The 234,440-nt window shown below is 43.6% G+C and overlaps 4 protein-coding genes across 10 annotated transcripts in view; 2 read left to right on the top strand and 2 right to left on the bottom strand.

Annotated features, from left to right (window-relative positions):
* Positions 1 to 53,832, bottom strand: part of rimbp2b (RIMS binding protein 2b) — a gene marked incomplete at its 3' end in the record, with an annotated part of 270,407 nt that extends 216,575 nt beyond the window's left edge. Inside the window, 1 exon segment of the mRNA XM_084307792.1 lies at positions 53,761 to 53,832.
* A 37,872-nt stretch (positions 53,833 to 91,704) lies between these two features.
* Positions 91,705 to 113,601, bottom strand: stx2b (syntaxin 2b). Of its 3 annotated transcripts, XM_084312184.1 has the most exons (11): positions 113,238 to 113,601; positions 113,048 to 113,122; positions 112,843 to 112,942; positions 111,800 to 111,874; positions 111,583 to 111,656; positions 111,273 to 111,381; positions 108,899 to 108,972; positions 106,095 to 106,232; positions 93,794 to 93,904; positions 93,361 to 93,480; positions 91,705 to 93,155 (listed from the first exon to the last, which is right to left on the bottom strand). In XM_084312184.1, exons 1-10 carry the CDS (start codon positions 113,265 to 113,267, stop codon positions 93,385 to 93,387), a joined length of 882 nt encoding a protein of 293 aa, XP_084168310.1. In that variant the 5' UTR covers positions 113,268 to 113,601; the 3' UTR covers positions 91,705 to 93,155; positions 93,361 to 93,384. The 3 variants fall into 3 exon arrangements, with proteins under 3 accessions (XP_084168310.1, XP_084168311.1, XP_084168312.1); XM_084312185.1 differs by lacking the exon at positions 93,361 to 93,480; XM_084312186.1 differs by lacking the exon at positions 112,843 to 112,942 and having other exon boundaries at positions 113,238 to 113,271.
* An 8,368-nt stretch (positions 113,602 to 121,969) lies between these two features.
* adgrd1 (adhesion G protein-coupled receptor D1) lies at positions 121,970 to 187,487 on the top strand. Of its 5 annotated transcripts, none has more exons than XM_084334335.1 (26): positions 121,970 to 122,375; positions 122,479 to 122,515; positions 122,785 to 122,901; positions 123,557 to 123,655; positions 124,565 to 124,687; positions 124,808 to 124,984; positions 127,206 to 127,463; positions 131,213 to 131,280; positions 131,793 to 131,954; positions 132,226 to 132,276; positions 132,804 to 132,927; positions 133,352 to 133,459; positions 136,619 to 136,694; positions 138,589 to 138,730; positions 170,550 to 170,623; positions 171,197 to 171,320; positions 173,458 to 173,561; positions 174,433 to 174,544; positions 174,699 to 174,852; positions 182,690 to 182,756; positions 183,035 to 183,101; positions 183,315 to 183,406; positions 184,005 to 184,131; positions 184,237 to 184,278; positions 184,935 to 185,027; positions 185,229 to 187,487. In XM_084334335.1, exons 1-26 carry the CDS (start codon positions 122,322 to 122,324, stop codon positions 185,316 to 185,318), a joined length of 2,742 nt encoding a protein of 913 aa, XP_084190461.1. In that variant the 5' UTR covers positions 121,970 to 122,321; the 3' UTR covers positions 185,319 to 187,487. The 5 variants fall into 5 exon arrangements, with proteins under 5 accessions (XP_084190461.1, XP_084190460.1, XP_084190463.1 ...); XM_084334334.1 differs by having other exon boundaries at positions 132,801 to 132,927; XM_084334337.1 differs by lacking the exon at positions 123,557 to 123,655 and having other exon boundaries at positions 132,801 to 132,927.
* A 10,096-nt stretch (positions 187,488 to 197,583) lies between these two features.
* ulk1a (unc-51 like autophagy activating kinase 1a) lies at positions 197,584 to 232,028 on the top strand (the record flags this gene model as incomplete). Its single annotated transcript, XM_084307780.1, has 26 exons — positions 197,584 to 197,673; positions 197,923 to 198,015; positions 198,117 to 198,158; positions 201,657 to 201,689; positions 201,800 to 201,836; positions 206,651 to 206,824; positions 208,314 to 208,387; positions 208,497 to 208,598; positions 211,652 to 211,710; positions 213,365 to 213,447; positions 213,569 to 213,619; positions 213,713 to 213,801; positions 214,684 to 214,831; positions 214,929 to 214,995; positions 216,291 to 216,414; positions 216,517 to 216,550; positions 218,531 to 218,661; positions 219,478 to 219,581; positions 220,010 to 220,125; positions 221,112 to 221,228; positions 222,703 to 222,860; positions 223,637 to 223,812; positions 226,694 to 226,812; positions 229,217 to 229,374; positions 231,592 to 231,727; positions 231,912 to 232,028. The coding sequence occupies 26 exons, from the start codon at positions 197,584 to 197,586 to the stop codon at positions 231,965 to 231,967; spliced, it is 2,571 nt and encodes an 856-aa protein (XP_084163906.1). The 3' UTR covers positions 231,968 to 232,028.
* Positions 232,029 to 234,440: the final 2,412 nt, after the last annotated feature.

Here is a 234,440-nt window from a genome sequence, read left to right as displayed (position 1 = left end):
AAATGGCGTTCAGGCAGGCCTGTTGTGTTCCCTTGCTGCACATACATGGCCATTAATCATGCTCGGCCTCTTTGCTCTTTTTCTATTTCCAGAAAGGCAGAGAGGCCTCGGGGGCGGCGGACCTACAGCACTACGGCACGCGTGGATTGGACTCCGGCATTGCTGCAAATGTCACACAGCGTTAGCTAGCTCACTGGAGGGCAGCCTAAGGTGACAACTATGGCATGGGGGATCTTACGGCAATCAAGAGGACGATCTAAAAACGGCAACTTTAAAATCGTGCTCTGTAACAAGTACGCCCCCCCCCGCTCAGTAAGTCTTCCTTCCAATTGACGCATCACTCTCTATGCTGAAATAGGCCTGAATTAGGCCTAATCAAATTTACGCTTAAGATCCAAATGACGGAATTCAAGGCTTAACCCCTCCCACTTACAAGCATGTTTGTGATAAACGTAAATACAGTTTGAAGTCCCTCTATTACAGATACGAGCATCTGTTGCCTGAATAGATTAATACAGTGTGGAGTATGGAGAGTGGAGTGGAAGAGTGGAGGAGTGGAGTTGAGGAGTTTGGAGTGGGACTGGAGGAGGAATGGAGGAGTGGAGGAAAAACTGAGGAGTGGATGAGGAATGGAGGAGTGGAGGAGGAATGGAGGAGTGAAGGAGTGGAGGAGTGAAGGAGTTGAGGAGGAGTGGGACTGGAGGAGGAATGGAGGAGTGGAGGAAAAACTGAGGAGTGGATGAGGAATGGAGGAGTGAAGGAGAAGTGGAGGAGTGGAAGAGTGGATGAGTGGAGGAGTGAAGGAGTGGAGGAGGAGTAGAGGAGTGAAGGAGTGGAGGAGGAGTGGAGGAGTGAAGGATGTGGAGGAGGAGTGGAGGAGTGGAGGAGGAGTGGAGGAGTGAAGGATGTGGAGGAGGAGTGGAGGAGTGGAGGAGGAGTAGAGGAGTGAAGGAGGAGTGGAGGAGTGGAGGAGTGAAGGAGTGGAGGAGGAGTGGAGGAGTGAAGGAGGAGTGAAGGATGTGGAGGAGAAGTGAAGGAGTGGAGGTACTCCTGAAGACACAGAAGCTCAGACGCAGCAGATACAATACAATACAATGTACACACGCCCTGTATGTTGAAGCCACATCAGAGAACACATCTCTTTCTCTCTCGGTCTGTCCCCCCACCCTTTCTCTCTCTTCATATCTATCTCCCCCCGTTCTTTATTAGTCACTCTCTCTGTCTCTCCCTTGTACTCTCTTTCTTGCTATGCCCTCTTCTCTCTTACTATATCTGTGTGTGTGTGTGTGTGTGTGTGTGTGTGTGTGTGTGTGTGTGTGTGTGTGTGTGTGTGTGTGTGTGTGTGTGTGTGTGTGTGTGTGTGTGTGTGTGTGTGTGTGTGTGTGTGTGTCTCTCCCTCTCTCTCGGGTGCTGAGGAAGAGATTTTCTGCAGGGTGTGTTGGAGTGTGAGTCATCACCAGACGGAGAGAGAGGGAGCAGGGCATTCTTTAAGTCAGAGACAGAGCTTACAGCAGCAATGCAGCAAGAAAACACCTTAAACCCCTACTTAAACCCATTAAAAATAAAACATCTTAAACCCTTACTCAAACCCATTAAAAATAAAAACCCCTTAAACCCCTACTCAAACCCATTAGAAAACACCTTAAACCTTTACTTAAACCCCTTAAAAAAAATTAAACCCTTACTTAAACCCATCAAAAAGGAGTAAAATCTGGTTACAAACATTAAACGATAACAGGTAATGGATTCCTGCCAGGTGGGATATTTGCAGGCTTAGTGTTATGTAAGGGCAGGGCAGCAGAGCCTCATGTATCCTGCTGGCTCCGGGTATCAAGTAGGGCTGCTCCCCTCAGTCCACGATGCAATACATCAGCCAGAGACCCCTCAGTGAGATTATTTGAGTCAAGCCGTCGTATTCTCTCTCTTTTGAATTTTTTTATATAAAACCCATTTAGTTAATTTTCCCAAATCACTGCCCACATTCATCAAATAAAAAAACTTGAATTTGTAAAATATGGTATCATACACATATTATCAGACAACATTATAAACTTAAAGTGTGAAAGAAAGAAGGCTCTAGAGGCGACATGACAATGTTATACAACGGTGGCGGAGGATTTGGCAATCTTTCAGATTTAAACACAGCAGCACTGTGCTCTCACAGTGAGCTGTGGTGTTCCACAAGGAAGCATACTAGGACCGCTACTGTTCCTAATTTATGCAAATGACATGTCGTCAGCTTGTGACTGCAACTTGTTCCTGTTTGCGGACGACTCAGCCCTGCTGGTCTCTGACAAGAACAAGTTACAGGTTGAAAAAACCCTCAGCTCGGAACTAGGCAGAATCTGCATATGGCTCGCTGATAACAAACTATCATTACACATGGGCAAAACAGAGTCCATTCTCTTCGGTTCAAATAACAAACTCAGCAAGACCGACGGCTTCTCAGTTACAGTGGGTGACAATATTGTCACAAGGAAAGATGAAATTACCTACCTGGGTTCCATCCTAGAGGCTAATCTCTCCTGTGACAAAATGGCATCCAATGTAATAAAAAAAGTCAACCAACGAACTCGTTTCTTGTACCGGATCTCCTCTCTGGTAAACAAGAATACCCTGAAGACTCTGGCAGGAGCACTCATTCAGGGGTACTACGACTATGCTTGCACCTCATGGTACCAAAGCACCTCAAAGGCGCTAAAAACAAAATTACAAACATCTCAAAACAAACTGGTCAGACTACTGCTTGACCTTACTCCTAGAACCCACCTCACCCCTGCCCACTTTGACAACCTAGGATGGCTTAGAGTAGATGACAGAGTACAGCAACTTGCAATGGGCCTGGTCTACAAGATACACTACACGACCAAGGTACCCATGTACATGGCAAAATACTTCCCAAAGGTCAGTGAATACCACGATCACAACACCAGAGGGAGCTCCACAAATCATGTTAAACCCAGATTCGGCTCAAATAAGGGACTAAACACGTTTCGCAATTATGCCACATCAATGTGGAACGCCCTACCCAAAGCTGTAAAGGAATGTGGATCACTACCCACTTTCAAAACCTCTCTCAAGAGACACCTACGGGAGACTGCAATTCAACACTGGCCCCTGTAAATATCCTAACCCAACCCCCTCCAATGTACAGTCATTTACCTAGTATGGTTTTGTCAATAGTCCAATGTACAATTTTGTTTGTTTGTACAGAGTCTCCCCCCCCTCAATGTACAGTTTTGCTTGTTTATACAGTGTGCCCCCCCCCCCCCCCCCCCCAACCACCTCCAATGTAAATTACCCAGTATGGTTGTCAATATCCCAGTGTACCCAACCCCCCCCCACCCAACCTCCTCCAATGTACAGTTTCTACGTCAAATGTATATACTCCCTTTTCTTGACTCCTTCTGTATCACAAACAGTACTGTATTTGCAAATCTGGTATGTCATAAATGTATAGATGTAGCAGTACTGACTATCTGTATGTCATGTATGTCATATATGTCCTGATGAATTGAAAATGGGGGACCCTGGTGGAAACAAGACGAAAGTCTTTCTCTGGTCTGCATCCCCTTAACAATTGTGTGTATTGAGCTGTACTGTATTGTACCCATTCTGCAATCTGTTAATAAAGTTTTCAATCAATCAATCAATCAGCAGCAAAAGCTCAATTGGAGAAGAGCTCAGAGGATCAGTCCAGACCAGCAAACAGTATGTTTGCACGATGCGCTAAATAACAGCTACATTGATCCATCAGATAGAAAACTGATGGAAGGTATTACTGTCCGTTGGTTTAATTAGAACCTAACGTCAACTCTGTCTGTCCACCAAATGGATACTATCATTGAAAATTTATTAAAAACAGACTAGACACAGCGGATCAATGTAACCACATAACGTTAAAGATCAAAGTAAGCGCTCTACAAATTGTCATTATGTAAAATATCCGGTGTCACCGGTAATACCGGTGTTATGAGTTTATTAGTCATGGGAAATTTCACATTACCGTGGCAACCATGTCTCATTATTCCAACACATGAATCGTGTCTGAATTGGGTACAGCCCTAGTTTCAAGACACTGCTGGTCTGGACCAAGGCTAAGGCTTGGAGAACGAGAGAGGTGACTTTCCATTGACACCTGTGTGGTCATGTTACTGTAATGAAAGCAGCTCCACCACTGTAACACCACCTGCTATAAACCAGTAGGAGGTGTAGTCGTTTCCTTTTTTGTTAACAATAATGTACTGTACAAACAGTCAAGTCATTATTTAACAGCAGAGGCGGATCAGAGTTAAGGTGACAATTACATATAAAAAACATACTCTGTAAGCAATACTGTATATAATTGAGTCACTGCATTATTCAAGCAGCACTTGAAATATAAAATGCATGACAACGTACAAATGTCCCGTCATCTGTGACGTGTTCCATTATTTCCAGCCATTAGCAGTAACAGTTCATTTGTATGCAGTGTGTTTTGCCCAAATGTAGATTTTTCTTTAGTTTGGGGTTGTTGACATAGTTTAAAAAACAACGTCTGAGCTTTCATTATCTGTATGTATTATTGATTGAAATTCAGAATATAAACACATAGAGCAGTAGTTAGTAACACATTACCTTATTCCATTGTATTAACCTTAACTTTGTAGGCGATTTTCTCAGAAACACGATTCTCCTGATGTTCCTTATCATTCTCGTCTTTCCAACAGTAAATCTTCATGGATTCGTGGTTCTTCTAAAATTCTTACAGTACAAAGGATGCCTTTTCAACTAAGACAAGGTAGCATGCCAACAGTCCCTTTTGTGCAGAATGAACACTCTCAATGAGACAGAGATCTAGTGTCTGTGACCATGAAAGGAGTTAGTTGGCCAACGTTTAGCTGCATAAAGACATCAAATCCACACGATTCGATTCAGATGTCTTTTCCTCGCCTATCATGCCAACCTCTTCTGGAACGTTCTCCCTGAACGCTGTACAAAAGCTACTGTTTTGCCAAGCACTCGTACTACAGCCTTACCTTCTCCCACACACAGACAGTGCAGGTCTGAAAAACACGTTCCCTCATCTCCAGAAAAACGGCAGGCAGCTATAAAGCAGGATCCAGTCTCCAGAAGGCTGTCCGGACCAGAGGAGAGATGGAGAGATAGACGGTCCTCTTTTAACAGAAGCCTGAAACCACCACACAGGTTTGTAACCTGAGCCGGGAGCTCAGTTGAAGTCCGTCATGGTGCTACTGTATCCAAGCCTGGCGATTAAATTACTGCATGCTGCCTAATCTCCAAACGTCCAATGATATATCATCAGGCAGCAACTGTATGGACAGACTCTCAACTGATGAACAACAGTGTGTTTTATACAGGAAATGAATATGCCATTGCCCACATAAAGAGTGGTGAATGATGTTCATCTCTTACTGAGCTGTCCAACTGTATATGAGAGCTTCAGTGGGGGTCAACGTATATTGGCGACACAGATGGCTACAGTACCAAGGCTAGTGTTACAAACTTCATATCTAGCATCAAATAGAAAGGGTTACTGCAGGATAAGTCTAGTCTCTTTGTCAATTTAGCTAAATGTTCTTTGACTCCAGACCTTGCTGTGTTCATCACCAATACGTTGAGGTATTGCACGTTCACAATTCAATCTGCGAGTGACTCATTGCTCCATATTTCTCTTTAACAGAAGGCTGACTGGTGGTACAACAAACACAATCTCAGTCCTTGGTTGTCATCTTATCACCAAGCTTTGTGTTTGCTGAGTCAATTGAGACACAGCTCAGAGAGATTTGAGATTGAGTCTTCGACATCTCCATTTGAATGTAGACACAACATAACATAATATAGCCTAGCCTGTGGTTATTCACTTTACTAGGGGTTTGCTCTACATTGAGCACATGCTATACCTCAACAATTACAGAAGAAGAAACCCATGTTATTCAGTGTCCATGTACAATGAACGAAGGCCGTGCCTAAAGCTACAGCTATATCGTGTTTGTGATGATCATGGTTAATGTATTTTGATTGTTTTATGCACATAATAATGATTTGTAAGTGGGATTATGTCAATTTTAGGTAGTATTCATTTCACAATAATTAACACACAATAAGTGTGTTAGCAGCACTAGCATAGTTATGTGGTGAACTGTAGAAGTGCCCACCTGCATATACTGTACATATGCGAGGCGCAGTCACGGTGGACTCCAAGTGTTGTGAAGTGACTGTGGCGAGTAGCGGTACTGCAAGTTAAACTCACTCTCCCTTAAAAAAAAAGACACATAGACACGTTGCCAAGAAGTGAATTCACCTCTTGGTATAGCGGTCTGTGCTGTCGCCCGTGGTGCGGCAGACCCGGGTTTGAATCTCCCCCGGGACATCGAAGTTAAACACAACCATTACACATACGCACACATGAATGAACCCACATAGCTCAGTGGTGAATGGCCATATTCTGTAGGTGCTCATTCCAAACAACTAACACAACACAAGATATTTTGACAGGAAGCGTTGAGTCTAAACACCTTGTACAGTGGGAGCTGTTTAGCTATTCAGAATGGCCGCTGCCTTCGCTGTCAGACACAGGCATTGTCGCTACCAGGTCAGCCAAGTAAGATAACAGGCAGTCCATCCTACAGTACAATCCTCACAAATCCTAGATAGTGTTTCGAATATTTCTTATTTCTCTAGTGGATTAGACTCGAGTGGGGCTATTCCAGTGTGAACTGCATTGCATGTTTGTACCGCAACTAGATTATTTAGAAATATCACTAATAAGACAGAAACTCTGAGCTTTTACATTGAGCAACTGAAAAGCTAAATTGCGCAAATTGCCTGAACAACGTCATCCATGTTTTTCCCTCTAACCAGAAAACTCATTGGACTCTGCTGAGGAGAGAGAGAGAGAGAGAGAGAGAGAGAGAGAGAGAGAGAGAGAGGGAGGGAGAGAGAGAGAGAGAGAGAGAGAGAGAGAGAGAGAGAGAGATGTAATCTATTCAAATGACCCAGAAAACCACCTTTTCCTGGTGAATTCCTGGGACAAAAAGGCACATCAGCAGTGTGAGTCATCCGAGTCTGCCAGTCAGGCTCACTTGCTCCTCACACTCGTTATTAACACATTGGACGCCAACAACGTGATAATTCATTATTGCCCGCCATGCGTTGAACGCCAACAACGAATAAACACGTTTTTGGGATCAATATTTCCATGACATTCATAATTCATCCAGCCTCCCTCCGGGACTGCAGCTGCACCCTGTCTGATATTGCAACGCCTCAATACCGCCGCCTGGTGGATGATCGGGCGAGTTACACTCCAGGCCAAACCGGAAGTGGCGCTGGTGCATCGAGGAAATCCCTCCGGCAGTAATATCTTGTTACGTGGATCCAGACAAACACTCGAGTGCATCGGATCACTTTCGAAACGCAATAATCAATATGATTTCGGCATTTATTGCGTCATACAAATGGGAAATGGATCTAGCAGATCGACGTCAAATAATTGGAATATTTTTCCTCCAGTCTCATCGGCGAACGGTAAGAGGAATTTAACGTTATTTTCAGCCCGATTGTTTATTCATTTCACGGCAATCGATCTGCTCAACATATCAACCCATACTAAATAAAGCCGTTACTGACGATCAAGGAATTATAAACGACCCCCCCCCCCCCTTTCCTTCATGCATGATGAAGCATAATGTATACCGATCATATACATTTGAATTTTTTAATATAGCGTGTATAGGAAAGAAACGCCAATCGATAATCTATCATATGCTTCAGGGCCTATAACTCGCATTTTTGGAATTACAGCCGAAAACCTTAAAAACATACTTATTCTCGACGGTATTAACACAACAATGTATGAATGAAAAAATATAACGTTCCCACATCCGGAACGATAGATACCCGATGTTTGAATGGGCCATAGTAATGTCGATATAGCTATAATATTTAAAAAGTTATAGCCCTGCAAAGAAGGTAAACATCTCCATAGGGTTAAAGCGCTGGCAGACTGGGCATAAGGATGGGCATACTGCGTGGCAATCAAAGTGTTAACGTCTCCTAAGAGCAAAACCATCACAAAGGACAACGTCCCAAACTCACTGCTGTCTAGAGAGACGCTGCAGTCGACCTCTCCCTCAAGCTATCTGGATTTGGGAAAAACTCTGGACAGAAAGCCCATTAGTCTGATGGCCCGTTATCCTAAAAAACAAAAGCGCAATGCTCAAAGGCCCGTTGTTCCGAAAATACACACTCTCGTGCAAAATGTTTACAAAATGCTTGCTTCTTAGTGTGCCCACTGGCTATAATGTCATGGCTTTAAAAATAAACAGCCTAAATTAAAATAATTAAATCAAAATGAACAAAATACAATATATGACATGCCATTTAGCATAGCTCAGGGTGAGGCAGATATCTCTGAGTAATCTCCACCGTCAAGCTTTGGCAGCATGATTATTACATAGTAGTAGTGTAATGTTAAAAGCACTTGTGAGAATTGTGATACAGCCTGGCCTATGTGGGTGCATCTCTCTCTCTTTCTCATTGCCTGTTTTGGGAGTGGCTTTCTTGCTCTCTGTTTCTCCTAGTCAAACTCTCCTCTCTTCTCATTAGCAGATTGGCTTCACCTGGAGAGAGGAGGCCATAAAGCATGGCTTCACAGCTGGCTCAGGTGCTGTCCCAATATGTGTGCTTGACACTTACACGCTTGGGCACTTGGCGTGCGCGTGCATGTGCTTAGTGTAAGTGCGCAAGTGTATCCCATTTCTCCAATAATTGAAAGTGCAGAGCACTTGATTTGTACTTCATCCACACTTATGCTAAGGTGTATTTGGACCCACAATGCATCAAGTTAGTGATGTTTATTGTTGACGCCAGCCACGAGATTGCCGGGCACCCAGAAATGTCATTGAAGAAAAGCTGTACATCGATGGGGGCTGTGTGGAGAGAGTCTCAGTCTTCCAATTCCTGGGCATTCGCCTGGAGGAGGATCTTTTCCTGAAGGACCAACACCACCAAAATCTTCTTAAGCAGATCTGTACCCTGGGGGAGGGTGTTACAATCCACCTGGACGTGCCCACTCCTATTCAGAGACTTATCCCTGCTCCTCACCTCCCCTCACACTCTCTGGAAGAGCACTCCTCTCCTCCTCCACCATTCGTGGTCATGTACCCCCACCTGCTGGACAAGTGCCTGCACTACTCCTCATGCACTTGTGTCTAGTTAGGTTATCTTTTTTTTTATCCACTTTTTCTCCTTATTTTTCTATTTTTCTCCCATCCCAATTTCGCCTCACCAATTCTCCCTTCAATTCTCCCTTCAATTCTCCCCTCCCCTGTCTCGAACGTTGCTAGACCTCCCACTGGTCGGCTGCAGTGAGGACCAAGCCTTGCATCACGTGTCCCCTCCGGTACACGAGGAGGCAGCTGTCACATCTTTTCACCTGTACAGCGCGATCTCTCAGTGGCGAGGAGTAACGCGTGGGAGGCTCACGCTGCCCCCGATGCTTCCTGATTCTGCTGTACAGGCACACCAACCGACCTGTAGGAGTTGCTGTCCACAACGTCCAATCCCCACCCACCAGCTTTCCCACCCCTAATACTGCCAATTGTGTTAGTATGAACGACCAGCCAACTGGTAGCAACGCCGAGAGCTGGGCTCGAACCCAGCATCTCCTGCGTTAGTGGCGAGCGCCTTGCCCACTGCGCCACTTAGCCGCCTCTAGTTAGGTTATCTGTGTTCTCTGTTCTTCCTCTAGTACTATGTCTCCCAGTGTGCCTCCTGCCATTTGTGTTCCCTGGTCTGTTTTAGGTGTCTTAGTCCCTGGTATTGTGTTAGTCTTCTTGTATTGTGGTTACTGTCTAGTCTTGTCTTATTGTGTTTATCTGTTTAGTCTCTAGCCTTGTCAGTGTTTCCATCCCATGTGTCTCTCGTTCCAATCAACCCTCATGTGTCAATTAGTGTATATATGTTGCGCCTGCCCTGCCCTCCACTGTCGGTTCATTATTCTGTTTTCTGTATTCTGTATTCTGTCGTTCGTGGAGTTGGATGTCCTGTTATCCTGTTGCTATTGTTGCTGTTTGTTCCTGGTCCCCTCGCGTTGAGTATCGTGTTTTCCTATTTGTACCTTTTGCTTCTTCTAGCATGTTGCTGAGGTTTTAGTTCTGTTCTGAAGTACCTCTGTTGTTCCTTTGCATGGCCAGGCACCAGAATATTTAACCGACCTGCTGGAACCATATGTGCCCAGCAGGACCCTGAGGACAGCTGACCAGGATCTGTTTGTCATTCCGCGCACCAGGTTGATCATCACCAAAGATGACAGAGCCTTTCAATCTGTAGCGCCTAGACTCTGGAATGCCCTTCCTCGTGGCCTAAGAGCTGCAGCGTCTGTTGATTTTTTTTTAAATCAGCTAAAAACATCACTGTTTAAACAGGCCTTTGGGTAATGTTTTAATTAAATTTTTATTTTCCTCTGTGATGCATTGTGTTTTTGTTCTGTCTCTTATCTCTTGAATGGTTCTTGCTTTTTATTTTTATATTTTATATTTTATTTAATTTCTGCTGTATGTAAAGCACTTTGTGAGTTGTCTCTGTGAAAAGTGCTATATAAATAAACTTTACTTACTTTACTTACTTAATTTAGTTCTTTGTTAAAGGGGAACTATCTTATAAATGGCCTTTTTCAGTGTTTAGCATTGTTTCCTAGCTATGTGAACTTATATTAATATGATCTATGTCTCAAAATTCTCATATTGGCGCATTCTTCCAATTCTCCTCTCACAATATTCACCCTCACTGAACTGAGTCATCTGAAAATGTGCGCGATATGTGATGTCAGAAAGACACCGCTGCATGTTAATGGAGAGGTGCAGGATGAGCTGCACACAGTTCTGCTGACCACTCCACACAGTCAGCTCAAAACAGCTCGAGATCTTGAGGTAGAAAAATGCTGTTTTTGAGGACTTGATTAGAAATACAAAACAATGAATAAAAAAAATATATATATTACAGAGGTGTTCCATAGACTCACAGGAATTGTGTAAAAGTGCCCAAATAGTGAAAGAAATAGTAAAATAGTTCCCCTTTAAGTAAAGCTCTATTTTTGATCGTCACTCCGTCTCGTCCTGCCTGCTTACTCCTCCACACATTCTGTCCTGCACCTGGGTCCTACACACCTACCTACCCTAACAGAGGGTCTGTAGAGAGCCAAATGTGCTTATGAGAAGATGCCTCAATTGTAAATATCTCAAATTGATTGTTGGCCAGATGATATTGTTGAACCAGTTTTTCAAATGATTGTAATGCATCGTCTTCATAGAGGTCCCCCAGGGTGAGCATGCCTTTGTCTACCCATTCCTTCCATATAAAAAGGGGATCAGCCTATACACAGTTTGGGGTTAGCCCATATACCTGCTGATGGGCTTAAATTCGGATCAATATGGAAGATGCGGGAAGTGAGAGATAATGGGGTGAGTTCAAGCAGTTGGTGGTAATTTAGCTGAGATATACGACAATGGGGGAAGCAGTGTATAAACCGACTACTCCATTATATACCATGGAGGCGCTCTCTCAGGGGTCAATGCCCACTGTGCCATTTGCCTGAAACTGTAAGTGTAATGATGATAAAGTAATAACCTGGGAAGACCCAGACCACCTCTATCAACAGTTTACCAAGACGCAGCCTGGGTCTTTTACTGTTCCACAGGAATGTATTGCATATTCTGTCAAACTGTTTGAAATACTTGCTAGGGATTGCTATCGGAAGTGACTGAAGGAGGTAGTTTACTTTTGTAATGCAGTTCATCTTAAGAACATTGACCTTGCCCCATAGCAATGAATGGTATTGTTAACGTAAATATAATGTTGGCAAGCTCTGTTCATTTGTCTGCAGTTACAGTAGCAAGCTCACATCAAACTTTGCACAGCTATCAATACATTTATTTGAAATAGCGCCCACGGAATAAATTCCAATTCATCAAATTGAGAGCGGAGAATGATGACCTGTTTACTGCAACTGATGCATACCAGTGATAGTTCCATCCTCTCTGTGTAATTTATTTTATTTAGTTGTTGGTTACATATTATAATAAACAAATAGCCTAAATGGGAAACAGTTTCAGTTATTTTCCGAATAGTTATGTACCGAATAGTTTGAAGCGTCGAAGCTGCGTTCATAATGTTGACATTCTAATTCTAAATCAACATTTTAATTTGTAATTTTTAACACTTTCGGGGCCATTCACGTATATATACGTTATTGGGCGCCAACGGTTAACGGCCAAAAACGTATACGTTATACGTTTTTGGATCGTTTTCCCATTTTTCCGATTATAATATTCTATTCAATGTCAGGGACCTGTATGTTGCCGTTAAAAGGCATACTGGGACTCCGAAGGTGCAGTACCGGCCAGATCCTGCTAGTAGGCAGTATCTTGAGTGCAGTAAACCCTGTTCCAGACTGGGTGTAACACTCAAATGTCTCCGGACGGACTTTTCTAGTAATGGGACACCTAGGGCTTCACTCGATCGCATTGAATCGTTTTCGGAACCCCCGATCCATATGTTGTGGTGGGTTATGTCGTGGACCAAATGGGCATAGGATGGACCAGATGGCAATCAAATAATTGGAATATTATTTTTGGAATACCACCGACCACAGGTAAGGACAATCTGACGGCAATTTCAGCTTGATCGTGCATGGTTTTCATACCCATCCCCCTGATCGGCGTGTGTTGTGGTAATAATGAATGCCGTTATTGGCAATCAATTAATCAGAAACGACCCCCCCCCCCCCCCTTTCATGCATTCATGATGAAACATAATACCTAACATATGCATTTGATTTGAAAATAATAGCGTGTCCAGGGACGAAACGCCAATGGATTTAGTGGAATTCATGTTGCGCCCTATAGCCAGCCTCCCAGGAATTAGCCCGGATCATTCCGAAATTATACTCATATTCACCACGGAATAACGTGTGAATGTATTCATGAAAGAATTTATTCTTTTTTGCATCTTGAACGGAAGATAGTTACTGTCAAATGACCATGGTATTGTATCCATAGCTATAATATAAAATATAGATTTAGCTCTACAAACAACGTGACGCACAGTGAAACTATGTAATGAAAACGTGGCCGTGCTATAGCTAGATGGGGAAATCGAATGGCCCCGAATGTGTTAATACAAATATTATTATTATAATAATTTTTTGTATATATTTTTTTTTCTATGTGTCTATTCATTCTGTTAACCAATGGGTTTTTTCTTCACAGTTGCAGATTAGGCTACACTAATATTATAGTATTATTATATATTATTATGAATTAAATAAAACATTTATCATAAATGATGTAGCCTATCTGCATCCGCTTGGCACTCAGTGCTCCATCAAGACGTCACCATCACTTTCATCATCGAAGGGAAAAAAAGGGAGGAAAAAAATGGAAAATGTATAACATGTACAACTGAGATGTTCAATGTTTTTCTATAATAAAAAAAGTTTAAAAAAAAAATTTAATAAAATCAGATTAATCACTTTATTCAAATTGAGGATTTAGTGGCGGCTGGGTGGCGTAGCGGAGATTGCGCTCGTCACCAATGCAAGAGACTCCGGTATCGAATCCCAGTCTCAGCATTGCCTTCGGCTTGGGCCGGCCGTCGTACTGGCTCATTTGGCAGAGTCAGCGGGTGGAAGTCGCTGGGTGGAGAGAGATTGCTCTAGAATGGGAGAAGTTGGAGAGAGAGATTGCTCTAGAAAGGGAGAAGTCAGAGAGAGAAAATGCTCTAGAAAGGGAGGAGTGGTGGTGCGATGGATGATGCTGAGAATGTTTGCGCTTTCTCCCAAAATGTAACAAAATAGATCCTGACACATTATTTGATCGTGTTGCAAAGTCTAGGGGGCTGATGAAACACTGATGTTACAACGTGTCTTCACAGGGAAAGCTCAGGAAGCTTATTCTGCCCTCAGTCCTGCTGACGGCACAGATTATGTTCAGGTCAAGGCAGCTGTGTTAAGAGTTTATGAATTAGTTCCTGAGGCGTAGATGCAAAGGTTCCGTAACTGGAAAAAAGGGACAAACAAACTCACGTGGAATTTGCCCGGTTCATTATAGCTAATTCTGGATGTTGGTGGTTCTGCCTCTGAGGTGGGCACTTATGAGAACTTGTGTGAACACATCCAGGTTGTTCATCAACTCACCATTACCATGGCGATCAGGGCAGAAGAGAGCATTTTAATTTGTCTCATTGGGGTGCTAGTGAAGTTAAAAAAAAAACATAACCTGGATGGGGTTGTTTTGGACTTTGTTTGTTTAGAAAATGAGTGTTTGTTTTGTCACCGGACCAACCAATTTATAAACTACTGTTATTTCTCTTTCCTTTGTGAAAACCAGACCATTTATTCTGTTTCCTTGTCTTCTTTGCAACTCACTATTGCAACCGAAGTAACTCAACCGAAGTAATGCAACCGAAGTAACGCAACCGAAGTAACGTAACCGAAGTAACGTAACCAAAGTAATGTAACCGAAGTAATGTAACCGAAGTAACATAACGAGTAAAGTAACAAATTACTGCTCCCAGAGAGTAACAAGTAAAGTAATAATATAACTTTTTAAATAAGTAACAAGGAATATATAACTTTTTTTGAGTAACGCACCCAACACTGCTAGTGATACATGAGAGGTTTCGGTAACACTTTATAATAACACTCAGTTATAAGACCTTTATAAGGTATTTGTAGATAATGAACTAATCATGAACAAATCATTTATATACATTCGTAAATTATTATTAAATCATTTATAACTATATTTGTATAACATTTACAAATTAGTTCTACATTATTTGTAACTCATTATCAACATTGTTTGTACTTGATTTGTTCATCATTAAATAATGTTGTTTAATGTGTAGTAACACATTTGTAGATGCTTTGAAAAATTGAAATGAAAAAACGACTATACTGTACCTCCATTTATTTGTTCATGTTCAACAAATGATTTGTTAAGACATTCATAAAACATCTATAAATCATTTGCAGATGCTATTGTGTGCCCTAATCTGAAGTGAAGCCTATTCATCATTAACAAATGTCTAATAGTTAATTATTTGTTTACTTTTTCATCACCCGTTACAAATGTTGTAGACAGCTTTCGGATACACCCTTCTTTGTGACATCAAACAGTGACAGATTTAGGACTATAGATAAATGCAATTTTATTAACATATAAAATACAAGGAGAATGCGTTTGTCACCAGCCCCGGAGCTGTGAGCTGGATTCGCCTGTTCGAATCCGGCTCACAGCTCCGGGGTTGTCACCAGCTTGGCTGTCCGTTCACACTAATACAATTGGCTGTATTAGAGGGTGGGAGAAGCTGGCGGGGTGGGTCCGGGTCGTTGTAAACAGCGACTCCTACAGTTCGGTCGGGGCGCCTGCTAAGCACGGATAGGACCTGAGAGGGATAGTGTGATCCTCCCACACGCTACGCCCTCTCAATGAGAATCCGCGCTGCCAGGTGAAAAGAAGCGGTGATTGGCTGGACGTGTGTCGGAGGAAGCACGTGGTAGCCTCCACTCTCCCAGATGATCTGACTGTGGGGGGTAAGTGCGCAGCGACCAGGAAGGGATTGGGAATTGGCATACGACTAACATTGGGATGGGAGAAAATCGGAGGAAAATGGAGGGAAAAAAAAGATAAATAAAAAAAAAAACATATAAAATACATGCATGACATATAGTGTAACGTGGGTGGGCACTAGGACCCAGGAGTACCCTGGCCAGGGTGTAGACGGAAGTCTCACGTGAGTGAGACTTGACTTCATGTTTGTTGCCATCTGTTTGAATGGAAGCACGATATATTAGCAGAGCCAAGTTATTCATGCTGCCCCACGCTTTTATTAAGGTATGAGCAGGCTAAACACCTTTTTTGTTGGTAAATCTATTCCATCATTTCCGACCTACAACTCTTATATTTTGTGTAGACGTACTTGATGTGGTGGGCGCCGCTAACTTTACATTTGAAAATGTGTTTGTTCCTAATGTGTGCTCAGTATATTGCGGTATGTGATGATGACACGACACACGAGGCGGGTAATAATTATTTGTATTTTCAGGCTGTATAGGCGCCTATACAGCCTGAAAATACAAATAATTATTACCCTTGTGTCATCATCACATACCGCAATATACTGAGCACACATTAGGAACAAACACATACTTCAAATGTAAAGTTAGCGGCGCCCACATCAAGTACATCTACACAACAAGACTGAGTTGTAGGTCGGAAATGATGGAATAGATTTACCAACAAAAAAGGTGATTAGCCTGCTCATACCTTAATAAAAGCGTGGGGCAGCACGAATAACTTGGCTCTGCTAATATATCGTGCTGCCAGGGTACTCCTGGGTCCTAGTGCCCACCCACGTTACACTATATCATACACATTTTATATGTTAATAAAATTGCATTTATCTATAGTCCTCCTAATTCTGTCACTGTTTGATGTCACAAAGAAGGGTGTATCCGAAAGCTGTCTACAACATTTGTAACAGGTGATGAAAAAGTAAACAAATAATTAAATATTATTAGACATTTGTTAATGATGAATAGGCTTCCCTTCAGATTAGGGCACACAATAGCATCTGCAAATGATTTATAGATGTTTTAGGAATGTCTTAACAAATAATTTGTTGAACATGAACAAATAAATGGAGGTACAGTACAGTATAGTAATTATTTCATATCCATTTTTCAAAGCATCTACAAATGTGTTACTACACATTAAAGAACATTATTTAATGATGAACAAATCAAGTATAAACAATGTTGATAATGTAGAACTAATTTGTAAATGTTATACAAATATAGTTATAAATGATTTAATAATAATTTATGAATGTATATAAATGATTTGTTCATGATTAGTTCATTATCTACAAATACCTTATAAAGGTCTTATAACTGAGTGTTATTATAAAGTGTTACCGAGGTTTCTCAGGAGAGCACACTACTTTCAGTCCAAATGACAGTCCAAGGTCCATTGGCAGTAGTCAGTGATGACTGGAAGACAGTAGAACCATGTTTTGAACCATGTAAATGACTTCCGCCGACGTTTGCATCATGCTTGTGCTGCTGCTCATAGGAAACTCACAGTGCACAGGCAAATATAAAAGGTTTGTTTGATCATGAAGCTAAAAGTCATCAGTCTGAACTGGGTGATCATGTGCTGGTTATGTTGCCTATTGTGAGTTTCCCTTTACAGGCAAAGTGTGGGCCTTATGTCAAAAGCAGCATTTCCCAACTTGTCTATTTGACAGAATTGATGAATCTATGATGAATTGAAAATGGGGGACCCTGATGTAAACAAGACGAAAGTCTTTCTCTGGTCTGCATCCCCTTAACAATTGTGTGTATTGAGCTGTACTGTACCCATTCTGCAATCTGTTAATAAAATGTTCAATCAAACAGTGATGTACCTGAACGTGTTCATGAACTTGTTCATATTTTGGGCGAACGTGAACTGAACGTACTGTATTTACGCTAGATGAACGTCATTGTGACACAATGCGGCACGGTGGTGTAGTGGTTAACACTGTCGCCTCACAGCAAGAAGGTCCAGGGTTCGATTCCCGCTTGGGGACCAGGTTTCCATGATGCCAGTTACCCAGGTGGGGTATCTCCCAGGCCTTTCTGTGTGGAGTTTGCATGTTCTCCCCGTGCTCGCAAGGGTTTCCCCCCCGATAAGATAAACCCAATGGAAAAACATGCACAACAACAAGATCGCTAACGCTGTGGCGTCCTTGACGAAGACGGACAGGAGCACTTGGATTGGTCCCCTGGCGCGGCTCACGTTGACGCCTGTCTGCTCCCGGCTGCCCTTGGGGGGGAAGGGCGACGGGATGGGTTAATCGCAGATACAAATTGCATGCATGCATTGCATGTGTGCCAATTGATGACCTCGGAGCAGGTCCTAAATTATTATTATTATTATTATTCATTCTCTGCGCTCTATCACACAGTATAACTTTGTTCAAAAGTGTGCCAGATTTGGGATGGGCGCACGGGCGTACACACACACACACACACACACACACACACACACACACACGCACACACACACGCACACACACACACGCACGCACACCGAAACTGCGTGCGGAGAGAGAGACTCGTTACGCGTGACGCGGGCCGCCCCTTCAAGGCAATGGTAGGGGAAACACTGATAAATAATCACAGTGTGATGGAAATGCCAGTATTCTGATTGCCGTCTGTGGTTCTATATGGGTTGTGGCAATCATTTTGACAAATAATATCTTGCAGCAACGTATTGAAAAAAATAACTATAAACTATAAACTAGTTCATTTTTGAAACCATGAACTTTAGTTATTATTATGAACTATGAACTGAACTCTGTCTCGTGTTGCCAGTAGTAGTAGATGTTAGAGCCAAATGTATGATTTTGTTTACCTTGTAAATAATTGTATAGGTCTATAGTCTATATTTCATACATAGCCTATAGAAGCACTTAAAATGCCACAATCTATATAATCACTGTTAGTGCCAAATGTATGGTTTTGAAATTATTATTATTATTATTGTTATCGGTATGAATGAAGTCATGACTTATATAAATAATGTGTTTTGTGATCATGTATTGTTGTAATTATTATATTTTTGATAAGCTAATCAATTGTGATGCATGTGGCTAATTTGGGGAAACAGGCATCAGGTGTTTAAAATGGGCTGGCCGTCACACAGCCAGTGTTCTAAGAATGTTTGGTATGTGGCGACACGGTTTTTTGACCGCTGCAGAGCAGCCTATGTTTTGATTGTTTGATTCTACAATATGATTTCGCCGTCAAACGGTAAGATAAACATTTCCTAAAGTTCATTGTGGGGATTATTGGAATCCGAAGATCTGCATGGAAAATCTGAAAGGAAAATAAATGTCATATAAAATCCGATCTCCCGAGTGCTGCTATCTGAGCGCGTCAACCAAGCGCATACCAGTAGAACCAGAAGGTGCATTTACGTTGAATAAGGATTGCATCTTTAGTAGATTACTAGTCAACTGCCACCTACATGGTAACAGCTTGTACACAACCTTAAGCCTGTCTGGTCTCATGTGGTGTGAGTCTGTAACCCATTACCTGGAAGGCCTAAAACGACAGGCCTAAAATGACATGGCGTAGGACCAGGGCTTGACGTTGACACCTGCCCACCTGCCCAGGGCTAGTGAAAATGCTGAGTGGCTAGTGACTTTGGAAAACGACTAGCCACAGTGGCTAGTGAGCCAAAAAGTTAACGTCAAGCCCTGCATAGGTGTGTCAATGATAATGTTCACGGCGTTTGGAGCAATAATATAATTGCTAGGTTCAACACAACTCTTCCACATCTACACCCTCCATCTTGTCCCAGTCAGCCGTTGCCCCAACTGGAGCTCCTTTTGCAGCTGAGTCACTGGTCGCAGGCAGTAGTAAACAATGGAGTCAACAGTCAGAAGCACAGTTGTACAGTTGGCGTGTAGCAGTATGATTACAATGATACTGTCCCCAGCAGGGGTTAGTGAAGAAGAAATGACCTATATTTATTACTTATTGGGTGGGGGCGCGAGTGCAGGGAATTTTGGCTAGTGAAAATGCTGAGTGGCTAGTGACTTTGGAAAACCACTAGCCACAGTGGCTAGTGAGCCAAAAAGTTAACGTCAAGCCCTGCGTAGGACTATAGAGAAGGAGCTCCAGCAAAACCACCAGAGCTCGGGGGCCATAGAGAAGATGGCCAAAGACAGATGGAAGTGGAGAAACTTTGTTTCTGCCCTATGCGCCAGCCGGCATAATGGGGATAAGTAAATGAACTGAACTAGTTAATTAAAAACATTTTGAACTGTGAACTGAACTAGTTCATATAGAAAGTGAACTTTCCCAACACTGCTATTTGATTCATAGGCCTGATAGGAGGTGTCATGTTAATCTTCTGAAACCTTACCATGGAGGTTGGGGGGACATGAACCTACTGTAAGTCTGTGATGTTGGCTGTGACTGCTGAAGCTGCCAGTATTATCTTCTGAATACTTTGAAATAGCATTGGAGCCTATTCTTACTGAGAGATTGAATAATTCAGCTAATTTGAATAGTCTAGAAAGACAACTAGCTCATTCGTCTGATGCTCAGCGGGCTGATGTGGTTACGTTGATTAATTCTCACCCATCGATGTTCTCATCTGTTCTCTGATATCACTACAGGCACCTCACACCCTGGACCTAATCTGTTCCAATTTCTCCCCTCTGGTAGGCGGCGGCGCTACTGAACACTGTACAAGTAGCCCACCCCCTGACTTTTTTCAAATTTGTATCTACCCTTTCTTTTATATAGCTTCTCTCTCCTTGTACAGTGTCCTTGAGTCTGAGAAAGGCGCTTCTCTCTTCAAATCCAATTTATTATTATTATTGTACACTAACACCGTCACACTTATGAACAATAACCCTGGAACACTATAATACTCACTGTACCTATACATTATATATACTTATTTTAGTTTAAAATACAACATATATGCAATACATTTCACTCACTATTGTATACAGTATCTGAACATGCTGTACATACTGTACATAACCATCAACTATATGTATATACTGTATAGTATAGTAAAAGCCACTCTTCTTTTTTGATCTCTTCACCTCTGTGCTCTTTGTATCCTGTTTACAGCTCACAGGAATGGTTTCACCTGTATATAGTCATTCCTTGTGTATTGCTGTGTTGTTATTCTTGTCTGAGGTTCGCCTGTTCCCTGGACCTTTAATTCCCTGTCTCCTCACCTCACCAGCCCCCACCCTCGCGATGTTTTACTCTCCTCTGCTCTTCACCAGCCCCCACCCTTGGACTACCTTTCACAGCTGTGATAAGTTATGATTAGCGCCCCAGAGGGCTTTAAATACCTGGACCTCCCCTCCAGTCCTCGTCGGGTCGTTCTGTATGCTGGTTCTTTGTTCTGGACTCTTTATCCTTTTCTGTGTTCAGTGTTCATGGAGTCCTGGACGTTACCATCACCTGCCGCGTCTCCGGCGTGAGACGAGGTGCCAGCCATCACCACCTGTCGCCGTTTGCCTGGAGTGGGACACCGTCTACGCTCTCTAATCCTCTACGGGAGGTTTTCCAGTGTCCCACTCCAGACGTCAAGCCGGCGCGCTCCAACTCCAGACGCTCAAGCCGGCGCGCATTGCTTCCTATCCCACGGGAGGATGCGTCTCTTCAAGCCGGCACGCTCCTACTCCAGACGCTCAAGCCGGCGCGCATCGCTTCCTATCCCACGGGAGGATGCGTCTCTTCAAGCCGGCGCGCTCCTACTCCAGACGCTCAAGCCGGCACGCATCGCTTCCTATCCCACGGGAGGATGCGTCTCTTCAAGCCGGCGCGCTCCTACTCCAGACGCTCAAGCCGGCGCGCATCGCTTCCTATCCCACGGGAGGATGCGTCTCTTCAAGCCAGCGCGCTCGTACTCCAGACGCTCAAGCCGGCACGCATCGCTTCCTATCCCACGGGAGGATGCGTCTCTTCAAGCCGGCGCGCTCCTACTCCAGACGCTCAAGCCGGCACGCATCGCTTCCTATCCCACGGGAGGATACGTCTCTTCAAGCCGGCGCGCTCCTACTCCAGACGCTCAAGCCGGCGCGCATCGCTTCCTATCCCACGGGAGGATGCGTCTCTTCACTTCCGAGGAGGATCTCTTTGCCAGGCCTCCGCCGTCTGAACCCTGCCATCCCTGTAAGCAGCTCTGGCCCTCGCCCTGTCCAAGGCCTTAACCCTGTTTCTCTGTCCCTGTCTCCAGCCCGCCTCCCCGGGCCTCTGTCCCTGTTTCCCCCTCTCCAGTGCCCCTGTTCCTGCCCTGACCTTTTTGCCCTGGCCCTGTCCTTTAGCCTTAGCCCCTTAGCCTGCTCGCCTCTTAAAGGCACAGTGCCACATTTTTCCCTATTTCTTTGTTTCCAGTATTTTTGTGTTCTCCCTTAAAGGGACAGTGCCGCTTTTTGTTTGTATTGAATAAATGCCCTGTTTTGGCTTACTCTCATACCTGTCTTGTGTTGTGCGATTGGGGTCGGTTACAAACCATAACATCTTGTTTTTTTTGTGTAAGTACACTGAGAGCCACTAAGTCAAATTCCTTGCATGTGTAAACATACATGGCAAATAATGATGATTCTGATAAGACCATCACGCACCCACCATCAGGTTGTACAGCGATGTGGTGGTCCAGTACAGTGACACCTGGGTAGACCGTATCCACCATCCACCAACTTGGCAAAGTGTGAGTTTGCTAAGGCGACCATCGGCCTCTGTAGCCTGACCTATGTGGGTCTTGCCGGTTTGAGAGTGGCTGCCTTGCTCTCTGTCTCTCCTAGTCATGCCCCTCCTGTTCAGAATTGTGCTTGCCCTTGCCTAACGCTCCTCTCATTAGCAGATTGGCATCAACTGGAGAGATGAGGCCATAAAAGCATGGCTTCACGACTGGCTCAGTCTCCACTCCTGCCTGGATGGCAGCTGCCGGGCCTGTATTGTTTCTTTATTGCACTTTACAACACTGGCACACTTCATTCCACTGTCCACACATCCAATACCCTCCACTCATTGATTTATTGAATGACACACCTCACCTTCTTGTGTTCTTTGATGATTTAAATGTAAATGATTGCTTTATTATTGTCAAAATTTCATCTCTAGGCTACTTCACCAGAAATATAAACATTCTTGTATTTATCTCTGGCCAGTTCAAATAAATTATCTCACAACGAGATAGGATGCAAAATAATTCCACGAACAAAGATGACAACGCACTGGCCTATCCTCCTTCCACGTTGATACAGTGTAGCACATGTACTGTAGCATTTTGTATAATTGTTTGTCAATGTGAAGGGTGAAAAACAACAGAGAAGTGAATGACGATGTTGACAGCGACTTGCAAGTCATACCAGTGGTCTAGTCCAGTCTGAAGTAGTGGGCATATTGTGACTTTATACAATCAGAATGAAAGGTGGGCAAACGAAGTCCAGTCACCGTCACCAATCACTGTGGTGTCAATTAGGGCTGTACCGAATAGTTTGAAGCTTTGAAGCTTCATTCATAACGTTGACATTCGAATTCAAAATCAACATTATTTTTTTTGTGTCTATTCATTCTGTTTAAACCAATGGGGTTTTTCTTCACATCACCCCCACCCTCATCCACCTCCACTGGCTCCCAGTCAAGTTCTGCATCACTTTCAAACTCCTGCTCCTCACCTACAAGTCCCTCCATGCCCTCGCCCCCCGATACCTGTCTGATCTCCTCCACCAGCACACTCCATCCCGGAACTTACGATCCTCTGATCTGGGTCTCCTCTCCATCCCTCGCACCAGGTTACAGACTTTCGGTGACAGAGCCTTCAGCGTGGCGTCCCCTACCCTCTGGAACTTTCTCCCCCCCGAAATCCGCAACACCCCCAACCCTGGACACCTTCAAAACTGCTCTCAAAACCCACCTCTTCACCAAGGCTTTCCCCATTAGTTAGTTTAGATTAGATTAGGTCCATTATCCCTTACCTGCCCTCATCCCCTTTTTTCCCTACTTCCCTAGCCCTATTTTTTTATGATTGTGAAGCGACCTTGGGTTTCATGAAAGGCGCTATAGAAATTGTATCTATTATTATTATTATTACAGTTGCAGATAAAGAAATTTTTTTTAACTCTGTCCACACGACTGGTTTAAACCCTGCACAGAGTGACGTCATATACATGTAGTACAATGCCAAAGCAGTAGGTGGCGATGTAGTTCAAACATGAAGGCCATTTCAACCAACCAGAAGGGTTTAGGTTTAATACCGGAAACTGACCTGAAGCTTGGAACACAAACATCCCTCCTTGCTCACAGCCAAACAATTCTACAGTTTGCAGCTAGAACAACGTGCAATAAACAAAAAAGGATACATTCACTGTGTGTTCTGCCTCATTTGTTGATGAAACAACCAACATCGACACAATTTACCACCAAGAGTGGAGTTTAGTCTCACAAAAAGATCGCAGATTTTGTTAGCTTACATGCTTACGTAATAATGTAGTAACGTTAATGCTAGTAGTAGAATGAATGGATGAAAACGTTATTTAACACATTGCAGATGGGTACAATACAATACGGCTCAATACAAACAATTGTTAAGGGGATGCAGACTGTTATAGTTTGGACTGGGTTCCTTATAACAATAACTTGACAACACGTGAGCTTAGTTTAGCCGCAGCTATAGGTTTACTCTGGTCAGGTCAGGAATGCGACAACAGACATCATACACTCTTCAACACAGATGATACGTTTCGAACAAAAGTTTGTTACAATAATTTTCATATAACGCTACTTGGGACAGCTCTGCTGTAAACACTGGTGTAGCTGGCTCTGCTCTAATCTCTCTACCCCGCGTTCGGTTGCTAACTTGTTTGGCTATTGTTTGCAACAGTCTGCCGTAAACATGGGAAATAATTGCGACAGCTCTGCCGTAAACACTGGAAATAACCTCGGTTACTATGCCCACACGCACCCACTGTAACCGGGATGCGCGCAAAACTTCACCCTGGACTCCGGTTTTCAAAGACCGCGGTTGCAGTGTAGCAAAACCCTGGTTGTGTGTGGGCGAACAGTGCAACTGCGCACATACAATCACGGTTACATAAAACCCAGCGTTCGTGTGGACAGGGCCTTAAACTGTCTTAACACTTTCAATGCCAAAAACGACATATTACGTTTTTGGATCGTTTGATCTTTTTACTTTGATCCCCGCTCTACAGACTTGCCGGGAGCGATCTGCATCATTTTGGCACGTCCCCACACATTAGAACTGCAATGCTGCACGGCTATCACCAGGTGGCAGTATCGTCCATGTCTGAACTGCAATGGCTTGGGGTTGATAGTCAGTCTCACTTTCATTTCTCCTTGGTTAGTGGCCCCTCCTCCTGCTGGAACAGAAATTCACATTGCTCGCCTCGGAATTCCGTTGCATAAACGTGTATAGACATATACACTGGTAATCGCGATGGCGATGCGATCACTTGGAATTATTCTTCTTGGAATACCTTCTGGCTAAGGTAAGGTACATTCTCTGTCTATTTTACCAAATCTGAAACGTGTTTTTCTAACTATCACAGTTCTGTGTTTCACCGGACGAAAAACATGGTCGGCAAACGCGATCACAGTTTTGAGTTAAAAGGACCCTCCCGCCCCTTGATGATTTTGTGAAGGTACATATATACATGTCATATACCTTTGATTTGGGAGTATTTGGGGTTTCCGGGGATCAGCCAGAACAGTTTGGGCTTATTGCACATAACGCGTTTTATCTCGCAATCAATGAAAAAAGACTGGATTATCTTGGATATGCGTGATGTTTAGCGTGTAATAAACTACAAACTACAGCGTGTGGAACCTATTATTCCCATGTTGCACTACAAGTAATGTTTGTCAGACTTCCGGTTTGAGAACGAGATGTAAGCGGTCACGTTGGTCACAGCTCCGCTCCCGTTAACGTTAATTTAGCTTCAAAACCCTCTTTGTACAACACTAATGTGTTTAAACCTCGACGTATATATTAACTAAGACCTTCTACTAACTATATCAACAGAAAGAATCAACATGGGATCAAAGAAAGAACCTGGAAAGAGACGCGGAGTAGACAATCTAACGGGAGACCAGGCGGTGACGCGCTCCGTGAAGGATAGGGCAGTCGAGATTGAGAATAAAACAACCGACAATACCACCGTTCCCAACGCTCCTGCAACCTCATCCGAAACAGACATGGAGAATACACCACCCGATTTCGAGTCTCTGACTAATCTGATAAAGGACTTGATAAAGGACTTGACCGACATGGTGGATAAAGCTGACGTCAAGGCTGGTAGTATTGCTGATAGGGCTGAAGCTAATGCTAACGCTTTTAAGTTATATATCGAGGCTAAATTCGAAGAGTTTAAAACAGCGGCTGCAAAACAAACCGAGCGTATTACTGCAGTTGAAAACACCGTGGGCGAATATACACTGAACGTCGATGAGAGCAAAAAGGCTCTTCATGAAGAAATCATGGAGCTAGCGGGGGAGATGCAACAGGGTGACAAAGAGCTTTGGCAGAAGATACATGACAACAACGAGAAAACAATGGATAGGTTGCTCGAATTCGAACGTCACTCTCGTAGATTTAATATCCGTATAGTGGGATTGGATGAATCAGTCAAATGCACAGATGACTCATTTCCATCAGTGTTAGTTGAAATTCTAGGTACAGATATCCTCCCTACAATACCGATAGTGGACCATTGTAACAGAATCGGCACCCGAGACGTCAGCGGCAACAAAGTGAGAGTGACTGTACAACTGTACAAGCAACACTGTACATTGGAATATTGACAAGACCATACTTGGTAATTTTTACTGTACATTGGAGGGGGTTGTGTTAGGACATTTACAGGGGCCAGTTTCGAATTGCAGTCTCCCGTAGGTGTTTTTTGAGAGTGTTTTTGAAAGTGGCTAGTGATTCACATTCCTTTACAGCTTTGGGTAGTGCGTTCCACATTGATGTGGCATAATTGCGAAACGTGTTTAGTCCCTTGTTTGAGCCGAATCTGGGTTTAACATGATTTGTGGAGCTCCCTCTGGTGTTGTGATCGTGGTATTCACTGACCTTTGGGAAGTATTTTGACATGTACATGGGTACCTTGGTCGTGTAGTGTATCTTGTAGACCAGGCCCATTGCAAGTTGCTGTACTCTGTCGTCTACTCTAAGCCATCCTAGGTTGTCAAAGTGGGCAGGGGTGAGGTGGGTTCTAGGAGTAAGGTCAAGCAGTAGTCTGACCAGTTTGTTTTGAGATGTTTGTAATTTTGTTTTTAGCGCCTTTGAGGTGCTTTGGTACCATGAGGTGCAAGCATAGTCGTAGTACCCTTGAATGAGTGCTCCTGCCAGAGTCTTCAGGGTATTCTTGTTTACCAGTGAGGAGATCCGGTACAAGAATCGAGTTCGTTGGTTGACTTTTTTTATTACATTGGATGCCATTTTGTCACAGGAAAGATTTGCCTCTAGGATTGAACCCCGGTAGGTAATATCTTCTTTCCTTGTGACAATATTGTCACCCACTGTAACTGAGAAGCCGTCGGTCTTGCTGAGTTTGTTATTTTAACCGAAGAGAATGGATTCTGTTTTGCCCATGTGTAATGATAGTTTGTTATCAGCGAGCCATATGCAGATTTTGCCTAGTTCCGAGCTGAGGGTTTTTTCAACCTGTAACTTGTTCTTGTCAGAGACCAGCAGGGCTGAGTCATCCGCAAACAGGAACAAGTTGCAGTCACAAGCTGACGACATGTCATTTGCATAAATTAGGAACAGTAGCGGACCTAGTATGCTTCCTTGTGGAACACCACAGCTTACTGTGAGGCGGGGGGATAGGGTACCGTTTACCTCCACCATCTGCTCTCTCCCCTCCAGGTAGGATTGCATCCAGCTCACTGATAGACTATCAAAACCAATTGCTTTTAGCTTGTCAATCAGAATGGTGTGATTGACAGTGTCGAAGGCCTTTTGTAGGTCCAGCATGACCATGCCGCAGTATTTGCCCGCGTCCACCTCGTTTGATGTGGTCGTTTAAATAGAGAAGGCATGTGTCAGTGGAGTGGGATGTTCTGAAGCCAGATTGGAATTCGTAGATTAGATTTTTTTCGCGAGATATTTTTCGACCTGTTCGTATACAATTTTTTCCATGACTTTCGAGATGGAGGTAAGGATAGAAACAGGGCGGTAGTTGCCTGGGTCTAATTTACTGCCTTTCTTGTGCAGGGGTGTTACTCTCGCAATTTTGAAGTCCTTGGGGACGTGTCCCTGTTTTATGGAGAGGTTTATTATGTGTGTGATGACTGGGGTGATGGCGGCTGCTGAGTCTCTGAGGAATTTGGAGGGGATGTTGTCATGGCCAGTGGCCTTGTTAGGTTGGAGGGCGCTCATCTGTTGTTACCATTTCCAGTTTAAAGTCGTCTTTGTGGACCCCTAGGTTCTTGTAGTATGCTACTATGTGTTCTACCCCATAATGCCCTGAGTGGGAGGGAAGTTTGTTTACCAGGGTTGTGGCTATGTTTGTGAAGAAACTATTTAAGTAATTGGCTACATCCAGCTTATCTGTGATGAGCGTGTTGTCCGTCTTTATGTTTATGTTTGAGAATCTGGTTTTAAGTTTTTTACTGCAGCCTAGTTGGTTATTGAGTAATTTCCAAAGTTCACGTGGTTTGTTTTTGTTTTCCTCGGTTTTGTAATTGATGAATTTTTTTTTGCTGTTTTGATCATGGAGTTTACGTCATTTCTTAGTCTGTTTCTTTCCAGTTTGAGTTCAGTCACGTGGGCTTGGAGTTCACTGCTCGTGCTTATGGTAAGCTTTGACTGACTTTTACAAAACTCAGAGCATTTTTTGTCTCTGGTTTTCATAGCGGTCAGTATTTCAGCGTGCATCCACGGCTCCTCGCGATTTTTTACCCTGGTGGTTCTTAGGGGGGCCATGTTGTTTAGTATCGTTGAAAATTTGGTTTTGAAGCCAAGCCATGTTTCTTCAACCAGTGTACCATTGAGCTCATCTGACCAGTCCAGGCTCTCCAGTTCAAGGTTAACTCTTTCCGTGCCACTCACGAGATTTCTCGCGTTTTTTTATAGGTGGTTGAAAGCCACTCACGAGATTTCTCAGATTTTTTTTTTCTTTTTTTTTTAGCGATCTGAAAAATGTTTGCATCACCCGAGCCTACCCGAGTATAGCCGAGCGGCGCCGGCGATCACTGTGGAAAAAAGCGCCCCCTGTCGTCTCCCAGATGACATAAGTGATTTTGGAATGGACTCAATGAAAATGAAAAAATTAAAATTAAAAAAATCCGGTACTCCACATTTTCCAGTCCACTGATCCAGCCGGGGTTACCACAGTTCATTCTGGAACCTCAGATCCCCGTTGATCATGGAGTTCTACAGTATCGCGTTGGATCCATACACGTATCGATTTTTTTGAATGGTGATCAGGAATTGGAATATACCAGTTGGATACCATCTGATGTCAGGTAAGGACTCTATGTTATCAGTGTATGTGCTTGCGTGCACGTATAATATTGATCATCTAGCGTTTATTTGAAAACGATTCATAAAAAGGCCGACGAATATCAACGTTGTGGAATATTCCACTAAAAGACGATTTTCATAGAATGCCCCAGAATGGGCTGTTTTTTATATCAAAACGGGGGCTTTTCTAACTGCTCTGAAACTGAAACAACGCGATAAAAAAACAATCTGCCTTGACAGCACTGACTGGAAAATAGTCTTTGATAATGCGATGGGCAGATTAGACACATAGCCATAATTTAAAACATAGATTAGGCGATATTAACGTTAACATTGGCGCCGATGGTGGCATTCAGCCGGTAAAAAGGAAAACCAGGCGTGGCGCTCAAAGTGTTAAGGTTAAAGGCCTCGCTAGAGTAGGTTTTGAGGTCTCTAGATCTGACTGTTTTGTGACAGCCAGCCTTTTGTTTTAGCTTTTTGCGGGTGCAGAATATCATATAATGATCACTTAACCCGCATGCTATAACCCCTTTATTGGAGATCTTGGACTTGTCAGAGGTCAGGATGAGGTCAATGGTAGTCTGAGTTGACTCACATACACGTGTGGGTTGTGTGATTAGCTGGCTGAGGCCGTGCAGATCACAAAACCTATTGTAGGATTTGAAGACGGGTGCATCTTTTTGTTGCATATCCGTGTTCCAATCCCCAATAAGAATAATTTCTGCATCCTCAGCTCCAGCTAAGCATGCATCCAACACATCATAAAAGCCATTTTGGTCTGGCGGTCTGTAAATTGTGCCGACTAGAACAGATTTAGCCCTTTCAAATAGAATTTCTACAAAAACAGTTTCAATAGCCTCATGATCTAGGTCTGTACGGTTAATACATTTTGTGTCTTTATGAATGTACATGCAGACACCTCCTCCATGCCTGTTCCTGTCATTGCGGACTAAAGAATAGTTCTCCAATTCAATTTCCGGGTCTGTTACTGATGAGTCCAGTTTAGTTTCAGAGAAACATAGAATGTTTACCTTACCGCTAATGAAATGTTGCCTTATTTCTGCCAGTTTGTGCCTAAGGCTATTTACATTAAGATGGAAAATATGAAGACCATTTTTATTTGCTGTGTTGTCTATATCCTTGAGATAAAGGTAGGGTTCTTCTTCGGTGGGAAGGGGGGGGGCTCTGTGATGTCCGGAGGGGGGGTGGGGGATCCTTTGATCAAGGTGGGTGTCCCGCGACGGGAGGGGGGTGGGGCTGTGTTGTTATTATTTGGTCCGTGTGTGGGAGGGGGGGGTGGGTGTGATTCTTTGTCATGTCCTGGTTCATCTGCTAGCGTCTGTGTTGATTCCGTCTGGTGGTGGAATTCCGTGGGGAGGGGGCATGGGGCTGTGTTGATTCCATCCCGCCGGCTCCCTGCTGTGGTGATGTCTCGCTGACCGGGTGGCTTTCGGTGGGGGAAGGGTAGGGTCCTCTGGCTCCGGTAGTTTGCTGTGTTAGCTTGCCGGCTACCTGCGCCACCGTCGAGTTGATTATCCCCGGTACCTTCACTCCCGTCTCGTCCTCCCGTGTGTTCCTCTGCGGCGGCGTCGGCTGTGTTGATTGCTCCGGCGTCGGGTGGAAAGTAGGCACCCGAAGCCATCGTTGCATCCTGTAGTGCCAGTCCCAGTCGTCGCGTCTGGGTTCGCGTCCTGACGGGGTCCTGACGTGGCTGGGTCCGGGGTTTAGCTGCACGTCTCCGGAGAGTAGCAGGATAAGGGACAAAAAAGTATTTCGGTCCATTCTGCCATTCGGGGGTCTGTTTTTTCTTTCAGGATTAGCCGTTAATGTTGCATGAACGGTCGCTGTCCCCAAGGCCAGGTGCTTATGCTCCGTGCGGTTTTGGAAATAGAAGTCGCTGTGGACCTCCTTTTCAATTTTTTCTATTTTTGCTGATCATCTGGGATGCACGTAAGCAATGGGGAAAACTGAAATACAAAGATAAACCAGTGTCGTTCTACGAAGATTTGTGCAGGGAGGCTATAAACCTACGAGCCCGTTACAAGGATGTGATGCAGCAGCTCTATAAGAAAAATCTAGAACTGGACTTATACAATGAAGGCCTGGGAACAATAACATTCGGTATGTACCTGCACATGAACCAGATATGGAAGATCAATAAACCCTCATAACGGTTTAATGCCCACACTTGTCGGGGGACGAACTGCATACAAGGATTTAAAAACCTAATTTTCATCTAAAGGTGTAAGCTTGGAAAAGTTATTTTAAAAATTTTAGCAATTGCTCCCTAACTTTAGGGATTTATATAATTTGGTTCTAAAAATCTTTTTTTCTTTTTCTCTGTTTTCTGTAAGGTTCCAACATATACATGTTAGTAGAAGGTTCAAATGAGTATACTAATTGAGGCATATTTTTCATTTTATTTTTTATTACATTAAAGGGAGAGTGGCTAGGCCACGAGTGACATTCTATTAAATTAGAATAAAAGTTTTAGATCCTATGGCAATTAGCATAGGAAAGTTAAGGATAAATGGCTCACTCTGGGCTAACCGGTGGTGTAAGGGAGGGAGTTGTACGCGAAGGTTGTGTCAAAGGAACACAGCCTTGTACGGCTCTCTGAGGGAGGGGGGTTTAGGGGATTATTTGTATATATGTATGTTTTTAAGCTCGGCTCTCAACGGGACCTCAATAATTGGATGTATATCCATTGTGAATTCGTACTCCAGACGCATTACCAACAAGCACACAACAACATGTATAGATTATGGCTAGTTTAAATATAATGATCTGGAATACTGGGGGAATAAATAAACAACATAAACACAAAAGCGTGCTCACACTGATGAAAAACAAACAGTTTGATGTGGCTCTTCTAAGCGAAACGCACCTTTTAGTGGAAGACAAAGCAACGCTAGCGGACAACATATATCATAACATTAGTCACTCTTCCTTTGGAACGAGATCCTGTGGAGTTGCTATAGTCGTGAAACGGAAGTTGAATATTGAATTGCAGGAAGTATGGTCTGATACAGATGGTCGGATAACCATAGCTAAAATTGTATACAGGAACAGGAAAATAGCGTTGGTAGCGGCATATGCCCCAAATCTTTACGAGGCCAATTTCTACGCTACACTTACCAGAACAATGTTAAACTATCCTGAATACTCATTTATAATTGCAGTGGATTTTAATGCCATTTGGGATCCCGGAATGGATAAATCTTATCCCACCTTCTCCAATTACCAGAAAAATTCATCTAATGCATTAAAGGATTGGGCTAAGAATATAGGTGTAAATGACCTATGGCGATCACTCAACCCTACAACCCGAAAGTACTCTTGTCGATCTGCAAGACACAACACATTTTCCAGAATAGATTATGTTTTTGCATCCCCTAGACTATTTGATAACTATGACGTGGAAATGGTACCCAATGCATTATCAGATCACTGTTATTTACTCTTAAAAGGATAATTTGGTATACTGTCATCCCGAGCCCCAAGATGGCGATTTAACTCGATATTGCTGAAAAACAAGGAATTCATTACACAATTCAAAGAAGCTCTTGCTGTATTCCTGCTGGAGAATGCGCAATCGGTACAGGACCCCAGAATATTATGGATGTCGGTAAAGGGATTTATCAAGGATTTTACCGGGGTCTTTTCCTCCAAAATACGCAAAAATCGTTGTTCAAAACTGGCAGAGATGGAAACGCTTTACTCTACGTTATTTTCCTCTTTACAATACAACTACTCGGCTCGATTGGAATCTCAAATTACTGTGTTAAAAAAAGAGATTAATGCCACTTTAAAACAACAATCTGAAGTTCAAATACGTAGCACAAGACAACAGTATTACTTTCATGGATCTAAACCAAGTCGCCTACTAGCTATGCAGATACGAGCCAACGCAAAATTTGCAGATATCCCTACTATTAAGGCACAGCAAGGACTTGTTACAGACCCTAAAAAAATCAACGAGACATTCAAAAAGTTTTACTCCAACTTGTACAAATCAGAAATGGCCTTCGATCTAAACAAAATGGACATATATCTTAATCAAATTAACCTTCCTAAACTATCAGAGGATGACGCTAAACAGCTAGAAACACCCATCACACTAGATGAACTTAGGGAGGCCATATCTGAAATGCAAAGTGGTACGGCTCCTGGAAGGGACGGTATCCCACCAGAAATGTACCTATCATGCTGGGATGTAATAGGACCCCTATTACTTAATATGATTTTATACTCAATTAAGGAGGGGAATTTCCATAAGATTGACAATATTGCACTCATAACAGTCCTCCTTAAAAAAGACAAAGACCCCACCGATTGCGGTAGTTATAGACCCTTGAGCCTCCTCGGAACCGATATCAAGCTGTATTCCAAGGTATTAGCCATCAGACTTCAAAAGCATATGACGTCTTTGGTTCATCCTGATCAGACTGGCTTCATAAGAGGCCGCTTGATCACAGATAATATAAGACGGATATTACACGTGTTAGATGCCAGCAAGGATGACACCCCACCTATAGCGATGTTGTCCCTGGATGCGATGAAAGCCTTTGATAGGTTGGAATGGTCTTATTTATGGGCAGTACTAGAAAGGATGGGATTAGGAAAAGGATTCATTGATATGATTAAAGTATTATACAAAAACCCATCGGCCATGATTACAACAGGTATAATCACCTCCGAAATCTTTCCGGTATCGCGCTCTTCCAGACAGGGTTGCCCTCTTAGTCCCGGACTATTTGCTTTATCACTAGAGCCTTTAGCACAATATATAAGACAATCCCAATCCATAGAACCAATCGAAATCAAGGGCACACAACATCATATTAGTTTATATGCGGACGACGTAATATTGTTCATGCAAAACCCGAACACTTCAATGCCTCAGCTTCTCAAGTTGATTGATGACTTTGGTAATCTATCGGGATTTAGGATAAATTGGCCAAAGTCGGCCTTCCTTCCACTTAATGCCCCTGCAAAGAATATACTCCTTCCAGAAAAAATACCAATGGTTAAACACTTCAGATGTTTAGGAGTTGAAGTATTCCCTACTATAAGCTAAACGGTGAAGTACAATTACATAAAATTCCAAGATAAGATCAAATACGACTTTGACAGGTGGTCCAAACTTAAAGATTCAGTACAGGCACGGGTATCAATAGTTAAGATGGATGTTTTACCTAGAATCAACTTCATTAGCTCAATGTTACCGTTACCCCCTCCTGATGGTTACTGGAAAAAATTACACTCCACCGCATACACATTTATTTGGAATAACAAACCTCCACCGCACAGAGAAACAAAGCCGACGGAGGTATGGCATTTCCAGACTTTTACCACTATTTTAAAGCGTACTCTTTAAGACCACTGACAACCTGGTTTGATTCCCAAGCATCTGTATCCTGGAGAAACTTAGAAGAAGATATAGTAGCACCACATAGACTGCAGGACATAGTATACACCATATTATCAATTAAGCAATGCGAATTGAAATTTGGCCCCCTTATTACTCATGTGATCCGGATATGGCGTGAAACACAAAAAAAATATTCTAACCAACATAAATGGCATAGTCATACTCCCCTATTCAATAACAATGCACTCCTGATTGGAAAACGACCTATAAGATACCCTAAATGGGAAAAGCAGGGCATACACACATTAGGAGATGTTTTCAACAAACAGGGTTTTTGTAGCTATCAAGACATACATAAAAAAATGTATCTCACCAGTTCCACATATAATTTTTACGCACAGTTATTGGTTTGTTTGAAGGCTCATGGAGTCCCATTAAGGATACCAATTGAGCACCACAGATATCACAAATTCTTCTATGAAAGAGAGACATCGAGAGGCTTCGTATCTGGTTTTTATCATCACTTACTAACGTCCTCGTATGGAATCCTCCCCCTAGACTTAGTCTGGAGGAGGGATATACCAGACTTGGAAATAAATTTTGATTGGCAAGAAGTCTGGGCAAACATTCGAATTGCGTCACGTAACCCGGACCATCAACAAATTAATGTTAATTATATTCATAGGACATACCTGACTCCTATAAGATTGAACAGAATGGGACTTAAACAAGACTCCAGATGTTCCTTATGTACAAATGGGGATGAGGGTACATTTATGCACATGTATTGGGATTGCCCACCAGTTAAGATATTCTGGAAAGAAGTGTCCCAGCAATTATCAAATTTCTTAATTCTGAACATACCTGTACACCCCTCTGTATTGCTGTTGAATGATGTTTTTCAGTTTGCAGCCCCTATACAGCTAAAGAGACTAGTTTTATCTGGTCTCACAGCGGCTAAAAAGCTGATAGTATCACGATGGTTTCAACCGGAAAAAATTTGCCGGAAGGTATGGGTTCTTACCTATCTCGATGTGATTTATCTAGAAATATCTACAGCAAGAATTTTAGGTGTCAGTGAAATCAAAATTGCAATCTGGTTAGAAGTGGTGGAGAGAATAAAAGCTAGCATATGAATTGTAGTGCCTGGTTAGGAACGAATGATAATGGATGGATTATCCAAGTGGGGGTCCGGGGGGGTGAGCGAGCGAGAGCATATGTATGTAGGGTATTAGATAGCAAGTGTAACTGAGGGGTACAATTCCCTGACTGTATTGATAAGTATGGTATCATTAAACCACTACCGCTTTATGTACTTTAATTACTGGCCATACAGTACATGATATATGAATATGATGAACACTTCCCACAATGAATCGGTTCTACACAAAGTTGTCTTTAAGTATTTATTGCAGCAAAAGGTACATAATACTTCTCTATTATACTTTGAATGCACTTGTAAGGCAAAGGAATGTGCGTAGGCAAATCAACAATGAATGTCCATTCTCTGGTTACGCAGGAGGTAATTATACAACCTGAATCTTAGGGAATTATATCTATGGTACACTAGTAATATATAGCGGGAGATACTGGAAGGGTCCCCCCGGTTGTAAGCCAGCAGGGGTTGAGGATCTGTCGGTAGTAGAGAGTCTGGTCAACGATGACTAAGGAGACTCCAAGTACAGGAGATGGTGCAATAGCCTCTTGATCCACAGACGAATACAGCTGTTCTCCGTAGACTGTAGCTCCACAGTGAAGAAAGCTAGCCGGCCTCAGGCTCTCTGAGGCGCGGACTCGACTTGGCTCCTCAGGGTAAATCCAACACGTGTAGGCGTCGGCGATTCTCCGCTCCATAAATCACAGGACCAAAACAAATATAATCCAGCCGCAAAGGGCTATGCAGTCGTCGGGTAGATTAATCCAGTGTACATGTCCACACGGTTCTCGTCTAGGTCTCCTCGGGTGAAAGCGCCATGAAAGCAGCCCAGCCTGGATAAGCACTCTAGCTGATACGAGGAAGCGTTGGTGATGCTGGTCACTGTAGAACTTTAGCCGCACGATACACTATACACAAAATAGACTATTACTGACTTAATAGAAATATGTCGCACTCGACGGTATAGCGCCAAACTCTGACAATTCAGTTATTCATTCGCACGCAGTCTCAATGCTCTATTTGGGGCCAAACAGGCCACGGAGTATCGTGGGTGAGGCTTCAACTTATTGGGTAACTCTTGACTTCTGACTAAGTGCTTCTGTATTCACCTGCGCCATATTTATATGCACGGCGAACAAACTAGTGCCAACCTCATTTCTGTCGCGTATCCCTGGGCAAGGCCGGGCATGCACAGACATGTCTTGACGGTGACTTTGAACCTGACTCCGGAGGCATGGCTCTGGCGCCTGTGGACCGCTGTCCAATAGGAGAATGAAATATTATGGTCTGGGCTAAAGGGATATTCCGTGTATATGTACAAGGAATATACAAGGGATATCAAATGATATACAAATACTATGCAATATATATCAATCAATAAATATATATATTCGGTTTAATCTGATCCTTTGTAACAGCAAGTATTAGGTATATATCTCGTATACTACATTTATTTAAATGGTGATTTCATTGGATGTTTACTGTTAATGCTTGTGTGTTTAATTTGATGTTATGTTTAAAAAAAAAAATACACAAAATAAATACACAAAATAAAAAATAAAAAAAGTAATGTTTGTCAAAATGAGCCACACCATGTCTCCACAGCTATAATACAGAACACACACACACAGCTTCGCAAACATAGTGAAACGACCGCGGAAACGACTATAAAGCTAGGGGTAAAGATAAGCGATACGCGTGGCACCCAAAGTGTTAAGATGTCATGCTAAGGGGGAGCTCTAGTAGCTCACCGCATATCTCTGCGCTATTTCTGCGTCGGGGAAAACCGTGCTGCGTCACGGATCTGGGGGACTCGAGTTCGATTCCCGGACCCGCCGTCATTTCTATCTATATCCCGTTTCACCCTATATCTGTCGTCATGCTTGACCAGAAAAGCGATAAACGCTAAAAAATAAAGTTAAAAATAAAAAAATAAATAAAAATGTCATGCTAAGATGTGTACTGTACATACTGTACATACTACTATAGGGCAGCGCATACAGTATCTACTGTACTATCTCCTAATGAAACAATTAATTAGAATAATATAAGCCTACTGTTCATTCATTACACACATAGGCTATACAGTGTGTGTGTGTGGTGTGTGTGTGTTTCACAATTGGCAATAAACCCATTACAGTCTATTCACGTCATCAGACATACACATATCTGGGTCACAAGTTTAATGTGGCAGGTGAGTGGAAAGAACAGGTAGATGAAATCATCTCTGAATACACCAGCAGACTTGATTTAATTCATGCATCACCACTTCCACTCATCATGAAACTTGAGGCAATCAGAGTAATGGCATTGGCCAAAGTACAACACCTGTTCTCCAATGTACATATTCCACGAAAATCACTACATGATTTGACTAATAAAACGTACACCTAGTGAGACAATGGACTGGCCTCAACACACATACAACATGCAACATTATATTTCACAGTAAACGTGAGGGTGGTCTGGGTGTTCCCAATTTTGAATGGGCATATATTGCTACACGGCTCTCCCATCTGTTGAATATGCTGAACAGTGATGACCAGTATGTGAGAACGCTCACCCGTTCTTCTCTTTTCTTGGACCTAAAAAGACGTAAGGTCCCCCTGGCGCGTGGTTCGGACCCTAACTTCCTAGGCTTCAAGAGAAAGCCAAATGGAAAGCTGGACAGTCGCTCTCCTGCCTTCGGTGTGTGGTCAGACTGGCCAGACCTTAATGACATGTGTTGCTGGGCTGATGTTACCCTGGAGTGGGTGGGGTCTAACTCTGAGGCAGTGGCTGTCTCAGAGAATATTATATCTGACCCCAGTATCTCAGTCAGAGCATCTATGTTTGTGTGTGGAATGGATCACCAACTTCCACTGACTAATGCCAGAGGTCGCCTCCTGTGGGCACAACAACAAAGACAGCGGGAACAATGGACTGAGTTGAGACTGCAGGGGAAGATTGCGTGTCTCCCTGCTGCGGACCATTCTGTCTCTCACTCTGTGTTAAAAAATGTTGCCATAGATGAGTGCATTGTTATCTTTACTCTGAAAGCGAGATTACAGGTCTTACCATCTAAACTGAATCTCTCCATCTGGTTTCCAGGCAGTCATGCTCCTCACTGTATTCATCATGACAATAACCAAATAGCTGAAACCATGTCCCACATCTTAAATGGTTGCCATGTATACAGGGGCCTCTACATAAGTAGGCATGACAGAATAGTAGATTTGATAGCAAAAGATATCTCTCTTATTTTTAGGTCCTCCATCACACTGTATAAGCATTCTACTGTGAAGCCAAGCATGTTCAACCTGTGCAATAATGATTCCATGTTCTCTAGTATTACAGCTAACACCCCTGATGTATTTGTGGTAAATGAACACCTTAGGGAGGTGTCCATTCTTGAGGTTGGCTGTACTTTTGATTACAGCTTAGAAGAAGCCTTCCTAACCAAATGCTGAAATAGCAACAGCTACAGCAGACCATCTCACAGCTAGGCTACAGATGTAAACTCCTAGTTTTTATCTTTGGCAGCCTAGGGCATGTGCACAAGTTGGTTGTGAACTTGTGAGGGGCCTACCAATAGCCGGTCTCCCCAAAAGGAAAGCCAATCAGTTAGCCAGGTACTGCTCAGTATCAGCAATTATAGGAAGCCGCTCAATTTGGAGGAGGCGTTGTTACCTTTACCCATGATTCTGCCGCCCATGCACCTTGTACCTGACTGTTCTTCATAATTTTCTGATTGCACTCGCATTGTTTATGTCCTTTGTATGAGGCTTCCTTGTACTTCTGTTTATGTGGACATAAATAAACATTTCAAATGTATGTGTGTGTGTGTGTGTGTGTGTGTGTGTGTGTGTGTGTGTGTGTGTGTGTGTGTGTGTGTGTGTGTGTGTGTGTGTGTGTGTGTGTGTGTGTGTGTGTGTGTGTGTGTGTGTGTGTGTGAACGCTGAACAGGTGGCCACTGGCCAGGAGCGCGCAACAAGACGGTATAAATATGGAATAGCTTTAGTTCTTATTTATTTATTTATTTTATTTATTATTAGTCATTTGCAGTGTTGGTGTAGTGTTTTTATTTATTTTCAGACATCACGATGCCTCTTCAGGCATGACTGTAAATGTAAAACTTTATTTTTTATCATACAAAGTCATATTTAGTATTATTATGATTATTTTATTCCAAGGATGTCTGTAGAGTTGACATGAACGCAATCACCATGATTCCGCCCAAATAAAGCCCTTAAGAACACGGCGCAAGGGGCGCTCTAGTAGCACACCATGTAACGCGCTGCATCGCGAAACGGCCGACCCGGCATCCTTTGCCGAATGTCTTCCCCTGCTCTGTCTCCCATTTCCTCCTCTCCCTCTATCTCTACCGGACTGCCCGGTAGTACAAACCAATAAAAATCTACAAAAACATATTTAAAAAAAATTAGCGCCACTAGGTGGCGCAGTGGGCAAGGCGCTCGCCACCAACGCAGGATATGCTGGGTTCGAGCCCAGCTCTCGCGTTGCTACCAGCTTGGCTGGTCGTTCATACTAATACAATTGGCAGTATTAGGGGGTGGGAAGCTGGTGGGTGGGGATCGGACGTTGTGGACAGCAACTCCTACAGGTCGGTTGGTGCGCCTGCGCAGTAGAATCAGGAAGCGACGAGGGCGGCGTGTCCCTCCCACGCAGACCCCCGCCGCTGAGAGATCGCGCTGTGCAGGTGAAAAGATGCGACGGCTGCCTCCTCGAGTACCGGAGGGGACACGTGATGCAAGGCTTCGTCCACATTGCAGCCGGCTTGTGGGAGGCATGGCCTAACAACGTTCGAGACAGGGGAGGGTAGAATTGGACAATGTGAAATTGGGGACGGGAGAAAAATTTAACCTCAGTGAACACATGGTAATGCAGCTTGGAGACCTCAGTGAACACATGGTAATGCAGCTTGGAGACCTCAGTGAACACATGGTAATGCAGCTTGGAGACCTCAGTGAACACATGGTAATGCAGCTTGGAGACCTCAGTGAACACATGGTAATGCAGCTTGGAGACCTCAGTGAACACATGGTAATGCAGCTTGGAGACCTCAGTGAACACATGGTAATGCAGCTTGGAGACCTCAGTGAACACATGGTAATGCAGCTTGGAGACCTCAGTGAACACATGGTAATGCAGCTTGGAGACCTCAGTGAACACATCGTAATTAGCCATCACTTGATGGGAATGACCTCCTTATAGCTGCTGCTGCTGCCGGAAGAGAAGCCTATTAGGTTACCAACATTCATGTGCTAGCATTGGCTCTTTTATATCAAGTGCTATCCTGTTTCTTTTTATATAGATATATATTTCAAGTACACTAGAGTATGTGTTGCGCATGCATGCACACACACGCGTGCGCGCGCACACACACACACACACTCACTCACTCACTCCTACACAGTCGGATCTTCTTTGGGGAAGAAAGTATCAATATTTATGCACTGGCTGAGTCCATAAATCTCAGTGACTGGTCCAAAAATCAATGCACGCCTGCTACATATTTTAATCTCCCTATGAAGGTCACATTACTCCTGCAGAGGCTGGGAGGGTGAGGATAAGGCGTACACTCGGCTAAATCAGACAGACACTTCTGTGTCCACACACTGCCCCGACCCTGCCCCTAGTTCCACTAATGTTATTGGAGTGAGAAAGGAAAAAAACCAAACATCTCATCATGCATAAAGCGGTATGTGGATTATTGGTGGACTGATTGAGTCCAGCCGATTAATCGGGCCATTATCTGGACTTTTTAAATCCCTTGTGTCAATTCCACAAGCGGATGGAATCATACAACTGGCCACACAATACATCCAATTCCCATATACTGACAAACAACAGATCCCAGTCAACAGAGCATTCCATGCCATTGCTGGTCTGCCCAACACCATTGGCGCATTTGATTGCACGCACATGCAAATCAACAATGTGTTTCCATATCTCAACCAGTGGCGGCTGCAATTTTTTTTGGTAAAGCACAAATTATTATATTATATGTTAAATTATATTTTTAAAACATCCCCCAATGTGTGTGGCAGTGGTGGCTGCGAGTTAAAAATATTGGGGAGGACGGGAGAGATCTTTTTTTTTAAAAGAAGTATAGACACACAGTGTGGTTATGAAGACAGCAGACAGACACTACAGTTAAAGACAACAGGCTCTAGTAATAAATACCTTGGAGTAACTCTTGACACACACGCCTCACTTACAAACATCACATCAATAGCTATAGGTGAGAGGAGGAGGAGGAGGAGGGGAAAGGAGGAGGAGAGGGAGAGGAGGAGAGGGGAGGAGGAGGAGGAGGAGAGAGGAGAGGGAGAGGAGGAGGAGGAGAGGAGGGGAGAGGAGGAGGAGGGGAGGAGAGAGAGGAAGAGGAGGAGGAGGGAGAGGAAGAAGAGGAGGAGAGGAGATGTTGGGTCTAGAACTGGTTGGAAAGGAAATTATAGAAGAACCCATAGCAAAGTTGTACAATAGAGCTTGTAAAATTCACGGTAAATTTCCACCCTGGACTACTGCACTCTCAGTCACACACACACGCACACACAGAGGCCAGGCCACAGCGGACCAAAATAAATCGCTTGTTACCCACAGAAAGGCAGAAAGCATACCAACGCACGCAGTAAAATACAGCCAATTAATTCATAATCAACACAGACCCGCCCCACACAGCTACTAAATATTTAAAAAAATAATTTCACTCACCATTGACGACGTTACTTCTTAGGAGGAAATATAGTGTCCCTGTATATATATATATATCATCAAACGATGCACAATAAGTTCATGAACAATAATAAAACACTCCACCCTGGGCCTGGTAGCTGCGGTGGTAGCCCTTTAGCTACGTTAGCTCCAACAAGTTAGCTTCTTCAACTGAGATAAAATGATTTTGTAAACAAAGCCTCCTCCTCCTCCCCTCCGTCTTCGCAAACATAGGCTACGGAAAAAAATCACGCCGCTGTGTGTCTCTGATTGGATCTTAAATTTGTGTGGCACGGCGTGAACGCCAATCAATCGCGTGCGCATAGTGTCACTAACCTGCCTACCCTACCCTATTTTGATTGTATAATTATATTCCTAAGATCAACCCGTGCAGTTATTTTGCACTGAGTGATTGACAGCTCGCCATTACTGCAGTTATGGGATCAGGCCTGATCAGAGAGCTCAGAGCTGTCACTTGGCCATTTTTGAAGAAAAAAGAAAATTCACTGGCATTTTTTATACAGAGGAAAACATTTCTAATAAAAAAAAGAAATAATAATCATAATAAATATATATATTTATTATGATTATTATTTCTTTTTTTTATTAGAAATGTTTTCCTCTGTATAAAAAATGCCAGTGAATTTTCTTTTTTCTTCAAAAATGGCCAAGTGACAGCTTACATATACCTTACATATACCTATATGTAAATTAATAATAATTATGAGTGAAGTACTGCCTCACGTGTTGTCATGGAATAACCTCCACTGATCTCAACAGAAAGCAATACCACTCCATCAACGTTCAAATCATCTGCGATGCCCAGAACCACCTGCTCAACATTGTCTCCCGCTTCCCAGGAGGTGCCCATGACGCCTACATCTTACAAAACAGCTCTGTGGGTGTGTGCACCGCAAGCAAGGAGACGCTAGAGACGCATGGCTAATTAGCAAGTATCTGTGCGTAATTAATCGTTCGAGCAACCGTAGGCTTCTATTCTTCTAATGACTTGTTTTATTAGGAGATTGCGGATATGCGCCGGCCCCCTGGTTGATGACCCCACTCACTCACCAGGACAAGACAAGTTACCAGGGGTCATGTTTCAATTCCTCTACCGAGATCAAATGCAATGAAAATAACTGTTATGTATAGGGCCAGCTCACAGTGGAATAGGTTGCCATGTGAAATTACTCAAGCAACAAGCAAAGAAAGCTTTAAAAAGCAAGTAAAGAGGTTACTTTTGGGTACAGGCACAATGCTTGATATATAACATTTTATTATTTTACTAGTCATTTTGTAATATGTTGGTATAATGCTAATGTAATGAGGTGGGTTGGGTTGGATGGGTGTGGGGGGGGGGGGGGATTATGTTTGATTATGTTATGTATATTGTTTCGTATGTTTGTTATTGTTGGTTTTATTTTTTATTATGTAGTTTGTTTGTATTTATTGTTTCGTGTGGACCCCAGGAAGAGTAGCTGTTGCCATTTGTAACAGCTAATGGGGATCCAAATAAACGTAAACTTAAACCAACCCTCAGACGGAGCAGGAGGTGGCCTATAAAGAGAGCCATTTGTGCACTCGTCCCACCATTGAGCGCAGCATCGGACTGCCGAAATACTGGATGTGTTTGGACACAGCAGCTGACACACCGGCGACTGCTGCCCATGATGGCCTTGGATGTGCTGGTCCACCTCAGACAACCCTGAGCCTTCTGTTCCTCCTCCAGTGGCCAGCTTCTCTCTCCTCTGTTTTGCAATAATGTTTTTTGGTCTGATTTCACATCAGCCCATTTCTTTTTCACTTCACCCGCTGTGCGCCCCTCTCCTGACACCACATTAACCTCACCTGTTATCTTGTCCCATCCCTTGTACCCCATATTGACACTACTAAATAAGATGTGATGCTTATGTTCTACTCGTTGCAACAGTACCTCTGCACTGTTGAAGTTAGAACAGCATTTACTGGCCGGTACACCACTGGTGTTTGCTTACCGCTCTGACACGATTTCTGTATGATAGCATACAATAATGTTATATTATTATTATATATACACACTCCTTTTTACATTTCTGTATATACTATACATCTATATCTGTACATATCCCTTACCTACTGTTAATAGTTTTGCTGCAGGCCAGTATGACTTACTATCATAGTGTCTTTATACTGTACGTGTATCACTGTACATATTAATATTACAACTCTGTACATACATCTGATTAGCACTATTACTCAGTAGTACTACTTTATTTATTTTATACCCAGTTTAATCACCTGTACATTGTATATTATTATTGCACTTTACTGTTACATTTGCTGGTTGGATGTCAAACGTATTTACATTGTACTGTACTTGTGCTGTATAATGACAATAAATTAGAATCTAATCCAATCAAATTTTTATCAGTTGCAAATTGGTTTTGCGTTGCCTGTGGATTCCATGTACACAGGGTCCTATGGTTGCATGCACCAAGGAGCAGGGGGGGACGTTTATGTATGCACATTCAGGTGTACAAGAATGTGCATTACATTTAAGAATCAGTGGCATTCCTCATTCAGGGGAGTGCAGCTGAGAAAACGTTGGCTGTTCCACATGTACGGTACAGCGGCACGGTGGTATAGTGGTTAACACTGTCGCCTCACAGCAAGAAGGTCCAGGGTTCGATTCCCGCTTGGGGACCAGGTTTCCATGATGCCAGGTACTCAGGTGGGGTATCTCTCAGGCCGTTTTTTTTTTTTTTAACTTCATTTTTTTTAGCGTTTATCGCTTTTCTGGTCAAGCATTACCGACAGATGCAGGGTGAAACGGGAGGGAGAACAGGGGAAGACATTCGGCAAATGACGGCGGGTCCGGGAATCGAACTCGGGGTCAACCAGATCCGTGACGCAGCACGGTATTCCCCGACGCTTTCGCGTCGAGGTACATGGTGAGCTACTGGAGCTCCCTCTCCCAGGCCTTTCTGTGTGGAGTTTGCATGTTCTCCCCGTGCTCGCAAGGGTTTGAAATTTATTTGAAGGATAAACCCCTTGAGATATGCTATCTCGTTTTCGAGGGGGTCCTTAGACCTTATCCCCCCCGATAAGATAAACCCAATGGAAAAACATGCACAACAGATCGCTAACGATGTGGCATCCTTGACGAAGACAGACAGGAGCACTTGGATTGGTCCCCGGGGCGCGGCTCACGTTGATGCCCTATCTGCTCCCGGCTGCCCATGGGGGGAAGGACAACGGGATGGGGAAAGTGCTGAGAGACATTTCATCGGCGACTCAGTGCATGTGTGTGTGTGTGTTCCTGTGGGTCGCCCATCTCGCGTGTGTGTGTTAAACTGCATGACAAAATAAAGACTTCTAGTCTAACAATTATTATATTATGTAAGTGAATCTATTTTAAATTATTAGGGTTGATCTTACAAAGTAAGAGCACCATGAAATGATGTAGATGAAAAATAGCAATACCTTGTCTTATAGAGACTTATATAGACTACCACATAATTTCATTGAGCTGTAATTAACACAAGGATTCAATGTCCCTGATGACATCACTGGTGGCCATATTCAAATGTATTTACTCAATAAATGTCAAACTAAATGAATGTGTGCAAAACACTTTGGAGTTTGTGGATGTGTGTACGATTATGTACAAAATAAATCAGCACTGTTTTTAAGTGCCCCTTTAACTTGTTGAAATGTACTGAATAATACACATTTAAAATAATACATAGATATTAAGAGACATGTTTCATGTCTCATTTGTTATTCATTGTAATTATTATAATTATTAGTTTATCAAATGCAAAGAAAGAAAAAGATCAGTCATGGGCCGCCCTGCACTCTATCAGCATTGGTAGTTGAAAAACCCATATCAGTCGACCACTAATACGAATGCCTTCACATGGCAGACACTAAGCGTGCCTGAAAAAGCTGACTGTTCAGGGTTTAGCACGATGTAACACGTGTGCATTATGAATGAGACAGAGGAGAAGGAGGTCAGTGAATACTATCAGTTACCACTAGGTCAGTCTGACTGTACGTTCAAATACAACGCAAAACCAAATTTAGCGGCAGTGCGAATGCATACAAAGTCAATTGAAAGACGAGAATGCATACAAAATCAATTGAAAGACGTGAATGCATACAAAGTCAATTGAAAGACGAGAATGCATACAAAGTCAATTGAAAGACGTGAATGCATACAAACTCAATTGAAAGACGTGAATGCATACAAACTCAATTGAAAGACGAGAATGCATACAAAGTCAATTGAAAGACGTGAATGCATACAAACTCAATTGAAAGACGTGAATGCATACTCAATTGAAAGACGTGAATGCATACAAAGTCAATTGAAAAACCGTGAACGTCGGTGAACAGATGCAGCTTCACTGTTCCCTCGAGTTGAATACCCAGATAAAATATAAAAGTCCTCCATTCACTGGTATGTGGTCCAGTTATGCTGCTCTGATTACGTCCTCTTGAAGGTGACAGGCTTCAAATGCATACATTTTTGCCACGTTTTCTATGCAAAATATTTGTCTTCAAAGTAACTAGTAACTGATGGCTTCAGATAAATGTAGTGGAGTAAAAAGTACAATATTCCCTTTGAAATGTAGTGGAGTAAAAGTATAAAGTTCCCTAAAATGAAAATACTCATGTAAAGTACAATGGTAAGTACAGTAGTTGAATAAAAATACTTAGTTACTTCCAACCACTGATTTCAGAGACACACAGGCAACACAGCAGCCCTCGCTGGAGAATAAACGTAGGTACAACTCTTCGCTCCTCCCTGGAGCTTCTCTCTCTCTCTCTCTCTCTCTCTCTCTCTCTCTCTCTCTCTCTCTCTCTCTCTCTCTCTCTCTCTCTCTCTCACAACACTCACACACAAGCTCATATCTACAGTGTAGGAGGTGCCAAAGCAAAGCAAAAAGAGGCTTATAAAAGTTAGATGAACATTTTACCATCTTGTTGAAATCAGTTACATTATTAAAAGGGCACATTCATCCTGAGAGGTGGGAAAGAGAACCTATAACAGATTGAAATGTTAATAAGCTCAATGCAATGGCTGGAGATTTGAGAAACTTGGCGGAGGTTTAACGTTGCAATCCTAAGGATGGGCACAGAGTTGATTTAGCTCTATCTCTACCAGGCACACGCTGAACAGGGTCAAATAGATAAATCCATTAACCGGCTTAATTTTGCCTGCCATTTAATCTGTGATATGTATAATGATGAAGCCTTACAGTCCTCATGACAAGAGTCTAGACTCAGTAGGCTGGTGTCAGCAGGGCTGGAAATACCTGACCCTGGAGGAGACTGAGAAGGACTCTGTTCCTCTCTATCCCTCTGTCTCCCCCTCTCTCCCCCTCTCCCCCCCCCCTTTCTCTCTCTCTCTCTCTCTCTCTCTCTCTCTCTCTCTCTCTCTCTCTCTCTCTCTCTCTCTCTCTCTCTCTCTCTCTCTCTCTCTCTCTCTCTCTCTCTCTCTCTCTATCGCTCTCTCTCTCTCTCTCTCTCTATCGCTCTCTCTCTATCGCTCTCTCTCTATCGCTCTCTCTATCTTTGATGAAGCTGTGATAAGTGTTATCGCAGCATCCTAAGTGTAATCTGGTAAAGGCTCTCCCACGGGCTATATACTGTACAGTGCTGTGTATGTGTGTGTGTGTGTGTGTGTGTGTGTGTGTGTGTGTGTGTGTGTGTGTGTGTGTGTGTGTGTGTGTGTGTGTGTGTGTGTGTGTGTGTGTGTGTGTGTGTGTGTGTGTGCATGTATCCTGGTGCCATGCTGACATTGCATCACTTGTTTGACACACATAATATCATCTGCTCCATAAACCTTACCAAGTATAGGACTCAGAATCTGTATCAGCTTATATTTAAAAGTATAGGACTCAGAATCTGTATCAGCAATTATTTAGTATAATAGATTATCATTGTTTTAGGTTTAGGTATTTTATATTACAATCTGTGTGTTTGTGTCAGTTCATTAAACCCACTTTCTTCCCTTGCTCCAGTGTGATCATTGCAAAGTACTGTAGCACAGTGAGAAACATGGATCTCATTGGAAAGCGACATATGACATCATTGATCTGGTTATTTAAGAATTTAAGATATAATAATGAGATAATTAAATCAGTAACTGCAATTATTTCATTGTGACATAATGTCATGATCACAGCAGCCCTAGTTCATACTTGTATATACCCATATTCTCAATAGGAAAATTACACAGGATTCAAATAATTTGAAATATCTGGATTTGTTCTGGATTCCGTGTTATTAGACAATCAGCCCATACTAGTCCAGCCCACTGGAGATCCAGAACTCTGAGAGGGCTGCAGAGTGAACGGTGTGCGGCTAAGAACAGTGTGGTCCTGGGTCGGCTGGCAGCATCAGAGCATTAATAAGGGGGGGTAATTGAATTATGGGATCAGTGGAGGCCCGTAATGTGGGTGCCACGCGGCTCTAATTTCATTACAAGTGATGTAAACACGGCCATTCGGAGGTTGGCCCCCCAGCGCGGTAACCTCCCACATCAATACTCGCACACAAAACACCCTGTGTACACACACACACACAAAACACACTGTACACACACACACATACACACACATGCGCAATCACGCACACAACCTTCAAACCGCAAAACCGCACTCAGTCCTGGTCTCAGCACAGTAACATCCTGTTCCTGTATGAAAGGCTGTCTGCCTGAGCTTATTCGTGAAACATCTGTGTGCTGCGCACTAACACTGTTAATAAAAATAGATCAGAGGGAAATGCAGAACGGTGTGGCAACAGCAGAAAACACAGCGGCGGAGCGGCCGCAGCGTCAGCCCTTTCACCGCGTCCTCCTCCTGCGCTGCTTATTATGGAAAAGAATTCATGGTGTCATGATGAACTCTGAGCAGCCACGGCGCTCTGCCCCCACTCCGCTCAGATGCTCCTACACCCAGAGACAAGAGGGGGGATAACGGTTCAGAGAGCCTCACCTGCAGCTCGGTCTGCTGGGGAACACAGGGGCCAATCGGAAAACACGGGACGGCAGCCAGAGGGGACGTGGAAACAGGAATGGACTGTAGCGAGGCAGACCCGAGGTTAACACCAAAAGACGAGCCCTCGTTCACACACAAGGACACGTACACCAGTGTCTTCCGCGTGTAGATTTATATGCAGCGGCCCACCTCGATATCAGACGGAGCCGACACAAATATATTTCCCAAGATGATACAATAACATATGAACAGTGCTCTGTGTGTGTGGTATTTACACAGCTCTTTCTAATGTTCATTCATGTGTACATTATCTCAAACTCCACACTATTCTCGATCCTCCAATCACAACTGTTGCTTTCCTCTGACGAGCGTTATGATTGGAGGATCGAGAAAAGAGAGCTTGTGACAGGTCCATTACCACCACCAATAAAAACCTGTGGGTAACACTGCTTCACCTTACACTACTCAAGGGACACACAAGGGGAAATAAATTATTGCGAAATCTCGGAGAGACGAGGCACAAAGGACCCCCTTATCCAGATGTCTCTGCGTGTGGTGGAAATGTGATGGCCAGACGGCTGTGTAAGTGAGGAGTGATACCTTTGCCAGCATGTGCCTGTGGTTAGTTGATTGTATCTCCATCGGAAGATAACAGAGCTGGAGGCTAATGGAGCTTGGCTGCGGAGGTACTGTCAGCTTTTCATTACCACTTCGCTCAGCCTTACATGGGAGCATCCAGTATCAGTAATTACTGATGCCATGCCAATCTTTCACAATCCATAATCGGCTGTTTTTCCACTCTAGGGGACAAACACCACCACCTACCAATTCACATGCACCCACCTCTCCCCCTTCGCCCGCTCCTCCTGTCCCATTTCTCTGTTGACTGAGCAATGCAAAACACAGGCTTAATGACATGATAGGACGCACGTTGACTCCAAAAAAGCGCTTGTTTCCTAGCAACCACCAGGTACAGGGGCAGAGCTTTTGTGTGACCAGGCGCTCATGCAAGGATGTTACCATTGCCAGGAGATACAGTGCATTCGGACTAGATGAAGGCCACACCTGCCAGCTAATTGCACAGGCGCCCCCTCCATCAACCAGCCAGTTAACCCTTTCACTGCCACACGACAAAGGGTTAACCCTTTCACTGCCATACTACAGACGGTTAACCATCTGTAGTGTGGTAGTGAAAGGTTAACCTTCTGTAGCGTGGTAGTGAAAGGTTAACCGTCTGTAGTGTGGTAGTGAAAGGTTAACCGTCTGTAGTGTGATAGTGAAAGGGTTAACCTTCTGTAGCGTGGTAGTGAAAGGTTAACCGTCTGTAGTGTGGTAGTGAAAGGTTAACCGTCTGTAGTGTGGTAGTGAAAGGTTAACCGTCTGTAGTGTGGTAGTGAAAGGTTAACCGTCTGTAGTGTGGTAGTGAAAGGTTAACCGTCTGTAGTGTGGTAGTGAAAGGTTAACCTTCTGTAGTGTGGTAGTGAAAGGTTAACCTTCTGTAGTGTGGTAGTGAAAGTGAAAGGTTAACCGTCTGTAGTGTGGTAGTGAAAGGTTAACCTTCTGTAGTGTGGTAGTGAAAGTGAAAGGTTAACCGTCTGTAGTGTGGTAGTGAAAGGTTAACCATCTGTAGTGTGGTAGTGAAAGGTTAACCGTCTGTAGTGTGGTAGTGAAAGGTTAACCTTCTGTAGTGTGGTAGTGAAAGGGTTAAAGGATGACACAGGATGCAGGTGTTCCACCGACTCATTTCCACAGTTTGGGTGATTTATATCACATTCAACTCCTTAAACTAATTTCACGTTGTTCAATGTTGGTCTCTTTGAAAAAACTGTTGCACTGACATGATGGGGGATTTGGGGAATAAAAAGGGGAGGCCAGTCCTCAACGGTTGTTGACGAGCTAATTATCAGGTGCCAGCTGACAGTTTAAAAATACAATTCACACCATCCTGACTGTGCTAACAAACACAGTCAGCAGCTCCAACCTCACACCCTTGTAGAGTGTAACTGAAGGACTTTCGATTTTTTTTGGACATTAGCTTATATGAAATACTTGCCAGTAGTGTAGTCAAAGCAAAGCCATTAGCTTAGGTGAGCTTAGATGGTTGGAGTTCTGGCCAGGTTCTGAGCGAGCCGGGAAGCTTTAGACAGGCAGCAAACAGTATAAACGGGCTCATGAAACCAAAACACCTGAACACTGATCTCTCCACACACACACACACACACACACACACACACACACACACACACACACACACACACACACACACACACACACACACACACACACACACACACACACACACACACACACACACACACACACACACACACACACACACACACACACACACACACACACACACACACACACACACACACACACACACACACACACTACAGGTAACTTCAAACACAAAAGAAAAGGTCACTTTAAAGAAAAAAAACATAACTGTATGTTTTTGTATAGTATAGTTAGTATAGCTAGTATAGTTATAGTGTAACTGTATATTGTATAGTAGTGTATATAGGACTCATTACCTTTTAATTTGTAAGCTTAGCATTGTATTGTATTTTATCTTAGTACTTTTTATCATGTCTATTTTATTATCTATTTTATTCTATTATTATTTGTATTTTTTGCACAATCAAGGCGGTCATGGCCACCTTCATTTCACTATATGTCTCGTGTATGTATATGACAAATAAATCTCTTGAATCTTGAACATGCAGGCAAAAGGATTCCCTATTTCCTCCAGAATTGTGAAACAGCTGATCCATTACCTGGCAGCGTAGTAATACACTGGCTTTTTTCAAGGAAAGAAATAGTGCCAAAAATAGTGATAGCAGAATCCAAAGTGCTGGAGGACAATGGTTTTGTATTAGAAATGGGTAACCCTTTTGCCTGCATGTTGTGCCTGCAAGCTTTTTGGTTTCAAGACCCCATTTTGCTTTCCGGTTCGCCCGGAAACCGTCAAGAACTCCGACCACGGGACTCTGAAAGTAAGCTAATAGCTTTGCATCCACTACACAACTGGCAAGTATTTCATACAACGTAATGTCCAAAAATCCTAACTAGAAGAATGTGACGCATTTTATTTATTTACTTTCATCCAATTTAGCCAACTCAAACTGGGATTCATTGGTGAAGCTTAAACTGATAAAAAAAAATGGGGCACAGATAACTTTCCCTGTAGTGTTGTTCACCTACTGTAGTGTTGTAACTAGTTATTCACCACCTCACCACTGCTACCAACGTGTTGTTAACTATTTATTCACCACCTCACCACTGCTACCAACGTGTTGTTAACTAGTTATTCACCACCTCACCACTGCTACCAACGTGTTGTTAACTAGTTATTCACCTCACCACTGCTACCAACGTGTTGTTAACTAGTTATTCACCTCACCACTGCTACCAACGTGTTGTTAACTAGTTATTCACCACCTCACCACTGCTACCAACGTGTTGTTAACTAGTTATTCACCTCACCACTGCTACCAACGTGTTGTTAACTAGTTATTCACCACCTCACCACTGCTACCAACGTGTTGTTAACTAGTTATTCACCTCACCACTGCTACCAACGTGTTGTTAACAACGTATTCACCTCTAAGAAGTGGGGGAGCACCACCTGATTATAACCACTAAGCCACAACTGCAAGCAAACCAGATATATAAAGACTTAATCCACAGTCCAGCCAGACGGTGTTCTCAAGCATATCCTCCTGTGAAAACAACATCCTGGTGAGACAGGAGAAACCCCCCCATCACATCAACTCAAACACACAGCCTCACGGTGCATACTCTCCACGCAAGCACCACACCGAGGGCTAATCGATGCAGCTCATTCATATTGAGGTACCGACATCAGGGGAAGCCGGGGGAATTACAAGCAGACTCCGCTGTGATGCCTGAGCCTAGAGAGCAAAGCCTGAGGAGGAGGGGAGGAGGAGGAGGAGGAGGAGGAGGGGAGGAGGTAAGCTTGTCTCGAGAAAACCTGCTGTTTACCGTCCATGGAATATCTGCGGCACGACTACGGTCTCCCCTCACGATGCAAGAGTGACTACCGCTGGCTTAGACGAGGAAAACGGGTACCAAAACCAACCAAATCTATGGATGGGTTCATCTTGACAACACAACAGCAAAACACTGCAACAGGAAATCAACTGTAGACCAAGCTGTCTCTTAGCAATGCAATTTCACTGAATACGTCTATAAAGTTGGCCTCCTAAAGACAAGAAACAGATAGGAATGATGAAATCTATGGGGCTAGGTTTAGAGAGCGTTTGTCTTCTGACTGTATCCCGACGTGCTCCATCAGAGACCATTCAATATTGTGAAGACTGACTTCACACTCTGAGTGTCTTCCAGCGCTCTATAATGACCCATGCTCTTGCTCACTATCAGCGTCAACAAGACTTTTAACTCCTTCTCACACAAACAACTCACCAGTAACTTCTGATGTAGCCTGTCGTGGCTGAGAGTCCCAGGCTCGAGTCTCAGAACCCTGTTGTTGTCCTCTAGAAGGTGGGAGCTCTCCACAACACGCTGTACGCCGGGGAAGTTGAGAGACAAGACTTCATTTCTCAGCTGTGGGGGAGAGAAGTGAAGAAAACAAAAGCTGTGGTCACTGTATTTAGTTGAATCCATAACAACACAGAGGGAACGATGACGTGTGTAAACAGCCTGTTTGTTAGATCAGTGACTGTAATGTGATCGCTGATATTGGAACAGTAATGCCTTCATTTGTTAAAAGAAAAACATGTGATTACAGTTACTGGTGCCCAGTCTTTATTAGGGGTGGGAATCAGGATACGATACAATATTATCACGATACTATAGTCATGCTATTGTCATATTGCGATATTAAGATATATTGCGATTTAATACCTTTTTTTAATACCTTTGTCAACATCTGCAATAAAAATATATATAATATTTATTTATCTAATACGATTGCAGTCTGTTCACCTCTAACTCCAATAATTTCTATTCCAGCAACATTTTTATTGTAACAAAAATCTTTTTTCTTTTATAATTTTTTTAAAATATTGATACTTGGCATCAGTGTATCAATATAATATCAGTACGCCAAATATTGCGATATAGCGTTGTATTGATATTTTCGCCTTTAGTGTTTATGACGTATGGTAGCGTTATGGAGTGGTTTTAAACTAGTAGGCTCAGGGAACTCTAAATGACCCCTCACTGCTGCTGCTGACTGAGCTGCGGTTACACCTTTCGTTTCATTTTCGTTTCATTGTCATATGCGTTTCGCCGCGACGTCGCAGCCTCGAGTCACACTTTCGTTTTTGTCACCTGAGCACACTGATGTAGTACACTGCCAAAGCAGTAGGTGGCAGTAGGTGGCAAACATGAAGGCAATTTCAACCAATCAGAACTTGAATGTGCCTGCAAAGCAAATGTCAACAAGGCGGCCACCATCTTTTGCCATCTTTACCCAATGCAGCAATTCTTTTTCAGCAAAGCCTAATAAAAGTGCAATAAACAAAACGGATACATTCACTGTGTGTTCTGCCTCTCATTTGTTGATGAAACAAAACTAACATCAACACAAGTGACCACCAAGAGCGGATAGTTTAGTCTAAAAAAAGATCGGTAGCATTGTTAGCTGCATGCTAACGTCAATGGAGTATGCCATTATAACAGTATAGCATTGTGGCTAGAACCTAACGTTAGCTCACGCTACTTAGCCAGCACCAAACTGATGATATCGGGAGCTATGCTATCAGTAGTTAGATAACATTAGAGACAACGCTGTGTGTATTAAACAAAGGTGAATAGATGACTGGGCCATTTTGTTTAATGCTTAAAGGGGAACTATTTTACTATTTCTTTCACTATTTGGGCACTTTTACACAATTCCTGTGAGTCTATGGAACACCTCTGTAATATATATATTTTTTTTATTCATTGTTTTGTATTTCTAATCAAGTCCTCAAAAACAGCATTTTTCTACCTCAAGATCTCGAGCTGTTTTGAGCCTGGGCTCCTAAACCACTGCGCAGCGTCGTCTTCGCCTGAACATTAACATGCAGCGGTGTCTTTATGACATCACATATAGGCACATTTTCAAATGACTCAGTTCAGTGAGGGTGAATATTGTGAGAGGAGAATTGGAAGAATGCGCCAATATGAGAATTTTGAGACATAGATCATATTAATATAAGTTCACATAGCTAGGAAACAATGCTAAACACTCAAAAAGGCCATTTATAAGATAGTTCCCCTTTAAGTTGAAAGAGGAGCTCTGAGCTAACAGGGTCTGAATCCTGATAGCTCACGTTAGCCAGCTGCTCATGCAATCGGTAATGCTAGCAGAATGAATGGATGTAAACTTTATTTAACATATTGCATATGGGTACAATACAATACGGCTCAATACAAACAATTGTTAAGGGAATGCAGACTGTTGTAGCTTGGACTGGGGTCCTTATAACAATAACTTGACAACACATGGTAGCTGAAGCTATTTGGGACACGGAGCTATGTCCCAAACACACACACACCCACAACACACACACACTGTTGTCACCGGAAGGGCACGCAGATGGTATCTACTGCGCATGGGCGTTTTCGCAACAACGGCTCCGTGCAGACTACACATTGCATTTCTGTGTAATAGGGACATGAAACGTATTCAAAAACGTATAAAAACGAGCCACAAAAACACTAGTCTAACCCCTGCCCCTGGCTGGCATGGAAACTGGTATCGTGTCTAGGCAAGTTGTAAGCTTTTGGGCCCAGCAGGTGGTCTGAGTGGAAAAACAACCAACAGCCATGGTCCTGCAGTGCACAATGAGTGTTTCACAATACAAAGGATTAAGTGGCTCTTGCTGGACCACCTGCCCACCTGCTGCCTTCAGGAAACACAGTGTAAACACAGTGCTCCAGAGAGCTTTGACTACGTGGAAAAAACACAAACATGGAAACGCACCGATACAATTAAATGACATGCACGAGTCACAGAGAAAAGAAAGGCTTTCATTATGGATTAATCTAAATATGTAGCCTAGGCTGTCCAGTCCAGGTGATTGAAAACGCGTACCGCCATGCAACAGTGTGGTCACACTACATAAACTGCTACATACAGGTAGGTCTAATGGTAGAAAATAAGAGCAAATCAGGAATATAAACGGTATTGTACAGTCCACCAAAGGGTTACGCTTCACCTAACTCTTGTTTGCACACTACTCTGAAAACAGCCCAAAACAATGTTGGCATTTCTGGGGAAAGTAGGCTAACACTCGACACTTAAGCACTCGTTCAACCAAATACTTACAAACCCACACAAGTATAAGGTGCCAACGTGGTAAAATAACATCCTCTCTCCATGTTCAACCACTTAGCAGGCAATGCTGATAGTGCTACCTAAACTGCTTGTTATTGCCAAGCCGGTAGAGCTAGCTGGAAATCATAATGCCGGCGTTTCAATTATTCATGGCCCCGGCCAGGTGGAACCAGATGCTGCTTTTGTGTCATAGAGGAAGAGCTGTAACTCGACTCAAGCAGGGAAGGCCATCTCTGTGAGGAAGGGGGGGGGACTTCATGGGAATTAACATTGGCCTGGATTTAGCCTGGGCCAGAAACGAAAACACTTCATGTCCTGACACTAGCTCGTTTCCATGTGACATTTCCTGCCAGGAGGAGGCCGGTGCAGTGGGAAGGGTCCATGCAGGGATCACCCCAAGGAGGAGGCCGGTGCAGTGGGAAGGGTCCATGCAGGGATCACCCCAAGGAGGAGGCCGGTGCAGTGGGAAGGGTCCATGCAGGGATCACCCCAAGGAGGAGGCCGGTGCAGTGGGAAGGGTCCATGCAGGGATCACCCCAAGGAGGAGGCCGGTGCAGTGGGAAGGGTCCATGCAGGGATCACCCCAAGGAGGAGGCCGGTGCAGTGGGAAGGGTCCATGCAGGGATCACCCCAAGGAGGAGGCCGGTGCAGTGGGAAGGGTCCATGCAGGGACCACCCCAAGGAGGAGGCCGGTGCAGTGGGAAGGGTCCATGCAGGGATCACCCCAAGGAGGAGGCCGGTGCAGTGGGAAGGGTCCATGCAGGGACCACCCCAAGGAGGAGGCCGGTGCAGTGGGAAGGGTCCATGCAGGGACCACCCCTGCGATGCTGTTCACCCACCCTGTGTTGCCGTGTGGTTCTGTGCCCTGCCCTGACATTTGTGATTATGGCCGGAAGATGACCTTTTTGAGTCCATGCCATGCTCTGGTGGTGAATACTAATGCTGTGGCGCTGCGTGCTGCCCGCTGCTCATGGGAACAGACAGTGCTATTTTTAGACACTTGTCCCCAGCTGCACATCTCCCACCCGAGGCCAATGGGCAATTAGTGTTTGTTTCCCCTGGCAGCGGGCTGCTCCGTAACCTCCCTAACGCAAACGGACATCTGGGCCCAGGCTGTCTTTGTCCCGCCCAGTGCCCCTGCCACAGGGCACCGCTCCCCCCTGTCCGACATTCCTTCCACACACCTAAACCTTCCATAGGTATTCAGCGGCTCTACTCATCTGGATACAAGTTGACAATTTCTCTTCATGCAGTATACACACTTCATGGTCTTGGCTGTAGATTAAATCTCACCGCACCAATGTTGACTCCATAAATATGAGCAATAGTGGCTCCTCAGTCAGATTTTCATAATCAAATAGCCTACTTGTTTGTCAAAGGGGGTATTCGTGGTAAACATATATTCATGGTTCAGAACACTACATAGTTATAAATGATTCATAACCGCTATTCTGTTGTGAGGTGGCATTTACAACAATTATTCACCACGCACTATGAAACTGACAGGAACGCGTAGGCATGTACATTGGACTGGAGAGTGAATACAAATTCTGAACCAGGAAAGTGCATTATTCTTTCAACATGATTACGTGGAATGAACTGTGGGTCTCCGTTTTCACCCATATCAAGATCAATATTCATAGGAATGTCTGGCCCTTTTGTTTTCAAGTACCAGGCCCAGGGTTGTGGCCCTGTGGTTTGTCAGCATTTCCTAACTGAAATATAATATCATATCTAGCTGAGCAGGTATAATGAGTCAATTTAGAAGTCTGCATGTCATGTCTGTCTTTTTAATTCATTTTAGCCAGGGCAAGGCTAATTCAATCTAGTGTATTACAGTGTCTTCATGCAATTACCCTGTGCCCCTGTTCATTGATGGAACTGCATGGAGACTGGATATCGGAGAAGAAGCTTACCTATAATAATAATAATAATACATTTCATTTGTAACGCACCCTACATTCCTGAGAATCTCAGGTCGCTTTCACACAGGGGCTGTTTGGTCCGGACTATCGGACCAGAATTCGATAGTCCGGTTTTTCGGGTTTGTGTGAATGCGCGTCGAACTCGGTCCGCGGACCAAACACACAAACTCTGGTCCGACCAAAAACATAGGTCTCGGTTCGCTTCATCGGACCAAACGCGAACCAAATATAGGAAGTGCTTATTATTACCACTGCTCGCAGCATTCACTGCAAAACAAGCACACTGCATCTATCTCTCTATCTATCTATATATATATATCTATATATATATATATCTAACTGTGCATCTTGGGAAGAAGGAAGAAAAAACGCGGCTTATTATATTATTACCGAGGCGCACGGCATTGGATCAATGGATCAATTGCCACGTCAAAACTCGCCTCCGCTGATCTGGAGGGCTCGCAGTCCACACACAGACACACACACGGGCTCGCAGCTACACACACATTTCCACTGTCCAATAGACGAGCGCCCTTTTCGACCGCGTGACATTGTTCAGAAAGTTCGGTGCGCCTGACAGATTTGCTATGTGAACGCAGGCGAACCAAATGAAGAATGCAACAATGTTGCAACTTCACCACCAGAACCGCACCGAGTCCACCAAAACTATATGTGAAAGCGACCTCAGAGTGCTAAAATAGTGTGCCTAGCCCATAGAGACCCACTACACTAGGGGTGTAACGATTCAACCTCACAACGATTCGATTCGATTACGATTCTTCAGGCAACGATTCAATGCATCATGAAATCTCTTCATTTGACCACGATTCGATTCGATTAATTTTCTATAAATATTCGATACATTTTCTATAATTTAATTCCCCCAAAAAAAATGGAATACACAAATGTGGCTGGGGGAACTGATTCACTCAGCATGAATGGACTATAGGTCAATAAAAACAATACACAAAACAAAAAAACATTAAAAAGAAATATATATATTTTTATTTTTATTTCGATTATAATCGATTCTAACATATTCAAATCGATGCATTGAATCGAACACATTAGAATTTATGCATTTCGATTAATCGATGCATCGTTACACCCCTACACTACACTGTAGCCTGCCCTAACAAATGGTTAACAAGAGATGAGTCACTGCAGAATGGGAGTCGTAGGAGTACAACACGACAATGCTTTTTTTCTGGTAATAATCTAGTATGAAATTCCACTTGATCGCGATGTGAGAATCAATTACATCCCTGCATAAACACAAAGCATTAACACCAGAGTATATTAGCATTCCATTAATCATCTTGAGAATTAAAAGTGGTGTAAACACAGCTAGCGTGGCTTGAACAGACTGGCAGAGGGTTTCTGTTCACACTGATTGGCAACAACATGCTGCAATCAAATGCCAGTCGGTCCCATTAACCCCAGACAGGGTGGTCAATACAGAGTGATCCCGCTGCTCGTCAATATGAAGGAGGAACTAAAGGACAAACTAGATAATAATAATAAATGGGATTTATATAGGGCTTTTCTAGAACTCAAAGTTGCTTTGCACTAAGGGGCGGGGGTAGTGAGACAAACAACAGACAAACATGACACAAACACACAAGGACACATGGGGGGGGCTAGGAGACAGCGATGGAGAAGAGATGGATCTTAAGGCGGGATTGTAAAACTGAGAGGGGTTCTGAGTCTCTAGTCTCTTGGGGGAGGGAGTTCCAGAGTCTGGGAGCTTCCCTGGAGAAGAACATGTCCCCAAAACTGTGAAGGTTAGAGACTTCAATACCATAGTCCCCTCCAAACTCATAGCCAAGCTCAGGGACCTGGGCTTGAACTATGACCTCTGCCAGTGGGTCTTGGACTTCCTGACGGGCAGACCCCAGGTGGTGAGAGCAGGCAACTGCACCTCCTCATCCATCACCCTCAACATAGGGGCCCCACAGGGCTGTGTTCTGAGTCCCCTCCTCAGCGGAGCAACAACACAATCATCAAATTTGCTGACGACACAGTAGTGGTGGGCCTGATCTCTGCAAACGACGAGAGGGCCTACCTGGAAGAGGTCAAGGTCCTGGCGGGATGGTGCCAAGAGAACAGACTCTCCCTGAACGTCAGCAAAACAAAGGAGATGATTGTGGACTTTAGGAGGTCGGGGGTCAAGGACTACAGCCCCCTCAGCATCGACGGGGCACCGGTTGAGAGAGTGAACAGTTTTAAGTACCTCGGAGCCCACATATCCGAGGACTTGACATGGACCACACACATTGACAGTGTTGTGAAGAAGGCACGACAACGCCTCTACTTCCAAGTCAGTCAGAAGATCCTTAAGAACTTCTACTCATGTACAATAGAGAGCATCCTGACTGGCAACATCACCTCCTGGTTTGGGAATAGCACTGCACAAGACCGAAGCAGACTACAAAGAGTGACACGTTCAGCGGAACGCACAATTGGAGGGGGGCTTCCCACCCTCCAGAACATTTACAACAAGCGGTGCAGGGGTAAGGCTAAGAGAATCATCAAGGACTCCAGCCACCCGAACAACTGCCTCTTTGAACTGCTGCGGTCAGGCAAGCGATACCGGAGTCTCAAGGCGAGCACAGAAAGACTCAGAAGAAGCTTCTATCCCCAGGCCATCAGGCTGCTCAACGAACAATAAACACTATGCAACAACCATCAAATGCACACAGCACACACATCCACACGCACACACTCACTTTAAACAAACAACACACTGCAGCACCCACTCTCCACACTTTAGATCACCTAAACACACTTTATATTGATTGGTAAAGGATTTGCACTACAACTCGTACACCTTACTGTAAATTGTACCTAAATTGTACCTCATCCCATTTCTGCTTTGCACTATATAGTATTGTATATTAGTATATTGCATAGTAGGGCTGGGCGATATAACGATAACGATAAATATCGCGATATATTTTAATAATCGATATCGAAAATCTAAATAAAAAAAATCGAAAAATCTTTTTTTATTTATTTTTTTGTGAACTGCAACAGGGCAGTTTTAAAACCAGAGACAGTGGACAGACTTGTCTTTCTTGCCTGCAACTTAAAGTAATGGCTTTGCTTGTCCAAATGACAATACTGACCAAATTGAGATTTATTTTTCTCTTGTCCATTTATTTTGTTTGCTTTCTAAGTTAAAATACAGTTTGAAACCGTCTGTACACAGTAGGCTATGTGTGCTAGCAGAACTAGACTCCAGTCACGGTGCACATGTGCGGTGGTTTGTTCACCAAAAAAGCGCCAAAAGATCGAAAATAAACTAGCAGAGCCAGAACTGTTCAACTCCCCTGGAGCCACAGCCAGCAGAGAAGCCAGTTTACTTTAGCTTTTAAACCAGCTGCAGCCTGAGAACTGGAGTGTGAGGGGATGTAACATTAAAGATGGCGGCAATGACAAAGAATTGCTGCAAAATAAACATACATCTGTTGTTAAAAAAAAAAATAATCATTTCATTTTTTTATTTTTTTTGAATACTTATAACAATTTCGATAATTATCGATATAGAGAATTATGGTAACATTATCATATCGTTATCGCGATATGATTTTTTTCCATATCGCCCAGCCCTATTGCATAGTATATTGTATATTGTATGGTAACTCAGTTACTTCTAGTCTGCATCGAACATTGTACATATGTCTATACTGAACACTGGGACCTCTATTTTTACTTCTTTTTACATGCTACTTTATTTTATTTCATACTTATCTTGTCTAGCACAGTCTCTGGAGCGTAACAGTAAGAAGCATTTTGTATAAAAGTATTCTGTACTTCTGTATGACAACTATTAAAGAAACTTGAAACTTGAAACTTGACTTGGGGGTGGAGAGAAGGCAGGCTGGGGTGGATCTGAGGGACCAAGAGGGTTGGTAGTGGGAGAGGAGGTCAGTGAGATGTGGGGGAGGGGAGTTAGTGAAGGGCTTTGTAGGTGAAAACCAGGATTTTGTAGTCGATCCAGTGGGAGACCGGAAGCCAATGGAGGTTTTTAGGACTGGGGTGATGTGGTGCCAGGATTTGGTGTGAGTTAAGTTCAAGTTTGCTTTTATTTGTCACGTATAAAGTACATTATTTATTACAATATTACAATATTACAAATTATTATTATTTATTATTATGGCATCCAATGTAATAAAAAAAAGTCAACCAACGAACTCGATTCTTGTACCGGATCTCCTCACTGGTAAACAAGAATACCCTGAAGACTCTGGCAGGAGCACTCATTCAAGGGTACTACGACTATGCTTGTACCTCATGGTACCAAAGCACCTCAAAGGCGCTAAAAACAAAATTACAAACATCTCAAAACAAACTGGTCAGACTACTGCTTGACCTTACTCCTAGAACCCACCTCACCCCTGCCCACTTTGACAACCTAGGATGGCTTAGAGTAGACGACAGAGTACAGCAACTTGCAATGGGCCTGGTCTACAAGATACACTACACGACCAAGGTACCCATGTACATGTCAAAATACTTCCCAAAGGTCAGTGAATACCACGATCACAACACCAGAGGGAGCTCCACAAATCATGTTAAACCCAGATTCGGCTCAAACAAGGGACTAAACATGTTTCGCAATTATGCCACATCAATGTGGAACGCCCTACCCAAAGCTGTAAAGGAATGTGAATCACTACCCACTTTCAAAAACACTCTCAAAAAACACCTAAGGGAGACTGCAATTCGAAACTGGCCACTGTAAATGTCCGAACACAACCCCCTCCAATGTACAGTAAATTACCAAGTATGGTCTTGTCAATATTCCAATGTACAGTGTTGTTTGTACAGTTGTACAGTGTACCCCACCCACCCCTCCTACCCAACCTCCCCCCTCCCCACCCACCCAACCACCTCCAATGTACAGTCCCCCCCCACCCCCCCCCCCCCCCCCCCCCCACCTACCCAATCCAATGTACAGTTTCTACGTCAAATTAATTTTTTTTTCTGGACTCTTTTTGTATCACAAACAGTACTGTATTTGCAAATCTGGTATGTCATAAATGTGTAGCAGTACTGTCTATCTGTATGTCATGTATGTCATATATGTTACAATGAATTGAAAATGGGGGACCCTGATGTAAACAAGACAAAAGTCTTTCTCTGGTCTGCATCCCCTTAACAATTGTATGTATTGAGCTGTACTGTACTGTACCCATTCTGCAATCTGTTAATAAAGTTTTCAATCAATCAATCAATCAATTACAGTGAAATGCTTGGTTCTGTATGAGCCCCTGAGAATGTGCTTCATACAGTAAAAGTAAGTAAAAGAGGAATAAAGTCCCAACACTATACAAATATACAATATACAAACTAAAGTACAACCTAAGTACAATGAAAGTACAATGAAGTAAAATGCAGGCAATGAGGTACAAAAATGCAGACAATGAGGTACAAAAATGCTAAAATTAAATAGATAAAATATGGTGTAGTGTTAAAGTGTTTAAAGTGTCTAAAGTGAGTGTTTGTTAACATTTACATTTAGTCATTTAGCTGACGCTTTTATCCAAAGTGACTTACAAGTTCTGTACGACAAGTCATCAGGAAGGGCACAACTCTGAGTAACAATGTTCATCAAAGTGTTGAGTGCTACAGTGTAGGTTAGTATATTAGGACAAGTGCATGACAGTAAGGTTAGTTAGGGTTAGATTATTATTTGAATTTTTTTCATTTCAGATAACGGTTGAAGAAGTGCATCTTTAGTCGACGGCGAAAGATTGGACAGGGTTCGGCTGTCCTAACTGTGGTGGGCAGTTCGTTCCACCATTGTGGGGCAGGGACTGAGAAAAGGCGGCTTCTCCTTGATGACCCTCCCGGAGCTCGGATAGGAGTGGGTCTGAGACGGCCAGAAGATGCAGAGCGTAGGGGTCTTGAGGGTGTGTAGTTAGAGACCATTTACCGGAGGTAGGCGGGAGCGGTTCCCTTTGCCGCACGGTATGCCAGGTCGAGGGCCTTGAAGCGGATTTGTGCAGCAATGGGGAGCCAGTGCAGGTCCCTAAGAAGTGGGGTGACTTCGGTAGATTTGAGATCAGGCAAGCCGCTGCGTTCTGAATGAGTTGAAGTGTTTTGCTTAGGTTCAGTTTGAGGTGGTTGGTCATCATCCAGGCGGAGATGTCGGACAGACAGGCCGAGATTCGCTCGGAGACGTGGATATCTGAGGGAGGGAAGGAGAGGAAGAGTTGAGTATCATCGGCATAGCAATGATACGAGAAGGCATGAGAGGTGATAATGTTACCCAGAGATTTAGTGTAGAGGGAGAAGAGAAGCGGTCCTAGGACCGAGCCCTGGGGGACACCCGTCCACAGGGGGTGGGTGGCCAACAGGGTCCCTCTCCATGACACTTGGTAGGAGCGGTCATTGAGGTATGATGTCAGCCATGTCAGCGCAGAGCTTCCTGTGAGGGACGTGAGGAGGATCTGATGGTTGACTGTTGGCAGATGGTTGGCTGCAGATAGGTCTAGAAGAATCAGGACAGAGGAGAGGCCTTTCGCTTTTGCTAAGTGAAGTGCCTCTGTGACCGCAATGAGGGCCGTTTCTGTGGAGTGGCCAGTCCTGAAGCCTGACTGATTAGGGTCTAGGAGGTAATTCTGTAAGCGATAAGCAGTAAGTTGGTTGTATACAGCACGTTCAAGTGTTTTAGAAAGGAAGGAGAGAAGAGAGACAGGACGATAGTTGTCTATGATGGTGGGGTTCATGGTTGGTTTTTTTATGAGCGGTGTGACTCTGGCTTGTTTTAGGGAGGTGGGGACCACCCCCGAGTTGAGGGAGGAGTTGATGGTTGCAGTTAGGAATGGGAGGATGTCTGGTGCTATGGTCTGGAGGAGTGGGGAGGGAAACTGATCCAGCTGGCATGTAGTCGGACGGTTCGACGTTACCAGTGTCAGGGTCTCAGCTTCTGTAATGGGAGAGAAAGATGACAGAGTGAAGGATGAGGTTCTTGATTCAGTATTTGGAATGGGTGGGGGTTGGGAGAAGGAGCTGCGGATGTTCTCCACTTTTTCCTCAAAGAAGATCGCAATGTCTTCGGCAGAGAGAGATGAGGGGGAGGGGTGGGGGTGGAGTGAGGAGGGAGGACATGGTAGCATGCAGTTTGCGAAGGTTCTTGGCAGAGGCCTCGATCATATGGTGAAAGAAAGAAGCGTTGGCAGTAGTAATGGTTTTGGAGAATGTTAACAAGAGGTTGTGATATGGCGATGTCAGCAGTGAGGCGTGACTTTCTATACTTCCTCTCAGCCGCTCTCAGGACCTGTCTTTGTTCTCTCACTGCATCCGTCAGCCATGGACTGGGTGGGGAACGGTGGCCAGGTTTCTCAACGAGGGGACAGAGCTTGTCGAAGGAGGTTGAGAGGGCTGAGATGAGGGTGGATGTTGCCGTATCTGGGGGGGGGGCAGAGAAGGTGTCACTCAAAGGTAGAGCGGATAGTATGTCAGAGGAGAGGGTGGATGGGGATAGGGAGGGCAGGTTGCGTCCAGGGGTGCGTTGCTCATGGGACGGGGTTGCACGCCGTGCAACCGGCTCTGTGAGCAGAAGCACGCGCACACACATGCACGGATGTGCACACACGTTCACACAGGAATGCGCTGCACTCGATTGATGCGCCAACTCGCTAAGTATCCACCTGGCTACTTTGCATAACAATAGCGCAGGTCGTCAGGTGTGTTCAAATACGTTCTCAGATACATTCACACAAAACTTGTGAATGAAATGTGTTACATTCCATTCGTAGAGGCAATTAGGCATTGTCTTAGTCTGTGCGTACGCGAGGGAACATTTATGCGCATGTGCGGGAGCGTGTGCGTGGCGTCATTAAAACACCATGCCACCAGCTTTGAAATCACCAACGCACCCCTGATTGCATCTGACTGAGACGGTTTGAGTTGGAGTAAAGGGCTTTCGGTTAAGCATGAGAGTTAGTGAGAAGGATATGAAGGAATGGTCAGATGCATGCAGGGGAGTTACCGTGGTGTTAATGATGCTGGAGTTACAGGAAAATATGAGATCCAAGGAGTTGCCTGCTTTGTGGGTGGGAGGCATGACAGTGGGAGTCAGGTCAAAGGATTGTAGGAGGGAGACCACTGTTTCCGACTGAGATGAGTCAGGCAGGTTGAAGTCGCCCATTAGAAGGAGGGGGGTACCATCTTCTGGTAAGGAGCTTAGAAGCATGTCCAGCTCATCTGGGAAGTGATCGAGCGGACCTGTAGGGCGATAGAGTGTAACAATGGTGAGATTGAAAGGATTAGAGACAGATACTGCATGATATTCGAGAGAGGAGTGACAGCGGCGGCGCTGGGAGTGGTGTTAAGTTTGTAGCCCATGAAGGAGATGTCATGAGGCCAGTGCCTCCACCCCGTCTGGAAGGTTGAGGTGTGTGAGTGAAGTTATAGTTTGTAGATAAGGCTGCAGGTGTTGATGAGTTATTGGGGGTTATCCAGGTCTCAGTTAGAGCCAGGAGCTGTAGGTTTTGACTATGGGCGTAGGCAGTAATGAAGTCAGCTTTCTTGGCGGCTGATTGACAATTCCATAAGCCTCCCTGTACTGTGACAGGTATATTAGTGGCTGTGGGGGGTAGGAGAGATTAGTCGGGTTGCTACCAAACTGTCGTGGGTGGGTTGAATCTCGTCCTGGAGGAGCAGATTGTGCATATAGGTATGAGGCACATTTTGGTGTCAGAGTAGCAGGGAGAAAGGTGAAGTAGGGGAGGGAGAGAGGTAGAGAAATAGTAGAGTGGGAGGGAAAGAACAATTTTTCAGAGTGGAGTGATAGATAGGATAATGGTATACTTAGCACTAGATGGGTCGGTTCCCTCGGCGGAGAACTCTAGGAAAACTTCACGTCTTTGTCCGTCTTTGTTCACGCCGCTTCGTTGACGCTTACCCAGCAAACCTTAAATCTCTATCACTAATTACTGATGTCTAACACTTGGCGCTTAATGGGTCACATGTTTAAAGTGAGTGTGTGCATGTGGATGTGTGTGCAATGAGTGTAGATGGATAGGTTAATGCTACATAGAGTCATTGAGCATCCTGATGGCCAGGGCCCAGTAGTTAAAAACATTTAATCCCTATCTGATCGGATCAGATTTGGATTTTGGGTAGTTCAAAACCAAAAAACAGGATTAGGATCACTTTGATATCCGATCAGATCAGGATATCAAATCCAAGCTTTAATCTGGATCAAATCTTCAAAACGGGTAGTTCAAACCGACAACACAGGATTGGGATCAGTTTGATCCCAAAAAACTGGATTATCTTGATCCTACTGTACCAGAGGGGTGGATTTCCAGTGGATTACGAAAGTAAAGTGTACTATACAATTTATATTGTTGTGTTCGTTTCAATATAAATAAGATGGCAGAGTTTGTTAACTGAAATAATACAAAAATCTTTAATCATAATTTGTTGGTTTTCAACCAAATGTTGATGACATAAATGTATATGCTCATAAAAGTATCACAACAAAGATTGTCAATCACAAATGTAATTTAGATACAAAAAAATTTAATTAGACATTATAGATGCAATGTGGTATCTTGTTTTCCTTGTATTATTTTTAATATCCACTATAGATGGAGATCGGTAGGATTAAACTTAAAGCACTGATATTCAGGATCTAGTCATCTTGAAAAGTCTGAATCTGGATCAGGGTGATCCTATCCTGAATTGCTTTGAAATACCGGGAAAAAATCTGGCCGAGTTGTCTGATCCTGGATCACAAAAAATGGGATTTCAAAATCTGATCGGATCTGATTGAGATAAAAAAAAAAATTTAACTACTGGGCCCTGGAGAGGGGGAAGCCCACCTCCAATTGTGTGTTCGACTGATCGGGCCACTCTCTGCAGTCTGCAGCGGTCGTGTGCGGTGCTATTCCCAAACCAGGAGGTGATGTTACCAGTCAGTATGCTCTCTATTGTGCATGAGTAGAAGTTCTTAAGGATCTTCTGACTCACTTTGAACTTCCTTAGGCGCCTAAGGAAGTAGAGGCGCTGCCGTGCCTTCTTCACTACACGGTCATAGTGTGTGGTCCATGTCAAGTACTCGGATATGTGGACTCCGAGGTACTTGAAACTGTTCACTCTCTCTCCAGGACATTTATAACAAGGGCCATGGCTAAAAGAATAATCAACGACTCTAGTCACCCAAACAACTGCCTCTTTGAACTGCTGCGGTCAGGCAAGCGCTACCGGAGTTTCATGGCCAGTACAGAGAGACTCAGGAGCTTCTATCCCCAGGCCATCAGGATGCTCAACGACAATAACACTATGTAACACCCATCATCTACACTCACTGCACACACATCCATATGTACTGTACACACTCACTTTAAACAAACACTCACCTTACCACTCACTTTATTCACTTTAGACACTTTAACACACTTTATATGTATCTATTATTAAAGAGATTTGCACTACATTCATACCTCATTTGTACCCTACCCTAAGTTTTGTACCTCATCTCATTTCAGCATTGTACCTCACTGTTACTCATTTTACTCTGTATTGTATATTGTATATATGTATATTGACTGAACATTCCTGTACTTACTTTTTACTTACTTCTTAATAACTTTTTTTACTTACTTTATTTTTACTGTATGTACTGTAGCACACTCTCGGGGGCTCATACAGAAACAAGTATTTCCATCATAAAGTATTCTGTATTTTGTTGTGACAAATAATAAACAAACTTGAACTTGAAACTTGTCCTCTGCATTGTTAGATTGCAATGTTTTCAGCCTGTCATCGATCGTTATCATCCTCCATCTCCTCTCCTGGCCATCTCCACATTGTGTATTTGTTTTATATTATGGAGGCCATCGTTCAATGGAATTCTGTCCTCCCACATGCTTACTGGTTGAAAACACTATCTGTTCTCCCCCGTTGCATTGGAAACAAGCGTTGAAAGTCCATTGTATCTGTAACCTCTTAAGCCAGAGCGGTCCAATGGTGGCCCGCAAATGACATAATGCCATAAATCCATCTCTACAGACTGTATGAATTAATGTTGTTGTTTTTTTCCAAATGTAGCCATGAGTAAATACGCTAACCCTGTCAAAACATCACTCAAAGTGTATATTTTCTGCAATACGTATGTTTGCCAATAGGTTCAAGTGTTATTAGTGAAATCTGAGTTTAGGAAATCTAGTCGGAAACAGGCGAATATAGACGCTAGGAAATGCGCGCTGCCATTTTGTTTGTAGTCATATGAGGAGAGGAGACCCGGGGCTTTCGATGGGCTTTGGAATTTAGAAAATGAGCTCAGTGGGGGCGACTAGGTGGTGTAGTGGGCAAGGCGCTCGCCACCAATGCAGGAGACGCTGGGTTCGAGCCCAGCTCTCCGCATTGCTATCAGCTTGGCTGGTCGTTCATACTAATACAATTGGCAGTATTAGGGGGTGGGAAGCTGATGGGTGGGGATCGGACGTTGTGGACAGCGACTCCTACAGGTCAGTTGGTGCGCCTGCGCAGCAGAATCAGGAAGCGACGGGGGCGGCGTGTCCCTCCCACACAGACCCCCGACGCTGAGAGATCGCGCTGTGCAGGTGAAAAGATGTGACGGCTTGTGGGAGGCATGGCCTAACAGCGTTCGAGACAGGGGAGGGTAGAATTGGACGATACGAAATTGGGATGGGAGAAAAATAGAAAAATTGGAGAAAAAGTAGATTAAAAAAAAAAGAAAATGAGCTCAGTGGCAAGATTCATGTCTGGCCAATTTTAGCATGGTGTTATTCACCGTCAAAAATGGAAAAAGATAATTTATATTCTCCTTTGGTTCATTACAATTTACTCAAGCCTAGTAACAGACACAATATTTCTGACACTGGGAATACATTCCCTGAGATCCATAGATGTCCCTAGATACCAAGAACATGCAAATGGACCTTGTAGAACCTATTGCGTGTGTGAGGGTTGGGTAGGAACTGCATGCTTCCCAACGAGGGGGCGTGCCGAACATTCAGCTCACGCACCTGAGAGTGGCTGGCATTCAGCTCGTCGGGAGACTACAAGTACTGCTGACTGCCTTCCACTCATTGCCAGGTCGTTCTGTACACTACCATCTACTGCCGCGTCTCTGGGGTGAGACGTCGTGCCATCTACTGCCCAACTCTCTCTCGTTCCTGGTGTGAGACATCGTCATTGCTCTCTATGCTTCCACGGGAGGATTCCTATGTTCTCACTCCTTTTTCGTGGGTCCCTGTTTGCTGAGTTGCCCCTTCGGCAGCGTTCCTGGTGTGAGACATCGCCATTACTCTGTATGCTTCCACGGGAGGATGCCTATGTTCTCACTCCTTTTTTCATGGACCCCCCGTTTGCTGAGTTGCCCGTCTGCAGTGTTCTGGTGAGTCTGTCCAAGACCAGACTCAGAACTTTCACTTCATTCATGGACTCTAGAATATTCACCAGTGTATTTTTGTTCTCCCTTAACACATTGTGTGCCATAAACGGCGTAAGTCGTTATTGCCCGCCATGCGTTGAACGCCAACAACGGCGTAAATCGTTTTTGGAATCAATATTTCATTTTTTCGCCATGGCATTCATAATTCATCCAGCCTCCCTCCGGACTGCAGCGGCACCCTGTCTGAGATTGCACCGCCTCAATACCGCCGCCTAGTGGATGGTCGGGCGAGTTACACTCACGCTAAACCGGAAGTGGCGATCGGTGCATGGAGGAAATTCCTCCGGCAGTAATATCTTGTTACATGGGTCCAGACAAACACTCGAGTGCATTTGGATCACTTTCGAAACGCAATAATCGATATAATTTCGGCGTTTATTGCGCCATACAAACCGGAAATGGATCTAGGAGATCGACGTCAAATAATTGGGATATTTTTCCTCCAGTCTCATCGGCGAGCGGTAAGAGGACACAAATGTTATTTTCAGCCCGATTGTCCATTCCTTTGTTTGCAATCAGTCTGATCAATATATCAACCCATACTAAATAAAGCCGTTACTGACGATCAAGGAATTATAAATGACCCCCCCCCTCTTTCCTTCATGCATGATGAAGCATAATGTATACCGATCATATATATTTGAATTTTTTAATATAGCGTGTATAGGAAACAAACGCCAATCGATAATCTATCATATGCGTCAGGGCGCCCCAACCGACCTGTAGGAGTCGCTGTTCACAACGACCAGACTACCACCCATCGACTTCCCTCCCGCTAACTCTGCCAATTGAGTTAGTATGACGGCCGGCCCAAGCCGGAGGCAACGCCGACAGCCGGATTCGAACCCGGTGTCTCTTGCGTTGGTGACGAACGCAATGTCCGCTGCGCCACCCAGCCGCACAATAATATAATCTAAACTTTCAACAGTGAATGCAAACAGCAATCAAAGTGACATGATAATAAGGAATAGTAGCGATCATACTTATCCTCCTATGGCAAGGAGCGATAAGACTTACTCACAACGGTGTACTCATGGGTAGGTTCAGTGATTAACTGACAGTCTGAATAGTAACCAGGAGGAGAGCAAAACCCCAAACTTTACAGATTTCGGTATGCTGTACATGCATTTTGTTTTTGAAGCGATAGTGTACGTCATCATTTTCACAATCTCCATCTCCGCCTGTAGTCTGTACTGTGGACATGGACATGAGTTTCAGTCAGTTTTACAAGTGTTGCTATTAATACAGTTATCATGCAGATGCACTGTATTATTGTAGTTAGCTAACATTATGCTTTAGTAAGCATTTTTGTGTGATGATGAGCAGCAGCGTTAACTCATGGATGATCGCTGTGTGGAGCCTATGTTGTAGGATGTCGTCGTTAGATAGATTTGTATTGTCGTGTTTAGAGAGAAAGAGATCATTAGAATGTGAAATGGGCAGATTGTGCTCCTAAAGCCTTTTCTATTATTATTATAAGAAAACCAAATATATCGAGATATATATACCGTTACAGTAAAAAATTCTAAATATACCGTGATATAGGTTTTAGGCCCTACCTACTAGGTACCTAGCATGCATGTCTTTTGGTGTGGAAGGAAACCGGAGTGCCCGGAGGAAAGCCATGCAAACACGAGAAGAACACGCAGAGTCCACACAGGAAGCCCCCCAGCGAGAAAAACCTGAGTGTAGACAGTCAGGGACATACAGATTGAACCGCTAGAGATAAGCTTTTTCATTACAATGCAAAATCCTGCCTATAATCGCTACTGCCTCTGTATTTTGGCAAGACCGCAGAGACCAGTGTGATCACGCACCTCCCCTTAGCGTGATCTGCTGCCACCTTTCAGGAGAAGCCCAAATACATACCCTTCCACCTCTCTGACCTGAATGGAGCCACAGGCTTACTGCAAGCCAGAGGAGGAACATCTAAAAAATTAAAATAGACCATGACTCTAAATGCTTCAAATCATTAATTTGCCACTATAAACAATTTCACTGAGAGGTTAACTGAGAGTAAAACTAAATTGGTCCCAAACAGCAAAAAAATCTATTTAAAACTTTGCCTCGAATGTCCACTCTCTTCCCCTGTATTGCATCCTCATTAAGTCAATCAATTACCTGTCTATAACACAATAACATTGGTAGAGCTGGAGAATGAGTCTATAGTCCATGACCATGAATGCAATGGTATAACAAAACATTCTGACCACAGTTTTGGATTAGCATGTATTTCTTTCTTTTTTTGTGATTTTACATTTTCTTGTGTTGTTGTCTTTAATTTTCTGTTTATACTATGTTTTTAACTGTGTTCTATTTTTATTTTATTTTTATTCTGTATTTTATTTGTATTATTATTAATAACTATTTAATTTTTTTAACTATGTTTTAACCCTGTAGCACTTTTGGATCCTAGTGAACAAAAAGTGCAATACAAATACAATTTATTATTATTATTATTATTATTATTATTATTATTATTATTATTATTATTATTATTATTATTATTATTATTATTATTATTATTATTATTATTATTATTATTATGAAGACAACTATCATTTTATATCCCCAGGCCTGCTGCTTTGAATCCAAACATCCCTACGAAACAGCCAAACTATTTTGACTTATCCTGGACATACATAGGTAAATAGGGGTTAGATATTAGTGGCAACAGTGAAGACGTAAAAACGAAATATGAATTAAATTACATTTATACATTTAATTTTCAAAAGACAAACTTTTGGGGCTCATCTAATCTTGTGATCTCTAGGCCAGACCAGTGAAGGTCCATGGGACTGAGTGGACAGCCCTGATCAACTCCACAAACCACCAATTATAAATGCAGTCCGATCCCTGAGGTGATTACTGGGCTCTCTCCCCTGACCTCCAGCCCACTCAGCATGCAGCCCCTCCCTGAGGTCTAAGCCTGACTCCACCGGCGGCCGTGGGCAGCAGCGAAACTGCCGACATGACGACAGCTGGCACAACATATTCACTTACATTACATTTGTGCTCAGGGAGCGGCAGTAGAACGCAAACATGTGCACCATATGTAAACATACACGCATATACACACAAACACACCGACACACACACATACACATACATACATACTGTACATACATATATGTAGCTATACAAACATATGCACATACAGATACACACATACGGACAAACTGAACATATGTGCTTAGTGAGGATATAGTGTAGAGAGGAATTACAAGGCGTGGATGAACAGGGTTTATAAATCCAACATCTACGTAAATCTGCTCTCATACGAAAATACCCAAAGACAAACAGAAAAAAGAAAACAGAGCAGGGGGGGGGGGGGGGGGGGGACAAAACACAAGCTTGCTTTGTCATGCATAGTACAGGACAATATCAGCCTAACAATGACAGTGACGTGATGATAGTGACGATGATAATGCACTGTCATGACAGCACTCTGTCTCTCAGAGTAATTTTTGCAGAGATTTTTCCCAGAGAAGATGTTGTTACATAATAGTGGACCCTGCTGTTCATATCACTAATACCTCCCCACCGTGGCGGGGCCGTCACGTGCCTCGGCCAGGCCAGATCCAGGCGGCAGCAGCAGCAACGCTCCAGCTGTTACTCCAGACCTAGCCTCAGTCACTGGGGACCACTGAGCTGTGCTCCATCTCTCACCCAGCCCCCATCCTCCTCCACTGAACAGCCAGCTCTGCTGACTCCACTGTGCCGACCCAGCAGCACCGGAGGGGACAGTGGCTCAGACTGCTACCATTCAGCCCATCCACTGTTAGCAGGCAAACAGCACCAAGACTCCACAATACTGAACTGTAGTGATGCAAGCTGACGCCTTCCCTGCATGAATATAACTCTAATACGTTCATGTTGTTTCGAATAGACCTGAAGCACTGTGTATAATACTGTCCCACCCTCCCTACATCTCTCTCTCTCTCTCTCTCCCTGTCTCTCCCTCTCTCATCCCTCTCTCTCATGTTCATCGTTTGATTGCAGAGTGAACCTTTTTAAATGGGAGAATATGGATACCCGTGCACTGTGCATAGTTAAGATAAAGCCCCCTTGCTGGCAGCTCAGGGGTAGGCAGAGGAATGATGAATGGCCATTCCCTCCACGTCACTGTGGGGCAGGTGGCGTTATGAATGGCACTGTAGTTTTAGGAGCAGGAGGATTCTCACACAGAACCAGGTGCCGGTCAAGAGTGACAGCCCTAATTATGGAACCACTTCAAAAGAGTGACCTTGAGAGGCAGACGGAACAGACACGCACATGCACGCACACATGCACACACACTCACTACACGTTCTCTCATGCACACAATTGAAATTACAGTGAGTTCCCTTCACTATCTCTCATCACTGCCATCTAAAGAACCTTGTCTCTTTGCTAACTGCTGTTCAGCTCTGACATCCAGAATAGCCTAACTACTATACCATTTCCCAATCCAGTAATGACCCCTACAACATATCAAATAATCACACACACACACATGCACGCTCACACAAACATGCACGCAAACGCAGACACAAAATACTATTGTTATTTGAAATAAAACCATATCAAGTGTTGTCAGCTCCACTATCCATTGGTATTAATACTATGGGCTTCTTATAGACCAACACCAATATCACATATGCCTGATAAAACACAAACAAGCAAATTAATCCATATCACCCACCCACTGTCAAATCCCAGATTACATTCATCACTAATTAGCCTAAAATTCACATCTCCCTTTCATTAATTCCCCCCTAATGATTTGTCTCTATCGAGAACTAACACAAAGCTATCAAGTTGCCCAGCACGTAGACACAACAGGGATAACCATTATTAAACACCACAGACCATGTTGAATCACACCATACAGCAAACACACTGACTGCTCATCCTAAACCCCCCTAGAGGCTTCTTCTCCATATATCACTACAGCATAATCCTCAATTAGGCTACAAAACTCATAACACAGAAATCTTGACAGTGAATAATCCTCACAACATGAGAACGATACGCAATGTCCTCCGGGTTCTCATGGTGTTGCCAAGCCGGGACATTGTGCATTCCTCCGTAGAAAACAACTCTAAAGCGGACAGACAGATCCGCAGGGTTTTTAGGTGCCGCACAGAGCTGGAGACACAAGGAGGCATGTTATGATCATCCGTATTCCCTCCAGCAGCATCACAAGGCTCCTGCAGCATCGGAAAGCGGTACAACAAACCCTGCCGGAGAACAACAGAAGGGTTGACAGCAGACGTTACAGTACCTCAGTGCCTCAGTAGGAGGACGGGGCAGAGGCAGTGGTACTGGTATCCTCCTGGGTCAGACACACAGGGTAGCCGGCAGCAGAGCCAAGTCAACGGCTGTATGGCAGCTCCGTAGCTTAAAATGGTTCATCTGCGCGAGAGGCAGAGAGCAGCACAGACCAGGCAGTGCAGAGAGAGAGACAGACAGCCAGCCAGCGAGCATCATTCAGCTCACACTACCGTGGCTGTGCAGCAGAGCACACACATCTACACGCCCCCTCCCTCCCTTTCTCTCTCTCTCTCTCTCCCTCTCTCTCTCTCTCTCTCTCTCCCTCTCTCTCTCTCCCTCTCTCCCTCTCTCACAGACACAGGCACGCAGGGGCGCAGAGGCAGTGCAGTGCGCAGCAGCACTCACTCAGCAGCGCTCTCTCTCCTGGATGGAGGATTTCTTGTTTCTCTCTGTCCGTCCTCCTCTCAGCAGTCACAGAGGATGCTGTCAATATGTCCCTCCAGCATCGTCTTCCCCCACACCACCACCAGCCCACCTCCCCACAGCTGATGAGCAGCCATGATTGAAGCTGGCAAGGTCATATGAGGTTCTGTTTGCCTCTGGCGTGCCCCTGCTCCTTCCTCCCTGCTCTGTTGCAGTATTTCTCAGCTGATAGTAGGACTGTGCCTATCGCCTCCTCATGGGTCATTATGCTAAAGAGACTCCCCTGAGGCTCAGCCACAGTGTGGGTCTGACCAATCAGCTGTCCCAAAACAGCAGGGGTCTGACCAATCAGCTATCCCGAACAGCAGCAACAGCATAAGCATCCAATAGCAGATGAGGGAACCAGGCGCAGAAGGGTATTAAAAGGGGATTATTTGGGCCATCCTAGGTTTTTCCCATGCAGGGAGATATGGGGTAGATGATCACAGAGAATGCAGTGTGGCTGCCCCCCCTGGCTGCCAGTGGCGCTGCACTCTGAAGAGAGAGAAGGAGAGAGGAGGAACAGAGTCCAAAACGCTTTCCTCTGCGTGGCTGCCTAGCAACCGCAGCAGCCCCTCTCGTCCGTTTGGAGTCATCCCTCCCCCTCCAGGGGGACCCTCTCTGCAATCCCAATTGAGAGCCCGTATTGCACAACCACTGCTTAACAGCGACATCACACACGATTGATGTCCAATGCTCCCTCCCATGTCCCTTACTTTGGGTACAAACACGCCAAAGAGGAGCTGAGCTGTGACAATGAGCTACAGCCAGCAGCACACTCAATGTGACTGTAACTGAGGGGTACAATTCCCTGACTGTATTGTTAGATATGATACTTACTACCACTACCTCTTGTACTTTAGACTCTGGCCACCCAGTACTAGGCATAAATAATTATGGTAAACACTCCCACGTAGATGAAACGATCCAACACAAATGTACCAAGTCGAAAGTCTGCGTTTAATAATAATTAATACATAGCAAAAGGTATGTAGAGCAATCACTTAATTACATTTATGATTTGAAATAGGATGCACTTTTATGGCAAATGAGTATTCGTTGGTATATCAATAGAGAACGTCCAATCTCTGGTGGCGCAGGCGGTAAATATACAACCTGGAATATTTAAGGAATAATAGCAATGATACTTTAATGATTATAGAACTGGATACACTAGGGGGGAATTCCGGTCGCTTGTAAGACAACTGGAGAAGGGGGGGGGGGTAGAGTCTGGCTGTATCCGTCTGGCCGAGGGTATCCTGGGAGAACCCACGGTTGTGCGGCTCGGTGCCTCAGCGATCCTCGATCCACAGATGAAAGCAGTTGGACTCTCTGTGGGCCGGCTTCCTCCGGTCCACGATGGAGAGACGTGAAGCGACCTCGTCGTGTAGAGCGTCTCCTCACCTGTCGTCCTCTCCGGGGGGGGGGGTTTCCAACACACGGCAGTGTTGGTCTTTATCCATAGAATAATCACTGTATACAAAGCATAATCCGTGCCTGGGAAGGCGGGCTGTCGTCGGTAGAATAATCCGGTATGCAGGTCCACTCGCTCGTCGGCTCTGGGGCTCCTCGGGTGCAGCCTCACATGGGGTCGGCCACCCTGGATAAGCAGCCAGTTCTCTGCCCGAAACGATGGGGTACTGACTACGATAGTATTCTCACCGCACGAAGCACTACATATGAATAGACTATTATTAGCTTAATAGACTACGTCCAACTCGACGATATAGTGCCAAATATGACTATTCAAATATTAATATACACGATGTCTCAATACCGATGGTAGGCCGAACTTGGCCTTACTCCCACACGTGGCGTCGCGGGGAGGCTTTACGTCTGTGACTCTATTGGAGGGTAAGAAACTGGACTAAAAAGGAAGTCCTACTTTAGTAGCGCAGTATATATACGCACTATGAACAAATAGTACCGTTAGTGGTGCGGTAGCCAGATTCCTACGCAGAACTAGGACTTGTTCGTACATGTTGAGCGGTACGTTTGAACTGGGTCTGGGGGGTATGGCAGCCTGGCACCAAGGTCTCGACCAATAGTAGAATGGAGACTATTATGGGATGTTCAGTAGGCTAGAATGGATATTCAATGCATATTGTACAAGGAATATACAAGGGATATCAGGGAATATTAGAGAATATACAAATACAATTAAATATATATATATAATAAATATATATATTCGGTTTAATCTGGCCCTTCACAACAGTGACCATCGACTGTTATAGGCTGCTGTGTGCCATCTCTGTCCTATAAGTCTAAAAGCAAACCCACTCAACCCATACCACAGTAATTTCAAACAGCCTTGCAAAGGATTTACACATTCTGATATGTATTCTGATAGGGAAGACAAGGGAACTGTGTTCAATAATTGGCTTTAATTCTTAATGCAGCTAGATATAATGAATAGCCTTCAACATTTATATAGAGATCTGGTTTGACATATTGTATTCATGAGGAAGAATATATTCTTTTGATGCATGAAGCCTTACTGGCTGTCTCTTGGTCTTGCCTCGGTGCAACACATCAAAGCCGTGCAGCGAATTACTCCTTTGGAAGGCTGTGAGGCTAAAAGACAACTTTACGTCACAAGTGGTCAACGAGGAAACAGCGCTAATTGTTAAAGGTGCACTGGCAGTATGTGAAGAGAAATCTGTTTACATCTGCAGAGCCTGCAATTCCTTTACAAAACATATTTACTATACATATTTATAACACATTTATAACAACAACAACAACAACAACAACAACAACAACAACAACAACAACAACAACAACAACAACAACAACAACAACAACAACAGTGAAACAGTTAATGTTCAGGTAACTTTCTAGTTCCAAACAGTGCAGGCACTGACCCAATTTCCCTCTGAGGACAGTTTTGCAACTGGGATGCAAACTGGGATGCAAACTGGTCAGGGGTGAAAAGGGTGACAAATGTTTAGGTTATGGTGAAGCGCAAAGTTTTTGGTTGCTTATTTCCATGTAAGATTTTATTTCATACCACAGGGACATTAACGTGTGTTGTCGGGCCTTACAAATAAATTTGATTTGATTTGATTTAATGTAAAATTAGGAGATTTCGGCACCACTTCAAATGGCTCAAGTGTCCCTGTATTATCCTAGGCTACAGACACAGATAGCAAGAGAGAGGTGGTAGAGATAGAGAGAGAACGTCAGATGTTTCTCGCAGCGACAACCAGAACCTGCCGATTCCTCCTGAGCAACGTCAGAAGGATCCGCCCCTTCCTGACAAAAGAAGCCACCCAACTCCTCGTCCAATCAACAGTCATCTCCCGCCTCGACTACTGCAACGCACTGCTCGCTGGCCTCCCGGCCACTGCCACTAAGCCTCTTCAACTCATTCAGAACGCAGCGGCCCGCCTGATCTCAAACCTACCGAAGTCGGCCCATGTCACCCCACTTCTTAGGGACCTGCACTGGTTCCCCATTGCTGCACGAATCCGCTTCAAGGCCCTCGACCTAGCATACCGTGCGGCAAAGGGAACCGCTCCCGCCTACCTCCGGTCAATGGTCTCTAACTACACACCCTCAAGACCCCTACGCTCTGCATCTTCTGGCCGCCTCAGACCTACTCCTATCCAAGCTCCGGGAGGGTCATCAAAGAGAAGTCGCCTATTCTCAGTCCTTGCCCCACAATGGTGGAATGAACTACCCACCCCAGTTAGGACAGCCGAAACACGTCCAATCTTTCGCCGTCGACTAAAGACGCACTTCTTCAACCATTATCTGAATAATAAAAAAAAAAAAAAAACGAACCTTACTGTCATGCACTTGTCCTAATAAACTAACCTACACTGTAGCACTCAACACTTTGATGACCATTGTTGCTCAGCTGATAGAGTTGTGCCCTTCCTGATGGCTTGTCGTACAGAACATGTAAGTCGCTTTGGATAAAAGCGTCAGCTAAATGACTAAATGTAAATGTAAATGTAAAGTAGACTCACCTCATCAACTCATCTTTGAATGTCATGTATAGCCATACTTTTCTTCATACTTGCATTTCCATGTTAGCTTCACGTTAGCTTTCTGACATGATGAGTGGACACAGATGCAGAGCGCATGACCCAACATCAATTTCAGTCGTTTATTCAGAAGGGAGAGGAGAGGGAGGGTGCATCAGATTTTCATAGGTTGGTTGTAACTAATTACCCTGCATGATTATTTGCATTTGGTTCTGTATTTACTTTCAATTGATAGGCTAAATGTGAACTTGCCAAGCACAAGGCTAACATTATTTGCCAGCTATTACAAACCGTCGTTTAACTTGTTTCACAATACGGTTGTTCGGTTGTTATTCCGTCATGTCGAATTCTGATGTTTGATCTATCCCTCAGAACTATTTGCTATGTTAAAGCGTGCACACGCTGTAAACAATCCCATTGGCTAGTGAGTGTGACAATGTGCACAAAACAACATCTGGTTGGATGCAGCTCCACGTGCAGCCCCCCCCCCCCCCAAGTTTGCATCCCTGTATAGAGTTATGAAAATAAACCGTAGAATTTCTTTCATTCCTCCGAGCTTCACATTTCTCCAACGAAACTATATAGTGCACATGTAACAAGCTGGCTCTCCTCTCTCAGCCCTATGTCCTTAGACAATGCATCTTGAGTCGGTATAGTGAGGCAATAGACTGGTGGCAGCTTGCCAACGCCATTCGAATGAAATTAATATAAAACATTCTGACATAGGGCACACATTATGCGGCAGGCTACATGTTACATAATGTCATGTTAGGTAATAATGCCTTTGTAGAGAAACAGGACTGACTGTCAGAAAAGCACAACAATATCTCATAAAAGCACCACCATATAGCAATCAAAATAACAATCTTTGATTAACAGAGCCATCAAATGTATGAGGAATCAGAATGGGCGTACAATCGCTGAAATCCACACATGCCCCCCCATATCCCTATCCCCTCCCTACCCCTCTTCCATCGTTAGTAATGAGCCTGGACAAATGTAAAGAGCTTTAGCTGCAGGGTGCAGGGTGAGGTCAGATTGTTTCGGGGCAGAGACCAACAAGTGTCGATCCTGCTCAGATCCCGACGTGGCTAAATCAAAGCATATTCACAGAAAGCTCTGCGCTGTGACCCATGAAAGAACAAAACTAGAATCTGCTCACCTTCTCCCTCTCCCTCATCTGGATGTTTCTCTCAGCTATGGCTGACCTTTGCCGCCGGCTGCAAACCAGATCCCTCTGGCACTGTTTCAGAAGTTTCTCCACCTCATACACCTTCTGACATCCCATGGTCCCCTGAGCACATAAGAGCACGCAATATGCAAAATGAAGCCATGCATTAATAGCATTAAATCCTGATGATGTTATCAGCATGCTCTACGCAACGACCTACCATGAGAGTACCGACTGGCTCGTTACTGTCGGAGCAACTGATGTCGTCATAATAACTCCAGCTTGTTGGGATTATTAATCTGTTTCCAGCAGTTACATAATAATATATGTTGGATTATTGTTAGAGCCCAGAGGCAGAAAAGATGGCACAGCTGTCACATTAAATATACTGTATTTAAAATATATATTATAATAATAATAAAGCCATTTGTAAGGACTATAGGGCTGAATATAATTCTAATATGAATAGGCTGAAATGAGGCAAATTCAAATGAAATTATTAACAATACAATTTACATCATTTTTATTAGGCTACCACATCAAAGCAGATGTAAAATGCGTACAATTAACAAGTTAATTGTGTGCTGTATTTGCAATTATGGATAATATCAATAGGAAACTATCATTAACACTTTGATTGCCTAAGGCTAAATTCATGATATACCATCCCTTGCCAGCTCTATTTGTCTATGGAGAAGTTCCCCTTCTTTGCAGGGCTATAACTTTTTAAATTCTATTGCTAAATTGCCATTATTAGGGCCCATTCAATGTCCTATATGTATTGTTCAGGGTGTATGAACGTTAAACTTTTTCATTCACATATTCATACTAAAATATGATCTAAAGTATAAGTATGTTTTCATCTCTTTCTGCAGCTTTCTCCAGAATGTGATTTATAGCCCCAAATGCATTATATTGATGATCAAATACAGTTTGATAGCAATCGGCGCGATATAAAAAAAATCCAACTGGACGGACTTCTGGAAGTTACTACACGTCATCTGATGTTGACCGGATGGGCGAGGGGGCATTTATAATTCCGTGGGCAGCGTTATACCATTCATCTAATGTGGGTCAAATGTTCATCATAGCAGTTAGTGTCGAACACGGTAATATTACACGCTAAAACTCACCCAAGTCTCCGCGGGCCGTTGGGCGATCAGCGTGGGGTAGACAGTTTTCCATTATGGGATGTCGAAATACCCGGTCCATTTCCAGGTTGTATAATACTATATACGTCCAAATCATGTTGTTTATCGAGTTATTTGCAACCGATCGATGTCCAGTGTATCAAGATGGAGTCCCGGGACCTATAGCGAGTGCCCGGAAGTAATATGGGTGATCAGCACTTCATCCACATAACTTCCTGTTTGGCGCTTCTGCCGATCGGCCACCAGATGGCGCTCTTGAACCGCTAGAGGATTGAGAGGAGCTCAGAACTGTGTGTGAAGGCTGCGGATGGAAAATATGATTCCGATCACAGATTTTTGAAATATTGATATTAAAGACGAGTTACGGCGTCCTCTGCAACTTGAGCATGGCGGGGAAGGACGCCTAAACACGTTTTCGGCACTTAAAGTGTTAAGCATCGGGCTGTGTATTTGTAACAACCGATTGTTACAAATCATGAAAAAGGGACAAGAACCAGCCATGTGTTTTCAATTCACCTCATATCAATGTTTTCTAATTAATGTATTTACATTCTACTGGGAGTTTGTCATTAAAATGTATATATATATTTTTTTATTCTAATGAAATTTGAATATTGAAATTCATTTTGACAGCCCTATGAAGGAAAATTATTTTAAAATACATATTAATAAATAAACAAACAACAACAGGGCTTTTGAGGTGATGAAATCACTGCGCCCAGGCAGCAGTGGTTCGGCAAAAAAGAATTCAGAGTTTATATCTGCTTAGAAAACGAAAATGTCAAAAAGAAATTAAAGAAATCTCCATGTGGTAAATACACAGGTCACAACATGCTTACAGGAAAGGGGACAGTGGCTCGGAAGGTAGAGCAGTCGTCTGGCAATCCGGAGGTTTCCGGTTCGATTCCCACTCCTCCCGGGCAGCATGTCAATGTGTCCTTGAGCAAGACACTTAACCCCTAATTTCTCCCGATGAGCAGGTTGGCACCTTGCATGGTTGCCTCCGCCGTCGGTGTGTGAGTGAATGGGTAAAAGGTGAGTAACAAATTGTAAAGCGCTTTGGATAAAAGCTCTATATAAAAAAGCAGCCATTTACCATTTACCATTTACTTCCAGTGAATGACGCTAAGCTAGGCTAACAGTGCGGCTGTTCCCACAGCCTAATGCATGCATAGGGTATGTATCGGCTTGTCTAACTGTAGATTCCAAATAAGCTAATTTCCCCAAAAGTTGGCATGTTCCTTTAACATTTAAATTCTCCATTGTGCGCATGGGCAGGTTTAGAACTTATACCAAAAAAGTCACTTGTTACCTGGCTAATGTAGGCTAATGTAGGCTCCTTGAATACTGTAATAGTTTATAGCATTTTAGACTAGATTCAACTTTTGCAACCATTATGCTCCTTGCAGCTTGGCCAAAAAGTCAGAATGTCTATCAGGGTGATGGGCTCTAGCATGGGATCTTCCTCATATCTGGCTTTCCCTATAGGGGCACAGTATCGCACTATAACAATGCGTTTTTACCTTGGGGCTTAGAAACAGATGCATCATTGTCAACCTTATACATTGTACTTAAATAAATACATAACTTATTTGGAACTTACCCTTGCTATTTTATTGAAATTAGGTTTTTAAGTTGCAGGAAATTACAGCAAATGGCTTTTTTATTGCAATCTTTTTTGCCCCCCAGATGGCACCCCTCCGGACCACCCCCTATTTGAGACTCAGCACCATCTTCAGCAGGTGTATTGTTGTACGTGAGTGGGTTTGTATGGTAACGTAAATCTCCCCTAAATATACTGTATATTTTTCTTAATTTCAGTATATCTCGTTGGTATGTAGGAGAGAACAGGGTTGGTTGTCCCATTTTTTACTCTAGTGTGAATTGCCCATCACCAAAACATCTTTCAATAGTCTAAAATTGAAGCTTAATATGTTGGCTTGAAATGTGTATCCCTCTCCAACGTATTGTAACAAAGAGGAAATTACCTATCAAAGACACTCTGACACATTGCAACTGTGTTGCAACTGTGTCATCACAGGGATGGTTGTCACACACTGGGGGTTGTTTGTCACAATGTGTTTTAATGGGGAAAATCTTAAAAAGAAGGCGAGAAGGCAGAACTAAATTTGAAAGTTGAATTGCATTGACAAGTTGACAAATACATAACTTAATGCATCTTAACATGAACATAAACAGGATACACATCTTTAGGCCAGCCTATATAACAAAATAAGAACTAAATAAATAGGCCTAACAATAATAGCCTACACAACTCCAACTAAGCAGAGCTTGTGTGCCCACTGGTTGCCCATCCAACACTTCTCCCATACCTCCCCTGGACGGCTGTGGGAGAACGTTTCCATACAAACCAGACAAAAACAATCATCTTCATCTGATTAAGACTCCTCCTGTCTCTTTCTTTTCTGTTTCTTCTTCTTGCTGACTGCCTTTTCCAGCTAGGGTGGAGTGCACTGGGATGTACTTAGGTGGTCTAGGGATGTACTAGGCTTGGCAGGTGGTCTAGGCCAGTGGTTCCCAAAGTGGGGGTTGCGAGCCGCCGCGGGGGCCGGGGGGGGGGGGGGGGGGGGGGCGGGGTCGCCAGATGATTTCAATCTTTTTTTTTTTTTTTTTTTTATGCAGTCAGGCCACTGAACTTAGAAGCAGGCCAGGCCAGTGTTTCTAGTTGCAGCGGCGCAATAGTTAGATAACCTAGGTGGGGAACAACCAGGATATCACTGCAACTCACACAAGTTGGAGAACTGTCTCTCTCTCTCTCTCTCTTGCTCACACACACACACAAAGGAAGCCGCATGTGATTGGTGGACGGCCGCGGGACCCTTACAAAAAACTAAAAATCCATCAAAATCAGTGTTGTTGCTAATCATGTGCTAGCCTGTAATAATCCCCCCCAGAAAAATCTACTTTGCATTTGATATATTGTAAATATATGCCATCACACACTGGCATTTAAAGGGTTAGAATTATAAAATGAATATGTGGTCGTGTTATGATCAGGGCTGAAGTTGAATAAAATATTGTATTTTTTTCAATCTGACATTACAAAAAACAGAAAATCCATCAAAATGTGTGTTGTTGCTAATCATACATAATTATGCTAGCCTGTTTTTTAACAATAATTTGTGATGCCATCACAAACAGTGGCATTTAAAGGGTACAAATAAAGAAATTCCTGCACCAGAATGCAGGAAATGAAGTCTTTGTAACAAAAAATTTCCTGGTGGGGGACCCCCAGACCCCCCGCTTAAAAAGTGGCCTGACTGGGGCTATATTTCGCACTATATTTCCTGGCCTGAATGATTTCCCCAGTCCGGCCCTGGTTAAAAGCCTCCAATGCTTATTAGTGTGTGTGCCTTTGAACGTTTGCATGTTTCAACCATACATTTCCATTTATACAAAAAAGAAATAATAATTCAAACAATAAATTTTTTCTCCTATAATAGTGGGGGTCGCAGCTCTCTGACACCGTTATTTCGGGGGTCGTGGCCTGAAAACTTTGGGAACCCCTGGTCTAGGCTGGGATGTACTAGGCTTGGTAGGTGGGCATGGGCTGGGGTGCATTGGACTCTGCTCGGTCTGTCCTCAGCTCATCCATCACCTCCTCCAAGTTGGTGAAGAAACGACCCACGTTGTGCTCATTAAAAGCACTGGCATGTGCTTGTCACGTGTGACAACCAACCCCAATTGGAATGTCTTAGTATCAAGGCTAACAACCATCTAAAAACTAGTTAGCTAGCCAACAACAATCCAAACCATAGTCTTCCCTTCACACTTTTTAAGGGTAATAATTGTTTCATTAATATAAACCCATTGTGTAAAAGCCTAGAAGAAAAATACTGAGGAGCTGAATATTTAAAATTTCACATGAAAAACACAAAAAGTCCTCTCACCTCAAGTTCAGCTGTCTTAGTCCAAAGAAGACTAGTAGGTGAGCTCTGATCACAATTCTGGAATTGTCCATACCAAAATATGGGAGACAGCGCCTTTTGGTGGCGAAATATAATGATTGCGACAACCAACCTGTGTGACAACCAACCCCGTTCTCCATACTAGCATAGTTGGCATGTGGTAAATGTTTTTGCTGGATTGCTGAATTATAATTATATTGTTAGTTGTTTACATGCGATTTTAAGCTGACACAGTACGTTAATGGGTCTGTATGCTAATGTTTCGTTACCCTGAATCTAAGCTATTGTTTTTCTAAATTTGATCATATGACATATGAGCTGGGGAAATGCTTTGAATGTTCCTAACGGCTGCACTCATTCCCAGGTGGCCAGACAGAATTAGAGGAAAGATTTGACAAAGGTCTTGAAACACTAAAATCAACAGGGTTCTTCCTAGCAGGCTCATGAATGTGCACACCAAATTCCAAGGAATTGAGATGAACCATGAACACACATGGGCGAAAACATAACCTGCTCCAGGTTATATGAAATCTGGATGACCAGAATTAATGGGTGGCTGGGCCTTTTATAGGCTACTTACTATGTGCATAGCTACCTACTCATCCACAGAATTTCTCAATCTGGCAAAAGTTTACATTTTTAAAATGGGGTATAGGGACTATCGTTTTTTTTTTTCATTTTTTTTTCAGATTATATTTTAATTAAAGTGTGATTATGTGAGCCATTTTTGTAAGATTACATTATTACATTACAGATTATCATTGTATTGCATGGAATTTCATTCGTTAATTATATAAAAAAAAAAAAAAAACATTTATGATGAAAAAGTATAGCCATTGTTGTTGTATGTAGGCTACTTTATAGTCTCGAAATGTAAGCCTACACCGAATCCTGGACTCCCCCACCTATCAAAGATAAATAATTCATTCAACCAATCCAATAAAAAAAATGGCAGTTGTACATAATCATCTGTTCTGTGCGCAACCGAGGGAACATGTATGCGCGTGCGCGTGTGCGCGTGGCGTTTGGGCAGTTCCCATATTACGACTGCACCACTGGTTGTACATATATGATCAAACCAACGTTTCCTCTCACCTATACCTTTTGATATACCTGAAATCATCTGTGCGCCCCGCCATTATTCATTGCAGAACACTCCTCTCGTAGAATTAATTGGGGCACGTGCAGGTGCGACACAAAAGTTGCACGAGACAGTCAACAAATAGGACGCCTTCCTTGCACAAAGATGAAGACGTGGTGCTTTTCGTTTACATCCATTGATTGATTGATTGAAAATGTTATTAACAGATTGCAGAATGGGTACAATACAGTACGGCTCAATACACACAATTGTTAAGGGGATGCTGCATCCCGGATGCAGACCAGATAAAGACTTTCGTCTTGTTTACATCAGGGTCCCCCATTTTCAATTCAATAATGTCATTCCGTTTAGACATCAAACTGTTTTAGATTCTCTGGCCGTTTGTAAACTATTTTAATCGAGATAAGTAATACATCTCTCACCTTCATCTGTAGTGTAACCTGTACAACCGCAGGAGATTATTCCTGTGGTCGACTCTTGGATTTTCAGTTTCAGTTTGTTCTTTTTTTAAAAGGACAGTACACATTAATCAACAACATTTCTGTAAATGTGTCAGTTTTAGCCAGCTGGCTAATTTGCAACTGTAGTCCTTTTAGGCAAGATGTTATAAGACCGACCATACACCTTTTTTAGGACTCTTCTACGTGTGGTAAGATTACTAGTATAAGGCTGCCGCCTATTTACCCTGAAACCCGGAATGAAAATATTTTAGCCCTGGTAGCCTGTCAATCATCCTCCTTTGTTCCTTTTCATTGGTCAGATGAGATTTGGGCTTCCTCTCATCTCCCATCCCACAGACTATATTACTAATAATATAATAATAGTGTAGTGCTGAGAGGTCAGCTTTATCCAAAGCCTCTTTTTTTTTTTTTTTTATCTCAGGAGGCTAAGAAATCCGAGCTATAGCGATGCTACAGCAATTTAATATTGCTAGACTGCTAGCAACTATATTCTCAGCATAATACTTTTTAGACTTCTTAGCATAGCTATTATGTTATTTTGTTAGATGATGGTGTACTTTCTCACAAATCAAATATTAGCCTAGCCTATTCAAAATCATTCATGTCCATGGGGGGCTTCTTATCCTTACACTTTCATGCATCTTACCCCAGTTTACCCTACATTGAGGCGACAGTGGCTCTGGAGGTATAGCAGACATCTGGTAATCCGGAGGTTCCTGGTTAGATTCCCACTCCTCCCGGGTAGCATGTCGAAGTGTCCTTGAGACTTAACCCCTAACTGCTCCCAATGAGCAGGTTGGCACCTTGCATGGTTGCCTCCGCCTTCGGTGTGAATGTGAGTGAATGGGTAAAATGTGAGGAACAAATTGTAAAGCACTTTGGATAAAAACGCTATATAAATGCACCATTTACATTCTATTACATTGCATCATGTTGCATGTCACGTGCCTGGACATTGTTTCCCTATTTTTATGTATGATATCAGAGGTTACAGCACCCAGTGTCAAGTCTAGTGAGGTGAGCGCGTTCTACTACTTTTATCATGTTGCCCTTTCACATTATCAGGGCCTAGAAGATGGGTTATTTCTGCACGTGGAACAAATAACCCACTGAAGACACAATAAATAACTGTTGTCGACGACTCAGCTGTGGTTTGCACACATACTTCGTCCTCCAACGGCGGCAGATGAAATCCCTTGATGCTAGGTTAGTTCTGCACCTGCCCCAACTGATGCTTGGTCAGTTCTGCACCTGCCGCAAACTTTTGTCTCAGTCGTCAATAGGCTACTGCAGGCAATTTGTTTCTCTGTTTCTTTATAGCAAACAGTATATAAGTAAAACGTGAACACAGACTTACAGAATATCATCTTGTAAGGCCTTTGTATATAGTTTGTAAGGATGTTCACTGGCATTTTTGCTTTAAATGCACTTAAACATATTTCAAAGAGAGAAAAGTACATGCCCTCTGGGGAGCTGCCTCCACTTTATTCACTAATCTTGTTTGGTTGATTACACAGAAGTGAAGTGCTTTGTACAAAGTTACCATTAATCCAGAAGTAAACAGCACCCTCTGGTTCCCTGTTTTCCCCTAAACAATTCACACTTCCAAATTGTTTGTCTTGGAAGAAACGGAAGGATTCAGACCAGGGCGGGAAAAACATAATTACAGATATTGTTATTGAGAACATTATGTATTGATACAGAACACATCCATAGCGTGATTAAGTTCAAGGACAGCACCATAGGAATTTTGCATAGTACAGCTGGACCAAGTACAACATCTTAAAATTTTATTTTAAAAAGAAGCCAGAAACCAGAGAAGTAAGAATCAACCTGTGATGCCATCAGATGTTGAGCTGCTACATTGACAATGAACAAGATATAGGTCTACTCAGAATATTCCTCTAGGTGCTCTCTCTGTCATCATCACCCATTCCCAACGCACGGTCTATAGAGCAGCTTCAGACTATAGGCTACCTAGCTGTTTGAATTTTCACAGAACAGCTTTTGGATTCGGGGGGGTTTCATGTCCACTAATATTTTTGGACTGTCTTAGAGCATATGAATAACATGTATTATACCTTGGCCTGGGTGAATACTCGATTCTGATTGGCTGAAGGGGTGTTGATTTCACATACTGCATGGCTCTGCCATAGTGACAGTACCCCTGTCACAACTTTACAATGTATCCACCTAACTATAGACCACTGCAATACTTCCGGTATTCTGAAATCGTGGGAGAGAGCGGGGGGAGAAAATGAATGAATGTGGATGAGAGCCTTGACATAAAAGTGGTTGTAGCTACGGCTGTGGGGGTGCTGGAGACATGATCCAATAGACTTTTATACGCCTGAGTCTTCTGAACACGGAGCGACCAATCGCAGTTCAAACGGCACTTTCTCGGCCGAGATATAGTCACTTTTCCACACCTACTCCCGAACTCTCTATGCACAGATTGCCCCCAGAGTCTAGGTTCATCAATCTGCGCATGCGTAGTTCGGGAGTAGGTGCGAAAGTTACTATAGCTCGGCCGAAAAAGTGCAGATCGACTTGGGATTGGTCTCTCCGTGTTCAGGAGACTCATGCGTATAAAAGTATATTGGATCATGTCTCTAGCATCTCCACGTTATTGACAAAAAGGCTTGCTAGCATAAAGTTAGCTTTTTTTACAATTGTACCTAAATTGTACCTCATCCCATTTCTGCTTTGCACTGTATAGTATATTGTATGGTAACTCAGTTACTTCTACTCTACATTGAGCATTGTATATATGTATATACTGAACACTTTTGTCTACGTACTTGACTTCTATTTTATACTGGCTATACTTATTTTATACTTATCTATTTTTGCCTAGCAGTCTCTGGAGCGTAACAGAAAGAAGCATTTTGTATAAAAGTATTCTGTATGACAACTAATAAAGAAACTTGAACTTGAACTTGCTTGTAGCAGGCTCATTCTCCCTGGCACCAGTCAGGTGACAGATGGCTGGTGTGTGTGTTGGTTCTAGTCTGCATATAAAGTGATACCTCAGGGACATAAGTCAGTCAGGCACCGTCCCTGTAAGCTGGCCCTGGCAGGTCCAGCAAAAAGCTCAACGCATTCTAAAAGGTTTTTTATGTTTATTTTTTACTTACTTATTTTACTTCATCAGTTATTTTCCTTCAATATGAAATACAGTAACATATAATTTAAAACAAAAGTAAAAAGATGAATTGTATAAAAATAACAAAATAAGTGCACTTAGCTGTTTTTACTAGAACCCCAAGTAAAAACAGCTCACATTTTACATCACCAATATTCAAGTCAGCGCAAATGATTGTAAAAATAATAATAATAAAAAATAAAACTGTGACATAGGTTAAGGTTACAGTGTCAAATGCTGAAAAGGCACCTTTGGGGCTATGAGAGAACATGTCAAAGTAATACATGGTAAGAAGACATTTTAATTGTGCCATAATAGGTTGTTTATTGGTATTAAATTAAGTGATGAATTCTATTTGATTGATCTATAATGTTGCAAGCAGATTTGGACACAATTTAATCTAATCTATAATGCTAATGCTGGACATACATTTATGGAATTAGGATTTCAAACCATTACTAAACGGCCCTGAGCTGTAATGGCTTTACATTCTATTAAAACTAATAGTAAAAAGGAACAAAAAGGATAGACACTTGCACAGGTCAATACAAATAAAACAATGGGTCAGGTAACCCTATGATATAATTTCTGGTTTAAATAAATAAAAAAGATTAAAATGATTAGGCCAGGTTAAGCCTAAAAGTAACATCACGGCGGCCGGGTAGCGCAGCGGACTAAGCGTCTGTCTACCACCACAGAGCCAGTGGGATCGAATCCGGCTGTGGTGCCTCCGGCTTAGCCGACCGTCCATACTAACACAATTGGCAGTGTTAGCGGGTGGGAAGCCGGCGTGGGTGGGTCCTGGTCATTGTAAACAGCGACTCCTACAGTTCGTCGGGGCGCCTGCACAGCAAGGGAAGGATCTGGGAGAGGTAGTGTGACCTTCCACACGTTACACTCTCCCAGTGAGTCCGCGCTGCCAGGTGAAAAGAAGCAGTGGGCTGGCTACACATGTGTCGGAGGAAGCATGTGATAGTCTCCGCCCTCCCAGACCGACGGTAGGGGGTAGAGTGCGGAAAACGGAAAAAGAAGGGGGGGAAATTTTATTTGTATAAAAAAAAAAAAAAAAAAAAATCACATCACATAGCTTAACACGAAGACATGGCAGCAATAAGGAATGTACATTGGTGTTAATTGTGATATGCGGTCATTGACCTATTTTCCAAGAGGGTGATTAACTGTAAGAACAGAATGGCTCTGGAGGAGCTTTGTGAGGTCCGGCAGTATTTACAGATACGTAGATCATAATGATTGTTCTCATCATACTTACAGTAAACTTATTTTTGTAGTAGTGAGCTGCTCTTTGTATCACTGCTGGGTATTGAATGGTACTCTGGGCTTCCGGTGAGATGGTTCCAGGTCTCAGTGCAGAGGGAGTCTACAGCTGATTGCTCAGTGGATTTGGACAACAGAATCCATCACTCAAAGATTCCTACTAATATAATGAGTAAAAGAATGATGCTTGATGCGCCACAAATGGCAAGGTAGAAAATGTTCTGTGAAAGAATGAAAGAGAAAGGTAGTCAGCAACTTGCCTTTCCCCATAATTACAAGATTTTGCAAGGAAGGTCTTGCTTGCCAGGCGAGTAACAATGTCAGCTAATTAAAAATCCATTAAATGATCAGGGAATTAGTGTAGTTAAGATGAATGAATGCTGGTGTCGGAGAACTACAGTAATGTGTATAAAGTACTGTCATTACCTCAGGCAATAATCAGAGTAGGTCTCATACAGGAGGTTTGGTTAGTCCAACAGACAGGCCAACAATTAGTGCAATGACAGCAAGCAGGATCAACAGGGCAAAGGCAAGGAGAATGTACCTCTGCCGAGGAAAGACAATGTAGTTATTGGAGTTAAATGGGACCGTCTTCATGAACAATGTGAAAATGGCAAAAGACACATCTTGTCTAACAAAGGATAGCTTGTCACAGAATGAAGCTTCTCAAACCTCGACAATCTGACACTGAAATCTGCTAATACGTTGTAATCAGTGATCAGCAAATATAATGCAATTTATTTTAGCTTTTATGAGAAAACTATTTTCTTTGGTAAAATATGTCACCTATATCATTCAATGCAGGATGGTGTTAAAAAAAGAATCTGCATGTGACCTTTGGTCAGGAAAGAACACATACCCTCCGGGATTTTTTCTGGTATCTCACTGCTTTTTTGGTCTCTTCTTTTGCATGGCCAATGTACTCCGCTGCGTTGGAAACATTATTTTCAATGTTGTTGACCATATTCCCCTGTAAAGGAAATCAAATGAGACATGCAGGAATATACAGTATACAGTATACACTACAGTAGATCATATAATTACAAGCATCCTCATAAAGATAAACGGGAAACTCTAGGGGCGCTCCAGTAGCACACCATGTACCGCGCTGCGTCGCGGATCGGCCGACCCAAAGTTCGATTCCCGGACCCGCTGTTATTTGCCAAATGTCTTCCCCTGCTCTCTCTCCCGCTTCACCCTCACTGTATCTGTCGGTCATGTCTGACCAGGAAAAGCAATAAACGCTAAAAAATAAATCTTTAAAAAAAATAAAGGAAACTCTAGTGTGAATCTCTACGTAGTTCCTAATTTTGGCAACTTGCTCTGTGGTGGAAAAAAGAATGTTTCACAATATTTTTATTGAACTTAAAAAAAAATTATACAAACATTTATTAAAATAGAAAATATAACTCTCCCGACCCAGTTACTCAAACAGTATGACAAAGTCATTAATGTATATCTGTGGGGGGGGCAAAAGGCCGCTATTTGGACGGGCCAAAATGTATGCAGCAAAGGAAAATGGCGGTTTATCCCTGCCTAAACTAGACTGGTATCACTATGCATTCTCGCTCTCCCAGCTCTCCAAACTGAATCACTCGCCTGAGGAGGCACCTGCTTGGGTCAGGATGGAGGAGGAAATGATATATCCCTCATCTCTGGAATCCTTCCTGACACAATCAGACAGACCTATACCTCTTAAAAACCCTTTGATGGCATTTATCAGGGAAACTTGGAATCAATCGCACAAAATGACTGGTGATAGCCCATACTTAACTACGAGAGCCTCTATATGGTATAATAAGAAACTAAAGATTGGGAAGAAATCAGTCATATGGGACGATTGGGTTAAAAGGGGGATACATGTACTAGGTGATATAGCCGGGGAGGATGGGGTTTTGCCTTTTGAGGATATTAAGGAGGATTTTGATATAGATAATAAAAGCTTTTATAAATTCCTACAGATTAGACATTGTATATCGTCATCAATAGGAGGACCAAAGTGCGGCCCAATTACTGCAATTCAAGAAATATTCTATAAAGGATGGCGCAGGAAAGGCGGTGCGTCAAGATTTTATGATGTTATAAGAGAATACAATGCACCCAAATTGGCGGGTTTGAGATTGAGCTGGGAGAACGATGTACATGAGGATATTACTGAGGAAATGTGGGAGAAACTGGTATCCAAATGGAGTAAATTCTCTAGGGAGGCACAATCACAACTTATTTTTTACAAAGTACTGAACAGAAGCTATTGGACGCCTAGTAAACTGGCCAGACTGAAATTAAGGGACAGTGACATCTGCTGGAGATGTGAGAAGGAGACAGGCACTTTACTGCACATGTTGTACGAATGTGAGAAGGTCCGGAAAATGTGGGATCAAATTGTGATATTCCTAAGTAAGGTCCTGAATGTGAAGATAAATAACGCCCCAATGGCATGTGTTTTGGGTATAGTACCGAAAGGGATTAAGCTGCCTAAATACCGGGGAATGTGGTATAGAATGGCCATGATATCAGGATGTAGAATTGCATTACGACATTGGAAATCACCTGTTGATATTACTTTTAAAGAATGGATGGAACTAATGTTTCGGACAGCATCATATGAAAGGGTGACGTATAGAGTCGCAGGGAGAGAGGATATTTTCGCTGAGATATGGGACAGTTTTCTACACCTGACTGAACGATCTGAGGACAAATGAGTAAGATGGGATTACAATATTGTCAAGGATGAATATGAAAAAGGGGATTTGATCTGATGGTACTTGTGCTCTATAATATATTATGTGTATATGTACATATATTTTATGTCCAGATGGTGTGTCTATGGAACGGTCACTGTCTCTATCACACTCACATGTGCGCAGATATAGCCACATACAAGTATCTAGGATACACATATTCATATGTGTACATAATAGGTTTACACGCACTCATATACACAAGGATAAGGTATACACGTCAGGGGCACACATACATGCACATACTCATGTATAGGAAATAGACATACATACACCTACATATACACATAGTTGAGATATAGGCTTTCACTGACACATAGGGGGATACACAAGTATATAGGAGACACACACATACGTAGCTGAAACGTAAAAAAAAAAAAAGATGCAGCACATACCTGCTCGCAGGTAGATCGGTCTACATGTAACGTATGACGTATATATATATATATATATCAGGGATGTATATGCACAATGTATAGTATGTTTTTTTTTTTTTGTAAGTGCTTCTTTAATTTCCATGTCAGTTATTAGTGTATTTGTATGAGTCTCTTGCATGTTTTGTATGTTGTCACAAAAATGAAAAAGGCGAATCTTGGATGTTGCATATTATGCTGTGAAAAGGTATACTGTAAATAATGGAAAGATTTGTGCAAAAATATCAATAAAAAAAAAAAAAAAAATAGAAAATATAAAAAAGGTTTAACCAACAACACAGAATAAAATAAAGGACAAAAAAAGAATGACCAAAAGAAAAAGCAGACATAAACTGACAGTTGTTTCATGGATGTGGAACATCTAATTTATCTTTTACATATTCCACAAATGGATTCCAGATTTGATCAAACTTATCCAAGGATCCCATACTGTAAGTCTCAACTTCTCAAGTTTAAGATTCTGCATCACCTCTCTGAGTCCAGCTTGGTGGATGAGGAGACTTCCAGTGAACAAAGGATCAGTCTCCATGCTAGCAATTTAACAAATTCAGTTATTTGGAGTGTCCCCTCCTATGCCAAAAGTAGCTATCATAGGATCTGCTTGCATTTCCATTTCAAAGACATCTGACAGTGTTGAAGACTGAACACAAGTGGACAGGTTAGGACTAAATGAGTGTGCTAGAGATGCTGGAGAAAGACGGCATCTGTTACATGTGAGGTCTACATTTAAGAACATTTTAGAGAGGTTGGTTTTTGAAAGATGCAGGCAAAACCTTAAATTGAATAGAATCAAGAATCAAGAGGTTTATTTGTCACATACATACCAGGGCATACAGTGAAATGCGGGTGGTCTTGCCCGCATTGATTGTGCAAAATACAATAATAAAATAGAATAAAATAGGCATAGAAAAAATTAAACAGATAAGACACAAGATATGCATGGTAAAAAAAAGACATGCTAGGTTCCTGAGAAACTGGTTCTTATATACACTACTATGCAATATACAATTTACAATGTTAACTCTTAATGTATCTAAACTATACAGTACCTCCTTCTTTTAAAGTGTTTCTAAATATTCTATTTTTTAAAGTGACATTTTGTTTAAAGTGATTTCTTTTTAGCGGTTGGCACATGAGTGGTGTGTGTGTGTGTGTGTGTGTGTGTGTGTGTGTGTGTGTGTGTGTGTGTGTGTGTGTGTGCGTGCGTGCGTGCATGCGTGCGTGTGTGTGTGTGTGTGTGTGTGTGTGCTCATGTGTATTTGTGAGTGGAGAGTTCAGTGTTCAGTGTTCTGATGGCCTGGGGGAAGAAGCTGAGTCGGAGTCTTTCTGTTCTTGCAGCGTGTGACCGTAGGCGCTTGCCTGACCGCAGCAGCTTAAACAGGCTGTTGTTGGGGTGGTGAGGGTCTTTCATAATTCAATAGTGCAATACCCGAAGTACACTCAGCTGAGCGCACCACTCTCTGGAGTGCCTTCCTGTCCTGTGCCGTGCTGTTTCCAAACCAGGCAGTGATATTTCCAGTCAGAATGCTCTCTACAGCCCCGGAGTAGAAGGAGTGGAGTATCTTCCCCGATACTCTGAACTTCCTTAGCTGTCTCAGGTGATAGAGGCGCTGTTTCGCCTTTTTCACCACAGAATCTATGTGTGTAGACCATGTCAGGTCCTCTGTGATGTGGACTCCCAGGTACTTGAAACTGCTCACCCTGTCCACGATAGCCCCGTTTATCCACAACGGCGTGTGTGTCCCCTGCTGTATTCTCCTAAAATCCACGATCAGCTCTTTGGTTTTACCAATGTTCAGGAGTAGGCTGTTATCCCAGCACCAGCGTGCCAGTTCATCAACCTCCTCCCGGTAGGCCTTCTCGTCATTGTTAGAGATCAGCCCCACCACCACGTGTCGTCCGCAAACTTCACTATGGAGTTGGAGCTAAACCTGGCCACACAGTCATGTGTGTACAGTGAGTACAGCAGGGGGCTCAGAACGCAACCCTGGGGGGACCCGATACTCAGGGTGATTTTGCTGGAGGTATGACCCCCCACCCTGACCGCCTGGGGCCTGTCACATAGCCCCCCTTCTTACTGTCAAGGTGAAATAGTGTGTTGTGCAGTACTTGGGAGACCGCATCGTCGGTGGACCTGTTTGCCCTGTATGCAAACTGCAGTGGGTCCATGTTACTGGGGAGGGAGGCACAGATGTAATCCTTGACCAGCCTCTCAAAGCATTTCATGACCACAGAGGTTTGATTGATTGATTGAAAAGTTTATTAACAGATTGCAGAATGGGTACAGTACAGTACAGCTCAATACATACAATTGTTAAGGGGATGCAGACCAGAGAAAGACTTTCGTCTTGTTTACATCAGGGACCCCCATTTTTTTTTTGATCTTTTTCCCCCTCCATTTTCCTCCGATTTTCTCCCATCCCAATGTTAGTCGTATGCCAATTCCCAGTCCCTTCCTGGTCGCTGCGCACTTACCCCCCACAGTCAGATCATCTGGGAGAGTGGAGGCTACCACGTGCTTCCTCCGACACACGTCCAGCCAATCACCGCTTCTTTTCACCTGGCAGCGCGGATTCTCATCGAGAGGGCGTAGCGTGTGGGAGGATCACACTATCCCCCTCAAGTCCTATCCGCGCTTAGCAGGCGCCCCGACCGAACTGTAGGAGTCGCTGTTTACAACGACCCGGACCCACCCCGCCAGCTTCTCCCACCCTCTAATACAGCCAATTGTATTAGTGCAGACGGCCAGCCAAGTTGGTGACAACCCCGGAGCTGTGAGCTGGATTCGAACAGGCGAATCCAGCTCACAGCTCCGGGGTTGGTGACGAACGCAATCTCCGCTCGGCCACCTAACCGCCAGGGACCCCCATTTTCAATTCATCACAACATATATGACATACACAACATACAGATAGACAGTACTGCTACATCTATACATTTATGACATCCCAGATTTGCAAATACAGTACTGTTTGTGATACAAAAAAAGAGTCCAGAAAAAGAGTGTATATACATTTGACATAGAAACTGTACATTGGATGAGGTTGGGTAGGTGGGGTGGGGTTGGGTGGGGGGCTGTACATTGGAGGTGGGGGGGGGGGGGGGGGACACTGTACACTGTACATTGGAATACTGACAAAGCCATACTTGGTCATTTACTGTACAACTGGGTTAGGACATTTGTAGGGGCCAGTTTCCAATTGCAGTCTCCCGTAGGTGTTTTTTGAGAGTGTTTTTGAAGGTGGGTAGTGATTCACATTCCTTTACAGCTTTGGGTAGGGTGTTCCACATTGATGTGGCATAATTGCGAAACGTGTTTAGTCCCTTGTTTGAGCCGAATCTGGGTTTAACATGATTTGTGGAGCTCCCTCTGGTGTTGTGATCGTGGTATTCACTGACCTTTGGGAAGTATTTTGACATGTACATGGGTACCTTGGTTGTGTAGTGTATCTTGTAGACCAGGCCCATTGCAAGTTGCTGTACTCTGTCGTCTACTCTAAGCCATCCTAGGTTGTCAAAGTGGGCAGGGGTGAGGTGGGTTCTAGGAGTCAGGTCAAGCAGTAGTCTGACTAGTTTGTTTTGAGATGTTTGTAATTTGTTTTTTAGTGCCTTTGAGGTGCTTTGGTACCATGAGGTGCAAGCATAGTCGTAGTACCCTTGAATGAGTGCTCCTGCCAGAGTCTTCAGGGTATTCTTGTTTACCAGAGAGGAGATCCGGTACAAGAATCGAGTTCGTTGGTTGACTTTTTTTATTACATTGGATGCCATTTTGTCACAGGAAAGATTAGCCTCTAGGATGGAACCCAGGTAGGTAATTTCATCTTTCCTTGTGACAATATTGTCACCCACTGTAACTGAGAAGCCGTCGGTCTTGCTGAGTTTGTTATTTGAACCGAAGAGAATGGACTCTGTTTTGACCATGTGTAATGATAGTTTGTTGTCGGCGAGCTATATGCAGATTTTGCCTAGTTCCGAGCTGAGGGCTTTTTCAACCTGTAACTTGTTCTTGTCAGAGACCAGCAGGGCTGAGTCGTCCGCAAACAGGAACAAGTTGCAGTCACAAGCTGACGACATGTCATTTGCATAAATTAGGAATAGTAGCGGTCCTAGTATGCTTCCTTGTGGAACACCACAGCTCACTGTGAGGGGGTGGGATAGGGTACCGTTTACCTCCACCATCTGTTCCCTCCCCTCCAGGTAGGATTGTATCCAGCTCACTGATAGACTATCAAAACCAATTGCTTTTAGCTTGTCAGAATGGTGTGATTGACAGTGTCGAAGGCCTTTTGTAGGTCCAGCATGACCATGCCGCAGTATTTGCCACCGGTCTGTAGTCATTAAGGCTTGTTGGAGAGGAGTGTTTTGGCACAGGGATTATGGTTGACATTTTGAAGCAGGCAGGGACCACGGACTCAGCCAGGGATATATTGAATATGGATGTAAATACTGGGGCCAGCTGGTTTGCACAGGACTTAAGCATTCCTGAATAAGGCTGCATGTGCCCCTTCCAGGGCCTCTTCCCATTGCTCTGCTGTCAAAGCCACCCCCAAATCCCTGTCTCATGCCGATCGCATAATCTCCAGTGATGGGTTGTGTAAATTAGATGATGTTCAAACTGGAGCTCATTCTTCAGTTGCATTTGTTGTACATCACTGAGTCTGGATGAATGCATGCTTGTTACATCCCAATGTATTTGCTTCCCCAGTGTTTGTTTTCTCTCCATTTTGTTTCCTCCCTTCAGTCACAACCCGTCCTCCACCATTGGTCCCTACCATTCCTGCCCTTCCATTGGTGGACTACTATGCAGCACACCACTGATTGCTGGATGGGTTTCAGGATTCCTCCACCCAATCCTGAACCATCACCCACCACCCAATCCTGGATCACCACACCCTGTTTTAAACATGGCTGCTCAGATCATTCATTCTCTCTCTGGCATGAGGCTAGGCCTGGTTGTATTTTTGGTGCCTTTGTGAAATTGCCTTTGTGTGTGTGGCCATAGAGAGCTATATATTGTTTTGTTATATGTTTACCTGTCCTGTATGTATCTCTAATGTCTAATCTACTTTTTCTCCCCATTTTCTATTTCTCTCCCATCCCAATTTCGTATTATCCAATTCTACCCTCCCCTGTCTCGAACGTTGTTAGACCATGCCTCCCACTGGTCGGCTGCAATGTGGACGAAGCCTTGCATCACGTGTCCCCTCCGGTACACGAGGAGGCAGCCGTCGCATCTTTTCACCTGCACAGCCCGATCTCTCAGTGGCGAGGAGTAACGCGTGGGAGGCTCACGCTGCCCCTGATACTTCCTGATTCTGCTGTACAGGCGCACCAACCGACCTGTAGGAGTCGCTGTCCACAACGTCCGATCCCCACCCACCGGCTTTACTTACTTTACTTACTTATCCTCTTCGTCCCGGTTGGGGCATAAGGCCGCAATCATACACTGCCACTGAATCCTGTCTCGTGCTTTGGACTGCGCTTCGTCCCAGGAAAGACCCATCTCCTTCAGCTCCATCATCACTGTCCTTCGCCAGGTGTTCTTTGGTCTACCCCTCTTTCTCTTCCCAACTGGGGTCCATCTCAAGGCAACTTTGGGTAACCTTTCATTGGGCATCCTCAATACATGGCTGAGCCATCTTAACCTCAGTCTCCTTATGTCAAGGGACATATGCAAGCTGCCTGTCTTCTTATAAAGTTCCTCATTCGAGATTCTATTTGGCCAAAAGATGTTGCAGATCCTACGTAAGCAGCTATTGTGGAAGACGTCAACCTTTCTCATATCCTGTTTTGTTACTCTCCACCGGCTTTCCCACCCCCTAATACTGCCAATTGTATTAGTATGAACGACCAGCCAAGCCGGAAGCAACGCCGAGAGCTGGGCTCGAACCCAGCATATCCTGCGTTAGTGGCGAGCGCCTTGCCCACTGCGCCACTTAGCCGCCCTATGTATCTCTAATGTGTGTTATTTTCTCCCTTTCAGGAAGCATGGATGGAGTGAGCTGCCATTTCATTTTGGTATTGTTTTCTCCTGTTTTTGTTAGGTAAGGGTAGGTTATGGAATGTAATTTCTTTTTACCTTAGGTTGGTTTGTGTTGGAGAATAGTGGTGTTTGTTTTGTTTTGGCCTTGGCTCACCCTTGAGTTACCTGTGCTTCCTTTTTATATTGATTGATTGATTGAAAAGTTTATTAACAGATTGCAGAATGGGTACAGTACAGTACAGCTCAATACATACAATTGTTAAGGGGATGCAGACCAGAGAAAGACTTTCGTCTTGTTTACATCAGGGTCCCCCATTTTCAATTCATCATAACATATATGACATACATGACATACAGATAGACAGTACTGCTACATCTATACATTTATGACATATCAGATTTGCAAATACAGTACTGTTTGTGATACAAAAGTGTCCAGAAAAGGAGTGTATATACATTTGGCATAGAAACTGTACATTGGAGGAGGTTGGTTGGGTGGGGTGGGGTTGGGTGGGTTGGGTGAGGGCTGTACATTGGAGGTGGGGGGGGGGGAGGGGGTTGGGAAGGGGACACACACACATTTTACACTGTACATTGGAATATTGACAAAGCCTTACTTGGTCATTTACTGTACAACTAGGTTAGGACATTTGTAGGGGCCAGTTTCGAATTGCAGTCTCACGTAGGTGTTTTTTGAGAGTGTTTTTGAAGGTGGGTAGTGATTCACATTCCTTTACAGATTTGGGTAGGGCGTTCCACATTGATGTGGCATAATTGCGAAACGTGTTTAGTCCCTTGTTTGAGCCGAATCTGGGTTTTACATGATTTGTGGAGCTCCCTCTGGTGTTGTGATCGTGGTATTCACTGACCTTTGGGAAGTATTTTGACATGTACATGGGTACCTTGGTCGCGTAGTGTATCTTGTAGACCAGGGCCCTCATGCATCAACGTGTTCTACGCACAGATCTGTGCGTAACCCGTGCGTACGATCATTTCTAAGCAAAGAGTGGGATTCATCAACTTCAACTTGAACTTGACTTCGTGCTTACATCTACGCACATTTCGGACCTGGCGTACCTCGCGCCCAGTGGTAGAATATATTATTACAACAAGGAAATGAGCTTCTGTGCATAATAACACTGGATGTTCTATGAACCGTAGTTCATTATAGTTCATTGTAAAATAGCAACAGTAGTGTAATTATGGTCAAAACCCTATAAATAGCATTTGGAATAATAGATCTTTCTCTCAGAATGAATGCAGCATGTCATATATGTTACGATGAATTGAAAATGGGGGACCCTGATGTAAACAAGACGAAAGTCTTTCTCTGGTCTGCATCCCCTTAACAATTGTATGTATTGAGCTGTACTGTACTGTACCCATTCTGCAATCTGTTAATAAAGTTCTCATTCATTCATTCATTCATGGTTTATATAGCGTTATCGGAATATACGGGGTGTAGGCTACTGACTGACTGCGCTCCGCGTAGCTTGATTGATTGATTGATTGAAAAGTTTATTAACAGATTGCAGAATGGGTACAGTACAGTACAGCTCAGTACATACAATTGTTAATTGGGGATGCAGACCAACTTTCGTCCTGTTTACATCAGGGTCCCCCATTTTCAATTCATCATAAATCATAAAGCTCAACTCGTTATTATTTTGCGCACAGACCGCCGAAACACGGGAACGTTTTGATTATATTTAAAAGGCTTTACGTTAAACGAAACAAGTGGAATTTCGAAGCTGTAAGCAGAATAAGTCATATGAATATAGTGTTCTTCCCCCTTTTTACTGTACAAGAAAGAATAGAAAACGCATTGCAATGACACCATGCAGATAGTGGACAGACTATATGATGGAATTCAAGTTCATGTATTGAAAGGCAGGATACATCATACATGCAGTGAGATTCATTGTTCTTGTATATGCTCTCGTATTATATTGTTTATATAGGCTACCCAATACTGACATCAAAATAGATTGTAGTAGTATGCCTCTAGAAATCATGCAGCAGGTAGAAAATTGACGGGAGATCCATCGCGATTTGGAATAGAATTGAGGAGAACTTTAATCCGTGGGTATTAATCAAACAACACGGGAAAAGGCAGTCATATTCCAGCGCGGTCTTTATTAGCCGACAACAAAATAGATGCCTCTAAAAATCATATAGCCAATCGAACACAACTAATAAAGGCATTCATATTGTACAGCACGGTTATAATGACACACAACACAACCAACGCCAAACAGTGGTCAACGAACGGTCTTTATTAGTATTTTGAGCTGTCCAGGCAGAATTGCAGCAATGGTCTTAGGGAGCCGTTGATATCTGACATCACCGTTTACAAATCCGCCTTTTATTTATCCACCTCCGTTACGAGGACCTCCACCTCGGTGTCTGTGTAGTTTCTCTTTTTCGTTCGCTTTGCCATCCTCCAACATTCCACACACAGGGATTCCCTCATGGTATTTGAAGGGGAGGGCCTGACCATATTTGGTTGGTCGGGGCGGTTTTGGTATGCAAATACGTGAAAGCGTGCACGAGCTGCGGCGCAGGGCCAAGGTGGGATTCATCATGACAGGTGTGCGTAGAGCCTGCTTACGCACGTGTGATGAATGCCGACTTCCCTGTGCGTGCGCTAGTTCTAAATTCCGTGCTTACGTGTGGAAGTAGGTCAAGGTCAAAGTCCACGTTGATGAATGAGGGCCCAGGCCCATTGCAAGTTGCTGTACTCTGTCGTCTACTCTAAGCCATCCTAGGTTGTCAAAGTGGGCAGGGGTGAGGTGGGTTCTAGGAGTCAGGTCAAGTAGTAGTCTGACTAGCTTGTTTTGAGATGTTTGTAATTTGTTTTTTAGTGCGTTTGAGGTGCTTTGGTACCATGAGGTGCAAGCATAGTCGTAGTACCCTTGAATGAGTGCTCCTGCTAGAGTCTTCAGGGTATTCTTGTTTACCAGAGAGGAGATCCGGTACAAGAATCGCGTTCGTTGGTTGACTTTTTTTATTACATTGGATGCCATTTTGTCACAGGAAAGATTAGCCTCTAGGATGGAACCCAGGTAGGTAATTTCATCTTTCCTTGTGATAATATTGTCACCCACTGTAACCGAGAAGCCGTCGGTCTTGCTGAGTTTGTTATTTGAACCGAAGAGAATGGACTCTGTTTTGCCCATGTGTAATGATAGTTTGTTGTCGGCGAGCCATATGCAGATTTTGCCTAGTTCCGAGCTGAGGGCTTTTTCAACCTGTAACTTGTTCTTGTCAGAGACCAGCAGGGCTGAGTCGTCCGCAAACAGGAACAAGTTGCAGTCACAAGCTGACGACATGTCATTTGCATAAATTAGGAATAGTATCGGTCCTAGTATGCTTCCTTGTGGAACACCACAGCTCACTGTGAGGGGGGGGGATAGGGTACCGTTTACCTCCACCATCTGTTCCCTCCCCTCCAGGTAGGATTGTATCCAGCTCACTGATAAACTATCAAAACCAATTGCTTTTAGCTTGTCAATCAGAATGGTGTGATTGACAGTGTCGAAGGCCTTTTGTAGGTCCAGCATGACCATGCCGCAGTATTTGCCCGCGTCCACCTCTTGTTTGATGTGGTCGTTCAAGTAGAGAAGGCATGTGTCAGTGGAGTGGGATGTTCTGAAGCCAGATTGGAATTCGTAGATTAGATTTTTTTCCGCGAGGTACTTTTCGATCTGTTCGTATACTATTTTTTCCATGACTTTCGAGATGGATGTAAGGATAGAAACAGGGCGGTAGTTACCCGGGTCTAATTTGCTGCCCTTTTTGTGCATATCAATGAATATTATTTATTGGTTACAGCTCTTTACCCTTAGACCTCAGGGGTCGTAACATAAATGGGGCAGGAATGGCAGGGACCAATGGTGGAGGACGGGTTGTGACTGAAGGGAGGAAACTAAATAGAGACAAGACAAACACTGGGGAAGCAAATACATTGGGATGTAACAATGCTAAATGCATGTATGTTACCTGAGTCTCTACCAGCATTGCCATGTCCATGAACATAGCATGCAGCTCTCTGATGCTGGTCTCCAGGCGAATAATGTCCTGGTGCCGGGATTCAATCTCATTCAAGGCCTGCCATGTGATCTGAGAATCAGAGATTATCTGACAAGAGAGGACAAGGAGTGTGATTTAGAACAGTGGTTCTCAAACTTTTTTGAGAAAAGAAATGTCCTACCCTCTAGTGGCCAGTTTTCATCCTAGGAGGTTGACATTTTGCATGGAGGTCAAGTGTGTGTGTTCATGCCAATTGGCTAAAAGTGAGCGTGGCAACGGGAGTGGCCTATCGCAAAAAGGCCATTTCTAAACAGCTTCACGTAACATGGCCAAACATGGTGGAAAGCTTGATCAAGGCAAGGACACACAAACACATGCCCCTTGTGTATGTATGAATGCATGTACACATGGATGCATGCATATAGGCATGCTCCACTTCTACTGATTGATTGATTGATTGAACATTTTAACAGATTGCAGAATGGGTACAATACAGTACAGACAACTGCTAAGAGGATGCAGACCAGAAAGTCTTTCGTCTTGTTTACATCAGGGTTCTCCATTTTCAATTCATCAAGACATTTATGACATACAAATATACAGTACAAGGTCCATTAGCATGTTCTTGGTATCTAGGGACATCTATGGACCTCAGGGAATGTATTCCCAGTGTCAGAAATATTGTGTCTGTTACTATGCTTGAGTAAATTGTAATGAACCAAAGGAGAATATAAATTATATTATTTTTGACTGTGAATACCATGCTAACATTGACCAGACGTGAAAAATATAATTTAAACAGAATTGCCACTGAGCTCATTCAGCGCCTTCTTGAGATCCAAGTGTACAAAAAATTTAAGCAAATGAATAAAGGGCAGATGATTTACATGGGGTTTTGATACAGTACTGAATTTTGCTATCCGGACACATGCAATTTGAAATATGAATATACAGTAGAATATCAGGCCTATAAATAATGGCCTAGTCATACATCTACGGATCGAGCCAAATCTCCTCTTTCCAATGGCAGAGTTAAATCTGGATTTAGTACCACCAGGCGCCCGTTACAGGGCAGCAAAGACTGTGAATGAAATCTACTGTAAGTACAGTTAATGTCCATAGCTCCTCCATTTTTTACCAGATTGCGACACGGTTTTCTTCTAGACTTTCACAGAAAGGTAAAGAAACAATATACGTTGTATTTTATGGCAATAACGTTCAGGTTTGTTCGACCCGTGAGATATAATAACGAAAATCACGGCAATATCTTTTTTTTGACAGTGGCTGGTGTGAGCTGTGTAGTGTAGTTTTATGAAATTTCGACGTCCATTGATAGCCCTGTTTCTTTGTTCTGTCAACAAAGAAACAGAATTATGAACGAACACCTTCACCAGTGCCTCCGCCTCGCCACAACATCATATCAGCCGAACTTTCGAAAGCTTGCATTTGAGCGGAGATGCCACTTTTCGCATTGATGCCATTCCATCCCATGGTTTCATCTTGATCCGAATATTATTATTTTCTTTTTAAAAGAGCATTTTGGTTGTTAGACTTGTTTTGCCGTTTTCACAGGTGTTTGAAATGTATGCTAATTGTTACGTTCGAAGCAGTCCTGCGTATCTAGTTTCCATTCAGTTAATTCCTGTTTTTATTTGTGTTAAACAAACAAGTGTTGCGCTTCTCTGCCATGGACAATTACATTTTTTATTTCATGAAAGTCTACGCCTGCATTAAAGTGTTTCCAGCAGTAGGCTATAATTGCGCAAATTTGATGCTCCTTCATATAACAAAAAAACTAAAATGGTTATTGAATGTTACATTTGGACTTGCATTGCATGCAGGGATGCGTTCTTCATGGGACGAGGCTGCAGCCAAAGATTTGAGCAGAAGCGCGTGCACGCACATGCACGGCACGCGCGTGCACACAGGAATGCGCTGCACTCGCCAACTCGCTATAAGTACCCACCTGGGCTACTTTGCATATCAATAGCGCCGGTCGTCAGGTGTGTTAAATTAGTTCTCAGATACATTCACACCTAACTTGTGAATGATATGTGTTTATTCCATTCGTAGAGGCAATTAGGCACTGTCTTTAGTCTGTGCTCAAGCGAGGGGACATTTATGCACACGCACCGGGAGCGCGCGTGCACGTGGCGTCATTAGCATGCGTGCAATCAGAGTTGATATCAGGAACGCACCGCTGATTGCATGCAACTGAAAGGAATTTCATGCAATTATTTTTCAAGCTGTTCAAAATAAACTCTGTTCTTCTCACGTAGCCTACTGTATATCTGTATTTTGAATGAGGGAGGGGGTCGGGGTTGGCCCGCCAAGTAATTTGAATCCTAGCCTGATGTAGGCGGTCGCAGCTATTGCAAATTCATGCTTGTTTTAGTATTTTTTTTTTTTACAACTGTATTGGCCTCTGAATGAATTGCATCGATCGACCAAGGCCCTCTGCATAGAAAAGGTGATTCAGCCATATTTAATCAGTGCATGGATTTTTATATAAATCATTGTGTTGGTGTGTTGTGAATCTGTGATACAACTTAGAACTTAAATCTTAGAAATCTGCGTACTCCTTGCAGTAATCTGGTAATACCCCTGAATATAATAGTTGATATTTTTCAATCCCCTAACAATATTTCCCAGCTCTCGCTGAGTCAAGTAGTGGTTCCTTGCATTCACTAGGGTGTTGTTTAACACCTCCCCAGCAGATGGCGTATCAACATCTTAGAATCCTGACATGAGAAAGCAGAGGATGGGGAACTTACATCGGATGTGAAGATTGATGGGTTTCCGCTCTCTAACATGTCCTCAAGCTCTTCATTAGTGGTCATTCTTCCAGCTGGAATTTAAAAAGTAATACATATACAGTAGATGTGAAAGAATTACTTTGAATAAATGTTTTTATAGTATAGTACCAAAAGAACATAGTAAAAGAACCATGAATGTATTTTAAAATATTTTGTGTAACACCTGCTGTGTGTGGGAGTCAAGAGAGGATACATTATGGGGCCTAATAATTTTGAGCATTGATTCAGCTGACAGAATGATCCTGACCAATCCACAGAAGAGGCAACAGCGCGGATCACAAATACTGGTAACTTCACAAAACAAAACTACTTTAACCTCAGAAATCAATAAATGAAGAAATCAAGCATTAAATGCTATAGTTTGGACTTCTTGCTTGTGAAAATGATTAAGCTGCTATACCATATCTATTAGCAACTGACTGGGGGATAATGCAACTAGTAGGCACCCTACTGGGTAACAGCTGGTGAAACTCTATAAACAGAAAATCCTCTTCTCCTATTGTCATCCTTCTTGTCATACAGTCTACTCCCTGAAGAGACTGCTCTATGTGCAGGTGGTTGTGTCACAGACACTATGGCTATTCCTCAGAGACATGCCACCTACGCTGCCAAAACACGCCCCAAGCAAACCCCTATTATGGCTCATCAATAATAGCCCGACTGTGATCAAGCATGAAAGCGTACCACTAGTAACTGTAGATTAACGATGTAGTCCCAAGCCCACAACAAGCATAGACATCGGTACACCAGGTCATGTGACCAGCTCATTGACAGGTGAGCTGGTGTTACGCCAGGCCTCTGAGCCCTCTGACCGTTTCCCCCGGCAACACAAACATGGCTAGGTGTCTCCTGTGTCTGCCTCTTCCGTCTGGAGTGCGGAGCAGTACAGACACTCTCATTAATGCTGACCGTAGGGGGACTGTGTGGGCTAGTTCTATTCTTTCCATCCACTATTCTCATTACTCACAAGTGCATACAACATGGGTGCATGTGTGTGCTGTATAATTTTCCTGCATTTGACATTGTCAAATTATTTAGTTGTCCATTTGTACAAATGCATTAAAGATGCACTAAGTAAGTAATTTTCAATCATTGTGAATGAGGACCATGTGGACTCAACCACGTACAAGTAATTTAGCGGGGGAGCCTTCACATTTCTCGTACTGGAGGTCTTAGGGGTTTTTGCCCAAAAACCCAAAAGCATGTGGTTTGCCGGTCCAAATCAGATTTGGTACTGTTTGCCGCAGGTCTCAGATCTCTGACATGAAATGTTGGATCCATTAGGATCCACTAATAGCAGTGATTTATTTTTCCCAGATGTCCATGCCACAAGATGGTACTAAATGATCATAAAAAAACGTCTGAGAGTGCAACCCTGGTCAGGATGTGAAGGGGCAGAGAGCAGAGGTCAGTCTGTACTGTAGCAGCACAGATGAAGATAACAGCCGTGACAACGATCAATCGTTATTATTATACATTGAACGTTATAGTGTATAGTGTAGTATAGTAAAATGGCAAAAACGTATCTTTGCGTCAGTTATTATGATACATGCAACAAAACGCGAAACTGCTAAACTGCACTGAACTGAGTTGTGCAAGCAAATGTATCATTTTGGAAACATTAGCATTATGTCATCTGTGACAGCAAGTGGACTTAAGCCAAAATAACGAGGGGAATAGCCATGCTTTTTCAATCAGCAAGAAAAATATGGATTTATTTTTATTACCAACTCTCTTGGCAAGGATTGGTCGAAATACGCGTCACGGTCAGGCAGCACCAGGGGGGAAGGCTACTACAATAAGACTAGGTTTTGTTTTGACAACTTGTAATAAGAAACTTTGAAAACAGCGCCATTCAGGTCAGTGTCTCCTGGGGCGGACCAGGTTCGGTTCCAGCATGTCTCGGGTTCTGCGTGGGATCGGGGCTCAGCTTTATAATAGATGGGTCCAGCTTGGGTCCGGTTTAGTACATTTCCGAGTCTTTTGGGGTTTGGACATGACTTTTTGGACCTGTGATTGAATAAGACATCTACCTTGGACTGACAGTGAGTGAGGACTGTGTAAATTCATTTTCATGTAACTTCAGGTGGTTGTGTCTATGCAGTCTATTCCAATGATAGGCCAGGGTAAAAAAAGAAAATGTACTTAAAAAACCATATTGATCTGGTTGAATACATCAAGGATGACACCACCAACTCTAGTATGAGGGAAAAGCCGGTGAATATTTATGAAAAGGTTTAGTGTTGAGAGGGACAGAGTGGAAGCCTCTAGGTGTGGTCTCTTTCCTGGTTCCTGTCCTGAAGGGGCTTCAGGACGGTTATTTGTCACTCACTTATTTCCAGCTGCCTCTGGATCCTTCCCTTGCTCCTCTCTCGAAAGGACACTTGAGTCTCATTGTACTGAGTCATGACCTCCACAAACTTCCTGGAGAGCACTGTGTGCTGGGGACAAAGCACAATGAACAGACCAGAGGAGGACAGAACATGCTTAAAAAAATGTATATAACAACTGAATTTACAGTCGGTAGGTGAGATCAAAAGTGTATGTGCACGCGTGTGTGTGTGTGCGTGTGTGTGGTGTGTGTGTGTGTGTGTGTGTGTGTGTGTGTGTGTGTGTGTGTGTGCGCATGCGTGCATCCTGACCTGTGTTTTCTGGATGCGGAAGTCAACGGATGACCTATTAGAGATATCATCCTTGGGCAAGCTTTGCTCCATAGCTTCAGAGGAAGAGAGTACCAATTATCATACTGAAAGTAAGCCCAAAACAATTAACTATCTATTTTGAAGTGTTATTATAACTTAATAACGAATAGATACATCTGAATAACTAATCTGGTCATGAGCTTATGATTCTACTTACATTTCAGTTTTGTTCGTACAATATTGGCAGTCCCTTTGATGTCATTTGTCAAAGTGTAGAGTTCATTCTTTGTTCCTTGGTGAAAACAGAGACAAAGCATCATGGGGGTCATTGACCAAACCTGGCTGATGAGGAATCATCATGTCATCCAACTAATAATGGTGGCTTTCCCCTCAATCAAATATTGGCACAAGAACTCATCATGTCACTTGGCAACTGTCCTGTGGCAATACTGCCCATGCTCACATCACACCAAGCGCTGGCCTATTGTTTCGTTACTTGGTGATGAATTCTATATTGTACATTTTTATCATCAAACAAATGAATCACATCCAACATCTGTGGCACATTAAACTGAAGGTTCCTTGTCTTTGCACAGTTCTGGTTAGCCGGACACGTCCAGATCCCAGATTCCCACTGGGAGTCGTAGCTTGCCTTGGCTTCCACGAGTCTGACGTGACGGGCTACGTTCTCTAGACACAGGCTCAGTTCTATGTCTGAACAAGCCTAGCAATTGATTCTCACAGCTGCAACAACAAAATGCTTGAACAGTCTGTGAGTGAGAACCATAACCATGCAGCTCCTTAAAGTTGCTTTAAATTATAGCCTATCTTTAATGCAGTTTTAAAATAAGCAGTGTTGATAGCGTATGTTGAGTCAGTCATACTACAGCAAACGCCTGCCAACATCTGTGTGAACGACAGCATGTCAAAGTTAATGTGCTCCTAACAGGGTTAGTCAGAGCCAAGCCCACCCCCTTAATAGCCCGAGGATCTGGGCAATGGGACCATTTCCTATGCAGATTTCCGGGCAGCCATTCTCTGGTTTACAATGAAGAGGACAATGCAACAAGGAAAGTTATGTTTGATTATGTTCATTGTGCAACACCAAAGCCAGTCTCCAGAACTCACACGTACACTTCATAATAATAATGACACTTAAAACGATAATGACAAAAAGACGTGTTGTCAAGAAAATATGAAACATGAACATTAAGGAATTTTTTTAACTCGCTCTTCTGTATGTGAACAGAGTAGACCTACTGTCATCTGGATTGGGTGCAGAAAGGACCACACTGTGTATTTTCCTTGCCTCTTCCACTTGGTAGGAGATGTTATCAATGAGCCCCCTAACTTCTTCCACCTAAATCAATCAATCAATCAATCAATCAATCAATCAATCAATCAATCAATCAATAAATAGCATTATTTCAATAGCCATACCTTTTTAACTATGGAAATAACTCACCCTTCTGAAAAAAACCTCCATGAAGCCGTCTCTGTCAACTGTGACTGCAACATCTTCCTGTGCGTGTGGCCTATTCTGTACAGAGGGACATGCAAGCTAATTTATTGTAATTTGTGTGTGCCAGACTTAGAAAATGCCAAAACAAAATAAGATGGGTAAATTAATAGTAATAAGCGGCCTCTTTACTTACAGCAGTTATTTCACCCAGACGATCCTTCATCACACCGACCACTGCGTTTTGACCAGATTATTTTAACAAAGCACCCGCTGAGCCATAATGAAATCCACCGTTTGCGACAATGTGATAACTGCACTACTGCACCGCCCGTTTAACTCCTGAGTCCTGATAGCGGAATAACATCAATTTAGATGGGAATATAATTTAATGTTAGATTGATGACATTCCTTCAAATAAACAAACAAAATAAATAAGTTTGCCGTATATCTGGCATAGTATTGGACGAATGTTTGAAGTAAAACAAATTGTGCCTAAATGTACACGAGTTCTTGAAATGTATATGCTCGCGGTTTAGTTCTAATTTCTTGCTGTTAAAAAAAATTACGTTCCACACTACAGACTACACAAAACTAAAGAGCGATAATGCATCTTCTTCAGTAGCAAACGAGCGGTAGATTAGTTTGGACTTCCGCTCAATATTTTTCGAAATAAAAGTTATAAGATCAGTCAATTACATGCATCTTGAGGAACAAAATATAATACAGGTAAATGAATATATAGTAGCCTATAGAGCAGGGGTGGCCAACCCACGGCTCGCGAGCCGCATGCGGCTCTTTGCCCGTCAATGTGCGGCTCTTCCATCCATAAAAAAAAATAAAAAAAAATAAAAAAAAAGTTTTTTTTATTTTTTTTTTACTTTTTTTTTTTTTTTTACGTTTTTTTTTTTTTTATGTCACTCATTCCATAAGGACGTAGAATAAACATTTACAATTTTTTTTAAATGGTCCATTTGCATGTTCTTGGTATCTGAATCTAGGGACATATATGGATCAGTGTCAGAAATAGTGTGTCTGTTACTAGGCTTGAGTAAATTGTAATGAACCAAAGGAGAATATCAATTCTATTTAAAAAAAATTTTTATCTTTGACTGTAAATAACACCATGCTAAAATTGACCAGACCTGAAAAATCTAAGCAAATGAATAAAGGGAAGATGATTAAACAGAAGGTTTTGTAGATACAGTACTGAATTCTGCCATCTTTTTTATAATGTAAATTTCTCCACCATTTTTCATCATATTGCAACACCGTTTTTTGCAAGACGTTCACAGAAAGGTAGAGAAACTAACTGCGTTCTGTTTTATGGCAATAACGTTCAGGTTTGTGGGAGATAATCCCAAAAAATAAGAGAAATTAAAAAGGAAATCCAGAAGTCAGATGATTGACAGGGGCTGGTGTGAGCTGGGTAGGGTCGTTTTTCGAAATTTGAAAGCCCTGAGTCTCTTCCTTCAAAAGACTACACTCACTTTTGGCTGTGCCACTTCCTCCTGTCAATATGCGCCGGTTTCCGACTCAATGCCCTGAGATTTCTATAATCTTATATTTCACTAATAACAGTTAAAATAATTGGTAAACAAACATAATGCTGAAAATATACACTTTTACTGTATATCTCGGGCTTAAGAGGTTAACCCTGTGAGGCCCAAATTAAAAAGAAATTAGCAACTTCAGAGGCCAGAGGGTGGGACATATAAACACATTTACTATCAAATAGCATTGTGAGGCTGAACAACAGGACCAATTGACTATACATGTGCTTAAAGGGGAACTATCTTATAAACGGCTTTTTTCAGTGTTTACCATTGTTTCTTAGCTATGTGGACTTATATTAATAGGATATATGTCTCTAATTCTCATATTGGCGAATTCTTCCAATTCTCCTCTCACAATATTCACCCTCACTGAACTGAGTCATCTGAAAATGTGCATATCTGTGATGTCAGAGATTTCTCAGCTGCATAATAATGTGGCAGTTGATGTGGCAGTTGGCACCAGGCCACACAGTGGTTGGAGCCCAGCCTCAAAACGGCTTAAGATCTTGAGGTAGAAAAATGCGGTTTTTAGTACTTGATTAGAAATACAAAACAATGCATTTTTTTTGAAAAAAACCTAGGTGTTCCATAGACTCACAGGAATTGTGTAAAAGTGCCCAAATAGTGAAAGAAATAGTAAAATAGTTCCCCTTTAACATTTTTTAAATAAACATTATTTTTTTAAATGGCTACAAGTGATTTTGTAATTTTGCAACCGTGGGTCTCACAGGGTACTTTTAACCCTGTGAGGCCCAAATAAAAAAGACATTAGCAACTTCAGAGGCCAGAGGGTGAGACCTATAAACACATGAAGGGTGCCGTGACTGAAAAAAAAGGTTGAGAAACGCTGGTATATGGTGTGGCTCTTTGTGGTACCACAGTCATTTTTTTGTGGCTCTTAGTCTCTGACTGGTTGGCCACCCCTGCTATAGAGGGTTTCTTTTGTAAACTAAGTTTCACGTGCAATTGCATTTCAGTGCATATTCGTGTAAAATTAAGTGCTGTTGGCTTTCAAAGGAATAGTACCCAAGGCTGTATTAGGCTTTGTCAAAGTCGAAATTAAATGAAAACTGTATTTTTCACCCTGTTAAGACAATTTACCTGGTCACAGAGACCAGAGAAAGACTTTCGTCTTATAAGCTATACGGCATATTGGGATTCCCTTCTGATTCTCTTTTCTCAGCCTTTCCCTCAGTCCGTTTTGGGTGTATGGCTGCTACGGCCACGTGGGGTTCCCTGTCACCCGGCCACCAGCAAGCAGTCCAAAGTTAAGAGATTTCCTACCCAGGTATCCTATTGTGTCCGCACTTTGTAATGACATTTCCGAATAAGGATTTACCTTAGCCCCTTCCGTGACTGTGATGCACGCCAACAGGGTTGGACGATCACAGTCACGAAAGGGGCTATCATAGGCGGCGGGTATATAAGGCCAGGGTAGGCTATAGGCCAACCCAGGGCTAGGCCTACCCAAATCGTTATGCTGGGAATCTTGAAATGTATATAATATAAGTGTGCAGGCTGCTGGCTATTGTGTGTCTTGTGCTGCAGCCCGCTGGCCACGGTGTCAACGACGAAGAGTCGGCTAGGTGGCGGTGTTTAACATTCCAGGTACAGGCAGTAACCAATCACGCATAGGGTTAGGTTAAATAATGTAGCCAATCACATCATTCACATGATCATCCTGATCCCGCAGGCCGAGTAAAGCAAACATCTGCGTTCCGAATCTCCGCCCGCCGATCCTTTGTAGCGAACACCAGCGTGCTATTTTGAGTCAAATTTCAAAAAGCAAAATGGATATACGGTATTTTTCCAAGGCATATAAACAAAGTAATTTAGAAGCTGCACCGGGCTGCCCCTGGGCATAACTACGGATCACCGGAGGCTATATGTTGCTTTATATTGGCATACAAGGGCTTGCTCTAAGTGTAAGAGGACATGATGAGAGTCAGAGTTCATCACATTTAGCTGCATTAAGGTAAGACAATGGTTAATCTATTATTGGATGCCTTCATTTGAACACTTAATTTGCACTATATATTAAATGAGTGGGGCTCGCCTCGCATAGCCTAGTGGGTGTGTGTATTTACAAAAAAGGAAACATTTTATCTTAATCTCACCCGCCGCCTATGGGGCTAATCATGTGTTACTGTATTATTTGGGAACCTGTGGAAACGAGTCCAGGTCGATTTACTCCACCTGTGACGCTCATTCCATTTCTCAAAGCCTTCCATCTTCCCCTCATCCTGATGCATGCATACCAACCCTCCCGTTTTTCCCGGGATTCTTTCAACGTTCTCTCCGCCGTCCTCCCGTTAAAATATTTCCCATATTTTTCCCGTTATTAGAAAGTTAGCACAGGAAGTCAGACCGGAAGACGAGAAGTGATACCGACAAACTGTCGGGCAAAGTGGGGTTGTTCCCGGAGAGCTCACTCTCAGCCGTGGTTTCTCAGTGTATAATGTATGGTGCTTATCTCAACATGTGAGTAGGGTGAGACAACACTATTCTTTAGTCCAAATAATACCCTACTTTATACTATATTATTGTCATTTGTTTAAGGCGAGACACCCCAGGTGAATAGGCAAATATACTTATTTTAGTTGATTTTGAGATTTTGTTATATTTTGCTTCCTAAACATGTCTTCTATGAAACTAGTGACAATAAAACATCAATAACACACATTTAGTTGTTTATTTTACTTCATTTTGCCTTATTGCATCCATAAATGTGCACATATTTAATGGGGAAGTGCCGATCATTTGCATATATAAACATACAATTCAGAAAACTTGCAATATATATATATATATATATATATATATATATATATATATATATATATATATATATATATATATAAACTGGGAAAGTTTCATAGTGATATCTATTCAAATGTGTTTTGCCTATTAGGGGGTACTACACTGTTACTACACTGTTTGTAGCCTGTGTGTAGTTCTGTTCAGTTCAATAACATCATTATTATTATTATTATTATTATTCAGTTATCAGGCATGTGTTTAGGTTGTCAATTACTAATGGTTTGATTAGGTATTGTGTTTGTAAATAGCTGTTTGAAAAAAAAATTTATGGCATTTTACAATACAGAACTTTGAAGGCGTTTTCCCATAAATGAGTTTTTATGCGTTTTTTTTACACACTTGGGTATAAATCTACCATTCCATAGCACCTACACACACCATACTTTCCACATTTCTTCCTATATATACCCTGCATCTTTTTACAGAGGGGTTTGTTGATATATCATTCATAGCCTGATTTATAGTACATTTAGACCAAAAAACATGGCGAAAATTGATTTTTTATGACTGTAGTCAGCATTTCCTGATTCATGGGATGATAAAAAGACATATCCACAATCCCTTCTGTAAAAAGTTCACTGTGTTATGTGTCAACATAATGAAACCATTTAAAAAAATCTGGCATCATCCAATGTTGGTATTTATACCCAAACGTCATATGCAAATTAGTGTGAGGATTCGCCTGTCCCTGGACCTTTTTCCTGTGTTTTCCCTGTCTACTCTCCTCTACTCTTCACCAGCCCCCACCCTTGCGATGATTTACTCTCCTCTACTCTTCACCAGCCCCCACCCTTGGACATCCTTGATCCTCTACCTTCACGCACCTGTTGGGAGTTTGCAATCACCTCGGGAGAGTACATAGGTTGCAGACTCCCCTCCAGTCCTTGTCGGATCGTTCTGTGTTCTGGACTCTGTGTTCGTTCTGTATCTGTATCTGTGTACACTCTGTGTTCATGGAGTTCTGTACGTTACCATCCTGTACGTTACCATCACCTGCCGCGTCTCCGGCGTGAGACGACGTGCCAGCCATCACCACCTGTCGCCGTTTGCCTGGAGTGGGACACCGTCTTCGCTCTCTAATTCTCTACGGGAGGTTTTCCAGTGTTCCCACTCCAGACGTCAAGCCGGCTCGTCATCGCTCCCGATTCCACGGGAGGAAGGCGTCTCTTCGTGATCCTCGTTCCTGGGGGTGAGGCTCGTCGTCGCTCCCTAGTATTCCACGGGAGGACGGCGTGTGCCCATCCCGTTCCCCTTGGACCCAGGCTCGTCGTCGCTCCCTAGTATTCCACGGGAGGACGGCGTGTTCCCATCCCGGTCCCCTGGGACCCCCTTTGTTCTGCGCTGCCCGTCTGCAGCATCCGAAGAGGAGGAGGAGGATCTCCATGCCAGGCCCCGCTGTCGGGCCCCTGTTCCCGTGCCACTCGTGCCAGGCCCCCGCCATCGGGCCCCTGTCCCCGTGCCAGGCCTCCGCCGTCGGGCCCCTGTCCCCGTGCCAGGCCTCCGCCGTCGGAACCCTGTCCTCATCCCTGTAAGCAGCTCTGGCCCTCGCCCTGTCCAAGGCCTTAACCCTGTTCTCTGTCCCTGTCTCCAGCCCGCCTCTCCGGGCCTCTGTCCCTGTCCCCCTCTCCAGTGCCCCTGTTCCTGGCCCTGACACTTAGCCCTGGTCCTTAGCCCTGGCCCTTAGCCTTAGTCCCTTAGCCTGTTCGCCTCTTAAAGGCACAGTGCCGCATTTTCCAGATTTCCTTGACTCTAGTGTTTTTGTGTTTTCCCTTAAAGGGACTGTGCCGCTTTTTGTTCTATAATAAATATTTGCCCTGTTTTGGCTTACTCTCATACCTGTCTTGTGTTGTGCGATTGGGGTCGGTTACAAACCATAACAATTAGTGCATATTTAATGAGGTAATGCCTATTTTGCATATATAAACATAAGATCTCAGAAAACTTGCAATACATTTTTTCTAAGTTGTTATGTACATAACAAACTGGGAAAGTTTCATAGTGATATCTATTCAAATACTTTTTTGCTTGTATTTTGGTTTGGCTCTTCTCGTTCTTTGTTATGTTAGTATGGTATCCTATTATTATGCAAAGTCTAGGTGATAGATAAGTGCCGGGTAGTGTAGTTGAAGACACCTGTGACCTGACGACCTGCGCTATTGTTATAAGACGGTGGGTATAGCGCACAACGAGTGGAGCGCATTTTTGTGTGCGCGAGCGTGCACATCAGTGCGCGACTGCGCGTACACATCCGTGAGCGATTGCGCGCACTTCTGCTCAGCGAACTGCTAGGATGGCGTGGTACCGAGTGGTACCACCACTGCATCACTGCCCATAATCCTTGTATTAGACCCATGTGCCAGTATAATTTTTGTAAAGTAATGAAGCGCAAATGTAAAGTTAATCAATACACAATGAAACAATATCTTTATCTATATCACATGTCAAAACTACTTTAATAAAACAAGATTTCCGTTTTTCATTTCTACTCATTCATCCAAAACAAGACAGCAATTCTACTTCTGCATGCACCGGGAGAATTGAGCTCATAGCACAGATTTGGAGTTGATAGAATGGACATTGTTGTTCTTAGGAAATGTTGCACATGGTGGAAATAATGGAAATTAACATTTCTAACATTAACATTTAGTGTATGTTTAAAGTTGATACATTGAGGCATGGTAGAATTTCACTTTATATTACAGCAGTATCCGTTTTTAACATTACAATTAGTGTCTGACACTATAGACACATGTTAAAAGTCAACGTTGTCATTTTCCAATTTGTGCAAGACATACAGAAAAATTCAATTACGTGCCCCCCTTCCCACGGTGTATATAGAAAGAGACAATAAACACAAAAGTAACATAGGACACAATATACAGCACACAGACTATGTACAATATAAACAGTACCTACAATTAAATTAATGAATGAATTAAATAAGAGGTAAAAGAGAACTTAGTGTAAATATTCCTTAATTTGTGTCAACGTTATAAGAATCCTATTGTATTCAACAAATTAATTATGCTACACCACAATGTGCCTTTTCTATCTATTCTAAATCTATGGCCTTGCGATTCCACGGCTGCGTAGTGCCGACAAGAGCAGGCGTTCCATCTCCTCTACAGAAACACTGACACTTCCATTCATTTAATGCAGGGATGTACACAGCATTTCACTTTCAATCAGGTATCTGATTAATTTAATGTAGCAATTAGTAGTTCACCCAGTCCTTGGGTACATACAGGTTTTGACCAGCAGATGGCAGCAACGAGGCAGCTCAGCAGAGAGAAGCTGTCAACAAACATCCTAACAGAAAATATGTACATACAAGGGGGAGGAGACTACATTGGGAGGGGGCGGGGCTGGGGGAGGGGGGCGGGGCGAAATCTCCAGTTTTTTTAAATCCCAATGTTGACAGCTATGGACCTGATGAGACGGAAAAGAGCTTAAACACTTGTGTGTCCTGTCCATGCGCTCTCCATTTATCTGGAACCCACAAAAGGCTTCAGATCCACCCAGCGGCTGCTGGTGTGTGTGTCACGTTTGGCATTTTACAGAGCATTGAACATGGCCCAGTTTACTGGCCTCCTTATTCCTGAGAAAGCCTATAGGCCTACAGAGTCTCTTCACTCAAGGATGAAACTTGGAAGTTCCTTTGATTACTGTGATGTGATGTGCATTTTACAGGGTGTCAAACTAGAATAACTGGTATAATTTTAGTTTGAAAAGAAATTGCGCTTTTACTTTGAAGACAAAATCGCTAAACCGGAAGCGAGACTACAACCAATTGCCACTGTCATTGGGGATATATCCTCCTCTCTCTCTCTCTCTCTCTCTCTCGCTCTCGCTCTCGCTCTCGCTCTCTCTCTCTCACACACACACACACACACACACACACACACTGTCACTGTGTAACTCACACACACACACAAACACACGCACATACACACACACACAGTCACACACACACACACACACACAGGTATGGCGGCCTCTGGCCTTGTACTACAGTGTACCGTATTTTCATTTTCTACGGGTCAAACACGACAGGCACAAAAATTTCGGAGCGGCAATATAGTTAACTGACCACATAGTGGCACTGTTTACACCAATACAGGTTCTGCAAGTTACTGCCACTGGACTGGCAGACGTACGACTGGTATGATCTAACACTTGTTACACGGGTGCTTGACGTTTTTTGTATGACTTTGCATTGTTCCGAATCTGTCTGCACGTCCTATTATGCACATTAATCCCCGTTAAGCTCCATGCTTTCCTATTGTATCCCACAGTCTACTAATATGAGCCTGGGTATTTTGTGTTCATGTGTCTTTTATTTACCTGCATTGTGTTTTGGATCATATTGTGTAAAATCTGATCTCATTCCAGCGCTACACGATCTGCAATTACGCACAAACTATGCCATTTACGCACGCAGGCACTGAACGCCCCTCCTCAGATGATCCAAAAATGACATCACGTTTTGAATTCCCACGTACAATTGAACAACCAATACGCCTCCACGGAGATTTTCTCTACTCGTTGCAATTCCAAGAGACAGACACAGAACAAACCCCAAGAACAAGCACAAGACAAACACAAGAATCAGAACCATAGTGACGGATTACAATCTTCTGAATGGATGTGCGTTTTGGACCTAATCATGAAAGTTCCCCTCCTGCATTTTTTTCTGCCTAACGATATCAGGCTAAATTGATTTTGGCCTTTGGGTTCTTACGTTTTTATTTTTCCTATTGGAGATTATGGACTAATCGGGAGAAAAGTGTTTTCAACATCTTGGAATAATGTTTGTAGTGTCGTGGATCGATCTTTATTCTGGGATGTGAAAAGTCTTCAGCTGCAAGATTTTTTATGGTATATGTCAACATTTTTAAAGCGCTATGGAACTTCCATTCCAAATTCACCTTTTAACAGCCTTTGTCACATTAATTAAGGTAAGCTAATACGAGTTATGGTATTCTATTGTATTTACTCATAACGTTGTAGTCCATCCATACATCTTGGTGTAGTATATGAGACACTTTGATTTCTTTACAGGTTCATGGTAAAGCAGTACAACCTTCAGAGCATCCAGGTAATAATAAAACAAAAATAAAGGTCTACTCCTAACTGGAAGGATTGTGTGATTAGGCCTAAACCCAACAAAAACTGTTATGTCAAGATAAAAAAAAATAGGCTTGGACAATTTTGACCAGCTGTTTTGTTCATTAATTCTCAATCTTTTAATCCCAAAAACCCACAGTGGAATGCCAGGTAAATATCATTGTAAATAGCATGATTGAGCTTGATGAGGGAAAAGTCCCTTCTCTGTCCTTTTCATTTACCCAAGAACTCTCCGTCTAGGCCTGCAGGTGCTGGCCACAGCCTCACATTATTGGCCACTGGATGCTGTGGAGGGGATCCATGGGCTGTGGGACAAGATTGGAAACAGATCAGGTCATATTAACGGAAGCAATATAAGTATGTGCATATAGTACTTTACCTATGTGTTTCGGGAACAGTCCACCTCAATATCAGTCTTTTTCTATTCACTTTTGGCATGGACTAAAGCTGCTGTTCACCCTTCTCAATCCACATCACTTGTCTGTCCTAAAGCAACCAAGTCACTGCTTTTAAAGGTGCTCCTGTGTTCAAAGCTCATGCGATCAGATTCACTATTGTGATGTTACAAAGTATCTCAATGTATTAAAGTCGTTGATGGCAACATGTACTGAAAACTGATTTGAATGACATTTACTTGCTGCCTATTAAGAGCATATGTTGGGTAGGCTATGCAGGCATCTATAGTTTATAGCTACCTCAGTCTTTTACGTGAAATAATTTCAAGAGACACAAATTTGAAGAGGGATCGGGTATAGCCTTGAGATCGATGTTTGGAGTATTTTTCTCCCTGTGATTCGCTCAAAGTCACGATGACATTCCTCCGGGCTATGGGGGAAAATGAGCTGAACCTCCTTGGGCACTGAGCTCAGCATCACTCTGTGTCTCATACCTGTGTACCACGTCCCTCCTGTTTGCCCGGTTGTCTGTGTCTCTCACTGTTGTCTTCTGGTTTTTGTCTCTCCGTATTTTGTGTTGTCAATCACTATTTTTCTCCTTTTGTCTGTTTGTCCAGCTCTCAGAATCCACAACCACACTGTGCTCCCTTCTTCCCATAACTCTTCTTATGTGTATACCAATGACTCTGCCTACACTAACATTTCTGCAACAGTAGGTGAGGATTACTCCCCCACTCACTGAAATACATAGTGCATTTGTCACCCACTGCCCTTCTCTGTTGTGTCTGTCTACCATCATCACACTGTGCACCGTGGCTGATTTGAATGTGTCGCACTACTACTATATTTTCTTTGAGTTGGTTTTGTCCGAGTGAAAGGAACCATGACAATGACAGAGAGGCATCATTATTCTGTAGTTAATCTTTGTTTGTTTGTTTTTATATTTTTTTAGATTTAGCATTTAGATCTAGATTGATTGTTGCATGATTACACTTGTAAGATAATAAGATAAGATATTCCTTTATTGATCCCCTTGGTGAAATTCAGGCATCATAGCAGCATGGGGGAGGGAGGAGGGGAGGTACAGGTAGGAGAAGACATACAGGTACAGGTCACATAATTATAGTACAGTGGAGAAGTATAAAAATAGAATAAAAAGGCAGTGTAAACAATATACAATATAATTAACTCTGGACATGCACATATGGGCAACATGGTGCGAGATGAGGGTATGTATGCCCTCTCTGTTATGTTACCACACCCTTAAATCTGTGTTTGGAATACTAGAGGAAGATTAGTTACTGAGCTGAGTTTGCTGACTTTCTGCGGACTGCAGTATAACACAGTTAATCACTTTTGCCATGGTTGATAATCTGTCACAAAATGCTTGAGTCAAGAAAGCTGTGAAATCGTCCAACTCATTAGTAGAAGAAACAATTTATTCATGATTGATTTGGTAGGAATTTGGATAACTCGGATGTATTGATGAACTGTCAAACAGCTAAACCTGTCATTACTAAATTGTGTATAGGACTATTAACCATTAAATATAGCAGCTAGCTTGAAGATGTACTGTTTCCTCGTATCAAGCAAAGTAATACCCCTGGCCTTTTGTTTTCCTGCAGACATTGTTGAGGGAATGGTCAACAAGGGCATCTTTTTGAATGGAGATAATGGTGGAACATTTCTCCACTTTGGGAGTTATCAGAATTCCTGTATTAGTGATCCCACTTTGTGTGGTCCTAAGGGTGAGTGCCTTCTGGCTATATTACGGTCTATACCATCATTTATGCATATACAGTATGCAATCATTTACAAAGGACACCTCTCAGAGGAACTCAAGTAATCCTTTCTATCTATTTTTGTAGGGATTACATTCTCCTTTTTTTGGAAGAACCAGGAGACACATTCACGTTTTGCTATTGCCTCTGGGGGGAAGATTGTATCCAACGGCTTCTCCGTCTATGCCAATCCCCCTGGAGGATATGTAGAGTTCTACACGAGAGGCAACAACCAGAGATGGAAGGCCAATATCAGCATTCCGGGTACTTTATGTGACTTAGCCATTGTTTTTCACCATGTTGTCTTGTTTGTTAGTTTCCCTTATGTATCCATGAGGAATTTATTTTGGTTTTGGATTACTTGTTATTTTCAACCATAAAGTGTAAGCTGTGCAATCATTACACTCGTGTTTTTTGGCAGATTGTGACCAGATGTAGCCACAATCAGTTAGAAGTTCCAGAGAACATTTTATTAATCTCTTTATCCAGTGCAAAGCATGCAAATACAATTATTATCCTGGTTTACATATGTCAGAAGATATGGCCCTATTTAATTAGCCATTGTGACTGTACATTAGCCACAGCTATAGTCTACAGTAACATAGTCCAGCTGTGGTGATTTGTAAATGGCAAAAATCTAGATGATTCTATTAGAAACACAACATGGACTACAGTATGACTATTTATAATTTTCAGATTAAGCAATGAACAGGGCGGCTAAGTGGCGCAGTGGGCAATGCGCTCACCACTAACGCAGGATATGCTGGGTTCGAGCCCAGCTCTCTGCGTTGCTTCCGGCTTGGCTGGTCGTTCATACTAATACAATTGGCAGTATTATGGGGTGGGAAAGCCGGTGGGTGGGGATCGGACGTTGTGGACAGCGACTCCTACAGGTCGGTTGGTGCGCCTGTACAGCAGAATCAGGAAGCAACGGGGGCAGCGTGAGCCTCCCACGCGTTACTTCTCGCCGCTGAGAGATCGCGCTGTACAGGTTAAAAGATGCGACGGCTGCCTCCTCGTGTACCGGAGGGGACAGGTGATGCAAGGCTTCGTCCACATTGCAGCCAACCAGTGGGAGGCATGGTCTAACAACGTTCGAGACAGAGGAGGGTAGAATTGGATAATACGAAATTGGGATGGGAGAAAAATAGAAAATGGGGAGAAAAAGTAGATAAAAAAAAAAAGATTAAGCAATGAACATAACAGAATTCTAATGAGGTGAAACTATTTCCCCACTGCTTTATCCATATATATGATAAACTGTTTTGAAAGCAAACATATACAATATGAGGCTTCTCCCTGAGTTACAAAAACAGTTGGCATTTTAGTGAAAATGATAACATTCCCAAATGACATCTGTCGTCTTGTTTTTGTTACAATTACTAAAGGTTGTGCTCATAACTCAGAGGCCACTTTTGAATTACGTGTTCAGTTACAGAAGATCAAACATCATCTGTTTCTCATACAGTGTGACATGTTGTAATTTCACAATATAACCCTGAAACTTGTCAGTTCTTTCTCTTGTGGTTCTTACAATTGCAGAGAAGACTTAAAAAGCTTGTATAAAAACCCTATAGGTGCCCTTACAGTACTGTACGTAGAATCTCCGAACACTGTACATAGAAACATACTTTCTTTAAATGAGGTAGTGAAAGAGAGAGTTCATGCATGTAACACATGTGGTTTGTGTTTAAGTTAAACCACAGAGGCATAAACGTGTTTTGGCTGTTATGCTCCTCTGGTAGAAGTGTTTTCAGACAGTGAACGTATTGTCTTTCGGGAGGTTCTTTATTATTAATTTACCTCAGCGAAAGCTGGGAGATTTGATTTCCTCTTTGAAAAAAATGTATTTAGTTGTAAACATCAATTGTTAAAGAGTCTACAGATCCGGGGACAGAGTCTGGAGGAATGGACGTAATGTAATGACACTTACAAATGGGGAAAACTGGGTTGATGAGGGTGGGGAACAGTAAAGAAATCAACTATAATATTCTAGACATACTGAGCCAACTGTGATTTATGTGTCATTATTAGACTTGACACTTTAAATTGTCTAGTTGTGTATGTGTCATTATACTTAAATGTTGAACTTGGATAACTTTAGGAAAGATTCAAGAAGTTTATTTGTCATATACATACCAGGGCATAGAGTGAAATGCGGGTGGCCATGCCCGATTTGATTGTGCAATAATACAATAGTAAATAAAATAAGTATAAGATAATAAAATAGACATAAAATAGACATGATAAAATAGACATGTTAAAGTCCTGAGATAAATGCAATACACTGTTAGCTACGAATTAAGGCACTGGGTCCTATGTACACTACTATACAATATACAGTTTTTACTCTATATCCTTATGCTATACTTGCTATTTCTAAACTCTACTATACAAGAACCACAACAGTTCTTTCCTTAAAGTGACCTTTTTTTCCTCATTTCTTTGGCTTATTTCTATTGACTGTGTTTGCTTCCTTCCCCAGGGCCTTTCTGGACTCACGTTCTCTTCACCTGGACCCTGAAGAACGGCCTGAAGATCTACATCAACGGCACTTTCAGCGTCGGTGATCCCACCGGCAACTTCTCTGAGAACTACGGCGACCCGAACCCTGACCTGGTCATTGGAACTGGCAACTACAAGACCTATGGTCATTATATGACAGGGGCATTCGACGAGTTTGTCATCTGGGAGCGGGCCCTGTCTCCCAAAGAGGTTGTGTTGTACTACAATGCCGCCATAGGTAGGAGAATATCACCGACTGGTCATCTGAAAGCATTTCCTCTCTTACGTTGTGACATTTTCTGTTGTTATGATCCTCTTCCGTTGAGCGTGCCATGAGGAGAAAGGGGTTAAAAAGCAATTTCCGTCCTTATCTTCAGAACATTCCATCCACAGCATTTGTTTATGAAAACAAGACACTAAACTTTTACAAATACGTATCTCCCACTTTAGAATTAACTCACATACGTAACTCTTTGAAAAATAACTCTTAATAAGTGCCACTGTCTCACATCACATATTTCTGCCTTATAAGTATTTGTTATATTAAAGAGGCCTGTAAGGTGACAAGGGTTAGATCAGTTGTGGTTTTAAATGACAGGACAAAACAATAAAACAATTTATTTGGTTGTTTTCTGTTTTCCAACTGTCTACAATAATTGCATGACATCACCATAATGGTATAAAAACCATGTTGATATTTTCACTGAGAAACATTATTTCACTGCCATGGTACTTGTGTGACGTGTGCGTGACGAATAAAGACTAATGGCTTCTTAGAAATACTCTTCTTCTGGAGGGTAAACATGCCTAAAGTCAAAAGTAACTAATCATACTGGTAGCCTGGGAAACATTAGGTTACTCAGAGCCTGGTCAAATGTGTATTTGACTGATGACAGAAATGGATGAATCACTTTTTGTTGCATGTGGAAAACCGTGATTATTTAAGGGTATGGGCTCCCTCTCTTACGGTCTGTCTTTATTGTATACTGTTAGAGCTTAACTTGGTTGTGAATCTGTACTGTCTTGACATCTCCTCTGAGGTTGTGACAAAAAGTAGTAGATTCCACGGACCATTAACGGATACAAATAGCAAGACTATTATGGTTACAGAATTTCTTTTACTCCTCCAGAGCACCCATACTATAAAGAACTATAAATTCAGCTGCCAGCAAATAGCCATTTATGGATGTCCAATAGAAGTATTGCTGTCAAATATTCTTGATCGTCCAATGCAACATTTTATATGGGTGGTTACAGAATTAGTTTTTACTCCTCCAGAGCACCCATATAAAATGTTGCATTAGACAAGCAAGAATAGTTGACAGCAATACTTATATTGGACATCCATGAATTTGCTGGCAGCTGAATTTATATTGATATTTAATTAACTGACTGTAAAAATATCAAATGAATTCAACAACTCTTAGGATTGTATAGTATCGGTGACAAATCATTATTCGATTATTAGCTTGTCAGTTAAGTTGAAGGTTACAATTGATCTAATTTTATAATTGGACATGGTTGAATCATCATCAGGGATGAAACACTAGAAATGTATGCTGAACAAGTCCAGCCATAATATAGAAGCTGGCCTGGTCAGCCACAATATAGAAGCTAGCCTGGTCAGCCACAATATAGAAGCTGGCTTGGTCAGCCATGATAAAGAAGCTGGCCTGGTCAGCCATAATAAAGAAGCTGGCTTGGTCAGCCATGATAAAGAAGCTGGCCTGGTCAGCCATAATAAAGAAGCTGGCCTGGTCAGCCATAATAAAGAAGCTGGCCTGGTCAGCCATAATAAAGAAGCTGGCCTGGTCAGCCATAATAAAGAAGCTACCCTGGTTAGCCATAATAAAGAAGCTACCCTGGTTAGCCATAATAAAGAAGCTGGCTTGGTCAGCCATAATAAAGAAGCTGGCCTGGTCAGCCATAATAAAGAAGCTGGCCTGGTCAGCCATAATAAAGAAGCTGGCCTGGTCAGCCATAATAAAGAAGCTGGCTTGGTCAGCCATAATAAAGAAGCTGGCCTGGTCAGCCATAATAAAGAAGCTGGCCTGGTCAGCCATAATAAAGAAGCTGGCCTGGTCAGCCATAATAAAGAAGCTGGCCTGGTCAGCCATAATAAAGAAGCTGGCCTGGTCAGCCATAATAAAGAAGCTGGCCTGGTCAGCCATAATAAAGAAGCTGGCCTGGTCAGCCATAATAAAGAAGCTGGCCTGGTCAGCCATAATAAAGAAGCTGGCCTGGTCAGCCATAATAAAGAAGCTGGCCTGGTCAGCCATAATAAAGAAGCTGGCCTGGTCAGCCATAATAAAGAAGCTGGCTTGGTCAGCCATAATAAAGAAGCTGGCCTGGTCAGCCATAATAAAGAAGCTGGCCTGGTCAGCCATAATAAAGAAGCTGGCCTGGTCAGCCATAATAAAGAAGCTGGCCTGGTCAGCCATAATAAAGAAACTGGCCTGGTCAGCCATAATAAAGAAGCTGGCCTGGTCAGCCATAATAAAGAAGCTGGCTTGGTCAGCCATAATAAAGAAGCTGGCCTGGTCAGCCATAATAAAGAAGCTGGCCTGGTCAGCCATAATAAAGAAGCTACCCTGGTCAGCCATAATAAAGAAGCTGGCTTGGTCAGCCATAATAAAGAAGCTGGCCTGGTCAGCCATAATAAAGAAGCTGGCCTGGTCAGCCATAATAAAGAAGCTGGCCTGGTCAGCCATAATAAAGAAGCTGGCCTGGTCAGCCATAATAAAGAAGCTGGCCTGGTCAGCCATAATAAAGAAGCTGGCCTGGTCAGCCATAATAAAGAAGCTGGCCTGGTCAGCCATAATAAAGAAGCTGGCCTGGTCAGCCATAATAAAGAAGCTGGCCTGGTCAGCCATAATAAAGAAGCTGGCCTGGTCAGCCATAATAAAGAAGCTGGCCTGGTCAGCCATAATAAAGAAGCTGGCTTGGTCAGCCATAATAAAGAAGCTGGCCTGGTCAGCCATAATAAAGAAGCTGGCCTGGTCAGCCATAATAAAGAAGCTGGCCTGATCAGCCATAATAAAGAAGCTGGCCTGGTCAGCCATAATAAAGAAGCTGGCCTGGTCAGCCATAATAAAGAAGCTGGCCTGGTCAGCCATAATAAAGAAGCTGGCCTGGTCAGCCATAATAAAGAAGCTGGCCTGGTCAGCCATAATAAAGAAACTGGCCTGGTCAGCCATAATAAAGAAGCTGGCCTGGTCAGCCATAATAAAGAAGCTGGCTTGGTCAGCCATAATAAAGAAGCTGGCCTGGTCAGCCATAATAAAGAAGCTGGCCTGGTCAGCCATAATAAAGAAGCTACCCTGGTCAGCCATAATAAAGAAGCTGGCTTGGTCAGCCATAATAAAGAAGCTGGCCTGGTCAGCCATAATAAAGAAGCTGGCCTGGTCAGCCATAATAAAGAAGCTGGCCTGGTCAGCCATAATAAAGAAGCTGGCCTGGTCAGCCATAATAAAGAAGCTGGCCTGGTCAGCCATAATAAAGAAGCTGGCCTGGTCAGCCATAATAAAGAAGCTGGCCTGGTCAGCCATAATAAAGAAGCTGGCCTGGTCAGCCATAATAAAGAAGCTGGCCTGGTCAGCCATAATAAAGAAGCTGGCCTGGTCAGCCATAATAAAGAAGCTGGCCTGGTCAGCCATAATAAAGAAGCTGGCCTGGTCAGCCATAATAAAGAAGCTGGCCTGGTCAGCCATAATAAAGAAGCTGGCCTGGTCAGCCATAATAAAGAAGCTGGCCTGGTCTGGACCCACTAAGCTCTCGCCATTGGAATAAGGAAGGATCAGTAACTGACTGTCAAATGTGATGCTGAACATCTCAGAAAAAGATCAACCTAGCAAAGATGATCTTCAGGGGCCAAAACGACCACTGAGGCATTTTATAATAGGTGTAATACTGTACAACAGCAGTTCAACCATGCTACAGTCCACCGTGGTTCCTCTTTTCTAAGATCTTTTGTCTTAATTCCTTCAGGTCAGGCCATGGTTACTCCCACAACACCCAGTGTTCCTGATGAAATCTCTTCAACTACGCATCCACCTGTGAGTTGATTCGCACCATATAGTGTATAGGAGTCCGTTAATAGAAACTGTATAATAAAATTTGAATAAATTATCTTTGGCTCAGTAGCCTGCCAGGAAATGAGGAGGAGGCCTGGAACATAAACACAAACAATTCATTTATTTTATGGAACTATTGTTTTCTTTGAAGGCTGAGGAATTGGGGGGGGGGGGGGGGGAGAAAGAGTGCTATTGGGAGCACATGTGAACAGACTTTTCCCATTTATTAAAGGTACATTGTGGAGGTAGCTAGAGACAGGAGAAAGTAGAGACAGCTGCTGAATGCTATGCAAAATGGCTCCCCTTAGGGAAAGACTGTGGAAAAACGGCAGCATTCTGCAACTCTTTCAGTCCTGCCCAGATAGTATTCCTTCCTTCACATGAAACATTTTGTGTGTATGTTGGCGCCATTAGACGTAAAGTATCTCTTGATAGTCACGTTTGTTTGATGCCTGGTGTGTCGTTCGCCCCCCCCCCCCCCCCCCCCTCCCCAGGGAGCCACTGAAGTGAGTCCCCCTGTCATAAACATGCAGAGTGAGGAGCTCCCCAGCTCCCAGGGCCCTGGGTCCATGCCCGTGGCGGGTTTCCTGGAGGGGCTGCCATATGGCCTACCCAACAGAACCATCCACCAGGACACAGCCAACAACCTCACAAAGGTAGCTACTGGAGCACAAAAGGGTCACACGTACACAACGTGCGCACACACGATCACACACATAAACACAGACATACTGTACATAGGGTACATACGGTACATACATACACACACACACACACACACACACACACACACACACACACACACACACACACACACTCACTCATAACGCACATGCACCTAGGTGTACACACACTTACATACACATACACAGACACTATTGTGTATGTGATTTAACTGTTCCATGATGTCCTTCTTGTACCACCCAGGCTTTCCTCAAAAGTGTCGAGGAGGTTCTGTCTTCTCCTGGGGTAGCAGAGGTAAGGAGCTTCATACTACTGTACTGTGAAAATGCCCACTTTTAGACCAGGTGAAACGGATACAAAAACTATTTTGTAAACCGTGTAACACACTACTTTTGAATATAAATCATGAATACGTACACTGTAGCCTATATCTACCCTGGCCCAAGCTCAGCTCTCTCATGTGCAAAACACGGGGAATGCCTGAAGAACGACATTTTAAGCGAGTTTGTGGTCACTGTGCACTGAGCACTCAGAACAAGTGCTTGTTTTCATACGAGAAGCTGAAACAGATGTTCACAATGCACCAGAACACTAGACTTGTATACAGTTTATACAGTGTTCAATAACGTCCCATCTGACTGCCTTCTCTGTTCATTTGAGCACTTTGCGTGTCTTTCCTGGGCTCTGATGAATTGATCAGTGTTTTGTTTGTTTGTTTGTTTGTTTGTCTGTCTGTTCAACATTTGACTATGCTATGTGTGATACGAGCGCTTGAATGTCGATTCTGGGTCCTAACATTTTCCCACGGCTGTGGGCAGCAGTCCATTCCAGTGGTCAGTGGTCTGATCGAGACAGTGGACCGGGTGATGGAACACATGGTCACTAACCTGGAGCCCAGCAGACCCAACTCTCTCATCTCCCTGGGTGGAAAGTCCTTTGTTGCAGGTCAGCGCCGTGTCAGCTCTCTCTTGTAGGTGACTCACTCACTGCACTGTTGTGTTTCAGGAGGCCGTAGTTAGGAGAGGAGGGCACGGGGTAGCGAGCCGGGCTCATGACTCGTCTTATTCTAACATGACAGAGAACAGGGGTAGGATCAGATAAGCATGGTTCTGTGCCAACCCCCCCCCCCCCCTCTCTCTCTCTCTCTCTCTCTCTCCGAGTCTCTTTCTGCATAATATTTAGTTTGCCCTCGAACCAGCAGGCTTGCGTGTTGCTCACAGGAACGCCATGAGAGCTTTGATCCTCCCAGTGAACAAGCAGATAAATCTGTTGTCTTGGTTTCCAGTCCGATTCCTCTCGGAGCGTCCGACTCACAGTTCTCTCTCTCTCTCTCTCTCTCTCTCTTTTAACGACCTCTGACCCCCCACAGACTACTCTCTGATGAAGTTCCCGCAGAACTACAACGTGCCACACTACCGCTTCCCCACACAGGGCAAGAACTACATCTCGGTTCCCGGCGAGGCTTTCAATGTGGACTGTGAGTGCTGTCATTACAGAGACATTACATACCACACGTGCACTCTCTCAATGACATATTTTTTTCTCAATGTGCCCAACCCTGCTACATGAAATAAGTCTTTTGTATTACTGTCTAGAGTATTTTTGAACATCATGTACCTTGTGTCGAGGAGTTTTAGCACAACGTAGCACCTAGTACAGGGGTGGCCAACCCGCGGCTCACGAGCCGCATGCAGCTCTTTGCCCGCCAATGTGTGGCTCTTCCCTCCATTAAAAAATAATTATAATAATAATTATAATATATATATAATATATATATATATATATATATATTTCTTTGTCATTCATTCCATAAGACGTAGAATAAACATTTACAGACTTTTATTTTTAAATGGTTCATTTGCATGTTCTTGGTATCTGATTCTAGGGACATATGGATCTCAGGGAATGTATTCCCAGTGTCAGAAATATTGTGTATGTTACTAGGCTTGAGTAAATTGTAATGAACCAAAGGAGAATATCAATTCAATTATATATTTATTTTATTTTTTATTTTTGACTGAATAACACCATGCTAAAATTGACCAGACCTGAAAAATCTAAGCAAATTAATAAAGGGAAGATGATTAAACAGAAGGTTTTGTAGATACAGCACTGAATTCTGCCATCCGGACACATGCAATTTGAAATATGATTATAGAATATCAGGCCTATAAATGACCTTATTATGGCCAAGTCGCACATCTATGGATCGGGCAAAAATCGCCCCTTTCCAATGGCAGAATTCAATCTGCATTTAGTATCACCAGGCGTGATTCACAAGTACAGTTACTTTTTTATAATGTAAATTTCTCCAAAGTTTTTCATCAGATTGCAACGCCGTTTTTTGCTAGACGTTCACAGAAAGGTAGAAAAAATAACTGTGTTCTGTATTATGGCAATAACGTTCAGGTTTGTGGGAGATAATTCTGAAAATTAAGAGAAATAAAAAAGTTTATCCAGAAATCAGATGATTGACAGGGGCTGGCGTGAGCTGGGTAGGGTAGTTTTTAGAAATTCGAAAGTCCATCAAAAGCCCTGGGTCTCTTCCTTCAAAAGACTACGCTCACTTTTGGCTGCACCACTTCCTCCCGTCAATATGCGCCGGTTTCCGACTCAATGCCCTGAGATTTCTATAATCATATATTTCACTAATAACAGTTACAATCATTGGTAAACAAACGTAATGCTGAAAATATACACTTTGACTGCTGTTTTGACAGGGTTAGGGTCTTTACTCTTGGCTACATTTGAAAAGAAAACGCAACATTAATTCATACATTCTGTAGAGATGGATTTATGGCCTGATGTCATTTGCGGTCCAGTACCGGACCGCTCAGGCTTAAGAGGTTAACCCTGTGAGGCCCAACTAAAAAAGACATTAGCAACATCAGAGGCCAGAGGGTGGGACCTATAAACACATGAAGGGTGCCGTGACTGAAAAAAAGGTTGAGAAACGCTGATATATGGTGTGGCTCTTTGTGGTACCACAGTAATTTTTGTGGCTCTTAGTCTCTGACTGGTTGGCCACCCCTGACCTAGTACTTCGTTTTTGTGTGAAGTAGAGTAGTCACTTCTTTAACCCTTTCACTACCACACTACCAAATGGTTAACCCATTCACTGCAACAATACAGAAGGTTAACCCTTTCACTACCACACTACAGACGGTTGTGGTAGTGAAAGGGTTAACCTTCTGTAGTGTGGTAGTGAAAGGGATAAGTTGAGTGTGAATACTGCACATGTAGTCCTGCAGTGATTCTGCCAAGATAAAATTGGCCAACTGGGAAGCTATTGTTATTGGCCAGTCATTTATTCTGGTGAGAATTAAGACCTCTACTGTCCCGTGAGGTGTGACTTGTAAGACCACGAGATCTCTTGTGTTGCTTTACGGTACACCGGAGGAATCCAGCGATGACTTTTATGCTGTTGTCGTTACTGTATTATTCAGGAGAATGAGCAAACACTTTTCTTCCACTTAACTCTCATTAAAAAGGAATAGCCTTTAACTCACATAGTGAACTCATTTATTTACTTAGCTCACTTTTTTTTGCCTTGTTGAGAGTGAGGGAAGGCAGCAATTACAGTGGGTATTAAAAGTGTGTTTGTTTGACTTTGCGTTGAGGTCAGATTCCCTTGGCTCAACCTGGCCCCTTAAAAGCGCCGTGTAGCTACGCTAACATTTGAATAAACCATTTTAATAATCCATTAAAACACTGTTATCAGAAATGGAATATAGATGTTCCGCTGGCACGTTAGTAGCAAAACTGGGTTAACTCACGTTTCTCAACACATGGCCTGTATGAAAAGCTCCAAGTGGAGGTTTTATATCCTAATTAAGTACAGAGAAAGTTTTACACATTCGTCGTTGTTTTTTTTTCTCTCACCCTAAGATACTTCGAAGACTTTTGCATTTTCTCTTCTTTTCTTTTTCCCCTTGGAAAATTTTACAGGCTATCTGGCCACTAGCTGATCTCCTGGAGGACTTGGTGGGGGGTTGGGCATCAGTTTACCGGACTGTTGGAGGAGGGAGGGGGTGTCGGGGGTGGGGGGGGGCGGGGGCGGTCCAAACTGTCTTCGACTGTGGGGACACACTGTATATACTGTACATCTGTTAGAGATCAACCTGATTTTGGCGTCACAGTCAGTGGACTGGGTTTAGGGTGCTTTATAAAAAATAAAGAGGAACAAGACCATCAAGGATTTCCTCCAATTTTACATTGTTTATCTTCCAGTATTAAGGTGGGGACAAGCTGGATGGTGGCTCGGTATGGGGGAGGGGGCTGGACCTCCTGCTCCCAAGTCATAGGGCTTGCATAATATTTCCCAACATACACGTGGTTTGAAGCCCCCTCCCTCGCACCCCTGTGTGAGAATACAGCTCTCTTATTAGTCAGCCAGTGCCAACCTGAGGCAGCGAGGCAGCGTTAATTAACTTCCCTGGTCTGTGAGCATTTTAGCAGCACCGCATCACATTCTCAGCCCTCTGCCTATGCCTTTCACCTTTGACTGTGCTCTCTTGCCCCCGTTTACTCTCTCTCTCTCTCTCTCTCTCTCTCTCTCTCTCTCTCTCTCTCTCTCTCTCTCTCTCTCTCTCTCTCTCTCTCTCTCTCTCTCTCTCTCTCTCTCTCTCTCCTTCAGCTCAAACCACCATCGTTGGCCTCTACTATCATAACATGCACAGTTACTACAAAGAGGTCCCCCCACTCAAGACCAGGTAAGATAAATAATCTCAAATCCCCCTCTTGGAGGATCAAGAAAAGAGGGCGATAGGTCAATTACTATAAACAGTCAGGAGAGAGTGCCCTATTGTGGTTATTGACACTGCTGTGATGAAGTTGTAGGAACAGCACACCAGTCCCTATAAACCAACATATAGCATAACCTTGAGTATGCTATTGCTTTTATTTATTTATATATATATATATATATATATATTTAATTTATAAATAGTTTTTCAATGAAAGGTTAAACGGAGACCAAAGCTTTCATTTGGTTCCCCACAAACAATAATTAGTTCCCCTTTGCTAAACAACGTGAGGTGCCTCTACCAGTGCTATACTGTGGTTAGAGGCGCTCATGGAATGTTTCTCGTCCAATCACAGTGCGTGTTTGGAACTAAATGTTTAAATGCCTAAAGTACACTAACCGGATCATACCAAACAAAAGGCATTATTCCTAAAAACAGATGTTTTATACTTGATGGAAAAATAAACACATTTTGGAGTGAGATTAGTCTGGAAATTACGCTGTAAACAAAATAGTTTACGTTAAAGTGAGCGCAATTATGAATTTGAGTCATTCAGGAAAAAGAAAACTGAGCTTCTCTCAGATGATCTAAGATATTACAGCACTAAGTGTACTCTCAGCATCAGCCAGAACTACTTCCTGTATGTGTGTGTGTGTGTGTGTGTGTGGGGGGGGGGGGGTTCCTGTGTACACTGAGGCGCCCCTGTTTCCTGAGCAGGAGTACAGATGTTGCTTGGGGCCATACCCTTATCTGCGCACCCCCCCCCCCCCCCCCCTATCTCTCATCTCACCACTCAACCTCCAGTGACTGATACACCCTGCTATTAACTCCACACGTCCATCTTCTACCCCCTCAGTTATTCTCCTATCACCAGTGTTGCAGTGTTTATTTCTACGTAACCTCTGATAAACAACAAGCAACTTTTTTCATACTTCTTATTTTATTCATAGAAGTTGAAGCATGGTAGTCAGGAGACAAGTCAGTTGGAGGCGGTATATGTCACGTTTTGTATTGGTTCATGTAGTTCATGATTGATTGTTTTTAATCTGGGCATCCCAGTACTTGGTGGGTGTGAATGTCCCTCTCCTTCATGACGGCAGGATGCCACCTGTACGATCCCAATGTCACATATCTGTTTGGCCTACAGTAGAAAACTTAGAGGTGATGCTGTGTGTCATCGTTATGATTTAAAACATGACAGATAGAAGTCCCACTTTCATGCTACTGCTGCTACTTCTGTGCCACTGTGTGGTACTGTAGATGGAGGGCCAGCTTTGAGTGGCTTTCAGATTTGAGATGTCTGTCTGCCTGTCTCTCTCTTTCTCCCTCTCCCTTTCTCTCTCTCTCTCTTTCTCTCTCTCCCATCCTCTCTATCTCTCTTTCCCTCTGTCTCACTGCCTTTTTCTTTCTATCTATCTATCTATCTATCTATCTATCTATCTATCTATCTATCTATCTATCTATCTATCTATCTATCTATCTATCTATCTATCTATCTATCTATCTATCTATCTATCTATCGATCGATCGATCGATCGATCGATCGATCTATCTATCTATCTATCTATCTATCTATCGATCGATCTATCTATATACCTATCTATATATATACTGTATATCTACCACTATCTTTCTCTTTCTTTTCCCCCCTTTCCTTTCTCTCTCTTTCTCTCTCTCTCTCTCTCTCTCTCTCTCTCTCTCTTTCTCTCTCTCTCTCTCTCTCTCTCTCTCTCTCTCTCTCTCTCTCTCTCTCTCTCTCTCTCTCTCTCTCTCTCTCTCTCTCGCTCTCGCTCTCGCTCTCGCTCTCTCTCTCTCTCTCTCTCTCTCTCTCTCTCTCTCTCTCTCTCTCTCTCTTTCTCAGGATAAACGAGGCCTCTGACTTCAAGGATCATAAGATCCAGGTGGCCAGTCACCTCATCTCCCTGAAGGTGGAGCCCGCCCCTGCCCTGTCAGCCAACCTCTCTGGATCGCCCCTCATCAAGATCGTTCTCACTCACGTCCTGGTAAGACATTCTACTCTTAACCCTTTCACTGCCACATGACAGAAGGTTAGCCCTTTACTATCACACAACCGACGGCGATGCTCCATCATTAGCATCATTAGCTCCGCAAATGCGGAGCTAATGATGCTAATGATGGAGCATCGCCGTCTGTTGTGTGATAGTAAAGGGCTAACCTTCTGTATTGTCACAGTGAAAGGGTTAACCGGCTGTCGTGTGGCAGTGAAAGGGTTAAAGCACAATGTCCTGAACCGCTCCATTTAACTTCCAGTTGACTGAGGCCTTTATCAGGCATAAGAAAAACCATCCCTTTCGCCTCTTGAGTGAGTGAATAAAATGGTGGGAAACTGTCATGCTGTACAGATATGGGCAACACAGCTGTTGGGGGTGTGGGACACTTAACCTTATCAGGAGGAAGTGGGTTGTGGTCAGGTTGTAGCTAATAGTTTTGTCCTTATGGACAGAGACTCTGGGAACTCACCAACACAGAGGGACACGTATCATGATGGTTTTCATTAGTCATTTAAAAAATGTCCCACACAAAGCATGTGGCTTCCAGAAAGCAAAGTGATTATGGACATTTGAACTGTGGCGTTAGGGTCACATTGAAAGGAACAAGGAACAATAGTTTGCCTTTATGTACAGCATATTATTTTTGTTTCTCTGTTTTGCGGGAGGGGGTTGTTAAGGATCTGGTGCCAGTTTTCCATGAGAAATGCATTTGAATCTCATTGTGAAAATGTACTTATAAAACGTGCAGCACTCGTTCGCCTAGCTCCCTCAAAGGTCGGAAATGTGTCAGTGCTTCACATTCGCAAAGAGTTTTTTGTCTTAACGTACACATGTAAAGACTGAGGTTACAAGCCTAGGTGTCATCTTGGACTCAGACCTGACCTTTAAGTCTCATATAAATAAGGCCATGAAAACGTCATTCTTCCACCTAAGAAACATAGCGAAAGTAAGACCTTTCGTAAATAAAAAGGATGCAGAGAAACGTATTCATGCTTTTGTATCAAGTCGGCTTGACTATTGTAATGCACTGTTCACTGGTCTTCCCAAAGCAACCATTGGGAAGCTTCAGCTTATCCAAAACTCTGCAGCTCGATTACTAACTCATACAAGGAGAAGAGAACATATCACTCCAGTTCTGGCCACTCTGCACTGGCTTCCAATAACTCATAGAATTGATTTTAAGGTCCTTTTCCTAACATATAAAGCTCTTAATGAGCAAGGCCCAAAATACATAGCAAATTCCCTAGTTAGTTATCTGCCCTCAAGAACGCTACGGTCATCCACTACAGGTTTACTAGACACGCCCAGAAACCAAAAGAGGATAGGAAGTATGGCATTTGCCAACTATGCCCCAAAACTATGGAACACACTACCAACACACATCAGAAACGCCAGCTCCATACACATTTTTAAAGGAAAATTAAAAACGTACCTATACAGTCTAGCTTACAAATAGTTATGGCTTGGAAAAACCTGATGGATCCATGAGGCTAGGATAAGCCTTGTGGACCCAACTTTTTAGATGAAGGAACGGGTACATACGCACACAATACACGACCACTGATGGATCCGTAAGGCTTGGAAAAGTCTTGTGGACCCAACTCTTTAGATGAGGGAACGGGTACATACGCACACAATACGCGGCCACTGATGGGTCCATGGGGCTTGGATAAGTCCTGTGGACCCAACTCTGGCCACTGACCACATGAGGGAACGGGTACATACGCACACAATACACGGCCACTGATGGATCCATGGGACTTGGAAAAGCACTGTGGACCCAACTATGACCACTGATAAAAAAAACGTAACTACACTAGCGTTATAAGAGCTAAACATTGCTACCTACCATACAAGTGCATTGGTTTAGTGCACTTCCGGTTGCTACTGAGCGGACATGTTTGTGCGGACCTGTTCTCCCAAACTGGTAAGCAAATGACTGTTTTTACGTTATTTTCATTTTTACGTTACTATTATTATTATTATTATTATTATTATTATTATTATTATTATTATTATTATTATTATTATTATTATTATTATTATTATTATTATTATTATTATTATTATTATTATTATTATTTTTTTTTTTTTTTTTTTTTTTTTTTTTTAAACATTGATCTTAACTGATCACTGTGACTTTATTGCTTTTATCGTTATATATGCCTATATTTGTGTACAGCACTTTGAGCTACATGACATGTATGAAAGGTGCTTTATAAATACTTACTTACTTACTTACTTACTTACTTACTTACTTACAGATAGGATCATGAACACTGACCCATTTAACCAACTACATTTTTGTTAATAAGATACTAATGTAGAGTAGTATATTTATTATGAAACTATAGAACCAAATTAATACAAATAAAAAGTAAACAGTTAATTGTTTACATCAGAGAACATGCAGAGAGTTGCCTCTCGGTTGAAAAATATTCACTTTGAATCACCATCAAAGGATTTCTTTTTCATTCCCTCTCTCTTAAGAACACAAATGAAAACCATGCAGCTTTTGTGAAACCTTGGCAACAGGGCTTTTGTTTGTCTCCGTTTTTCCCGGTGAAATAAATGTTTATGCTGCAATTATCTGGCCCGGTTCCTGTGACAATGATTACTGTGTTTGTTTAAGCAGACACCAAGAGAGAACTTATCATCTCCTCTGTTATGGACTGTGCTGGAGATGCTCACGAGCTCTGCTGCATGTTGACTCAAGGTGTTTCTATTTGAGTTGGACCGTATTTTACTTGTGAAGTTAAGATAAATCAGTTTCTCACATTCTTTCCTCCCTACCCCATCGCTAATAAGGTTGTTATACTTATTACTAATGCATACTGAGTGGAACTTATTATACCGACACTCTCCTAATAGCTACGGTCGGACTATACGGCTTAGGCTGAGATGTATATTTAGAAGTTGCATCGAGGAGCACACATCACTTTGGGCTGTCACCCTGTCTAGAAATAAGTATGTTTTGTTATTACTGGTCTGCCATGTGGACCAATAGATGGATTTGGCCAAAAAGTTACTATTTTTGGATTGTTTATGTCTTTGGGAGCTGGTGGATACTTATCACCCCCGGGCTTGAAGGCAGGGAGAGCTGCTAGCACAGTATGTGGCAGCAGTCCTTTCCCGCCATTGTTTACGCTGTTCTTATACTGTCTGCACAACAAGTCAGACCCCACCTAGGCCTCCCATGGCACTGGTCCAGGGGCCTGGGACAAAGTGATTTGTGATTGACCCCTCTGTTTAGCCCCAAGAGAGTAGATCCAGGACACCGGTTACTTCATTAAAACCTAGAGAGGGAACTGTGTCAAAAGGCTCCATATTTCTTCTCTCTCCCCACACTGTCATGGTTACAACAGGTCCTGTGTGTACCTCTACCTCAGTTATACAACCAAACACTTTCCTGTACTACTGTCATGTCTCCAACCCCAAAGAGTCAATGCCTTTGGCCATCCGTTTTCTTTATCGGGACACCTGTCATGATGAAATGTAATGTAGTGCGTATTGATGGACTCGCTGACCCGCAACAACCTTGCGTTGAAGCAAGTAGCGCCATCCACTGAAGGGCAAAGCCATGTGGTCAGTGTCTGGCTGGCCTCGCTCTCTTGATTGATGCCCTCTGGGCATCGATACCTGGTCAGGTGACGGCGTTCCCAGCTGACTGGCCCTGCCATGTGGGTCAAGTCCAAGGTGACGCCATCAGGGCTGTGCGGAGCAGGCCTCGATACCCAGACAAGGTGTTATCAGGTCTGCTGGATGCCTGCTAGCTTTCTCACGCCATTCTGCTGTGGTGCTGATTGGGCCCTGGCAGTGCTAGTGATTTATGATTGCTGTCCAACCTGGGTTTGGTGTGGGAGGGCCTTACTAGAGGAGGAGGTGGAGGAGGAGGATAAGAGAGGGGAGGAGAAGAGAGGGGAGGAGAGGGGGCACAGGGATCTGTAGTTAAACATTAATACATACATAAAAAAAATAATCCACCTCCCTCCCCTCTTCCATCAAAGCATCACACTGCTGGTATGAAGTGAACAAATGGAAATATTGATTTCACCACCAAATCCCACTTTGCTCAGGGTCAAAACTGAATGGAATTTAAAAAAGACTTTTGACAAGCAGAGCCTGACTTTACAGGCTAATAAAGCGGAGTGTTGGATTGGCGGCTCGGTAAGAAGGACTGTGGGGATCTGAGGAATGGGCAGTTAGCGCCGATGGCCCTGGCCTTCTCCTCCCACATCCTCTCCATACGCCGTCAATTCAAATAATACACCAGCTGATTGGATCAAACTCTCTCTCTCTCTCATACGGAGTGAATTTGGAATATTTGGTGCTGTTTTACCCATCAGTGACTTCATAATGAAAGGTTATGAAAGGGAGGTTTGGTTGTGAGGGAGGGGAGGGGGAGGAGGGCAGTGAGGGGAAGGAAAGAGCGGGCGGTTTGTGTTTACAGAAAAGTCTAGACTTGTTGGAGCTTCCTAATAAGGCTGGAAAATAATGCATTAATTCATCCATCAGCAAAGTGTGAACATAAAGCTATGGTACAATGACCATTGAAAGCGTTCTTATAATAACCAATCTATGAGCCAATGCTGGTATCAGTGCTTTCTGCTACAATAATAACCACTCTATTGGCAGGCTTTTTATAAAACTCCCAAGCACACGCCCAAATTAAGTCTTCCCCTTCTCCATCTCTCTCTCGCTCAGCCACCCACACCCACAACCTGCACACACACACACACACACACACACACACACACACACACACACACACACACACACACACACACACACACACACACACACACACACACACACACACACACACACACACACACACACACACACACATGCGCAATCACACACACAGACCAGATGAGCCAGCCTGCTGATCAATAACAGATGTAGATCTGGCTATTGCTATTGTCCCCTTGCCAAGAGCTTTGCATTGAAGGTCTCTCTTTACCACCCGCTCTCCGTCGCTCCTCTCACTAAACTAAACACGACTTCAGTTGGACTCCCAGGGATAGTAAAGACAGCCCATGATAGCACAGGATTTTACTCGTATCAAAGTTACTTTCCCCACATTCCATCAACTCATAGAGAAGGATGAATACATTCGCCGCGCTCTGTAAAACGTAGCCGTGTGAATTGGGCCGTGTAGACGTCTTCTTGTGAGGAGGAGTGACTGCACAATCTATCCACTGCGAGTCCCGTTTTGCTGGTTTTGTTACCAAGGACACGCCCCGAACTGACTTGAGTGAAGTTGTGCGGCTTTCCGTCCCGGTGCCCACCTCCTCTTTAACAATACTCCTAACTTCTGTGTTGTTCACTTGGCTCCGTTGCTCACACACCCTTCACGCCTATCACCACTTACATAGTTGTTTTGAGGGCCTCACTCTGAGCCAGAGCTGAAACCACAGCTGCATGCCTTATTACATCTCCCCTGACATCATGACCTCACTCCAGCCCAGTTGTGTGTGTTGTCGTCCTGCCCTTTGCTTCAGATGGTTCCTCCTTGTGCTGCGTGGAGGAGTGTGTGTGTGGGTGTGGGTGTGTGCGCGTGGGTGTGTGTGCGCGTGTGCGTGTGTGTGTGTGTGCGCGCGTTTGCGTGTGTGTGTGTGTGTGTGTGTGTGTGTGTGTGTGTGTGTGTGTGTGTGTGTGTGTGTGGACGGGCCCGTACCCGTAGGAGCCAGACACCACAGTGTTGTCAGCGCCATTGAGGTTCTCAAGAGCAGTATTAAAAGAGCAGAAGAATCCTGGTCTCTGTCTCCTCCTGGTCTCTGTCTCCTCCTGGTCTCCTCCTGGTCTCTGTCTCCTCCTGGTCTCTGTCTCCTCCTGGTCTCCTCCTGGTCTCTGTCTCCTCCTGGTCTCTGTCTCCTCCTGGTCTCCTCCTGGTCTCTGTCTCCTCCTGGTCTCTGTCTCCTCCTGGTCTCTGTCTCCTCCTGGTCTCTGTCTCCTCCTGGTCTCTGTCTCCTCCTGGTCTCTGTCTCCTCCTGGTCTCTGTCTCCTCCTGGTCTCCTCCTGGTCTCTGTCTCCTCCTGGTCTCTGTCTCCTCCTGGTCTCTGTCTCCTCCTGGTCTCCTCCTGGTCTCTGTCTCCTCCTGGTCTCTGTCTCATCCTGGTCTCCTCCTGGTCTCTGTCTCCTCCTGGTCTCTGTCTCCTCCTGGTCTCCTCCTGGTCTCTGTCTCCTCCTGGTCTCTGTCTCATCCTGGTCTCTGTCTCCTCCTGGTCTCTGTCTCCTCCTGGTCTCTGTCTCCTCCTGGTCTCTGTCTCATCCTGGTCTCTGTCTCCTCCTGGTCTCTGTCTCCTCCTGGTCTCCTCCTGGTCTCTGTCTCCTCCTGGTCTCTGTCTCCTCCTGGTCTCTGTCTCCTCCTGGTCTCTGTCTCATCCTGGTCTCCTTCTGGTCTCTGTCTCCTCCTGGTCTCTGTCTCCTCCTGGTCTCCTCCTGGTCTCTGTCTCCTCCTGGTCTCTGTCTCATCCTGGTCTCCTCCTGGTCTCTGTCTCCTCCTGGTCTCTGTCTCCTCCTGGTCTCTGTCTCCTCCTGGTCTCTGTCTCCTCCTGGTCTCTGTCTCCTCCTGGTCTCTGTCTCATCCTGGTCTCTGTCTCCTCCTGGTCTCTGTCTCCTCCTGGTCTCTGTCTCCTCCTGGTCTCTGTCTCCTCCTGGTCTCTGTCTCCTCCTGGTCTCTGTCTCCTCCTGGTCTCTGTCTCATCCTGGTCTCCTCCTGGTCTCTGTCTCATCCTGGTCTCCTCCTGGTCTCTGTCTCATCCTGGTCTCCTCCTGGTCTCTGTCTCCTCCTGGTCTCCTCCTGGTCTCTGTCTCCTCCTGGTCTCTGTCTCATCCTGGTCTCCTCCTGGTCTCTGTCTCATCCTGGTCTCCTCCTGGTCTCTGTCTCCTCCTGGTCTCCTCCTGGTCTCTGTCTCCTCCTGGTCTCTGTCTCCTCCTGGTCTCCTCCTGGTCTCTGTCTCCTCCTGGTCTCTGTCTCATCCTGGTCTCCTCCTGCTCTCTGTCTCCTCCTGGTCTCCTCCTGGTCTCTGTCTCCTCCTGGTCTCTGTCTCCTCCTGGTCTCTGTCTCCTCCTGGTCTCTGTCTCCTCCTGGTCTCTGTCTCCTCCTGGTCTCTGTCTCCTCCTGGTCTCCTCCTGGTCTCCTCCTGGTCTCTGTCTCCTCCTGGTCTCTGTCTCCTCCTGGTCTCTGTCTCCTCCTGGTCTCTGTCTCCTCCTGGTCTCCTCCTGGTCTCTGTCTCCTCCTGGTCTCTGTCTCCTGGTCTCTGTCTCCTCCTGGTCTCTGTCTCCTCCTGGTCTCTGTCTCCTCCTGGTCTCTGTCTCCTCCTGGTCTCTGTCTCCTCCTGGTCTCTGTCTCCTCCTGGTCTCTGTCTCCTCCTGGTCTCTGTCTCCTCCTGGTCTCTGTCTCATCCTGGTCTCTGTCTCCTCCTGGTCTCTGTCTCATCCTGGTCTCCTCCTGGTCTCTGTCTCCTCCTGGTCTCTGTCTCCTTCTGGTCTCTGTCTCCTTCTGGTCTCTGTCTCCTCCTGGTCTCTGTCTCATCCTGGTCTCCTCCTGGTCTCTGTCTCCTCCTGGTCTCTGTCTCCTCCTGGTCTCTGTCTCCTCCTGGTCTCTGTCTCCTCCTGGTCTCCTCCTGGTCTCTGTCTCCTCCTGGTCTCCTCCTGGTCTCTGTCTCCTCCTGGTCTCTGTCTCCTCCTGGTCTCTGTCTCCTCCTGGTCTCTGTCTCCTCCTGGTCTCTGTCTCCTCCTGGTCTCTGTCTCCTCCTGGTCTCCTCCTGGTCTCTGTCTCCTCCTGGTCTCTGTCTCCTCCTGGTCTCTGTCTCCTCCTGGTCTCTGTCTCCTCCTGGTCTCTGTCTCCTCCTGGTCTCCTCCTGGTCTCCTCCTGGTCTCTGTCTCCTCCTGGTCTCTGTCTCCTCCTGGTCTCCTCCTGGTCTCCTCCTGGTCTCTGTCTCCTCCTGGTCTCTGTCTCCTCCTGGTCTCTGTCTCCTCCTGGTCTCTGTCTCCTCCTGGTCTCTGTCTCCTCCTGGTCTCTGTCTCCTTCTGGTCTCTGTCTCCTCCTGGTCTCTGTCTCATCCTGGTCTCCTCCTGGTCTCTGTCTCCTCCTGGTCTCCTCCTGGTCTCTGTCTCCTCCTGGTCTCTGTCTCCTCCTGGTCTCTGTCTCCTTCTGGTCTCTGTCTCCTCCTGGTCTCTGTCTCCTCCTGGTCTCCTCCTGGTCTCTGTCTCCTCCTGCTCTCTGTCTCCTCCTGGTCTCTGTCTCCTCCTGGTCTCTGTCTCCTCCTGGTCTCTGTCTCCTTCTGGTCTCTGTCTTTTCCTGGTCTCTGTCTCATCCTGGTCTCCTCCTGGTCTCTGTCTCCTCCTGGTCTCTGTCTCCTCCTGGTCTCCTCCTGGTCTCCTCCTGGTCTCTGTCTCCTCCTGGTCTCTGTCTCCTCCTGGTCTCTGTCTCCTCCTGGTCTCTGTCTCCTCCTGGTCTCTGTCTCCTTCTGGTCTCTGTCTCCTCCTGGTCTCTGTCTCATCCTGGTCTCCTCCTGGTCTCTGTCTCCTCCTGGTCTCCTCCTGGTCTCTGTCTCCTCCTGGTCTCTGTCTCCTCCTGGTCTCTGTCTCATCCTGGTCTCTGTCTCCTCCTGGTCTCTGTCTCCTTCTGGTCTCTGTCTCCTCCTGGTCTCTGTCTCCTCCTGGTCTCCTCCTGGTCTCTGTCTCCTCCTGGTCTCTGTCTCCTCCTGGTCTCTGTCTCCTCCTGGTCTCTGTCTCCTCCTGGTCTCTGTCTCCTTCTGGTCTCTGTCTCCTCCTGGTCTCTGTCTCATCCTGGTCTCCTCCTGGTCTCTGTCTCCTCCTGGTCTCTGTCTCCTGGTCTCTGTCTCCTCCTGGTCTCTGTCTCCTCCTGGTCTCTGTCTCCTCCTGGTCTCTGTCTCCTCCTGGTCTCTGTCTCCTCCTGGTCTCTGTCTCCTCCTGGTCTCTGTCTCCTCCTGGTCTCTGTCTCCTCCTGGTCTCTGTCTCCTCCTGGTCTCTGTCTCCTCCTGGTCTCTGTCTCCTCCTGGTCTCCTCCTGGTCTCTGTCTCCTCCTGGTCTCTGTCTCATCCTGGTCTCCTCCTGGTCTCTGTCTCCTCCTGGTCTCTGTCTCCTCCTGGTCTCTGTCTCCTCCTGGTCTCTGTCTCCTCCTGGTCTCTGTCTCCTCCTGGTCTCTGTCTCCTCCTGGTCTCTGTCTCCTCCTGGTCTCTGTCTCCTCCTGGTCTCTGTCTCATCCTGGTCTCCTCCTGGTCTCTGTCTCCTCCTGGTCTCTGTCTCCTCCTGGTCTCCTCCTGGTCTCCTCCTGGTCTCTGTCTCCTCCTGGTCTCTGTCTCCTCCTGGTCTCTGTCTCCTCCTGGTCTCTGTCTCATCCTGGTCTCCTCCTGGTCTCTGTCTCCTCCTGCTCTCTGTCTCCTCCTGGTCTATGTCTCCTCCTGATCTCTGTCTCCTCCTGGTCTCTGTCTCCTCCTGGTCTCTGTCTCATCCTGGTCTATGTCTCCTCCTGATCTCTGTCTCCTCCTGGTCTCTGTCTCCTCCTGGTCTCTGTCTCCTCCTGGTCTCTGTCTCATCCTGGTCTCTGTCTCCTCCTGGTCTCCTCCTGGTCTCTGTCTCCTCCTGGTCTCCTCCTGGTCTCCTCCTGGTCTCTGTCTCATCCTGGTCTCCTCCTGGTCTCTGTCTCCTCCTGGTCTCCTCCTGGTCTCCTCCTGGTCTCTGTCTCCTCCTGGTCTCTGTCTCCTCCTGGTCTCCTCCTGGTCTCCTCCTGGTCTCTGTCTCCTCCTGGTCTCCTCCTGGTCTCCTCCTGGTCTCTGTCTCCTCCTGGTCTCCTCCTGGTCTCTGTCTCCTCCTGGTCTCTGTCTCCTCCTGGTCTCCTCCTGGTCTCCTCCTGGTCTCTGTCTCCTCCTGGTCTCTGTCTCCTCCTGGTCTCCTCCTGGTCTCCTCCTGGTCTCTGTCTCCTCCTGGTCTCTGTCTCATCCTGGTCTCTGTCTCCTCCTGGTCTCTGTCTCCTCCTGGTCTCTGTCTCCTCCTGGTCTCTGTCTCCTCCTGGTCTCTGTCTCCTCCTGGTCTCTGTCTCCTCCTGGTCTCTGTCTCCTCCTGGTCTCTGTCTCCTCCTGGTCTCTGTCTCCTCCTGGTCTCTATCTCATCCTGGTCTCCTCCTGGTCTCTGTCTCCTCCTGGTCTCTGTCTCCTCCTGGTCTCTGTCTCCTCCTGGTCTCTGTCTCCTCCTGGTCTCTGTCTCCTCCTGATCTCTGTCTCCTCCTGGTCTCTGTCTCCTCCTGGTCTCTGTCTCCTCCTGGTCTCTGTCTCCTCCTGGTCTCTGTCTCCTCCTGGTCTCTGTCTCCTCCTGGTCTCTGTCTCCCCCTGATCTCTGTCTCCTCCTGGTCTCTGTCTCCTCCTGGTCTCTGTCTCCTCCTGGTCTCTGTCTCCTCCTGGTCTCTGTCTCCTCCTGGTCTCTGTCTCATCCTGGTCTCCTCCTGGTCTCTGTCTCCTCCTGGTCTCTGTCTCCTCCTGGTCTCTGTCTCCTCCTGGTCTCTGTCTCCTCCTGGTCTCTGTCTCCTCCTGGTCTCCTCCTGGTCTCTGTCTCCTCCTGGTCTCTGTCTCCTCCTGGTCTCTGTCTCCTCCTGGTCTCTGTCTCCTCCTGGTCTCTGTCTCATCCTGGTCTATGTCTCCTCCTGGTCTCTGTCTCCTCCTGGTCTCTGTCTCATCCTGGTCTATGTCTCCTCCTGATCTCTGTCTCCTCCTGGTCTCTGTCTCCTCCTGGTCTCTGTCTCCTCCTGGTCTCTGTCTCCTCCTGGTCTCTGTCTCCTCCTGATCTCTGTCTCCTCCTGGTCTCTGTCTCCTCCTGGTCTCTGTCTCCTCCTGGTCTCTGTCTCCTCCTGGTCTCTGACCTCATTTGTTTTGTTCTTGTCTTTGTCTCGGACAGCGGTGTTGAATTTCTTGAGCCTCCTTTTCTTTTATTGAGTGAGTTCTTTCGTAGGATGATGATCAATAAGCCAGATGTGATTTTTCTTCAAACACTGTTGGTATTATTCTTTTCTTTTTCCGTTTGGTTTGTTTTCTTTTGCTTCCCTGCGCGTATAGACTATTATTCTATATCCTATTCTGAACAAAAAATACATGTCTCAAATTGCAGTATATCATTGATATAGCAGTTTCAAAAGATTTGCTCAATAGACCTATCTCAAACCCTGCCCTCTTTTCTTGATCCTCCAATCACAACTGTCGCTTACCTCGGACAAACCAAGTTTGTCCGAGGTAAGCGACAGTTGTGATTGGAGGATCAAGAAAAGGGGCAGGGTTTGAGACAGGTCCATTGACCATAGTCACACAGCGGCCATTTTGCTCCTATGTCCTGCTCAGGTTGGGATTCCTTTCCACCCTGAGGGCGACATGGCAGCCGTGTGCACATGGTCAATATTCTATTCTCTGTCTTGGAAGACTCAACTTTTTCTGGTCTTGGTCTTGGACTTGGTCTCGACCCATTTTGGTCTTGGTCTTAACTTGATAAGATAAGATAAGATATTCCTTTATTGATCCCCTTGGGGAAATTCAGGCATCATAGCAGCATGGGGAGGGAGGGGGGGAGGGGTACAGGTAGTAAAACAACACAGTATACAGGTAGTAAAAGACAACACAGGCAGTGTAAACAATTTGATCAATATGGTCAATATAATTTACTATCTGACTAGCTGAGGAATATTCACATTATTCACAGTGTCACATAAGGTGCAGTATGCAAGAGGTAGTGTTATAATTTACTATCTACTGAGTATACATTAATCAAAGTACCAGGGTAGTCTACTTTGTCCCCCTTGGGTTCCTATAAGTCCCAGGTCAATGTCTGGTAGCAGTCGCTGTCGCTGCCCCCTGTTGTGGGGCCTGATGGCCGCTGGTATGAAGGACTGTCCGAGGCGGTTAGTTGAGTGTCGGGGGGGGATGAGTCTGTGGCTGAACGAGCTTCTCATCTTGACTAGCTCGTCGTCAAGATGAGAAGCTCGTTCAGCCACAGACTCATCCTGATCTTGGGTAGGGTAAGTCTTGATCATGTCTGGATGGCCTTGGCTCCACAACTTATTTTCAGTATCCTGTTTGTAACTGCTGTTGCTGCCATTACAGGAAAGCCCCATGAACTTCACATGTGGAAAATCACATTTATTTCCAAATGTTATCGCATGCATTTGCGCTTTTTTAAACGCTTCACCTGGGATTTACATGTGTGTAATTTCCATAATATCACATGTGAAACTTTGCCTTCACCCACAACAAGCATATGGGATGTCAATACCTTCACATGAACTGCACGTGATAGTATGTGGAAATGTCAACATTTCATCGTGTGATACCAAATCAATGAAATCAAATAATGTAAGATGACATGGAAGCATGAAAATCACATGTAGGTGTTCTGAAACACATTGGAAACGCGTGTGATTTGCCACGTGTGAAATTCTTGCGTCTCTTTGGTCCGGGTGTACTGACGACGGGGAGTAATTCTAAATAAGTCACTGCTAAGCAAGCGATTTGACTGTAAAGTGAATTCCAGTGAGGTTCCAATGTACCACAAGAGGGTCTCTCAGCAGATCCCAGGTCAGTTTCGTCAGTAATGTCCTTATGTTATGCCAGTGTACTGAGGTAACTGTGTTGATGTCATGTCGATGTACTGTACTGTGTGCTGTGGTTAGGTCCCTTGAGACCGAAGAACTGCATAGTGTTTCACTGCGCCTCTGGTGTTGCCTTTTCCAGACACACAGGAGTGAAGTGTTTCCTTTCCTTTGCTAATTTTAACAGCAGTCAGTGCTGCCGTTGGGAAATGCACATACAGTATGCACACTTTATAATGTTATGCAATACATTGTAACCACATAGTCCAACCTTTTGCATAAAGTCCTACGTACATCTTGCCAGCCTGCTACAAGAAATAGAAGATGGTTAAAAGGGAATAAGATAAAGAAATGTATTTACAAATTGTATTTAACCGTAAGTGTTATTCCATATAGTACCTGGCTACAGGTATAAAAAATGGGGAGACACTTTTAATTGTCCTATACTGTGGAATTTAGTGTTCAATGTAATATATAAATATTTTGTCCTAATAATGGCGCTATAGAGAGTCCCTCCCCTTCCGCTGGACCACCATGTGACCCTATTTTGGAAGAAATATGAATGGCAGTCAGCGGCGTAGTATTTTTTTTCCCATGAATTACACACATGATGTTTGTCAATTTAAAACGGCAATTGTCAGCTAACCAACGTTACGTTATAGCATCGAAAGATATCAATGATGTTAGTCAACGTTACACTACATATTCTTTCAGAAATAGGCTATCATGCGGACGGGGAGGGACTTGGCCTCTCTGTCATACGGAGTGAGGGATGTTTATAATAACTTTAAGTACAGTGTCAGAGGGAGGACGACGGTGTGACTGATAAATCATACACTACATGGAGTTTCAATGCTCTCATGGCCTCTGCTGATTGTTTATATACAGTAGGCCTACTGTCTGTCTGTCCCACATAAGAGTTCAGAAAGAGGTTTCTAAAAGTACAGTCTGTCTCACTCTGTATTCCCAATTATGTTGGACATTTTTTGGGGGGGAAAGAGAAGATAGCTTGCTTTATTTCATTTTTTTTTTTGCATTCACAGTGTTGTGTGATTTTTCTGTGTTTTTTACATCCAGAGTAACCACAACCTTTATTTAGATGTCATCGCTCCTGAAATATGCCTTACTACAGACACAGGCACTGCCAACCTTGTGGCTGTTTGTCACTGACCGCTGCTGGATAGGAGTTTGAGTGGGTGTTTGTAGGACTCATTTAGCTATTAGGAAAACGCCAGTTTAAAGACGTGAATAGTCAACCGCCACTCACTCACTTTCAGTCATCATGACAACCCGGTCTTAAAAGGATTTCTGAAACATTTATGAACTGTTTTGTCTGCTTGCAATTATGGAAGATGGGAGGGGGGGGACTCATGAATGCTGGTGGTGACTACATAATCATTTAAGTAATGTGATATAGTTAGACATTTCCTTGTGTTTCAATTGTTGCTCAATTGTGCACAGCTGTTTCCGTTTTGGTGGCACAGAACTTGTTTGTTGTGTTAAATCCACTGATTTAGCTGGTGTTTTCTGTACCTCCATCCTTACCCTCCATCCTTATCCTCCTCGTTGATGCGCCTCTTACTTGAGGACCAGCTGTCAAAAGCTAAGATTGAATTTGGCCTGAAATAGCCAGATGTCTTGGGGATTTGAAGAGGCACTGCCCTCATGACATCTCCTTCATGGGCTACAAACGTAACACCACTCCCAGAACTGTCACTCTCCTCTCTCGAATATCATGCAGTATCTGTCTCTAATCCTTTCAATCTCACCATTGTTACACTCTACCGCCCTCCAGGTCCGCTCGATCACTTCACAGATGAGCTGGACATGCTTCTTAGCTCCTTACCGGAAGATGGTACCCCTCTCCTTCTACTGGGCGACTTCAACCTGCCTGACTCATCTCAGTCAGTCATAGTAGTCTCCCTCCTACAATCGTTTGACCTGACTCCCACTCCCATGCCTCCCACCCACAAAGCAGGCAACTCCTTGGATCTCATATTTTCCCGTAACTCCAGCATCATTAACACCACGGTAACTCCCCTACATGTATCTGACCATTCCTTCATATCCTTCTCACTAACTCTCATGCTTAACCGAAAGGTCTTCACCCCAACTCAAACAGTCTCACTCAGACGCAACCTGCCCTCCCTATCCTCCTCCACCCTCTCCTCTGACATACTATCCGCTCTACCTTTGAGTGACACCTTCTCTGCTCTCTCCACAGAGATGGCAACCTCCACCCTCCTTTCAGCCCTTGCAACCTCCTTCGACAAGCTCTGTCCCCTCGTTGAGAAACCTGCCCGCCGTTCCCCACCCAGTCCATGGCTGACAGATCCAGTGAGAGAACAAAGACAGGTCCTGAGAGCAGCTGAAAGGAAGTATAGAAAGTCACGCCTCACTGCTGACATCGACACATATCACAACCTCTTGTTAACATTCTCCAAAACCATCACTAATGCCAAAGCTTCTTTCTTCCACCATAGGATCGAGGCCTCTGCCAAGAATCTTCGCAAACTGCATGCTACCATGTCCTCCCTCCTCACTCCCCCCCCACCCCCCCCTCCCTCATCTTTCTCTGCCGAAGACTTTGCGATCTTCTTTGAGGAAAAAGTGGAGAACATCCGCAGCTCCTTCTCCCAACCCCCACCCATTCCAAATGCTGAATCGAGAACCTCATCCTTCACTCTGTCATCTTTCTCTCCCATTACAGAAGCAGAGACCCTGACACTGGTAACGTCAAACCGTCCGACTACTTGCCAGCTGGACCAGCTACCCTCCCCACTCCTCCAGACCATAGCACCAGACATCCTCCCATTCCTAACTGCAACCATCAACTCCTCACTCAACTCGGGGGTGGTCCCCACCTCCCTAAAACAAGCCAGAGTCACGCCGCTCATAAAAAAACCAACCCTGAACCCTACTGTCATAGGCAACTACCGTCCTGTCTCTCTTCTCTCCTTCCTTTCTAAAACACTTGAACGTGCTGTATCCAACCAACTTACTACTTATCTCTTACAGAATGACCTCCTCGACCCTAATCAGTCAGGCTTCAGGACTGGTCACTCCACAGAGACAGCCCTCATTGCGGTCACAGAGGCACTTCACTTAGCAAAAGCGAAAGGCCTCTCCTCTGTCCTGATTCTCCTAGATCTATCTGCAGCCTTCGACACAGTCAACCACCAGATCCTCCTTGCGGCCCTCGCAGGAATGGGAGTGGCTGGCTCTGCGCTGACATGGCTGTCATCATACCTCAATGACCGCTCCTACCAAGTGTCATGGAGAGGGACCCTGTCGGCCACCCGCCCCCTGCGGACGGGTGTCCCCCAGGGCTCGGTTTTAGGACCCCTTCTCTTCTCCCTCTACACTAAATCACTGGGTAACATTATCACGTCTCATGGCTTCTCCTACCATTGTTATGCCGACGATACTCAACTCTTCCTCTCCTTCCCTCCCTCAGATATCCACGTCTCTGTGCGGATCTCGGCCTGTCTGTCCGACATCTCAGCCTGGATGACGTCCAACCACCTCAAACTGAACCTAAGCAAAACAGAATTGCTCCACCTGCCGGCCAAATCCTCCCCCCTAACCGACCTTTCAATCACAGTCGAGAATGCAGCTGTGACTGCGTCCCCGACCGCCAAGAACCTTGGTGTTGTCCTCGACGACCAGTTGAACTTCTCTGCTCACATCGCAGCGACGACCAGAACCTGCCGATTCCTCCTGAGCAACGTCAGAAGGATACGCCCCTTCCTGACAAAAGAAGCCACCCAACTCCTCGTCCAATCAACAGTCATCTCCCGCCTCGACTACTGCAATGCACTGCTCGCTGGCCTCCCGGCCACTGCCACTAAACCTCTTCAACTCATTCAGAACGCAGCGGCCCGCCTGATCTCAAACCTACCGAAGTCGGCCCATGTCACCCCACTTCTTAGGGACCTGCACTGGCTCCCCATTGCTGCACGAATCCGCTTCAAGGCCCTCGACCTAGCATACCGTGCGGCAAAGGGAACCGCTCCCGCCTACCTCCGGTCAATGGTCTCTAACTACACACCCTCAAGACCCCTACGCTCTGCATCTTCTGGCCGCCTCAGACCTACTCCTATCCAAGCTCCGGGAGGGTCATCAAAGAGAAGTCGCCTATTCTCAGTCCTTGCCCCACAATGGTGGAATGAACTACCCACCCCAGTTAGGACAGCCGAATCACGTCCAATCTTTCGCCGTCGACTAAAGACGCACTTCTTCAACCATTATCTGAATTAAAAAAAAAAAAAAAAAAAAAAAAAAAATCTAACCCTAACTAACCGTACTGTCATGCACTTGTCCTAATAAACTAACCTACACTGTAGCACTCAACACTTTGATGAACATTGTTGCTCAGCTGATAGAGTTGTGCCCTTCCTGATGGCTTGTCGTACAGAACTTGTAAGTCGCTTTGGATAAAAGCGTCAGCTAAATGACTAAATGTAAATGTAAATGTAAATGTGCTGTCAGTGTTTGGTTAAGTGAGGTTAGCCAAGGGGAGGGCCCTGGCATCCCACTCTGGCGATGCACGGGAGGTCTGAAAGACACCATAGGAGGAGAGAGGATCTCTGTGAGTTTACACAAATTGCCGGGTATGTCATGTATGGCTTATATGCAGATGTGATGCGTGAGAGAGAGAGAGTGTATTTTCATTCCTCATCGTTTCACCCATCAAGCTCAACATAGACATTAACATTTTTTTTTTTTTTTAATGGCCAACATTTGCTTTGAATCATAGAAATAGAGACACATCAGACGCTGGCAGAGTTGATGTCGAGGGCCATTCTTTCACCATGACGGGCTTGGGCTGGGGGCGGGGATAGAGAGGCACTTGCCCATTAATCATGAGCATATGCCACTCATACCTGAAGCACAGCTCAGAATCTCCCCCCAAACTTGTTGTTATGCAACCCCTGCCACGTGATAGGCGTGTAGTGATGATGTCATGGCAGCTGAAAAGGGCTCCGCTCGCCCCTAAAGCGTTGTGTAATATTTACTGTGGTCCCTCCGAAGCCCTTTCATTCTGCATCTCTAATTTTACACTGGAGTTTTGATCTATATCATATGTGAACCTGTATTATTTATTAATTTCCACCTGGAGTGACGTCGACTGACAGCATGGTGATTAATTAGCAGCCTAGACGAGGAAGGCAGGGAGAGAGAAACTCCTATCTATGATTTAACCTTCCATCTGTCATAAGACTCTCTCCTTCATCTGTCTGTCATTCGCTGTCTCTCGTCCTCTATATATCTCCTGTACCTGTTTTTTCCTCACTCCCTTCCCCTCCGTGTCTCCTCTTCTTATGGGGCTTGGAAGTGATTTCCAAGGCTGTGTTTGCTGGCCCTCTGTTGTTAATAAAGAGTTGGAGTGCTGCTGGGAGTCTTGGCTAGCAGACGCTGAGGCTTCGGGGCACACTAGAGAGCAGTGACGTGCACATACACACACACACACACACACACACACACACACACACACACACACACACACACACACACACACACACACACACACACACACACACACACACACACACACACACAACCCAGCCAGATCTCTGTATGCATTCTAACACTCACTACTAGTGACTTTCATATCCACACCACGCTCCCTCAGATATCCTCTCCTCAACACACGGTGAACGGAACACAAACACAGAGGGAGTTGCTACAGGCCAAGCAGCACCTCCTCACATATGTGATGATGCTCTTGTTAGATGAGGGGCATTTTGCAGCTTGTAGTATCTGGTACGTGTCAGACTTTGATAATGCATGGCTTGTAGCGTGTTATGAGCTTAATGTGGACAATAACCTGTCTTCAGTAACAACGCAGGATCACAGTTTCAGTGGTTGCGTAAAGCCAGGGTTACAGTGTGCGAATACCAATGTCCATTTACAGTATAGCGTTCTTCCTATGCTTTTACTTACGCCCAACTAGAAACATGACTTATTAAAGGCCCAATTCATGATTTAAACAGTTTTTTTTTTTACAATAAATGTGGAGTATATTCACATACTGTACATTCTTAAACTTCCTGATCTGTAGATGAAAATTGGTTATTTGGAGCTTTCTTTAACACATTGTAAATCAGAATATAGATCTGTTTACATCCTGTGTTTACAAACATAAGCAACCTTTTTGTACAGCAAATACAGCAAATACTATCTGTTAACAGAACTGGCTATGGGGCGACAATAATATGTACTGTCTGTAGAGGCATGGTTTCTATCTTTGGCCTTGCTCTGCTGGCAGCGGTTTATTCATTCACATTGACTCATAACACAGCAGCTCATGTGATCTCCTCTCCGGGAGAGGCAGATGTGGGAAGAAGAAAAAGAAGGAGGGAACCAAGGCTTATTTTTTTGATCCACTTTTTTCTCCCATCCCAATTTCGTATCATCCAATTCAACCCTCCCCTGTCACGAACGCTGTTTCTTGCCTCCCACAAGCCGGCTGCAATGTGGACTAAGTCATACATAGCACAAGTCCCCTCCGGTACTTGAGGTAACAGCAGTCGCATCTTTTCACCTGCGCAGCTCGATCTCTCAGTGGCGAGGAGTAACGCGTGGGAGGCTCACGCTGCCCCCGACACTTCCTGATTCTACTGCGCAGGCGCACCAACCGACCTGTAGGAGTCGCTGTCCACAACGCCCGATCCCCACCCATCAGTTTCCCACCCCCTAATACGGCCAATGTGTATTAGTATGAACGACCAGCTAAACTGAAAGCAATGTGGAGCGCTGGGCTCGAACAGGCGAGCCCAGCGTCTCCGCATTCGTGGCGAGCGCCTTGCCCACTACGCCACGTAGCCGCCCGGAACCAAGGCTTATATACTCCCAACCTGGCGTAGACAGTAGAAGCTCCGCCTATAGCGCCCTCCAGTGGACACAGATATATATGCAGTCATGGGAGCAGTAGAGGACAGTTACAGTTAGTTACAACCATACATACAACCTCTAGATTCAACACTCCCACTTATGGTTGCTTAGCACAGGGGTTCCCAAACTTTTCAGGCCGGGACCCAGAAAATAAGGCGTCAGAGAGCCGCGGCCCAATGCACATCGTCAGGCTTTTTTTTTCTTCTTTTTTTTTGTCAGGTGACCGATTTTTTAAGCCAAATATCACTTCAATCCTATTAAGTTAGTTCAAGTTAGTTATTCATTTATATGTGCTATTTATGAGAGGGCTAACTTGTTGCAAAATAATAATGATAATAATAATAGCCTCATTAAAATACTATTGTTGCTTCGGTTGTTTTCAGCGTTTTATGTGCATAATCTGTTATTTAGTTTGAAATGTTCGTTGAAATAAGTAGATTTTTCGTTTTTGTTTATTTATTAAGTTAATATAAAACCATATAGTCACATTTTAGAATACAATAGAATATAATTTTAGAATACAACTAGAAACACTGTCCTGGCCTGCTTCTAAGTTCAGTGGCCTGACAAAAAAAAAAAAAAAAAAATCTTTTTTTTGAAAATCATCTCGCGGCCCTCCCGTGGCTGCTCGCGGCCCACCTTTGGGTCGCGACCCCGACTTTGGGAACCACTGGCTTAGCACACTGTATGAACTCTTCAAAACAATTTACAAAGAAAATAACACAGTCTTAGAACTAGGGATGCACGATATGAAAATTTGCCACCGATACTGATACCGATTGTTCAACTAACACAATCGGCCGATACCGATTCCGATCTTTTTTAAATATTTTTTTAATATTTTTTTTTTTGTAATATATATATATTTTTTTATGAAACTACTGTATATTTGTGTTACAAATTGTGCTCACCGATATGAACATAGGCCTCTTTACTTACTTAAAAAAAGGAAACATCAAGAAATAGCACTATCTCTCTCCCAGTATGTTCTGCAGGGCTGCAGCTTGATACTAGTTCTCCCAGCATGGTCTACCTGCTGGGCTGCAGCTAGATACTATTGTCTCAACCAATGAAATTTTGATTGACAGTCGATTCTGCCAATTACGTCACACACCGCTTGCTGTTACCACCAATCGGCAAGCGCGTATAAATTTTTTACTTCGGCTTTTGTCTGCCATTGATTTTGAGTTGACGAGAGCTTTTCTACAACAACAACATCCGCAGGATGACTTAAATGAGGCATAATGATTTTACTGCAACTAATGTTATAATAAAACAAAGCCTTTCTATACATGTGTCTGATTGAAAACGTTATTAACAGATTGCAGAATGGGTAAAACTCAGGGCTCTGTGAGCAACGGAAGGAACTGAGCTAGTATGAACGCTTGCTACGTTCGGGTAAATAATATGCTGATGTTATTGAACGTGTAACACTAACTATATAACGTTAATGCCACAAAACGAATGCCTTGTTAATCATAAGTAGTAACTTTGATGCAGTAGCTTGTGTGTGTGTGTGTGTGGGGGGGGGGACTGGGGACGGCGTTGTGCAGGTCGCGAGTGAACTTTTTTTTGTCTTGACGCTACACAAATTGATGGATATTTATCGGCTACTGCCATCGGCACATTCGAGCTTATCGGCCGATAGGCCGATTGCAGTCAACAAGGCACTTATCGGCCGATACCGATACCCGACCGATACATCGGTGCACCCCTACTTAGAACATCAAAAAGAGTATGGCAGTCAATATTTACACACCAAACATGACCTCTGCAAATCTCCTCAGTTTCAATTTTGAAGCAGGCTTCGTCATAGCGTCTGCTACCATGTCATCTGTTGGACAATAAACCAGTGTCATCCTTTCTTCTCTGATGACAGATCTGATGAAATGGTACTTTATATCCATATGCTTACACTTCTGTCGGCACACAGGGTTTCTCACAATGGCAATAGTACCCTGGTTGTCCTCATAAACAACAGTCTTCTTAGCATAGTTATTATAGCAGTTGTTCTAGATAAATACACTCCTGTATCTTCATGGCCAGAGCCATGTATTCGGCTTCACAAGTTGACAGTGCCACTGTGGGCTGCTTCTTTGTTTTCCATGAAACCAGTGAGCTGTTTGTGTTTAAACTAACACAGTATCCTGTAGTACTCCTTCTATCTGTGATGTCAGCAGCCCAGTCTGCATCACTGTAGGCTTTAAGCCCTAAGCCTTCGCTGCTCTTTCTGAAACAAAGTAGTTTATCTACTGTACCTTTGAGATAACGAAAAACATGTTTTACCGTAATCCAGTGTTCCTCTGTGGGATCAGCAAAATGCTGTGACAACTTACTCACTACAAAACATAGGTCAGGGCGGGTACATGTTGTTAAGTAGATGAGGCTACCCACGGCTTCCCTGTACATTTTTACATCGGTCAGTTTCTGAGCATCCTCCTGGTAATCAAGTTTCTGATCACATGGTGTCTCCCTTGTTCTACATTCCTGCATGTCAAAACGTTTCAGGATCTTTTCCACATATCTCTTCTGGGATACTGTTATACAATTGGCCGACTGCTCAAAGTCCATGCCTAGGAAATGCTTTAACCTGCCAAGGTCTTTCATTTTGAATCTGGTGGAGAGCATACCTTTCACCTGATCTAGGTTCCTGGTGTTGTCTGCTGCGATGATCAAATCATCCACCCAAATGACGATTATCACTTTTCCTGACTCTTTTGACTCCCTTGAGTAAACACAGGGGTCTACTGGATTCTGTAGGAAGTGATCCTCGATGAGGCATGTGTGAAGCATCTCGTTCCAATTTCGCCCAGACTGTTTCAGGCCGTAAATGGATTTTTCTAGCTTGAACACTAGCTTTCCCCCTTTCTTTTCGTAACCTTCAGGTTGTTCCATATATATCTCCCTATCTATGGGTGCGTGCAGATAGGCTGTCTTCACATCCATCTGATGTAAAATCAGATTGTCCTCAGCTGCTTTCTGAACCACTACCCTTACACTGGTCAGGTTGGCGGTGGGGGAAAATGTTTCACCATAGTCTATCCCCTCCCTCTGACTGAAACCCTTAGCTACAAATCTCGCTTTATACTTTTCGTGGCCTTCGATCCCTTCCTTGATTGAGTACACCCATTTCCCTCCCACTGTCTGTCTGCCCTCTGGCAATTTTGTGAGGGTAAAGGTGTGGTTGTCCTCTAAGGACCTCATCTCCTCGTCCATCGCTCTCTCCTACTTACTCGACTCTGGGGACACTATGGCTTCCTTAAAAGACTGAGGCACGCCACACACCACTCTGTAGCAGTAATCAATATTGGCGAGTGTACTGTCATCCTCGTCACTTCCTCTCCGGGCATAATCTATCAGATATTTTGGGGGTTTGTGTTCCCTTGAGGGATACCTCCCACTGCTTGGGGCACTTGTCCTCGTCATCACCCTCTGGGGGTGGCTAGCTGTCTGCTTGCACGCCTGTGCTCAGTACGCTAGGCTGTGGTGTCTCTGTCCCTCCATACCTTACCCCGGAGTCCAGCCATGGCTCCTCTGTCTGTGTCTCGATTTCGCACGTTGTCTTGGTGACAAATTTCACTAGTCTGTGCTTTTGCACCTTCCCTTTACCGGGATAGTAGACTAGGAGTGCTGGGCTCCCTCTGTCGTGTCCTACAAAGAGCCCTTTTTCACATCTGGACTCAAGCTTGCCTCTGTCCTGCTGGTAAGTATAGCACACTGATCCGAATTTGTGCATTCTGGCTAGATTACATCTTTTCCCAGTCATTGCTGTATATGGGGTGGTGCCTGTGTGTTTATTAAAACACCTGTTTCTGGTGTAAGCGGCTTCTTGTACCGCATAATGCCACAGGCTCTTCGGTATGTTGCTATCGTCTAGCTTACACCTGGCCATTTCAAAAAGGGTGCGCCATTCCCTCTCTGCTACCCCGTTCTGATGTGGGGAGTAGGGACATGACGTCTTGTGTCTGATCCTGTTCTTTCTCAGCAGTGATTGGAACTCTCTGTTTGTAAACTCTGTCCCGTTGTCTGACCTCAAACATTTTACGTCCCCATAGGGGGCTACATCGGCAAGGAACTTTTCCGTGGCTTGGAGTGCATCACTCTTTGCTTTAAGGAAATAGACGAACACTACGCCTGTAAATGACTGTACATAGTTAAAGCCACCTATGGACTCGTTCCTTACTGGACTGGCTAGGTCGGTGTTAACTAGCTCCAGTGGTCTCTTTACCTTCTCCGTGGGGTCCCTGTTCCTTGTTTGAGTAAACTTCCCCCTTATGCAAACTTCACATTCTTTGTCAGGTCTATGCTTTTCACCTTTAATGTGCATACCGTCTGTCACTGCTTGCAGCTTTAGTAAATCCTCGTGATTACAATGACCCATAATTTCATGCCACGTCTGGATGTCATGACTGACAGTCACATTACATTTGTCATTATTATTGCACTCCGTTTGTAGGTAATACATTCTCCCATATACGTCGATGTTAAACCGCGTACCATCTCGTTCTACAAGAACATCTTTACCTTCACTGAAGAACACTTCGGCACCGTTAGCAGTAGCAGATTTTACTGAGAATAGTTCTTGTGGGAACGAGGGTATATATAGAGCGTCCTTTAACGTCACTGTACACCGGCGTCCCTTACTGTCTATAAGGCGTACCTGTGCGTCTCCTCTCCCTTGCGCCAACCCGTAGGTGCGCTTCCCGTCTGCCAGCTCCATGCTGTGTCCCTCCGGCTCGAAGGATTTATAGAAGTTCTTGAAACTGTTCCTGTCGTTGATGATGTGGGACAACGCACCTGTGTCCACGATCAGTCCCCTCCTCGGGAACTGCCGGTGCTGCGTTGGCCGGGTGACGCCCGTAGTCCGCGCCCCGAAAACGAAGTCCTCTCGTCCTGCCGCTCTCCGGGCGTCATCTCGACTCGTCTCACGATCTCCGTCACCGCCATCTTGTCTGTAGTCGCCATCTCGTCCACAGTCGCCATCTTGGCCGCGGCCGCGATCTCGTCCATCGCCGTCATCTTGTCTGTAGCCTCGACCTCGCCCGTCGCCGTCATCTTGTCCATGGGCGCCGCCTCGTCTATGGCCGACATCTTGCCCATGTGCGTATCGGGCACTCTGGTCTCGTTTCTTTCGGCACTCTTTGTCTGTGTGCCCCGATGATCTGCAGAAGTTGCACAAGACCGTCTTGTTGCAGTTATCCCTCCGATGCCCATTCTCTCCGCATCTCCAACACGTCAGCTCCATCGTGGGCCTGGCCTTCTCCCTCTGTGTCGCTCGGGCTTTCAGTGCTATCCCCCCCGATTCCGCGGTGTCTGGGTGGATATCCTCTGAGGCCTCAAAGTTCCGCAGCTTGGCTTTGAACTGCCCCAATGTCATGTCCGTTGAACCGTGGGTAACCAGTAGCGCGAACGGCCTGTACAACTCCGGTAGTCCTCTCATCACCATCGCCATCATTAGCCCCTCACCTGGTGCCTCTCCTGCACTCTTGAGCGCCGTCATGATCTGCTCAGCTCGGATGATGTGTTCTGTCATCGTCTCTGTGTGCCCCTTCTTCAGAGCCGTTAACGTTACGTAGAGGGACACTACTCGGGGCCTTCCCCGTCCGATGTAATGCTCCCTCAACACTCCCAGGCTTTCTCTGCCTTTGTCCTTCGTGTCGCGGAATATTAGCCCCAAGCTCGTATCGTCGAGCAGCGGCGCCAACTCACAGTATGCGTCTGCATTAAGCTTGTTGTCTTGGGCTTGGTCCTCTGCCGTCAGTGGCCCCGCGGGGGCCGCCAAGATCACCGCCTTGAGTCCCGCGCCGTGCATGCAACATAGCATGCGCTCTTCCCAGAGCTCATATCCCTCCGCTTTCCCATTAAATGAGGGCCATTTGCTCCTTCCCTTGGTCGCCATCCTCCTTCTTGGTGGTAGGTGTAGCTTAAGCTCCGTTGGCCTAGTATCTAGCCACGCGGTACTCCCGGTGCTACTCTGGCCTACACTTCAGCTAAGCTAGCTACCCTTATTATTTCGCCCCTGCGAGATCTGGGCCCATAACCTGTTAACAGAACTGGCTATGGGGCGACAATACTACTGTACAAGAGGCATGGTTTCTATCTTTGGCTTTGCTCTGCTGGCAGCGGTTTATTCATTCACATTGACTCATAACACAGCATCTCATGTGATCTCCTCTCCGGGAGAGGCAGATGTGGGAAGAAGAAAGAGAAGGAGGGAACCAAGGCTTATATACTCCCAACCTGGCGTAGACAGTAGAAGCTCCGCCTATAGCGCCCTCCAGTGGACACAGATATATATGCAGTCATGGGAGCAGTAGAGGACAGTTACAGTTAGTTACAACCATACATACAACCTCTAGATTCAACACTATCATTTGTCTAGTGTTAGTCTTTGTATTAAGAGCTCAACACGTCCCCAAGGACTTCAAAATTGCGAGAGTGACCCCTCTGCACAAAAAGGGCAGCAAATTAGACCCAGGCAACTACCGCCCTGTTTCTATTCTTACCTCCATCTCGAAAGTCATGGAGAAAATTGTCTTCGAACAGGTCGAAAAGTACCTGGCGGAAAAAAATCTACTCTACGAATTCCAATCTGGCTTCAGAACGTCCCACTCCACTGACACATGCCTCCTCTATTTGAACGACCACATCAAACAAGAGGTGGACGCGGGCAAATACTGCGGCATGGTCATGCTGGACCTACAAAAGGCCTTCGACACTGTCAATCACTCCATTCTGATTGACAAGCTAAAAGCAATTGGTTTTGATAGCTTATCAGTGAGCTGGATGCAATCCTACCTGGAGGGGAGAGAACAGATGGTAGAGGTAAACGGTACTCTATCCCCCCCCTCACAGTGAGCTGTGGTGTTCCACAAGGAAGCATACTAGGACCGCTACTCTTCCTAATTTATGCAAATGACATGTCGTCAGCCTGTGACTGCAACTTGTTCCTGTTTGCGGACGACTCAGCCCTGCTGGTCTCTGACAAGAACAAGTTGCAGGTTGAAAAAACCCTCAGCTCGGAACTAGGCAAAATCTGCATATGGCTCGCTGATAACAAACTATCATTACACATGGGCAAAACAGAGTCCATTCTCTTCGGTTCAAATAACAAACTCAGCAAGACCGACGGCTTCTCAGTTGCAGTGGGTGACAATATTGTCACAAGGAAAGACGAAATTACCTACCTGGGTTCCATCCTAGAGGCAAATCTTTCCTGTGACAAAATGGCATCCAATGTAATAAAAAAAGTCAACCAACGAACTAGATTCTTGTACCGGATCTCCTCTCTGGTAAAAAACAAGAATACCCTGAAGACTCTGGCAGGAGCACTCATTCAAGGGTACTACGACTATGCGTGCACCTCATGGTACCAAAGCACCTCAAAGGCGCTTAAAACAAAATTACAAACATCACAAAACAAACTGGTCAAACTACTACTTGACCTTACCCCCAGAACCCACCTCACCCCTGCCCACTTTGACAACCTAGGATGGCTTAGAGTAGACGACAGAGTACAGCAACTTGCAATGGGCCTGGTCTACAAGATACACTATACGACTAAGGTACCCATGTACATGTCGAAATACTTCCCAAAGGTTAGTGAATACCACAACCACTACACCAGAGGAAGCTCAACAAATCATGTTAAACCCAGATTCGGCTCAAACAAGGGACTAAATGCCCAAAACCCCCACCACCTCCTAATAGACAGTCTCCTCCCCACCGCATGTATATATTCCCTCCCCGCCGTATGTATATCTCTCTCCCACCCACCCACCCACCCCCTCCTAATGTACAGTCCCCTCCCCATCATATGTATATACTCTGTCAGGATCTAGGGGTAACAGTACTGTATATTTGAATACCGTTTATGTCACAAATGTATCAGTACTAAATACCTATATGTCCCTATGCCATAAATGTCATGTATGTTGTGTATGTCATAAATGTCTATATGAATTGAAAATGGGGGACCCTGATGGAAACAAGACAAACGTCTTTCTCAGGTCTGCATCCCCTTAACAATTGTGTGTATTGAGCCGTACTGTATTGTACCCATTCTGCAATCTGTTAAATAAAGTTTTCATTCATTCATTCATTCATTCATTCATTCATTCATTCATTCATTCATTCATTCATTCATTCATTCATCATTTAACTATATAATCAAAACATGTCTCCATTCTTATTTTTACTGCTGGGGCAACCCTTTTTTTTTGTTTATGTTTGGATCACTGATTGGGCCTTTAAAGCCCACAGGGGCCCTGTAAACTCGCCCAGAGGGTCACCGACTCTGAAAGTCACTGGCACGCCGGTTGTGACGGGGCACATGGATGGTGCTCTCGCAGCTGTTATGACGGGGTGTGTGTGTCTGGCGCTCTCAAGTTTCTGGACCACATTATATACATCCTTCCCTCCTCAATATGTGACACATCCATATCGAGGTTGTTATGGTGTTACCCTTATCTACTGTATATATGGTGTGTTAACATACCATTGTCCTATAAAATATTTGAACTGCAGAAGAGAACGTGTGTCGTTTTCATATTTTCTCTTTTAAAATTTGGGAAATTATAACCAACATCCTATGACCAACATCCAGACCATAATCTAGCCATAGATTCCCCCTTTGAGGGTCACAGCGGAGGATGACCTAAGTGCCTCATGTGCAGCACAGACGGAATGAGAGCAACTATTCAGTTTCACAATGAAGTCACCGTATTGAGCCGTGGCTTTGTAAAAGGAATCACAGAGCCATATGGGCCAGGAGACGGACAGCCTGACTGTCACTCTCACGTTTAAGGAAATAGAGCAGCAGAGACGGACCATCTCACTCAATGTACACTTATCCAGTCTCTGTGTGTAAAAGCCCAGGGAATAAGGAGAGGTGTGTCCGCGCTCAGTGCACTGTACATCCAGCCTATGAAACGTGATGTTTTCTACGGAGGACAGAAAGAGCGGAGCAGAGGTTTAACCTGAAACCAAAGCCTAATTATGGCATTCCTGCACTTAAGCCATTAGGTCACTGTCTCTGGGAGAGGGGGGGGGGCCCAAATATAATTTAAAGGATTTACATGGAAAAATCACCTTCACTTAAGCGTGGGCCCCTTCTTTTGTCTGTCCTTTGTTGCGTTCGAGCTAGCTATACCAAGGTCCTCTTGAGATGTTTATTGGCGTCTAAGCACCGGTGGAGGTTAGTTATTTTATATCCGAAATAAAAGCTATGAGGTGGTTTATTTGCAGTTACAAAAGTGGGGTCTATTTTTAGCTGTAATAAGAGCTAATGGTTCCTTTTGAGCCTATGGACAGAGGGGGAGCCAACCAGAGCCAAGGAAAGCCAGAGAGGGAAAGAGAAATCCGCTCATCTGGATCCAATGGATTCCATGCTCTATTCTGGATTAAAACACCTCTAAAACGGGTTGCTCTGGGCTATGCAACAAAGCTTACTACTCGTTAGTCAACCAAAAATTGCCATGTGAACTAAATCAAATAATTCCATCTAGCAGTGACAGGAGAAATTGGTTACATTTCGTACCAGCTCTCGCTCTGCTCTTAGTGGGTTGATCCCTTGTTGCCTATAGCAACCTGAAAGAATTCCGCTACAATGCACTTACACTTGTCCGGCCACGCCCACTCTCGCCCATGCACTTTTAAGTGAGGGGTGTGACCGTACTTCCGCTCTTCCCTTTTCTTTCACTCATGGAAGTCTTTTGCTACAGGCACACTTCAGCAGTGTTATTAATGTATTAGATTAGTTTTTATGTTGCTATTTTTGTTCAAAATGGCATCACTACTGTCCCCGAGGACAGCGTGCCGCGGCTGGACCATCACATCCCGGAATGTTGCATGGAGGGGGCGGGTTTTTCATCTTTGATGCCTCGACCCCGAATGGCGAGGGGCCTGAGACATGAGATATGCACATCGAGAGAGAGACGGGCAGCTGGAACGCACCTCGAGGGGACGCGATACACGCCGACCAGGTAAGGGAGATAGGCCTGAGGCTGTATTCCCCCTTTTTTCCTTACCTCTCTCCCTCTGTTGTTTTCCTCTGGTCGTTGTTTGGTTGAAACAAACATATAGTGATGTCACTCAAATATGTTTGAACGTGCGCCTGAAACGGGATGTAACGAGGGTTATTCTGTAACCCTAGTTATGTGAGTTCATGTCAAGCACTGTGTTAAGAGGCTCTCCTATTGTGTTGTGTATCCTGTAGTGTATTGTATCATGTAACTGTTTCTTTCATGTTTGTATATGTGTATTCGCTCTGGTGGCAAACCATGTTTCCCCTCTGGGATTAAGAAATAAACCATACCATACCATACCAAGTAGACAATTGTCTATCTTGTGAAATGAAGCCGTGGGGCGTATGTCTTTTTCCCTTTGTAGGCATTGCGGGGCTAGCGCTGCCGGTGTGTGGGGACTTTTCACCCAAGACAGAGTGAAGACCACACATTATGCATGTCCAGCCGTAGAGCAGGCCATCCCCAGCGGGCTAATCGCTTGGCTAAAACGGGACAATGCTCAGCGGGGGAGCCGCCTCATTCACCAGAAGTGATGACTGCTGTTTCCCCCGTTTCAAACCGCCCCTTTTCTGTCGGGGTCCCCCCTTGGGTGCAATTGCCCCGAACCCAGCCTCGTTGGCAGAGTCAGGGTGCAAAACCCCAACCCCACGAGATAAAAAAGAGAGAAGGGACCGGGTTACCTATCTACGATTCTTAGCGGGCCAGCACCAGCTGGCTGCGAGGCCGCTTTGATTTTTACCACGTGTGGCTACAGAAGTGCCACATGTCGGTGTGGATGGAGAGAACGTTGAGAGCGGGGCTTGTGTTGCAATTTGAAACAGACTCTATTGTCAGAGTCCACGGCAGCGACAGCCCTGGCCGGCGAGATTCAATCTCTGTTGGCGAGGCAGGCCATCGTCGCGGTCCCACGGGAGGACGCGATAAGTGGTGCTTACTCCCAATATTTCAGCGATGTCACTCAAATATGTTTGGACGTGCACCTGAAACGGGGTATAACAAGGGTTATTCTGTAACCCTAGTTATATGAGTCCCCAGGCTATTGAAAACGTCACAGGCTTTCGCGCAGTACTGTTTTTACAGTCAGCCCCTCCGGGCGCAGGTCGAGCTTTGCTCTTGTTACCTGTCTGCCTGGGTTATGGGATCAACCTCCTCTCTTGGAGTGTTTGTCTCCGCGGTATGCCAGCTGACCCCACAGGATTATGGGGGAGAGCCTCCTCAGAGAGCTTCGGAGCCTCCTCCTCAGGGAGTTTCAGAGCCTCCTCAGGAAGTTCTTCGGAGCCTCCCCCCTCAGCAGAGCCTCCTCCTCAGAGAGAGAACCTCCTTACAGAGCCTCCTCCTCTGGGAGTTTTCAGAGCCTCTTCCTCAAGGGGTCCTCACGGCGTACCAGGCGGAGAAGGGCCTTCACCTGTTGTAGGCGCTGTCCGATGCGCTGGCGGTGTAAAGGGTGTAAGTAAACGCCTGGAGAGGTCTCGATGCCGCGGCCTCGTTGTCCTCACCAGGTCCCCTTTGTCGGGTCCTGGCCCCTGGACTCGGCGGTAAGCCTGCCTTGAGTGGTCCATGGGGCTGGGACCTCCTTCGCGCCCCGCTGCTACAGCTTCGCCCGCGGGTCGGGGTTTGGAACCCCGACCCCATGGGACACTGCGCGGGCAGCGTCAGGGTTTAACGACCCCGACCCCATGAGGTGTGGAAGCGGTAACACAGGCTTATGTTTTCACGTATGTTCCCTGGTAGCGAGCGGGGCGCACAGTCGGGTAGTCGCAGGCCCTTCTGTCCCGCGGTCTGCTCACCCTGTGCGTTTGTTGGGTGCTGTCCCCTCTTTCGCACAGTCGGTGTCCTGTTCCCCCCCCCACCCCTCACTAGGGGGGGTGGGGGGGCCCGGACCCTCCCCGGTGTTCTGATGGTTGTAGGGGACCTCAGCGGGTGCATTTGTTGGGCTCTCCGCCATGCTCCGCGCCTGTGTCCCACTAATATCCTATAACCCTAGTTACATGAGTACTAGCGAGTGCTCTGCTCTCACTCACTGAGGACCCCTAATTGTCTTCCGAATAACGGTCAAGATTTGGGAAGAGCGGAAGTACGGTCACACCCCTCGCTTAAGTGCATGGGCAAGAGTGGGTGTGGCCGGACAAGTTAGGTGCATTGTAGCGGAATTCTTTCAGGTTGCTATAGGCAACAAGGGATCAACCCACTAAGAGCAGAGCGCTCGCTAGTACTCATGTAACTAGGGTTATAGGATAACCTTCATTCTCTGATCTAATTATCCATGGTTTCTTTTCCTTCTTTTTTCCAGAGCAAAGACCAGCAAGAACAAGTTTTAAACCAGAGTAATAAGGTCTTCCTCTACTGTTCCTTCTTGGATTATAGGTAGGTTTCTCCATCCACGACACAGACACGATTCATTTAGATTGGCTCTCCTCAATGATCGTACTCAGTCACAATAAAGATGAGGTCCTGTTTCCAGTGTAGAGGGTACATATTGTCCCCCTAAGTGTTCAAGAGCCCTAATCATTGTTGTAGAAAGTCATGCATTCCTTTTGTACTCAAATGGAAGTCCAGTGCCTGTGGGCGGCCTACGCATTGATGCTGTCTCAGCTGCTTGTGTCTTGAGTAATGGTATGTGGCAGCCTTCTGTAAAAACACCCACATCTGATAAGTGGAGCCAGAACACTATTTAGAAACCATAAATCATTAAAAAGAAAGGTGAGCGTGTTTTACTTGGACTTAAAATGCTTCCTTTCCTTCACTCCCCTTTGCCCCCAAGGGTTCGATGGGAAAAATGTGAATTATGAGATTAGATTATTGTGTGAATCATGAATTTAATGTCACTCACTATCAAACCGTGTTTGACAAATTGACTATTTCTCCTTGTCTGCATGTGGTATTTTCTATAATATACAGTAAGTTACATGAATTAATCCTGTAAATCTCTTCTCCCAGTTCCAAGGAAGGGGTCTGGTCCAATGAGGGCTGTGTGCGCTCGGGGGGAAACATCACATACTCTGTATGTCTATGCAACCACCTCACCAACTTTGCCATCCTGATGCAAGTGGTGCCCATCAAGGTATGAAGCTCTCTCCACTCTTTATCCCACAGTGGTCTTTGTGCTCTCTGTCCTCCTCTGTCCCCACGGGGGGGGGGGGGGGGGGGGGGGGGGTAACTAGACATACACAAGTGTAATGGGACCGGAGGCAGTGGTTCACCACATCTCCCAGTGGCCACACTGCCGCTTCTGGACATTCTGATATTCCTCTCATGTAGATAAGCAGCCCTGCGCACAAGCTTGGTTTCACCAGTGGTTTCATAGCGAGGGACTGTGGGGGGAAAACCATGATTAAATGTGGTTCCTTCAGGTCCAGTGAGGGCCAGTGGTCTACGCCTCAAAGACCACAGTCTCTCAACAGCTCCCACCGTTAGGACTGGATTAACATTCATGCCACTACTAGAGGACACAAACAGCAGGGCCGTCTTCTGTAGGAGTAACTCACATGTTAACCTAGACTACATTTTCACCAAAGACACTGCTCTGTTATCAAGTGACCCAGAATGTCCACCCTGAGAGTGTGGTCAGGATCACGGACGGATTCCCTAAAAATAGAAAGAAAAAAAGAAGCAGCTCAGTGTTGCCAGCACTGTATTTGAGTAACAGCCGTCTATTTGATGCTGTACTTTCCCTCAGCCAGCCTCTAATTAGTGGGCTGCATCGTCCCTCAGCTGCAGCAGGACGTCCCACGCATCCCTATTCTGGAAGGCTGCGACTTCTCCATTCCCGTAATGACAAGGCACATCTGAAGAGACTTATTGGGGGATCAAACCCGTAGACTCCAAATAGCATCAGCAAAAAAGAAAAAAAAACATTGGTGCACTGTACTGTATGCCACAGATGTGTATACGCAAAGAGACACAATTCACCACCATCTCTCTTTGGCTGCTTGTATTTTGCATATCTCAAAATCTTTAAGAAAAATACAGTTATGGTGTTCATACAAGAGGAAAAAAGACTGTCACATAAATGGTTAAGACATGACTATTAAAAGACTAAATTACATTAAGTATCAATACAGCTCAGTTAGAAAATAGGGCAGTGGTTGGTTTTGCTTTTGCTATATTGTATAAACTATTCACTGATCTCAATTATGTCACTGATGTAGCAGGAATGGTATACAGCATTTCCAGACCAGTTGATTTCAGTGGCTCGTGATTCTCTTCATTTGGAGATGACATATGCAGCAACTAAGAAAATAACATGAAATGTTTTTGGATGAACCTAAATGATGAACACGTATATGCATTATGTTTTAAATTCTTTTGGATTTAATTATTTTAAAACATTTTCTTTTCTTTTTAAAATGGTAGCAATTTCAATTTCTGTCCACTTTGTATAGGGGAGCCTGTCACTAAGCTCCTAGATAAAGCTTGATGATATACATTGAATAAGGTTAATTTAGTTTCCCAACCTTGTCCAACATTCCAGTGGTGGGAAACCCATAATAAATAAGCTGAATCATAAAGTTTTAATCAGTTTTATGTTCCCTGCGATATTGTTAAGTCATACTGACTAAATGTATGACATGGCACACTACATGTTATAGCAAATCAATGAAATATCAATTTGACTGAAATTTGTATTTTGACTCAGCATTATTCAAAGATGATTCAAAGATGTTAGAGACCATAGTAGCCTGCTGAAGCTACAGTGACAGAGCCATGCCCAGTCCTGCACAGTGGCCCTCCTGTAAACACACTAATGAGGGTCTCCATCATGGTCATTATAAACGGTGTATAACCACCCGTCTACATTTCCTGGCTCCCACTCTATTTGTACTGGCAGACTGAACCTGGCCGGGGAGGTTCGACTGGGCTAGTGCATGAAAGCCGGGGTCAGACCTCTCGCCTTAATCCGTTCCTTCCATGGAGGCCGGCCATGGCATATAAAACAATGAAAAGGCATGCCAGGCCCCTGTGTGGCACCTAATGCCCTAAGGCACAGTGTTGCCACCCAAACTGTCAGCTCCACTTTGGCGTTCTAGCCTCTTAAGAAGCATGTGCACAGCTCATTAAATGTGTTCTGGTTAAACCATCCTGTAAAGCAAATAAACAAAATGTTTCACATTTTGTGTCATCGTTTGCCACTGTGAAAAATGTTGTATTATGTGAAGTGAGTTGTGATGGTTGTGATGCGTCTTTTTATCCACACACAGCTCACCAATGCCCACCGGGTGGCGCTGTCAACCATAGGTTACATCGGCTGCTCCATCTCAATCTTCTGTCTCACCATTACACTGGTGACCTTTGCGATCCTCTCGTGAGTAATAATCCCATTGTAATTTAATGACGGTCACATACTGACACATGCTAACATGCTAACTCGTGTACAGAATGTAGTATTAAATGTATCATGAGTGACATATATGGCTACTTTTTTAACAAGGAAACTATACATAGTTATATATAGTTTCCTTGCTTTTTACTGTCAGTTGTTTATGGCGCTCTAGTGCTGTGTATGTGAGCTCCTGTTGTCATTCTGTGGAACATTGTAAGTTGTTGATGAGTCACGGCACCATTGTCACTAAGACAAATTCCTGTACATACATTAATTTGGCATAATAATAATAATAATAATAATAATAATAATAATAATAATAATAATAATAATAATAATAATAATAATAATAATAATAATAATTCTGTTTTCTAATTCCGCTTCTGATATGTTGATTCTGTAACTACATTTAGCTGCAACCAGTTTTCTCCCTGGGAGGACACAATTTGGAGTGTGTGTGTGTGTGTGTGTGTGTGTGTGTGTGTGTGTGTGTGTGTGTGTGTGTGTGTGTGTGTGTGTGTGTGTGTGTGTGTGTGTGTGTGTGTGTGTGTGTGTGTGTGTGTGTGTGTGTGTGTGTGTGTGTGTGTGTGTGTGTGTGTGTGTGTGTGTGTGTGTGTGTGTGTGTGTGTGTGTGTGTGTGTGTGTGTGTGTGTGTGCGTGCGTGCGTGCGTGCGTGCGTGCGTGCGTGCGTGCGTGCGTGTGTGAATGCACATGGGGATGCTGGTGTGTAGGTAGTTGCTATTGTTCTAATTGATGTGGAGTCAACAGTGAATCTATAAATCCTGTAGTTTGTCTGCGTAGCACCACTATATCGCTGTGTAAACATACAGTATATCCTTCTGTTGCTTTGCAGGTCAGTGAGTACCATCCGTAACCAGCGCTACCACATCCATGCCAACCTGTCCTTTGCCATCCTGGTGGCAGAGATCTTACTGCTAATCAGCTCCCGCTTCGAGCCGGGCACGGTAGGCATTCAACAGCACTCTCCTCATACTCAAAGGAATGCAATGGAAATAACCATTGATGATGATGGTGGTGGTGGTGACGATGAGGAGGAGGAGGAAGAGGTGTTCTACAGTCTGTATTATTATGTTTAATGCCTGACTGTCTCCTCCCCAGCTGCCTTGTAAAGTGATGGCAGTCCTGCTCCACTTCTTCTTCCTGAGTGCATTTGCCTGGATGCTGGTGGAGGGCCTTCACCTCTACAGTATGGTCGTCAAGGTCTTCGGCTCTGAAATCAGCAAGCACTTCTACTACTATGGCATTGGCTGGGGTGGGTTTGGTATTTATATTCAATAATAATAATAATAATAATAATACATTTTATTTTATATAGCGCCTTTAAAGCACTTTACAGACATTGCATTACAGTACATGGACAAACACAGTACATGGACAAACACAGTACATGTACTTTCACAATGACAACATGGTGGGGATACTACAGAGAAAGGGAGACAGCTTAGAGACAAGACAGAGACAATTTAAATAAATATTAATAAAAATAAATAATAAAATAATACTAATAATTAGTGCTGTCAGGCGATTAAAATTTTTAATCTAATTAATTACAGGTTTTGTAATTAATTAATCTAATTAATCGCATTTTAATCGCATATTTATATTTCATATTCATATAAATATTTAAAATTCAAGGACATTACATTATTGTGGCAGGTGACTGATCAATTAAATACACCAAGAAGAATGCTTTAGAAATCAATTTTATTAAATAAATAAAATAAATAAAATGAAAACATACCTCTCAATAAGGTAACATTTGTTGCTGATACAGCTAACAGTTTACACTAAGCTACAGTATCCTCAAATCAGGGTCTACTGCAGGGTCTACTGCAGGATCTAGTGAAGGGTCTACTACAGGGTCTACTGTATGCATGACATCTATTCCTCAGCTTGTTTACATTGTCTGAGTGTAAGGCTGCCCTCTTCTTTTGGACTATGTGACCTGCAAGTGAAGAATGCTTTAGAAATCAATTCTATTAAATTGAATAAATAAATAAAATGAATGAAAACATACCTCTCAATAAGGTAACATTTGTTGCCGATACAGCCAATAACAGTTTACACTAAGCTACAGTATCCTCAAAAATCAGGGTCTAGTGCAGGGTTTACTACAGGGTCTACTGTATGCATGACATCTATTCCTTGAGCCAATTGCTAAGACAAACAAGCTTCAGCTTGTTTACATTGTCTGTGTGTAAGGCTGCCCTCTTCTTTTGGACTATGTGACCTGCAAGTGAAGAATGCTTTAGAAATCAATTTTATTAAATTGAATAAAATAAAATGAATGAAAACATACCTCTCAATAAGGTAACATTTGTTGCTGATACAGCCAATAACAGTTTACACTAAGCTACAGTATCCTCAAAAATCAAAACAGCCCACAGCAAGCTACAGTGTCTGGGGGCATGACTACAGGGTCTAGTACAGTGTCTACTACAGTGTCTGGGGGCATGACTACAGGGTCTAGTACAGTGTCTGGGGGCATGACTACAGGGTCTACTACAGTGTCTACTACAGTGTCTGGGGGCATGACTACAGGGTCTAGTACAGTGTCTGGGGGCATGACTACAGGGTCTACTACAGTGTCTGGGGGCATGACTACAGGGTCTAGTACAGTGTCTGGGGGCATGACTACAGGGTCTACTACAGTGTCTGGGGGCATGACTACAGGGTCTACTACAGTGTCTGGGGGCATGACTACAGGGTCTAGTACAGTGTCTGGGGGCATGACTACAGGGTCTAGTACAGTGTCTGGGGGCATGACTACAGGGTCTAGTACAGTGTCTGGGGGCATGACTACAGGGTCTAGTACAGTGTCTGGGGGCATGACTACAGGGTCTACTACAGTGTCTGGGGGCATGACTACAGTGTCTACTACAGTGTCTGGGGGCATGACTACAGTGTCTACTACAGTGTCTGGGGGCATGACTACAGGGTCTAGTACAGTGTCTGGGGGCATGGTCTACTACAGTGTCTGGGGGCATGACTACAGGGTCTGGGGGCATGACTACAGGGTCTAGTACAGTGTCTGGGGGCATGGTCTACTACAGTGTCTGGGGGCATGACTACAGGGTCTACTACAGTGTCTGGGGGCATGACTACAGGGTCTAGTACAGTGTCTGGGGGCATGGTCTACTACAGTGTCTGGGGGCATGACTACAGGGTCTGGGGGCATGACTACAGGGTCTAGTACAGTGTCTGGGGGCATGACTACAGGGTCTAGTACAGTGTCTGGGGGCATGGTCTACTACAGTGTCTGGGGGCATGACTACAGGGTCTACTACAGTGTCTGGGGGCATGACTACAGGGTCTACTACAGTGTCTGGGGGCATGACTACAGGGTCTACTACAGTGTCTGGGGGCATGACTACAGGGTCTACTACAGTTTCTGGGGGCATGACTACAGGGTCTACTACAGGGTCTGGGGCATGACTGCAGGGTCTAGTGCAGGGTCTAGTGCAGGGTCTACTGTATGCATGACAAATCTATTCCTTGAGCCAATTGCTAAGACAAACAAGCTTGTTTACATTGTCTGAGAGTAAGGCTGCCCTCTTCTTTTGGACTATGTGACCTGCAAGTGAAAATAGCCTCTCACATGGCACAGAGGTGGCAGGAGTAGCCAGATATTTGCGAGCAAGAGGAGACAGCTGTCCATAGGCTTTTGCGTGAGCTGCCCACCACTCCAGTGGACAGTCATTCATTCCGATGCTGGGCTCAGCTTTGTAGAGGTCTAATTGTCCTGACAGTACCCTGACTTCATCTGAATCAGAGTCTGAAGACAGCAGGAGGAGGGTCCTCTTCGCTGGTGGCTCGTCCTCTGTGGCTTGTGGAGCAGCTTTGTCTGCTTCTGGTCCTGGCAGCATCTCTTTAAGCCAGGTCCACACCTAATAAGAGGGACAATTAATTAGTTGCATAGGACTTTTCATGACAGCCTAAGGACTTAACACTGGTCTTCTCATTCACACACACACCTCATCCCTCTCGTCCTTTGGTACGCTCTTCAAGTCCTTGAATCGCGGGTCGAGGGCTGTAGCCAGCTTCAGCCATCTGTTGTTGAGGGTCGCTTTGCGTGCGTCCAGGTCCTTCGTGAAGCTGGCCTTGAACTTTACCATGTAGCCCGGATCCTCCTCGTTGAGGTCCATGATGCGGTTTAGGTGGCAGAGTGCGGGGAGCACCACAGAGCATGAGACGTAGGTTTCCCCTCCAAGGAGCTCAGTCACATACCTGCAGTGAAACAAGAGAGCGAGAGAGAAAGAGGTGAAGGTGTGTGTATGAGAGGGAGATAGGTGTGTGTATGGGGGAGAGAGGGGGGGTGAGGTGTGTGTATGGGAGAGAGATAGGTGTGTGTATGGGGGAGAGAGGGGGGGGGGTGAGGTGTGTGTATGGGAGAGAGAGGGGTGAGGTGTGTGTATGGGGGAGAGAGGGGGGGGGTGAGGTGTGTGTATGGGAGAGAGATATGTGTGTGTATGGGGGAGAGAGGGGGGGGTGAGGTGTGTGTATGGGAGAGATAGGTGTGTGTATGGGGGAGAGAGGGGGGGTGAGGTGTGTGTATGGGAGAGAGATAGGTGTGTGTATGGGGGAGAGAGGGGGGGTGAGGTGTGTGTATGGGAGAGATAGGTGTGTGTATGGGGGAGAGAGGGGGGGGTGAGGTGTGTGTATGGGAGAGAGATAGGTGTGTGTATGGGGGAGAGAGGGGGGTGAGGTGTGTGTATGGGAGAGAGAGAGTGGGGTGTGAGGTGTGTGTATGGGGGAGAGAGAGAGAGGAGGGGGGTGTATGGGGGGAGAGAGAGAGGGAGAGACACTTACCTGCAGGGCTCAAGTACAAGCTCCAGCTTCTTCAGTTTGTCACACTCTGTGGGGGTCAGCATGGACAGCTTGTGGTTCTGTTGGGCCAAAGTGGCAGTCACAGCCTCCTGGTTCCTCAGGTACCGTGAGATCATGGCCAGTGTCGAATTCCACCTTCCAATTCAATAAAATAACTATTAGTCCCACTGGGGGTTGTTAATGCAGCATGATGCAATTGTACAGAACACAAAGAAATAATAAACACACACACACACTAAATTTACCCTAAGCATACAACAGGTAGTTAAACAGTCTCACCTTGTGGATACATCTTGTATCATGGGCTCTTTTGCTTGTCCGAGGGCAGTCTGCTGCTGCTGCAGTTCTTCTGTACTGGCAGGGCTGTGCTTGAAGTGGCCTACAATCTTGCGGCACTTTGCCAGGGTGGTGTCAAGGCTTCTGTCCTCAAGGGAGACTGTGATGGTTCTTTGCAGCACGTGTGCAGCACATGGCATGTGCTGGAACGGCATATAGCGCGCTGCTGCTATCATATTACGGGCGGAATCAGTCCCAATAGATGTGACTTTATCTTTTATATTCCACTCCTCTATTACTGTGTTGAACTGTTCAGCACACGCATCGGCGAAATGGCGGCCCACAGTTTTGGTCACCGTTAATGCAAATGATTGCAGTTTCCACTCAGTATCGATCAAGTGCACTGTGACACCCAAATAATTATGATTGCCCACCGACGTCCAGTGATCACCCGTTAGGGCCATTGGGCCAGCCCGTGCCAACACTTCTTCCCTCGCCTCCCTCTCTGTGTCATACATGTTGTGGATCCTTTTCATCACTGTAGCTCTCGAGGGTAGCTTGTAATTTGGGTCAGACGACGCTATTCGAAATGACTCCGCTAAACCCTTATCTTCCACTATAGCTATTGGCCTACAAGATTTTGCTATCCACTTCGCGACGCTGTTGGTTAGTTTGTCTGTGGTGGATTTACTCAACCGTTTGCCTAACGGTAATTCTCCAAGAGTGGTTTGACGAAGCGTGCGAGTTGCTCTGGAGCTAACGTTAGCTACACTGGAGCTGCTCGAACAACTTGCCTGGACATGTTTAGCGTTCATGTGATACGTTAGACTAGAGCAGCTTCGGTGATACGCAAATTCTTTTTGACATAAGCTACATATTACAATGGTCTTGTTTACTGTCCCATCTATATTCTTTTTGAAATTGAACTTGCCGTTCATAGGTCCCAGGAGTATCGCCTCGGGTGATGCTGACATCTTGTTCCAGCTGAGCTAATTCCTTTGTGTGTTTGTTTTGTTTGATAGACGACGCATGTGTGAAGTGACGATCAAGTAGGCTACGGGTCATTCAATGGGCCAAGTTTAATACGCCCAACTCAAGCGTGGATTTCAAAATAAAAGCGCACCAATTTGCCACTTGTCTAAAGTAAATATAGGTCGGCTGTAATTAATTTTGCGTCAATTTTCATAACGCGATAATTTGCTGTGTAATTAATTAATCTAATTAACGCGATAAACTGACAGCCCTATGAAACGCCTACTACATGATGTTCTTCTCATTTACAAGTATCAGGAATGGATAAAGGGATTTGTATCCTTGAATCAAACAATGAATGTCCAGTGTATGTTGAGTATGGACTTTATAGACTCTCCACCTTCAAATCCCATCTCAAAACATACCTGTTCTCCCTAGCATTTAACCTTCCCTACCCATAACTGTTACGATTCTGGTTCTTGACTACGGTCGGGAACCTCCCACCTTCTCTGTCATCTGTCACTTGATTACTGTCACTTGTTTTCCCTGTCATATAGTGCTGTCAATTAGGGGTTGGCTTCTGATTGGCTGTCATGGGGGTGTGTGTGGAATGTTGGTATTTGGTGGCTATATAACATTCCTTTCCTCTGCTTGTCATCTGTCAGGATGGAGGTAAGTGAGTTCCAATTGTTGTAGGCAATCACAGAGACGGAGAAGGAATACTCTTGAACAGGTTCGACTTTAATAGTAAAGAACACAAAGAGTAATACTAGGATACTATGCCAAGGCAAGGGAACGAGAGAATTAGGTAATGGAGCTTAGTGGTGGTCCAGAAATGGAACCGCCCGCGTTATCTCCGAACGCCTATAGTGAAGACCTGACAAATGACAAGCAGAGGAAAGGAATGTTATATAGCCACCAAATACCAACATTCCACACACACCCCCGTGACAGCCAATCAGAAGCCAACCCCTAATTGACAGCACTAAATGACAAGGAAAACAAGTGACAGTAATCAAGTGACAGATGACAGAGAAGGTGGGAGGTTCCCGACCGTAGTCAAGAACCAGAATCGTAACACATAACCACCCTCCTCCAGGCTCCAACCTGTCGCCCCCCTCTCCCCTCCCCTACCCTCTCTGCCTCCTTTCCCCTACCGGCTCCTGTATCTTTTGTTGCTTGTTATTGTGGCTCTATGTTCCTGTGTAGGGCTGACCCCTATTAGTCGATTAGTCGATTAGTCGACTAATCGGTCGAAAGGAGCCGTAGACTGCCAACCTCTTAGAAAAAAAAAAGAAGAAATTATCATTTTTTGTATCATTCTTTCCAAAAGAAAAGAGGCCTAGAAGTGTGGCTAATGCTAATGGCACGCATACCAGAGGCTAACTGCCTAAGAAAACAGGCACAGAGGCACTGAAAGAGGATTTCACCCATCTAATGAACACACTAGACTAGACAAATATCAAGATGATCAGTGGACCAATTGCATGCTTTTGCAGAGGACAAGAAGCCTTCAGTCAACTCCTTCAGACATTAAGCACCCCCCACAGCCCAAATGGAATGATAAAAATATATATATATATATATTTACTAGGGATGCTCGATATTGGCTTTTTTACCGATACCGATATACCGATATTGTTCAACTCTTAATTTCCGATACCGATATCAATCGATACCGATATATGCAGGGTTTCCCCCCCCCCCCCCCCCCCCCCCAAAATATGGAATAATTTCAGGTAATTAACATTACATATATCTTGTTGTGGAATTAACATAATTTTTTCTTTTTTCTTTTTGAAAACCGATACCGATATTTTCCGATATCACATTTTTTTTTTTTTTTTTTTTTGGGGGCATTTTATCGCTTTATTTCTACTGAGCAGTCCAGTAGGGAGAGACAGAGGAGGAATGGGAGACAGAGTGGGGGGAAGACATTCGGCAAATAACGACGGGTTCGGGAGTCGAACCCGGGTCGGCCATGTCGCGGCTGAGCGCACTATGTGGTTCGCCACTCGGGCGCCCCCCGATATCACATTTTAATGCCGATATCGGCCGATAATATCGGTAGGCCGATAATATCGGACATCCCTAATATTTACCTTTTTTTCTTTTAGTCAGCAAATTTTGGCCTATCATAGTCGACTATCCAAATCCTTAGTCGAGGACAGCCCTATTCCTGTGTATTCATATTGTTCCCTGTTTCCCCTGTGGTTCTATGTTTCTTTTGTTTCTTTGTTTTTTCTTTCTGCCTACTGTCAGCGACTTCGGGTTACTGAGAAGCGCTCTATAAAATAAATGAATTATTATTAATTACTTTGCAGTTCTGTTTACAGCTCTGTTTACAGCTGTCCTCAATTGTACACGTGATCTTCTCAAGTCATATTGGGTCATAGTGACCGGATAGAGGAATAGCGAGATATACTCTGTCATCGGGGAAGGCACACATTTCTCCTCCACATGCTGAAGTGATTAGTGGAAATAGGATCCTACTTTATTTTATTTCCTTTCTTTTGGCCGAAGTCGTTTCTCATTTTTGTGTGGCCAACTGCAAATTAAGTACTGTAGACTTCTCCAGCAGTTGGAAGTAGTGTAGCTTTTCAACATGCAAGGGAAAACCCAGTTATTTTATAATTAATTGCTCCTGTTATTAGCTGTGAGAACAGCTACTAACCCTTTATCTTTCATTTCCTCCGTCAAAGTAACATGTCCTGTAGTGGGATATGCTGGAAATCTCTCGACTTGGCAATCCAGAAGACAATTGAGCCAATGAAAGCATTGTAATGCAAAAAGCTCACAAGGAGGAAAATTAGCATGGAATGTCACAGCCTCAAAGATATTATCATAAAGATATTATCATAATACTCAAATGTTTTGGTGACAGAACTTTGATTTGACACTCAAATGAGGAAGCTTGTGTTGAGGTTCATAGTGGTAACGAGGTAATGGGTTCCTTTTTGTGTCAATCTGTGACATCTGTGTCTTTGTCTCAATAATGTGTGTTTTTCTGCCAGGTTCTCCTCTGGTGATATGTGTGGTCTCCATGACCTCAGCGCTGGACAGTTATGGTGAGGTTGATAAGTAAGTAGCCACACGCAGACCTGCCCCTTCAGAAGATAGATCAGATACAGTACATTCACAATCAGTTCCATCAGAACTCAGAGGCATTGCATTAGAATGACACATGTAACCGTCACGAAACGGGGACTTCGAAAGCCATTCAGTTTTTCAATAATATTTTATATTATCAGTAACCGTGTAAGTACATGTAATAGCATTTTTACTTTGTTGGAAATATATGGAAAAAGTATAGTTTTACGGGAGCATCTGCTCTCTCTTCTCTCTGCCCTGTCTCTCAGCTGTTGGCTGTCCTTGAAGAATGGAGCCATCTGGGCATTTGTGGCACCAGCGCTGTTTGTCATTGTGGTGAGAGATCTAGCACAATATTATGCAGTCAAATTCACAATTTAGACACTATAATTTCATACTATACTATAATTTATGAATAACTAAACTAGAATTGAATCTGGTTTGAGTTTACACCCTTATTCAGATTGATTACCAAAAAAAGAATTGTGTCTCTTGCTCCATAAAAGTTACATATAACACTGTATGTATTTGTGTCTTCCTTTCTTTCAGGTAAACATCGGCATCCTTATATCTGTTACAAGGATCATATCTCGGATCAGCGCGGAGAACTACAAGGTTCACGGAGACGCCAATGCAGTCAAGTGAGCAACTTTCATTCTATAACTGTTTCTGTATACGGCGATTAGGCCCATTGGTGATGATCTCCCAGCCTACATGACCTCATTGCTGGATTGGAGCTTTGGAGCTAATCATACTTGCTCTGGTGATTGACTTACACTTTCCTGGAGTTTGCACTGAATTAGGAACATCTGCTTTTAGCTTCTGTGCCACAATGTTTTGCAATGCACTTTAAAACTCAATTCATTAGTATCTATTGGTCAATTTAAATCTTTAATAGCAAACCACTTCACCTCAGTCTGCAGTTGTTTGTAATTATTTTAAATATTGAATTGATTGACTTTCTGTTTCTATATTGTTTTCTTTTTTTGCATTTCTTGTTTTGTATTTCTCTACATCATTTTAAATGAGAGCTTGCTCTCAATGATCCTTTGAGATTAAATACAGATTGAATTGAATTTAATTCTATTGATTCAATTCACTTCACTTCAAACCAATTAATTTAAATTCTATTCAATACAATTCAATGCATTAAACATGTGTACGAAAGTATATCGCTGTAGTGTTCTCAGCTATGGTTGTTTTTGATGTAAAATTAGCTGTGTCTCTTTCTGTATGGAGGTTGACTGCTAAGGCGGTGGCTGTGCTCCTGCCTATCCTTGGCATCTCCTGGATCTTTGGTGTTCTGGCCTTCAACACGCACTCTCTGCTCTTCCTCTATATTTTCGCTGTGTTCAACTCACTACAAGTAAGTTCTTAACAACAACCAGCCTCCCCTCTCCCCCAAACTGTTGGCATTCATTTCTGACTTCCACTGAACTTGTTATTTTTTATTTTATTTCTTTCCCCAAAGGGATTCTTTGTGTTCCTGTTTCACTGTCTTCTGAACTCTGAGGTAAGGTGCAATTCAATCCCAATGCTGTTGCCTTGCCCAGCGATTATTCCAATGCTAGGTTAAAGGGGAACTACACCCATTTTCATACATGTTATTCCTATGGTCTAAAACAGTCCAGAAATGTTAGTGAGAACAAACAATTCTCCCAAATACAAAAACCTGAGTGCTAAATTGTAGCCGTACTGTATTGTACCCATTCTGCAATCTGTTAATAAAGTTTCCAATCAATCAATCAAACTTCAGATTTATGATGTCATCGGGTATAAAGTCTGATGATGATTTTATAGATGACACTGTGAGCAGCCAGTGGAATGTTCTTAGTTCATAGGTGCATTTTATGATTCAGAACTGTGAACCCTACTATAGAATACATTTTGGGTATAAAAAAAATAAAACATACATTCTGTGGGTACACAAAATCTGTCTCCCATTCATTGTCTATGGAGCAGCTCCATACTTTACACTTGATGACATCACAAGTTTGATTCTTACTTCTCTGGGTTCTGGCTTTATGAGAGAGTAGCTTATATTCAGATATTGATTGAACTTGATTGGCCATAGAAATTATATATTGTAATTCTTCATTTGGGTGGTGTTCCCATTTAACCTCTATTTATCACTGCTGTCTCGTGGTTTTGGTGTTATTCTTTCTGTAGGTCAGAGCTGCTTTCAAACACAAAACCAAGGTGTGGTCTCTCACCAGCAGCTCCATCCGAAACATCAATGTGAAACCTTTCAACTCTGACATTGTGAGTGTTGATGATTCTCAAGAACAGTTCTTACTATAAAGTTCAACATTTATATACTTACGTTTTAGGCACTTGGCAGATGCTCTTATTCAGAGAGACTTTACAACATGTGCATCAGTAGACAGCAATCAGATTCTTGTATCATAGGAAGTCAGGAGTACTGACTCTAACTACCTCGATGTAACCCCCATCCCCTTCTAGATGCACAAAGAAGGCATGAATCCCACGAAGATGAACACGTGGGACAAGAGCACCAACTCAGCCAATCGAATCGACCTCTCCGCCGTCTAAACCTCCGGATTGTCACATATCTGTCGATGGACTGAAGCAGAATGACGTGAAGCTTACTAGTGTAGATGACAAACACTGGCCAGAGTGTTGTTTCCCACCGTTGTGATGTGATGAATGAATGGCACACTCGTGTCCACTCTTATGACAAAAAAAGATACCAAAGGAGGTGTTCTGGGGGATACTGTAGCTGACAAGTAGCCTCACCTTCAAAGACAAACAGACTCAAAAGGACTGTGCCTGATAACTGCTCCGTTTCATGTCTCATTTAAAGGCCTCTTGTGTTAGCCAAAGCTAGGGCAAAGACTTTTGAGGAGGCACGCCTATAGTTTAGCAAACTGACAGAGCTGTATGATCCTTGAGTATGGTTCAGGTTCTACAATTACATACCATGAGGTTCCTTATTGTGACAGTTCGTCTGCCCACAGTCTGAACATGCAGAAGTGTTTAGACTAAACAGTTTTTCAGTTGGTTTTGTATTTGGCCAGACATTATTTAATTAGCAGTGATATGCTCTCTGACATGTAAATCATCTTTTTCCATGTAATAGTACATTATAGCTCCATCTGCTTATATTTGCTTATAGAGTATATGGTAGTGGCTGGTCTAATCGCCTGATATGAAGCTAATTTTGGTAGAAAAATTATAAAAGTAGCTACACACTTGTACCTCCGATGTAATCGTTTATTGAGGTATTAAAGAAAACATGTGTTTTGACAGCTAAGCTGACTTTGTCAGGTATTTTATGTCTCAATAACTTATTGTATCAGAGCTCAGAGTGTGTTGCTACTCTTATCATTTTTCTGTCTGTTTTCGTCAGCCCGGCACCTCATCAATACATGTGTGCCTTTCACCTGCTTTTATTAAGCTAATTTGGTATCATGATTTATGATTCTGATTCAATTCATGATCATGATTGTCAGACAGGGTTATGGATGAGTGCAAATGTGACTTATCATCTTTGATAAGGACAGAGAGTAGCAGTTTATCTTTTCTAAAGTACATACAGCATGTGTACTGTGCACTGTACACCATGACAAGTCAATGAGAGGTTTCATCAGTCGACTGTTATTCATTATCCTCCATGTTGCTGTTGCCAACAGTGAATATATCCCTGCAACACGTCCACACTGCAGTATCATTATTATTTAAATAGTTTTTATTGGGTTTTTTTAAGGTTCAACAACAACATTATATACATACATACAAACATACATACAATACATGACTACATATAACCACACAATACCTAAAATAAATGAAAAATACAGTAAACAAAAAGAGGAAAAGTAATAATAATAATAAAAGAAAATTACATCGTTCTTATGGTTGTCACTTGCCATACAGAAATTGCCTATCTAATAAATCACTGTCTTATGCCTAAACATCCTCAGCCAGGAATTTTAGATACTGCAGTATCAAAATGTTATTTTTGTTCACACAGAAATTATCCATTTTTAGTAACAGCAAATAGGAGAACATAAACAGTATTTTATAGAAGATGTTCCAGTAAACCAGACTCCACATTCTGATGTATTTATTTATCTATTTTGTGATGCAAAGTTCTGTATGAGGTTTAGAATTGTATTTGCTAAGCGTGCCAAAACAGATCACTCGTTCTGTTCTCATGTTGTTCAGTATTGACTCTCCGTCTGTGTGCTTTCTTCTTGAATTGCATTGACTATGGTATTTTGCAGAATCTCACATCTTAGAGGACTGCAGTATTTGATGTGTTTTAACAAGTAGTGAAATATTGGTTGTGTTTTAGACACAATTCTGTGAATTATTTTGTTTTGCTGAGCGTTTTTCTGTTGCTAATTTTCTTCTAAAGGTCAATACTTTCATTCAATAATGAGAACGGCTTTGATTTGAGTCCAGCCAATTGCCTTTTATTTTGATACTGTGAGATTGGTAGGGAGATAAACGTTTTAAAATTGTTGATTGATCTTACACTGGGCCAACAATATATTGTTTTTCTGAAATATGATTTACTGTAAATTTACTGATTTACTGCTCTACAATAAATGTCTATGTCACTTTCCATGACTAGTTACATACAGTAGTTTTTAAGTACTTCAAAATACATACAATCACATCTTTCATTGGTTGTTTTTTAAGGTACTCTTTTCAGGACTGTGCTTCCAATTTTGTTTATTAAAAAACCTTTACGAAAATAAATTATGGAATATTTTGTCTTCATTGGGATTGGACGTCAATGTGCATGTTGTGTCATGTCCGACGACCCATCCCTTACGGGATTATAAGACACCTAAATCAATAATTGAATATAACAATCACTTCCCAAGGTTTGTAAGCTACACCGTGCACACCATCAGAGGCCAAAATAAATACATGAATGAATGAAAACTTTATTTAACAGATTGCAGAATGGGTACAATACAGTACGGCTCAATACATACAATTGTTAAGGGGATGCAGACCTGAGAAAGACGTTTGTCTTGTTTCCATCAGGGTCCCCCATTTTCAATTCATATAGACATTTATGACATACACAACATACATGACATTTATGGCATAGGGACATATAGGTATTTAGTACTGATACATTTGTGACATAACGGTATTCAAATATACAGTACTGTTACCCCTAGATCCTGACAGCGTATATACATATGATGGGGAGGGGACTGTACATTAGGAGGGGGTGGGTGGGTGGGAGGGAAATATACATACGGCGGGGAGGGAATATATACATGCGGTGGTGAGGAGACTGTCTATTAGGAGGTGGTGGGGGTTTTGGGCATTTACGGTGGCCAGTTTCGAATTGCAGCCTCCCGTAGGTGCTCTTTAAGAGCGGTTTTGAATGTGGGCAGGGATTCACATTCCTTTACAGCTTTGGGTAGGGCGTTCCACATTGTTGTGGCATAATTGCGAAACATATCACATATATGTTATTTTTGTACGTTTATCCCAAGCTTTCTCTAAATATTCTGCAAGTGCAAATAACCTGTGATCAAAAATCCATCTGCATCACTAAACCACATTAACTCAAGGGTTTTATACCTGTCAAATAACTTTTGACGCAACTCATAATATAATGGACAATAAAACATACAATGAAACTCATTCTCAATATCAATATTACAATTACAGTAATAAATACAGATCCGCTCTTCTGTGACCCTACGGTAACGTCCGGTTTTGAGGTGCAGGGACAAAATCCCAGAGCGGAGCTGGGCACATAATGAATGACCTTTGTCTTTTAGATAATGGAACACACACATATTTTTCATTTCTATAACAACTTTTTATCGTACTAAATGTTCTTAGTTTTGGTTTATGTAGTATTTCCTGTGAACATTTAATCTGATGTATGTTAGACAAGGCTTCCCTAACCAAGGAGATGTTTACAGTATTTACATTCTGGAAAAGGTCAGATGCTCCAATTTAGCTGAGACTCTCTGGCATTTTATAAATCTGTTCCATAAAGCTAACATGCTGCCTTTCCATCTTATTCCACACGTTTCCCATCCCATATCTCCCGTTATTGCTAATACAGGGGTGAATTTATGGACTCCTAGAAAGTACCGTATTTCCCTATTCTGTGCCTTTTCTCCTTTTATATTTACTTTTTAACCCCATACCCCTGCCATATAGTCCATAACAGGGCAAACACATGAATGAAATAATTTGGAGTAGGTAGCATATCCCAAATCACCCAGCTGTTTCGTTTTTGCTTTTATACCACCCAGTGCCATACTAGCAGATTCAGCCAATGCAGCTGTACCATGTTCAAAGTTCAGATGATCCTCCAAAATTAAGCCTAAATATATATATATTTCAGCATATTCTAATTTGTGTTCCCCAAAGTAAAACTGAAAATTACTCCTTTTAATCTTAGTCGATCTGAAATGCATGGTTTGAGTTTTACTGTAATTAACGTAAGGTTATGTATATAACCAAGTTCTGTGAATGCTAGTGACGCTCAGCGTCATATTGCATATATCTCGCTTCAGCGTATATACACTGAATAATTTCAAAATGTACCTTTACATACCAACATCTGTCTGACCACACCCCCATCTGCTGCCTACATAAGCAGGGGTAGGGCCACACACTCCTTCCCAACAAATTTCACCACAATGAAAGATCAAGGGCCGCAGTGGCGCCTAGACGCTGAGCGTCACTAGCATTCACAGAACTTGGTTATATACATAACCTTACGTTCTGTTTCATGCTAGCTTCCGCTCAGCGTCATATTGCATAACAGGAGCTGAGCGGGAGCTAGAAGCTCGACAGATGTACCCCACTGAGGCCCCCCACAACCATCAGAACCGGGGAGGACCGAGCCCCCCCGACCCTCCCTAATGGAGGGATACCCTCCCTATTGGAGGACGGGAGGGAGACGGATCCGACCGTGCGAAAAGGAACTCGAGCAACTCAACGCACAGGGTGAGCAGACCGTGGCTTGACCCCACGACTACGAACACACGCACAACCCGCATGCCACCAGGGAACGAACGGAAGGAACAAACCTTGTTACTGCCCCCAAAATCACATTGTCAAGAGCAAACTCAACCCCGTGGCAAGGCCGTAGCAGCGGAGCGCGAAGGAAGACCCAGACCCACTGAAGGGACTGGATCCCCCGGAAATAGGGGGCCCGGAGAGGTCAATGACGCCAGGCATCAAGACCACACCAGGCGGTCACTTAGTGACACCGCCCCCCACATCGCCAGCGTATTCGGACAGGGCCCGTCCAAGAGCGGGCCCTCCCCCCACTAGTACGCCGCCTGGCACACTGACCCTGCAACACAGGCAGTCAGCATGGCCGTAACTTGAAGCACTCAAAAGGCTAACCATAACGGAAGCAGGCAGCGCACCGGGAAAACCAGGCAGCAGGCTTTAGACCCGAGCCTGGAGCACTGCGGACGAGACAGGCGCCAAAGGGGTCAACTGAAAACAGCACCCCGGCGGAAGGGGCGTATGCTGGCATTGTTGTGCACCATGACAAAGCCTCCATCAAAAAAAACCCACCCAGAGGGGTCGAGGCAGAGAAGGCTGACACGATTGGCAGACGTCATGAACGTGCAGGGGCACACTCAACCGGGTAACCCGGGAGTTGACTCTGCTCCAACACACCAGGGAATCAACCACCCTCTTGGTACCACATGCGGTGGTTGTTCCTATAACCCCTCAAGAAAAAACTCCAAAACACACCTGCGGGTATACACCAGCTATACCGCAGTACAAGTGTTTCAGTTTCCAAAAAAGGGTTATTCCAGGCCTACGGGTCAACAAAACATTACTTCGGACCGGGCCCGGCGGCTCGGGAAGCACACAGGGCTACCAGAGGAGGTCCAGAAGACCACCCCAACAGCCCCCTCTTCGCCATGCGTGAGAGAGGAGCGAAAAGAATGGAGAACCAGCCCCTTTACAATAGTGCAGAGTACAACATGTACCCAACAAAGGGTCTCCATAACGCCTAACCCTGTGACACCCGGGCCGACCCGGCATTTTTCCCCCCGAAAAAAGCACAAGTCCCTCAGGGTACCAGAACAGCAGATCTGCGTCCCCGGCGGACAACGGGTTAACTGACCTGGACCAGCGTGACCAGAACCAGTCCCGTGCCCTAACCACGCCGACATGCCCACTCCAGGAGAGGGGGTAGGTATGCGTGTCGATCTAAAACATGAAAAGAGGGCACCACCCAGACGGTCCCATTTGTACCGCGCTCCGTGGCCCACATAAGCCACATTGCTGTATTTAGTGTATTCATTAGTGGGTCATATTCCTATATGTAACATATCTCATTTTATCAACCTAGAATTCACGGCAGTGTCTAGATGCTGGAACTAGCTCCCATGCTAGCGCAGATGCTAACAGCACCGGCTGAGATCCAGGAACAGCGCAGTCATTCCCTACCCAGGACAAAACCTCCTAGAAGGGAGAGGTTCTAGAAGGAAGACAAGGCTCTATGAAGATAATGGGGTAAGTTTGAAGAACATTTTTAACACACACATGAACGTTTTATAATTATCATCACAATATGTAAAAAAAAATTATAATTTTTTTATCAAATCTAGTTTCATTCATTAATTAATAACTTTTGAACAATAGATGCTATTTCTAATCTGTCAGCTGTTCTATATTGCCAACAAGATTGTCTACATTCCATTCAATATATACATAAATCTGATTTAAGCAAGGAAAGTTAATTTAATACATTTTTATCTTCCAAGTTTAATTTCAACAAGTTCAAGTGCAACTACATATGAACCATAACAATAAAAATTATGATGATAATCATACACTTATTTTATATCATTGGAAAGCCCTAGTTGTTAGCTTTAAAATGGCACCAAATATGAGGTACTTTGAAATACCCAGTAACTAATAATCTATCACAAACCAATGCAATATCATGTTCAGGGATTTCCTAAATACAAAATAGCCCTTAACATGATTATTTCCAGTGCCACGATTATTTATTTCAAGATAAACAAACAGGCAAATAGCCTACCTTCGTCAATCTGGACAAATACATTAGGGCCTATAGACTAGAAAAAAAGAAAATCTGTTTTAAATGCGGTTACTTGCCTTGTTGTGGAGTGGCAGGACAGCTGTCTCTGTTGTGGGGGGCGTGGGCGTTGGAGGTTGTGCACCGGTATAGCGAAACTAAGTTTGCTTTGGATAAGCTGATTCTTCTGAAGCTGCAACTTTCTTCTCTGGGGGAGCGGCGGTGGCATCGTTGGTTCAGGTAACAGGTTGCGTTGCAGGTAGGAACATGATACTGTTGTCAAATGATCTGTTTATATCTGTTTGTATTTGCGGGCGGGGGCGTGGTTGAAGACGCGCTTTTGTTATGGGTGGCCGGGTACTTAGCGCACAACAAATGGATAGAGCGCATTTTTGTGTGCGCGTACACGCGAGTACACATCCGTGCCTCTTCTGCCTCAGTGATCTAGTAACACGGCGTGTAACCGCGTGTGTGCACGACTGTCTGCACCCCTGGTTAGGGCTCTCTGAGGAGGAGGCACTGAACCAATACACACTCAATAATCTAATTGAATCGAATACACCCACAATAGAGCAGAACTCCTCTTTGAAGTTCTACTCACCTTGACAATCTGAGGAGGAGGCTCTGAAACTCTGAGGAGGCTCCCTCACTGGGAAGGAGAGTCCGAACTCACAGAAGGCACTTCTCCCTGAGGAGGAGCTTCGTGAGGAGGAGCTCTGACAACTCCCTGAAACAGATCCATAACATGGACCTGAACAACCCACGGAAGTCTTACCAATAGTGACGTACTCTATGGCGGGGGAATTTCCGCGGTGCACACGCCCAATCTTTCAGGGCGTGGTACCAGCAAACTCCCTCCCCCCCCCCCCCCCCCCTTACCCTGTAACGTGCCGAACAGCAACGTGACAGGAACCCTGAAAGACAGGTGGTTTTAACCCCTGACCAATCAGAAAAGGGAAGGAAAGGTTTACCAGTTCACCCCTTTACGACCCCTCACCCCTGATACGATGTAATGACAAAGTAGAGCCATGACCCAGTCATAGCCTGCTACATGAAGCATTAACAGCTTCACATAGCTCTTGTGCTAACCTGCTATCTGAGTTTTACCAAGGAAAAAACACAGAACAGAGAGGGCCCCTTTAAGAGCCCCGGTCCAGACTTACACATGTGCTTCTGTGGACCAAACCTAACCCAGTTGTAGATCACAACGACACACACAACCCTTCATCACAACAAAAAATGGCAAAAGTACACTCTTACTACAGAGGAACGCCGTTTTTCATAACGAGAGAAGACACAAGTCCTCGATTATGTAATGGCCACAGACCTTGCTAAGCACACATGATAAGTGACCAAACAACCTTTTCTTTAGGAAAAAATTGTTTCTCAAGTGAAGCACAACCCCAGCAACTTAAGCTGAGGGTTACATCGTATCCCCACAAACACAGTGACACAATATATTGTAAACAACATGTCTGAGAGGAGGGGGGGGAAGCCCCAGGGAAACCGGGGGGTCACCCCTCCTATCTTACCCTTGATACGACCAAGGTGAACAGGCACCCCTGTTAATATGTGAACATGCTGTTCATTGTCATTACAGGCTGAGAAAAAGATTCATTCCTCAATCACATGTCACTAAGCATAGCTTCACAGGTTATTACTAACCCTCTTAGTTGTGAGTTCACCCACGTACAACGTTACATGAACACACATGTTCTCATCACAACCAACCAGTTCATTTTTACACATGTAAAAAACAACGCCGATTCACTATGGAGATAGAAGCTATACCAGTGACAAGACAATTCACACACAACATGCGTTGTATCCTCAATGTATTGCAGCAACACATGTTTTGGAAACATCGTTATTACAAAACATTTAGAAGGGAAGAAAAGAAGAAGTGTTTAAAGTCCGGTCAGGACTCCTACCTTCACCCTGAGCGCAGGCCAAGAGAACCGCAACACTGGTTAACGGGACACCACCCAGCCGCCGTTCTCCATGTTGACGAAGTCCTCGCTGGCACTGGCACCCGGGTGTAGGGTCGACTAACATCCTCTGTCAAAGATGACGTCGTAGTCAGAGTGTTTAAGGCATGTTATAGTCACAGTAACGCTTCAACAGTGTAGCATTAAGCTAACAGCCGTCCGACTGATAGCAACAAGCTAACGTTTACTAGCCTAGTAAACACAACGAGCTAGCGCTGCAGCTAACAGCTGACTGGCTAACACAGTAGGCCACAAACTAGCACGCCAGCTAAGCAGCTATCACCTGAACTGTACACAACGACATAATAAGCCACACTTCAGACAGGCCGCCGCCTGAGTCCCTCCCCATCCTAAGAGGGAAGAGAAAAAGAAATGTCAAACACAGTTTTCAACAGTGATTTACCAGACATACAGCGGAGCCAGCACAATTCCCATCCGGGCTGCAGCCGACTTGAGCATGGAACTACCGATAACGAAGATCCATGCCCACATTTCCTCGTTAGGGTGTACTTCCACATTCATGTGAAAGATGGGGCCTGCACGGGACAGAGAAGCATCCGCTCGTCCAGAGAATCCCGGGTTCAAACCAGGTCTCGGTCGCGGCCCACTAGGTTGACCATCATGGGCGTCAGACCAAGATCCTCCGTCCACGCTTAAGAAACCGAGCAGAGGACCCCAGTCCGGGGTCGGCTTCCGTAAAATTGTCAGCTAACCCCTAAGTGTTAACAGACAACTAGCGCTCGCAAGCAAAACAGTACTCACCCAACACGAAAACACCCAGTTTCTCACAACAGCCGGTGCCTCCCACAGTCCAGCTGTATGACTGGAGGGTCAATACCCATCCAGCCGCAGCAAGGAGGATTGCAGTTGGGGAGTATATCAGTGGCGCGAGCCCCTAATATGAAAAAGCCGGTGGAGGTCAGAATGATCATCATCTTCCAGACACTCCAGTGACGAAGACAATATCGCCGTATTTTCTCAAAAATAGTGAGAGAGAAAATAAAGATATAATGTCAACGTATCTGCTTGTTCTTCTGTTTTCCTTTCTCCAGCTAATACTTTCTTTTCCTCGCCAAGTGATTGGTATACAGGCACTATCTTGTGGTTGAAATTTTAGAAGGAGATGAGTGTGTGGCCCCACCCCTGCTTATGTAGGCAGCAGATGGGGGTGTGGTCAGACGGATGTTGGTATGTAAAGGTACATTTTGAAATTATTCAGTGTATATACGCTGAAGCGAGATATATGCAATATGACGCTGAGCGGAAGCTAGCATGAAACAGAACTCTCTCCACTTTCTACACCAGCTTTCCGTATATTAACTTTTTCTGAAGATCGTTTTCATTTTCAACTACCAGAATTATATAATCTGCATAAAGTAATATGTCCAATTTATTACTACCATCATAATTTAGACACAGTTAGATGTTTTATTTCTTTAGCTAAATTGTTGATAAATACAGCAAACAAGTAACTGTATTTATTAAGAGTGTTTCACATTTAAAAACGTCAGTGCATAGGCCTGCTACAGGCAAAAGTTAAAATAAGCCTAAACAAACAAACAAACAAACAAACAAACAATCAAATCTTACTATAACTAAATAATACAGATAATTAGCTAAATAAAAGTAGGTCTTAAGTGAGAGTTAAATCCAGTTTTATAGTTTATCTGGTTTCCTTCACAAATAGCCTGGACTGGTGACCGACTCTCGGTGCACTTTGTGCGCTCTGGGGACCACTGGCACTTAGGGGGCTTTCTCATTATATGCACATGTTTGAGGAAATGAGGAAATGTATTTTGTGGTGTCTGTGATAATATAATTAGATTTTGTTTGTATGTTCTGTATTTATAAAAAAATATATATTTCTACTGTAATTTCTATTGTCTTTATTGTTATTGTTATTACTATTATTGTCCTGTGAAGTCCTGTTTATTATTATTAGTATTGTATTGTGTGTTGTTATGTTTTTATATTTCATGTAAAAGAAATGAAACAAATTTTATATAAAAAAAATAAAATAACCTGGACTGCATGAACTTCCAGGTCCTTGACCTGCATATCGTGCAGTGAAGGGAACGGCTCCCTCCTACCTCCGGTCAATGGTCTCCAACACACCCTCAAGACCCCTCCACTCTACATCTTCTGGCCTCAGACCCACTCATATCCGAGCTCCGGGGGGGATCATCTCGGACCTTGCTCTTGGTGGGAAAAAGATTCCCACCACAGTTAGGACAGCCGAAACCCGACGACACCGTCAACTAAAAACACACTTCTTTTTTAATCAATAAAGTTCTGTCTTGACTTTTACTATCATGCACTTTGCTACTAAATAATCTTCCTTGCCTATATTACTACCTACTATGCTAATATGTCTTTACTGTACTATGCACTCAAGTCTGTAGCACCCAAATTGTAACACTGTTTGACGAAGATTGTTACTCAGCTAAAAGAGTTGTACCGTTACAGTGGGTGACAATATTGTCACAAGGAAAGATGAAATTACCTACCTTTCCTGTGACAAAATGGCATCCAATGTAATAAAAAAAAGTCAACCAACGAACTCGATTCTTGTACCGGATCTCCTCTCTGGTAAACAAGAATGAATGAATGAATGAATGAATGAATGAATGAATGAATGAATGAATGAATGAATGAATGAATGAATACCCTGAAGACTCTGGCAGGAGCACTCATTCAAGGGTACTACGACTATGCTTGTCCCTCATGGTACCAAAGCACCTCAAAGGCGCTAAAAATAAAATTACAAACATCTCAAAACAAACTGGTCAGACTACTGCTTGACCTTACTCCTAAAACCCACCTCACCCCTGCCCACTTTGACAACCTAGGATGGCTTAGAGTAGACGACAGAGTACAGCAACTTGCAATGGGCCTGGTCTACAAGATACACTACACGACCAAGGTACCCATGTACATGTGAAAATACTTCCCAAAGGTCAGTGAATACCACAATCACAACACCAGAGGGAGCTCCACAAATCATGTTAAACCCAGATTCGGCTCAAACAAGGGACTAAACACGTTTAGCAATTATGCCACATCAATGTGGAACGCCCTACCCAAAGCTGTAAAGGAATGTGAATCACTACCCACTTTCAAAACCACTCTCAAAGAACACCTACGGGAGACTGCAATTCGAAACTGGCCCCTGTAAATGTCCTAACCCAACCCCCTCCAATGTACAGTAAATTACCAAGTATGGTTTTGTCAATATTCCAATGTACAGTTTTGCTTGTACAGTTTGTACCCATTCTGTTAATAAAGTTTTCAATCAATTCAATCAATCACCTACGGCTACGGGTGGCTGCAATTCGAAACTGGCCCCGGTAGCCTATGTCCAATGTTTCCCTTTAAATAGCTGCTTGCCTTTCCAAGTGCGCATGCTCGCCTTGAGATATGAATAACTACAGCGGGGGTTCGGTAGGTAGGTCAGTAGGTGAGTGAAGCAGTCAGCTTGACACCAGTTGGTTGCAAGAATATCTCTTTTTATCCTAAAGGAATTATTCATCGCAGATTCATCGCAATTTGCTTACAAGGTCGCGCACATTGTTAAACTTTCTGGCGATGTTGTCCTGTTTACGCTTGGAGGAGGGCTGTCATTGATATTTCTAAATAACCTACTGTAACGCTTGTCATGTAAAAGGACCTATTTTCATCGACGAAATGGAATTTAAAGAACATGGACATTGTGCGACTGTTTCACTTGTAACTTCAACATCCTGATTCCACTCAAACAGTTGACATTATTATTATTACTATTATTATTTTTAATATATAACCGATGGAGACTATTGGGAAGTTTGAGTTCAACAGAAAAGACCTGATTGGCCATGGTGCCTTTGCAGTTGTGTTCAAAGGGAGACATAAGCAGGTAGGATACCTGTTATTTTAGATGATTTTGTTGTTGTGTGTTTTATTATTATTATTATTATTATTATTATTATTATTATTATTATTATTATTATTATTATTATTATTATTATTATTATTATTATTGTTATTGTTGTTATTATTATTATTATTATTATTATTATTATTATTATTATTATTATTATTATTATTATTATTGTTGTTATTATTCACATTAGGTTGCTCAGATACAGTTTTTTACCTTTTCAAGAAACGTGACTTTGAAGTTGCTGTGAAGTGCATCAACAAGAAAAACCTGGCCAAATCACAGTCTTTGCTTGGTAAAGAAATAAAAATCTTGAAGGTAACTTGCTGACTTTTGAATGATGCCATATGACAAGACATGCTTTGAAATTGTCTCCTTGCTCTAGTCAATCACTAACGATATTTGTATCCCTCTCCAAGGAACTCAAACATGAGAATATTGTTGGTCTACTTGATTACCAGGTAGGGTAAATTCTCTGTCTGTCTGTCTGTCTGTCTGTCTGTCTGTCTGTCTCTCTCTCTCTCTCTCTCTCTCTCTCTCTCTCTCTCTCTCTCTCTCACACTCACACGCACACGCACACACAGCTGTAACCATAGCATAACACACTGCACACTAACAGTCCACATAGCCCTGCTGTCAAGTCTAATTGTTGACATATCATGCAACAGCATTGAGCCTCATTTGATTATATGGTATTATGGACAGATAATGCCCTTGTTTCTAAGACAAATAAGCTAGACGATATAATCGTCCTGAGAATTTAAACATAATTTCCATCACTATTCAGGGGGATTATGCCATGACCTAAATATCTCCAACCATCTAAAAGTACAATAAAGGGTATTTATAGTATGGTTTTCTTTGTTTCGTAGTCCTCACCTTAACGGCACACTCAAAACCGTCATCAGGCGGACGTGTATTTAGTCACAGGAGCCCTACCAGATGGCAGGCTGCAGCCTAACTACCAGGCTGAACAATGGCTTAATAGAGGAACACTCAGTTCTGCCTCAGCAGCCAGGGACAGCCGGCTAACCGTATAGGACATGTTGAGATCAGTCACCTGCCCGCTGAGGTCAGAGGAGTCTTGGAGGATAGTGCCAGGGCGTTTATGTTAGGGTGTTTGCTTTGGCGATCAAAAAAAATAATAATAATAAATAAATACTCTCAGTTGTTACAGTAGCCACAGGGATATAGTGGAGGATAAACCCACCTAAACTTACTTTACCCACCTTTTTTGTATTTGTGCCATGGAGTTTGTCCACCTGCTCTCTATGATATAATATAGTAAGTAGTTTCAGACCGATGCAAGTTACACAAAAGTGGGGCCTTTTCAAGAAAATAAAGAGTGAATTAATACTGTACAGATAGATTTGTTTTTGTGATCACATCCTGGGGTTCATTCACCCAGGGTAGCACATGTTGCACTTGCACCTATTGTAACCGCCAACCACGCTATGATCATCACCTGATGCCGTTGTGAGAGATGCCTCTAAAATAATAATATGATTGATGGGGCTTTCTCAACATGGACTAGTCTTAGTATTAGAAGATTTAAAGATCTCTATATCGATAAAACCTTTGCTACGTTCGAACAACTATCAGTTAAGTACAATCTCAGAAGTCATTTCTTTAGGTTTTTACAGATCCGGAGTTATGTCCGCAGTTTAGATACCCGGTTCCCCCCCCTTCCTGGTGAAACACAACTCGACACTTTTCTTATTCCTCTTCCCACTCTAAAGGGCTCCCTGTCAATAATATATAGGCAGCTATGCTCATTACAGATTACAGTCCACCTCCTTAAACATTATTAAGTCCTCATGGGAGGAGGAATTGGGGGATGAGATATCTGACGACATGTGGGAAAATGCACTCAAAAAGGTCCACACCTCTTCCATCTGTGATCGGCCAATGCAAAATCATCCACGAGCTTACTGGACTCCAATGAGATTATCCAGAATTTACAAAAATGTGAAACCTAATTGTCCGCGATGTAATCAGTCCCCAGCAAACCATGTGCAGATGTTTTGGAGTTGTCCATCCCTAGTTGATCTTTGGAAAAATATCTTTGACACACTCTGAAATATGTAGTACTCAGGTTGAACCAGACCCTTTGACTGTGTTATTTGGTGTTTCCTCGCCCTTATTACAACTGACAAAGACTAATAAAGAGGTTTTGGCTTTTGTTACTTTGTTAGCGAGACGGTTAATCTTACTTCATTGGAAATCCTCCATACCCCCTTCTCATGCCCTTTGGATTAAATCTATTCTTAATTGTATTAAACTAGAATAAATCAGACACACACTCAGAGGGTCTACAGACCAGTTTCACTCTATGTGGGCTCCCTTCTTTTCCTACGTTGAGAAGATCCACCTCCCTGTAGTCTCAGACTGATATTTACCCACATAATATCCGTGGTACATTCTCCACCCCTTCCTCCCCTTTAAATGTTCTCCCTTGATGCACCTGCCAATGCAAGAGGCTCGGTATGAGCATGACATCTCAAAGCTTGGACTGACATCCTAAACCTCTCTTCCCCGCCTGCCCCCTGCTGAACTCGGTGTGACTTATTTCATGGAAATGAGCCAAATGGGTCTGACCCACTCTATCTAATGACCTGTTGCGGCGTCTTGTGTAACATAGGGCAAGGTTTCGAGGCGTTACTGGATTGTTTATATGGTAGCCTTGCTCATCCATCTTTGAGAATACCGAAGCCTTGAGACAACAAACCATTTAAGAGAGTTTTAGGTGCTCAGATAACTGATGTTTTTCAAATATTACTATTTTAATTCTGTAAATTGGAGTTCCCTGGATTCTCACAGTTATTAACTAAATACTTTCATACTTTTAGATTATGAAGAACATTCACTCTTCAAACAACTTCAGTTGAGTTTACTATCGCAAGTATGTTGAATGATAAAAATTTACTTGGATCTTCATCTATTAACAATATAGTGCTGCTAGTCAACATGTGTCTTTATCCTGATTATTACCATTCAGGATAATGAGCGTATTCCAGTTAGGGCTGGGAGGTATACCGAATATGAAGGTATACCCTCATGGATCCATGCAAATACCTTCTATACCGTCATCCACGATATACAGATTATTGTAAAAAGAATATACCATACTGTATATTTTTAAGTGAATAAAAAAAAAACTCCTTGTAGCAATATTAAGAAGAAAAAGTAAATGTACCATGTTTAATGAAATAGCACTATGACAATTGTATTATAAATTACATTAAGAAATATCACATCAAAATGTCATATCACATTGTAATGGAAAAAGAAATACCACCAAATACTGTCAAAACTAAGAAAAATATGGTTATATGATCATTTGGCCATATCCTAGAAAACCCATTTTCAAGCTGCCATCAGTGACCAGCTCTCACTGGTTAAGTTTTAACTTAACAGACACAAAAGGGACTACAGACCAAGCTAACGTGGGCATCAGTTTGTGGGAAAAACATTTACTCTAGTCTATGGCATAATAATGGCTACTCCTGCCATCCTCTTATCAGCCATATTTACTCGCACACGCTTCTCCTTCACAACTCAACTTCCCTGGGGGGCAAAACTTGTGAAGTTCCAGAAACCCACCAGGTTAGGGAGTAAATACTTCAGATGAGGCCCCGCCCAACATGACCCTTGGTCAAAAAGCCTTTTTTTCTATAGACCCTTTTTTTAAAGGTTATTTTTAGACTCTTTTTATGCTATAGGCAAAACTCAAAACCAAACTGTGCACGCATCTTTTGGGGAGAGACTCTGGACATTCTGGATTAAAGCGGTTGACTAGGTGAAGTTAAGCAAAACACATCCCGATATCATCGCATGGTCCCTGGAGTGTCTCCCCAAAAGATGTGCTTGCGCTTTTGTTTACAAGCAAACACTAAAACACTATTGGATGGTCCGTAACGGGCCCTAATAAATCGCTCTTCATCTGATTTTATCAACAGGAAACGGGAGGATGTGTCTATCTGGTGATGGAGGTGAGATCATTTAACACCAGTGTTGTCGATTTCAGTCTGAACATTTTCAAATGATACAAAAAAAGCCTTACATGTCTTTGTGAAAGTCTTTGTTTTGCTTGTTTTCTCAGTACTGCAACGGGGGTGATCTGGCAGAATACCTACACTGTAAGTTTCACCTCTCATTCATCACACAAGAATGGGAAAAGAATTGACCTGTCTCAAAACCCTGCCCCTTTTCTTGATCCTCCAATCACAACTGTCGCTTACCTCGGACAAACCAAGTTTGTCCGAGGTAAGCGACAGTTGTGATTGGAGGATCAAGAAAAGGGGCAGGGTTTTGAGACAGGTCCATTGTAGCAGGGTGAGCATCACATGATATTGGATGTAGAGTTGCCCATGGTTACCATTTGAGGTGGTGGAGGCTGGGAGTGGGGAGGATGAAGATGCACACTAGAGCCTCCCGTTCTGTCCCGCTCCCACACGATGACTCCCCCCACGATTAATGCCTTCCTATGACTCAATAAAAAAAAATATACTCCCATTTTGTCCAGAAGTTACAAAACTTACTCCAGTCCCATCCCGTTCCCATTATTAGGCAATGCAATGCAACAATTATGAATTGAAAACAATAGAGAATGACCAGAATTGTATTTAGAATCGAGAAAACATTACATATTCATAGGAATATAGTGTCGCTATAAAACCTTGTAACGCCAAAAACCCAACTTTTCAGGAGATGAAAAAAACGAACACAGATTTGAGGGCGAATAGAGTTACAGGGTTTAGACAGATGATCGGTTTAATGCTTTCCCATTGTTTAAACTTTGTAAAACCACACACACATATGGAGGATAATCTACTGAGTTGATTTATAAAAAATAAAATGGAGTTACGATGTTTTCTTCCGCCAGCAACGATAGTATATAATATATATATAGAGAGAAATTCACTTTTTTACATTTATTTTTCCCATCCTGTCCACTGCCGTGGATTTCTTTCCTGTGCTGATCACAGGATTGATAGCCAAATTGGCTCCCGACCAAATGTTGACCAAATGTCAAATAAAACACTGTTATTGTGTTATTGTATCACCTTGGGAAACCTATTAGCATCTTTGAAAACCTCTTGGTTGTGGGTCCATCTGATATTGTAGTGGGCCGCCATGAATAAATCTACTGTATTCATGGGAAACACTGGGTTGGTTAGTCAGTATGGTTTATGGCCTAGACAAGCTCTGTCGAGCATTTACATATTTTGAAAGACCCATGGTTGGTTTGAGGGTAAACGGAACTCTATATCGAACTAGAATTAGGTTGGAATCGCTGCCAGAGGTCATTGGATAAATGGCAGCTTCTCTCCAAGTACTTAACCCAGATCAAGTGAAACACATGGAGCTGGATGTTTTGTGATTAACACTTCACAACAAACTCTCCATAGCACACACACACACACACACACACAATATAGAAAGTACACTATTGTAAACAGTTTTACCTTGTGTAGTGTGTATCATACTAAAGTTGATGAAAATAACTACTAACGGTCTTGATGTCATTGTCTACTGATGCTCTTCATTTTCCCACTACTTGTTTATTCATAAATTCACAGAACAATCACTCACTCACTCATGATGGAAACTTGTCTATTTAAAGGTTGATCTAGTTGTCTGTTGTCTTGCTTTTGTACCAGCCTCTTTCTGCTCTTGGAGATGTGTGCTGGGTCGTTCTGTGCCCCTGCCAGGAGGCTGGCACGTCGTTCCATTTGCAGCGCAAAACTCAGTCACGTCTGGCAAGGCTCATGGAGCACCAACATGACCTCATCCATCTGTCACTCACTGAGTTATCTCTTCCCCAGTGGCAAAACACAGGAGCCAGAAATACCCTTTACTAGGACCAGGTGGAGATTGGGGGGCAGGGAGGGCTTATGCATATTAGTGTTGTTCCTCGAATCACTTTGAATCAAAAACAAGATGTCATTCTGCCAAGTGTGATTGCAGTGACGTGATGTTGAGTCATTAAAGCCTTAATACCTTTATAGATGTGGGTATGTTCACATACAGTCTTGAAGAGTTTGAGCTTTAGTTGGAAAATAAGCTTTTGGGAACTTTCTTTTTATTTATTTTTTTAAACTTAAATTTCTATTCACATTTACAGACATGCAACACTTAGACAATACCTACAATGACATCAATGACATAGCAACACACTAACATGGGCCCGTTGAATACGTTGAAGACCCCCATAAGAGTAACCCTCCCGCCATCTCCCCCACATCCCAGGTCCTTACCACGCGGGGCCGAGCACTCAGCGACACGGGTCCCTTGAATTTAATTGGGCCAGGCTCAGTAGAGGAGAGAGGGAAGGTACTCCCCCCCCCCCCCCCCCCCCCCCGGCCCGGCGACCAGACCGCCCCGGCCACGGCAGCAGAGGGCCCCAGGAAACCCCACCCCACCCATACCGAACCCACAACACGCAAGACCCCCCCCTCCCGGGTCGAACCGCCGGAACGATGGCCCCTCCCCCCGACATTCCCCCCCACTGAACTCAGCCTGCCCACTTCTGTACCTCCCATGTCACCGATATCACTATATACATTTATGTTAACATGACTTAAAAATAAAACTGAAATGAAAATAAAGTAAGCTATATGGTTAGCACTTTTTGTCCCTGTTGGCGGTTTGGAGGGGAATCAGCTCTCCTATTGGAGAAGCCCCCCCCTAGTGACGGAGATATCCCCAATGGAGATTCCCCAAGCCTCTCTTCATGTCCAACATTTTTTAAATTCACAAATGTGCACATTTAAAGCAACTGCTATTCTAACATAACTCAAAGAAAAAAGACAACATTTGGCACTCCCATGGTGTTAGAAGATCTTAGTCGTATCCCTCTGTTCCCCGTTGGAAGGGTGAGGAGTAGTGGCTCTCCTAGTGAGAGGGCTCCCCCTAGTGGCGCACTATATAAGTCCAACATTCGTTCTGTGGACGGCCTCAGAGCTCCCGGTCAATGCTCTGAATCCGTCTTTCTTATGTTCATGCTCATTTTTATTGTGTGTCACGTGTAATCCTGCAGTTCCTTCATACCAGTCCATCGTGTATTATTATTCCCCAATATGTTTCCTAATCAGCGTGTCCCTTTTTGAAATAAATTTATAACCTGTGTATTGTAAATCATAGTGTTAATTATTCCAAATTCTGGTGTTATAGTTTTATACTTCTTGGGGTAACTGTTCAATTATCTTTCCTCTGTTGCATCTATTCTCATCCCCAGGTTCCCTGTGTGTATGTTTGTATTGGGTACTCTTCCGTGTTGATTTTGTCTCGTATCTTTCCTTGGATCACTGTGTCCCTTCATGCCCCTTTCTCGTGTCCCTTTGTTGTTCTTCATAGTTGTTCTGCTTTGAATCGGTTCAGGTCCCCTCTTTTCCTCCTCCCGTCCTCCTCTCCTCGTCCTCGTCTCTCGGTTCTGGTCCACCTGCGCGCACTCTCCATCCTCTGCGCCGCGCCGTGTCCCTCGCCGTCTCCTGCACGCTGTTGGGACTGGGTTCCTTTCTTTTTCTGAATTTTCTTTATTTCTAGCTCCGACGCTTCATTGCCACCTCTGTTGGATTTTTCAGTGTTACATTGTATGCTCCGCATTGCTCCTAATCCAATCTGCGTGGTGGCCTGGTTAGCCTCTATGTTAGCTTGTAAGCTAGTTTGTATGTTAGCTTGTAGCTTCTCTGCATTGACATTCAGCGTCCCGCTAGCTTGTTCTACCTGTTGCATCATTGCCTCGTGTTGAGTCTTTTCCATCTGTGTATTTACTTCATCTGGGGTTGCTTTTCTTTCATTTGTCCTCGTGTTTATTCTTCCTTCTTTCTTTTGTCCTCAAATCTTCACTTTTTTTTTTTTTTTCTTTTTTTAAGATTTATTTTTTGCCTTTATCGCTTTATTTCTACTGGGCAGTCCAGTAGAGAGAGAGAGAGGAGGAATGGGAGACAGAGTGGGGGGAAGACATTTGGCAAATAACAACGGGTTCGGGAATCGAACCCGGGTCGGCCGTGCCGCGGCTGAGCGCGCTATGTGGTTCGCCACTGGGGTGCCCCTGTTTTGAATTGTTTTACTTCCTTTTTTTGATATTCATTGACCGGGAGCTCTTTCATGTGGCTGCTCACCAGAACGTCGCAAACCGGAAGTCGGGAACTTTCTTAACCCGATGTAAATCAAAATATACTGTAGATCTGTTTTACCTGAGTTAGGGCTGCTTGACTATGGCAAAAATCGTAATCGCTATTATTTAGACTGATATTGAAATCACGATTATTAAACACAATTACCTTTCTTTCGTCTTCTACAAGTTACCGAAGACATTTGAAAATAACTGGAGAAACCGCTGTGAAGGAAGGGTGTGCTGTGTTTACAACGCAAGACTAACTTAAGGGCTAGATCCACCTGCACAGTGATTGATTGAATGAAAATTGTATTAACAGATTGCAGAATGGGTACAATACGGTACGGCTCAATACACACAATTGTTAAGGGGATGCAGACCAGAGAAAGACTTTCGTATTGTTTACATCAGGGTCCCCCATTTTCAATTTATAATGAATTGTAAGTAAGGGTGCGATTAGTACCGTGCAATCCATTCTTTGTGGATCTAGCCCTAAATGAGATCAACGCGGCATGCGGCACAATAATACTGTAGCTTTTTCAAATAGATTATTCTAAGAGAATACATATAATTTTTTCATTACGAGTACGCTTGTTAGTCCTTGTATCAAGAGCTACCAATTTGATTACATTTGGATCACTGATTGGGCATTTAAAGAGTCATGTATCTTCACCCTCAGTTTCAGTTGATACCAGCATGTGCAGAGGGGGAGCTCTCTGATTTGTCTTATATTCTATATATAAATATCCTATGTAGTACAATGACTCATACAGTATATGTATTGTCAACCTAAGTTAATTCCTGTGTATCATTTCATTATCTGATCCACAGCCAAGGGAACACTGAGTGAGGACACGATCCGTGTCTTTCTTCAGCAGATTGCCCAGGCCATGAAGGTCCTGCAGAGCAAAGGTATCCTTCACAGAGACCTTAAACCCCAGAACATCTTGCTCTGTCACCCAGAAGGCCGCAGGTCCAGCCTCAACAACATCTGCATCAAGATTGGTATGTATTTAGTAGGGGTGGGAATCACCAGAAGCCCCACGATACAATATTATCACAATACTAGAGTCACAATATTACAATATTTATTACCTTTTTCAACCACAAATGATGTCAAGAAAGTCAAGTCATTTATTCATAAAGCACGTTTAAAAACTCAAGAGCCAAGCAAAGTGCTGTACAATCAAAGCATAATATAAAATACACAAATACAAAAATAGAAAAAGGCACAACAGGACAAGACAGTACATTCAGAGAATAGGACAACAGTAGGCCAATGGAAAAACTTGGTCAACATCTGCAATATAAAATAGATATTCTGTATATCATGTTTTATCTAAGAAGATAATGTTTTCAGTCTGTTCACCTCACTCCAATATTTTTTATTGCAGCTAAATGGAATTGTCTAGCTTTCTCTACTTAATATCCAGCCCTAGTATCTAGTACTTAATTCCTGCTGTGAATACCTTTTTTTAAGACAAATTAGAGGGATGCCAAATGCCAACAGAGTCACCTAAAGTTAATTCTTGGAGGCACTTGGAGGACCAGCATTCACTTAGCTTGAACCTGGAGGGTATTTTCATATCTGAAGTCGAAAAGAACATAACATTTTATGAATTAATTAATTTATGAATTAATCCTTTTTTTTCTTATTTTTATGTATTCTTTTTTAAGAAAAGGTTAGAGTCAGATCGGCAGGTGATTCTTCAAATTATATATTCCAAACTACGTCATAACGCTCTATTCAACAGACACAAATCTGGGTATTTGAAATGGTGCAGGTTGTTGGTGAGTTTATGAGGTTATTGGTGAGGTTTAGGAGGTTGTTGGTGAGGTTTAGGAGGTTGTTGGTGAGGTTCAGGAGGTTGTTGGTGAGGTTTAGGAGGTTATTGGTGAGGTTTAGGAGGTTATTGGTGAGGTTTAGGAGGTTATTGGTGAGGTTTAGGAGGTTGTTTGTGAGGTTCATGTAGAGGAATATAACCGGATCAATGAATGTACTTGGTTAAACACAGGTTTATTATACCCAAACAGGTACAAGTAAATCAAGAGTTACTGTATAGCAGATGACTCAGTGGAGACATTGGCCTGATGTGTCCCCAAGAGAGCTCCCAGAATCCAGTGAGACGTAGGTCTTTATGGTGGAGAGAAAGGGATTCTGGGTAGAATGGCCTAGGTATTGGATTGGAGGGGGCCAGGAGGGGGGAGGGGGGAGTAAAAAAAAGGGGGGGGGGGGTATCAGGTGAGAGATAAAGGTGGATGAATGGGGGATGGTTGGAACATGACTGGGAGATTGTTTGAGGGGGGAGGGGATCATTATTCCACATTCAGGAGGATGGGGTGTGTGTGTTGATTTCAGTCAGTTGTTGTTTATACTGTCACGTTGCAGTGTTATGATATGAAGGGCATGATGTGGCAAGAGGTTTTGGCTGGCTCTCTACCCAGCCCACACACCTCACCCACTCACTTTCTTTCTCTCTCTCTCGTCTCTCAGCTGATTTTGGGTTTGCGCGTCATCTCCAAACAAACACAATGGCCGCCACACTGTGTGGCTCTCCAATGTACATGGTGAGTTTTTTAAGTATTGAAGTCTGTTATTTTACTCCTCTACTCTAGTCTAGAGGGTCAAAGGTGACAGTGGTCCTAAGCTGTATGCCATGTGTCTATTTGGTCATAGGCCCCGGAAGTAATCACGTCCCAGACTTATGATGCCAAGGCAGATCTGTGGAGCATAGGAACCATAGTGTTCCAGTGTCTGACTGGAAAGGCCCCTTTTCAGGTGAGGGACTCACACTTGCTCACAAAAACGCACATACACATGCACACATGTAACCGGTCTTATTTGACATGCCCTGAGTGGGAGTCGAACCCCGGTCTCCCGCGCTGCGGGCGACATCGCAGACCACTATACCAAGAGGTGAATTCACTTCTTGGTAATGTGTCTGGATGCCTTTTAAGGGGGAGTGAGTTTTAACTTGCAGTACCGCTAACGTCCACAGTCACTTCACAACACTTGAAGTCCATCGTGACTGTGGATAGACTTGCGGTACCTCCGTTACACACACACACACACACACACACACACGCACTATAGAAAGTAAGCGATAAAAGCAATACTTCCCTGTGCATAGGTAAAGGGATTTAGCCAGTCTAGTGGAATAAATTCTTCTAATCCTAAAACTATTACATATTTTCCTCAAGTTTACATGGCCTTCTAATCCTAAATGTTCCCTTGTTTTTCTTGCGTAAGATACTTAATAAAAAGCTTGGTAGATTTGTTATGCCCTCTAGGAAAGGCTTATACCCAGGGTGCGATTTGTGAAGGGAAAAAACAGAGGGGGAATTTCTTAAGATTTTCTTTTAATATATGCCATAAATAATTATATATTTATCCATATGAAACTCACACAATCTCAGAAAATGATGCAACAGAAAGTCATTTTCTGTTTAGTTTGTTTTGTTGTTTTTCTAAATCAAGGAATTTGCCCTCAAGCACTTGCAAAGACATTAAATGAACGTATTCTCAACAGGCTATATTTTACTTTCAAACGGATGCTTTATGAAATATAATGCAATGGTTTGCTGCTCCCTTCTCATCTTGTAGGGTGACCAAATGCAGGACAGCATGTCGATTTTGCAGGACAGTAAAGTAATACTGAATAGCCTATAATATGTAAGAATAAGGTTTACATAATGTATAAAGTATTATATATCTAAATATAAAAATTTCAATTAATTAACTAATTAAAGAACAGTAGGCCAAATGGCTAAGCGGCAAAAACACTGCAGAATAGTCAGAACACAGAAATGATGTCTTCATAGTTGTTGTTGGGTGCTTACCTCTCCCAAAACACAAATTCAGTCAAATCAAAACAACGTTTTCAGCACCATGGAGAGTGCGGTATGCTATATAGGCCTTTTGAGGAATTTTATTTCTTGCTGCACCTCGCTACCTACTTACTTATGACAAAGAGAATGTTTATACATCTCTTGACATGTCAGAGAGAAATGAGCTTTGACTTGAATCTTGCTCTTCACGAGATCTACGCTGCATCAAGTTATCTGTTCTGGTCGGAGTGCATCTTCGGCTGTAGAGCAGAGGCCAGTGAAACAAACAACAACAAAACAACACAGCTCACAGTAACAGTGGCTCACAGTAACAGTTAAGACACTGTCAAGCAGGGAGACGCTGGTGTGTATAGGCTGCTGACGGTTTTGAGAAATGTATGTATTTAATTTAATGCGAGAATGAACAATAGACTACCAGAGATGGGATAAATTGTATCTCCACCAGGGATGAATGAATGAATGACCAGAGGTAGGAACATGAAAAGCAGAGGTATGGAAATCAATCCAAATCACACCCTGCTTATATACCGTCCCTAAGATCTTAGTTACCGCAAATATAAAAAGGAAACTGCATCTGCGTCACGCCAGCCGCTTAGGAAACATGAAACCTCACACGACCAATAATCAAGAGAGACACCCTCCCACCCTGATCGCCACATCAGACTTGTTGTTCGGAAAATGCTGGGCTAGTGTTGGGAAAGAGTCTTGTTTACTGATGAGGACCACGAGGAAGGGGCTGCAGGCCATGTCTCTGAGCCCAGGGGGCCATGTCTCTGAGCCCAGGGTACATATTGTTTCAACAACACTCTGGTATGACTTTCAACTATCTACGAGGCTGCTTGCTCCACTCAGCCACAGCGGGGGATTTTGATTGATTCAGCCTTGATTTATATATATAGACCCATGCTCGCGTGCGAGTCAGGTCGTCCTCTTTGATTGTCAAATTCTCTGTATTTCTTATGTGCATATTTTCTAAATGAAGGGAGTCATTGGTGAAATATTGGTTTGAACTTTCTTTGCATCGTGCAACCTTCTACATTTAGTTGGGGCTATTCATACTATAGATTCCATGAATAGTATTTTCCCAGAGTGTGAGGAGGAAGGCCGGCTACTATTTCTGCCTGGTGGGTCAGTGAGTTTAGACTAGAGCTGTCTAGGAGTCAGGGTCAGCTTGGACTGGGTGTAGTGTTCACTAAGTTGGTTTAGCTGACGGCTTCAAACATTCTACTCTGTCCACAATGTCAACATACATTTACATTTACATTAAAATTTACTGACGCTTTTATCCAAAGCGACTTACAAGTTCTGTACGACAAGTCATCAGGAAGGGCACAACTCAAGTCACGTCAAGTCAAGTCAAGAGTTTTATTTGTCACGGCATACAGTGACTCTATCAGATGAATACATTAATGCTGTATAAGATAAGATGTTCCTTTATTGATCCCCTTGGGGGAAATTCAGGATGTATGTTACTTTGGGTTATAACCTTGTGTGTTATTATGAAGTATACTGCATGTCATTAGGGCTGGAATGTATAACGTATATTTTCACAGCGTCCATTTTGACGGGGCACAGCAGGTTAAACAAAGGTGTAACTAATAACAATGAATTATGGTTCCGTTCCATTTAGATGTGCCAGAGCCAGACAGCAATAATACCAGGGCTCAGGCACTAGTACGCATGAATGGAATGGAACCATAATTAATATTATTAGTTACACCAGTGTTTTACCCTGCTATGACACAAAATGTCCTCTTTGAAAAAGGCCTATTAAGTTCTTCTCTTTTGTGATGACCAATTAAATAAAAATATGAATTTGTCATTTTCTTTTATGCATCTGCTCTGCTAGTGGGTAAAAGTGCCATCCTGTCCATGTGTCTACATACAAGTTGATACATGTGTACTGGTATGTGTTTATGCCACTTGCAGCAGGTGTAACCCTGGTGTGTGTGCGTGTGTGTGTGTGTGCGTACGCGCTTGCAGGCCAGCACCCCCCAGGAGCTCCGTCTCTTCTATGAAAGCAACAGGAAGCCCCTCCCCAGGTCAGTGTCTCCTCCTCAGACGGGTGTTGGGCCGCTGTAAACATGCATTACCAGGAGATTGGATTTGCTCTGCACAGACTGTTTACTGATGAATAGCTGAAGTTAAGTCTCCATATGTTCACACTGTAGACTGTGGAGTCTGCATGTGTAGGATGCTCACATGCTACACATGACACACAGAGACACGCACACACACACACACACACACACACACAGACACACACACACAAATGCCTCTTTGTCTAACTATACTTATGAGCACTAATACTTCATTGACTTCCGTTGACTACATTAATTCCATAGCCCCTTACCCTAAAATGTACCCTCAACTCTACGCCTAACCTTAACTCTTACCTTAAACCTAACCCCCAAACATAAAATTGCCTATTTAAAAGTGAGGAGCAGCCAAAATGTCCTTGCTTTATAGGATTTTGCTAGTCTTTCCTCACAAGGAAAGAAAGAAGTAAGAACACACACACACACACACACACACACACAAACACATCTAAAATAAAACAGTATGAAGCCAAAAGGTTGCACAGAATCATGCAAATATAATCATCATAATGTGGAAGGCAAGTCAGGTGTAATTTAACCAACACATGTTTATTTTAATTCCCTGGGCCAAGTCACTGATAGGGCTAAAGCAAGAGAAACTCCCCCACATGGCCCCTCATTCCTGCTAAGTTACCCCATCTTTCATAATGTTCTGGTAGTCCATCAGTCATCATTTATTTTGCGGAAAGAAGGGTCTCAATAGCTTCTTCTCAGAATCTTTGGACTTTTTGAAGTTCTAACTTGGAACCAGGAACTGTTTTAAAGGGAATTGTGTTCATCTGCCCACTGTTTGTCTTGCGTTTGGCTCGTGGCCACACTCATCTCTTGTAATGATAAAGCCTGTGATAAGGCTGATCATGGTTGTCAGTAAGGGATGGTTAGTTTGTTTTCTTCCCACTCTATTTATAGCTGCTCCAAGCTGTCTGCTAATGCCCTGCACTGCTATCACTTTCCACATGACCCACACACTGTAGCTTGGCATGCATACATGACACGCACAGACACATGCGCACTACTGGGTCTGGGTGTCACGATACCCTGCGAATTGCAAGTCCCAAACACCAACAGCACACGTGTTTGTACAGCTCACCATGTGCTGGTATAATAGACCGTTTCAACTTGACAACATAAACAGTCTATTTCCTGCTGCAGTTGTTTGCTAATATCAAAAGTAACAGGAAATAAACAGGGGTTCAAACTGTTTCCTAGCGACAGAATTCCGCTGAAACCATCTGTATGCTTTCCTTGATCTTATTTTCAGCACAACATATCACAAACAACACAATCCACAAAACTGGTAACTAAGGATGGTGTAATCTTACTAGTTAGTCTAAATAGATATCTGATAATAGATATAAATAAATATGCCCTTAGTTATCATCATCATCATCATCATCAAGGATACTGCTGTTTGTTTAGAAGTTAGTGTAACTAAATGTGCTCCCCCTCGGTTATCATCATCATCAAGTTATAGGATGATCTTATAACCTGACTTTGATGATGGCGGTCACCTATCAGTTTGTTCACAGAAGTGTGAACATCCATAACAAGGAGCATGGTCAAGTAATTCTAACAGGAAGTTATTGGTTGCCCCCAGTATCCCCAGGGAGACCTCCAGCCACCTCAGACACCTGCTGCTGGGTCTTCTGCAGAGGAACCATAAGGACCGTATGGACTTCAGTAAGCCTCTCCATCTCATAGACCACTACTCTCTTTTTTTACATTCTGAGTCAGGATCACTTTCAGTCCAACCTTTAATGCATGTATTTGCATGTATTTATTTGTAACTTTCCATCCGCAGATGTGTTTTTCCACCATCCTTTTTTGGAATCGAGTGCATCCATAAAGAAATGTAAGTATGCATTTAACAAGCATGTGTATTTCAGATTGTACATTTCTCGGTACATGATCCTGATATGTCAGTGTGTTGATGTGTGATCGACAGCCTCTCCAGTGCCCATGCTGTCTTACCGCAGCTCTGGCTCAGCCAGCTCCTCTAGCAGTCCCTCCATGTCCCACATGGCCTCCCCACAAGTGAGCACATCCTTCTCTTTGTGAACTGATATTCAATGATCCTCTATTTAGAACTTCAGTTTCAGTTTATTTAAAAAAGGACAGTACACATTAATCAACATTTCTGTAAATGTGTCAGTTTTAGCCAGCTGGCTAATTTGCAACTGTAGTCCTTTTGGCAAGATGTTATAAGACTGACACCTAGAACAGAAGCATTAAAAGTAAAACACAGTATTTACAACACAATCCAACATAATAGTAAAAGCAATAACAAAATACACAATGAACTGATTAAAAGTGATCACATGTTTGATTGGTTAATAACCAGGTCTTGAGTTTTTTTGTAAAGGTGTGGTAGGTAGCACAGTATCGTATTTCTGTTGGTAGGATGTTCCAAAACTGAGTGGCTCTGACTGCTAACTAACTAACTAACTAACTAACTAACTAACTAACTAACTAACTAACTTAAAGGGATAGTTTGGATTTTTGGACATTAAGTTGTATGAAATACTTGCCAGTAGTGTAGTGGATGCAAAGCTATAATTAGCTTACTTTCAGAGTCCCTTAGAGATCTGGGTTTCTGAGGGAACCGGAAAGCTTTAGACAGGCAGCAAACAGTAGAAACAGGGTCTTGAAACCAAACAGTTTGAATCCTTTAAAACGTTTTGGTTTCCAAGTTTCGGTTTGCTAGAAACCCGGCCAGAACTACAACCACGGGACTCTGTAAATAAAAGCTAATAGCTTTGCATCCACTACACTACTGGCAGGTGTTTCATACAACTTAATGTCCAACAATCCAAACGATCCCTTTTAAGGTAAAGTCAAACCATTTATATTTCAAATGCTGTCATCTTTAATTACTTGGTTGAACGGTCCATTTCAACGGTCCATTCTCTCCGTCAGCATTCCGATGGAGAGATGCAGCGTCTCCACCAGCCCCCCAGCCAGGAGCGCCCCCCTGGCTGCCCGCTGAAGGAGACAGCCAGTGAGGACAGCGGGAACGCCTCATCTGACACGGAGGACTATGTCATGGTGCCTACCGAGTTCCCCAGTGAGACAGCTTGCCTTCCTCTCATTCAGTACATGGATTTACAGTTTCTTCCCTTTGAATCATTAGTCGCTGAGATCTGACCTTTACTGTATTGCAGGTGAGTTCACATGTGAGATGGGAGATGGGTCCCCCGTTGAGGGCAGCCTGACCACCCAGTACAGTGGGTAAGTTTGAGGGTTTAATGGATTTAACAGATTCTTTTAACAGCATCATGCCCACTTATGTTTGCCAGTGATGTCTGAAACGTGTTAATTGATATGGAAAAATACTGTGGTTACTGACATGTTCCTAATCCCAGGACCTCTCTAATGGCTGAGAAGATTGTTGGCACTGCAGGCAGGACGTCTCCCTCCTCCCCATGTCTACGCTGCCCCTCAAATCTTGTTAGGTAAGAGCAGGTTGGGATTTGGATAGAAACTGTAATATTAATATAATATACTTATTAATATAATAATAATACATTTTCAAGTGATTCACAGTCTCTGGTCTAGTAGTAAAATTACAATAGTTGTTTACACTGCTTTTTACTACCTGTACCTCCCCTCCCCCCTCCCCATGCTGCTATGATGCCTGAATTTCCCCAAGGGGATCAATAAAGGAATATCTTATCTTATTTTGTCTTATAAAAGGAAGCAAGCGTTGGCAGAGATAAGAACCCTGCGATAACTACCTGTAGATTGAAAGGGAACATAAAATAATGAAACAAGATAAAATACCAAATATTTAAATGAAAAACAAATATTAAGGAGTGATTTAAAAGATGAACCTGATTCATGGCAACATACCATAGTTTGTACCATGTGTACAAATCCCACAGTATTTTACTGTTCAGTGGACGCCATGTGCATTATGTTACGAGAGAGAATAAAGAGGAAAATCTTCTTCTGAATAGGTTACAATGAGGGGACAAGTTCTACAATCTGTGACTGTGAATTAACTCGTTCACAAACTCCCTAACTTCTTTTTATTTTTAGATGATTTTTCTATCTTTTTCTCCCCATCCCAATTTAGTCATTATGCCAATTCCCCCCCTTTCCCCTACCTGGTTGTTGTGCGCATGTTCCTCCTACTGGTCGGTACAAGGGAACCCTGAAGTCTACCACACGCTTCCTCTGACACATGTGGAGACAGCCAGTGGCTCTCTTTCCACCTGGCAGCGAGGACTCTCATTGGTGAAGCGTAACGCGTGGGAGGTCACGCTGCCTTCACCATTTCCTGCCTTTCGCTGAGCAGGCGCCCAGACCTGACCTGTAGGCGTTGCTGTCCACAACGCCAGATTACCACCCTCGACTTCCCTCCCGCTAACTCAGCCAAACGAGTTAGTGTGACAATCGGGAGTCGAGACCGCAGCCTCTTGCATTGGTGACGAGCGCAATCTCCGCTACGCCATCCGACCGCCCCCAAAATCCCTAACTTCTAACGGGTCATCTCCTCTCCTCTCTTCCACATTCTCTTGTAGCAAGCCAGCTGAGTTCAGTAACTACAGCCCATCTGTGCCCGTTCCTGTTCCAACTCAGATCAGGAACTACCAACGTATGGCACAGAACCAACAACCTGCTGGCCTGAGTGGCTCAACCAGGCACGTACACAGCCTCCAGCCTGTCTTTCCAACCCCACCTTTTAACCCCATTTTTCCCACACATAGTCCCATGTACTCTTATCTCTCTTTCTTTCTTCAACGACAGAACATAATCTATAACATGATCAGGGGTGTGAAAGGTACCCAGAAATTATACTTAAGTGAAAGTATGGGTACCGTCTCAAAATCATACTCAAGTAAAAGTATCTGGCTAAAAACACACTTGAGTAAAAGTAAAAAAGTTTCTAGTTTTAAATGTACTTAAGTACTAAAAATTTAAAGTAAAAACTTTTATTCTGACTGTCTATTCTTCTGATAGCAGGTGTTTAATCAAAGATCCCCGCTTTCTAGTCTTGCACAAGGACCAATCAGCATGACTACTGTTCCTAATTTATGCAAATGACCTTACCCCTAGAACCCACCTCACCCCTGCCCACTTTGACAACCTAGGATGGCTTAGAGTAGACGACAGAGTACAGCAACTTGCAATGGGCCTGGTCTACAAGATACACTATACGACTAAGGTACCCATGTACATGTCAAAATACTTCCCAAAGGTCAGTGAATACCACGACCACAACACCAGAGGGAGCTCCACAAATCATGTTAAACCCAGATTCGGCACAAACAAGGGACTAAACATGTTTAGCAATTATGCCACAACAATGTGGAACGCCCTACCCACAGCTGTAAAGGAATGTGAATCCCTACCCACATTCAAAACCGCTCTTAAAGAGCACCTACGGGAGGCTGCAATTCGAAACTGGCCACCGTAAATGTCCAAACCCCCCAACCCCCACCCCATTCTAATAGACAGTCTCCTCCCCACCGCATGTATATATTCTCTCCCCGCCGTATGTATATTTCTCTCCCACCCATCCACCCCCTCCTAATGTACAGTCTCCTCCCCACCGTATGTATATTTCTCTCCCACCCACTCACCCCCTCCTAATGTACAGTCCCCTCCCCATCATATGTATATACTCTGTCAGGATCTATGGGTAACAGTACTGTATATTTGAATACCGTATATGTCACAAATGTATCAGTACTAAATACCTGTATGTCCCTATGCCATAAATGTCATGTATGTTGAGTATGTCATAAATGTCAATATGAATTGAAAATGGGGGGGCGGCTAGGTGGTGTAGTGGGCAAGGCACTCGCCACCAGTGTGGAGACGCTAGGATTCGCGTGTTCGAATCCAGCTCTCCACATTGTTTTCAGTTTAGCTGGTCGTCCGCAGTAATACACATTGGCCGTATTACGGGGAGGGAAAACTGAAGGGTGGGGATCGAACGTTGTGAACAAGCGACTCCTACAAGTCGGTTGGTGCGCCTGCGCAGTAGAATCAGGAAGTGTCGGGGGCAGCGTGAGCCTCCCACGCGTTACTCCTCGACACTGAGAGATCGAGCTGCGCAGGTGAAAAGATGCGACTGCTGTTACCTCAAGTACCGGAGGGGACTTGTGCTATGTATGACTTAGTCCACATTGCAGCCGGCTTGTGGGAGGCAAGAAACAGCGTTCGTGACAGGGGAGGGTTGAATTGGATGATACGAAATTGGGATGGGAGAAAATATAGAAAAAATGGGAGAAAAAAAGTGGATCAAAAAAAAAATGAATTGAAAATGGGGGACCCTGATGTAAACAAGACAAACGTCTTTCTCTGGTCTGCATCCCCTTAACAATTGTGTGTATTGAGCCGTACTGTATTGTACCCATTCTGCAATCTGTTAAATAAAGTTTTCATTCATTCATGGGTATGGGCGGGTTAATTTTCCATTGATGGGGATTTGATTGGCTGTTTTTAAATAAAGTGCGGCCGCAGGATTAATAACGTTAACGTTAGTTTGGCCAGATAAACAAATATACAAATTAAAATAGTTGGACCTGTGAGATTTGTACTTTGTACTTTGTAGGTCTGCGTTTTAAATGTAAGGAGTAAAAAGTGTGTTTTTTTTCTCTGAAATGTAATTGAGTAAAAGTACAAGTATACAAACCTAATAATACTCAAGTAAAGCACAAATCCCCCAAAACAGTACTTAAGTATTGTAACGAAGTACAATTACTTGAGTACTTTACACCCCTGAACATGATGACATGCTGCCTATCTCCTTTAGGGCCACCCTGTACCATGCTGGTAGACGTGGTGGATGTTCTCCAGGAACTAGAGCCCCAGGTCAAGGCTCACCGCTCAGCTCTCACAGGCTGGCAGGTGGAGGGGCACGACCCCTTCAGTTCTCTCCTGCAGGTAGGGATCTCTGCTGGCTTTGTTTGCTGCCCCAACTCTGCTCTTGCTGAAGGTCTCACGGGTCATCATCACCTCTTAATCCTCTGTTTTAGTGGGAATGAACCCAGAGTCCTCGGAGCAGATGACCCCCGTCGGCACAGGGATAGCTGGCTCTCCTGGCACGCAGCAAGGCTCCTGTTACAGGCATCCAATACAGAGGAGGAATCTTAACTCAACTCCACCTGAGGCCCAGAGCCCCATGGTCCGCTTCCAAAATATAGAACGCTAGAATTTCAGTCTATATCCGTGAATCAGATTAAATTCATGTTTGTATGCCTTCTGAAGCTAAATCTGTAGATCTGTCTGTCTCTTTATCTGTCTATCTGTCTGTCTGTCTGTCTGTCTGTCTGTCTGTCTGTCTGTCTGTCTGTCTGTCTATGTCTATGTCTATGTCTATGTCTATGTCTATATCTGTCTGTCTGAGTTACCTCAGCAACCAGGTCACACTGCTGCAACACCCTCTCTGTCAGCAGGCCCTGCCATGGCTTCCTAGCCGAAGACAAACCGTTCCAGACCTGCAGACCCTGACCCCTGGGCTTCAGACCATCCTAGCCAGGACAAAAGACAAGGTCAGCTTCCAAAATATAGAACACTAGAATTACAGTCTATATTAGTGAATCAGACTCAATTCATGTTTTTATGCCTTCTGAAGCTAAATCAGTCTATCTATATATAAATATATATCGGTCAATCAATCTACCTATTGATCTACTATATCTGAGTTACCTCGGCAACCAGGTGACACACAGCTGCCGTCAACACTCTCTTTCTCAGCAGGCCCTGCCATGGGTTCCTAGCCGAAGTCAAACAGTTCCAGACCTACAGACCCTGTCCCCAGGGCTTCAGACCATCCTCATCAGGAGAAAAGACCCTTTCAAAAGGTATAGTTATGGCTACTCTTTGTTATTTCAATCATAATAAAAGTGTAAATATAGACTTTAAGGGCGCCCTCGTGGCGCATACCATAGTGCCTCGCGCACCTACGCGGCCGACCCGGGTTCGATCCCAGCTCCCGTCGTTATTTGTCGCATGTCCTCCCCACCTCTCCTCCCGTTCGCCCTCTCCTCTGTCGGTCCTGCGTGGCCAATAAAAAGCTGTAAAAATGCTAAAAAATCATTTAAAAAAAAAATATATATATCGACTTTAATTTGTGTATATTGAGGGAAATGGCCCACAGTTAATTAGGAGTCTACCTTGCTGATCTGATATTCTACCCTCTCAGCCCGATCAGTATACCGAGCATACTGTATGCCAGCTGATTAATCATTAAATGCTCCTGATGGTTTCTGTTGCTCTATTGAATGTCCAGGTCACTGAGTACAGGTCGTCTGTCTGACATGCTGCTGAAGGCTGCTTGTGGAGCTCAGCTAATGACAGGAGGGAGTGATGAACGCCTCTGCTCTGAGAAAGCCATGGACACAACAGGTACGGGGAAACACATGGCAGAACCAGGCCAGATGGATTGCAGCTTCAGAAAGGCAAACAAATGATGTTTGTTTCGGATGATGTAAGGTGGTTACTGGACATCTGCTGTGTAATTTCTTTCTCACTGATTCATTACATTTATACATACACTGGCACCAGGTACACATCACACTACACAATGGCTGAACGGCTCAGGAGACACGGATTGATATCAGCCAATTAAGGGGAAGGGATGATTAGGTGGCCTTGATGTCAGATACCAGATTGGGAATTTGGCCAGGAACGTCGGGGAACCCCCTACTCTTTGCGATGAGCAGAGGTGTGACATAGTTAAGCTTGCTCGAGTCCCAAGTCGAGTATCAAGTCATGAAATTCACCTTCCAGTCCAATTCATCCATCATAGTAGTGTCCATATCAACAAGTGATGTTTAGACCATCTGAGACCATTGCCATCTTGGAAGTGCAGGATCACTCAAAATTATTATGTTAATAGAAGTTTCCCTGTCCTGTTAGAGATAAGTTAACTGAAGACTCAGTTGAAGCAGCCCTTTACAGAGCCCCCATCCCTGGAGGTAGTCTTACTGCTTGTGTTAACTTTATTTTGACCATACTCTGTATTTAAGGCATGGCAAGCAAAGTTAAGTAATTAGTTAGTTTTGAAAGTGGGTCTGGCTATCTGGAGTTTACTAGGCCAATGGTCATGGCCTTGTATTTATGTGAGAAGTTCATAGCCAGGTTTTTTTCCCCCACCTCCAATGTACTGTCTATCTGTATGTCGTGTGTGTCATATATGTTATGATGAATTGAAAATGGGGGACCCTGATGTAAACAAGACGAAAGTCTTTCTCTGGTCTGCATCCCCTTAACAATTGTATGTATTGAGCTGTACTGTACTGTACCCATTCTGCAATCTGTTAATAAACTTTTCAATCAATCAATCAATCAATTCAGCCAATTGATTTGGTTGCTTTTATTTTCTCCTACAGCTCCCCCTGGTGGTTGTGATAGAGTTCCTGCTAGTCCAGCTGCTGTGGCGTTCACGTTTGGTTCTCCATCCAGAGAAATCAGCCCCCCGAATGTCACTGCATGCCGGAGGTTCTCAGGTAGGAGTTCAAAATACATCAACACTTGCCTCCTGCTGATCAGCAGCTGACTGATCTAATAATAACAACAACTGTCACATTTAGAGAAGGGTGATCCAACTACTAGGAACCTAAAAGGACAATATACTACCTTATGCATACCGCACCTTATGTGAATACTGTATACTTCTTCAGATCATATATATTTAGCTTTTAGCATTTTTAGATTATATATTAGATTTAGATTATTGGATTGTTAGATTATATATTGCATATGTTTAGCATTTAGCATTTAGTTTTTTTCAGACTATATATTAGATTAGATTTAGATTATTGGATTAGATTATATATTGTAACTATTATTGTAGGGCAAATATAACTGAGAGGGCATACATACCCTCATCTCGCACCTTGTTGACCATTATGCACATGTCCAGAGTTAATTATGTTGTGTTAAGCATATTGATTTGTTATATTGTTTACACTGCTTTTTACTACCTGTACCTCCCCTCCCCCCTCCCCCATGCTGCTATGATGTCTGTGAAGGGGATCAATAAAGGAATATCTTATCTTATCTTATGCCAATATAGATGTTCAGAGGAATACATAAAGGCAGATAGTGTAATCACAGGGCATGAGAAGGATCGATCAAAATGTGATATTGATTACTGATCACCTGCGTAAAGTTGCACACTAGGTCCCCCCCCCCCCCTGTAACTAACACAATTACAGTTACCATTTTCTTTTTCACGTTTTCACTAAGGCTGTCAAAGTTAACGCGGTATTAACGCGTTAACGCCCGATTCTATTAACGTCACTATATTTTTTAACTCACGATTAACTTAAATAAAAAAATAATAATAATAAATAACGTTTTTACTTTTTTTTTCTACTAGACTTCACTCAGATGTATTATTTATACTCTCATTGATACTATGTTTGTTTCTGACTTAAAGTGTGTGTGTGTGTGTGTGTGTGTGTGTGTGTGTGTGTGTGTGTGTGTGAGAGATAGAGAGAGGGGGGGGTGAGAGAGATGAGGAAGGGGCAAGAGAGAAAGAGAGCTGGAAGTGTGTGTGAGAGAGAGAGAGAGAGAGAGAGAGAGAGAGAGGGGGGTGAGTACTCAGCCCTTGTGTGGGTGAATGTAACAAGTTCCTAACGTTTTCTTTCCCCTATTATTTCATGCACACTTTATTCATTGTTTTAAATTATTATTTTCTTTTAAGTTATTTTGTGCATCACTCTGTTTTGAATTTGATGCAAATTTGCAATGCATGAGGGTCATCCTTTTGTGTTAAATGGCTGCATAAAGCAAGCATTTGTTGACTCATGTTGATAAGAGTATTAAAACTTGAAACTTGAAAAATATCCATTTAAGGTAGATAAAAAAAACCATGCGATTAATCAGATTAAATATTTTAATCGATTGACAGCACTAGTTTTCACATATTACCCCCTAACCCTATTTCAGTTGTGTAACTTGAAACTGTTTTCACAGTGGGCTCCCCCAGCTACACCAGCTCAGACTGGCCCCCCAGCAGTCATCTGCTACAGAGAGGAGCCCATAGAGAGGCTGACAGAGAGGTCATGGATGCCACTCCAGCCTGTAGTCTGGTCTTCCACCCCCCAGAGCTCCCTGAAGACACACTGATGGAGGTACACACAACCCGAGAAATGTCTGGTCCGAACCAGACTATTTCACCTTTAAACGGGAGCTTCTTGTGCCCAGAAATGGTGTAGAACCATAAAAATACCCCTGCTGGCCTAGGGTCGAATCCCGCCAGAACCTTCTCTCCTGTGTCTCCTCTACTCTGTCTCCTCTACACCTGTCTCAATAAACAAGGACACATGGTGTCATGGATGCGAAGTATTCTCACATAGATTGAAATTACACATGCCCTAGGTGAGTGAGATGCTGAGCTCTTTCTCTCTCTCTCTCTCTTTCCTCCAAATCACCAAATATTGAACATGGTTAGCATTATCTTTTCACAAGCTTTGAAACAGTTAGCATTCATTTTGCTATGGTGTTACTGTGATAAGCAATTCTTTCAATGACTTTTGAGCTACTAAAAGTAAACGTGACTCATTGTACTGTCTTGCTGGTGTACTAACGTTACTGTGATAAGCCATTCTTTCTACGAGCTTCACGGTGCAAACTGACATTAATGTCAACCAGAGCGGCTAAGTCTGAGTGAGTGAATGAATGAGTGACTGAATGAAGAAATTAGTGAGTGAGTTAGCAACATTGCCCGTCCTAGAGGTGCTAAGGGGAGAGGACAGCCCACTGTCCTTCTCATGAGGGGAATATAGGCGTAGTTTCTCATGCTAGGGTAACACACAAAACACAATAGTTCAGATTATGAATATAGATTATATGGATGTTGTTGATTTAAGCACAGCAGTTGATCTTTCTTCCCGTTTCTCTTCCACAGCAGGCACACACCGACGCCCTGGGTGATCTCCGCTTCACCTTGGCGTTCGTGCTTTGTGTCATGGAGATGGCCTCCTCCAAGGACCCTGGGCTGGAGGCCAGCGACACTCTTGATGTCTCCTTTCTGGAACGGAGCCTAGTAGCTGATCGGATCAGTCTCCTAAGTAGAGAGTGGAGGTGAGATGAGTGTAACTTGTTTTTTCTTCTTCTTTATTTAGCATGTAGCTCACCCATTTTCACAAATGACTCAGACACTATTAGAAATGTCTGACTCTTAACCACTAAACTCTACAGACCCTCATCTCCACCCTTGTGTATACTGTTTACTTTTATTCATATTTTATATTCAGATAAATTCTTTTTATTGCCTATATTTATTGTTTTCATATTAGGCTGCCCATACCTGTACCTCCCCGCCCCCTGACCCAATGCTGCTATATGCCACATGGATTTACCCAAGGGGATCAATAAAGGATTATCTTATCTTATCTTATGGGTCTGTCAAGAATGATTAATAATACATGTTTCTGTATCTTCATGAACTATAGTAAAATCTATAGTAGTCCTGTGCTTTTGTTTTGTACAAACTATTAGAGATTTGCCACATGGGGTTAGGAAAAGGATTCATTGATATGATTAAAGTATTATACAAAGACCCATCGGCCATGATTACAACAGGTACAATCACCTCCAAAATCTTTCCGGTATCACGTTCTTCCAGACAGGGTTGCCCTCTTAGTCCCGGACTATTCGATCTATCATTAGAGCCTTTAGCACAATATATAAGGCAATCCCAATCCATAGAACCAATCGTAATCAAGGGCACACAACATAAAATTAGTTTATATGAGGACGACGTAATACTGTTCATGCAAAACCCTAACACCGCATTGCCTCATCTTCTCAAGCTGATTGAGGACTTTGGAGATTTATCGGGATTTAGGATAAATTGGCCGAAGTCGGCCTTCCTCCCACTTAACGCCCCTGCAAAAAGAAATATAACCCTCCCAGAAGAGATACCGATGGTAAAACACTTTAGATGTTTGGGAGTTGAAATATTCCCTACCATAAGCCAAACGGTGAAGCACAATTACATAAAAATCCAAAACAAAATCAAAGACGACCTTGACAGGTGGTCAAAACTCAAAAACTCGGTACAAGCACGGGTATCAATAGTTAAGATGGACGTCCTACCTAGAATCAACTTCTTCAGCTCAATGCTACCGTTACCCCCTCCAGAGGGTTACTGGAAAGAATTACACTCCTCCACATAAAAATTTATTTGTAATAACAAACCACCACGTATAAAAAGATCCACCGCACAGAGAAACAGAGCAGACGGTGGTATGGCATTTCCAGATTTCTACCACTATTTTAAGGCGTACACTTTAAGACCACTGACAACATGGTTTGATCCCCAAGCATCAGTATCCTGGAGAAATTTAGAAGAAAATATAGTAGCTCCACATAGGCTGAAGGACATAGTATACACCAAATTATCAATTAAGCAATGCGAACGGAAATTTGGCCCCATAATTACTCATGCGATCCGGATATGGCGTGAAACACAAAAAAAATATTCTATCCCACATAAATGGCATAATCATACTCCCTTATTCAATAACAATGCACTCTTGATTGGAAAACAACCTATAAGATTCCCTAGATGGGAAAAGCAAGGCATACACTCATTAGGAGATGTTTTCAACAAACAGGGTTTTTGTAGTTATGATGAAATACGCAAAAAATGTAATCTCACCAAGTCCACATATTATTTTTACGCACAGTTATTGGCATGTTTGAAGGCTCACAGTGTTCCATTAAGGATACCAATTGTACACCACAGATACCACAAATTCTTCTATGAAAGAGAGACATCGAGAGGTTTTGTTTCAGATTTTTATCATCAATTACTAACATCCTCATATGAAACCCTCCATCTAGACTCAGTCTGGAGGAGGGATATACCAGACCTGGAGATAGATTTTGACTGGCAAGAAGCCTGGGCAAATGTTCGACTTGCATCAAGGAACCCGGACCATCAACAAATCAATCTTAACTATATTCACAGGACATACTTAACTCCTATAAGACTGAACAAAATGGGTCTTAAACAAGACCCCAAATGCTCCTTATGTACAAATGGGGACGAGGGGACATTTATGCACATGTACTGGGACTGCCCACCAGTTAAGATATTCTGGAAAGAAGTGACCCAACAATTATCAAATCTCTTAACTCTGAATATACCTGTACACCCCTCTGTATTACTGCTGAATGATGTCTTTGAGTGTGCAGTACATCCACAGCTAAAGAGATTGGTTTTATATAGTATCACAGTGGCTAAAAAGCTGATAGCATCACGATGGTTTCAACCGGAAAAAATGTGCCGGAAGGTCTGGATTCTTACATATCTCGATGTGATTTATCAAGAAATATCTACAGCAAGAATTTTGGGTCTCAATGAATCCAAAATGACAATGTGGTTAGAAGTGGTGGAGAGAATAAAAGCTAGCATATAAAGGTAGTGTCTGGTAGGAACAAGTTATAATGGATGGATTATCCAATGGGGGGTCCAGGGAGGGGGGGGGGTACGAGCTAGAGCATATGTGTGTAGGGTACTAGATAACAGGTATTAGGGGTATATCCTGTATAAGACATTTAACTAAATGGTGATTTCATTGGATATGCACTGTTAATTAATGCTTGTATATCTTATCGTGTGTTGTCATGTTCAGCGCAGACCCCTGACGCTGAAAGATTGCGCTGTTACCTCAAGTATCGGAGGGGACTCGTGCTATGTATGACTTAGTCCACATTGCAGCCGGCTTGTGGGAGGCAAGAAACAGCGTTCGAGACAGGGGAGGGTTGAATTGGATGATACGAAATTGGGATGGGAGAAAAATAGAAAATGGGAGAAAAAGTGGATAAAAAAAAAGAAACACTACGTATATGGTTATTTCTATAGCGATTCACTATAGTATTTATCTAGTAATTGGTATGTGTGAGGAATGCTATAGTTTTACTGTTCGTATGTGTCTTCTTGTATTCTGTTCAGTTATGCAGAACAGCTGGTGTTGTACATGAAGGCTGAGGAGTTTCTATCGGCAGCTTTGCACGCCGCTAAGGAGGACATCAAACAAGGCAGACTCATTCCCTCTGCCACAGTTAAGCAAGGTGAGACCAGCAACCCTGGATTTTCGAATGGTTCTGTTATTAATCTGTCCACCATTTGACCATAATGTTTGCATTATACTGTAAACCTTTTTCTCCGGAGACCAACATTTTCAAAAGGAATTTTCTCCGGACCCAAACTAATACTATTGTACAACATGGTCTTATTTCACAAATGTTTTAGGGTATTAATTCATCATATTTTATTCAGCCTATCTTACATTTCAGGCATTTGTAAATGCTACAGCATGATAACAAGAGCTAGTAGCTTCATTTAAGTTTCCAGTCAATAATCATAAACTGTTTCTTCAGAATAGAAGTTAGACCTGGTCAAATCTGACAAACACTAAAGATTGTTTGCTTGGAAGATAATTAAGATACAGTGAGATGAATACATAATACATTGTGGCACTGAACCCCTTTCTGCATTGCTGGGCGATACGTGAGTTGATCCAGTACAACTTACATATGACACATCTTTATGTCTTTATCTTGGAGCACTTAATGGCATGGTGCTATTTTCAATGAAATTGTTAATACTACTGCAAGATTACAATACAAATAGAATCAAGAGTAGAGTATGTATTTTCTTTATGATATGTATCATAGATTACGGTATAGTACAAATCCATACCTTTGCATGAATCCATAACTGTTTGCCCTTATATTCAGTATTGATTGATTGATTGATTGATTGATTGATTGATTGATTGATTGATTGATTGAAAACTTTATTAACAGATTGCAGAATGGGTACAATACAGTACGGCTCAATACAAACAATTGTTAAGGGGATGCAGACCAGAAAAAGACTTTCGTCTTGTTTACATCAGGGTCCCCCATTTTCAATTCATCAAGACATTTATGACATACATGACATACAAATATACAGTACTGTTTAAGAGAAAGAGATCATAAAAAAAAAATATATACATTCGAAGGGGAAGAAACTGTACATTGGAGGGGGTTGGGTTTGGACATTTACAGGGGCCAGTTTCGAATTGCAGTCAGCCATAGGTGCTCTTTGAGAGTGGTTTTGAAAGTGGGTAGTGATTCACATTCCTTTACAAGCTGTGGGTAGGGCGTTCCACATTGATGTGGCATAATTGTGAAACGTGTTTAGTCCCTTGTTTGAGCCGAATCTGGGTTTAACATGATTTGTGGAGCTCCCTCTGGTGTTGTGGTTGTGGTATTCACTGACCTTTGGGAAGTATTTTGACATGTACATGGGTATCTTAGTGGTGTAGTGTATCTTGTAGACCAGGCCCATTGCAAGTTGCTGTACTCTGTCGTCTACTCTAAGCCATCCTAGATTGTCAAAGTGGGCAGGGGTGAGGTGGGTTCTAGGAGTAAGGTCAAGTAGTAGTCTGACCAGTTTGTTTTTAGTGCCTTTGAGGTGCTTTGGTACCATGAGGTGCGAGCATAGTCGTAGTACCCTTGAATGAGTGGTCCTGCCAGAGTCTTCAGGGTATTCTTGTTTACCAGAGAGGAGATCCGGTACAAGAATCTAGTTCGTTGGTTGATTTTTTTTTATTACATTGGATGCCATTTTGTCACAGGAAAGATTTGCCTCTAGGATGGAACCCAGGTATGTAATTTCATCTTTCCTTGTGACAATATTGTCACCCACTGTAACTGAGAAGCCGTCGGTCTTGCTGAGTTTGTTATTTGAACCGAAGAGAATGGACTCTGTTTTACCCAGGTGTAATGATAGTTTGTTATCAGCGAGCCAGGTGCAGAGTCTGCCGAGTTCCGAGCTGAGGGTTTTTTCAACCTGTAACTTGTTCTTGTCAGAGACCAGTAGGGCTGAGTCGTCCGCGAACAGGAACAAGTTGCAGTCACAAGCTGATGACATGTCATTTGCATAGATTAGGAACAGTAACAGTCCTAGTATGCTTCCTTGTGGAACACCACAGCTCACTGGGAGGGGGGGGGGGGGGGATAGGGTACCGTTTACCTCCACCATCGGTTCTCTCCCCTCCAGGTAGGATTGTATCCAGCTCACTGATAGACTATCAAAACCAATTGCTTTTAGCTTGTCAATCAGAATGGAGTGATTGACAGTGTCGAAGGCCTTTTGTAGTACCCTTGAATGAGTGCTCCTGTTAGAGTCTTCAAGGTATTCTTGTTTACCAGAGAGGAGATCCGGTACAAGAATCTTGTTTGTTGGTTGACTTTTTTTTATTACATTGGTTGCCATTTTGTCACAGGAAAGATATATACCTTCTTTCTATGTATACCTTCAAGCCCTTATATTCAGTATGCCTTCAAGCCCTAATTGGGGCCAGCCCTGCACTCTAATCGGTCTTAAGAAAAAATATGCATGTCTACAATATGGATACTATGTGTGTATATCTAACTTTATACTATAACTCTTACTTAATTTAACCGTGTCTCCCATGTACAGTGGTCAGAAGGCTGAATGAGCTGTACAAGATCTGTGTAACATCCTGTCGCTCCCTCAATGGCCGGCTGTGCAGCTTCCTGCTGGACAAGCAGAGGTTGATGGACTGTTTCAATGGCATCGCAGCAGAGAAGATCATCTACAACAACACTGTGCAGATGGTGAGGCACCAGATTTTTATCCCAAATTCCACAGGTTCTTATGTTATTTGTTATTATAATATGTTATTCCTCAGAGACTCAGCAGCAGCCATCACCCCAGTCATCACACACATAATAAACCTCTCCATAAAACAGGGACACGTCCCCAAGGACTTCAAAATTGCGAGAGTAACACCCCTGCACAAAAAGGGCAGCAAATTAGACCCGGGTAACTACCGCCCTGTTTCTATCCTTACATCCATCTCGAAAGTCATGGAAAAAATAGTATACGAACAGATCGAAAAGTACCTTGCGGAAAAAAATCTAATCTACGAATTCCAATCTGGCTTCAGAACATCCCACTCCACTGACACATGCCTTCTCTACTTGAACGACCACATCAAACAAGAGGTGGACGCGGGCAAATACTGCGGCATGGTCATGCTGGACCTACAAAAGGCCTTCGACACTGTCAATCACACCATTCTGATTGACAAGCTAAAAGCAATTGGTTTTGATAGTTTATCAGTGAGCTGGATACAATCCTACCTGGAGGGGAGGGAACAGATGGTGGAAGTAAACGGTACCCTATCCCCCCCCTCACAGTGAGCTGTGGTGTTCCACAAGGAAGCATACTAGGACCGCTACTATTCCTAATTTATGCAAATGACATGTCGTCAGCTTGTGACTGCAACTTGTTCCTGTTTGCGGATGACTCAGCCCTGCTGGTCTCTGACAAGAACAAGTTACAGGTTGAAAAAGCCCTCAGCTCGGAACTAGGCAAAATCTGCATATGGCTCGCCGACAACAAACTATCATTACACATGGGCAAAACAGAGTCCATTCTCTTCGGTTCAAATAACAAACTCAGCAAGACCGACGGCTTCTCGGTTACAGTGGGTGACAATATTATCACAAGGAAAGATGAAATTACCTACCTGGGTTCCATCCTAGAGGCTAATCTTTCCTGTGACAAAATGGCATCCAATGTAATAAAAAAAGTCAACCAACGAACGCGTTTCTTGTACCGGATCTCCTCTCTGGTAAACAAGAATACCCTGAAGACTCTAGCAGGAGCACTCATTCAAGGGTACTACGACTATGCTTGCACCTCATGGTACCAAAGCACCACAAAGGCACTAAAAAACAAATTACAAACATCTCAAAACAAGCTAGTCAGACTACTACTTGACCTGACTCCTAGAACCCACCTCACCCCTGCCCACTTTGACAACCTAGGATGGCTTAGAGTAGACGACAGAGTACAGCAACTTGCAATGGGCCTGGTCTACAAGATACACTACGTGACCAAGGTACCCATGTACATGTCAAAATACTTCCCAAAGGTCAGTGAATACCACAATCACAACACCAGAGGGAGCTCCACAAATCATGTAAAACCCAGATTCGGCTCAAACAAGGGACTAAACACGTTTCGCAATTATGCCACATCAATGTGGAACGCCCTGCCTAAAGCTGTAAAGGAATGTGAATCACTACCCACTTTCAAAAACACTCTCAAAAAACACCTACGTGAGACTGCAATTCGAAACTGGCCCCTACAAATGTCCTAACCTAGTTGTACAGTAAATGACCAAGTAAGGCTTTGTCAATATTCCAATGTACAGTGTAAAATGTGTGTGTGTCCCCTACCCAACCCCCCCCCCCCCCCCCCCCCCCCACCTCCAATGTACAGCCCTCACCCAACCCACCCAACCCCACCCCACCCAACCAACCTCCTCCAATGTACAGTTTCTACGCCAAATGTATATACACTCCTTTTCTGGACACTTTTGTATCACAAACAGTACTGTATTTGCAAATCTGATATGTCATAAATGTATAGATGTAGCAGTACTGTCTATCTGTATGTCATATATGTTATGATGAATTGAAAATGGGGGACCCTGATGTAAACAAGACGAAAGTCTTTCTCTGGTCTGCATCCCCTTAACAATTGTATGTATTGAGCTGTACTGTACTGTACCCATTCTGCAATCTGTTAATAAACTTTTCAATCAATCAATCAATCAATCAATAGTGGCAGTCTATGGTGGGTGAGGAACACAAAATCTGTGGAAAAGACTGTATTGTGTGAAACGCCACAAATAAACAGTGTATTGGGAATGTATTTAGCAAGACCTGCAGACCTGACCTGTTGTTTGCAGTTGATGATATATAGTCACACTCATTTTTATAGTGTGTGTGTTTGTGCGTGTGTGTGTTTATTATGTCCAGGTGCAGTCTGCAGCACTAGATGAGATGTTCCACTGTGGCCAAGCATCCATTCAGCGCTACCATAAAGCTCTTCTGCTGATGGAGGGCTTGTCTCGTATCATGACAGAACAGGAGGACATTGATACTATAGATAAATGTATGTGAAAAAAACACTAACACTATCACACCCATAGAGTCAGGCTAGAATTATTATGATCAGCATTATCATATATCATGAATAGATCCTCCCATGATATTACTTTATATTCTTATTATATCTGATCGTGGTCATTGTGATACATGGGATACTATACACTTCTTTCCCTCTCTGCTGATCTCAGGTAAAGAGTGCATCGAGCGTCGCCTTTCTGCTCTGCAGACTTCACAGTTTCCTTGAGCTCTGACATTACCACTGGGAGTGAAGGAGCTTCTGGACCTTCATACCTTTGATATCCACCTCCCAGCTGGAGTTGGCAGGGTGGACGCGGTGGTTAGGGACATTGACATGGACCTGGAGGGTTACTGGTTTGATCCCCACAACAGCTAATGTGTCCATCCCCTGTCAGAAGTGCCCTCTGAGCTGACAAGCAATAAAACAATTTCCCTTGAGTGGATTAATACTGTACCTTGAATTCAACAATGATGGACCTCTTAGTCTGTTGATACACAAAAGCACTTTCTTCTTAGCAGGGACATGACCACTAGTACACTTGTTCCCTACACCACTGAGTTACTACCCAATCATCTAGCGAGGCAGGAGAGGAGCCCTGTGTGGATGTTTGAATACTCTGAACAAGCAGGTTGTTCTCTGTCCTACAATCTGAGCACAGTTGTGTGGTGGTACACTGATGAATAATGAGGAGGAATTATAATTAATTTTACTTGAAACAAAGCTTAAAGCTTTTTTGTGGTACATTTTTTGTTGTACATCTTTTTATCCAATCTATCTTTGTCTGTGTGTTTTTATAATTACAAAAGTCATGTAATCATTGGCCTTGCTTTTACATGTTAATTGACCTATCTTATGTCCCGCCCTCTTTTCATGGTCCTCCAATCACAACTGTGGAAGCGACAGTTGTGATACAGTTATGATTGGAGGATCAAGAAAATAGGGTGAGTTTGACATGGGTCAATTGTACTGTATAATCGTGCAAGCAAACAAAGAGGTGGAGTTGGAATATTGTGCAAGTGAGTATGATGACCAAATATTCCCAGTTTGTAGCAAAACTATTCAAAACGGTGCCTTTTGTGACTGCTGAGTAGTCGACTACAAGGTAATGAAAAGAGTCGAAGCCATAAAAACTAATCAAGAATGTTTTCCCTTGTCATGCATTATGCCTGAAAGACATCAAGCTCAAGATATGGTGAAACTCATTTTCTTACTGCCCTGGCAGACAGTTTTGCTTGTTTCAAGAAATTGTACTTCAATATAATTGTACTTGTTTCATGATACTTACTTTTTTCAATTACTGAACAAGAAAAAACAATAAACACGACTCAGAAAGAAAGAACAATCAGTCCAAGCTGTTCTTTCATACAAGATACCTGCAGCTCTGGCTAGTGTTGTAAAACAGTGTTTTTGGTGTTTATCAGCCTTCATCTGCCCTTCCGTGAAGTCTCCACGTTGTGTCTTAGTTGTTGATGTTAAGGCAATCGTTCAGTGGAGTTCTGTCCTCTCACGCACTGGCTGTCACACTGTTCCCCCCGTTAATGCATCCGGACAAAAGAATGTAACTGGTAGATATTTACATTACATACATGTTGTTATAACCATATGAAAACCAGTGATATCCTTCACTAGTTAGCCACAAAACAAATGCAAGGTCAATGGGGCCACGCTCCAGTCTATACAAGCCCTGAAATAAATGCTGAAACCTACTTGGGTGCACTGTGGGATAGGTTTCAGCATTAGTTTTCTAACTTACTATAAGAGTTGAAATAGGGCTAGGGATTCAGAGTTGTGAATTTACGATTTAACCCATTCAGCGCCAGGGATTAGCCTGGTCCCATTCTAGCTATGCCACGCTTTAAAGATAGGAGTGCGTCACCTTGTTTGTAGAGCTATATCTATATTCTATATTATAGCTATGGAGACAATACTATAGTCATTTGACAGTGACTTTCTTCCGTCGAACATGCAAAAAAGAGAAAATTGTCATGCATACGTTCGCGCAGTCCTGAAATGCTGGTTTATAGGGCGCTACGTGTATTCTACTATAATCGTTGGCGTTTCTTGCCTGGACACGCTACTATTTCCAAATCAAATGTATATAATAGGTATTATGTTTCATCATGAATGCATGAAAGGGGGAGGGGGGGTAGTTTTTTATGTTTTGATGGCCAGTAACGGCTTTCTTGTTGACTCTGATCAGCTGGATCAATATGAAAACATTGTTGGATCAAGCTGAAATTGATGTCAGATAGTCCTTACCTTTGGTCGGGGGTATTCCAAAAAGAATATTCCAATTGTCTGATCGCGATTTCCAGTAATGGTGTCTATCTGGTCCCGGACATAATTTGGCACAACTTATGGATCGAGTGAGTGTGCCAGATGCGTTTCGAATTGGTCGGATGAAGAGATTTACTCTGCTCCATCTAAATTTAGCAACCGGAGGGATTTAAACGTAACTCACGGTCTGGAACAGGGTTTACTGCACTCTCGATACTGCCACCTAGCCGTATCTGGCCGGTACTGCACCCTCGGGGTCCCAGTATGCCTTTTAACGGCAACATACAGGTCCGTGACATTAAATAGAATATTAAAATAGAAAGAAAAACGGACCAAATAACAAGTTTACTCATTGTTGGCATTCAACGCATGGCGCCCAGTAACGAGTAAACTTGTTGTTGGCGGGGAATGAGTTAAAGGG

This window comes from Notolepis coatsorum, assembly GCF_963971535.1.
Source record: "Notolepis coatsorum genome assembly, chromosome: 1".
Taxonomy (NCBI): Eukaryota; Metazoa; Chordata; class Actinopteri; order Aulopiformes; family Paralepididae; genus Notolepis; species Notolepis coatsorum.
The sequence above is the reverse complement of the archived record's forward strand: the minus strand, read 5'-3'. Positions and strand labels throughout refer to the sequence as shown.

Bases quoted from the DNA above. Each gene is read 5' to 3' on its own strand.
- stx2b (XM_084312184.1), bottom strand. From the start codon at position 113,267: ATGAAGGATCGTCTGGGTGAAATAACTGCT. The intron at 113,123-113,237 runs GTAAGTAAAGAG...CCCTCTGTACAG, and splicing joins GTCTGGGTGAAATAACTGCT to AATAGGCCACACGCACAGGA. The intron at 111,875-112,842 runs GTAGGTCTACTC...GTTTTCACCAAG, and splicing joins TGCACCCAATCCAGATGACA to GAACAAAGAATGAACTCTAC.
- adgrd1 (XM_084334334.1), top strand. From the start codon at position 122,322: ATGGAACTTCCATTCCAAATTCACCTTTTAACAGCCTTTGTCACATTA. The intron at 171,321-173,457 runs GTATGAAGCTCT...ATCCACACACAG, and splicing joins TGCAAGTGGTGCCCATCAAG to CTCACCAATGCCCACCGGGT. The intron at 183,407-184,004 runs GTGAGCAACTTT...TTCTGTATGGAG, and splicing joins GGAGACGCCAATGCAGTCAA to GTTGACTGCTAAGGCGGTGG.